This window comes from Artemia franciscana, chromosome 12 (assembly GCF_032884065.1).
Source record: "Artemia franciscana chromosome 12, ASM3288406v1, whole genome shotgun sequence".
NCBI classification, from domain to species: domain Eukaryota; kingdom Metazoa; phylum Arthropoda; class Branchiopoda; order Anostraca; family Artemiidae; genus Artemia; species Artemia franciscana.
The window spans coordinates 36,651,693-36,876,985 of NC_088874.1; the positions used below are offsets into that span (position 1 = coordinate 36,651,693).

Here is a 225,293-nt window from a genome sequence, read left to right on the forward strand (position 1 = left end):
ATATTTTTCAAAGGAGGGGGGGACCCAAAAAGGCAAGTAATCATAATGAAAATCTCTCTATTAAATTCAGCATATCAGAGAACCCTACTAAAGAGGTTTGAAGTTCCCATCTGCAAAGGCGTTCCCAAAATCTGCAGCTTCGTTTTTTTTTCAGGAGAAAGATCACAGATGTGTGTCATTTGTGTTTTTCCAGGGGTGATCGTATCAAAATAATAGTCCGAGAACATCAGGAGAGGATACACTCAAACCTAAATTAAAAGTTCTAGTGTCCTTATTAAGTGACCAAAAAGATTGGAGGACAACTAGTCCCCCACCTACGCCCTTTTTTCCATGGGTACTCGTTGTATGCGTTAGTGCAGCTCGTAACTGGTCATTCAATTTTTTTTTTTTTTTACTTTGCTTTTTAAGCTTAACTTCAAGTAATTTCGAAATTTTTGTGCATTTAACGTCGTTTGATTGCTTTAGGTACGCTTTTAGTTACATATAAGCTGAAACACACCATATATATCCAAGTCAGTACATGGATTGTACTATTACAATGGGCGTACTATAGCGTCTGGCCATTGTCTTTGTAGTTTGCTAATTCATTCTACAATACCCCTTGCCCAACCTAGTTACCTGTTTTTTTAGGGTTTATCATTGTTATGTGAGTAATGCTAACCTAATTATGGATCTCTTCTTTCATGTATCCAAAGCCTAGTGCTGATAAAGCTTTCTGAAAAGGGATAAATTGGAAAACTATGTTTTAATAATTGGATAAATTGGAAAACTAGGTTTACTAATAAATAACTTTATAAAGTAATAAACATAATAAACTAATAACATACTAAGCTTAGTAAATTGGAAAACTAAGTTTTAATAATTGGACAAATCGAAAAACTAGGTTTACTAATAAATAACATAATAAATTAATTTAAAATAATAATATAATAAACTTAATACATTGGAAAACTAGGTTCTAATAATTGGATAAATTTGTAAGCTAGGCTTATAATAAATTAGTAAACTAATATAAACTATTAACATAATAAACTTAACAAATTGGAAAACTAGGCTTTAATAATTGGATAATTGGAAAAGTAGGATTATTATTAAATAAATTAATAAACTAATAACATAATAAACTTGATAAATTGGATAACTAGGTTTACTAATAAACAAATTAATAAACTTAATTAATTGTAAAACTATGTTTTTGGAGCTACTCTGTTCCAGGTCTATTCACAGAACTCGAAACGGTCTTTGAGATTTTAAGCAATACAAAATCATTTGAAGTCTCAATAAATGAATTCGAGCTTCGGAAAATGTTTTTCGATTCTGCACTGTAGCAATTTCTATGCAAGCCTTTGATTTAAATCTTGTAAATACTTTTAATAGTAGTACTTTAATATTTAATATATGAAACTATATTTAATATATAAAATAATCTAATATTTAAAATCGGTACATTAATACTTTAATATAAATGAATACTATAAATATAATTTTTCATGGATCCAAGACAGCTGCTTTTATCTCTGCATAGACAGGAAGAATAAATTAAACTATTTATAAATTAAACTAAATAATTAAAGAAATAATTTATAATAATTTAAGAATAAATTAAACTAAACTCGTTGTTAAATTGGATGAAGTCCAGCAGAAAGAAACGTTCAATATTTAGACTCCGCAAATCGAGTGATTAAAAGAAAGAGCGAGATGGATTTGAGAGACAGTTTTTTTTTTTTTTTTTTTTTTTTTTTGGTTTTTAGTACGGAAACCCGTAAAAAAAGAAAAAAGTGCAAGATTTTCCTTAGTCAGGTCGGTTTTTTGCCTCAGAAGCTGGTAAAAGTATCTATTTAGTTTTAAATATCCCAAAATTGTTTTATTGCATATTCGACCAATTTCGAACGCATACCATTTCTTTGGGACTCACTTGAAGGGATTTATGTTCCACGTTTAGGACTGTCTTAAAAAGAAAGGCTACGCAAGCTTATATCGCCCTCTGTCTAGAATAATGGTTCCGACCAATTTAGGGCCCTGCTCGATCTGGTCATTTCTAAAACCCTGATGTACTCTCCCTTCTTGATATCTACTTTTTTCTATTCAAATTTTACATGAACTCACCTGATAGAAGCTTAAAAGGCCATTAACTTGATATATTTTTTCCTGGCCGTCCTCTAGGCATACTTTATGCTAACGAAAATTATTGTCTATGTAAAACACCTTTTTTAGAGTCCATAACGTTATTGGTATACTATCGTTTATCTTTTTACTTTTTAAATGCAGATGCATGTGACGTCATTCACATAAAAAAAAATATATTCTTTTTTAATTAAGGCTCTAATGTATAGTCAGCCAGAGGGTGCATATACTTCCCATGACGCACAAAAATATTTCCATGCCCTACCGGTGGGGACTGCACCCCAAAAAGTAAATCACGGTTCTAGAGCATGATAACCACTAAACAATGGTTAAAGAAGCTATTCTAAGAGGTTTTCAAGCAAACGTCGAATTTTTCGGAATCAAGTTCTGCGATGGGATGAAAATAGCGTCATAGTCTTTCCACTATTTTGCCAATATTCTTAAAACGTCGCTAAATAGTTAGCTTTTTCGTGGGAACTTTTTTCTAAGCTTTTTCAGAAACTTGTTCATGAACAATTTTTTGGAAGCTCATTTTTTGGCCTGATGCTCACTTGAAAAGCCTTGGAGTCGATTTCCGTGCATTAGCATTTGGATCATGAGGAGTGCTCACAGCACGGAAAGAAAGGTTCCGCTTGGCAGATATTACCTCTCATCGTTGCGAAGCATACGCTGGCTTTCAAGTTGGCCAAATTTTTGGGGTATATTTTTAGTTATTTCCAAATAAGGGTAGTAGAGAGTAAATTTTAAGCGATAGCGCAACAGGCTTTCTGACTCCAAAAACCGAAAAGTAGGTCACAGGGAATTTTTGGGCTGGTTGGGATATTACCAGCGAACTGTCCTGAATCAGTGCAGGGAGGGGTTGACTAATTTAAATAAACACCTTACAGTAGCTTCAGTTTTAAGGAAGATGTCATGGGAATCTGAAATCTAAAGTGACCTGTCACATTGTGTCTTAAGCATGGTAATGAGTCAGAACCTAAGAGAGGACGGACAACATCTTCACTTAGTATTATTTATTTATTTATTACTATTATTTATAGGACTACATAGAAGAACTAGAACTACTATTATTTATTTATTATACTAATATTAACTTTCTATTATTTATTTACTCTGGAAGCTTACGATATAGCGCAATTGCAAAATAATTCCTGGCTATTGCATGGGATCTATTGTATGGGAGGGCACCATCATTACGGTAGGTGCTTATAGTAGCAACAGACAAAAAACCCTTTAACACGCGTGCAAATTATGAAAACTGAAAATCAAAGGCTAGCCTGGCGGCACTTTTGCTTGCCAGATTTTGATTTTACTATTTTGTTTAGGCTAGGCACCGATACGCCTAATGTCTGAGCTGGGCATGAAAGAATAGACTCCCTCTCTTGTTTCTAAACAGTTTATTTTGTTATAAATGTAATTAAAATGATAACACCAGTATCAGTTATCATTTTTATTATTGCTGCTGAAGAGGTTTTTATTCGCACTTGGTATCCGTTGCTAGTGTCCCCGTCTAATGTTGCTAGTGTCCCTAGCAAGTTTTAATATCCTAACTACCCCTTTGATGCCTGAATTATGAAAAAAGAATGGGAAAAATATTTCGGCCGTTTCCAGGCTTCGTTATGACCTATTCCACGACAGAAATGGCAAGAAAAAAAAAATGTATTGATAAAGGTGATAAAATAAAAAAATGGTTCCCACAGGAACCATCCGGCAATCATGGGACAAAAACACTCTGATCGGCTACATAGTGTGGTAAGTCAGAAAACAATTCCTGTTGGGTGTGAAACACAAGGACACTTCACATTTTACGCATTTCACTTTGGAATGAGCTTGTACACATACTCTGCATCTCTGTTTGCTCTCTATCCAAGCCGGGAAGTGCCCCTGTCCATCGAGTCTTGTCGAATCTGGGGGGCGACAAGTATAATTTCTTTTTTTTCTGAGAGTTGGTATCTGCGTCACTGAGAGGTCTACCTCTCTTTGGTGTTGCCAAAGATGCACCAGATAGAAGTGCACGTGCCACATCTGTCTTGAACTGTAGCAGGTTCATTGGTTTCTGCCCAGCAGCAAGACGCCTGCGGTATAAGAGCCAGCCATTCACAACGGAGAGGTCAAACAAGAAGAAGAAGATCCTCATGTACCATTTGCTCCGTGACTTGAAGTCGATCCTGTAAAGCTCCAGCAACATGTCGGCAAGATCTACACCACCCATAAAGCGGTTGTACTCCTTCACACAATATGGTCGCTTGACATCGGCATACTCTTTTCGTTTACCATCCCACCGCCTACACGTATCTTCTGGGTCTAGGGCGGCATAGGTCGAAATCAAGTGGACTGGCTTATTGTCATACCACTTCACCACAATGGTATTCGACTGCGTTTCCACTCGCCAGTCGTAAGAGCCTCTTCCTCGGGCTTTCAATTTGCTGTCGGATTCCAAAGCACAGCCTTTCAACCTGTTTGCCCTCACTGTGGCCAGTGTAAGTATGCCCTGATCACTTAGTGTTTGTGCCAAGTCTAACGAGGAGAACCAATTGTCAAAGAATAGCTTGTAATTTTTGTGCTTGGGTATTCCTCTTGCAAGCCGCAGGACAAAATCAGCTCCAACTCCCAGGTCACTGACATCAACCGACCCCTTACCCGTATACATTTCAAAGTCGTAAACGAAACCACTCTCCCCAGCCCTTGAGATGAACTTATAACCCCACTTATGCGGTTTCTTGGGATTGTACTGCTTCAACGAAATCCTCTGTTTTGTCGGCACAATTTGCTCGTCTACTGCCTGGTGTTCTTCTGGGGGTATCTTCATAAAGTTATCTCTGATCATCTCTATCAGAGGACGAACTTTGTGGATCTTGTCGTGCCCAGGGTCTCCTCGTGGTTTCTGGGTAAGATTGTCGTTGAAATGAAGATACTTTTTGATCTGCTCGAATCTGTCACGCGACATGGCATCAGCTATTACAGGGTAGCGCGTTTCGTTTGACCAGTAACTGCGGTATGACGGCATTTTCACTATTCCTGTGAATGCAAGGATCCCTAAGAAGCATTCCACCTCGGCAGATGAAACTCCAAATTCTTTGGCATCTTTTTGAAGAGCGTACATTTTCGTTTGGTTACGTATATGGTTGACCACGCCTTGGTCAAAAAACAGCCTGACAAATTCCAGGGGTGTCTTGCCACTCATTTCTTGGTCAACGACAAGATGATCCTTCCACGCAGCATCTGGCTGGACGAAATCCACTTTTCTCCAAGCGAGGTCCCGTCGTTTGCTTGGTTTCGAAGCAGCAGTGCCTGAGCTCGTGGTATTTTGTCTGGCGATCTCGACGTCCTCATGGTCATCCTCACTGTTGTGGTCGTCAGCTTCAATTCGACCGCTTTCTATTTCTTCTTCAATCTCTTCTTCCTGCGGGTTATTATCAGGATCAGGAAGGAGAAAACTAGGATCAGATGGGTCCTCATCTTCATCAGACAGATCTTCGAGGTCGGAGTTGTCTTCCGGGCAAAGAATAAAATTCAGAGCCTGTGCTAATGACAAGGGGCGTGTTCGAAGTCCGCTGGACAGCCGAATACTCATCTTCCACAGTTTTTCATGTACTCGGAGAAGTCCGGTCCATTTCTGCACTGTAAAAAATATATTTGGTAACAGTCTAGTAGGGGAGACCGGGTTGACCCGGACACGGGGTTGATCTGGACAGTCAAGTATGGACACCTAGCGGTTTAGTAAAAATTCTCAAAAAATCACGAAAGGTGCACCATCTACTGCCCTATTATCAAGCCAGTTTGGATCTAGATACACGCAGCCATTTGTTTGTATTTTGCAAAAAGTGTTTTTTAAGGTAAGAATTTTTTTTCAAGGGTCTCTGTTTGGGGTTTAATAGAGTGGACCAGGCTGCTGGATTTGCAATGACATTTTTTCAGGAGAAAAGTAGCTCACATAGAAAGATTCTAGAGCAGTTTATTGAGCGCCATCTATTTGATTTTTTTAAAATCACTTTGACGTCGCACGAGGACACATGGGGTTGGGCCGGACACGGCGATCGGGGGTTGGTTCGGACATTTTTTTTATCTGTCCGAACCAACCCCGTCTCTAAAAGGTTGGTATTTAGGGTAGAAAATACACGGATGAATGCTTGAAAATAAGTATTTCTACTAAGCAAGTACAGCAGTTCGCATTAGGAATATATTTTAGTGGTATACTAAGCGGTCTTTGAGTAAAATCTCAGCTCGTACCAACTCCAGTGAATGTCATTTTATATAGCTGAAGTACTGTTTTTTACTTTTCATACTTTTATGCATATTTGAAAAAAAAAGAAGTCGAAATCTAATGATTTAGCATGGTGTCCTAACCAATACTGGGGCCGTCCGATCCAACCCCGTGGGTAGGGGTTGTTTCGGACATTTAAAAAAAATGAAAAAAAAATAAAAATCTTTCTTCCTTTTTGTAGAAAAATCTGAAAAAAATCTCGAAGGTAGTCCTAACGGATACGCATTTTATGGTGAAGTCAGAACTGGAGAAAAGTCAATGGCTTAGAAGATATGCCGTTTCAAAAAAACGCGTCCGGGTCAACCCCGGTCTCCCCTACATTGTTATTGACGACGGCAACTCCACCAGTTCTTGTCTAGATGGCTCTTCCGAGCGATAAAATTCGGAGCTATGCATGCCGGATGGTTCCTTGAAGCCACAGAACATGGTCGAGACATGGTCGAGCTCTCAAAATTTGATTCCAATGGTGTAAAGCAACTGTTTTCATGATATCTAGGCATCTCACACTGTATACGGCTTACCGTCTCATCTGGTCTCGCTACCGCCGGATGGTTCCCAGAGGAACCACGACGTTGGGGGTCGTTTCTATCCTCTGGTTTTCCAGCTATAGGAGTGTATGATAGCTCATCTGAACAAAAAAAACGTCCTCTTTCTAAAACTTTTGGAATGAAAACTCTAGCACAATAAACAATAAAGTTATTCACAAAAAAGTATTCTCACCTTTCAGGAAAAACAAGCAAGGCTAGAGGGCACAGGTTCAAACTTCATTACCTCACACAAGGGTGACAGATTACGGACTAAGAAAAATACAAACCTGTCTAGGTAGATCAGATTGAGACAATGGCAAACGGATTGACGTTAATAGGTCAAACGGTCAGGATTAAAATAAATTAAAAAGTTCATGGTTCCTGAGGGAACCTTCAGGCATCAAAGGGCTACTGCAATTCCGTTATTCTACTAAAAATTTAAGTTTTTCTCTTTGTTGCCTTTTGAAGAACTGGAGTAAAGAATTCGAATACCTAAATAAAAAGCTTCATCTATTATGACACGTTCTTCTCGAGATCTTCGGGAAGGTCTTCCTTTTTTTTCTTATTCTTCTTTTCCTGCTTCTTCTTCTTCCGCTTTTTCTTCTTCTGCTTCTTCTTTTCCTTCCGCTTTTCTTCTTCTGTTTCTTCGTCTTCCGCTTTTCTTCTTCTGTTTCTTCTTCTTTTGCTTCTTTTTTTCCGCTTCTTCTTCTTCAAGGATTAAATCTCAAAAGGCAGAACAAAATCAAGTTGTCAGATAGGTATAAAATAGACGTAAATCGTCTAAAAGTCCGTCATATTTACTAATTTTTTCTAAGGATCTGACGTCTTTCTCTGCTTTTTTCAGATCCGAACCCGAGAGGCAGAAAAAATCAAGATAGCCATGACTCAAAATCCTGAAGAAATGAAAGCCAGTCAAATGGCCAGCCGTTTGCCCGAGTTGGCTCGCGTAATTTATCATATTTTTGTCACTGACAAAAAGCCAGCTCTCATCAAAGACCTCCTTTGTAAGCGCATTGTGGAAGGATCCAAACTGATTCAAAATCATTGTAAGTGATTTCTTTTTTAAAACTTATTGAATTTTTTCTGAGAAACCGGAAAAAAAAAATATAAAGAAAAAATCAATTTAGGGAAATAGAAAAAAAATGAATTCTGAAAGAAAATAACGATTTCTTAAATAAATTACGAAAAATAAATCTGGGAAAAAGAATAAGGACATTAGGAAAAGATGTAAAAAATAAAGGATTGTGTAGAAAGAAGAAGCGCTTCATTCAAAAAAATCGCTCATTTTCTTGCCACTTGATGGGTTTCTTGGTATTGGATTGGCATCGTGCCATACATTAGAGCTCCTCCCTTCCCAGAGGGGAATGTCAAAAATTGTCATTCATAAAGTCTTTCCTGGTTAATTGGTAGTTCTTTGGCTATCCAAGATGAATAGACTGCATTTAGCACCTCACCCTTATGTACAATCCCAGGTTTTTACCACCATTTTATCTTAAAAGATGAGTTTAACCATAAACCTTTAGCATAACTGGTTTGAAAGGAGTTCACACGAGAGGCAACGCTCCACGATTGCCTTAGTAAACAGTCTCTTGCCTCCTATGTGTTATTTATTCCTTTTTTCTCTCTCTCTCTACCCGCGTATAGAAAGGGTGATTGTAGATATTTGGGTTATTCAGTTCCTTCAGTTAGAACTAAACATGAGAGAGAGACAACGGTTTATTAAACAACTTTCGTAGCTCTTGGCTAATTTCCAGTTGCAAAAACATTAAAAAAAATTATGCACTGTAAAACATAGACATAAAAAAAGGCATATAATATCGGTTTGTCCTTGCACGTATAGGAATCAGATAATGAAAACGCAGACTAAGTAAGTCATCTCTAGACATAGCGGCGGCTTCAATAGGGGTAAATCTGGTACTAAAAAAATAGAGCAAAAAAAAATTGCACAAGTCAATCCATTTTCACTTATGAAGATACGTTTGCGCACAAATATAAAGCTAAACAGAGGTAGATGCTTTGCTAGGCCGGTCGGCGCAAAAGACATTTGAACGGCGAGTTGGATACGGAATTTATTCCACATAGGAGTGGGACTGCTCCTTCCTCGTCCATACTTCCACCGTATGCTGTAAAAACTTTGGAGGATGCTCATTCCATCAGAAACTGAGAGTTCTGTTCCTTTTTTTTATAAGTCGAAAGTGATTGGAGACCAACCAGCCGCGAGGAATGTTTTCCGTGGGCTATTTTTCGTGGGAGAGGGGGAATTTTCAAGAAGATTTTGTAGAAAGCAGCAAAGCTACTACATATGTAGCTTTTTAAGTAGCTTTTTTCATGTGTAACCTAAAAAGTTACATGTGTAGTAGCTTTACTGCTGTCTACAAATATGGCTACTGACTAAAGAAAAAAACTTTAAAAAGTGCAATTTAAATTACATATTTTAAAGTTTTAATTTAAATTGCACTTTTTAAAGTTTTTTTTTTCTTTAGTCAGTAGCCATATTTGTAGACAGCAGCAAAGCTACTACATATGTAGCTTTTTAAGTAGCTTTTTTACATGTGTAACTTAAAAAGTTACATGTGTAGTAGCTTTGCTGCTGTCTACAAATATGGCTACTGACTAAAGAAAAGACAAAAAAGAAAAAAGGTTATTCAATTAGAAACTGAAGGTTCTATTGCCTTTTTTAAGGGTCAAAGTGACTTGACGGCAACCGAACCTCTTCCTTGCCCCTTGCTTTTTATTGACTAAATATGGCTTTTGACTAAAGAAAAAAAACTTTAAAAAGTGCAATTTAATGTACATATTTTAAAGTTTTAATTTAAATTGCACTTTTTAAAGTTTTTTTCTTTAGTCAGTAGCCATCTGTAGACTTTCGGCTAAAAATACGATTTTTGCTACCTATCTTCATTTTACTGTTAAACAAGCCCAATCGTCTTGGTATTTCTTTTGTTCTAGCCCTAGAGAGTGGGATTGAACCACATTTGTCCTACAGCCTATTGCTTATTGCAATATCAAATTTTTACATTGTCTGTAAGTTATAGATCAGATCAGTTCTTCACCGTTACACACACACAAAAACTGTCGTCCAGTCAAAATCAAGTCTCCTGTGGGTTGCTTTGGACGAGTCCTCTTGATTTTTTCACTATAATTAAGAAAAAGCCATAAGTGACATTTTCATAGGCTTTTTTTTTTTTTTTTTTTTTTTTTTTTTTTTTTTTTTTTTTTTTTTTTTTTTTTACCGGAAGTAACAAGATAACAAGGAAGTAACAAGATACCTTTCTTAGAGATGCAGCCGCTCTTCCAGACTAATAAGTTTTTCTAGTTAGAAAAGGAATTAAATCACATACTAAATACAGCACAATATACCCATAATCAGTGTATTTCACCATTCTCGCAAGTAGACAGGAACATGGTATTATTGTTGGCTCTACTCGAAAATAACATCTGTTGTGGATTTGTTTGGACAAGGCCTCTCAAATTCTTCGCAATTATTAAGAAAAAAAATGACAATTTATAGGTGTACTGTTTTTCTGACCTGACTTATGTATATTTTTTTTTCTAAAGAGTTCCGAAAAACTGCTTAATGCTTTCATTAAAATTTTATTATTAATCAATTATCTATTGCTACACACTGAAATTCATCAAAGACTGTTTCGAAAAGCTACTCAAAGTTATTATCGAAGATACTTAGAGTGCCACTAATCTATTTTTATGAATTTTGTGTTATTCTATTTTATATTATCTTATTTTACTTATTTTATTTTTAGAACTTGTTCTTATTCTATAAGTAAATTAAGTTAATATATTCATTATATTGGTAGTATATTTTTGTTAAGTAAACCTTTATTAACACAAGTAATTACGACAAAATTTCAGCTCTAGCCAATGGAGAGAAGAGTTCGATGTGCTGACTTAATAAATAAATACATACGTAAGTAATACGTAACTGAAAAACAGAAAACTGTAAATGATAAATAATATTATATAATAAATAATTTCGGAGACCACATTGGCTAATCTCTTCTTTACCATTCATTCGTCTTGTCTTGTATATAATAATAAAAAAAATAAATGTAAAATAATATAGGAAATATTTTATATTATTAAAAATATGTATACAATAGATCATTAATAACGTAAATAAATACGTAACCTAAGAGAAACAAAAAGTAAGACATATATTTTCAGACGAATACTAGTTCTCGTAATCTATTTTCTGGCAGTAGAATTCTTTTGTGTAGTTTTATCCCTAGCCTATATTTTGCTTCATCATAATCATGCAGCACACCTACTCAAAACATTAATAAAAATTGATTGGCTACAAATAATTATTTTTCTCCAATCTCTATTGTTATCATTGTAAGCAGGGAATAGATTTTTATGAATAATTCATAATTTATTGTTACAGCATCAGTTGAAGAACACATTAAGCTGTTGGAGAAGGTGTCTCTTAAATGGCTGACCATCCATCAACTTCAGGCGAAAACGTTCGTCAAAATAAATATGAAGGCTGATATCAATGCTGTTGTGGCAGTTTTGGAAAAATATAAAAAGTCTTGCGTTTAGTTGTCCACTGTGGCCCTCCTTATTTTATATCATCTCTTCAAACCAGAATTGGCGAAAGTATCGCTTGAAAAAGGCTAAGCTTCTTGTGATTTACACACACCCTTAGAAGTGACTCATAGTTTGTTTTGATTAGTCTTTTTTTTATTTTTTATTGAATTTTTATTTTGTTTACACCCTTAGAAGTAACTCATAGTTTGTTTTGATTAGTCTTTTTTTTATTTTTTATTGAATTTTTATTTTGTTTTGTATCTCTTACTTTTCAATGGGTATGAGAAAAAATGCCTTGATTTTTGCCTTTGAAACCCAACTAAATCCAAGAAATATTACTTTCGTATCCTTTCCATTTTTAACTGAAAATTTGTGCTTGAAAATAATTATTTAGATTCTTACAGTTAGTTACAAACAATGACATTTTCAGTGTGAAATAGGAGGGGGGGGGGTGGAAGAGGTAAATTCCTCCATTTCTTGCTCTGTGAGTGTCCATGCTACCCGGCAAATAAATATGCTTAGTGCTTTAGTGGGGAGGGATTTTTCCAGAGCTCCTTCAAGTATGGTATTAAAAATATATTTTTTTTGTAATTTGACCATACTTAAATTTATTTTTCACTAGCTTGTTTGACAAAATAGGTTTTTGCAATATTAAATACTTTGCCTCCGGAATGTGATTAATTATATGCCGCCTGATTTAAAAAGAGATCTGAGCCTAGTGGTTGCGCTTGTATGCATTTGTTTATGAAGGGACTGGGGGTAAATTTTGCCCAAAAAAGTGCCAAAATAGGCAAGTTATGAGAAAAATGTCGTTAAAATCCCGACATTTTAAGAGAGGGGCTAGAAACAGTACCAGAGGCCCCCCTCCCCATAGAAAATGACTAGAGTGGTGTGTTTATTCTTTATTTTGCTTTTCTTATTATTGATAATTCATTTTTTTTTCCTTTGACTGACCCTTAAGTTGCTTCAATTCCAACATTTGACTGATCAACAGTCGAGTCAACATTCCTTAGATACACTATAGGTGTTTGAAAATGGGGGGGGGGGATTCAGTTATTGGCCAAGGTAGAAGCTCTAAATCATAAAAAACGACGAGGACTAATTATCGGTGGCTTTAATTTGTGGCAAATTAAAAGTAGAATTGAGATCCATTGGTATGAGCTTAGGAAGCTGTTATCAATTATTTAAGGTATATATGACATATTAATGATATTATTATCCATAGCTTTTTTTTTCTTGGTATGAATGAGCTTTAAAGTAAGAACTGGCTTTCTAGTAACTTTTCCCTGGGTTTTTTAATCATTGTAGGACCAATATTTTTCTTTGCGACGGAAGATAGTAGGAAATACTGGAAGAAGGGTTGGGGAGATGATAATATATCGCACTTCTTTGAAAGAGCTTATAGCTCGTGTGGTTTCATCTTGCAGGGAGAGAATCAGAATAGTCTTAAAAGTAGCTAATAACAAAAAGTGGTCTGAAAATGCATTATAACCTTGCTTTTTGCTTAATCAGCGAATTTGTTCGATACCCTCTCCTCTCCCCTTGTCCCAAAAATAACGATAATTTGTCAGTCAAATAATCTCATTTTCGATCTGAATTCTTGTTTTTGTAAATTATAGTCCTTGAGTTAAAAGCGAGTAAGTGTAAATGCGTTTAGGATTTCTAGGAAATTAATGTAGCTATACTCTTCTGTTTAGCCCCCCCCCCCTTCCCTGTCTAGAAAATATTTTATTGAAAGTACTAACTCAGTCACCCATCCATCAGATAAAATAAAGACTTGGTAAATTTAGGATAAAGTAAGAAAATAAAAACTTTTTGTCTCTCTGACAAAAACTATATGAAACTGGACGGGAATCCTCTTCAATTTTGGGGAGTGAGGTTTCCAGCCTATACTCTTTAGGCCCCTTCAAACTCTCCTGATCTATCTTAATGTGATTAATTTCCTGGGTTGGTCTTTGGCTACAACTCTAGATATGTTGAGATAGCCCTTTTGCTTCTTGGCATTCATATATTAGACTGAAGATTTTTATTTCTGTACTTTTTGAAAGGATCTGATCCACCCAGCTCTGGGTAACGGATGTTAGTATGGGACTTGAAAACATTTTACTTGCTAGAACATTTAATTCAAATAGGAAATCATAAAAACTGATAAAGAAATATTCATGTTCTTCAAGAGATTAAATATTTAATTAGGGATTCCTAATTCACTTAAGGGATACCTCCTACGATGGCACTGATAAGAATCGATCGTTGCAAGAAAGGATTGATTCTGATTAATGTTATAAAGAATTGATCCTTGCAATCGTATCGTGAGACTATACCATTGTTAGTTGAAGATTGTTTCACATTTGATGCTCGGAACCCCCTTGGTAACCGCCTCGGTAAGCACCAGGAACATCCAATCTTCCTGTAGACGCTATTGAACATAGCTATTGCTTTATTAATTAGGCATTTTTAGTCAATCCAGGGCCTTTGCAAAAGCCGAGGGTAACATATATAATTAAATAGTTGCACATTAAACCGAATGTCTTGGCACAAATCCGCACTTGGTTTAAAATTTTGTTTTGGCATTTTCGAACCCCCTCGCCTGACTAGGGTATTAAAAAAAGAATGATTTTTTTTAAGCCTAACTATTGGTTTCTTGTAAGACGTAGCACAAGCATTATCTAATTCTGGCTTAATTGGTGCCAGGAACATAAGCTACCATTTTTTCCGTATGCAAGTCTCGCCATGTATGAGAAGCGTCCAATTCCCCTGTGGACACTTGAATATTATTTTGTTTCTTTATTAAACGGCCTGTGGCCTTGTTTTAAAGTAAATGTTGGCCGAACAGCAACTTCGGGGAAGTTCTGGAAATTAAACCTGAATTTACATAGGCTTCAAACATCGTTTTTGGCAATTTCAGACTCTATGTTTAACAGCCCATTTTAAAATTTTGTATTTAGTATCATGAATGCAGCACAATTTTAACATTATATAAAAAGGTCTATATTGTATTACAATGTTTTTGCGCCTATTTTACCCTCTATGACTATCTATCCAAATAAAGGTTCCATCCTTTCCATAGACATATCCATAGACAAGGCAATCGGCCTTTTCTGGCAATAGAAAATTCCTTTCGTTTTCAAGAACTCGCACATAATATAATTTTGCTTTAGTTATCTGAATTTATTTTATTATTTATTAATTATCTATTTTTATCTTCAAAAAATGCTACTTGTAGCAATTTTCCTTCAAATGAGCCATAAAACCTCTCATTATGATGTTTCAGCACCCCGCTAATGGTGACAAAATAAGAAAAAGAAAGACCCATCACTGCAACCCAAGGACTAAGCAACAACACATAATGTTATAAGGGGGTGGGGCCGTAGCTATTAAAAAAAAACAATCATGCTTGATGTATTGAATATTCAAGAAAATATATGGAAAATCGTTAGAAATGTCAAGATTTTTGTGTAAACCCATTCCCAAGTCCTTGGTACTTAAAAAGAATTATCTGAGTGTGGGTGTGTTACACCTACTTACAGTCATTTGTGTACGATGATGTTTCAGCACCCCACTAGTGGTGATAAAATAAGAAAAAAGAGACACATCACTGCAACCCATGGGTAAGAAGTGGTTTCCCTTCTTGCTCAAGGAGGGAGACTATAATTCTCCTAAATGTGGTTTTTGGCTATGACAATTCCAGTGGTGTAGTTTTTGTATCAATAATGCAATATTTGTGGGGGTTTTTTAGTTTTTTTTTTTTTGAAGTTTCCATAAACCCATCTTTGCAGGGAATTTTTTTTCAATAAAATTAATCGCAATTATAGTAACCATTCATTAATCAGCTTCAAATGAAATTTTTTTCTCCGTAGACAGTTATTTTCAAAACTCGTTTTTAAATTTTCGTGTACTATGGGCTAGAGATCTTTTTTACCAGGTTGAAGCTACTGCTACAGCCTTGAAACTGCCAAGTGACAAAAAATCGCCATTTGATTATTGCCTATTAAAAAAAAATTATTTTATTCTCTTTTGGGAATAAATAAATTTCTTCTCTTGAACCTCTAATATTCCCTGAGGCTCTACTACTCCTAGCATCAAAAATGCACCTAAAATTGCCCTATTTTATTTTAGGCCCATGCCCCTCGAAGGAAATCTCTGAAAAACTCCCAATTAAAACTGAGAGCGCGTGTTGAGTAAGTTATTAGAAAAAAGAATTATTTTTGTTAAACTTATCTATACTCCCACTGAGAGTTGAATGCCGTTTCAGATTTCAGCTAATCAACTTTTTGTTACTTTTCCTGGCTACAAGCTTCCTGTTGTAGGTAATTACGAGCAAGTCTACTGGTATATTCTATGTTTTATACCTTAATAACTTTTTACTTGAGTTAGTTTTTAGTAAAGAAAAAGTTAGTTTTAATAACTTTTCGTTGATATTCGAATGTACCCTACGGTAAATTACTCTTATTCCCTCAACTCTGGTAGGGGTTGTATTGAAAATTAAAAAAGGAGCAATTGACGAGCACCATATAAAAATATTTGAAATTATCAAAGCTTTTGGATTAAGGTGCAAGCAAAATCACGCTTTTAGGAAAGGAATTTAACAGAAGCAGATGTGTCAGATTTTTTTGTCATATTCTGATGGGGGATTTTTTGAATACCTTCGAAATCACTTTCATCATTTGATATATTAAGAAGAAAATTTCTTCTCCTGTATGTTTTTTTTTTCGAAAACTTGACAATGAACAAGTTCCTGATTTTTTTTTTTTTTTTTTTTTTTTTTTTTTTTTTTTTTTTTTTTTTTTTTTTTTTTTTTTTTACATTAAGCTATAAGTCACTTCTAAAACATGCCCTATGGTAGTGTGGATTTAAAAATTGTGGATGTTTATTAAAGCTTAAGTGATTTGTAAGTGAACACGGTGGATTTTTCAGATTTTGTGAGGTTAGTTTTTTGCACGATTTTTCATGTTTTTGAAAATCAGTAGTTCTAGTCTAGCCAATAAACGGATTGTCATTATTTCATAGTACACTTTTCAGTAGCACGCTCTGGGACAGGATTTTTTTTTTTTTATCCCAAGAATATTTCAGTGATCGATAAAGCCAGGTTAGTATCAATTGCTGAAAATCTTTAGTGTCAGAAATTTAAAAATCGGGTGCCATTAATCCTCACCCATTTGTTTTTCTGTAAACGACTATACGATTAACACGAGTTATCTTTCACTATTTAGTTGTCGAACATGCTATTATTGCATATTTTATCATCCATCCCTACCTTAGACCTTAGTTCCTCCGGTGCCACCAGAGGCACCAAGGGCATCCAAAAAGAGCCGCCAATCATCCCTCATATATGCTGCTGCCCACACGTCTTCCCAATGGGGTGGACTGTCATTCATATTGCTCATTATAATTTACTGATGAGTAATAATAAACTGGTCATGACCTAACCTGTGTTGGTGATTGTTGGAGGTCAGATAGTACTCTTGCCAAGTTTTCGACTGCAAATTCCTGCTTTATCATGTGTGTAGCAATAGCTACACAGATGATAAGCAAACATGGTCTTTTAATTTATTTTTTTCGATATTAAGCTATAAGTCATGCTTGAGACATGCGAATAAGCTTGACAAAAATTTTATCCAAGTAATAAAAGGGTCTTGGATCCCCCCTCCCTTGGATCTTCCACTCTAACAAACAACAAAGAGAGATAAAACTCAACAAAAGAAGAAAAAAACTCACGAGACGGCGGCCAGTAGAGAGAAAAGAGATGAAATATTAAAATAACGTGGATATTTCGCCTGTATCTAAACTAGGCGTTCTCAGCACAAGATAAAGAGAAAAAACACTAAACTAAAACAAATAAAACCACCACCAATAATAATAAATACAATTGGCGCTACTGATCCACGTATGGAAAAGAAGCTATTAGAGTTACTTCAATGAGAACATCAAAGCAACTCTTCCACTCTAAATCCCACCCCTTGGATTTCAAGTAAAATCAGATAGCAACAAAAAATATATATACAAATAAAAAGAAGATATCGTTTCGTGGGTGAGAAGTTGGAGCTTCACTAGGTTGCAGCAATAGCTGAAACCTAGTAAATTTCGAACTACAGTCCGTTGTAACCGAAGATCCGAAAACGAGTCGTTTTATGTGGGCTCGTTTTATTGGAAAACGGAAGTTTTGTAAATATAAGGAAAAACTGTTTTCAGTTTTGTATTGTATCTCTTTTCATGCACATGTATTTTTGTTGTGTTTTTATTAATTAAAAAATTGGGGGGGGGGGGCTCGGTACCCCTCCCCCAGATACGGCATTGCCTAGAACGCCCTTCCCCAGCAGTTAAGGACAATATGCGGCTGGTACCAATACGGTTCTTCTATTCTTGCTACCTTCTACGGTAGCACTATTTCAAGTGAATTATTGCTGCAAATAAACCAGATGGCTTTGAACACAAATGGATAAAAGGTTTTCCTTGAAACTGACTGTAACATTTCACGGAAATAAGATTGAAAAGAAAAATTAATGGGTCTAATTGCTAGAATCCAAGGGGGTGGTAAACCGCTCAATTACTTTTGAATAAATGTACACCAATCTCAAGTACTGAGTAGAGTTAGTCAGTCAAGTAGGCGTTTGGCTCACTATCCTAGGCAACAATATAAGTAATCACAAAAATTGAAGAGAATAGTTAATGGTTCCAATGGCGAAAACTCTACGAGGGAATAATAAAGTGTTCATTTTAGATCATAATGCACAAATTCTTGGCTGCCAGTTTCAATTACTAGTCAGGCAGGTGCTTCGGTCTCTACCCTTGCCAAATCGTAATAATCTACAAATACTAATGAAATTTGATTTGTGGGGAGCCACAAATACCTATTTTAGAATACTTAAGAACGGTCACCCGTTCTTAAGTTAAAAATACCTCAATTTTTCCAAATTAACACCCCCCAGCTCCTCCAAAGAGAACGGATCCGTTCCAATTATGTCAATCACATATCTAGAACAATTTTTATATCACTTAAACTGTTTATGGTCATTACATGACACAATTTCAGATGAGGCAAGCTCACAGCTCAGCTGTTAACTTTTTACTCTTAATCCCTTTCAACTAATTTCGATAAAATACTGACACGAAACTGAATGAAAAAAAGGCACTAATATTTTTCACGAAAATCATCGAGTCCTCTTTATTCTTTCCTTGTAGTATTATTTATTATTACCTTTTTAGTTGTTGAAAAAATTCAAATTGGATAGCGTCTATGAAGGAAACACCAACGTAGATGGTGTTTCCTTGGGGAACACCCTCCGTGGCCAGTTTCAATTACTAGTCAGGCAGGTGCTTCGGTCTCTACCCTTGCCAAGTCGTAATATTGACGCTGACTCAACACTGGTAATTCACAACTCGGCCACTAGGCTTACAAAAAACATGGTGTTTAGTGGCTACACGGGGCTTAGATATAGTTGTAGTCGCACCTAGGCCCCAAGGCTCTCCGTTCACACGGAGCGTTATTTCTTGAACCTGGTTCTACGAGACCGACCAATCGTGGCTTATGAATTTGGCTCAAGAATTGGAAAATAGAAAATATGAATCAGGAAGTTCATGACTTAGCGTTTTTGTGTGGATATTGTCTGGCTTATGGTATCTGAAAATACAGCTAATAAAGGTCTGGATGTTAGGTTTGAAAAAGTGGTCTCCCAATTACCCTCCATGCATTTTGCTTCATCGAAGTATTCTCATAATTTTTCTCTATTCTATCGTACAGAAACCTTCTGTTCTCCGCATGCACAATAACTTCTTCAAGAAAATCAACTCTTACGCCATTACATATCTGTACCACTTGCTTACCGTCGATCCCTGTCAAATTTTTTGCCATTAATCTTTGATGTAATTGGTTGAAACCTAATCGTAGTTGCTGGTGAGTCGATCCAAGCTGAACTAACATTATGCCTGGGACTGAGACTTAGATACCCGTGTCAACAGGGAGTTTTTGCCAAGTCATAGTCGTGGTCACGACTTGAGCCCTTTTTGAATGGTCACTTCCTCAGACCTTGAATTCAAATTTCAAATAGATTGGCTCATATAATCTTTTAAATCATATATCGAAAAATTGGCTTATATAATCTTAATTTAGCATGAAATCAGATTTTATTTATTGTGCCTGCAATTTAATGTAGAAATAAAACTGTAATTAAGAGTTACTAAGTTAATGAACAGGCTTGGCTGTTAGAAATTTATTCATTGTTCATATTTGGATCACTGTAGAAAGATTTTGTGAATTACTGGGCAATGGCATCAATGGGAGGGGGGTCAAATACAGATAACCACTGTTTTATGAAAAAATAACCCATTTTTGAATATTTTCGTTTTGTTTAAATTTTAAAATTGGAAATATTGTAAATAATCACCTTTGGTTCGATAATATGACAGATATTATTCAAAAAAATGACAATTTTTTTCAATACAGCTAGAAATATTATATTCAGTTAGAAATTTCAGATTATTTTTCTACTCTATTTCACAGCGATTTACGCTTCTTGAAAACAACGTCCAAATGGAGATTAGACTTTGTCCAAATGGAGTTTATTAAAATCAATATCAGTTAGAAATTTCAGATTATTTTTCTACTCTATTTCACAGCGATTTACGCTTCTTGAAAACAACGTCCAAATTGAGATTAGACTTCCCTACAAAGTTAATGTTTGGCCCTCGTTTTCAAGATGATACATAAATACATGCAACACGTTGTTGTCAATTCACAGAAATTAGGGGGAGGCTTGGTTTTTGTTGTTTTTCAATTTTTAATGTTTTTCAATGCAAAAATTTTAGGAAAATGTGTTTTTCAAAATCTTGTGTGTGTGGGGGGGAGGGTGTCTATTACAATATGCAATATGCTGTTTTGTCAAAATTTCAATAGGTATTGAACTGTCAAGTAGGCAAATTTCTAAGCCTTAGATGTCAGAAGAGGGTTAATATAGAAGCTTGGCAATACCTTCCTAGAGTATGTTTTTAGCCCTATTACCCTTTTTTTCCAAGTCGTCACCGCATGATATTGGATTTGAACAACAATGAATGTTATTGGGCTAAATTTTTTCATCTTTGACAAATACCACTAACAGCTCACAGCAGCACTAAGCTGTATGAAGCCAACAAAGCTATGCACGCTCCTCTTCCATCCCAATCTATTCAAAGGCTCCCACTACACCCTTACAAGAAGTTCCAATTTCCCTTAAATCTTCCGTTTTTCGTAGTATCCACGCTTCAGAACCATACTTGACCCATTGTCATCACTTTGGCTTTCAATATTCAACTCTTTTTTCGCTGATTTATCTTCTTATTGAATCAAACTTTTTCAACTATGAACAAAACACCATGGGCCTGTGTTATTCTACTTTTAATTTACCTTATGCACCCATAGCATTTACTAATAAAACTACCTAATTAAATGAAGCTGTACCCTTGATCGATCTTCTCGATATTCAACATTTTCATTTCATTTTCAATTATTTTTAGTGTTAGCGACTTAGTATTCTTGAAATTAATTGTCAAACCTATTATATTCAAAGCTACAGTGATTACAGTTTGTCGAAGATCTGAAGCATGGGTGCTCCTAAAAGAGGTCGAAGATTTGCGTAGATGTTTTCCAGAGAAATTGCCTACAAATTGTTCTTGGTACCCATCTGACTGACCGTATTTCAAACAGTCGGCTCTACAAAAAAGTGGTTCAATCCCGCTTTCTAGGGCTGTAATGGAAAGAAAGGCTGAGATGACTAGGGCACGTTTTTCTAATGAAAGATGCAAGACTGCCAAAGATTTTCCTTTTCGGCCAACCGTCAAGGGCTAAATGGAAAGTAGATCGTCCTCGTTTGAGGTGGAAGGATGTCATAAAGAAATATTTAAAGGAAATGGGAACTTCATGGGAGGGTGTAAAGAGGAAGGCTTTGAATAGATTGGATGGAGGAGGAATGTGCGTGCGTAGCTGTATTGGCCTGAGTTGTTAGTAGCAGCAGTAGTAGTATTCTTGCACCCTGAACTTGCAAAACCCTTAAAAAATCATTAATTTTCCTAAAATATTCATCTGAGATGCTTAAACCGTCAGCATAATATATTTCAAGGAGCGTTTTACTTCCCCATTTGTTTCCATGTCTTCTATCGTCTTTGCTGTTCTGCTTAGGAAGATTCATTCAAATCTACTGTGTGTAATCGCCATCTCTAAAAAAAAATGTTGAAAGAAACACGTTTAAATTGTAAACACATTAAAAGCTTAGTATCAGAATTTCACCGGTAATCAAAAGATAATATTCATTTCTGCTGGAAAAGAACTTTGCATCACAGCCCTATTGTGCAAATATATATCCTGTCCTGAGTTATAGGCCTGTATATCACTGAATTCTCTAGGCTATAAGTCATACTTATTTTCAAACTAATTTAGCACTTTTTCAAATAGCCTAGGCTAACAAAAAACTTATACAATTCAGCATATATATTTGCACATTAATTAGCTTTAAAAATAGTTTAGCTAGGTTAGGATAAAAGTGAATAGGCTGGGTAAAATTCTAGTTTAGCTACTTCTTGCTAGCCTATGTTGGAAAGGATATAGGCTAGATTAGGAAAATGAAACTCAGAGATGGGTTTATAGACTATGTCACCTTCAACTTCATAACTTTGCTCAATCTCAATTTATGAGGTTTCAAGGACCTGCAAATAAATTTCCTAAGTTTTGAAGAGAACCATTGGTATGACTTAAAATTCTGCTCAAATAAAAGGCATTAAGCAAAATTAAAACCCTTAGAAAAGGAAAATAATAACTGTAAATTAAGGCAATATGCTGTTTTGTCAAAATTTCAATAGGTATTGAACTGTCAAGTTGGTAAATTTCTAAGCCTTAGATGTCAGAAGAGGGTTAACATAGAAGATTGGCAATACCTTCCTAGAGTATGTTTCTAGCCCTAGATTCATTACTGAAAACCTCTTTTTTAACTAGTCCCTTTTCAAGATAGTGAAAAATAGCTAAACTATAATTTTAGCAGTGAATATATCACTTAATACTTTTTTACACTCTTTCATGGTTCAAATCATTTCAGGGGCAAATTGTATTTTGAGTCCTGAAAGGGCTCAAAACAGCCCACAGTGACAAAAGTTTAAAAACAAGTTTCTAAAAAACTGGCTTGTCAGAAAAAATTATCATATGTAGCTGATTTAGGAATAGTAATTATGATTTCCCTTAGTTTTAATAACAATATGTTATTTGGAAACAATTTTGCTGAAATTTTGACAAAGTGCTAAAATCCCTAAAAATAATGTCAGTTTTTCTGTGATGGCATTTTTGAGGAATATCAGGCTCTTTTAAAAATTGACTATTGGCTCTTTTGGTGATTATTCCATTATTTTGATAAACTGAAGAAAAGTATGACTCATAGAGAATTCAGTGTATACATACAACTCAGGGTATTTGAGGGTATTGCAAAGATATTTGTACATTAGAGAGAAGAGGAGTTCAATTCCAATAGAAATGAATATTATATTTATATTCAGGATGCAATTCTGATAGGTATATTTCAATCTCATTAGTGAGTTAATTGGAAAATTTACCAATAATTATGGTTGCTCATATATGCTCCTAAAACATACTCAGATCATTAAGAACAGATTCTTACCTGGATCACAAGTGTACTTAAGAGCTGTTTCAGTATTTATAGAGTTAGCAAGTTTAATAAATAATAAGAATCCAAAAAGGAGCAACAACAGGATTTTAGATCTATCTATGCTATTGATGTGTTCACATTTTAAACATTTTTAAAATTAAAGAAATGTACCACTACAAGACATGAAAACAAAAATTTAATATTATTTTAAGATAAAGATCTGTTTTCTCTTGTTTCAAATTTCTATTTGCTGAGGTTTAAAGTGAATGTAGTTTTGTTATAACAACACTGTCAATATGACAACCATGACACAAAAACTTCAGTGAAGATTTTGTTGAAGAGCAAGATATTTAAATTGTAAATATTTTCATAATTCTATCTAAAATCTTTGTAATATTAGTGTTAGTAGACAAATTTACCTGCCTTACATCAATCTTTGTCAAAATAAATAGCAACTCACTTTCTTTTTCTGACTTGTGTATTATTTTTACTATTATGAATGCCAGAAAATAGCACAATTATAAAGTGTCCATTAAGGTTAGTAATTAATAAATAAATAGCATGTTTGACCAAAAAGCCATTTGCTCAGGTACACCTAAATGTTGGTTTGACAATGAAGACCCAGCATTTTTGTGTGCCTCAATGAAAGGCTCCCAGGGTAGCTGCCAAAAGCCCTTCAGTGTTCTCATGTTATTCAGGTCTTGTCCTCTCAGGTACTCTAGAGGAAGGATTCTTTTTAAATATCCCTCTTCTATTGTATTTGTCAGGAATGGATTCCATTCTGCAGCTGTTTTAAATCTTCCTACCCATTGGGTCATTTTAGGGTTGTTTGTTTGATCTTTTATGCTGCCTAGTTAAGAAAAAAATATTTACAGAATTTAGAATCTGTACTTTACCCACAGAATTTCCAGTTACATGGTTTTAAATTTATTTTGAAGTTTTTTTTTTATCACTTCTTATAGAAAGTTTTGAATTTTATGTTTTATTTTAGGTTGCAAATGTAATTTGTATAATTGTAATTAGGGCATGACCAATAAATATTATCAGGCCAGTATGAGGGTCAGTGTCATTATTGTTTATAAAAAAAATACTGGTTATTGGCTGATATTTTTTTATTATTATTATTTCTTTATGCACAACTTGTCAAGAAGAGGGGACTCTCATGTAATTTAGCTCACCCAGCCCTTGGGGGTGGAGCCACTAGCTAAGTCTAACCATAGTAAAGAAGGCAGTAGAGACGAGTCGAATGAAGTCAAATCATACTTGTTGTCAATACACACCTGGTGCAGCATCGTTCTAATGTATGGTGACTTAAAGAATGTACATCTTCTAATAAAACAACTAAAAAGAATATAATTAACCATACAATTGTGTTTAATGAATTTTCACTTGCATGGGTGACGGATCCAATATTCAATTGGTTAAAACCATGATATCCAGTTCACAGCTGAAGATGAGAGGGGGGATTGTAAGGTGGGAAGAGGGGGAGTTCCAAGGTTTTGCTACTGCATCTCAACACCTTGGAAAATTTACCCATTTACCTTGGAAATTTTACTAGTGTGTCTGTATTTGTCAGCATACTGGTTTTGGATTTTAAATCCCTTCTCCAACCTTAAAACTCTAGCTGCACCCCTATATGCAGTTTGCCGAGCATGGATTTGTCAGTAAGAGACCATATCAGATGAATTTAAAATAAAGTTTTCATATTAATGTGTGAATGATTAAAATTCAAAGCCCCACTATTTGAATTTGGATTTTGAATAGTCAATGTCAATAAATATCTTTGATTAATTTTTATAATTAATTATCAAAGACTTGCATCTTTGATTAATTTTTCTTATTTTTCACTTCTGCAAATACTCGGCATTTCCTTTATGTGCTGAGAAGCTCCTGATCAGAAAAGATAAAGAAAATTCTTTCTAGGCCATTCTTGCATATGGCCTAGTTTTTGGAATCCACAGTGAAATATTGAGACTGTTTTTTGGTGTGTAGTACACAAGGAAAAACATTTAAGTGTTAATATTGATAGAATGGCGTGTTTTAACTTTAGGTAAGCTTTTTTTCCAGAGAGGATTTTATTGGTAAATAATATTGGTATCAGTATTGAGCCCAAAAAATCCATATTAGTCAGGCCTTAATTGTAATCCCAAATGTTGTCTCTGATTAAGAGATCTGAACAACATTTTTTTTTTAACATAATGGTTCTTTATGGGATCAAGAATTTTTTCAATTTCTTTTTAATCTTGCTATTTAGTGTTGCTTTAGTTGCCTATATAACCTAAGTTGTAATAGCCTTTATACTAACCATGAGTGGTTTTTTATATTATTGAAGTTTACATAAGCTAATGTTTAGTTAGAATACAGAATAATTTACTTTATTCTATTGAAAGTTGGGTTGTACTTCACTCTTCAAATATTCAGTGAACTTTAGCATTAGTTCTCACTAGATAAGACTCAGTATTTTGTTTTCTATATATACTAGTGAACTAGCCCCAACTTGGCATACATTTTTGTTGAGATAATATATTTCTTAAAGATTCGTCAAGCCAATTTTGTTTTGTAAAAAAAAAGGGGAAATTGAAAATAAAATAAGAAAAAAACAGACACGCCACAGCCTTTTTTTTAGAGATCAGTGATCTGTTTTTTAGTAATAGCAACTTTACTACAACTTGCCTCAGGAGCAGCCCTTAAACATTCCTGAGATATTGCAGATATGTCTTTTTGACAGCATGGTTGCAGATAGTGTCTTCTGATCTAGTTTTTTTAGAGATCAGTGGTCTGCTGCTTGGTAGCAGCACTGTTGCTACTATTTCTACCAACTTGCTGCAACACCAAACCCCCTCCCCCTAAGGCCAACATAGATATGCATATTGATCTTTTACCCTAATCAGGTTTTGTTTAGCCATGAAGTACAATTTTTGGCTTCCTGTCATCCTTCACCAGTGAAACGTTGCCTAATCATCTCAACCTTTTGTTCACTATAGTCGTAAAAAGTGTGATCAAATATAATTTTGTTGTTTACTGTTTGTGAGTTAGTATCTAAATATGTTTAAATAGTTGTAGTGTATTTACTGTATTGATAAATTTATCTATTGTCCAAGGGTATTATTTTTTTGCTGTTGATGTTTTATAACCTATGATTTTTTCTTTTTATTTAGTGCTTAATTCAACTGTATCTCCTCACTATCCTTTAGAGGCCTAGGAACCTTGTCTGTTCAGTGTCATCTTTATGAAATATTTATTGTCCTTGACAATTTCCTCTTGATCCTCAAAATAAACATTTTAAATTTATGTAATTCCCCCATCCTGAATTCTTTCAAAGTTTTAGCCATGCCCATTAAGCTGCCAATTTACATTACATTGCCAATTACAGCCTTAGCTTTAGAATATTTCCCTTGATTTAGTCTTGACACTCCCAAAAAAATTTTATTTATTGCCCTTAGCTGTACATGAAATATTTCAGATGTGCTGTTATGACAACCTGATGCACAGTGCTCTTTGGATTTAGTTCAACTGCACCTCAACACATCCTTATGGTTTCAAGTTCATGCCCTTAGTCGTTCCTGAGATATTGCAGATACGTCCTTTTGACAACATGTATATAGATAGTGACTTTTGATTTAGTTCATGAAAATTTCACCTTAACACCCTTTTTTATTCCTAAGATATTAAATATATGCCCTTTTGATAACCTGAATGCACACAGTGTCTTTTGATTTTGTCCAACATGACCTAAAAACTTCAACTTAATACCCTCAGGCGTCCCTTAAAAATTGCGAACACGCCATTTTGACAAGCTGATTTTTTATATAGTCCTAAGTCCCCCTCAAAATTCCCCTAAGCCTTTTTGGAGACTCAGGACAAAAAAAGCCTCCTTTTGCCAATAACATAACCTATATGTAAACAATAGGCACATTGGATAGTTTAGAGGCCTTTTCCAAGGGCCATAAAGAAGGAGGGTCATGTCCTAAACTATGTTAGAAGTCACACCACAACCTTTTTTTTAGGGGTCAATGGTCTGATGACAACACTAGACCCTTAACGTCCAAACTGGCGGTGCTTATCTCCGTTTCCTGACGCTTCAGCCAGGATGTGCAATATCAGTTTTGGGGCCAGCCATCCTGACCTTTTACACAACCTTCTTGTTTACCTTCCTCAGATCTCTCCATGTACCCATTTAGACCTGGGTCGACTCTGGCTTACCTTACAGAGTCGTGCCACTGACCCACGTCTCAAACCAAATAACCGGCCACGCCAGGAATCGAACTCGTACCCCCTGGACGAAGGATTATGAATTAGGTCAACAGTCACCTCAGCATTTCCTGAAAGTTTCAGGTTAATGCCCCTAGCAGTCCCAGAGATATTTAAGATTATCCTTTTGACAACGTGGATTCATATAATCTCTTTTGATTTAGTTCAACGTACTCTGAATGTTTCAGCTTAATACCCTTTGCCATTCAGGAGATTTTGCAGATATGTCCTTTTGACAACCTCGGACGTACATAGTATCTTTTGATTTAATTCAATATTCCCTGAAATTCCAGCATAAGACCATTAGTTGTTCCTTGAATATTGTACAGACACCCTTTTGACAATCTGGATAAACATAGTATGTTATTATTTAATATTATATCCCCCTTGAATTTTCCTGTAAGTTTCAACTTAGTACCCTCTTCTGTTCCTAAGATATGGCATCCAAGTCATTTTGACAACCTAAATGCACCTAAACTTTTTGGATTTTGCTCAGTAGTAGTAGTAACCCTGAGAGTTTTTACATAATGCCCTCAGTCGTCCTTGAGATGTTGCTGATGCGCCCCGTCGACAATTTCAATGTATATAGTGCCTTTTGATTTAATTTTACATCCCAATAAACTTTACCTAAAAGTTTCAAATTGATAACTTATTCTGTTCCTAAGATATTTCATCTATACCCTTTAAACAACCTGGATTAATACTTTTAGCTGTTTCAGAGATGTTGCTGACATGCCCTTTTGACAAAATGTATGCACCTAACGCCTTTGGTTTATTTTTACATTCCCTCCACTTCCCCTGAAAGATTCAACTTATTATGATGTTCTGTGCCTGAGATATTGCATCTATGCAATTCTGACAACCTGGATGCACTTAGACTTTTTATTTAGTTCAACTGTAATAGCAGTAGAAGTGTGAGTAGTAGCTGTAGTAGTAGCAGTATCAGTATTAGTTGTAGCCCTCAACCGTTCTTTGGATATTGCTGATACGCCCTTTTGACGACCCACATGCATACAGTGGCTTTTGATCGAATTTTACATCCCCATTAATATTCCATGAAGTTTTCAACTTAATACCCTATTCTGTTCCGAAGCCATTTCACCTACGTTATTTTCACAGCTTGAACACATTTAAACTCTTTGATTTAGTTCAATAGTTTTAGTAGCAGCAGTAGTAAGTAGTAGCAGCTCTGAAAGTTTCATATTAATACTCTAAGCCGTTGCTGACACATTGCTGATATGTCTTTTTGACAATTTGCATGCACATCATGTGTTTTGACCTAGATAGACATCCCCATTAACATTCCCTTAAAGTTTTATTTTAATGCACCTAGCCTTTTTCGAGATTCAGGATCAAACTCTGGCGTTTCCAAATAGTAAAACCTATATGCAACCAAAGGGCAACTTAAATAAGTTACAGGCCTTGTCCAAAGGGGTGTGTATGTGGGGTAGGGGGTGCCATCCCCAGAGGCGTGGGGATGGCATTGAATTGTGGTTTGGACATTATTTCTTCGCTTGTAAAGTGTAATTCCCAGAACATCAAGCTTCCTGAACTTTCTTATAAAATGTCCCAGCAAAGTCCCAATGATCCTTGTCAATGCCTTCAGTGCCAAGGTGAACTCTTGGCTTGAAATAGCTGCGTGGCATAGCGTTTAAAGTTGCTGTGGACAGTCTTAAGTTTTGATCTCCTACTTCAAATGCGGAAAAACTGTCATAACGTTGTCATTATAAGGAACCCTCCCCCAGAGCTCAGTGACTATCCTACGCATGAAGAAGCTTGAAATGCTGTTTGGTCGCGAAGGGATCGTGGCTCTGAATTCCAAGCCACAAAGCAAAAGCTGGGTTGTGATGACACGTGATAAGCGCTCAGCTGACACACTGGCCGCAGCTGCTACTACCTCCATTCCAAACGTTGAAACTAAAGTGATTTAAAAAAAGCCTCTAGCAGTTGTCCTTGAAATACCCGATAACTATTCAAGAGCTGATTTAGACGCCTCAGTGGACGGACTTGTCAGTGCTAATCAAATTGGTCTTTCAAGCACTTTTCGCCTCGAGTTTATCGACAAAGCCGTTTTGAACGCGGTCCAGGAGTCGGGAATCCGCACCGGATTCGAAATTTTGCGCGCTAAGGCCTTTCAATCGATTCCGCGTCGATGTTTTCGCTGTCAAAGTACTGATTACCTTATTCGAACTTGTCACTGCTCACCAGCACATCTAAAGTGTTCCAGATTTTCTGGCCCTCATGTGAATTCCAAGGGAAAACCTTGCCAAGCCTCGCCAAAATGTGTAAATAATACCATGGAACACGTAACGTTTCAGTCTGAAACTCAAAATTCTCCAATCGGATCTCTATAATGCTAATAAATGAATGCTCAAACTCAGATTAGCTTTTTGTCCCCTAATATCAATGGTACAAAAGACAAGGATCTACTAATTAATGAGCTGATTGACGTTTATACGAGAATTATTATTTATATTATATGAGAGAGGTTTATATGACTTTATAGTTGTCAAACCAATAATGCTATAAATTATTCATGGTGCAGAGAAACTACAAGGCCAGTGAAACTAAAAAAAGTACATAGATGCGGTACAAACAGGGAGTTACTATTGACCTTGAAGCTCCAAGGATAACATACAACATTTTGAAAAAGATGGAGTTATTATAGATGAGGGTTTACTTCACATGGCATGTGCTGCAGTTAATTGCAGAGGGATGTGACAAAGGTGCCAATAATTGACAAATTTAATCTGAAAAGAAGAAGAAAAACAGGGAAAGAGGGTGACAGAAAAAAACTTGGGGGACCAAGCCCCCCCCCCCCCCGGACCCCCTAGATCCGTCACTGGTTAGGCGGAAAGGGTCATTCAACCACCAGTATACAAATTGTTTGAGCATCAGTCGTAGATTTTATTGCGTCTGATACTACTATTGATATTTGTAAGTTGCAAAAGGTGGTCTTCAACAGCCGAAAAAACGCACTTATATTTTCTTTCTATTCCAGTCTACTGCTTTTCCAAGGATTGAATTTGTTATACCAAAAAGCAGATTTGTCCTCTTTTAGGGAAATGACGGTTAATAACAATCTAGTATGGCTGCCTGCTAACCCAAACAGGTAATGCCGAAACCTCTGTAACTCTGGGCTTTTTGTGTACATTTGAATTTCTGGCCCCCCCCCCCCCCGAATAAATCCCCCATACGTAAAATGAGCAGCCATTGAGAAATTACAAAAAAGGTACCTCAACATGTTCTAAGGGGTAACAAAAGGACCAGATGTCAAAACTAGTTGTAAGACAGGGGCTGTTTGATCTCCAATCATGTTCGACTGATAAAAAGGGCTAGAATTCTCAATTTTCAATCGAATGAGCATCCTATAAAGTTTCCACGACCATCAGGGGGAGGTTGGGATGGGGAATGACCAGCTGCCCTTCTGTAAGGAATAGATTATGCTGATTTTGGGCTTTACTATTACTCTTTACTTTTATGATAACAATAATGACTAGAAATATTCCCGAAAATCGAGAGGGAAATATATATTAATTTCCACAAGGGTGCTGCAAGGTGATACCTCCTTTCTTATGGCATAAAAATTTCTCCCTTCTTATTGCTCAAAACTTTCTCCCTTCTTATTGCACAAAAAATTTTCTGGCGCTTATTTTAATGCTTTATTTAACTGAAGTAATTTGCTTCATAATACAGTGATATTTTATAAAGGAGGTGCGGTAGGTCTTTGTGTATGGGGGGGGGGACAAGATCCCTGAAGGAGTACTTTTCAATGGCCTGATTTTTTTAACCTTATTAAGCCTTCAGATGAAAATTAAATGAGTTTTGGGACTTTTCGCCGATTCATTTTTGGTTCTCACGTATAACTTTAGTCTACGCCTTTAATATTGATACTGAGGGAGGAGGTAATAGTGACCAAGCTGATTTAGGTTATATTTGACGAAATTTTGTACAGTGAAGTTTAATTTCAATTTTTAGGAGTGTCGGTGGGTCTTAGTTCAGTGGGGAAGGGGGGTGTGCCTGAAACCACCCCAGGGGGAGGTGCTCCTATTTTAATTTCTTTAGAAATTAATTTCTGTCCGTTTTTATTGCAAAACTTTTTTTTTCATTCTACTTCAAATAATGAATGTTTCTCCTCTGGGGTAAGAATCAAAATATCCTATTATAATTTGATAGTTTTAATTAGTGGTTTTTGATTTATTTCAACACCTCCTCAACATTCGCTGAAAGTTTCAACGAAATACCATTTGTTGTTCCTGGGATGCTTCATTAAATGTTCAGACCCTTAGCTGTTCTTAAGATATTGCAGATACGCCCTTTCGATAACTTAGATGCAGATAGTATCTTTTGATTTAGTTCAGCAAATTGATTCATATTCTCTGATCTTTCACCTCAATACCCCAAGTTGTTTCGGACACACCCAGGATCAAACCTTCCCCTCTTTCCCAGTGATAAATTCTGCATGTTTAGAATGGACAAACAGGATAATTCACATTCTTTTCCTGGGGGCGGGGCATCCCCTGGTGACATAGCTGTTAGACCCGGGAATCATTTTAAATAAAATGGCTCTTAAGAGTTTTATTAGTAGAAGGGAGACCATATAAAAGGGTAACAGGAGGGGAGCTGGCTGCCTTCTGTTCCTTTTCAACTTCCTTCTCAACATGATTTTAAACTTCTAGTTTAATACGCTTAGCCATTCCTTAGATGTTTTGATTGTACCCTTGACAGCCCTACTGCATAGTATTTTTTTTATTTTGTTTGATATCCCCTCAAAATTTTTGAAAGGTTTTATCTTTTTACACATAAGATTTTTGGGATTCAGGATCAAACTTGCACCCGATTCCCAATAATCAATCTTATGTGTAAACAATGGGCAATTTATATAACTTGCAATGCTTGCCCCTGAGCCTGTGGGGAGTTACGTTAGCCCTGGAAGCATAGTTATTCGACTTTTCCACTGTTTTGAACAAGATGGCTGTTCCAAAATTTTGATCAGATGTCTTTGAATAGGTTGCACCTAAAAAGGGTATGGCAAGGGGAATGGTTTACCTCCTACTATTTTTCAACATGCCATGAGAGCTTAGACTCGAAACCCTCAGCCGTTTTCGAGATATTGCAGACACACCTTTTTCAAAAATTGGATGCACTTCATATCTTTTGATTTAGTTAGACGTATCCCTCAACGTTTCTCGAAGTTTCACCTTAATATACATAACCTTTTTGAACTGACTCAAACAGGTGAGTTGAACCTTCAATTTCACTTCTAAAGAACAGGTGGAGTATGGGGGGGGGGAGACTCCTGACCCCGGAATTTCATTATCTGTTGAAATTTGCGGCGGTTTTAAGTGCTATTGATGTTAATACGAACATCTCATAGCGGCACATATTTACGTGAGGTCAACGCAACTGTGAACGCTCCTCCTCTATGTTGATCTATTTTAAGCTTCACGCTTTGCCACTTCCTCTGGATTTCAAATTTTTCTTTGAATCTGTTCTTATTACTTCTTCTCAACCTGTTCAGGAGCGAACTGCTTTTCCTTTTGTCCTACACGGAGGACCAAGAGGTGGGGTTTCCTGTGGCAATGCATCATGTGGAAAATATGGCCAAGCCATTTTAACGGTTCTTTCATTATAGCCCCGGAAACTGGATTGCATCCACATTTCTCGTGCAGGTTATTGTTTGATATTCGATCAGTCAATGAGTACCTGAAAGTATGCTTGTACAATTCCATTGGGGACATCTTTTATATCCTTGCTAACCTTTTGAAACGCCCATGTTTTACCACTATGCTTGACCTCTGTTACTTCAGTGACTTTCAGTATTCTCATCTAAATTTAAAGATTTATCTTCCTATTCTTCAAAACTTTTCTCAACTGAAAAAAAAATTCTGCGTTACCTATCCTACCTTTCACACCTTCACTGCATCCACCAATTTCACTATTAATGATACCCAGGCATTTGATGCTGTATCTTATTGCAAGACATCACCTCTTTATTCTCATTCAGCTTAGTCTAAGCAATTTAGTCCTCCTGATAATAGACTTCAATCTATTCTTGCGTCCTGAATTCTCGAAGCTTCCCAGATTTCATTCAATTAAATAATGTTTTCATTTTATTAGATTCAAATCATCTGCACAGCCAAATTCTGGAAAATTTGTCCTTTGATTTGATACCATTTTTCCTATAGCCTTTGCTATTCCTACTGTAAATGTTCTTGTCTAATTCAGAATGGGTGTCGAACTGGTTGTTAACCATGATTTTGGAAGATACATGCCAATTTTGATTAACTGTATTTTTTTCTCAAAACCTTTGAAGCATCTTTGTTTCAGAGCCATGCTTGACTACTCTCATTATTATAGCTTCGGATATTTCAGTTTGAGCACTATTCTTCCAAACTGTCTTCAACCACACACACAAAAAACACCCTATGCCTAAGCTATTTCAGTTTTCACAGGTTTACTGTATTTATCATATTTAGTAATGAAGCTACGCTGGACATTCTTATTAACTGGAGTCGAGAATTGCTTCTGTATCCCTGTAAATCATAGTGTAATAATAATAATATTATTTTACTACCCGTCAAAAGTAAACAAAAGAGGAAGAGTAAATAAAAATACAAGAAAAGAAGAGTAGGCCTTGGCACAATGTGTCTATACCTAATACTCACTGGCACGAAAAGACTGGTCAAACCATGGTGAAAACACAAACTCACCAAGTTCTCTAAGTATTTTAAACCAGGGATGGCTTTAATATTATGAATAAAATATCATTATTAAAAATTATATAGATTATATTGATATTGAAAAAGAAAACGTTCGTAAAATATTATTATAAATGTTGTCGGATTTCTTCTCATCTATTGTTTCATTTTATAGGGCTAGAGTGAAACTGTTTGCTCACAAAGCACAAATATAAAAGATGGTCTGTCGGGATGGAATCATTTTAATTAATTAAGTAAAATCGCTGGGTTTCCACTCGTGTAATTAGTCATTCGTAAATTGATCACTTATTTAAAATTCAACCTCCTTTTTTTGATAGGATCAAAAGTTTGTTATCCAACACTAATCAAGCATCATTAATACTGGTTCTGTCTTCACATTTAAGGAAAAAATGACCCAAAAAAAAACTTTCAAAGCACCCTCGTTCGATGATGAACTAGTTTTAGAATTGCCATTCGCAAAATGCCTTTCCTGGCTATAGGGGTATAAAAAACACAATTTAAGCGTTGAAGAAGTTGAAGCAGTCAGTGAAATTGACCAACAAATTTAAATATTTACTGTCCTGCCCCCTCCCCCCCAAAAAAATGGCTCGCTCATCCACGAAAATGAGTCGCATAACAAATTATTTTTATGCCGCAAAACAAATCTAAAACATAAAGTAAAAAGTTAAAATTTAAATTCGGAATCTATGGGATGAGGGAGCCTCAGTGAGAGAATTGCAAAATTACTTCATAGAATGTACCTGACAATATTTACAATGGTTTTACATTGGATACGCAGGATTATCACACTGGTTAAGGTTCATAAGAATGTTAGCTCGTTTCAGATTGGTGGATTATTTTTAGCTAACCTGCCGCATCCCTGGTTCAAACTAATACGATTTTTGATACAACAAAACGGCTCACAGATACAAGAAATCGCAAAAATGTTCGCACAGATGTTGAAGCGCGAAAACTAGTAATGGCATACTCTAAAGGTACAGGAATAATAACAGAATAAAGAAAATTCTTGATCCAATAAAAATATTCAAAAGCCTAGCCCGTAAACATATCCGCACTTCACAGATCCTCCAAAAATGGTCACTTCTGCCTGGAAAACACCAAGTGATAGACTGTTTTAGTGTTTTACGTTTTTGCGTTGAGTGGCTTGTGTCACAGAATGGCAATGTGAAACGACTATTTATAATACCCTATGAGTGATTTTGCCATCTATGATTCTAGACAGAAAACACTGTCTAGACTCTATCGAGCCAGAAAAAAGAGAGGTTCACAGTTCCATTTGATTAAGCCTTGGCAAGAAAAGGGATTTAAAGAAATGAATGCCACTGTTGGTTCAAATGGTATAGTTGGAGACCAATTCTTTGATGCTGGAGGCATTCCTAGCATTGAATCAGATGATAGCTTCGCAGAACACATGTCTAAGGTAAGTTAGCCTGGACTAGGTTAGTTTTGACAACATCTTTGCTGATTGGCTAGCATATTAGGTAGTCTGTAGGATAACATTTTAGCATAGTTACGATAAAATTCTAGTTTATCTACTTTTTGATATCTTGGAAAGGGCTCAGATTGGGAAAACAATACTTTCAGGGATGGGTCTATAGACTAAATTGTGTCCCAGGAAGGTATTTTGAAGTACCTAGGCTACCTCCACTCCTCTCTCCAGAAAGCATTGACCTTTAAAAAAATTTGGGTAAAATTCTAGTTGATTGACTTTTGGCTATATTGGAAAGGGGTTAGGTTAGGAAAATGAAACTTTCAGGGATCTTTGCTTAATCCCAATTCATGAGGCTTCAAAGATCTGAAAATAGCCTAAATTTCCTAACCTTAGAAAAAAAACCCATAAATATGGCTTGACAATACTGAAATAACAGGAATTACATTTTTAGAACTAAATCAAGAGGAAAAGAAACTGATAACATCCAGTGAAAAGTAAATACAAAAGAAAGGTCTACACAGATTACAAGGTGATTAGAAAGGAGCTAAGACTTATTGACTGGGATGAGCTACTTCAGGGCAATATCAATGACCAGTGGGAGAAATTCCTGACAGCTGTCACTGAGATTCAGAGTAGAAATACGACAGAAAGGCTGGTTCCTGTACTGAAGACATTACTGTATATGACCCCTAGCATTAAAAGACAAAGAAATCACAAATTGTGCCACTGGAAAAAAATAGATAAGCCTGGTCACTATGAAAAGTACATTCAAGCTCGGAACAGACTACAAAACTTAACTAAACAACTATACCAAAATTTTGAGCTTGGACTTGCCAATGAATGCAAGAGTAACCCAAAAAAGTTTTGGAATTACGTCTCTAGTAAAGACCACGCTAGGCACTGTGTTAAATGCCTCACTACTGATGATGGAGGAGAAGTGACTGACACCCAGAAACTAGCAAACTTACTAAACAACCAGTTCGCTTCTGTCTTCACAACAGAACCAGATAGTGAGTCTCCACCCCCTCCTAAATACGTCATACCATCTCCCATGAGTACAGTTGTTATCACTGTACCTATGGTGGAAAAGAGGCTAAAAAACCTCGATGCCAACAAATCAGCTGGCCCCGACAGAATCCACCCGAGGTTGCTCAAAGAAACAGCCACAGAGATTTCCCCCACTTTGTGCCATTTATTTCAGTTTTCTCTCAACTGCAGAGTTGTTCCCTCACAATGGAAGACTGCTTATGTTACACCCATATTCAAAAAGGGTGACTGGTCTAAAGCTGAAAACTACAGACCTATAAGCCTTACGTCTGCTGTTGCTAAGGTTTTAGAGAGAATTGTCAATGATGCAGTTCTCAAGCACCTAGTTTCCAACAGCATTATCTCGGACAAACAACATGGTTTTCTTCCCAGGAAGTCAGTCAAAACCAACCTACTCAAAACTTATGAGCTAATTACTCAGCTTCTTGACAGAGGATTTCCTGTTGATCTAATTCTACTAGACATTGCCAAAGCCTTCAACAAAGTCCCCCATAGTCATTTGCACTCCAAACTTACAGCCGTGGGCATTGATAAAAAACTAGTCAACTGGCTAATGGACTTCCTTGGTGGCAGAATGCAAAAGGTTTGGCTCTTTACCACGGACAGAGAAAAGATCTATTCAACACCTTGCCAAGTTCTGAGCAGTGTCCCTCAAGTAACTGTGTCAGGACCGACCTTATTCCTCATCTATATCAATGACCTGGTAGCTGAAACAAAAAACCACTTGACTCTTTACACTGACAACTCCAAGCTATTTGGTACTGCAGACAACATTAGCCTACAAGCCGATCTCAACCAAATTCAAGCATGGGCAGATAAATGGCTTCTGTCCTTCAACATCTCAAAGTGCGTCACTCTTCATTTCGGCTGTGGTAATCTGCAGCACCAGTACACTATGTACAATGTCAGAACGTCATTGACAGTCTTGATTCCTACTTCTAGTAGTGGTAGAGACCTGGGAGTCCTGTTGGATGACAGCTTAAAATTCCATGAGCACACCGCCCAAGCAGTTTCGAAAGCAAATGCAAATTTGGGACTCCTGAAAAGAACCATCAGTAGTCGATCCTCCACAGTTTTTCTGAAATTATATAAAGCTCTGGTCAGGCCAATCCTAGATTTTGGAACATGTCTTGCTGGTCCTTTTTTACAAGAGTGACATCTAGCTTGTTGAGGGAGTCCAGAGGAGAGCCACCAAATGCATCAATAGTTTACACAGTCAGCCCTACTGCAGAAGATTACAATCTGTTAACCTCTCAACACTCGTTTTTCAGCGTAGGCATAACAACATGCTGCTCACCTACGGGTACCTCCAGCAAGCAGATCAGAAGCTGTTCACTTTCTCTCCCCACCGAAAGCAAACACGAGGACTTTCCAAAAAGCTGTTCAAATCCAGAGTTAACACCAAAGTCCGACTAGATTTTTTCAGCCAGCAAGTGGTGAATGATTGGAACCAACTAAGCCAAGAGACAGTCTCGGCAACCTCGCCCAAGGAATTCAAAAAGAGGCTCGACAAGGAATGGGAGGCCAAACCCTGGAGATTCCAGTGGGAAAACCCCTCCCAGCCCTCACTACCATAACAGTCGTGGAACACAATAGAGAGTTAGCTTGGAGGATGATGCAGCTTGTCATACCCAACCATCTCACACACTCTATCCGAAGTTGCTGTTGTGCAGTGGTGCCAACTCTAAATCGCTGGAGAATGGTCCTTGAACCATACCTACCATGTGATCACTGTTACCAAGTGGGCTTAAATTGCATCTCTCCAGCACTCTCTAGTCCCTATGGTTTGTCACCTGACCTTAGCACAGCAACCAGATCTATCGCCATCATCAACTATGGAGCATCACAGTTCTTGCAACTAATTCGCTCTGAAGTGCGAATTAAGGTAATTAAGGTAATAACTGAAATTCAAGCTTGTGTTTTTTTTTTTAATTTCAATAGGTAATAGACCTGTCATGTAGACACATTTCTATGACTTATAAATCAGAAGAGGGTTAATATGTAAGCATGGCAATACCTACCCAGAGTAGGTTTTTGACCCTGGTTTCATTGCTCAAAGTATCATTTTCCTTACCTAACCCCTTTCCAAGACAGCAAAATGTAGCTTTCACCCTAGTTACCATCAATTTAAGACATGATAGCTTGACTTTAATCTACTAAAATTTAAGGATTATAGCCAATACCAGAGTAAAATACTCAAGCTTGAACCTAAAAATAGTATTATGCTTAAAATAAGGTTCTATTGGGCTGATGGAATCATGATGCATTTAGGTATAAATATAGAATGAGGGCTATTGAGAAGAAAAAATGCTAAGAAAACAATTTTTACTTCATAATGTACAAAAAATTATAGTTAACACATTTTGAAGATGACTCCACTATACTTTACCCCTAACACTCCCATAATGTTCAAGTACATACCCAAAATTATACATTTCCAATAAATTTTTGGTAAATATTTACTTTCATTCCAAGTGCTCTAAAGTGTATATTACTGCATATAGCAAGATTCTGATGATTGCATATTGTTTCTTTGTCATTATTAGAGAAGTGCATCCATTTCTGGTTGACGCACCTCCTCTATGGGGCAAACTAAAAGTGTGTAAAGTGGGCTTGCTTACAGGTAACATTACCTATAGAGTAAAGCATATTAGTCCATGAGCCGTGTGGGCAGTAGGGTGAGGTCTATATTCTATATTTAATAAACCTTGTTTGAGGCTTTTGTTTCTAATTTTTATCACTGTTTGTTGAATAAATATAAAATACAGACCTCACCCCACTGCCAGCAGGGCTAATGGACTGATGCACTTTGCTCTATAGGTAATGTTATCTGTAATCAAGCCCACTTTCTGCATTTTTAGTCTTGTTCAAGGGGGATTTTAGAAATCTAAAAAATGAATGTGCTTCTCTAATAATGACAAAGAAACAATATGCAATCATCAGAATCTTGCTATGTGCAGTAATATGCACTTTAGAGCACTTGGAACAAAAGTAAACATTTACCATCTTTCTTGATTTTGTAAGCATTGATTCAGTTTATGGTTACACATGATGAAACAAGAGTGAGGTATGAGAAATATATAATTTGAGCTAGATATTTGCACTGTAGGGGGTGAAGGTAAAGTGTAGTGGAAGCAACTTCAAAATGTGTGCTACTAGTTGCCTACTACTAAGGTTAAGGTTATTAAAATTTGAAAAAATCAGGTTGTATTGAGTAGGAATTTGAACTAAATTAAAAAAAAAAATGCTATTTGCATGTGGATTGTCAAAAGGGTACATCAGCAGTATCTTAGGAACAGCTTTGAGTCTTAAGTTCAAGCAGAAATAGCAGTAATAGTGTAAACTTATTGCCTTTTGGTCAGTTGAGCACCCCCCTCATCATACCCTGAAAGTTTCTACATAATGCTCTTAAGCTGCTCCTGTGTTACTGCTGATATGCCCTTTTGACTACCTGTATACTTATAGTAAAAGTTCTTGTGGCCTTTTAAAGTGATTACAAAATAGAAGGTTAACTAGCCTCCCTTCAATGCTTTTTTTCCCCAAAGATATCTAATCAAAATTTTGAAAGATACATTGGGTACTTACATGCTATACCAACCACACTTTTGTTCTTGATCTGTTTAAAATTTGTTTCTCTGTGTCCACTTAGAGATAATCAGCTTAGCTTGAGTAAGATAAACTACTATGCAGGTATATTCTAATTCAATATTAAACATATAGAGTTGATTAGGTTCTTTCATTCTGGGTGGCCTGCTTTCCATAATTCTTCTGTTGTAGTTTCCATAATTTTGTTACTAGGGTATTATATTTTCATCAGGTTTTGGTATATTTCATTATGATTAACCTAATTTCACTTCTTGAGTATGGTTGGTGTAATATATAATTAGTCACACATTGTTCAGCATAGCTGAACAATCTAACAATTATCCCTCTGGGATGAGGCAAATTCCCCACAGCCCCTGGGGAAAGGAAAAGTGAAATTTGCCCTTTGTTTGCATATAGTATTTGTTATTAGAAACTATACAGATGATTTCAGGAGAGAATTTTCAGCAGAGGGTAATTTTTCATGGAGATATTTTTTTGTTTGGAGGCAAATTTTGTGAGAAATTTTCTGTGGGGAAATTTATGAGAGTTCAATTATGGAATTTGTTTCATTTTTCTCTCAATTTTACATGTTGAGATGTAGAGATGCCTTATTGCAACTCATATAACAAATTAAAAGTGTCACTGTGTCATTAAACATGCATACTGGAATATATTGCATGTGCTCTGTCATCTCAAGGCACAAATGAACCCTTAAAGCAGAACAGGAGGGGAAGACCAGAGGCTACTAAAAACATGTAACTATTGTTGACAAGACACTTGTAATTTAGATGATTTTAAATGTTGAATTAGTTCTTCTTTCAAGAATTTGTTCTATGTAATTTGCTCTTTATCTTATTTTGCTGCTGCCCAGGGTGCTTTCCCTTCTAGTCCCCTCAGGGGCACAGCTAAGACCCCCCCCCAAAAAAAAAAGGTTCCAAGGTGTCAGTGTGCAGCATCTTTTACCTATTTACCTTGGAACTTTTAGAACTTTTACCTATTTACCTTGGAAAAACTGCTGCCTTTAAAAAAATAACTAAGATATTTTTTTACTGCAATCTGTTCAGTAAGTATGAATTAGGCAAAATTTGGCATTATAGGCCATCTATTGACAAGATGTAAAACCAAGGCAAGGCCAGAAAAGCCTATTCAATTAGTGATTCTTTTTTAATGATATATGGAATCTATTGATTGATATATTGTAAAATTTTCACCATTGTTAAATTGATATCCTTGATTTTCTTTATTAACAGTCTCAATGTATTCAGTTATTTTATGACTCCAGTAGTTGTATTCTTTCCTCCTCTACACATAGTCTGAGTGAAATACTAAGTCCAAGAACTAAAATGAACTTAATGCAATTAATAGCAAAAACAGAAACAGAAAGGGTTAGGGATAAAATGATATCACATGCTAAAGGAAAAAAAATTGTTGAATTTGTATTCTAAGTCAAATACTGTAAAATCAAAAAACACTTAAAATCATGTCAAATTAACTGTCAAAATGTCAAAAAGAAATATTTACAATTAAAGAAAGGATTGTGCCGAAGACTAGGTTGAAAAGGAAATAGAGCATAAATAAATATCACAAATGGACAAAATAAAAGTGACCAAAGATTGAAAAAAGAGAAGAAAAAAAGTGGGCATGATTATTCCAACCATGAACCATGAACTAAAATAAAAGACAGAGGAGTTAATTTTGGTTCAGGGCACAGATCAGTGTCTAGAAGGCATAGCAAAAAAACTCAGTCTTCACAGAAGAGTATATATAGGTATATAAATATTTAAGAGAGTGTATACTATGTCTTTTCTTTTTTGTCTGTTTGTTGTCCAATAGGCTTAGTAAAATAAAAATCCAGTCCTCAGAGGAGAATAGGCCTATAATAAGTACTATGTTTTCTCTTTTTTTGTGTGTGTGTCTATTATCCAGTAGGCTTAGCCCCCCAAAAATGCCAAAACATTTTTCTGTCCTCACTAAAGAGTATATAGGTACTACTTCTTTTTTGTTACTGTTGTCCCATAGGCTTAGCCAAAAAACAAGTTCGTTCTTGCAGAAGAGTATATAGGAACTATGTCTTTTCTTTGTTTGTTTGTGTCTGTTGTCCAATGGGCTTAGTCAATAAAAAAAGTTCAGCCCTCACTAAAGAGTATATAGGTACTATGTCTTTTCTTTTTCTTTTATCTGTTATCCAAAAGGCAAAGCTGGTAATCTATTTATGCATATACAGCGTAGAGCAGATTGATTTTTGCTACATTGTAGCAAAAATAAGTTTTCAACTTCCCGAATTTGTCAATTTTGACACTTTCTGTTTTTTGTTGTTTGTGAATTGACAATGTCGCCTCTGTACAGTTGGTTTCAAGTTTCGGAATTACTAATTTAGGAGTGGATTTCTGAACCACTGAAAACAAAGTCACTTTTGCAGGCAAGCCTTTGTACTCAGAAATTTGGGATTGAAGCTTCTTATGAGGATAAGATGATTCACACAAATTATTTCAAAGGTAATGTATCATTTCCATATTTATGAGCACTGTCTTTTAGATTTTTCACAATCAAATTGGCAGTGGTTGTACCTGACTAATGAATTTTTTCCTCCCTGAGATTTATCCTCAGGAGTTCTCCTAGGAAAATGAAAAAATTGGAGCCCATAAATACTCTCTTGTGTCTTTTCAGTACCACCTACTCTAAGGAAGCTTGGAAGAGGTCTTTCCCCTTTCTTGTCAGGGGTCAGGCCTTTACATAAATCATATCCACATAAAACAGTTCAAGTAGGAAGCCGATTAGTGGCTGTTCTTTTCACATAAAAAGAAAAGGCACTAAAAATATAACAATGGCATCCACAGCCATTGTCATATAAATTTATATGCAACTGAACCAAAAATATTGAATAAATAAAGAAACTCGAAATAACATAAACATAGTCAAAATAAAATCAAAAATGTTAGAAATTCTAACGTTCTGAAGAAAAAAAGTGCTGATTGGGTTTAACACTTTCACTCATACTGAAAGCTCCAAACATACATCTATGATCTTTTTCTATATTTCTATTGCCAAATTTTTTGTAGATTTGTAGGAATTTGATAAAAATGGTCATTGTGCAAAGAGCATATATTCCTATTTGATATTGTGTCTCAAATTTGCTGAGTGCTTATAGAGAAAGTCAAGTGTTTAAAGTTTTTTTTTCTTTTGTAACTGCACATTTAATGATGAGCAAGAACTATTCATTAAAAATTTTGAATTAAAAATTCACACTTGGAATACAAATTATTATGTCATTTTTCCAACAGTTGAAACAGACTAACTTAAATAATTCTGAACTATAGTCCATACCTTTAGTATAAGTATTTAAATTTTAAGCTTCAATTATTCATGGTGGAGATTTTGTTTTCAAGTACACAAATATTGTTGATTCTGGCCTAAGATTTGATTCAAGGGTTTGAAGATTTGAATCTGAATTGTAATCTTTTGGACTTCAATCATAATACTGAGTCATTTTTGAATTCCAATATACCATTACTAGAAATCCACTTAAACGTTAAAAAATAATTTTTAAATAAATTTCTTTTTTGCTCATCAGGGTTGGTCTCAGAAGACAAGGTGGAGAGGAGTGTGTGTATCTGTGTTGCCCTATAGTGGCTTACTGTTGGAATGACTTGTTAGTAATAGTATTTTCAGATACAAATGTAACTTGCAGTTTGGGAAGTTTTAGCGCCTCAAACTACTACTACTACTACAACTCACTGCAGCACCAAGCCGCTTGAGGTCAACACAACTACGCACGCTCCTCCTCCGTCCCAAACCATTCAAGGCCTCCCTCTTTACACCCTCCCAGGAAGTTCACATTTCCCTTAAATCTTTTTTCACAATATCCTTCCACCCCAACCAAGGACAACCTGCTTTCTGTTTAGCCCTAGACAGCTGACCGAAAAGGACAATCTTTGGCAATCTGTCATTATTCACTTGCAGAAAGTACCCTAGCTATTTCAAACTTTCGCTCATTATAGCCCTAGAAAGTGGATTGAACCGCACTTTTGTACAGCCTTATGTTTGAAATATGGTCAGTGAGTCGGGTACCCAAAACAGTTCGTATGCAATTTCTTTGGAAAACGGCTAGCAAATCTCCCTCTGTTTTTCAGAGCGCATATGCCTCAAAACCACTGTCATTGCTGTAGCTTCCAATATTCTAATCTTGATTTGCAGACTTATCTTCCTATTCTTCCTAACTAATCATAATAAATTAAATCCAAACTAGTTTTTAGCTGAAGTTTGAATGTTAGTAACCACAATAAACGTAATTTTGACGTTTACCAATAACCAAAGGTCATATCTGGCTCCTTGTAAGTTGTGTTTTTAGGCTCTCACTGGTTCTTTCATGTGTCCTTACCCACCCATTAGATTTGAATTGTGTATATATTTCATGAAAAGGAAGGAAGACCGATAATCATTGTTATTAGAAAGAAAGAAATTTTTTAATAAATTACTACATAACACCTGACATAATTTGTGTATTATGTCATTTTGCACTGTGGCATTATAATTTTCACCTCAATTTTTAGGGATTTTTGCTTTCTCATCCAATCATTGAAAAGAAATCTTCTAAAATTTGTTTTTGCTCTCCTGTAAAATTATTATTTTGGTTTTGGCTCAAAGATTTATAAATATTTCAATCTTATTAAATATTTAAGATTTATAAATATTTAATAAGATTTATAAAAATATAGGCTATATATAAAATATAGCCTATTGGCCATACATCTCGGTGATTAATTTCTCAACTTAAGTTTGATGACAGTTCAGCTAAGCCTTTTTTAAATTGCATTGCTCATAAATTTGATCGCCAGTTCTCTGATGGATAATATTGTCTCTTCATCTTAATTGAAATTGGAAATGCCAGTTTGACTCTTTCTCTTAACTCTACATTTTAAAACAGGTAAAAACTTTAGAGTAAAGTGCGGGGCGTTGAGGAGGAAAAGCCCCTTTCATATACGGAGTAATTTCTGTTCGTTTTAAGTTTTAATGTCGCTCCTTACTTTCATTTAAAAAAAACTTTTTTTTTTAATTTCTGGACGTTTTTGAATTAATGCATGTTTTGATCTTGGCTCTCCGCATATAAATAATTAAAACGAAATTTGCATATTAATTTTTATTGGCTAAATGGCTTTTTCATAGTTTTAATCGGAAGATGTTGAGAAAAAAAGAGCGAGGGAAGAGGCATAGTTGCCTAGTTTGATTACTTAAAAAGGCAACTATAACTTTTAATTTTTTACGAACTTTTCATAAGTAAGAAATATGCGTAACTTACGAATTAACTTACGTAGCGAACTACTATATTCCTATGTTTTTATTGCGTATATGAGGGGGCTCACCCCTCTTCGATACTTCGCTCTCTACACTAAAGCTTAAATTTTGTCCCAATTCCTTAAGAATGACCCCTGAATCACAAAGGCCGTAGAATAAATAGTTGAAATTACTAAAAATACTTTAGAGTAAAGAGCGAGGTATTACGAGGAGGTAAACCCCTCATATGTGTAACAATTTCTGTTCGTTTTCAGTTTTAATGCTGCTCCTCACTTTCAGTAGAAAATACTTTTCATATTTATTTTTTCATTGTTTTCTTAAATAATGCTAGAAAATCCTGCGCCCCCTCCATTGAAAGTCTCTTCCCCCATGAGAAGTTCCTCCATGGAAAGATCCTCCCACGTAACCCCCCCTCAACTCTCCCCCCAACCAAAAATCCCCCTGAAAACGTCTGTACACTTCCCAGTAACCATTACTATATGTAAACATAGGTCAAATTTTTGTAACTTGCAGCCCCTCCCACGGGAACTGCGGGGGAGTAAGTCGTCCCCAAAGACATAGTTATTAGGTTTTCCGACTATGGTGAATAAAATGGCTATCTCAGAATTTTGATCTGGTGACTTTGGCGGGGAAATGAGCGTGGGAGGGGGCCTAGGTGCCCTCCAATTTTTTTGGTCACTTTAAAAGGGCATTAGAACTTTTAATTTTTGTTAGAATGATTCCTTCCGCGACATTCTAGGACCACTGAGTCGATACGATCACCCCTGGAAAAAAAAAACAACAACAAAAAAACAAATAAACACGCATCCGTGATTTGTCTTCTGGCAAAAAATGCGAAATTCCACATTTTTGTAGATAGGGGCTTGAGACTTCTACAACAAGGTTCTCTGATACGCTGAATCTGAAGATGTGATTTTCGTTAAGATCGTATGACTTTTATGGGGTGTTTCCCCCTATTTTCAAAAATGAGGCAAATTTTCTCAGGCTCGTAACTTTTGATGGGTAAGACTAATCTTGATGTAAACTTATATATTTAAAATCAGCATTAAAATGCGATTCTTTTGATGTAACTATTGGTATCAAAATTCCGTTTTTTAGAGTTTCGGTTACTATTGAGCCGGGTCGCTCCTTACTACAGTTCGTTAGTACGAACTGTTTGATAGTCTCTACAACAACTTATACGACTTGTAGCAATGTTAAAAATCAAGAATTATTTTTTTTTCTTTAAAAAATAAAAGCATAATATTTTAAGAACCAACATCCCCCCCCCGCATAAATTCGATTTTTTACCAAACAAACACAACTTAGAAATAATAGGGAAATTTTTCAAGACAGTGAAATTCAGGCCAAGGGCTGTCTTCTGCACAGCACCAGAAAAAAAAATATGTATATAAAAACTTACATTAAAATGTGAAAATTAAAACTAAAATTTTTTTTTTACTTTTTTTAAAACATTAAAAAAAATCTAGTCCTGGCTGAACTTCGTTGAAGTAAGGATGCTAGGACTGTTTTAAAAGTTTTTAAAATATATTTTTAATTTTGATTTTCGCATTTTAATGTAAGTATATATATATTTGGTTTAGAACCCGTTCATTGCTGAAAATTTTATATTATTAAATTATTAGACTTCAATTAACTAATTTTTTCTAAATTATTTGTTTCTTATATTGTTCCAAAACTTTTGATCTATTACACTTATAGATCTTAAAAAAAATTGAAACAATATAATTATTTCCTGAGCATTAGTTGTAAATCCACGTCCATTATTTTTTAGTTATTAAATTGTATATTAGTATATATAATTTTTTCATTCTTTCTCGGAAACTTCTATTGTTATATCATGAATACATTTATTATTATTAGAAGAGGTCGCACAAAAAGAAAATCCATGACTATAGAAAGATTTGTTTCCCAGATCGGGAGAAATATTAGAAACAGAACTAAACTGACACAAATTATTAACCCCAAGAGTAGTTGTAATACATTTTTAAAGTCATATGTTGTGCTAGAATCAAGTGAGTGTGCATTACAAAAGGAATTTAGGCATAATGATACTTTATAACAAATTCTAAAAACAATAAAAAAACACTTTTAAACAAAATGTACTCAAATAATTGGGAAAATTATTTAAATATTAAATTTATTTCAGTAGTATACACATGCATTTATTTAGAGAGAACTATTGCAATTAATAGTAATTTAGATACAAATGTAAATAAGAAGAGTGTGCTTGTAATTAGGATAAGTAATTGATCTTTCTGCGTACATTCTTTGCTTTCACTGATTGAATTATGCACATTGTGTGCCGAGCGTACCGCATCCTCTTTCTGGAGGAACATCTTCCAGCTGTCGCTGTAGTGGTTCATCTCGGCATACATTTTGTTCATCTTTAAGTGTCCCTCTTATACTTCTCTATTATATTTTTTACGGTTGGAAATTTTCAAAGCTCCAAATTAAAAATTATAATTACAAATAATTTCAGTCATATATATATATATATATATATATATATATATATATATATATATATATATATATATATATATATATATATATATATATATATATATATATATATATCTTTTATGTGTTTGTGCTGTTGCATTGGTGATTTCTCTTTTCATTATATATATATATATATATATATATATATATATATATATATATATATATATATATATATATATATATATATATATATATATATATATATATATATATATATATATATATATATATATATATATATATATATATATATATATATATATATCTATATATATATATATATATATATATATATATATATATATATATATATATATATATATATATATATATATATATATATATATATATATATATATATATATATATATATATATGTCTGGTGTTGATCTGAAGACGGCCCTTGGACATAGGGCCGAAATATTCACTGAATTGAATTCCACTATCTTGAAAAAAATTCAAGTTGTGTTTGTTTGATGCGGAAAGGCAGTGTGGTCTTTGTCACTATTGATTTTTTTTACAAAAAAAAAGTCTAATTTAATCTTCTATGTACTATATTTTATTCACGAAACACAAATAACTTTATAAATTTTTCAAAAAAATGTGAAACTAGAAAATTTTCCCGTTTTCATTTGGGACTTGTTGAAAAAATGGTTTTAAATCAAGAAAGAAGCAGTGGATGAGACAAGAATCAAGACTAAACTTCATGGATTTTAAATTTTGCTAATTTATGCAAATATATGGATTTTAATATATATGGATTTAAATATTAATAATAATTTAACATATTAACGGCTTTTTTATAGTTGTATTTTTATAGCTATTAATTTATTATAACTATTATTATTAGTTATTAGTTATTATTGTTTATAAATTTGTTATAGTTATTTTATATAATTTAATATATGGATTTAAAATTAATATGGATTTTAATTTTGCTAATCATCCTACAATTTGTTCATCAATTTTTTTCCAACCCTCCATTTTCTGCCTAAACTGACGAATCATTTTTTTTTATATATATTTATATTGTATAAAAATAGATCAAAAACGAGCACCAAAATTGTTAGGGATTCACAAACATCAAAGGACAATTTCAACCCTTAAGTTTTTGTTTTATATTCCTTGGGAGAATTCTGGTGTAAAAAAATGTAGTCTTAAATTAACAAATAAGCAGAGGCTAAGACAAGAATATTGTCTCAAAATGTCTTAAATCAAGGCATGTTATTCATGGTTTCTTAATATAGGAAAAATAGAATTGGACACAATTTCAGTGATTGGCCTTCAAATATGGCGAATTACCTTAAATATGAAATTTATGACAAGTATGAAATAGTTTTCACAATGAACTTGGTCGAACTTGCATCTACAATCTGGGAGTTAATATGAAAATATAATTTAAAATAAATAAAGGAAATAAATAAATAATAAAATAAATAAGACTTAATAATAAATAAAAAAGAATAATAGTTCTTAATAGTTAATTATTAAACAAGTTAAATAAATAAATAAGAATAAATAATTAAGAATAATAAATCTATATATATAAAAATAAGTTGTCTGTGTGTGGATCTGTGGATGGATCAGGTGACGTCATGTTTGTCCGCATATGACGTCTGAATTATTTCACACTAATACAAAATAAGAAAAAAAACTAAAAAAGGTAAAAACTACAAAAAAAACTAAAAAGAAAAAAAAAACTAAAAAAGCTAAAAAACTAAAAAAAACTAAAAAAAGGTAAAAAACTATAAACTAAAAAAAACTGAAAAAACTAAAAAAAGGCAAAAACTACAAAAAAAACTAAAAACTAATAAAAAAACTAAAAAATCTAAAAAACTAAAAAAACTAAAAAAAGGTAAAAAACTAAAAAAAAACTAAAAACTAAAAAAGAAAAAAACTAAAAAAAGGAAAAGACTGAAAAATAAAAGAGAAAAAGAAAACTAAAAAAATATGAATAAAAATACAAAAAAATAAAAAAGATAAAAACTACAAAAAAACTAAAAAGAAAAAACGAAAAAAAACTAAAAAAGCTAAAAAAATAAAAGAAGCAAAAATCTAAAGAAGGTAAAAACTACAAAAAAAAGAAAACAAAATAAAAAAATCTAAAAAAGCTTAAAAACTAAAAAAAAACTAAAAAAAGATAAAAAACTAAAAAAAGGAAAAAACCATAAAATAAACTAAAAACTAATAAAAAAAAAATAAAAAAAGCTAAAAAACTAAAAAAACTAAAAAAAACTAAAAAAGGTAAAAACTAAAAGAACTAAAAAGAAAAAAAACTAAAAAAGGAAAAAACTGAAAAATAAAGGAGAAAAAGAAAACTAAAAAAATATAAATAAAAATAAAAAAACTAAAAAGATAAAAACTTCAAAAAAAACTAAAAAGAAAAAAGAAAAAAACTAAAAAACCTAAAAAAAGGTAAAAACCAATAAAAAAAAACTAAAAACAAAAAAAGGGAAAAAATTAAAAATTTATTTCATCATAAGTTTTCAACTGACGAAATTACAGACCGGGACATCGGGACACAAATGACGACCGGGACACCGGCACATAGGGAATATGAATGACGACACTCAAAGAGAAAGCGACCGGGACAAAAGGAATGTTCGATTAGCAATCAACAAAGCACCGGGACACAAATGACGACCGGGACACAGGGAGTATAAATGACGACCAGGATATAAGTAAAAAAAAACTAAAAAAAAGGTAAAAACTACAAAAAAACTAAAAAGAAAAAAAATAAAAACTAATAAAAAAACTAAAAAATCTAAAAATCTAAATAAGATCTGAATACGGATTGTTTTCCCATGGACCATTATATGTTGCATTTTCAAGAGTCGGTAAACAATCTATTTATATGCACAGACAATGGGACAGCAAAGAATGTTGTATATTCGCAAGTTTTACGTAGTTAAAAACATATATATATATATATCTATATTCACAGGTGGGACATAGGGACACAACTACAATGGCGCGTAACTAATATGGCGCGTAACGACTTACGCGCGCGGGGGGGCTTGGGGGGGGGCGCGAAGCGCCCCCACCAACTAGGTGTTGGGGTGGCGCGAAGCGCCACCCCAACAGCTAGTAAATAAATAATAATAAATAAGTAAATAAAATAATAAATAAATAAAGGATGTTAAAACAAATTTAACATCCTAACGACTTGTTTACTACAGGACTGTTCATTGCTAATTTCATGTTTTGATAATCTAATTTTGATGCATCCATGGCTGAAAGCTGGTCAACTATGAAGATGTGTCTTAGTAAATCAGGGTATGGGGTGTATGCTTTCCGGAGGGGGGTTACACTGAATGTCGTTTTAATGTTTGTAATTCTCTTCACAAGCAAAGCTTGGTCTCCGAGTGCTGCATGATCAAACGGATAACAATAGAAAAAGAAAATGGCTTGATACATTTGTATGTGAACAACAAATTTTTAGATTGTGAGAGAAGTATTCATTTAAATTCACTTTATTCTATTCTCAGCCGACATTTCGTACAGCATTATAATGCAGACATAAATGTCCCACTAGCTGGCGTTGTGCGAAGTGCGACTAATTTCGGTCATAGTTCTTAGCACGTTTATGTCATTTGTTTTTTGAGCTGGTTAAAAGAAATATTTAGAAAAGCGAAAGTAGGAATAAGTCAGCATGGTATTACGCATAGAGATAGTCTTACATTTATGGGTTAGTATGTGAATCCGAAACGTAAGGAATTGGGCGTTATAGCGCTTATTAGGTATTTTAATTATGAATAAGAGAATCGGAGTTTCAATTAAGTATTGGAAATAAAGGTTAAAACAATTAGATGGTTTCTTGAGTGGATCCCCTTCTACCAAATTCCAAGACCTAATTACAACCGATTTGACCTATCTAGTTATGGTACGAATATCATTATAAAAAACACTTAGTCTTGTTTTTCTTTTCAATGATTTCTTTTTCAATCAGGAAATCATATTCACTGTATATCTATCTTCTTATCTTTCAATGATTCCATTTCTGTCCTAGTTGAAGATGTAGAGGGTGTACTCATCTCCACTTTTGAAAGTTTTAAAACATGAGAATCTCATACTGAAATAATAGATTTTAGGAAGTAGAAACGCCTTAAATATCAGGGAAAAAATTGACCTAAGCAAAGTGGCGAAATAGGAAGCATAGAACATTTTTAAATTTTAGAATTAACTAGGCTCACATTTTAATTGCTGGTAAGGTTTCAAAAGCAATATATTTGAAAAAATATTAATGTGGAACTTATTATGAAGTGTAATGCATCCCTGTTTTTTTCTTTTTGTTATGTTAAAAACGATTTATGGGTTATCATGTGAATCCGAAACGTAAGGAATAGGGCATTATCAGCGCTTATTAGACATTTCAATGATGAATAAGCGAGTCGTAGTTTTCAGGGGGTTCATTCCCCTTGATTCTATAAGATTTCTTCTTTTTAAAGAAAAAAAGAAAACTGAACATCACATTTATGTGATAGGAGGCAACAATTATGTCTAACGTTTTAGCACACTTTCGAAGGTGTGACTATATTAATGTGGAACTTATTATGAAGTGTAATGTACCCTTTTTTTTGTTGTTTTTTCTTATGTTAAAAACGATGTATGGGTCATTATGTGAACCCGAAACGTAAGGAATAGGGCATTATCAGCGCTTATTAGACATTTCAATGATGAATAAGCGAGTCGGAGTTTTCAGGGGGTTCATTCCCCTTGATTCTATAAGATATCTTCTTTTTAAAGAAAAAAAGAAAACTGAACATCACATTTATGTGATAGGAGGCAACAATTATGTCTAACGTTTTAGCACACTTTCGAAGGTGTAACTATATTAATGTGGAACTTCTTATGAAGTGTAATGTACCCTTGTTTTTTTTGTTTTTTTTTTCTTATGTTAAAAACGATGTATGGGTCATTATGTGAACCCGAAACGTAAGGAATAGGGCATTATCAGCGCTTATTAGACATTTCAATGATGAATAAGCGAGTCGGAGTTTTCAGGGGGTTCATTCCCCTTGATTCTATAAGATTTCTTCTTTTTAAAGAAAAAAAGAAAACTGAACATCACATTTATGTGATAGGAGGCAACAATTGTGTCTAACGTTTTAGCACACTTTCGAAGGTGTGACTATATTAATGTGGAACTTATTATGAAGTGTAATGTACCCTTGTTTTTTTTTCGTTTTTCTTATGTTAAAAACGATGTATGGGTCTTTATGTGAACCCGAAACGTAAGGAATAGGGCGTTATCAGCGCTTATTAGGCATTTCAATGATAATAAACGAATCAGAGTTTTTCAGGTGGCTCAAACCTCTCGGTTCTATAAGATTTCTTCTTTTTAAACAAAAAACGAAAACTGAACATCACATTTATGTGATAGGAGGAAACAATTATGTCTAAGGTTTTAGCACACTTTCGAAGATACAACTATCTTTCAAAGACAATATCATATATGGTTTTATTTCACTCTCTTTAGTTAATAATATGTAGTCCGTAATTCTTTTAGGTAACAAATTAGGTCAACCGCAAATCAAACCCAGGCCAATCCCTGGGCAAGCAAGTATTCGGTCCCTGATGTATCGATTTAATGCCTTACTAAATAAAATAATTAATAAAATTGATAAAGAATGATGAAATAATTGATTCAATTAATGGAAATTAACTGAAATTGAACTGTGAGCAAGTGATAAGACAATTGGATTTTGAATCAAGAAGTTCTCGTTCATGTGTTGAAGGGTTTAAATCTTGTTACTGTGAAGCTTTCTTCCTTCAAACATCAACTCTGAATCGTGTCTGAAAAATATCTGGCTTTTGAATCGATTGATTCTAACTGCAATAAATTTCAGCTATTTCTATATACTAAAGGTTTAGAGAGAGAGAGAAGGGAGCCAAGTTGTCTTCGAGCCAGATTTTGAATCTAGAGCAGTGATTTCCAACTAATTTTGGGCCATGCCCCACCTAAGTATTTCCAAAATCCTTATGTCCCCCCCTATGATACTGAAATTTTGCTGCTCAAAATTTTACGTGTATTTACCTAAAGGAAGCTTAAAAGTCATTAACTTGGTATAACATCTTTTATGAAATCGATGACGTCATTGCTGTACTATCACGTAATTTTTGCTTTTTAAATTCATATGAATGTGAAGTCATTCTCATGAAAACTTCTTCTACAAAATTAAGACTCTAGAGCAGTGGTTCCCAACCGGTGGTACGCGTACCCCAGGGGGTACGCGAAACCCTCGCAGGGGGTACGTGAAGGTCCCAAAATTAAATTAGTCTACATCTTTAAAACTTGTTTCTGACTCAGTTCCAACATTTCCCTCAGAATCAGATAACATAACCCATTGTACGTAATTTCAGACTAATTTTCAAAACTTTCGCTTTCAGTAACCCGCTAATTTTTCTCCATAGCCGTAAGGTCTCGATGCTAATTTTTCTCCATAGCCGTAAGGTCTCGATTTAAACTCAGCAAGTTCAGTATCTTGTCATCTGTTGAAACACGAAGTTCGTGAATTGCGGTTGCAGACAAAGATGGATAGATTCCTGATCAGGAATAACAAGAAGCCGAATGATGGTACCCAAAACTCTGAACCTGCACCTAAGAAGAAGAAATATGACGAATCATTGGTCAAAGTGCGTCGATATTTGTCAGAATACCTAGGGCTCGGATTTAGTGCGACAAAGTCTGATCCAGTGAATGCACAGTGCGTTCTTTGTGGTCAAGTCTTGGCCAACAGTTCCATGAAACCTGCGCATATGAACCGGCATCTCAGTACTGTGCACCCTTCTCATGTCAGTAAGCCCATAGAGTTTTTCAAGCGTAAACAAGAAGCATTCGCTAGTAACTGTTTGGAAATTGCAAAAGTGGCATCAGTTTCTTCAAAGGCTCTCCGGGCTTCGTATGCTGTTTCATATTTAGTTGCGAAACAGAAAAAAAACGCACACCATCGCCGAATGTCTGATATTACCAGCACTAGTGAAAGTCAGTGAAATAATGTTTGACACGAAAACTGCTACTGCCCTTCAGTCTATACCTGTGTCGAACAATACCATTTCAAGAAGGATAGAAGACATTGCAAGCGATATTGTCATGCAGGTTATTGAGCAAATAAAGTTGACGAAGATGTTTGCGTTACAGCTTGACGAAAGCACGGATGTGTCAGGTGAAGCCCAGGTGATCGTCTTTGTTCGATATCAAGATTGTTCTGACATAAGAGAAAATATTCTGTTTTGTGAAAACCTACAGTCAAGAACAACGGGAGAAGAACTATTCAAGGTGATTGACAAATTCTTCGCAGAAGGGGGCATCTTTTGGGACTGGTGTCTATCAGTTTGCAGTGATGGAGCTGCCGCCCTAACAGGGAAGAATAATGGGCTCATGGCCTGGATAAGGAAGAAAAATCCAAAGGTGAAGTGGTTGCACTGCATCATTCACAGGCAAGCTCTTGCATCGAAAAGGATGAACGCACATCTGCACGAGACCCTCAACGAGGCTGTAAAAGTGATCAACTTCATCAAAGCCCGACCACTGAACTCAAGAATGTTCAAGTTGCTGTGCCAAGAGATGGGTTCAGAACATCAACATTTACTTCTGCACACAGAAGTTCGCTGGTTGTCTCGTGGGAAGATTTTAAACAGACTTTTCGAGCTTCGACAAGAAGTTCATATGTTTCTTCTGGAGCAAAAATCTGCATTCAGTTCACTTTTTGAAAACCAGGACTGGGTCTGCAGGCTGGCCTATCTTGCGGATATTTTCGACAAACTGAATGACTTGAATCTGTCAATGCAAGGTTTCCGGACGGACGAACTCTCCCTGAATTCGAAGATGTGTGCTTTCATCAAGAAATTGGAGTTCTGGCTTAAAAAGGTTCAAAGAAACAGCTTTAGTGTCTTCCCGACCCTTGACAAGTTTGCGGACGATAGTGAAATTGATAACCTCAACACAATCTGTGATTGTATTCGGGAGCATCTGACAAAGTTGCGAGATGAACTTGTGTCATATTTCCCATCGATTATGAACCAAGATAGAACGCAGGATTGGATCCAAAATCCATTTGTTGAAGACGTGACCTCAAGCTCCGGTCTTAGTGACAAGCTTACAGAGAATCTGATCGAACTTGCCAGTGATCGCGCCTTAGAACTGAAATTCCAAAATGTAACTGTTTCCCAGTTTTGGCTGGAGGTGAAAGGAGAATACAAGGAACTAAGTGAAATCGCCATGTCTGCTTTGTTACCATTCGGATCCACTTACCTTTGTGAAGTGTCATTTTCGGCAATGTCATTGATCAAAACCAAACACAGAAACAGACTGAGTGTACAAAATGACCTTATAATTGCCGTTAGTGACATCGAGCCAAGATTTGATAATATTTTAGCAAAAAAGCAGCCTCAAGTTTCTCATTGATTTTGTACGTACATTTAAGCACCGTCATATTGGACAATAAATCTCGTGTTTTTGAAAATCTGATTTTAGTTAAGAAAAAAGTAAAACAACGATTCTCAAGAAAGGGGTACGCAAACTTTTTGGGCCTTGACTAGGGGTACGCGGACCGAAAAAGGTTGGGAACCACTGCTCTAGAGTATAGTCAGTCAAAGGGTGCATGTCCTACACATGACCCCTCAAAATCATGCCATGTCCCACCAGTGGGGCCTGTGCCCCACGTTGGGAATCACGGAGCTAGAGGTTCTGGTTGTATGGAAGTTCTGCCATTTCGATGTTTTGGAGTGTACATATTCTTCATAGACTTTTTGTCATGAATATTCTATTTGTTCATTTCTCTTGTTGTTAGCATGGCCAAGTGCTTATTGTTTGTTTTTATCTTGCAGATTTTCCTGATCTTTGTGATGATGAAGACTTAAAATAAATTGTTTAAGAAGTTAATTTGTATTTTGTATTTTTGGTAAGCTTATTTTATCTGTGAATTAATTAAATATACTAGTCGATCCTACATATCTGCTGATATACGAGAAGAAAAATTTAGAAATTTTTTATCTTCAAAATGTTGCTTGAAACATTTGAAACATTCCAAGTTTTCCCAAGCCACAATGAAAAATTCCAAATTTTCCTTTTTTTTGGGGGGGGGGGAGGATATTTGCGTATTCATTTTTGCTATCTTTGGCGAGTCAGTTCATCCTTTGAAGAAATATTCATACCCTAGAAAGGAATCGCTGGAAAATAGTGAGCAGTTCAGGGTCACCTTGGAGATGAATCGCAGAGGCAGCATACTTAAAATACCAAAAACTTCTGAAAACGAAAGTTACTGCTTGAATTAGCTAGATGGAAATTACACAATCGTATCTATCTAAAAACAAGAGCTAAGAGCTCATATGGCACTTGTGACGAGGCGAGAAGAGCTAAGAGCCAAGAGATCATATGGTATGAGCTCTAACAAAATTCTATGAATCAATAGATTGATTTAAAAAGGAAAATAAGAGGCTTAATGCCGGTCAGGATTTAAAATAAGAGCTCTGAGTCACGATGTCCTTCCAAACATCAAAATTCATTAAGATCCAATCACCCACTCGTAAGTTATAAATACCTAATTTTTTCTAATTTTTCCTCTCGCTTTAGCCCCCCAGATGGCCGAATCTGGGAAAACGACTTTATCAAGTCAAATTGTGCAGCTCCCTGACACGCCTACCAATTTTCATCGTCCTTGCACGTCCACAAGCACCAAACTCGCCAAATCACTGAACCCCTCCCCCCAACTCCTCCAAAGAGAGCGAATCCAGTACGATTCTGTCAATCACGTATCAAGGACATTTGTTTATTCTATCCACCAAGCTTCATCCCGATTCCTCCACTCCAAGTGCTTTTCCAAGATTTCCCCCTCCAACTCCCTCCCAATGTCACAGGATCTGGTCGGAATTTAAAATTAGAACTTTAAAGCACACGATCCTTCTAAATATCAAATTTCATTAAATCTGGTCATCCTTTCGTAAGTTACAAATGCCTCAATTTTCAAAATTACCCCTCCCCCCAATTCTACCAAAGAGAGCCGATCCAGTCCGGTTATGTCAGTCACGTATCTTAGACAGGTTTCTAAGATTTCCGGTCCCCCCCCCCAATTACGCTTGATCCGGTTGATATTTTATAAGAGATCTGAGTTACGAGGTCCTTCTAAATATGAAGTTTCATGAAGATCCGATCACTCCTTCGTAAGTTAAAAATACGTAATTTTTTCTTATTTTTCAGAATTAACCCCCCACCCCAATAGAGCGGATCCGTTCCAATTATGTAAATCACGTATGTAAGACTTCTGCTTATTTTTCCTAAAAACCGTGTGGAATTACCTAAAAACCTACCTAAAAACTACCTATGCGTGCTCTGTTCGTGTGAACTATTCTCCTGAAAACTGTAAAAAGAATGAAAACTGTTCTGATGAGATCCTGATGGTAAATAAAAACAATACATCTAAAAGATTTCACACCAATTAAGCCCCTTTCATTGCCCTGAATGTCCAGACCATACAATATGATCCAGCCTAGAGAAATTCTATTTGGGTCATATAGATTTATACCACTATAACATATAACATTCACACCAATTAAGGCACTTTCATTGCCCTGAATGGCCAGACCATACAATATGATCCAGCCTAGATAAATTCTAGTGGGGTCATATAGATTTATACCACTATAACATATATCATTCACACCAATTAAGGCACTTTCATTGCCCTGAATGGCTAGACCATACAGTATATTATCCAGCCTAGATAAATTCTAGTGGGGTCATATAGTTTTATACCACTATAACATATAACATTCACACCAACTAAGGCATTTTCATTGCCCTGAATGGCCAGACCATACAATATGATCCAGCCTAGATAAATTCTAGTGGGGTCATATAGATTTATACCACTATAACATTCACACCAATTAAGGCACTTTTAGTGCCCTGAATGGCCAGACCATACAATATGATCCAGCCTAGATAAATTCTAGTGGGGCCATATAGATTCTAGAATGACGTGATTTTTATCACTGTATCCAAATTATTAACAGAACCTTAGTCATCATCCAAAATTTTTCTCAAAAATTTTTTTCATCAATCCAAAAAATTTCCCATTTTTCCCACCAAGTTTCATCCTGATCTCTCCAATCTAAGCGTATTCCATGATTTTAGGTTCCACCGCCCCAAAATTCCCCCAATGTCACCAGATCCGGTCAGGATTTAAAATAAGAGCTTTGAGACACGATATCCTTTTAAATATCAAATTTCATTGAGATCCGATCACCCGTTCGTAAGTTAAAAATACCTCATTTTTTCTAATTTTTCAGAATTAACCCCTCCCCCAACTACCCCAAAGAGAGCGGATCCGTTCCGGTTATGTCAATCATGTATCTAGGGCTTGTGCTTATTTTTCCCACCAAGTTTCATCCCGATCCCTCCACTCTAAGCGTTTCCCAAGTTTTAGGTTTCCCCCTCCCAACTCCCCCCCCCTAATGTCACCAGATCCGGTCGGGATTTAAAATAAGAACTCTGAGACACGATATCCTTCTGAATATCAAATTTCATTGAGATCCGATCACCCGTTCGTAAGTTAAAAATACCTCATTTTTTCTAATTTTTCAGAAATACCCCCCCAACTACCCCAAAGAGAGTGGATCCGTTCCTTTTATGTCAATCATGTATCTAGGACTTGAATTTATTTTTCCCACCAAGTTTCATCCCGATCCCTCCACTCTAAGTGTTTTCCAAGTTTTAGGTTTCCCCCTCCCAAATCCCCCCCCCCAATGTGACCAGATCCGGTCGGGATTTAAAATAAGAGCTCTGAGATACAATATTATTCCAAACATCAAATTTCGTTAAGATCCCATCACCCGCTCATAAGTTAAAAATACTTCATTTTTTCTATTTTTTTCGAACTAACCCCCCCCCCACTTCCCCCAGATGATCAAATCGGGAAAACGACTATTTCTAATTTAATCTGGTCCGGTCCCTGATACGCTTGCCAAATTTCATCGTCCTAGCTTACCTGGAAGTGCCTAAAGTATCAAAACCGGGACCGACAGACAGACCGACAGAATTTGCGATTGCTATATGTCACTTGGTTAATACCAAGTGCCATAAAAATAGGAACAATTAGGAATATAATTTTCAGTGAAAAGACCTCCATATGCAGTTATATAGTTTTGGTAAAAGTGGGCTGTAAATTTAAGAAAAAAGAGACGTGGATAGGAAATTCGAAAAAAGTTAGGTGAAAACGTGTGGTGCCGAAAAGGTTAAGAAGTTGTAGTTAATTTTGGGAATGAATGTATTGTTAGTGCTTGAATTTTTACGGCCAAATTTTGTTACATTTGACTAATTATTTCTAAGCTGGCAACAGTGAAGAACATGTAATACTGCCTTAAAACTTCATAATTTTCAAAAAACAGATGTAAAATCCCAGAGGATCGTGGCTTCAAGGTATGGATTCACCTAAGATGGTTCCAAGGAGCAAAAACTGTTTTCATATTGATGACTATGGTACTTTAACCTTGTACAAAGTTCAATTTTTTCTTTAAATAACCTGAATTTTTGTTTCTACGATTACATTTTATTAGTAGTTGATAGGAAGACTGAGATGAATTGCCAATATCTAATTGTAGCAGGTAGAAATAATTGACTTATGTCCTTTTTTGTAGCACTTACTACTTGCCAAATTCCCCACCCAAAAAAGGATACTCTAACCCCACTATACTATACTATACCCTAATCCCCCACCCTTTTCATCCTCCATTTAGTCGTGTTGACAGTGAGACAGCTATGCTAGGTGTACTAAAAAGGTCTACTAAGGTCTTAGGTCTACTAAAAAGGCTTGAAGGATATTGCAGCACAAATTATCAGGAACGTTCGATTACTACTGAATTAAGTTTTACACCACTTTTTCTCAATTTTATGGGGTGGGGCGCTGGAAAAAAATTTCCTTTAAACCTCTGCCACGGTTATGTTGATAGGCGTGATGAGAACAATGGCATTTTGTAAGACGTTTACAAGCATCGGATTTCCATCTTCTCCTATATTAACTTGGAAGTTAACTTTTAGGTATGGAACTACCTAAAAACCTATGTGTGGAATTACCTAAAAACCTACCTAAAAACTACCTATGCGTGCTATGTTCGTGTGAACTATTCTCCTGAAAACTGTAAAAAGAATGAAAACTGTGCTGATGAGATCCTGATGGTAAATAGAAACAATACATCTAAAAGATTTCACACCAATTAAGGCCCTTTCATTGCCCTGAATGGCCAGACCATACAATATGATCCAGCCTAGAGAAATTCTATTTGGGTCATATAGATTTATACCACTATAACATATAACATTCACACCAATTAAGGCACTTTCATTGCCCTGAATGACCAGACCATAGAATATGATCCAGCCTAAATAAATTCTAGTGGGGTCATATAGATTTATACCACTATAACATATAACATTCACACCAATTAAGCCATTTGCATTGCCCTGAATGGCTAGACCATACAGTATATTATCCAGCCTAGATAAATTCTAGTGGGGTCATATAGTTTTATACCACTATAACATATAACATTCACACCAACTTTAACTTAAACTATCCTTTAAATGTCAAATTTCATTGAGATCCGATCACCCGTTCGTAAGTTAAAAATACCTCATTTTTTTTAATTTTTCAGAATGACCCCACTAGAATCATCCAAAAAAGCTATAGCAGTGATAGTTGTTAGTGTTAGTGAAAATTGATGGGGGGGGGGGTCAAAGTCACTATGTTTGCATTAAGTCGAAGGATAATAATGAATATCACCTATAATGTTGAAGAGCATGATACAATATCGGTCTTTTGCAATTTATTTTACCTAGAGTTCTACATTGAAGGACATAATGTTCAAAAAAAAAAGAAAACTAAACTTAAACTATTTGGAAATAGGTGTGTTAACCATCTATTGCAAGTAATTGTTGACTGCCATAAATGTAAGATTATCGTAAAATGTAGTGTATATGCAAAAACTATTGCTTACATGGTAATAATTATATTAGTTTGAAATGAAGTTTGTGACTAATTAAGGGCTATTGAATACTCGAGGTAGTGTAAAATTAGCGTAAATCTATTGAACAGTTAGGTGCAGTCAGTCGATAAGTCCACTTTGAAAATCCAAACGAAGTTTATAGCCTTTTTGTTTTGTCATGACCTCTAATATCCTTGTGAAGCCAATAGTAGATACTTTGTTTCAAGCTTTCTTCTAGAGAATATAATATAGCAAATTTAGAATATTGCGTAAAATCAGCTTTCTACTGGACAGTTAGGTGCAGTCAATCGATAAGTCCACTCTGAAAATCCAAACGAAGTTTATAGCCTTTTTCTTTTGTCATGGCCTCTAATATCCTTGTGAAGCCAATAGTAGATACTATGTTTCAAGTTTTCTTCTAGAGAATATAATATAGCGAATATAGAATATAGCATAAAATTAGCTTTCTACTGGACAGTTAGGTGCAGTCAGTCGATAAGTCCACTTTGAAAATCCAAGCAAAGTTTGTAGCCTCTTTGTTTTGTCATGACCTCTAATATCCTTGTGAAGCCAATAGTAGATACTTTGTTTCAAGTTTTCTTCTAGAGAATATAATATAGTGAACTAGCTGTTGGAGTGGCGCTTCGCGCTACCCCAATGTCTAGTTGGTGGGGTACTTCGCGCTCCCCAAGCCCCCCCCGCGCGCGTAAGTCGTTACGCGCCATATTAGTTACGCGCCATTGTAGTTGTGTCCCTGTGTCCCACCTGTGAATAGATATATATATATATATATATATATATATATACATATATATATATATATATATATATATATATATATATATATATATATATATATATATATATATATATATATATATATATATATATATATATATATATATATATATATATATATATATGTATATATATTACTCTTGGTTTACTTACTCTTGAACATGCAACATATAATTGTCCATGGGAAAAACAATCTGTATTCAGATCTATACCTCATTATTCTAATGATGTGTCCCTGTGTCCCGGTCGTCATTTATATTCCCTATGTCCCGGTCGTCATTTGTGTCCCGGTGTCCCAGTTCGTAATTTCTCTTTGAGTGTCCCGGTCACCCCAACACCTAGTTGGAGGGGCGCTTCGTGCCCCCCAAGCCCCCCCGCGCGTAAGTCGTTACGCGCCATTGTAGTTGTGTCCCTGTGTCCCACCTGTGAATATATATATATATATATATATATATATATATATATATATATATATATATATATACTAGCTGTTGGGGTGGCGCTTCGCGCCACCCCAACACCTAGTTGGAGGGGCGCTTCGCGCCCCCCAAGCCCCCCTGCGCGCGTAAGTCGTTACGCGCCATATTAGTTACGCGCCATTGTAGTTGTGTCCCTGTGTCCCACCTGTGAATATAGATAGATTTATATATGTGTTTCAAACTACGTAAAAATTGCGAATATACAACATTCTTGGCTTTCCCATTGTCTGTCCATATACAAAGCCGTATGTACTAATAATGACGTCATATGCAAACGCTCTTTTTACAAACAAACAAACATGCATACACACAACTCGTTTTTATATAGATAGATAGATAGATAGATACAATACAAATTAACTACGTAAAACTTGTGAATATACAACAGTCTTCGCTGTCCCATTGTCTGTGCGTATAAATAGATTGTCAGGTTTACCGACCCTCAAAGATGCAACATACAATTGTACATTGGTAAAGCAATCTGTATTAAGATCTATACCGCATTTTTCTAGTGATTGCCCTTGAGCTTTGTTAATGGTGATTGCAAATGCTAATCGAATTGGGAATTGCAATCTTTTAAATTGAAAAGGCAGATCCGTTGGAATCATGGGAATGCGAGGAATAAGAACAGCCTCACCCTCAAAAGGCCCTGTCAAGATTGTGGCCTCTATTAGGTTTTCCATTGTTTTTTTTTACGGCAAGTCGAGTGCCATTGCAAAGCTTTGGTGGGTTTATATTTCTTAATAGTATTATAACAATATTGTTGATTTCGTGGACGTCTATATTTTTGGGTGCAAGAATCGCTCTTTCACTTAGCCATTTATTATTTTTATAATTTTTTAGAATATTCGGAAATACTTTTTCAATCAATTCATTTTTGGACGTCACTAAATTACAGAAATCAGCAGGTAGTTGTATACGTCCTGAAATCGAGTCTACTGGGAGCTTTCCGTTTCCCATTGCCAGCAATTGATCTGAAAATGTTTGACCAGAGTCATCGTTTTGCAATCGGACACGCATATTTGTAGTTAATTTTAATGTTTTTACGTGTGCCCATAAATTAGAATTTTTCAGACAAGCATTCATTTCGTCTGCAGGAGTTGATTTAGGTATTATAGGTAATGTTTGCCTGAAATCTCCCGCAAGCAATATTAATGTGCTGCCAAAGGGTTTCGACTTCCCTCTCAAATCTTTCAAGCATTGATCCAGAGCCTCGAGCGATTTTTTGTGTGCCATTGTGCACTCATCCCAAATAATAAGTTTGCATTGCTGCAATACTTTACCCATCCCAGATGATTTGGAAATATTCCACGTGGGAGTTTCTGTAGAATGCAAGTTCAGAGGCAATTTCAAAGCGGAATGAGCAGTTCTTCCACCAGGCAGCAATGTTGCGGCTATTCCGGACGACGCAATTGCCAACGCTATATCATTTTTTGATCGAATTGATGCCAGAATCAGTTTTATCACAAACGTTTTACCAGTACCTCCTGGCGCATCCAAAAAGAAAATTTCTCCAACGTTGTTATCGACACAATGCATTATCGTATCATAAATGTCTTTTTGTTCCGACGTTAACTTGGAAATGTTATTTTGTACATACGACAATAGATCACTCGTACTGTAACTTTGTTCACGATCCAATTCTACACATGTCGAAACAGCAGCGATACGGTTAGGTGAAGGCATTCCCAAATCCTGAAGAGGTTTGTTTGCCATACGTACGCACAAATCTTCTATAACAACTAAAGTGTAATTATAAATTTCTGATGTAAAATCAAAAGTCATATCTGACGTCTCTAACTGTTTTCGATGGAGTATATCTTCGGACATGACGTCAGTCAACCCAGAAACATGACGTCACCTGATCCACAGACAGACAACTTATTTTTATATATATAGATATATGTATATATATATATATATATATATATATATATATATATATATATATATATATATATATATATATATATATATATATATATATATATATATATATATATATATATATATATATATATATATATATACATATATATATATATATATATATGTTTTTAACTACGTAAAATATGCGAATATACAACATTCATCGCTGTCCCATTGTCTGTGCATATAAATGGATTGTCAGGTTTACTGACTCTTGAACATGAAACATATAATTGTCCATGGGAAAAACAATCCGTATTCAGATCTATACCTCATTATTCTAATGATGTGTCCTTGTGTCCCGGTCGTCATTTGTGTCCCGGTATCCCAGTTTGTAATTTCTCTTTGAGTGTCCTGGTCGTCATTTATATTCCCTGTGTCCCGGTGTCCCGGTCGTCATTTGTGTCCCGGTCTGTAATTTCTATTCGAACAATCCCTGTGTCCCGGTCGTCATTTATATATCCCGCCTGTGCTCCCGGCGTCCTCGTTGTACTTGTGTCCCTATGTTCCGGTCGTCATTTACATTCCCTGTGTCCCGGTCGTGATTTGTGTCCGGGTGTCCCAGTCTGTAATTTCTCTTTGAGGTTCCCGGTCGTCATTTATATTCCCTGTGTCTCGGTCGTCATTTGTGTCCCGGTGTCCCGGTATGTAATTTCATCAGTTGACAAACATGACGTCAGTCGACAAACAACTTCATGACGCATACAGCTCAATCCTTATATTGACGTCAGTCGACAAACATGACGTTAGTCGACACACAAACATGACGTCACTCGACACACACACACACACAGACAACTTATCTTTATATATATAGATATAAAATATAGCGTAAAATCAGCTTTCTATTGGACAGTTACGTGCAGTCAGTCGGTAGGTCCACTTTGGAAATCCAAGCAAAGTGATTAGCGTTTTTGTTTTGTCATGACCTCTAATATCCTTGTGAAGCCAATAGTAGATACCATGTTTTAAGTTTTCTTCTAGAGAATTTATTTGAACTGATCAGTTTTGGCCGAAAATAAGCGAAGTCGAAAAGATAAAAAAAAGAGATGAAGGGAGCTCTAATTAAGAAAGGGGGGATAATAGAAAAGGTATGAAATGAATTTGGAATTAATTAAATGTTAATGAATGCCTGATTATTAGTATAATCCTCTGTCATGAATTGTAATTTCCCTATTGTATGGCATACTGAACACATTAGTAGAAACTAAATTTCGTATTTTTTTTTTTGAAGAAAAGATTTTTAAACTTACCAATTTGGGCTGAAAATATGATAAATTCGAAACTTAAAAAAGAAGGAATTTGGCAACTCTAACGAACGGAGAGAAGGTCACACAGATTGTTGAATGTAAAGAAATGAAGCTTTAAGCTAATTAAGGGCAAATATCCAAAGTATAATATGGAGATTTAGCTGTTTGTTGAATTAAAATTCTTTCTGTCAGATGATGAGTCTAATTTTAGGCGTTCCTTGACCAACCATATATCGAACCAAGCTTCTAAGCTGTGGACTGATCCCACTTTCTAGGGTTGTAAAGAAAGAAACGTTAGGATTGCCAAGCCTTGTTTTTCGAATGAAGGATGGCAGATTGCCAAAGATTGTGCTTTTTGGTCTTTCATTAGGGTCTAAGCTAAAAACGAGTCTTTCCCGATTACGGTGAGAAGAGGTTACAAGATAGAATTGAAAAAAAAAATTGGAATTAAGTGGGAGCGGTAAAGAGTGAAGCTTTAAGTAGGTTAAGGTGGATGATGAATGTGCACGACTGTGTCGGCTCAGGCAGCTTGCTGCTGCAACAAATGTTGGTAGTAGAAGTTAAAAATTAGTTACTTAGGTCCCAGTAACCCTTGTGGGACGTTTCGGGGCCATAACTTGTACCAAATCGTACTTAAGGGCTGGGTATATCCCTCTGGCTGATGTGCTTTGTGATAGGTGGACATTGTTTTCGAAATTTTCTGCGTATTGTTTATGTGGCCTGCCTCGTGGAAGAAGTCTGTGTAGATTTTCTTCAAAGCTGATTTTAGATATGTGGCTTACCTCCATCCGCTTGACGTGGCTGAATTAACGCAGCTGTTGTTTCTTGTGCTGAGGATAGGTTCAGTGGACTGGAGCCTTCAACGTGCTTCCTTATTTGTGAAGCCGTCAGCGTATTTGATTCTTGCAATATGAAGGAAGCATCTCATCTCAAATGCTGAAAGTTTTCTTTCGTCTTCGGTTTTGACTTTTCATGTTCCGCCTCCATACATGGCTATGGAGGAGGCCCAGTCTGATTTTGTTGGAGAGATGGTCGTTCTCCCAGAGGCTAGCTAGTTTTCATAAGGTACAGCTTGCAAGCAGGAGTCGACGGTTTGCATCAAAGCTATGACAATTATTAGGGGAGAGGAAGCTACCGAGGTACAGAACAGGGTACAGTCCAGCTGTTTTCTTGTTGTCACCATAAAAATGGTCTTGCTTGCGTTAATCTCCATCACAAATGGCTTGGTGGCGTAACGAAACTTATGCGCTTGTGCCTGTAGTTCTTGCGAAAAGATAACTAGCACATCTATATAATCTGCATGGGACAGTTTGTCTATCAGCAACCCTTCGATTTTAATGCTATTTGCTGATGGTATCAATAACCGAACGGGATTTAGACAGAGGTTGAAAAGGTATGGCGATAAGATGCAACCCTGGACTACTCCTTATGTAGTTGTGAACTCTTCTGACAATTCATCAGCAACTAATACTTGGACCCAGAATTGGTCATACAGACTTTTGACAGTTTGGACTATTTCATCGGGGATTCTATTGTAAAGGACGCTACTCCAGAATCCTTAGCGCAAATGAGGCCGAATACCTTTCGGAAATCGACGGATAGCGGGTATAGTTCTTGGTTGAATTCGGTATATCACTTCATGAATTGTCGAATGATGAATATCTGGTTAGTTTCTGATCTTCGGAGGCGAAAGCCGGCCTGATATTATCCAGTGGTAAAAGCTTTAGTTGCTTCGTGGCGTCCGGGTAAAAACTTTTATCTGAAGGCGTGACTGATGGCTCGTGTGGCTAATTGAACGGTAGCTTCCCCATTCCTTTTTTGATCCCTTTTTCTAAATAGCGACAATGGCGGCCTTGCATTTTTGACCGGTACGTGATCGATTTCCCACATGGGAGACACAAGGGTATGGTACAGATACAGTTATATCATCTGATCTGACGTCAATGAGTTCGGTGGTATCTTCGTCTCAAGTTCTTGGTTAGGAATGGGGAATTCTCTCTCTATTTCAGGACCAGCAGCTACGAAGGGGGGAATGGGTTTGTTTTTGAAGGGCTCTTTCCATCTTTCAAGTTTCCTTTTTAAATCGCTAGTCTTCCATCGATGTCTGGTACCACTGATAATTGTGGTTCTTTTTTTAGGTACCGATACCGTTTGAAAACTGATCTTGTGGTCCCTTTCTCGAACGATAATTCACGGTCTTCGCATATCATTCGAAGTGGTTACGTATTGTCTTTCTTATCTCTTGCTCTGACCTTCTCTTGAAAAGCTTGTAGGTATATCCGCTTTTGCGATCAGACTTGTTACAGTAAAGTCGCCTATCCTCTCATGGACTGTTGGATATCATCTATAATTTGCGGGTTTTCATTGGGGATTCTTCAGCCAAGGTTGTCATTCGCTATCTCGATGATGGTTGATGTGGCTTGTTAGCATACTGAGTCTGCCTTGCTAGCGGTGATCACAGGAGAGTGAATAACCAGTATTTTTCATAATTCGGCGGATAGGGTGGAAATGTAGGTCTACCTTTTTTCAGGATACCGTAGTGTTTATTTTGGCAGTTGCTTGATATTTAGCTTCAACTTTGATATCAGGATACCATGATCAGGGTCAGAGGATGTTCGAGGTAGCGCTCCTATGTCTAGTATGGATGGCTTCGAGCGCTTCGATAACAGCACAAAGTCAATCACGGTCTCGATTTTACCATCTGAGGATCTCTAGGTTATCTGTTATTGACGACGACGTTTGAACTTCATGTTTGTTACGACGAAAGTTTGTTTCTTCAACGCAAGTCGGGCGATCTTTCGCCTCTGGAATTGCGTCGTTTCGCGTAACCATACGCGTTTCCCTTTTCGCCTCGTTTCCCGTAACCATAATGCCCATCAGATCGGACGGATCGCTACTATCCTCACAGACTATAGAGTTGAAGTCCCCAATAAGTACATATATCTTTCGCCTCTGGAATTGCGTTTCCCGTAACCATAGATCGGAAACTGGCTGTTATTCTCAGTGACAAATAGGAAATGATACACATGATACAAATGATGATGATACAAAAAGGGGAATGATTATCCTAAAATTCTATCCATAAACTTTTTTTCCTCTTTTACTTATAATTTAATCTTTTTTTACTATCTAGTTATAGAAAGCTCAATCCTTGAATCCCGCCCATCAGATCGGACCGATTGCTATTATCATTACAGATTATAGCATTGAAGTCCCCAATAAGCACATATCTCTTTGAGATTTGGTCAAATGTTCAATTTCATTATTTCAAAATGACACCAAACTTGCATATTCTGAAAAACATTATGAGATTGGTTGGGACATCAACAAAAAATGATAATTTCCTTGTTATTTTATAATTGGATTCTTATATTTTGCCGCCAGTAATCTGTGATTTACTAAATACACAATAATTCCCTACTCAAGGATTACCATCAAGAACATAGATAAGAATTAAATTTTTTAATTGTTTTAAAAAGGCATAAAAATTTAAATTTAAAAGAAAGTCCAAAACGAGGATTGCCTGGTAGTTTAATTCTTTTATATCCTGTTATATCAACATAGAAAGAAAGTTAGTCATTTTCCATTAAAATTAACTTCGAAAGAAAAGTTGGTTACTATGAAATAATGTCTTCTTGTCTAATACAATTGAAAAAAAAATTCATTGAGCGTTCTTGCTTCTCTGTACAGAAAAATCTCTGAAGGTTTACTTTTTTCTTATCACATCAAATAAATAGTAGAGATTCGAGAGAAGAGTCGCTCGTATGATAATTTATGCTCTGGTGTATTTGTCGACAGGGAACTGAACATACTTAATGTCATAAGATTATCCAGCATTATTCCAGCTTTCTATATGCTGGTATAATGACATAAAAGGGCAAAAAGGGACACATTTTTGTAAATTTTTCACATAAAACGAAACGTTTCCCTACTGGATATATGTTTTGGAAAAAAAACATTTTCCACCCAAGTAGTGCCTTTTCTCGGTATCTTTTGTTTTTTGAGCATTCAAGTTTTGCCAGATTTGTTGTAAGTAAAGAATTTTCTTCCAAGTGAGGGAATTACATGTTGATATGGTATCATGCTTTCACACTAAGACATTTTGTATGAATTTTGTATATTGCTTCTTTTCGTTTTCATTATATTTTAGGTTAATTGGCTACTTTGAAAAAGGTTTACAAAGCGTCTTTTGGTCAATAGTTCAACTGGTAAAAAGAAAATAACCTGTAGTTTTTGAGATTTCAAGATGAACACATTTTAGCTAAAAATTACACGTTTTTGGATGCTCAGGAGACACATTCATGGACCAAAAAGTCGGCAGTCCTGTTTTTTTGTAGACAAAGAGATGGCGTCCTGATAAACTGCAGTTTTTGAGCGTTTTGACCCAAACAGGGGTAGCCTGCATGTACGTTTTATCAGGCAAGATTTGATAGCCATATGGTTTTGAAGTATTGAAAAGCTTTACCAAAATCTACCAGTGTCATTGAGAACACTCCCACAGAGTGGCAGATTTTACTCTCAATGACATAATTATACAGTCTGTAATTTATCTATTAAGACGTTAAAAAAAGTTAATTAAAACGGATAATAACAAATTATTCAAATAAAAACAGAGAAGAGCCTCAAAACTTAAAACTAATCGACAGTACTCACATATGAGGTGAGCTCCAACCCATATCAGGTGGATCTAGAGCAAAATCTTGGGGGGGGGAGGGGAATGTGAAAAGGCAAGGGTGCCAAAAATTGACCAAATTGACAAATTTGTTTGAAAAGGAACAGAAAAAACACGGAATGAGAGCGCCAGAAAAATATTGAGGAGTGTTCGGGGTCCCCCCGAATCTGCCAGTGGCTTCTATCATCATCTCCTAATTTTTTAAGCTGAAGTTTAATGCTTTACTGAAAACTTATCAGACTGAAGAAAATATTGTTGATAGGTAATCTCAAGTTCTTTATTTAGCTATTACCCTTCCAGATGTTTAAGCTGCTAATTTAAATGTTTTCTGTCTTACAAAAAAACCTATAATAGAAAATAAAGCTGATTAACCAAATTAATTCTCAAAGCTTAGGAAAAATGCTTTTGACATAAATTTCACTTAATTTTTTAATTGAAAGTTTTTCTGCTGAAAGTGAAGATCGAAGTTGAAACTTAAAACGAACAAAAATTACTGCTTTGAGGATTATGCAACGTATTTTTGAAAAAAAACTTTCAAACAAAGTACCTTTCGGTATTTCCTCATATTTATAGAATTCTGAAAAACTAGCGCTTTACTGAAAACACGAAGCCGACACAGCACAACAGGAATAGAAACAGGAAAATCATTAAGTGGTCTTCAGAAAATAAAAGGATTATTCATAAAGCTCTCAATAGTCTTTACGGGCCACAAAATCAGTAATTTTTACGACATGATTTTAACTCTCTAAAAAACTCAAGAAAGGTAAGTTTTACTAGGTTGTTGCTACAATCATGATGCCACTTTTTTGCTTTTATGACCAACCTTGTGATTGTGATATGTGATATGATTTTAACTCTCTAAAAAACTCAAGAAAGGTAAGTTTTACTAGGTTGTTGCTACAAGCATGATGCCACTTTTTTGCTTTTATGAGAAAAGAAACTGTTAAAGTTTGCTTTTTTATTCTGTGATTAAACAAGCAAAGTGTCCAGGCCTATGCTGCAAAAAAAAAAAGAAATTTTTTTACCCATGTGTGAAACTTATAGGGGCAAGGCTTTTATCTCAATCATTGAAACATTCACTTTTCCTTGAATTAAAATTAGTTTTTTTTTACATTCTTTTTCGTCAAATCAAATTTACGATGAATCTTGACACTTGTACGCGTATAAAGTATTTGATATGCGTATAATTCATCAGCCTTGGAATACTTAATTCGTCAAAGCAAATTTGCTTAATTAATAGCTTTTTTTTATTTGTCCGTGAAAAAGCAAATATTGATCTTGGAGAAAACTACTTTTGCATAGAGAACTGCCAAGGATGCAAACTGAGGAATTGTATTCCATAATAATTGAAATCTTCAAAAGTGCTTTCTCAGCCTTAATTATTCGATTTTTCCGAAGAACCCGGTCTTCCGTAGGGGCTCTAGTTTAATACGTTTGATATGCATAGAGACCCTTACCTTTGAAACAAATTATTCACCATAGCAAATAATCTTGATTAACACATACAAACATATGTATGTATCCCTCCTTCCAAATCCTAAATTTTCCCTAGTTCTTGGGACCTCTATTCAAATTATCAAGTAAAAAATCTTTTTATCCTTCCCCCCAAAAGAAAAAAATAATGTGTAGGTGTCTAATCACGTATAGAATTTGCTCAGGAAATTTTATTTTGTAACATGTATTAACACTTATTAAAGGACCAGGCTTTGAGGGTATGTGAAATTTCTGTGTTAAAGGTTTGTAGTTAAATTTTCAGGTAAAATTCTGGTTGATTGACTTCTTGCTATCTCAGAAAGGGTTTAGGTTAGGAAAATAAAAGTTTCAGGGATGGGTGTACAGGCTAAAGTATGTCCCAGGAAGGTATTTTAAAGTACCCACTTCCACTCCTTCTCTCTCTTGAGGGTCCTGAAATTTGGCTACATGACCTATTGAAATTTTGACAAAACAAAATTTTAGCTTAGTTTTCAGTTACTAGTTGCTTTTTCTCTGCCTTCAGTTCTGAAATTGCAATTTCTGTTACTTGAGTAGAATTTTGAGCCATATCAATGTTTTTTTTCAAAATTTTGGAAATGTATTTGCATATCTTTAAAACCTTCTAAAATGGAATTGAGGAAAGTTATGAAGCTGAAAACAATTTTGTTTTACTTCAATTAAGCAGAAGATCTATTTTGCAAGGATTCACTTTTATAACACACATATTTTTAAAGGTCATCAAATGTCAGGGCCCTCTAGAGGGAGAAGGAGTGGAGGTAGTTGCTTCAAAATACCTTCCCGAGACATACTTTAGTCTGTAGATTCATCCCTGAAAGTTTCATTTTTCTTACTTAAACCCTTTCTGAGATAGCAAGAAGTCAATTAACTAGAATTTTACCAATTTTCATTGTAATATAGAATGTCTGAATTTAGATAGAAAAAAGTATTTATTCTTAGTAAAATCAATATCTAGTGTACGCAGAAATTTTGTCGATAACTCAAAAGCGGTTTTCATAGTCCGAAAATTAAGCTCCTATGGTTTAAGCACAATAAGGTATAGCTAAGACATCAGCTCTTGTAGATGTCTCTTATGGACGCTACTGAATTGTTTTGAAAATTCAAACTTTCTGGCCTTTAGTGTTGTAAGCATTACCCCCCAATTCTTTTGTATTCCAATTATTGGTATTTACGCTTTCGATAGAAATCACCGCCAAGCTTTTAATGTGTTTTCATGTCTCGTCAATATTAGACATTTTTTTATTATATTGAGTTTCTTACAAACTGTTTTCAGCCTGATTGGTTACTCTCATCGGCACTACAAGCAAAATTTTTAATTACTGCATACATATAATTTTTTTTGTAATTTTGAAAACATAGTTAAGGTAGACGACGACCAGATGTTGGGTTTTTCTTGACAACACGATATCTCTGAATTTCCAATATGTAAAATTCAGAAAAAAAAAGAAAGTTCGTAAACTCCATCAAAATTTATTTAAATATTATAGAATATTATTACATGATTATACACCCCTCCCACCCCCACACACGCCCAACTTGTCGCAAGCTGAGCTATACAACTTTGTTGTGTTTTAGTAATTGTTGGTGCAGATTTAAATATAACTTTGACCCCCCCCAGATATTAGTTGTATATTAAATTATATTAGTTAAATATAACTAATTGCTTTCTGTTTTATGATTTTTAGAGCAAAGTTTAGTCAGTCTTCCTCTCGCTAGTTTAGAATCATCAGCAAGGTCGTATCAAGAGGGGGGGTCTGGGTTTGAACAACCGCCCCCTAAATTTATGTCGGACACGTAAAAACGTAACAAAAATGCATATACAAAAATCTGATGTTTTTTAAAGTTTCTTTGTCCAAAAAATACCACTCCCCCGCCCCCGAGCAAAAGCCCTGGATACGCCCTTGATCATCAGATAATTTTTTCACTCACTTCAGACAATCTATCTGAAGTTTGTTTGGACATTTTCCAAGTTTTCTCGAAGTAAACCCTTGATCCATGGATGCTGTTAGAATTTTTTCCTAGGGGAAGAATAAGCACTACCAAGATTTTTGTTAGGGCCGCCCTATAATGCTTACGTCAGACGCATTTGTGATATGTCGACGAAGCTTCGAACGAGATTAACGTGAGACAACCGATGTTTGATTACACCACCCGTTAATGCACTGGACGCGGAATTTTTCAACGATTATTAATTTTTCTTTAGTATCGTTTTGATACATAATCCCTTAACTAATTAAAAAACATTTTGTCTAAATATTTAAATAAAGACGAAGACGACACTGCCTTTCCATCTGAATGCTTTGTACACAAATTTAATTAAAAACGACCTTACGATATATTACAAAAAAACAATAGATATTAACACAGAACCTGTCACAAATAGACCCATAAGATCAGCAGCGAAAAAAGCTAGGCTGGAATTATAAACCTGTTTTTAAATCATTTTCTTTCATTTCAATGAATTGCCTCGTTTCAGAACAATTTATTTATCAGTCCTGGCTGAACTTCGCTGAGGTAAGGATGCTGGGACTTTTTTGGAAAAATGTTCATTTAGTTTTATTGATTTTATCCTCTTGTAAGTTGTTTTTTCTTATTTGTATTGCTGAGGACGCCCCTATAACATAGGGCTGAAATATTCATTTTAATTTGTTCCAACTGTCTTAAAAAATTCCCTATTGTTCTTCTCGTTTTGGAGTTTGTGCCTAAATAGTTCTACAGAAGAAGCAAAATTGAAATTTGCTGATAAAATAAATAAAGTTAACAATTAAAGTAATAAAGTAAATGAGTCATTCAAAGGGGGATCTTGAGCAAAATCTTGGGGGGAGCAATGTGACAAGGGTGCCAATAATTAATCAAAAAGGCAAGGTTATATAAAAAAGAGTAAAAAGAAACAAAAAAAGGGAATGAGGGTGCCAGAAAAATCTTTGGGGTGAGGGCGGCCTTCCTGGATCCACTACTAGTGTCATTGGCTTGGTTTTGAACTGAAGTATTGAACAGGGAATATCCGTGCGAACATTCTTTTTCAAATGGTGAGATGAGTGTATTGGAATCTTTAAATTATCTTCATTAAAAGGTGATTTTGTATTAGACAGCTGATTGACAGATGATCTTTTGTCTCAAAAAGACAATAAAAAAAGAAAGTATTATTAAGAAATGAAAAATGTGGCTATAATCACTGCGATTCATATTGCAATGAATAGGTGCGATAGCAACAAATTAAAGCACTTTAAATATGCTAAATGATTGTAATCCCTTTATTGAAATAAAAGATGACACAGTTTTATATAGATTCGAAGATAGAAGGGGGCAAATGAACCGCAGGCTAAATCTTGAAATGAAGTTCTTATTGTCCTTGCTTTTGCCAGGAGAAGGAGAAATTGCCACCTAAACTCCATCCCCTTCAGTGGGCATTCATGCATGACCATTCTAGACAAATAGAGACAGACAAAGAGACGCGTTGATTTTTTTTTTTAATTTGACTTGCGTCTCTTTTCAAATTTTAGAAGTTTACATGTTCAAATGAGCAGGTTTGTCTGTATGAATACATTACATCTTGACAGAAGAAAAAAAAGTTCAAGAGACGGAATTTTGATTGAACTGATAATCCAGATAAGGAAAATTTTATACACAGGGAGGATCTTCCAAGGGTTAACCGTTTAGGAGGGAATCATCCGGCGGGGCATTAGCCAGAAATTGTAAATGTACAAACACCTAAAAAAAAATCATTGAAAGTCGAGTTCAAAAGTGTTCTCTTTGAGCTGCAGTGCGGGCAATTATCGGGATAATATAAATGCATAACGTATGAAAACAAGAAAGGAAATAAATAAATGAAAGGAAATAGTAAAAATGAAATAGGTGGGAAAACGAGGATTTTGTCAGCCAGTAGCAAGATATGAAGATGAAAATCAAGCAAATATTTCGACAAGGACCTCCGCCAAGTCGTCCTCAGTGCTCAAAAAAGCACTTTTAGCACTGAGGACGACTCATCGGAAGTCCTTGTCAAAATATTTTCTTGATTTTCATCTTCATATTTTTGCTACTGGCTGACAAAATCGTCGTTTTTCCACCTATTTGATTTTTCTCTTTATTTATTATTTCCTTTCTTGTTTTCGTACGTCATAGAACGTAAATACATAAACAGCTTGGAGCCTTTCGTTGAAAATCATACCCGAAACCGCGCCCTACCGGGTCTTATCCTAACCAGAATAAGCAAATTTTAATGACAAGAACCGCTAAGAAACGTATATTTAGGCACAATATAGAGTAATTGCATACATAAGCATAAATTAGTTCGGTTTGGAAGTGACCTAGCTAACCTAATCTGAATATGTGAGGGTTTTATTTATCCGTCCACTCGCCAAGAAATGGCGCACGGATTGCCATATTATGTGCTACTCTTCCGTCCGCAATTTCCGGTAATAAAGCTTCCATTTTTTGTTGCCAGAAATTTTTGTCGCGGTTGATTTTTTCCAAGTGTGTTTCTCCTTTGCTGAAGTAAACAACCAAAAATCCTAGGTCGAGTTTGCAAGACTTCATCTGCATCTGAACTTGATAAAAATAATTATGGTTCCTCTTTAAATCATGTTTCTTTTTCAATAAATACACCAAAAAAGCTATTTTTTAGATGAAATAAAAAAATTCAAAAGATAATGGGGGGAGGGCATAAAATATAGCAGGCTCAATTGTCTACCCCCTCCCCTTCCCCACTTTGACTAATGTCCCTGCATTAGAATAGATGATCCCTCTATAGAGCTTGAGGGTAGCAAGAAGATCAAGATATAATCCTGAGATATCCTTAAAAAAGAGCTTATTTTGCCTCTTGAGTTTTTTGAATGCGGCACGGTATTGCCAGAAATATAGGTGACATATTGAACCTGTATATTTTTTAGAAGTTACTCCAGACAGGTTACGTATTTAGTCAATATTGATGCAGAATTGGAAAAATATTTTTCTAGACATTTTTTAAAGGATTCGGGTTGAGAGGTTGAGAGGAAGTTGCTAAAGGTTGAAAGGGAATATAATCATACCGACCTAAAGACATCTCTCCGTCCATTGAGACATTCCTTTTCACATAATGGCAATGTGAATCATATTACCATTATTAAAGCAACATTTTAATAAGTTTAAGATTATAAACAGGACAAGGAGGATAAGGGGAATTCTGAGTTTAATATGCACTAAAATCCATGAGAATTCACATGCATGGGTCTACATATTTCTTTTAGTGGAGCAGGTCCCTGTAAGCAGACCTTTGTTTTCTGTGCGGGGGCCAAATTTATAGAAAAAAAAGAAAGAATGCTGAATTATCTAATGCACCTAATAAACTGTAAAAAATCATGATATTTAGAGGGTCTGGTTCCTTGAACCCCCAGTGCGAACGTGTCTTAGTCTTGGCGCATAAACTAACCTGAAGGTTTTTATGTGTATATGTCTTTCAATGAATAGAGATCTTGGCCCTAATCTCTTCTCCTCTCAAAATTTTGCACAGATTAAAAGTGTCAAAATTTATTTTTCCTTTTTAGTTCCAAAATTGTCACTTCCAGGGTTTCATGGGTATTTCGAATTTTGGTAAATTAATGGAAATGGTAAATAAGGGCAAGAATCATTTATTAACTTACCCTGGTACTTGGAATCGTGATTGAAAATTTTTCTCTTTAATTTTATTTTTAAAGTAGGACTTTGCATTTTATATTTAAAACGACAGAAATTTAATAATTTTTCCAGTTCAATCTTATGGTACACAAAAACATGAATGAGGTAGGTAGAAATAAGAATAAATGAATGTAGCTACAAGTGTAGGATGGGTGTAGATCAGAAAAATCGTGTAATCTTGAGAGGGGGGCAGGTACGTGAACTCTCATGGATGTTAGTCCCTTCAAACTGAAGTTTCCCGTGTTTTTCTTTCTGTGTGACATGTGACCCAACCGCTTTCTAATATTAAACGAAGATTTAAACCCTTAAAATAAATGCTTTCTTAAGCCTGAGTATGGGGGGGGGTGGTTTACAATTTTTTTTAAAAAGCACATGAAAAATTATTTAAATTTATTTTGTTAGGTTTTGACGAGTTGGATACACATTTCAGGGTGGGGGGGGTGGGTCTCAACCCCCTAACCCCCTTCCTGGATACGGCGTTGTCGTGGGGGTTTTGATAATAATTTGACAGAAAATGAAACCAAGTGTAATCTTTCGGATGGAAAATTGTACATGGAATTAAAATATTTTCTATCCCGATTCCCGACTCAACAAATGGGAAGATACAAAGAATGTTGTGATGTCTTTTTTTATAGTTTAGTTACAACACTGATATAACGTATTGCTCCTATCCTCTTTAATTGGTCAAATTGAGCTGTAAATCAAAATTAGAACACTTGTATTAAAAAGGCTAGTTCATAGTAATTGAGCATTTTGCAACATCACAAATATGCTTAGATCATGAATTTTTACCTCACAGAGGGCTTTTGACTATCGAGATTTACTACGATAGACAGAATATTGTAACATACTCGTCATAACACAACGCAGGGTCATGTAAAATGGTTAAAGAGGGGGGTGGATTGGTGGTTGTGAAATCCCCATGGCTCGAGCCTCAAAGTCAGTTAGTACAATAATATTTCATAATATATTGATTTATGCTACACGTTCTATTGTTATGAAAGGTTTTGGAGAGGAGGAATATGAAGGAATTTGTTCCCAGGACCAATCGCGGTTCTGATCTCTTTTGCCCCAGGGGAAATTTTTCAGTTAGTTCTCCCCCCCCCCTCGTGGCTCCTTCCAGACCAAGTTTTAACAAGAATTTCATTTATCAACGAAATGTTTCTTTTATTTAAATGTAAATTTTCCTACCTTAGCCTTTGCAAAATTATAAATTATCTCGTGCCAATTGATTGCTCCTAATTCTTTAATCCGTCTACTTACTTTTTGCACAAGGTATGTTCGCTTGAAAATAAAGTTTTATTACTTTTTGTTTAATTTCGGTCTACTTACTTTTCAAACAGTTCGTGGTAACGAACTATAGTAAGGAGCGACCCGGCTCAATAGAAACCAAAACTCTAAAAAATGGAATTTTGATACCAGTAGCTACATCAAAAGAATCGCATTTTAATACTGATTTTAAATATATAAGTTTCATCAAGATTAATCTTACGCATCAAAAGTTACGAGCCTGAGAAAATTTGCGTTATTTTAGAAAATAGGGGAAAACGCCCCAGAAAAGTCATAGAATCTTAACGAAAATTACACCATCAGATTCAGCGTATCAGAGAACCCTACTGTAGAAGTTTCAAGCTCCTATCTACAAAAATGTGGAATTTTGTATTTTTTGCCAGAAGGCAGATCATGGATGCGTGTTTTATTTGTTTTGTTTTTTTTTTGTTTTTTTTTTGTTTTTTTTTTTATGATCGTATCGACCCAGTTGTCCTAGAATGTTGCGAGAGGGCTCATTCTAACGGAAATGAAAAGTTCTAGTGCCCCTTTTAAGTGACCAAAAAATTGGAGGGCACCTAGGCCCCCTCCCACGCTAATTATTTTCCCAAAGTCAACGGATCAAAATTCTGAGATAGCCATTTTATTCAGCGTAGTCGAAAAACCTTATAACTATGTCTTTGGGGATGACTTACTCCCCTACAGTCCCTCGGGGAGGGGCTACAAGTTACAAACTTTGACCAGCGTTTACATACAGTAATGGTTATTGGGAAGTATACAGACATTTTCAGGGGGATTCTTTTGGTTTGGGGGATAGGGTTGAGGGGAGGGGCTATGTGGGAGAATCTTTCCTTGGAGGAATATGTCATGGGGGAAGAGAAACTCAATGAAAAGGGCGAAATGAAAAGTTCTAGTGCCCTTTTTAAGTGACCAAAAAATTGGAGGGCACCTAGGCCCCCTCCCACGCTAATTATTTTCCCAAAGTCAACGGATCAAAATTCTGAGATAGCCATTTTATTCAGCGTAGTCGAAAAACCTTATAACTATGTCTTTGGAGACGACTTACTCCTCCACAGTCCCCGTAGGAGGGGCTACAAGTTACAAACTTTGACCAGTGCTTACATATAGTAATGGTTATTGGGAAGTGTACAGGCGTTTTCTGGAGGATTTTTTGGTTGGGGGAAGGGTTGAAAAGAGGGGGATATACTGGGGGAACTTTCCATCGAGGAATTTGTCATGGGGGAAGAAAATTTCCATGAAGAGAGCACAGGATTTACCAGCATTATTTAAAAAAAAAAAAAACAATGAAAAAATTAATATTAAAAAGTTTTTTTTTCAGCTGGAAGTAAGGAGCAGCATTAAAACTTAAAACGAACAGGAATTATTACCCATATGAGGGGCTCACCTCTTCCTAATACCTCGTTCTTTACGCTAAAGTATTTTTAGTAATGTCAACTATTTATTCTACGGCTTTTGTGATTCAGGGGTCATTCTTAATGAATTGGGACAAAATTTAAGATTTAGTTTAAAGAGAGAGGTACTGAAGAGGGGGCGAACCCTCTCATATGTGTAATAAAAACATGAGAATAAAAAATTCTTTACGTAAGCTAATTTATAAGTTACGTATATCTTTTACTAATAAAAAGATTCGTAAAAAATTAAAAGTTCTAGTTGCCTTTTTAATTAGCCAAAAAATTGGAGGGCAACTAGGCTTCCTCCTCCGCTCTTTTTTCTCAAAATCATTCGATTAAAATTATGAGAAAGCCATTGAGCCAAAAAAAAAAAAAAATATGCAAATTTCGTTTTAATTATTCCTCTGCGGAGAGCCAAAATCAAAACATGCATTGATTCAAAAACGTTCAGAAATTAAATAAAAAAAAACAAGTTTTTTCAACTGAAAGGGGCTGCTTCCTCATCAACGCCCCGCTCTTTAGGCTAAAGTTTTTTACTGTTTTAAAAAGAAGAGTTGAGAGAAAGAGTCAAACTTTAGCGTAAAGATCGGGGCGTTGATTAGGAAGCAGCCCCTTTCATATACGAAGTAATTTCTGTTCGTTTCCAGTTTTAATGTCGCTCCTTACTTTCAGTTGAAAAAACTTGTTTTTTTATTTAACAATTTCAAGTAATGGTAATAAAGATATAGAAACACGAAACTTTCGGCTTAAATTTGCTTATATTTACTGCCAACTGTGTCCTATACCTTATTTTAATAAAAATGAAATTTCAAAAATTACGGAATTGTTATAATCCTTCATTATTCATTTGAAATTTTGCACCCCTAAAATTTCTGTAAAAGGCGCAAGTGCCCCCCTCTGTCCCCGAAAAACTGCCTCTGCCCGGGACCCATTTTGGATCTTGACGGTCCTTTACAGGTATGCTCAAACTCACGAATCCATCTACTTAGACGTTGATTATATTTAATTGGTTTTAACATTAGCATACATATTATGTGGGTAGGTCAGTTTACCTTCAGTGTTGTCAAAGTCAAGGTCTGATGCGTAGACGCACAATTGAAGCGGATCAGAGATATTCTTAATTTAATTGTGTTTTGTAACGGAAGATTAGATTGTGCCCACAAAAATACTATGGAGCATACACTTGACTGTTGCGGTTTTAAGACTCTACCTTTTTATGGACTAGTTGACCTGTAAATGATCAAAATTATTAAATGTTTTCATGTGACAAAATTAGTCTATAACGAGCGAGGAGAGAGTCATACCCAAATCATACTACCATACTGAAGGCCCCCCTGAAATGTTTGTCCGACTCATAAAATTGCATAAAAACATATTTTTGATGCGTTTGAACCCCCCCCCCCCTACAAAAAAATTGTCCAGCTCAAAAAAATGACAGAAATGCATATAAACAAATCTTTGATGCGTTTTAAGTTTTTTGTAAACCCCTCCTCCTCCCAAAAAAAAATGTTCTGAACAAAAACACCAGATACTGCTTTGCCTCTCATAGGATATTTTTGTCCAGTCGATCATGTTGAAAATGATCTTCAATTAAAAAAAAAAGAAGGAAAATCGGGAGGCTGACTGGTTAAAAGCTTCCAAAGTTGACGATTTTTATGTTTGAATTTAATTAACCTCTAATGGGGATTTTATAACATCCTGAGTTCGGGTAAAAGAAAATGAAAAATAAGCCTGTAATTAACAGTGATATAGGTACTGTTACCTATGTTTCTCCCTGTTTAGGAAAGTTTTGTCTTTCCTGCTAAACCCGGAGGCGAAAATCGTCTCTTTATGATATGCTGATCAGGGTACGTGACCGACAACTAAGGAAAATATGATGTGAATATACACCTTCTACTAAGTTGGTGATTCCCTGCCAACTTCCGCCCCCCCCCAAATGTTGCTCTACACAGATGGGGAAGGTGCCTAACATATTAGGGTTTGTTTGTGTCATTTCGTTTGTTTTTATTGTCCTCCGCGATTATTTGAAGAAAACAAATGCAAAAAAGTATTTGATTTTATATCTGTCAGATATGATAATCCAGAGGCATTGCGAAAAGAAAAAAAAATGAGCAAATAAATAATCCTAATGGTTCGATTATTGGTTCAATAACCGTTTCTTTATTGACAATCTAGAACAATAACTGGTTCGAAGTACGAGATCTTAATTTGTCGTAATCAAGATTGACAAACTTAAAGATTATTTTAGATCTTCATGGATTAATTTCCACTTTGAGCGTTTTAAAAGAAACCTGGTATCAAACAGTTCGTGGTAACGAACTGTGGTAAGGAGTGACCTAAGGGTAAGGAGTGAACAGTGGTAAGGAGTGACGTGGTAACGAACTGTGGTAAGGAGCGACCCGGCTCAATAGTAACCGAACTCTAAAAAATGGAATTTTGATACCAATAGTTACATCAAAAGAATTGTACTTTATTGCTGATTTTAAATATATAAGTTTCATTAGGTTTAGTCTTACCCGTCAAAAGTTACGAGCCTGAGAAAATTTGCCTTATTTTAGAAAATAGGGGGAAACACTCCCTAAAAGTCGCAGAATCGTGACGAAAATCACACCATCGTATTCAGCGTATCAGAGAACCCACAAAACTTTCAAGCTCCTCTCTACAAAAATGTGGAATTTTCTATTTTTTGCCAGAAGACCGATCACGGGTGCGTGTTTATTTGTTTGTTTTTGTCTTCTTTTTCCCAGGGGTGATTGTATCGACCCAGTGGTCCTAGAATATTGCAAGAGGGCTCATTATAACGGGAATTAAAAGTTCCAGTGCCCTTTTTAAGTGACCAAAAAATTGGAGGGCACCTAGGCCCCCTCCCACGCTTATTTTTTCCCAGAGTCAACGGATCAAAATTTCTGAGATAGCCATTTTATTCACCATAGTCGAAAACAATAAGAACTATGTCACTGGGGACGACTTACTACCCCCCACAGTCCCCGTGGGATGAACTGCAAGTTGCAAACTTTGACTTTATGGCACTTAGTATTAACCAAGTGACATAGCAATCGCCAAGTCTGTCGGTCCCGGTTTTGCCACTTTAGGCACTTCCAGGTAAGCTAGGACGATGAAATTTGGCAAGCATATCAGGGACCGGAGCAGATTAAATTAGAAATAGTCGTTTCCTCAATTTGACAATCTGGGGGGGGGGAGTGAGGGGCTGGTTAATTCGAAAAAAATAGAAAAAATGAAGTATTTTTAACTTATGAGCGGGTGATTGGATCTTAATGAAATTTGATGTTTGGAATGATATTGTGTCTCAGAGCTCTTATTTTAAATCCCGACCGGATCTGATGACATTGGGGGGAGTTGGAGGGGGGAACCTAAAATCTTGGAAAACACTTAGAGTGGAGGGATCGGGATGAAACTTGATGGGAAAAATAAGCGCAAGTCCCAGATACATGATTGACATAATCGGAACTGGTTCGCTCTCTTTGGGGTGGTTGGGGGGGGAGTAATTATTAAAAATTAGAAAAAATGAGGTATTTTTAACTTACGAACGGGTGAGCGGATCTCAATGATATTTGATGTTTAGAAGGATATCGTGTCTTAGAGCTCTTATTTTAAAGATTGACCGGATCTGGTGACATTGGGGGGGGATTTGGGAGGGGGAAACCTAAAACTTGGAAAACACATAGAGTGGAGAGATCGGGATGAAACTTGGTGGGAAAAATGAGCACAAGTCCTAGAAACATGATTGACATAACCGGAACGGATCCGCTCTCTTTGGGGTAGTTGGGGGTGGGGTTAATTCTGAAAAATCAGAAAAAATGAGGTATTTTTAACTTACGGACGGGTGATCGGATCTCAATGAAATTTGACATTTAGAAGGATATCGTGTCTCATACCTCTTATTTTAAATCCTGACCGGATCTGGTGACATTGGGGAAGTTTGGGGTGGGGGAACCTAAAATCATGGAAAACGCTTAGATTGAGGGATCGGGATGAAATTTGGTGGGAAAAATAAGCAGAAGTCTTACATGCATGATTTAAATAATTGGAACGGATCCGCTCTATTAGGGGGGGGGGGTTAATTCTGAAAAATAAGAAAAAAATACGTATTTTTCACTTGCGAAGGGGTGATCGGATCTTCATGAAACGTCATATTTAGAAGGACCTCGTAACTCAGATCTCTTATTATAAATCTCAACCGGATCAAGCGTAATTGGGGGGGGGGGGCAGTTGGGGAGACCGGAAATCTTAGAAAATACTTAAGTGGTGAGATCTTGATGAAACTGGATGGGAAGACTAGAAACCTGTCTAAGATACTTGACTGACATAACCGGACCGAATCTGCTCTCTTTGGTGGAATTGGGGGGAAGGGTAATTTTGAAAATTGAGGTATTTGTAACTTACGAAAGGGTGACCAGATCTTAATGAAATTTGATATTTAGAAGGATCTTGTGCTTTAAAGTTCTAATTTTAAATTCCGACCAGATCCTGGAGGGGAAACCAGAATTCTTGGAAAATATGAAAATTGGGGTATTTTTATCTTACGAATAGATGATCGGATCTTAACGAAATTTGATTTTTAAAAGGAATTCATGTCTCAGAGCTCTTATTTCAAATCCCGACCAGATCTCTTGACATTGGGGGGAGTTGGAGGGGAATATCTTGGAAAAACACTTTGAGTGGAGGAATCGGGATGAAGCTTGGTGGATAGAATAAACAAATGTCCTTGATACGTGATTGACAGAATCGTAGTGGATTCGCTCTCTTTCGAGGAGTTGGGGGGAGGGGTTCAGTGATTTGGCGAGTTTGGTGCTTCTGGACGTGCTAGGACGATAAAAATTGGTAGGCGTGTCAGGGAGGTGCACAATTTGACTTGATAAAGTCGTTTCCCAGATTAGACCATCTGAGGGGCTAAAGGGAGAGGAAAAATTAGAAAAAATGAGGCATTTATAACTTACGAGTGGGTGATCGGATCTTAATGAATTTTGATATTTAGAAGGACATCGTGAGTCAGAGCTTTTATTTTAAATCCTGACCGGCATTAAGCCTCTTATTTTCCTTTTTAAATCAATCTATTGATTCATAGAATTTTGTTAGAGCTCACACCTTATGATCTCTTGGCTCTTAGCTCTTCTCGCCTCGTCACAAGTGCCATATGAGCTCTTAGCTCTTGTTACATATAGTAATGGTTATTGGGAAGTGTACAGACGTTTTCAGGGGAATTTTTTGGGTTTCGGGGGGGGAGTTGAGGTGGTTTACGTGGGAGGATCTTTCCATGGAGGAATTTATCAGGGGTGGGGAGAGAATTTCAATGAAGGGGGCGCAGGATTTTCGAGCATTATTTAAAAAAAAAACAATGAACAAATAAATATGAAAAGTTTTTTTCAACTGAAAGTAAGGATCAGCTTTAAAACTTAAAACGAACATAAATTATTACGCACATGAGGGGTTCACCTCCTCGTAATACTTCGCTCTTTACGCTAAAGTATTTTTTAGTAATTTCAGCTATTTATTCTATGGCCTTTGTGATTCAGGGGTCATTCTTAAGGAACTGGGACAAAATTTAAACTTTAGTGTAAAGAGTGAGGTATTGACGAGGGCTGAACCCCCTAAATTCGTATAGAAACATACGAATGTAGAAGTTCGTTACGTAAGTTAATTGGTAAATTACAAATATTTTTTACTAATGAAAACGTTCGTAAGAATTTATAAGTTCTAGTTGTCTTTTTAAGTAATCAAAATTTGGAGGGCTACTAGGCCTCCTCCCCCGCTCCTTTTGTTCTCAAAATCTTCCGATTTAAACTATGAGAAAGCCATTTAGCCAAAAAAATTAATATGCAAATTTCGTCTTAATTATTTATGTGCGGAGAGCCAATATCAAAAGATGCATTAATTAGAAAACGTTTAGAAATTAAATAAAAACAAAGAAGTTTTTTTTAACTGAAAGTAAAGAGCGACATTAATGCTTATAACGAACAGAAATGACTCCGTATATGAAAGGGGCTTTTCCTCCTCAACACCCTGCTCTTTACGCTAAAGTTTTTTACTGTTTTAAAAAGTAGGGTTAAGAGAAAGAGTCAAACTTTAGCGTTAAGAGTGTGGTGTTGAGGAGGAAAAGCCCCTTTCATAAACGGAGTAATTTCTGTTCGTTTTAAGTTTTAATGTCGCTCCTTACTTTCAGTTAAAAAAACTTGTTTTTTTATATTTAATTTGTCTGTTAAACACTACACTCTCGAGCATTATGTATATTTTACTGAATACTACATCAAAGAAAACTGGTTTCATACATAGAGAAACAAATGACGCGTCACAGAATGCATTGGACTTGTATAATTTAGGCTATATATTTACAAATCAGGAGGGGTTGGGATTTAGGTTACTTCACCCCTGCCCCCGAATATGCAAGTTTATAACCCTAATTTTATTATTATATAAACTAAAAAAAGGGTAAAAAGGTAAAGGATACGGCATTAGACTTTACAGTCCATACCGGCGGTGCTGATCTCCGTTTCTTGGCCCTTCAGCCAGGAAGTGCAATGGGGGGTTGGGGGTCAGCCATCCTGTGCTTTCGCACACCCTTCCCGTTTACCTTCCCCAGATTTCACCAGGTACCCATTTGGAGCTGGGTCGATAAACTAAAGCATTGTGGAAACTAAAATATTTTATTGTAATTATCTAACTTCACTTTTCGTGGATGTTCTGTTTAACAGACAAATGCTAAAAATATTGCTTAAAAGCACAATAGTTAAGAAGTGTCGGTAATTCAGACTAAAAGTAAAGAAGAAAGCTGCAATAAAGAAGAATCGCAATTTTGGCGACAATCTAAAACCGGCTCGAGTTACAAAGTTGTGTCTCGGCGAAACCGAAATTGAGAATAGGCTTTAATCTTCATGAACTAGATTCGGCCTGAACCGTTTGAAAAGCACGTTATTTCTGTACTTATCTGTTGGCCAGTACACACTCAAGAATTTGGATCTACAGGTACAGGGTTAAAACAACTAAGACGCTTGAAAGGTAGATATGATATATAATTTGGACTGTATATTTGCAGATTAGGGGGGGGGGGTGCTTGCAAAATATAATCTAACTAAAATAGCAACTGAATATCTATTAAAATATAGCTACCATGTAGTTTTCTACTGAGCCGAAGCTAATTGTCTCCGTATACAAAAAGCAATAACTTGGTTATTGTCTTATTTTATAGATACCAATTCACGAGTGTGTACTGGCTAATACACAAGTACCGATATTTCGTATAATCTAAAACCTTACAAAAGAAAAAAAAATAGAGATTTGGTGTCAACACTCTCGTCTTAGAACCGTCTTGAATACCTCACCCCACAAAAAAAAGCAGAAAAAGATTGACCTGAAACAGTTTTTTGTGTTTAAAGCTCCTTGCCGAAAGCGAAAATTTGTAAAATATTTTAATTAGGAATTCTCGCTATGAAATTGTAAAGGAGAAATAAGACGCTGAAAATATCTAAACTCAAGACAGGACTGAAGTTTTTCATAGACCTTCGGATTCGTTAAAAAACATAAATTATATCCATATCTTCGCTGGTGAAAGCCAGATTTTCTGTCGGAACAGGTTTGTTGGTATAGTAACATTAAGTTCTATTCTTGACATTGACCATGAAAACTTAAAGTGCATCTACATCTGCTTCTTCCTTAACCTTTAACACGACTTTATGCTTCAGAAAGAATCAGTTGCTGTTTGTTTCCAAATTTGGAACCGAAGATTATTGTACGGTTCTTTAATACACACCTCCCTTGTAGAGGCATGTCGACTTTTTGGGGAAAAAACATGACCGCCGCAGGTAGTCTGCAAGTTATTTTAAGTTTTACCAAAAATCTTCAAAATTTATTGAAGGATTTCTCCCCCCCTCCTAGTGGAGTAACACTTAAAACTTACGTTTTTAATTTTGACCACCACCCGGCTCTTCAATATACGGGCCGTTTGATTACGTTTTTTGATACGTATTTTGATATACGGGCCGTTTTTATACGGACCGTTTTTCTTTCCGTTTGAAAAGAAAATTCTTTTGGTTATGTCTATATAAATAGATTTTTAAGTAAATAAACTGAAAAGAACGAAACACGATTGAAAAGGATATTGTCTTGTATTTGCTTGAATGTTTTACTGGAGCTAAGCTTGAAATAAGTTGAAACATAAATTGTTAATGTTACAGGACACCGATGAATCAAACAATTTAGTAAGTTTTTCACATTATATGTACAGAAAGAACTAAAATGTGTGAACACTATGATATATTGAAAATAAGAGGGATAATAGTTATTAGTAGTGTAGACTGGTTTTCTCACACCTGGAACGGAGTTTAAACTTGTTACCTCCCCCCTTTTTTCCTAACTGTTAAATTTACAGTTAACAAAATCTATTTATAGTGTTCACATTATCGAAGCAAAGAAGTGAAAGGAAAAGCAAATTTTGCGTTTTAAAGAATGTATATGGAAATATTTTAATGTAAATATAAACAAAATACAGTATTTTCCAACATGGTAATCCTATTAACATTAGTATAAGATCAATATTTCAATAATTATGATTATTATATGCGGGAAAGTGATTAATCAGTTAGAAAGAAATAGCTAATTCAAGTTACTGTCATGGGCGTACGGAGGGGGCAGCTACCCCCATTCCCCTAGAAGTTCAAATTTACACTAGATATGGCTGAAAAACAGATGGTTGAAAAAACAGTTGAAAAAAGGTAGATGACTAAAAAAGCAGTTGATAAAAGGTAGATGGTTGAAGAGCTGGAAATAAACATTTGGAATGGCAGAATAAAAGTCAAACAAGAAGAAATTATTCATAATGTCTTAGGAAAGATTTGGCTCTAATCCAAAGAAAATTAATGCTGAAGCTTGTTGATGATTAATGATTTTTGGTGATTACTTATTAATAAAGGTTTCATAGGTATGATAGAACTTGCTGACAATGTAAGGTTTTGTTAAATGCCAATATAAGTGCAGCTCCCCTCCTCGCCCTTCTTCACAGAATCGGTTTCCCCCCTAGAGAAGAAGCTGCGTACGTGACGCCCATGGCTACTGCCTCTGCGATCAAGTTAACACGGATAGGAGATGGTATTGAAAGCTATTTTGAAAGCAGCATTTGGAAAAGAAAACAAACTGACTTTTAAACATGAAAAACAGAAGAAAAACAGACTTTAAGATCAACTTTGTCATCCCTATAAGGGTGGCGTCCGCGGTGGCTCCGTCCCCATCCTCCCCTTCCTACGCCGCTTTGAGCTATGTGGCCTTATACCAACCTAAGCTTATATCGTTTATAACACCGGGTTGCGGTGGGTAGAGGTCGTCAGAAAGTATCTAAGGGAAATTTGTACTTCTTAGAAGGACGTAAGGCAAGAGCGAATCTCCAACATTTTTATCGGGGTGGGGCAAGAGTGACCTATATCCGGATAGTGAAGGGGCATGGGATATATAATTTTTTTCTCCACATTATTTGGGGAGGCAATTGCTCCCCCCAAACAATGCCCCTGGTGTAAGGTGAGAGGCTTTGAATAGAATGGGATGGGGATCTTACGCTGCTGTGTTCGTGTCTGGCGGATTGGTGCTACAGGGAGTTGTTAGTAGTAGTAATGTTATACTATGTCTTTTTGAGCTGCATACGGGTTTTTCACTCCTTTAAAATTAGTATAAGCGCCTTTTTACTCCCTTGAAATTTTTTTCTAACTATTCATTTATTTGAAAATCATTATGTCCATATTTTTGACGAACTAACATTGTATTTGACTAAATTTTGATATTGTTGTTCACTGTTTTATCGGTTTCCTTATGGACAGAAGACAGTATATCTCCAATCGTCAACGAGCAAGCAACATCAATACCCGAAATCCGGATTATATGTCTGATTAAAATCAAACAACGGGAAATCCCCCGGAAATTGAAGAAAAACAGACTTGACTGAATACTACTAAAGAATATTTACCAAATACTAGATTTCTGTTAACGCATCAGTTTAATTTGTTAGTTTAACTTATATTATAATTATTGTATTACTTATATTACTATAATTGGCTTACATTACAGCTGATATTGATTTATTTAGATAGTGTTGTCGGACAGAGAAGCACAATTTTCCAACTTTGGATTGAAATAAAAGCGAATCGAATTGTAACATCAATATTCGACCTAGTGGAAATCTTTTCTTTAAAAAAAAAAAAAACTGGCTCGCAAAGCAAAGCTCGACTCCTGTTAGAGCCCAGTTTTACTTTATTTATTATTGTATTATTTGTTGCTTTAAGTATTGTATTACTTTCTGCTATTATAACTAGTAGTTTGTTCTATTCCAATTTAGTAATGAAGACAGACGCTAAGTGTTGCCAATTTTTTGTTTATTTATATTTCTCAATGCGGTCTTTTTACATCTAGGAACTAGACCTCTGGAGTGAAGACCCCGTGAGGAATTGTAGTGGCTATGAACCACTAGATGTAGTGGCGGTAAAGCACAGGCGACTGTGTCTTTTATGTAGTTAATTAAAAGAAAACTTTTTCGTCGAAATGATTTTTTCAAAGAAAAGTAAAGAGCTCCATCAAGCTAAAAATGAGCAGAAATAAAGTCAAATAATCTTCCGTAAAACTGCCACAAATCACCATCAATGAATAAATGAAACCCAAAACGAACAGAAACTACAATAAATAACCGAGTCATACTCAGAACGAGCAGAAATTACTACACGAATAGGGATGACAACCCCCATGCCTTCTCAGGACCAGAATATAATTTGCGCTTTACTGAAAAAAAAAAAGAATCTGGATTGTCTGTTTAATATACATATAATAATATATATTCCTTAAAGTCTTAAAGACATTTGATTTATTAAATTCAAAAAGTGAAAACATTTAAAATATGTTTTTTTTCAGTAAAGTGCAAATTATTTTGTGGTCTTCAGAAGGCATGGGGGGTGTCAGCCCTACTTGTGTTAATATCTGTTCAGTTTGAGCTTGACTCGTTTATTTATTGTGAATTTCTGTTCGTTTTGGGTTTCATTTATTTATTGATGGAGATATGTGGTAGTTTTAAGCTTGGAAGATTACTTGACGTTACTACTGTTCTTTTTTGGTTTAATTGAGCTCTTTACTTTTCTTTAAAAATATTGTTTTGTGGAAGAAGTTTTTGAAATTTATCACAATATGACAGAATAGAATCATATTTTTTTCAAGTATTTTTTGTCGTCGATGACCTACCCTTGCTCCCACCAAGTCAAATTTTAAATCTATTTGATCTCCCCGTTCTATATTCCTTTGGAGTTTTAGCTGACTTCTTTCAGTCATCAATTTACATCCTTAGTCCTGTATGAGATATTTCAGATACCCCTATTTGGCAGTATGGATGTACGTAGTGTCTTTTGATTTAATCCGGCATTCCCTTCAACACTTCCAGGAAGTATTGAACTTCATACCTTAGGCGTTCCGGAGATATTGCAGACCTGCCGCTTTGACAACCTGCATGTACACAGTGTGTCTTAATTTAGTAGATGCCCATAGTGTTTTATGATTTAGTACAGTATCCTCCTCAATTCTCCCCGAAAGTTTCAACAGAAACAAAGAAAAAACAAAAAAAAAACAACAAAAAAACGAAGAAGCCAAAAAAAAATTCACGATGAAGAAGTCTTTGCGGAACTATTATGAAATGCTGAATTTAAGGCTCTGTTCATTTTCGTTGCTTTTTGGTTTTAGTTTGTTTTTATTTTTATCGAGGAGTTCTTTTTGTTGTTAGTTGGGTTTAATATTGTCTTTTTATTTGGTGCGTACCGTATTCGTCCGATGCTGCTTCAGGCTCCCACCCAAAAAAAAAATTTGTAAAGGCATTTTTTATGTTTAATACATACTGCACGTAAATACCTTGTAGTAACTGAAGACCACTGAGTAAACTCTTGTTATTTTTCCTGATTCTTTGACATAAAAAAAACAGCATAAAATAAAGCTAAATTTTGTGGCTGGTAGTGAAAAAATTTAACAAATCTCTACACCAGACGGAAAATATTGTAACCGTCAATTAAAGGAGCAGCATCTGTCCTTGAAGCTGCTACTGTTGTTGCTGAAGAAGCTATGGATCATGTTCAAACAGATTCCAAGACGTATATCTATGAAGCAGAAGCACTTGTCATGACTGCTGGTTAGTCTGTTGCTTTATATCTGTTAATTTTGATTTGGTACTGTACATCAAAGGTGAATCTGAGGGTTAAATCGGTGGCGTCAATTTGGGGAAAGGGGATACACTTGTACTCTCAAGATTTCGAGAAATACTTTTTGGTATTTTCATTAAAAATTGCATTTGGTTATTTGAAAAAAATTGTAAAACGGCAAACCATCACCCTTTTATATTTGAGAAATGCATTTTCCCCCTAAATTTCGCGAATTAACGGCTTTGGGCTCAATATTATATGCTTGTCCGGTCTTGCACTCTGGCGTGATCAAAGACCAACGTTCTAAAATTGAAAGCATTCAAAAAAGGAGCAATAAAAATTATACTAGGGAAGTCCTATACTACATACGATGAAGGTTTGGCTAGACTTGAACTTACTAAATTGGAACCACACCGTCACATCCTTGCCATGAACTTTGGTCACAAGCGTCTTTGTTTTGACTATCATTGACGCCTTCTTCCCCCCTTCAAAGAAAATCCCCCAATCCTTCCTAACGTAAGACATAATACTCTTAGAGCTCCAAATACCCAACTTGACTTGTATCCCGAAATGTTGACCATGAGGTACAAAAACTCTTTTGTTGCCTATTTTGTTTTGCATTTTAATGATTCATTTAACATTTTGTTTTATGTATATCCCCTAACATCTGTTTTATCGTTGTAACTGTTCTGACGTGCTTATGCTAGCTTGTGTGCTTTTTTAGCCAATAAATCATAGTCTATTCTAATATAAAAATAACAAACTACAAAAATTACTGCTGAAATATGAGCTCTTAAAGTTGTTTGCTCTTTTGACTAGGTTGCAAATATTTTTACTTGCTCCAAATGTTTCTTTAATTTGTCGTCTAGACCTCCCCAGTACAAGACTATAATGAAAGAATAAAAAAAAAATCAGTTGGGGCTTGTCTAGTGATATATCTTTGGCATTCACTTTTTGTTTAGCATTCAAGAAAGAATACCACATAATTGTACTTGCTTGTGTTCAAAGCGGGATTTTGTATAGCGTAAGACAAATTAACAAAAAAAAAAAACGAAGGGCAACGAAGAAAAAAGAGTTAAATCACAACCAGTGAAAAAAAGAGAAAAATGCAAAGTTGGGATGACAACAGAATTGTCACCAATGCTTAAGAATGGGGTTCTTCTAGTTTAGTTTTGCTTTTTAAGGTTGGTTGATTTATAATTTCCTGTGTAGTTTTACCTATATTTTTTATTCTACTTTCTGTACTGAGGACGGCTAAGCGGAAATCTTGGTTGAAATACTTCCATTTTCTCTATTTCTGCCTGTTGCGATCTATCTCGTTTTTGTTCGTTGTCTTACGTTTTCTCGATTTGCCATGCTTAGCCAGTGTGTTAAGATTCTAGTACCCCACAAATGGGAACTTGGGTACCACCGCCCTCTCCCTGTCTCTTTTGTATTGACTCTTTTAATTCCCGTGTGTTTTTTCACTTTTTTATCTGAGGCTTTGACAGATCTAGGCCCTGACCAGTGTTTTGCCAAGTAGGCTACTTCTGTTTTTTGCTTAAGTACAAGTACCAAGTACTCAGTGAAATTTTTACTTAAGTACAAGTATTAAGTACTTCTCTAAAAATCTACTTAAGTAATAAGTACTTTTGAAAAAGTACTTCAGTACTTAAGTACTCAAGTACTAGTTTTTTACTTTAAGTAAAATAACACGCAAAACACTTCTTTAATATCCGTTTCCTTTCCAAGTAGACAAGATAAGCAAGATTCTGACGAGAAATCGACCGCTTTTCAGAAAAACCGACAGTTTTCATGAAAAAAATCAACTGTTTTCACAACTATCGAATTTTACTTTAGTTACGATATAAAAAGAAAAGAATTTACAAAGAACATTCATTTCAGCTTCATCATAACTTATATTAATTTTTTACTTGCTCCTTTTAACAGCAGAAGCTTTTCAAACATACAATCTCCAAGCATGTTTTTTTTTGAGTAAAAATTCCACCACCTACCAAGAACGGTCGTTCTGCAGGTGCAGAGGAAGTAATGATACAGTTGTAATTCTTGAAAACGCTCATTAACCTTGGGTGCACTTTGAGCACAGATAGTTCCTTTTGTCTCTCATTCAAATATGACAAAATCTCTGCCTTCACAGAATTGGTTTCACGGCCACGATTGCCAGAATTATCATGAGTAGTTTCTTCATCACTAAGATCAAAGTATTCATCTCCAAACAAAAAGCTACCTTTATCAGCCTCGTAAGTACTTCTGAAATCTTCGACCTTTTTCGCTCTGTCCCACCAAGAGTTCAACTGCTACATCCTTCTGGTTATCAGGAAACCACTTCAATTTGAAGAAAGGATGACTTGCCGTGGCAATAACATAGTATGTTGCATGAAGAACTCTCTCATCCAAGATCCCGGGGAACCTTTTTTCAAGACCCAAAAGTAGAGCATGTACCAAAGGCTGGCTAACTTTCGCCAAATCTTTTAGTTTTTCGAGGTTTCTTTCAAGCAATTTGATTGTAGGATAAATAGCACCGAAGTAGCATTTTTCCTCCCCCTGAAGAATGTCCAATGCCACTGCTGCTGGCTCCATAATTTTCATGTATTATTCAAGAATTTGGTTTTTCAAGCTTTGGTTTTTGCAAAGCATCACATACGTCAGCAAACTTTCTAATTTTGTGATAATCCATCAAATGTTTGACACTGTCATACTTCGAGTTTCACCTGGTTACCACAGGTCATATAAGCTGTTTTTCATATACATCTCTCACAGCATCAGCAGCTTTTGAACTCTTATTCACGGCATCACAGAGGGCTTTATCAGCATCAGTGGATACAAGCAGGTCAAGTGTGTGGCTGACACACCTGAAGTGTGGAAGAAATTGGAAATACTCAGGGTTGTCATGAGAATTGAGTATCTCTCCAATATTTTTAAAAGAGAATGAGCCATTCTGGCCTGCTCATCTTCATTTTCTTCATCACTGACTTGAACGTCTTCATTGGAAACCATCAGATATTCTCTGAATGCCTTACTAAAGTTAGAGGTGTTATCAGTCAAAACCCCTCATACCTTTTTATCAACTGCAATTTTGTACCTGGCAAATACGCCATTCAGTTGTTCAGCAATTCTGTCATAAGTGTATGAGCCCTTGAACTGGGAACAAGCAAGGGCATAAGATTTCCATTTCAAATCCTTGTTGAGCATGTGTGCAGTCATTCCTAAGTAGTTTTGTTGTTGGCAGACCAAATGTCTGCTGTCGACAACATGTAGTCAGTGAGTTCAAAATCACAAACCATATCTTTCTGTACTTCAACAAACTTAGCTTCAATTTGCACAGCTAAAGCTTTTCTTCCTGGAACCTTTGCAAGACCTGTTATCAGATTTTGAATGACAGCTTTTCAACAGTGTACAGGGGTCACATCTCATCCACAATACAGACCAGTACCAAATAATTCACTTTTGACTGTGTCAGTTTCAATGGTCTTGCAGCGAAGAATTGCCCCTTAACTTTTTTAGAAGGTGAGCTATAATCAGGGCCAGTATTAATTTCATTATCTTCAGCTTCAGACGACCCCGAAAGTGAGCCTACAAGTTCACTAGCCTCTTTACTACTTGATTCCTTTTGTTCTTACTGGTCTTGTTCAGCTCAGCAACCTTCTGGTAAATGGAAGAATGGGTAAACTCACCTTGAGATGCTTGTGGAAATGCATTGTTGCATCCATATGACCCTTCAGAATATTGTTTGGACAGTTTCCGCATGTGGCAGATACTGCACCCTCCTTCTGAATTTTCCCATTTATCACAAAAAACTTTCCATTCAATAAATATATGGTAGTTCCGCCATAATAGCATCCTTTTTTGAAATTTTGCACCAGGCCAGGAGCCACTGTTCTCAAAGACAAAAATCCATTCATCCACTGACATATAGGCAGTTCAGTTCATCGCATTGCCCTGCGTCATGCTGGTATAATTTTTCTGTGTTATGAAGAAAGTACTTGAGTACATAAGTACCCTTAAGTACTTCAATTTTTTACTTAAGTATAAGTATTAAGTACTGTAGAAATTTTTTACTTAAGTAGAGTACAAGTACTCAGATTTTTTACTTAAGTAATTACTTAAGTACTTTTACTTAAGTATTTCCCAACACTGGCCCTGACGGAGCTACTGCTTGAGTGCCTGCTTCACAAAACTTGACTGAATAACCTTAGTTTTGAAATTAAGTCTAACTTACTTCGATATTTAAATTGAGACTACACTGAACCGCTTCAGAGAGGAGACTATAAAAAAGTTAAGCCATGTCTCCATATAGGCTACCCTTTTCAAGCAAAGCTTTCCAAATGTATCGAATCAACGACCAATTAATGTGCACCGTGATGGAGGGAGGGATCGGACACCGGCTTATTAGGGTGCAACATTATTGGTTAGCCGTTTGGACTTTGGATATTACTTGACCAGCTTTTCCCAAAAGAGACAGATTTACAGCAGCTTCAATTAAATGTTGAAGGTGCAATATTCAATTCAATTTACAGGCTTTCGATCAATAGATCAATTGAACATTTCAGATTTCTTCGGAAGTTGGTCCAAGATTCTCAGTTACCGATAAAAATTAAATACCAGCAACAGTAATTCAATTATAGATCAAAAATTTTAAATAAGAAATTTAACGGCGAAGGGGTTAATTCTGTACATTAAATGTATTTCAGTTAATTAACTGCAAAGTTGTATCTGTCGACGGGTCATCTTAGCTGAACGATTAGAACTACCTGTCTAGCTGGCAGGGGACCGTAGATTCTAGTACCACTTAAAGTAGATTTATGAAGCAAATTCCCATTGTTTATTATGTACTGTGGGCAGCCCCCCCCCTCTCTCTCTCACACACACACGCCCTGTCTCTCTCTCGCACTCGCACACTCCCTCTCTCTCCCACACACACACACCCCGTTTTTCTCTCTCTCCCACACACGCACACCCTTTCTCTCCCACACACGCACAGCCTCTCTCTCACACACACAGGCACACCCTCTCTTTTTCTCTCATTTTACGCTAAATTCGTTGATCGAGATGATTTTCATTTTGCCTAACTACAGGTTCAGACAACCGATGCATGTTTATGGCACTTGGTATCAACCAAGTGACATATAGCGATCGCAAATTCTGCCGATTATGTTGGTCTGTCTTTCTGTCTCTGTTTTGCTAGTTTAGGCACTTCCAGATAAGCTTAGGCAGGGGTATCAGGGCCCGGACCAGTTTAAATTAAAAATAGTCGTTTCCCCGATTCCAAATCCGATTAATTCGGAAAAATTAGAAAAATGAAGTATTTTTAACTTACGAACGGGTGATCAGATTTTAATGAAATTTAATATTTAGATTGATATTGTGTCTCAGAGCTCTTGTTTTAAATCCCGACCGGATCTGGGCACATTGTGGGAGTTGGGGGGGGGAATCTAAAATCTTGGAAAACGCTTAGAGTGGAGGGGATCGGAATGAAACTTGGTGAGAAAAATAAACACCAGTCCCAGATACGTGATTGACGTAACTAGAGCGGATCTTCTTTCTTTGGCGGAGTGGAGGGGGGGGGGGTTAATTCTGAAACATTAGAAAAAATGAGGTATCTCTTTAACTTACCAAGGAGTGATCGGATCTTAATGAAATTTCAGATTTAGAAGGACCTCGTAACTCACATTTCTCATTTTAAATCTCGACCGAATCTGGTGTCATTGGGGGGAGTTGGGGGGGGGAAATCTTGGAAAACGCTTAAAAGAAAATGATCAGGATGAAACTTGGTGAGAAGAATAAAGACAAGTCCTAGATACGTGATTGACATAACCAGAACGGATCTTCTCTCTTTGGGGGAGTGGGGGGGTTAACTCTGAAAAATTAAAAAATGAGGTGTTTTTAGCTTACCAAGGAGTGATAGGATCTTCATGAAATTTCAGATTTAGAAGGACCTCGTAACTCACATGTCTTATTTTAAATCTCGACCGAATCCGGGAGTTGGGGGGAATCTTGGAAAACGCTTAAAGCGGAATGATCAGGATGGAACTTGGTGGGAAGAATAAGCACAAGCCCAAGATATGTGACTGGCATAACCGGACCAGATCTGCTCTCTTTGGGGGAGTTGGGGGGGGGGAGTAATTTAGAAAATTTTGAAAAATGAGGTATTTTCAACTTACGATTCGGTGATCAGATCTTAATGAAATTTCATTTTTAGAAGGATCTTGTGCTTTTGAGCTTTTATTTTAAATCCCAACCAGATCCATTGACATTGGGGAGAGTTGTGGGGGGAAACCAGAAATCTTGGAAAACATGAAAATTGAGGTATCTTTATCTTACGAATGGGTGATCAGATCTTAATGAAACTTGATATATAGAAAAATTTTGCGCCTCAGATGCTAAATTTTCAATTTGAATCGGATCCGGGGACATAGGGGGTTTGAGGAGGGAAACAGAAATATTGGAAACCGGAAATCGTAGAAAACGCTTAGAGTGGAGAGATCGGGATGAAACTTGATGGGAAGAATAAGCACAAGTTCTAGATACATGATTGACTTAATTGGACCAGATCCGATCTCTTTGGGGGAGTTGGGGGGGGGGGGATTTCCAATTCTTTGGCGAGTTCAGTGCTTCTGGACGTCCTAGGACGATGAAAATTGGTAGGCGTGTCAGGGACCTGCAAAAATTGACTTGATAACAGTCTTTTCCCCGATTCGACCATCTGGGGGGCTAGAGGGAGAGGAAAATTAAAAAAAATTAGAGGTATTTTTAACTTACGAATGGGCGATGCTATCTTAATGAAATTTGATATTTAGAATAACCTCGTGTCCCAGAGCTCTTAATTGAATCTCAGCCGTATCCGGTGATATTGGTGGATTTGGGGGAAATCTTGGAAAACGCGTAGAGGGGGGAGATCGGGATGAAACTTGGTGGGAAGAATAAGCACAAATCCTAGATACGTGATTGAAATTATAGGACTGAATCTGCTCTCTTTGGGGGAGTTTTTTTTTTGGGGGGGGGCTTAATTCGGAAAAATAAGGAAAATTGAGGTATTTTTGACTTAAGAACGGGTGACCGGATCTTAATGAAATTTTATGTTAGAAGGAACTCAACTCTCAGAAGTCTTATTTTAAATCCCGACCGGATCTAACGACATTGGGGGAGTCAGAGGGGCAAACTGGAAATCTTGGAAAACGATTAGAGTGGAGAGATCGGTATGAAAATTGGTGAGAAGAATAAGCAAATGTCGTAGATACGTGATTGACGTAACTGGACTGGATCTGCTCTCTTTGGGGGTGTTAGGGGGGGATCCAGTGCTTTGATGAGCTGGGTGCTTCTGGAAGTGCTAGGACGACGTCAATTGGTAGGCGTGTCAGGGACATGCACAAATTGACTTGATAAAGTTGTCTTCCCTGATTCGACCATCTGGGGGATGAAGGGAGAGGAAAAATTAGAAAAAATGAGGTATTTTTAACTTACGAGTGGGTAATTGGACCATGAACCATGGATCAACATTAAAGCTAGATATTACTCCTTGACATAATCAATTAGTATAAAACTAGTATAATATACATGCGCATAATTCTACATCTCGAAGTTGACTTTATTTATCTGGAAATTATCCATGATTAAATAAAATTTTAAATTTAAGCACATGATGGATATTTAAACTTAAAACAAACAAAAATTATGTACATTCCCTCCTTCCCATTGTTGTCTATGCTACAGTTTGACTTGTTTTCAAAATCCTTTGAGAATCGGTGCCCTGACACAAGAAAAGTTTTAATTGGGTAAAATTACTTTGGACAATATCAAGAAGTGAAGGTCTTAATATTCAGTTCATCAATCAATATTAGAATTTTCAGTTCAAATGTTGTGGGGGGAAATCCATAAACAACACACTTTCTACTATCCACTAATTATATTTTTTTGCTCTCAAAAATATTTTAGTAAAGCCTAATAAACTTTAGCATAAAGAGCGGGAGATTGAAGTTGTAGGGGGGGCAGAGGGACTGAGTGAGCAGAGGGGAGCAGTCCCTCTCATATACAGGATATTTTTTTATTTTATGCCTTAATGCCTCTCTTCACTTTTATTTGGAAACTTTTTACCTTATTTAAAAGGGCATCAAGCTTAGGACTGTTCTTATTCAGTTGCAACACTTGACCTGGTTGTGTCCCTTTCGACTCGAGATGTTATACTCCTATACCTATAGTTATAGAGGTTTGATTCAGCACAGGAAGAGGAGTACTCTACCCCAGTACACTGGCAGATCCAGGGTGGTGGGAGGGGGACGCCTTCCCCCTCGTAAGAATGTTTTTGGCGCCCTCTTATCCTTTTTTTCTTTTTTCACTCTTTTTTTAGAATAAATTTGTCAAGTACGTCCCTTATTGGCATCTTTGTTACATTGGGCCTCCCCCAAGATTTTGCTCTAGATCTGCCTCTTCCCCAGTTGCAATAAAACTGCGTTTTTCAGACAGTTTGGACCACTTCGGAGCAGAGCTCTACGTTTCTTGAAGCAGGCTGAGACACTCCTAATGTTTTGCCTTGAGGACCTTGCCCCCTCACAACAGCCCGTCTTTTATCAACTAATTGATATATTAGCCTCTTTATGAGGCTTTTAAAATCTCTTAGAGATATAGAACAAACAAAAAAGTTTTTCAACTGAAAGTAAGGAGCAACATAATTAAATGTTTGCTAAAAATAAAAGAGCAGGGTTTATGTTGCATCGCGACTGCTGACTTCAATTATGATCTAAGCCACCCACTTAATTCTTCTGGTGATTATGATCGCACAAGTATTATTTTCGGTCTGTCCAATGATGATTATGTAGTTGCACCGAAGAATGAGAGTTTTACTTACGTTTAGAATTCGGGTAGTACATCTAACTTATACCATGTTTGTCATACGTCATCCGTAACTATCGCGGAATTTGTTGTTAGTGATTCCGATTTCAGGTCAGATCACTTTCTTTTGTCTTTTAGTGCTCCGATCGGTGATTGTGGCCCTTCTTCTAACCGGCTTCCTAAAAAGCGATTTGTATTTTTATGCTAACGTCTCCAGATCTTTTCCAGAATGCGTGCAATAATGTCTTCGTGAAAATTTGTATACCGTTTGATTTGTTGGTACACATTTATTATTAGGAAGAATATGTGTGATTCTTAAGTTAGGTTGAACATTTATTGTTGTGAACTTGCTCATGGCCTTGGTCTTGCAGAAAAATCGGCAGTACCTATAGGCGAGTTAGGCGAGTATTTAGTTAGCCTGAACCTCTCTTCGGGCTTCTTCAGATGTTCTCCAAATTGCGTGCAATGATGTTCTCGTGAAAATGTGTATACCGTTTTAGATGCGGAGCTCAAGAAAGAATATGCGTGATTCTCGAGTTAGGCTGAACATTTATTGTTGTGAACTTGCTCATGCCTCAGCTCTTGCAGAAAAAGCGGCAGTACCTATTAGGCGAGTAAAAGTTGGAACTGAAGAGCCCGTCTGGTCAACTAATTATAATTTGCGAAATGTTTGTTTTTCTGCTAAATTTTGGCTTTCAGTTTGGATTGAAGCGGGTAAATCACGCGATGTGTGGCTTCGAAAACTGTATATTTATCCTAATTGCCTGTTTCAAAAGCAACTTTCTCCGCATCGGAGTTCAATTATTTCGTCTTGCCCGGAAGCAGTTCGGTCTCGGCCAAATCAGAGGTGCCATTTGGGGGGGGGGGTCAGGGGTGGGCAAATGCCCACCCCAGATTTTCCAGGGGGGCTCAAGCTTTCACAACAAAGGGCCCTTTACCGGCCATAATAATCCATTATGTCCAACAGAATCCATTCTGTCCAATTGATTTGAAATTACTGCACGCCTATTAACCAAAGAGCGTAATTACTTGACGACCCTTGGGGTAATTACGCTATTTGCTATTAATCATTGTAAACTTTGAAAGTAGGTTAGATACATAATAAAATTATCGAGTTCTGTCAAATGCCCATTTCCTAGATGATTACGCGACACAAAGTGATTCGGGGGGGGGGGGCAAGATGGAGTCCATGCCCATCCCAAGATTTAGTCCAAATGGCGCCTCTGGGCCAAATAAGTTGTGGTACAGTCCTGTAAAAGATATGCCAAGTCAAATATCGTCATTTCCACATGGGCTGAGCATTATAAAAAAGAATTTTCTGCTCCAGATAAAACAAAATAGTTATAAAGTGAAACTCCGAGTTTTTTTGAAATTGCTTCTAGTCCGAGATTGATCATTACAAAGAGCCTGATTATTTCTGCCATCGCTAAACTGAAAAAAAAAAACAAGTGGATTTGATGGGATTTCTGCACAACATTTTTCGTTGTGTGTTGAACTATTTATGAAACACTTCGTCTTCCTTTACCAAATGATATTTAAGCTGGGATTTGTCCCTGATTCTTTTTCAATTGGATGTCTGACTCTTATCCCTAAGAGGAATAAACCCCTTTCTTGGTGTTCGTCTTTTTGCCCAAAAACAGTTGCAACATATTTTGTAATTTTTTTTAGAAACTGATGAGTTGAGAACTAAATATATAGTTCAGGCCCACCAGTTCGATTTTTAGTCTCACTTTGGCTGTAGTCATGCCCTTTTTGCTTTGGTATCTGCTTTAGTTGATGTCGAAAAACACTGTGAAAGTATTGCTTTCGCTGCCTATGATGTCAGACGTGCTTTTGATTCACTTCTCCGCGATAAGATGATATTTGATGTGGGTTTGGCCAGTGTTGATGTCGCTATCCTCACCCCGCTGGCTGACATGTATGAAAATCTGAAACTAGAACTTAGGCTTCCTCTAAAGGAGTGTACTAGTCTCTTGATTCTGCTGTATCTCCGCATGAAAATCCCCTTCTCGTAGTAAAGAAAGGGGTAAGACAAGGTACTATTTCGTCACCGACAGTATTTAATAACACTATGCTAAGGCTATAATCAAAGTCACTTATGACTTATATTCTGTGTGGAATAAATTTGTCTTAGATTAGTTATGTAGATGATGTGCTGAACCTGATACGGTCTCTGTATCACAACGAAATCTGTGATTAGAAGACAAGCGACAGCGAAGATCATATCTAATCCTAAGTAAAAATGACTTTCAACAAAACCCACGGTTACTAGAGAAGTAATAACGAGAATCGCAAAGAACCCCGACAAAATAAGAAATTTATAAAATGTATGATTCTATGAAAGATTAACAGAAAGAAGATACTGAATTCACGTCAGAATTTCTTAATTCAGTTGAAATTGCTGATTTGCCACCTCATGGCTTAAAACCAAAGAACATCACTAAATTATTCTAATGCACAATTCAAGAATCACATACATACAAGCCTGCCGCGTGCCGAGTTCCACTGACCGAACGATGCTCGATCCTTGTACTTTACATTAAAAGAATATTCTTTTTATGGTATTTATTATTTTTCAATGTATTCTGAAAAATTAAGTTTGATAACATCACATACAACAAAAGATATGCTTCATGTGCTGATTCCAAATATGTAAGATTTATTGAGTTTAAGGTTACCGATGAAAAGTTCTTTAGCATAAGAAAATTTCATGTAGCATCAGCAACAGGAGGAAAGAACCCCATGAAAGGGATAGATCTTGCCAAAAATTGAATTACCAGATTTTACATACCATGGAGCAACTACAAAGGAAATTTCAAGCCATTTAGCAAGAAATCTGGAACATTACATTTTCAAGAGAAGGATGGTCATAATTCATCGTTTTTATTCTTTTATTTTTTTCGCCTGGGATGATAATGCTATTGAACCAGGGATCCTAAAATATCGAGATAGGATTCGTTTAGATAGTAACTTAAATTTCCTGTGATGTTCTTATGTAACTAAAACAAATGCGTTTCTTGACACGGGCAGTGAATGCGCATAAAAGCTAAATATTATTCCCTTCTTTGTCTATGTGTTTGCCAAACCCAGGCAGTAATTTTGATTTTTTTGAGCGGACAAACAAGTAACATATATCTAAAGGACCCTAGTAAAACTAAAAAAAAAAAAAAAAAAACATGAACCGACAAATTATTTTTGGAATTTCCAATGGGGGGACTCCGGTGAATTTTTGGCAATTCATATAATTGACTTACCAATAAAGTGAATATACTACTCGATGCCTTTTCTTAATTTCTTTACAAATATAATAATCGCTTCTATCGCAAATTCAAGTTTAAGCACTTTTTGAACTCTTAAAAATGCGGATTTTCAATTAAAGTATGAGTTATCGGTCGTTTTCGACAAAATACTACTACGTTTTCTCAGCGCCGTTTTCTCGGTCGTTTTCGATAAAATAACACAATGTTTTCTCAGCGCCAAAATTACTCATAGTTAAGTTTGGTTAGTTAGGTTAGGCTATGTCACAAAGTGCTTAACTTTGAATTTGCGATAGAAGCAATTATTATATTCGTAAAGAACATAGAAAAAGGCATCGATTGGTATTTTCACTTTATGGATAAGTCAATTATATGAGCTGCTGAAAATTTACCTGAATTCCCCCACCCTAATTCTAAGAAATTATTTTAAGTAGGTGAATTCCTCTCAGAGGCGATTATCATTTTCAAAACTATCTTATGGAAAAGTTAAACTTTACCTAAGGAGCCCAGGGTTAAGGGGGTGGTAGCCCCGTATTTTAACCTATTAGTTTACTTTAACCTATTTTAATTTAATTTAACCCATTTTAACGTATTTTACGTATTTAACGAATTTTGTGTATTGTATTTTAACGTATTTTTAATCTGTTTTAACGTATTTTAACCTATTTTAACCGTGCTGTTCATTATCATTTTTCTAAATATGTTTTTCATATGTTTTTGTTTATTTGAATTTGGGTCCCGAAATCCTGTTGGCAGACATGGCCACATTTTTCTCTTTTTAACTGGTTAAGTTCTATTATAAATTATCTCCTATTTTTGTTTATATGGCAAGGTATTTGTTTAGGAGAAATTAACTGCGGCACAGAAAGGTCAACAAACCCGGGTATAAAAGTCAGGAGCCCCTTAAATGAGAAAATGACATTGAAAAGAGCTTCTGGAGCTCATTAGCTTGCGCCAGAAATCTAGTAACAGAAATTCCTCCTGTTCCATACCAGTTGTAAATTAGAAGCCATAGAAGTTGCATGAATTAGGAATTGCACATTTTTTGGCAAAGGTTGGTCAATTACGTCTTGTATATGTCTAGAAACTTAACGGATCAGAAATATTCAGGAAAACAAATTAAGGGCCAAAAACTTGTGTCTGCGAATAGGGAAAGCAGTGGGGGTCAATTGTTGAAAATTACATGGGGGTAATATATGTATTTTATTTTAAATTATAGATGGAAAATTTGATAAAATTCTAGAAAATCACTGGATAACAAAAAAAAAATATGACCTTAATTTTCACGTATCATTTTCTTTTCCTCTTGATTTAGTTCTAAAAATGTAATTCCTGTTATTTGAGTAGAATGTCAAGCCATATTTATGGTTTTTTTCTAAGATTAGGAAATGTAGGCTATTTGCAGATCTGTGAAGCCTCATAAATCGGGATTGAGTGAAGTTGTGAAGCTGAAAACAATTTTCTTGTATTTCATTTAAGCAGAAGACCTGTTTAAAAAGGTCTCACTTTCATAACATAAATTTTTTTAAAGGTCATCTAAGGTCAATGCCTTCTGGAGGGAGGAGTGAAGGTAGCCTAGGTACTTCACAATACCTTCCTAGGACAAAATTTCGCCTATAGATCCTTCCCTGAAAGTATTGTTTTCCCAATCTGAGCCCTTTCCGAGATAGCAAAAAGTAGATAAACCAGAATTTTACCGTAATTAGGCTAAAACTTTATTCGGTAAAATTCTAATTAATTGACTTCTTGCTATCTCAGAAAGGGTTTAGGTTAGGAAAATTAAACTTTCAGGGATGGGTCTACAGACTAAAGTATCTCCCGGGAAGGTATTTTAGAGTACCCACCTCCACTCCTTCTCCCTCTAGAGGGCCCTGAAATTTGCTTACATAACAATTTGCCAACATAACCTATTGAAATTTTGACAAAACAACATTTTACCTAAATTTTCAGTTACTAGTTGCTTTTTCCCTGCCTTTAGTTCTGAAAATGCAATTCCTGTTATTTGAGTGGAATTTTGAGTCATATCAATGTTTTTTTTTTCAAAATTTAAGAAATGTATTTGCATATCTTTAAACCTTATAAAATGGAATTGAGCAAAGTTATGAAGCTGAAAACAATTTTGTTGTACTTCAATTAAGCAGAAGATCTATTTTGCAAGGTTTCACTTTTATAACACACATATTTTTAAAGGTCATCAAAGGTCAGGGCCCTCTAGAGGGAGAAGGAGTGGAGGTAGTTGCTTCAAAATACCTTCCCGGGACATTCTTTAGTTTATAGATTCATCCCTGAAAGTTTCATTTTCCTAACCTAACCCTTTCTGAGATAACAAGGTTTCGTTGTGTTTTTTAAAGAAATACCAACAAAAGCCTTTTTTCGGGGAAATTCTAAAATGGATCTTTTAAAATCTAGAGGGTAGGGGAATTTTTCATATAAATTCTCAGTTAACCTTTCATGTTTTTGTGTGTGCACCTAAAATTGATAAGTGAAGTGATCTAATTGGTTGAATGTTAACTATTGCTTGCTATGGTTACCAAGTAAACCTTCATCATGAATGGGCTACGCAGTAGCAAGCGGTGGTATAATTTCGTTAAAATCCTGGGGGGGGGCATTGGAGCCAATTTTCCCAAGACAAGTACAAAATGACATTGAAAAATGAATTATGACCCATATAATACCACAAAGGCAAAGTTATGCTAAAGAAAACTGATCTGTTTCTGTGGATGCTTGAATTGTTGATGCCTTATTTTAGTTTTGATAAGATTTTTGAAGAAACTAAATTTCAGATTGGGAGGGGGAACCGGAGCCTGGGGGAAATTGCCGCCATGCCCCGTAGCAAACTAAGCTCCTGACATTAAGTTCTCAAAATTACTATTAATCAAATATTGATATTAGTGAAATTGCATTGTGAATAGGCCTTTAACGGGATTATATAAAAAGTATTTTTTTAGACTTAAAGTAAGGAGCGATATTAAAATTAAAACGGACAGAAATTATTTTGTATATGAAAGGGGTGGTCCCCTCCTCAACGCCTCGTTCTTTGCGCTAAAGTTTATACAATTTTAAAAAGTAGAGTTGTGACGAAGAGACAAGCTTTAGCGTAAAGAGGGAGGCGTTGAGGAGGGGACAATCCCTTTAATATACGGAATAATTTCTGTTCGTTTTAAATTCTGATTTCACTCCTTACTCTCCGCTAGTGAAAACTTGTGCTTTTTGTTTTATTTCTGAACGTTTTTCAGCAAGTGCAATTTCGAATTTGGCTCACCGTACATGAAAAATATAAACGGAATTTGCATAGTAGTTTTGGCAGATTTATTCCGTATATGAAAGGTTGCCCTCTCCTAAACTACCTTGCTCTTTCCGCTAAAGCTTTTAGCACTTTTAAAGATGCTTCCTATTCTCATTAAACAGACCCCGTGTTTCATTAGCTGTCCTTAAAAAAACAGGACGAATAGTCAAACTTTAGCGTAAAGAGCAAAGTATTGAGGAGGGGGCAATCTTTCATGTATGGAATAATTTATATTTGTTCTGAGTTTTAATGTTGCTCCTTACTTTTAGTTTAAAAAAACTTGTTTTTGTTATTTAATTTCTGATCGTTTTTCAAATAATGCCGGTAAATCTGTTTCACCCTCCATTAATCATGTGCCCCACCCCTAACGGAAAACTCCTCCGTGTAAATTCACCCTTCGTAAAGTGCACCTCCCCCCTCAAATCCCGCCATACAGTTCAATCCTCGCTGAATATCCCCCTCCCCGTAAAATTACTTGCGAACGATTCAGCCTGAAAAATTCTCCTAAGCATTACTTCATTAATATAAGACTTTAGTCTCTAATCCGTTTCTCTATCACTCCAGAAATACTCCTTCCGTGGAAATTCTTTCCCAGAAATCAAAACACGCGGGAAATAACCCCCGGATAACTCTCTCGCAACATCTCTACATGTAAATTTGGCAAAGAGAATGTAAGACAATTAAAAAGAATTTCGCATAGTAATTCTCCCTAATCCCCCAGTGTTAAATTTCCAGAGGAGAATTTACCCTCAGAAATTTTGGGTGGAGTTCGGAGGGGCAAACCTAAAATCTTGGAAAACACTTAGAGTGGAGGGATCGGGATGAAACTTGGTGGGAAAAATAAGCACAAGTCCTAGATACATGATTGACATATCCGGAACGGATCCGCTCTCTTTGGGGTAGTTGGGGTAGTTGGGGGGGGGGGTTAATTCTGAAAATTAGAAAAAATGAGGTATTTTTAACTTACGAACGGGTAATCGGATCTCAATGAAATTTGATATTTAGAAGGATATCGTGTCTGAAAACTCTTATTTTAAATCCCGACCGGATCTGGTGACATTGGGGGGAGTTTGGGGGGGACCTAAAATCATGGATAACGCTTAGATTGGAGGGATCGGGATGAAACTTGGTGGAAGAATAAGCAGAAGTCTTAGATACGTGATTGATATAATTGGAACTATCCTCTCTATTGGGGCGGGGAGGGCTACTTCTAAAAAAATTAAAAAAAATGACGCATTTTTAACTTACGAAGGAGTGATCGGGTCTTCATGAAACTTCATATTTAGAAGGACCTCGTAACTCAGGTCTCTTATTTTAAATCTCAACCGGATCCAGCGTCATTGGGGGGGGGGGCAGTTCGGGGACCGGAAATCTTAGAAAATACTTAAAGCGGAGAGATCAGGATGAAACTGGATGGGAAGAATAAAAACCTGTCTAAGAGACGTGACTGACATAACCGGACCGGATCTGCTCTCTTTGGTGGAGCTGGGCGGGGGGTAATTCGGAAAAATGAGGCATTTGTAACTTACGAACGGGTGACCAGATCTTTATGAAATTTGATATTTAGAAGGAACTTGTGCTTTAAAGCTCTAATTTTAAATTCGAACCAGATCCTGTGACATTGGGGGGAGTTGGAGGGGGAAACCAGAATTCTTGGAAAACGTGAAAATTGGGGTATTTTTATCTTACGAATAGGTGATAGGATCTTAATGAGACTTGATTTATATATAGAAGGATCTTATGTCTCAGATGCTCTATTTTTGACTCGAATTGAATCCGGGGATATAGGGGGGTTGGAGGAGGGAAACAGAAATCTTGGAAAATGCCTAGAGTGAAGAGATCGGGATTAAACTCGATGGGAAAAATAAGCACAAGTTCTAGATACGTGATTGACATAATTGGAACGGATCCGTTCTCTTTGGAGGAGCTGGGACGTGTTAATTTGGAAAAAATAGAAAAATTGTGGTATTTTTAACTTAAGAACGGGTGACCGGATCTTAATGAATTTGATATTTAGAAGGAATTCATGTCTCAGAGCTCTTATTTCAAATCCCGACCATATCTGTTGACATTCGGGGAATTGAAGGCGGAAATCTTGGAAAACGCTTGGAGTGGAGAAATCGGGATGAAGCTTGGTGGATAGAATAAGCAAAGGTCCTTGATACTTGGTTGACGTAACCGTACTGTATTCGCTTTCTTTGGGGGAGTTTGGGGCAGGGGTTCAGTGATTTGGCGATTTTGTTGCTTCTGGAGGTGCTAGGATGATGAAAATTGGTAGGCGTGTCAGGGAGCAGCACAAATTGACTTGATAAAATCGTTTTCCCAGATTCGACCATCTGGGGGGCTAAAGGGAGAGAAAAATTTAGTTATTTATAACTTACGAATGGGTGATCGGATCTTAAAGAATTTTGATATTTAGAAGGACCTCGGGACTCAGAGCTCTTATTTTAAATCCTGACCGGCATTAAACCTCTGATTTTCCTTTTAAATCAATCTATTGATTCTTAGACTTTTGTTAGAGCTCATACCATATGAGCTCTTGGCTCTTGGCTCTTCTTGCCTCGTCACAAGTGCCATATGAGTTCTTGGCTCTTGTTTTTTACTGCGGCGGAGGGACTAAATATGTAAATGTAGCTCAAATGAATTATTATATGAAACAAACTCAATGCTTTGCCGCCGTTTAATATCAAATTTTGCCCTTTAATATCAACTACCAATTTTTGTTTATATTGTACGCGAAGACCTGGAGCATCTTCCATGACTGTGGCAAAATATGACATAGAAATTGAAATCAAAACTAAAATATGATACCATATATTTATCTAACAACAACAATCGACACCGAAAGATACACCGACAACCAAACGGTTGACGTGGGGTGAATTAGGTAAAAAAAAAAGACGCATTCATATAATATCAACTAAATTCACTATAATAAGAGAGAGAAAATACCAATAAATAAATGGATAAATAAAATAATTAAAATAATTATAATAATTTATTATAAAATAAATAAAATAATTATAATAATACGCCGGAGCTGCAACAACATACTAATTATAACCAACAAATAATTACAACTTAATTTGGTACTTGAGTATTATTCCGAACACACTCAAGAAGTGACATTTGTTTGGTCTGAGGAAAACTGGTTTGTCTATCTGCAATTGATTATAATTACCTTAGTCTGACTGAGAAAAACTTCGTGTAGGTATATTTTAATTAAATATTTTTTGTATAGAGGTGTTTAGGTAAGGTATTAATATGATCCGTTCTGGGCAGCATGCTTTCCATAATGCTTTGTCGTAGTTTCCATATTTCTGTTGCTAAAGTATTATATTTTCATCATATTTTGGTATATTTCATTATGATTAGCCTAATTTGACTTCTTGAGTGTGTTCGGGATAATACACAAACACTCTTAATTTAAATCGAATCAAATATCCTTCAAAACAAACAAAACTAAAATGCATGCTTACTTAAATAATCTATCAATTTTCCTTTAAAATCTCTAAAATTTTCCATTTTTTTATTTTATTTTCCAAGTTATTCTATAATTTTATGCCCTTCATATAAAGATGGCTTTTTACAAATCTGATTTTTTTTTTTCGCAATCAGAATTGCATCTTTAAGAAAGGATTGTATGCTATCCAAGGTCAGCACTATTAATAACCACTAAAATATTTCAGTCTAGGGTTTGTCGTGTTGAAAGTGAAACTCTTTTATTTGCTAAGTCATTTATGTTTAAGGAACAAACATAAATGTTTACATTTGGGATCGTTAAAAAGGAGAAAACTCGTCAAACTTTATTGGTTGCACCTCTGGAAGGGCGCTGACTCAAGAGGTGCAAAATAAAGTAGATCCATCTAAACATGAAAGCTCGTTTTGATTATATATTTTTACATTAAATTTTCTTTTTTAATTTTTAAAATTTTTAATTCAATTTTTCGGCGGGTGATTATTCTATGACAGACGTATAACCCTTACTTTTGCGTCATGAAATACAACCATAAGACATTTCAATTATTATCAGTAGCATCTCTGTGCCAAAAGTAGACTTACTTGACTTAACTTGACTTAATGCTCCTGCCGAAATGCTTCCGGCGTCGAGAGTGATGCTACATGGTGCCTCCATTTGGATCGGTCTCTTGCAAGGATGTGGACATCCTCCCGAATATTTGCCATGGCTAAGAAGGCACCTGTCGTGTCCTTCCATCTGGTTGGAGGACGACTTCTTGGGCGTTTCCCGCCGTGTAGCACGGGATCAAAGTCAAAAATCGTTCGTGCGGGAGTGTCGGTGGGCATGCGAAGGAAATGTCCGTACCAGCGTAGTGTTTGTTGGGTGAGTTGGACTGAGAAGGGCGTTTGACCAGTTAATGCCAGGAGGTTCTCGTTGCTAACAAAATCGTGCCAGCTTAGTCCTTCAATGCGGTGGAGGTGTTTTGTTTGAGCTATATTTACGGTGCTAAGCACAGACCGAGTGGCTGGCCAAGTTTCAGCTCCGTAAAGAAGCACGGATCCCACCGAAGCATTGTATATGCGCATCTTGGTCCTACGGCTGATAGAAGGTTTCCTCCAAAGGGCACTTAGTCTTCCCACTACTGCTGAGGCTTTGGCAATTCGGTGCATTAGATCTTTAAGGATTGATCCGTCATTTGAGAGGATAGAGCCAAGGTATGTAAATTCCTCAACAATCTCAGCTGGTTTGTCACCGACCATTAGGACTGGCGGGGGACGCGGCGAATTACGGGGATCAACAAACATCACTTTTCTCTTCTGCCAATTAATCGAAAGCCCTATCTTTAAGGCTTCATCAGCAAGGATTTGTAGGGCTTCTGTGAGCTTCGACAGTAAATCGGAGACAAGAGCAAGGTCATCGGCATACAGCGTCTGAAAGTACTCTATCACCGTAATGCAACCCAAACTGGAGGCGGTTTATGGTCCGAGTCATAATGTAGTCGATGACACAATTAAATAGTTCTGGGGCAGCAGCACAATCTTGACGGACTCCAGTATTGGTTTCAAAAGATGAGCTGCGTCTGCCATTGACTTGCACGCAGCTCTCAGTCCCTTTTTGGAGCCGCTCGAAAAGGTTGCATTACTTCTCTGGTAGTCCCGTTGTTTTCAATATGACCCAGAGTGATTGCCGGTCGACAGAATCGAAAGCAGCCTTGAAATCCACAAATGCAACATATGCTTTTTGTTGAAATTCTCGAGTCTTTTCTATCAGCTGCCGCCTTGTGAATATTTGCTCCACGGTGGACCTTCCTGGCATGAAGCCAGCCTGTAGGATTCTTCGTTGGCTTCTGAGGAAAGTGGTACAGCGGTCCAGGAGGGTCATAACGAAGAGCTCCCGGGCACAGAGAGGAGTGTGATGCCACGATAGTTGGAGCAGATTCTGCGACTGCCTTTCCGTTTTTAGAGAGGCAGAATGATGCCCGCTCGCCGTAGATAACTTCGACTTCCAAAGATACATAAGCCAAATCTGCCATTACGACCAATTGTTGCGAGTAACAAGTCACCAACAAGTGCTCTGAGTCAGTGGCTAGTGTCATTGTGTAAACCACTCATGTCTACACACATTTCTTACATTAAGAATTCGTCAGAACTTATAAAAAACTAAAAGAAGTTGAGATATCTTCAAATTCTATAATTTCAAGTTATGACATAGTGTCAATGTATACAAGTATTGATGTAAAAGCCGCAGAAATTCTTCTTGAGAGAAAGATACTAAGAAATTTGGACTTAATTGGTGGTGAAACAATTTTGGAAGTCGGTGTAATTAGGAATTTAGTTAGGTTGTGCAACATGTTCTCTTATTTTCTTCAATTCAGGAGGGTTTTTTTTCGAACAAGTAAATGGTTTACCCATGGGCGCCCCTTTAAGTCCTTTATTAGTAAATTGTTTTGTAGAAAACATTGAAATAATAGCGTTAGATTCATATTTTTTAAAACATAAATTTTGGGGGAGATATATGGGTGACATAATTTCAGTATGGAATTATGGGGTGGAGGAATTAAAAAGTTTTTTAGAACATCTTAATTTTTGGGGAGGGGATTTAAAATTTACAATAGAATTGGAAGAGGATAATTAACTTCCTTTTCTGGATGTTCTTCTTTTAAAAAATGAAAATAGTCTGGATTTTAAGATTTAAAGAAAACCTACTAACCATAATAGATTTTTGTCGTTTTTCTCCGGTCATGCTCACCAAGTAAAAATTGGTTTAATCACATCTTTAAGTGACCACATTTTTAGAATTTGTTCTCCAAAATTCATTGAGGAGGAATTATTGTTGTTAAAAGAGATTTTAATAAGTAACCATTATCCGGGTTGGTTAATTGACCAGACTTTTTCGAAAAGAAGGAAAAAATTTCTAGAATGTTCTGACGATATTCTGGAAACAACAGAAAAGAAAGATATTTTTTGTTCTCTACCATATGTTCCAGGTTTGAGTGAAAAACTTAAAAGAATTTTACAAAATAATGGTTTAAAGGTAGCTTTAAGAGGTAGTAATACTTTGGCTAGTTTTTTAAATTCTGGAAAGGATCGGACTTCCGTAGAGCAACAAAGTGGGGTTTATAAAATCCCATGTACTTGTGGAAGCTCTTATGTGGGACGTACTAACCAGAATTTAAAAACAAGATTGCTACAACATCATAATTCTATTTCATCGTCTTTAAAGCAAAATACCAAACCCGAAGATTTCACCTCGGCCCTCTCAGAGCATATCTTTAATTTTCCAAATCATTTTATTTTGTTTGAAAATGTTTCTTTGATTTCTAGGGACCAAGGTTTAAAGCAAACTTTCAGGGAAACAATCGAAATTAAAAAAATTCTATTCAAGAATAATTCCATAAACAGAGATACAGGTGAATTTGGATTGAACTCAATTTATGATAATTTACTGAGGTCAAATAAAGTAAATATCACCTCACCTAAGAGCTATGACCTCTGTCCACGTAATATGTCAGATAATTCTAATGAACCGGAACCGAAAAAGTCAAAGAGATTTGCCTCGGCTGTTGCATTGAAAAAAATAAGAGCAATAAACCATATGTAATTAGTTTATTAGGTATAAATTTTGTTTATTTTTATTCATGTCTTTTAGTTTTACTGCTGATGATGAACACTGTATATATGTTCGAAATATCCAGTTAAATAATTTTATATCTATTCACTGTCAATAAAAAGGTATCATCCCTATTTTGAACTGTTTTACTTCCGCTCGCCAGTCTTTTGGAATCCGTTCTGTACGAAATACTAAAGGAAAACAGTACTTGGAGCCGGAGAAGGGTCGCTGCCCCACCATATTTCAGCAGTTCTGCAGGGATACCACAGACTCCTGGGGCTCGGCTGTTTTTCATCCGTTTCAGAGAATTCAAGATTTCTGTAGAGGTGAAGGGGTGGTGCACACTTTCACACGGGGCCTCAGGGGGAAATGCTACAATGATGAAAGAGTAGCACCGTACTTGAGTCAACATAATTTCTAAATGTAACGGTTGCTACCCAGATAATTATATCCCAGCCCATCTCCCTTAATAGGGGCAGATATAACCCTAAAAAATATATTCATCCATTGTTTTTCATTGCTAAAGTCGTCATATCTGTTCGTTAGTGAGCATTTGAGTTTTAAAACAGTCTATAGCATCACGTCACATGTCAAGTAATGAGAATAGTTGGATAAATAAATTGTTAAGGATGCAACATAAATAAACTAACGGTTAAAATTGTTTTGTAATTTTGAAATATTGTTTTTTTATACTAAAGTAGGGGGCACAGTTAATAAATGAAAGTAATTATAAGATTATTAACTAATTACGATAATAGAATAAAAATAATCTAAGAATTAAAAATAATTGAATAACGATAATAATTAAATTACGATAATAATAATAAAAATAAATTATCAATTAATTGATAAAATAAATTCAAAAATAAAAATAATTAAATATTAATGATAATAATTAAAATTAGCATAATTATAATCAGAAAATAAATTATTAATTAATTGATAAATTGAAAATAGATTTGTTAATAAATGAAAATTTTGTTAAAATTTGGCCTGAAAATTTTTAGAACAGAGGGGGTGGCTAATCAAGATTTTGCCCCGGGCGCGAGAGAGGCCAGAACCACCTCTAGCCTAGACCTAACAAACCTGATAAAACGAAATAGTTTACAAGTTTCGCCAATATTAATTTACAAGTGCATTTAAGAGGCTTTGGCTTTTGGGTATGAAGTCTTTGTCATCTAAAGGTTTTTGTGTACTGTAATGACTATTGTCAGTTTGTGAAAATTGTGTTTTTTTTTTTTTTTGTTAAATCAATTTAATATATGCTTAGGAACGTAATAGGCATCTGAGTTTTAAAATGCCAAGAGGGGTTAAAGTTGACCTCACTACAGGGGTATTTTAAGGAGAATTATTAAGATCTTAGGATGTAGGGGAGAAAGGTTATTTGCTCCTGAGTATGTGCCTGGTGCTAACACCATGGGTTTTGTTAGACAAGCCTCCTTTATCCTTTAGGGTATGTATCCATTAGGGTGTATTAGCTTGAAATAGGCCTACTACCCAAGGTTGTGAATTGTAGATGTATTTTTTTTAATGTACATGTTTTACATTAAACAAGTATTGGTACTTGTTTTAAATTCAAAAAATGTGAGAAAGATTAAATAATAGATAATTTACGTTCTCATGTCAGTAACTTTAAACATGGAGAACATCTGTGAAAAATCAAATGCGATTTCTCTTCCATATGAATAAAAAAAAAAAAAAAAAAAGGTATCTGTCGAGAAAAGCAAGAAGTTATGTTGAGCAGGATTTTTTTTCCTATAATCTGACTTCGAAATTGGTACCTAATATGTCTATTGCTTTTATTGCGCAAGCCTCTCTGCCTTATGGCTCCTCCTTTTCACAGTAGCTTTAAATTCAGAACTTCCAGATACTCGTATTTCCATTCTCTTGAGAGGATGTCCATACTTCATATTATATGGAAGAATATATTGATTTTCTTGCATATTTCTTTGAGCCTCCAATCCCCCCTGGAAAAATATTTGCAATACCTAAGAATTGTTTAAAGGACCCCTTCTTGAAAAATTGTGTTCACAAAAATACTCATGAAGAAAAAATATTCGTGCCCTCCCCCATTCTTCTTCATTATGAAGCTTAATTGGCTTTGGATCAATTCTAAAGGATACTCTTTTTTTGTGGAAACACGTCAACTAACATATTATAGGTAGGGAAGTCATTTCTTCAAAATCCTGTTGTGGAGGGGGTGGGGGATAAATATGGAGCTGACTTTCCCAAGTCAAGTGAAAATGAGTTATTATAATTTGAATTTCACTTGACTTGCATGTACGCAATTTTCTACGGGGAAGGAGGGGGCAATTACTCTGTTTGTCCCCCCTCAGCTGAAATTTAGCGTCTTCAAAAATCTTGTCAAAACTTAAATAGGTCTACATAAATCAAACATCCATAGAAACACAGATCAGTTTTCTTTTGTATACCTTTGTCTTTATGGTACTATATTGCTCGTTTTCATTTTTCACAGTCATTTTCACTTAAATTGGGAAAATCCGCACCTCTGTGAGCAATTGTCCCCCCCTTCGTTTCCCATAAAACAATTACGCCCCTTTTGTCAAGTCAAGTGAAAAGGGAGGTGGGACAAACTGGGATCGGGGGAGCAGTTGCCCCCCTGCCTCATAGCAAGTTAAGCCCTGATCATAGGCACTGGGTAGCATAATTTTAGATTATGGTCAATTTTTGTCAGTATATTTTATAAATAATTTTTTAAAAGAGATTCAAAAGCAAGAAAAAAAAATCGGATTGTATCTTAGCAAAAATTAAGCAAAGAGAAAACGGGTTTTACTTTCGACAAAGCATCTTCATGCAAGACTTCTTTAGGGGTGGTGGACGTGGGGTTTGGTGACATTCTTCTGTTTTGTTCAAGTAAATATAATTTTCGCTTTTAGTAGATTCCCATTTATACACCGATTGTTGCAGAGGAAGGAACCAATGGTTTCATTATAAACATTTACTTTGGTTTTGTATTAAGTTATTACCATCAGTGCTGGGAGTTTTGTTTATCATGTGAGTTGTTCTTATCTATTTTTTGCTTTTTTTTCGTGTGTTTAGTTGTCATGGGTTTTTAGTTTATGTTATGTTTAAAACAAGATTTTTTTTTCTTTTTCGTTGTTTGTATATTTTTTCCGTTGAGAAAGGCTCCCGGACGTGGGGCCGAAATATTCAGAACAAGTTAATTTTTTCAGTTGAAGTGTAGTTTTGTTTTTATATTTTATTTTTGTTCACAGCTTTGTCGAAATTAAGACCCGTTTTCACTTTGCTTAATTTTTCTTAAATGGAAAAGCAGTGTGGTCTAAGAAATTATGATTGTATCTTAAGGGCTATAAAATTATCTTTAGAAAGAAAAATACATTCTTATTCTAACATTCGTGTTCTGTTGCAGCCTCATCATGCAAGTCTCTGCCTTCTTGCTCCTCTGTTTAGCAACAGCTGCAATCTCAGAAGTCCTAGTTACTCGCATATCCTCCGACAAGCTGAAAGATGTCAGACTACCAATGAACGTCCTACCAGAAAGATATCGTCTTCAACTATTACCAATACTGGAAGAAGGAAACTTCACAACCCAGGGTGAAATGGAATTAGACTTGCTTGTAAAAAGTAAAACAGATCAAATTGTACTGCATTCCGTGAATTTAGAAATTGACGAAAGTAGTGTCTCGCTAAGTCTTAGTAAAATCATTCCAAAACGAGACGTTATTTTTGTAAAGAAAAGGGATAGATTTATACCTAAAGGGCGGTCTACACCAAGAAAAATTGAAGAAGAACGGTATAAAGATGAACCCGAATTAACTAAGTTAATATATGATAGTGCTAAGGAAACAGCCACTTTTGTTTTTGATTCACCTTTAAAGATGGGGGAGCGGTATACTTTGAGGCTTGCTTTTACTGGCAGCCTCCCTGCTGATTTGAAAGGATTTTACCGAAGCTCGTTTCTTGACAGAAATGGAAACAAAAGGTAGTTTTTTTTTCTTTATGTTTTTTCTCCTTTTTTTGTTCTTTAGCAGAAATACAAAACAGGCGACCTATACGAAAAGTAGAAATTACTCTAAGCATCGCCGTCTGAAGGGTAGGGACACGAACATTCCTAGCAAGGCTGTATCCAGGATTTTGCAAAAAAAAAAAAAAAATTCAGTTTTTGTGTTATTTACCCCCCCCCCTCTCCCTCTTCTATGGGCTGGACAAACATTATTGTAGCATATTTATTTTAGCAGGGTTTCTATATATTTCTATATATTTGGGGGGATCAAAAAAACTTCACAAAACGCATCAAAAACTTTTATATGCATTTTTTTTTTTACTTTTTTAACGGTTGGACAACTTTTTTTGGGGGGGGGGTTCAAACCCAGTAACTCCTCCCCCGCTGGATACTGACTTGACCACTAGCCTTTGAACGCACCTGTAATACATCCTCTTTAGGTATAAAGACACTTATTTCTATTTTTGTCAGGTCAGAGGCTCTTTGATGAAATCAGAGGTCTTTGATGAAATGATTGTGGACTATCTACTCGATATGTTAATGCATTAGATTGAGTTAAACTTTATTAAAAAAAAAATAAAACAAAAATTATCATTTGACAAGTAGCCGTTCAAGAAGAAACAAAGCTCTGAGGACGAACGACGACAACAGCCAATATCAATAATATTGGTACCAATACCAATACCAATATCATATATATATATATATATATATATATATATATATATATATATATATATATATATATATATATATATATATATATATATATATATAAATTAACTAAGACGACACTATTCTTTAAACTTTTTTTAAATTGCTTTAGATGTTCAGCCGTCTTAATACTTGCCGGAAGCACATTCCAAACACTTGGTCCTAAATAGCGAATCGTAAATCCTGCCCGAGTACTCTGCCTATGCTCAATCACAAGGTTATCTACATTTCTAGTACTAATCGTGTAAGCAACTATTACTCTTATGAAAATTAGAAAAAATATCTGGGCATATATCATTCTGACATTGGTATACACAAATTGCAGCCTGATAATCCCTGAGCTGTCCAGCGTTCATCACTTAAATTTCTATAGCACGTGTCTGCATCATTAAAAACTTTCACATATTCTCCAATTATTCTAACCACTTTATTTGTTAAAATTTGGGTACCTTTATAATTAGAGTAGAAATTACTAGCCCATAAAACACAACCATATAAAATATAAGGACTAACTATAGCATGATATAAAAGAAGTAAAATTTTATTTGGAAGAAAATTTTTCAAGTGACGAATAACTCCAAGTCTTCTACCTACTTAAGTAGCAACTATATCGTTGTGCCGTTTTCAAGATTAATTACAATCAACATAAAAACCAAGATATCGCACACAGTTTACCTGATTCAATGGCTCTACACTCAATAAAATTTTTCCACCAAGATCAATTGGTGTTCACACTCTACTATACACCCCAGCTTAGATACCAATAGATACCTTAGATACCAATATTGGTATCTAAGCTGTGCTATACACCGTAAAATTAGTTTTACTCACATTTACTGATAAAAGGCTAAGACTAGTAAATAATTAATATCAAAGAAGATGTTTAAATAATGAAATAAAAAAATTTATAAAAAATATGCAAAAAAACCCAAAAAATCAAATATGCAGTTCGGTCTTACTATTGTGTGAATATTGGGAGAACTAACGAAACTGGTAAAATTAAACTGGAAAACTGAAATGAAAATATAAACCGAAACTGAACAACTAAACTGAAAGACATAACAACACTACAATAGCTACATCTCGCAAAATGAACAAAAACATAATTGCCATTTCTCCCTTGGACATGCTCAATTATCCAAGCAAAATATGACAACAGTAACGATAGCCCTGAAAGTAGAATTTATTAGGTGGTGGGGCTATGCTCAGGGCTGGAAAAAGGGTGATTGGGATGATTGGGCCCCATCAGGCTCCAATTTTGAAAGGGCCCCGCGCCGCCGTCAAAATGAACAATCGGTTTTCGAAGTTGTGAAATGTTCTTAGCAATTGCAGTAAGCGTTGCTTCTGGAGAGAGATCATTTTCCAGGCTAATACTAAAAAAAAAACGACGTAATATCAACAATAAATGAGAATAAACTAAATAGTTTAGCAATCGTTTTGTCTGAAAGTGAAAACACAAGGAAATAGATTTTATAACCGCTTTAGAAGGAATCGCAGGATAAAAATTTAGAAATATGTAAATTCATTTGCGCATATTCGGTGAGGTAAATTTCGAAAGGCATTTTCAGCAGTTTCATAACATCTAGGGGGACACAAACGTAAATTAACGTTTGCACAAAATATATTTTGCACAAAAATAAAAGTAGACAAAACCATCAGCTCAAAATGAACAAACTGGACCATGAAACGAGACAAGATCAAGAGATCAACCTGAGAAATGTAAATGTATGACGGGTGATGATGAACGACCTTGACCATCAAGAGTGACAAGACCAATCCAAGCAACTAAAGCAAAAGGCACTAAAAAAATGTCTGAAGTAATGATAAACGAAAATAAAGATCGAAGAGTTAAGTAGTTAAAATATTAGTGAAGCCGACAATTAGAACAAGTCAAAAATGAAACTGAAGAACAAAGAAACATGCAGTTAAAAGACAAGTGGTAACGAGAATCACAGCGACTAAACACCAAAAGTGAAGAAAAAGGAAATATGCGGTTGCAAGACATGCGACAATGAGGATCAGAACGAATCAAAATGAAAAGGAAACAGATAAATGTGTGGTTAGAAGATATACGACCGCGAGAACAAAGAAATATGCAGTTAAAAGATAATCAGCAGCGAGAATTACAAGCAACAGCAGGAATCAGAACCTGTCAAAGATGAAAGTGAAGAACAAAGAATTGTAGGGCTACCAGACACGATAGCGAGTACAAAGAGAGTCACAAATGACTGTGAAGAATCAAGAACTGTGTTGTTAAAGGACAGCGAGAATCAGAACGAGTCAAAAATGAAAGTGCAGAAGAAAAAAAGGTACTTGTGTACATAATTGTACATACTCGAGAGCAAACCGATTTCATCTGTCTGCATTAAGAGACAATTAGCTTACGCTCGGTGGAGAACAAGCGACAAGTGACAGAATACATTGGACTTAAATAATGTGGGCTATATATTTGCAGATTAGGGGGGCGGGGTGGGGGTAAAGTATTTGAACAGCGTGATGTTAGAAAACAATTGTTAATTCGTAATATGCAGAATAACGTTAGCTAACACATCTTTCATGCAAACCCGCTATACTTTACTCCCCCTTCCCTATTGTGCAAATGTATAACCCATATTTGTTTCTAAAGTATTATATCTTCATTATGCTTTGGTATATTTCATTAGGATTAACCTAACTTCACTTCTCAATGTGCACCATCATGCACACAAGTACCGAAAAAATATTATGTTTGAAAAACAGCACCATCACAATCTTCGATGCCTACAAATTGTGGTATAAAACCCAGCAAAAATCTACAAAGAAGCCGTAAACTGCGCAAGTCATCTACTACTATTACTACTAATAACTCACTGCAGCACCAAGCCGCCTGAGGCCAACACAGCTACGCAAGCTCCTCCTCCAACCTAATCTATTTAAAGCCTCCCTCTTTACACCCTCCCAGGAAGTTCCCATTTCCTTTAAATCCTTATTTATGACATCCTCCCAACCCAGACAAGGACGACCTGCTTTCCGTGTAGCCCCAGACGGTTGGCCAAAAAGGACAATCTTTGGTAATCTGTCATCCTTCATCCGTAGAACGTGGCCTAGCCATCTCAACCTTTCTTTCATTATAGCCCCAGAAAGCGGGATTGAACCACACTTTTCGTACAACCTACTGTTTGAAATACGGTCAGTCAGCCGGGTACCCAGAACAATCCGTAGGCAATTTCTCTGGAAAACATCTAGTAAATTTTCATCTGCTTTTCGGAGTGTCCATGCTTCAGAGCCATATTTGACCACTGTCATCACTGTAGCTTCCAATATTCTAATCTTGGTTTGTAGGCTTATCTTTCTATTCTTCCAAACTTTTTTTAACTGTGAAAAAACACCCTGAGCTTTAGCTATTCTACTTTTAACATCTTCACTGCTCCCACCATCTTTACTAATAATACTACCAAGGTAACTGAAGCTCCCAACCTGATCAATCTTTTCGTTACCTAAGGTCACCTGTTCATCTTCACTTATTCCTAACCTTAGTGACTTAGTCTTCTTAACATTAATTTTCAAGCCTATTTTAGCACCCTGAACTCTTAAAACCTCTAAAAATTCATTCATTTTGCTCACACTTTCATCTAATATGCTTAAATCATCAGCATAATCTAAGTCCAGGAGTGTTCTTCCTCCCCATTTGATTCCATGGTCTCCAATTGCCTTTCCTGTGCTCCTTAAGACGAAGTCCATCAAAATGATCCATATAAAGGGGGATAGAACACAACCCTGCTTAACTCCTGATTTAATACAAAACCAGTTGCTAACCTCATTTCCTACCTTAACCGCAGCAGTATTATTCTCGTACATAGCGCAAATCACTTTAATGTATTTTTCTGGTATACCATATAACGATAAGACCTTTGTTAACGCTGTTCTATCAACAGAATCGAAAGCTTGCTCATAATCGATAAAACTAAGGACCAAAGGTGTTTGACAACGAAGGGACTTCTCAATTATTAACCTAAGAGTGAAAACATGGTCGACACATCCTCTACCTTTTCTAAAACCGCATTGTTCTTCCCTTAAAACTTTGTCTACAGCATGTCTCAGTCTAAAAAGTATCATATTACTCAGTAATTTGCTACCTACAGAGACCAGACTAATGCCTCGATAATTCCGACATTCACTCTTGTCACCTTTCTTATACAGTGGTTTAATTAAGGTTTTCCTAAAATCATTGGGTACTTCCCCTTTTTCAAAAATCATGTTCATAATCTTCAGTAGCTTATTCCTAACCTCAGAGCCACCATATTTAAGGAACTCATTAATCATACTATCAGCACCTGGGGCCTTATTATTTTTTAATCCTTCTAGTACTGTCGCTAATTCTTCCTCACTAAACAAATCTTCCTTCACATCCAAGGTATCACAAACTTTTTCATTTTCATCTATATCTTTTCCTGCAACTGTATCTCGGTTTAGCACATTCTCAAAATGTTCTACCCATCTTTCTTTAACTTTTTCCTTATCACTAATTGTGACCCCATTTCTATCTTTAACTGGGACTAGTCCGGATCGGCTACTCCCTTTCAATTTATTAACATGCCAGTATAATATTTTACTATTATGCCGTCTAGCCGCATCTTCCAGATCCTCAGCAATTTTATCCATCGCCTCCATTTCACATCTCCTTAGTTCATATTTTAATGCTTTCTCCACTTTCTTTACATTCCTTTTGTTTTCATACGACCTATCGCTCAGATAATTCTTATACAAACCCCTTCTACTCTCTATTAAACCTAAAGCTTTTTCACTAATATTCCTAGTTGCTGTCTTAGCACTCTTCCCTAGGACACCATCAGCAACTTCACAAATTGTTTTTCTGAAATTATTCCATCCATCTTCCACATTGTCAAATTTTAAACCCTCAAGTTTAGTACTCAACTGTTCCTGGAATTTTTTTCTCAAATTTTCATCCTGAAGTCTACCAACATCATAACTTCCCGGGAGGGAGTTACTCTTCCGAAATTTCAGCTTTAAATTAACCTTAGACACTACTAGATGGTGATCTTTACTTTTAACATCAATAACGGCACTCCTATACACCCTAGTATCTTGTATTGATCCTGCTAGTCTTCTGTTTACAATAACATAATCAATAAGGTTTGCTGTCTTACCATCACGTGAATACCATGTCAACTTATGGGCCATTTTGTGACCAAACACCGTATTGGTTATAACTAGGTTGTTATACCTACAAAATTGCAAAAGCCTATAGCCATTACTGTTTTCTTTTCCTACACCAAAATTACCTAGGCTAGGATACCATCTATCCCCATTTCGACCAACCTGGGCATTAAAATCTCCTAGCAAAAACACCATATTTCTACCTCGTACCCTGTGTATTTGCTCCTGTAACTGTAAGTAAAATTCATCTGAGTCACTAGTATCTCCATCAGTTGGTTCAATGGGGGCATATACTACTATAACTGATACCCTAAACTTTTTAGTCATAAAATGAGTAATTAGTATTCTATTATTAATACCTTCCCAGCCTAAACAAGACTTAGCAGCTTCCTTATTCATCATGAGCCCTACTCCCTGTCTATGTACCCCATCCTTCCTTCCTGAGTAAACAAATTCTATGTCACCTAATTTCATGCTTCCTACCCCTGGGATATGAGTTTCTGAAACTCCTAATAAATCCAGTTCAAACCGTCTGAATTCGTCAGTCAAAATGTCGATGCGATAGTCATTTTTTAATGTCGTAACATTCCAAGTTCCAATTTTCATGTTCTTTAAATCTTTGAAATTATTTTGGCCTCAAGAAAAGCAGTGATCCCGGATACCAGTGCAGGATGGGGACCAACATATCTTCTCAAGTCTACACCGAAGACCGGACAGCAAGAAGTCCCTGGGACCTCCAGTAAGTTGGAGGCTTTGTGCAATCCTGGGCCCATCTTGGTCACAACATGTTTTTCAGCACTTGGCGATGCTCTTCTATCAACAAGAGTCGAAATCCTGCACAGACAGTCCCAAGCCTATTACCTCCGACTCATTATATATTCATGCCTACAAATATTATGCTACTACGGGGAGGCAGCCCATAGTAGATAAATTAGCTAGGAAGAGGTTTTTCAGCCCGAAAACGCCCATCAAAACAAACCAAGCCCAGAAAATTATCCAATAATCAGAATCCCGTACGAGTGCTGTGTTGTTTACTAGGCTATAATTTCCTCGAGGGGCGCCACTCCTCAAGTGGGAAAAATTGACCGCAAGTTTCCCAGTCTTGCAGGTACCCCGAAAGGGTCGAGGCAGCCCTTTACAGAGGCCGTTGTCCATAAATCTGGATCTTACGCCCTGCCGCAGTTGTCCTCCTATAGAGGACAAAATTGCGTTCCCGCCTATGGTGCTGTAGCATGATTTACGCGTCAGTGCACGGGCTTGGAGGAGGCGCCTAGTTCAGAGCTCTGTACCAAAAGCTTCTAATGGGCAAGACAGGAGTTTTCATAACTGTATATTGGTATCTAAGCTGTGGCTGCTGCCTGCTTGGTTGAATTGCATTCCTGCATCAACAATTTCCAAATGAATCTGTTAAGCATGTTGTGGGACATCACTTGGTCTCTAAAGAGTTCCACGAACAAATATGAAACTGGAACGCATAGTAGTAATGTTTTCAGCTTCAAAATAGCTGGGAAAATTTATCACAAAATCAGTTCGGTGGCACACCCATTACATACCACTGAAGGTCATTTTGAACTATATTCATATGGCCAATTTTACATTTTAGACCCCGATGAAGATGTTAAAGAACACATCTTTTAAATTATCAGACTAGTCGTAACCCAACAAATTTCTAGGAAGAAATATTGAGAGACATAAACAGCTATGCTAAAAGTTACATGAATATATATATATATATATATATATATATATATATATATATATATATATATATATATATATATATATATATATATATATATATATATATATATATATATATATATAGGGGGTCCTGCCAAAAAATTTCAATTGGGCCCCGTGCCTAGTCCATCCGGCCCTAGCTATACTATATTTTTTTAAAGGCCACATAATAATACCCTTTTCATAGCATAGTGAATTGATTCTCTGCTTGGTAATACGGGGATCGGGGCTCGATCCCTGCCGTAGCAAGGTTGGGCGACAAGCTAGCTACTTGTCCCTGTAAAAAAGACCCAACAACTGAAACGTCGACTCGACATCCTTTGTGCCAGCAATGGTTCTGGAGTTTTTTTATGCAACAACGTCATAGGTTTTTCGGATATTACATAATATTTGGTAAGAGGTATAACTCGGCCTGGCTCCAGCTAAAAAGATCACACCCAATGCAAGAGACAGATGATGGGTCTGGAAACATTTCCAGCGTCACATGAATCTCTCAGAACATTAAAATTGTATTGTCTAGTATATTACTGACATTAGGATTAACGTCACGCAAGGCCGTATCTAGGGGGTAGGGTTAGGTGGCTTGAAACCTCCCCCTTCCCCTCCCTGAAATGTTAGACCGACTCGTAAAAACGTAATAAAAATGAATATAAACCAATTTTTGATGCGTTTTTGAATTTTTTAGTAATCCCCCTCCCTGAATTTTTTTTCTAAATCCTCCCACCGAAAAAAAGCTGGATACGTCCCTGGCGGTATGGCTGTATCCCTGGCGGTAAAGCCAGGTAATACCGCCGGTAAATAATAAAGGTAAAAGCCAGGTAAAATACCTACCGGTATTTCATGGCTGTAGAGACAGCTGCAGCCTATTAAAAAACGAAAATTGTAACCAAAAATTATATCCAAAAATTATAAACCAAAAATTATAACCAAAAAAAATATAAAAACCAAAAATTGTAACCAAATTGTAAAAAATAGTAACCAAAAATTAACAAACGCCCTTAGAAAAATCGGCTAGTGATTGTTAAAAAAAACTGACTAAAAATTGACATTTGAAGCTGTTTCACTAATAGTAACTATTATTCGTTTAGTCTTAATAGTAAAATATATTTGGAAACGAATTTGAGTATTACGGAAAATAGCCCGTAATTCAAGGCTCTCGTCGGAGCCTTGAAATAGCCTGGCTTTGATCTAAAACAAAAAGTAAACCCTTGGAATTGCCATTTCCAAAATCCTCATACAGAAAACCCCCACATTGAACAACAAAGAGAATCACGTTTTTGCATGGGTAGTAAGTTTCAAGTCGAAAAGAAAAAAAAGACAGTAGTAATCTATGCCTCCATTCTTAAAAAGGGCGCTTAATTCTATTGGTTAATTCTTGTAACGTATTTCATGAGGAAATCGTATGTCTTAAAACGCATGTAAGAAAGGTAGCCAAATAGCCTTATATTTTTAGCCGCTGTTGTATTTGCCCGTTGTTGTTGTGACAAACATTGAGCCACTGAGAAGGACTTGGAGCCTATTTGACTCTTTTCTATGAAATTTCACGTCAGTAAATTGAACAGTGGTTTTTGAATTACAGTAGTTTTTACAACTAAACTCTCTTTTTCTCTGTGATCAAATGCTATGACAAAGATTATATGGATAGTTGAGTATTAAACAGACCTAAGCTGATTTTTCGATACTTGAAAAGAACTGGTGTCGCGATATAGTTGATATATATATATATATATATATATATATATATATATATATATATATATATATATATATATATATATATATATATGTATATATATATGTATTCACATAGGCAAAAGCAAGTGAAACATACAATTTATTTGTTTGTAGTGCTAAATAAGTAACAAACAGTTTTTCAAGTGAAAGTAAAGAGCAAAGTCAAAACAGTCACCAGTTATATCCATAGCAAGCTTGTGCTATGCAATATGAGCTATACAATATAGCAATTATTCGCCGGAAAATATAGCTGTGACGTACTTTCATAAGTAAATCAAGTTAATCAAAAAGCGAAGCAAAAACAAAAATCCGTTTTTTAATTTGATTGGTTGTCTTTTGTTTCTATGTGAAATTTTAAGCCTATAAAAGCAAAAAAAAAAAAAATCTCAAGTCATAAGATTGTGTACAAGTAAGCTCTATTTGTTTTCCTATCTACCCTTTTCTACCCTTTCAGTTACCCAAGAATGTAGCAATTTCTTGAGTACAGTAATTTTCAAATAATCCTCTCAAATATGTATGCGTAGTTAAGGTAAAGGCGGGGAAATATTATGCTTTTTAATTAAAGATGATAGTAGTAGAAAGAAGGAAATTATCAAACAGTTCGTGGTAACGAACTGCAGTAAGGAGCGACCCGGCTCAATAGTAAACGAAACTCTGAAAATCGGAATTTTGATGCTAAAAGATACATCAAAAGAATCAAATTTTCATGCTGATTTTAAATATATAAGTTTCATCAAATTTAGTCTTTGTCATCAAAAATTACGAGCCTGAGAAAATTTAGCTTATTTTGGAAATAGGGGGAAACACATCCTAAATGTCATAGAATCTTAACGAAAATCACACCATCGCATTCAGCGTATCAGAGAACCCTATAGCAAAAATTCCAAGCTTCTATCTACAAAAATGTGGAATTTCGTATTTTTTGCCAGAAGACAGACCACGGGTGAGTGTTTATTATTATTATTTTTTTCCCAGGGGTCATCGTATCGACCAAGTGGTCCTAGAATGTCGCAAGAGGGCTCATTCTAACGGAAATGAAACGTTCTAGTGCCCTTTTTAAGTGACCTAAAAATTGGATGGCACCTAGGCCCCCTCCCACGCTCATTTTTCCCAAAGTCAACGGATCAAAATTTTGAGATAGCCATTTTGTTCCCCATAGTCTAAAACAATAATAACTATGTCTTCGGGGATAACTTGAACCCCCACAGTCCCTGGGGGTGGGGCTGCAAGTTACAAACTTTGACCAGTGTTTACATACAGTAATGGTTATGGGAAGTGTACAGACGTTTTCAGGGGGATTCTTTTGGTTTGGGGGGGCGGGGTTCAGGGGAGGGGGCTATATGGGAGGATCTTTCCTTGGAGGAATATGTCATAGGGGAAGAGAAATTCAAGGAAAAGGGCGCAGGATTTTCTAGCATCAAACAGTTCGTGGTAACGAACTGTAGTAAGGAGCGACCCGGCTCAATAGTAAACGAAACTCTAAAAGGTTTCGATACTAAGAAATATATCAAAAGAATCGGATTTTATGCTGATTTTAAATATATAAGTTTCATCAAATTTAGTCTTTGTCATCAAAAGTTACGAGCCTGAGAAAATTTGCCTTATTTTGGAAAATAGGGGGTAACACCCCCTAAACGTCATAGAATCTTAACAAAAATCACACCATCGCATTCGGTGTATCAGAGAACCCTATAGCAAAAATTTCAAGCTCCTATCTAAAAAAATGTGGAATTTCGTATTTTTTGCCAGAAGACAAATCACGGGTGCGTGTTTATTTGTTTTTTTTTTCCCCAGGGTCATCGTATCGACCAAGTGGTCCTAGAGTGTCGCAAGAGGGCTCATTCTTACGGATATGAAAAGTTTTAGTGCCCTTTTTAAGTGATCAAAAAATTGGCGGGCACCTAGGCCCCCTCCCACGCTCATTTTTTTCCAAAAGTCAACGGATTAAAATTTTGAGATAGCCATTTTGTTCCGCATAGTCAAAAACCATAAGAACTATGTCTTTGGGAATGACTTACTCCACCACAATCCCTGGGGGAGGGGCTGCAAGTTACAAACTTTGACCAGTGTTTACATATAGTAATGGTTATTGGGAAGTGCACAGACGTTTTCAGGGGGATTTTTTTGGTTTGGGGGGTGGGGTTGATGGGAGCGAGCTACGTGGGAGGATCTTTCCTTGGAGGAATATGTCATGGGAAAGAAAAAAATTCAATGAAAAGGGCGCAGGATTTTCTAGCATTACTATAAAAAAAACAATGAAAAAATAAACATCAAAACGTTTTTTCAATTGAAAGTAAGGAATAGCATTGAAATTTAAAACGAACAGAGATTATTACGCATATGAGGTGTTCTAAAAATACTTTAGCATAAAGAGCGAGGTATTTAGGAGGAGATAAATACCTCGCTCTTTATGCTAAAGTATTTTTAGTAATTTCAACTATTTATTCTACGGCCTTTTTGATTCAGGGGTCATTCTTAAAGAATTGGGACAAAATTTACGATTTAGTGTAAAGAGCAAGGCATTAACGAGGGTACAAACCCCCTCGTATACATAATAAAAATATAAGAATATAAAAGTTTGTTACGTAAGTTAATTCTTAAGTTACGCATATTTTTTACTAATAAAAACGTTCGTTAAAAATTAAAAGTTCTAGTAGCCTTTTTAAGTAACCGAAAAATTGGAGGGCAGCTAGGCCTCCTTCCCCACCCCTTATTTCTCAAAATCGTCTGATCAAAACTAAGAGAAAGCCATTTAGCAAAAAAAAAAATTAAGATACAAATTTCATTTCAATAATTTATGTGCGGAGAGCCAAAATCAAACATGCATTAATTCAAAAACGTTCAGAAATTAAATAAAAAAAGACTAGTTTTTTTAACTGAAAGTAAGGAGCGACATTAGAACTTAAAACGAACAGAAATTACTCCGTATATGAAATGGGTTGTCCCCTCCGCAATCCCTCGCTCTTTACGCTAAAGTTTGACTCTTTGCCACAATTTTACCTTTTAAAACGATTAAAAGCTTTAGCGTAAAGAGTGAGGCGTTGAGGAGGGGACAACCCATTTCATATACGGAGTAATTTCTGTTCGTTTTAAGTTTTAATGTCGCTCCTTACTTTCAGTTAAAAAAACTAATTTTTTTATTTAATTACTATAAAAAACAATGAAAAAATAAACATGAAAAAGTTTTTTCAGTTGAAAGTAAGGAGTAGCATTAAAACTTAAAACGAACAAAGATTATTAAGCATATGAGGGGTTCTAAAAATACATTAGCATGAAGAGCGAGGTATTTAGGAGGAGATAAATACCTCGCTCTTTATGCTAACGTATTTTTAGTATTTTCAACTATTTATTCTACGGCCTTTCTGATTCAGGGGTCATTCTTAAAGAATTGGGACAACACTTAAGATTTAGTATAAAGAGCGATGTATTAACGAGGGGACTAACCCCCTCATATATTATATAATAAAAATATAAAAGTTTGCTTCGTAAGTTAATTCTTAAGTTACGTATATTTTTTACTAATAAAAACATTCGTTAGAAATTAAAAGTTCTAGTTGCCTTTTTAAGTAACCGCAAAATTGAAGGGCAACTAGATCTACGTTGCATGGGCAATGTGAGGTGTTGCGGCAACCTTTGCTCGGCTTCGCCGAGTAAAGTGTTGCGAGAGCAACACTTTGGTTTTGTTTCCTCGCTGCGACTAAACGCTGAAGTTGTTAATCTGTAAGGATGCTAAAATACATACTAGGTACACCAACTCGCAAAAGTTGCAAACTCCTCATTGCTAAAGATGATTGTAGCCTTACAGCCGATTATTACTTACAAGTCCCCTACATGTCTTACCACTGGAACCAAATTGGTCTTACCATCAAATACAACGGAAACAAAAAATAGGTACACCAACTAGTAAGAGTTGCGAACCCCTCATTGCCGAGGATGATTATGAGCTAACAGCAGACTGTTGCTTACAACTCCCCTATATGTCTCACAATTGGTATCGGCCTATTTTTGGTTTCAGTGTGTACCTTACTACTGAAGTTGTCAACCCCTTTAAACTTTCAAACTAGTAAAAAATGGATGACATATACTTTGATCAGCTCATCAAAAGCTATCGACTGCCGTCGAAAAAAAATCTATCTGTCTTAGTTCAAAAGTTGACTTTTTTGCCGTAGGCCAACTTTCTAACGTCATCACTTAGAAAGGAGCAAAGGATAAACTCTCATTTCTTTAGCAATGAGAGAACTTTTAAAGTTTAAGATGCACATCTGATACCATTTCTCTACCGCAATCCCAAGTGCGAAAAACCGAATGATAAACTCAGCTGAAATCACGAACAGAAATGGGTAGAAACAATAGATGGCAGCACTTTCGGACCCGTGGGAAAATGCCGCTTTTTTGCTTCTCTAAATTTTTCTATTTATCACTCAAAGAAGATATATTGGCTGTGGGGCAGGGTAACTGTCGCATATATTTAACACTTATAGATTTTAGTCCATCTTCAATTTGAAACTGGTGCCTGCCTGCTTGCCTGCTAGAACGGAGCTTTCCACTCGAAAGCAGAAACATGGTTTGATGAAACGAAAGCTTGGCTGCATAACTTCAGATAGTCTTCTCTGACATAGGCTATACAACTCCTCTTCACTTCACACACTATAGGCTCTGGCTCAAGGACAAGCAAAAACCATCCTTTTTGGCCCCAGGCAAGAGTTCTACGAAGCTTTCCAAAATGTAAAGTCATATTCATCAATCCAGCCTAAGGTCCACACTTTCCGTAAAAACCGCAGAGGTTAGACCCTTATCACTTTCTAGGAATAAGCTGAAATCGGGGTGCTAGGAACAAAAAAAAAAAAAAAAAAAAAAAAAACCACGGCAAAACCAAAGTGTTGCTCTCGCAACACAACTAAGCCTCCTTCCCCACCCCTTATTTCTTAAAATCGTCTTATCAAAATTAAGAGAAAGCCATTTAGCCAAAAAAAGAATTAATATGCAAATTTCATTTTAATAATTTATGTGCAGAGAGCTAAAGTCAAACATGCATTAATTCAAAAACGTTCAGAAATTAAATAAAAAAAACTAGTGTTTTTAACTGAAAGTAAGGATCGACATTAAAACTTAAAACGAACAGAAATTACTCCGTATATGAAATGGCCCTCCGCAATCCCTCGCTCTTTACGCTAAAGTTTGACTTTTTGCCACAATTCTAATTTTTAAAACAATTAAAAACTTTAGCGTAAAGAGCAAGGGATTGCGGAGGGGAAAACCCATTTCATATACGGAATAATTTCTGTTCGTTTTAAGTTTTAATGTCGTTCCTTACTTTCAGTTAAAAAGACTAGTTTTTTTTTATTTAGTAATGTAAAAGAAACCAAGGACAGGTTGAACGTTTATATTCAGAAGTCGAAACTAATGTCCCCTCCTTTTCTCACCGTTAATGACTATATCCCTCACTAGTGAGAAACAAATAGTACCTAATGGATGCTTTTTAATTAAAGATGATAATAGTAGAAAGAAGGGAGACAAGTGGACATTATGAGGTAGACAAGTTTAAATAATAAATTTAAAAGCATCAGTATTATTTTTGAAAGCTATGACTACCAGAGTTGGCAGATATAACTGTCAGGATGACTACCACAAAGTCTTTACCTTAACCGGTTAAATTTAGTATGCCTGAACTGGCAAAACAGCGTTATACACGTGACTTTAGTAACAGTTTTTAATTCTTGATATTAATTAAAGATGGCTGGCTGTCACTCAATTTGAAGCAACTGACGCCAGACGTGCGTTTCCCTGTTTTGATGAGCCAGCTATGAAGGCCACATTTGATATCACTTTGGGAAGGAAAGAAAGTATGTCCGCCTTAACCAACATGCCCAAGATAAGGACAGAGCCAATGTAAGTGTTCTTTTGATTTACTAGGGGTAGCAATCCTTTTATAACGGGTTTTACCCTCCCTCCCCCTTGTATTTAAACTTCCACGCCTTGTTAGATATTCTAATTAATTTATTGCCCGTCTTGTATATTTTATTAAGTTTTCCAATTTCAGGTCATTTTTTAGCTTAAAAATTTTGAATTTCATTAATAACAGTGGTATTTTGTCTTCGCTATGGTAGACACTACAGTAACAATTTTGTTAAGATGAAAATGTTTCTACAAGTTTCGTTTTTCCCTGGTGTATTTGTTTGTATATATACTACATAGATTCAAGTATTTATCTTTTTGCTCAAGTCTGCTCAAGTCTTTCTCTCCTTTCGTGTGTAACGGAATTAAAATTTCTTAGCTCCAAGTGCTACAAGGACTACTTTTGTCTACCTGAAGACTAAAATTTTTTCCCTTTTCTTGGGAAGAGAATAACATTTAGCTTAAAAAAAAGAAGAAGAAAAAAAGAAAACTCATGTGGTCATAATCCTGTTGCTCCATGGGAAGAACATAAATTTTGGAGCTAAGGCAAATGGATTCTGTTTTGCTTATCAGCGTTTATCAATCCTGATGATCATTGAATATGACACCAGCTCTCTCAGTAAAAAATTCTTTTAAGAGATACACCATTTCGAAAATTTCAGGGGGCAGACAACTTCAGTTTATAGTAATTCCAACGTCTTTCTCTGCATTTAGAATTAAGCCTGTGAATCGGTATCAGGTTTGTAAGCTTTAAAAGCTCCCTCTCATCTCTAAAACAATTTGAGCTTGCCTTTACATCCGCATTCGCGTTTAATTGGTTGGCGCGCTCGGTTGGGAATCCTTTGTCCGAGGCGCGTGGGTTATTCCTGGCTTTGCCGGTTATTTGGTTTGGGATGGGGTCAGTTGACTCTGTAAGCTCAACCAGTGTCGACCCAGCTCTAAATGGGTATCTGGAGAAATATGGGGAAGGTAATCAGGAAAGGTGTGCGAAACCAAAGGTTGGCTGGCCCCCCATTTCCCCCCGTTGTACTTCCTGGCTGTAGGGCCACGAAACAGAAATCACCACCGTCAGTTTGGACCTTAAGGATCTGTTGTTGTCATACTTACTTGTTCCTAAGTGGTGATATTAGAAAGTTGACCTAAAAGATGAAATCCAACATTTCAACCAAGCCAGGAATTATTTTTCAACCGACGGGTCGTAGGATGCTAGTCTGGCAATTATACTATATTTGCACTGTTGCTCTAAAAAAATGCCAAGAAATGCTAGATAGCGTTAGTAATTCTTTTTGCAGACATTAGTGCAAGAGTAAGGATGCCTCAATAGTTTTAACAAGGGCCGTATCCATGGATTCTGCAAGTCCACTTACTATCCCGTCATTCCACAAGTCCACTATCCCGTCATTCCATGACAGCCAGCAGGTGCATGTTACGTCATAGGGAATATTTCTTCAAAGATGCAGGTGCATGTCATGTCATAGGGAATGTTTACTTTTGGTTGTTACATAAAAGGGTTTGGGGTTTTACATAATAGGACTTAGTAGGGACTGTTAGTCAAGCGGGGAAGTCCTAGTTGTAACTGAGGGGGACACACACGTGATGTTCCGTAATAACGGTACACACGTGGGATGTGACGTAATCTTGCGTGCCTTGCTAGATCTACTGGGGGTGATGTAATCTTACGTGACTTAGTAGATTTATTGGGAATGATGCAATCTCGCGTGACATGCTAGACGTCAGTGGGTCCCGTTGGGAAATTCCCGCTTGTAACTGAGGAGGACACACACGTGGTTGTTACGTAATGACAGTGCACAGATGGGTGTTACGTAATGGTAGCGCCAAGTGGGGTGATACGTAATGACATTGAATGTTACGTAACGATGGCGCACGCGTTGATGTTAAGTAATGGCGGCGCAAATCTGAGATGTTACGTAATGGCAGCGCACACATTGGTGCTACGTAATGACGATGTTACACGTGTGATTTCTTTCAAGGGTTTTTTTTTTCTCAGGGAGCCTTTACTAACTAAAGATTTTATGCCCGCATTAGAATTCGAAAGGGGCTTCCCCTCAATGGAACTACGGCTTGGACATCTGGACCATGAAACCCTTTCTAATACTTTAATTTGTTTAATGCATTCTACATGTTAGCCTATTCAATGCATGATTAAATCCGTATCTCGCATAATAGAATGATTAAATGTATTGCGTGTTCCCATATAACTCCAATAACTGATATACACTGTGGAAAATCTATTACTGAAATTTGCTTACATTTGAAGTACACCTAGCAAATGAGGCCAGCATGGCACAATGTACCACTCCTGACGACACCGTTTTGGTGCATATTATCACAGCTTTAATCCTCAAAATAAACTAATAAACTAAGAAATGACCATCGTTTTTATTTGAACAGCGGAAGCTTGCCATTTCATTGCTAGATTACGATGTTCCATTGCAATTCCAAGCCTGTGACAAGCTTGGAACATGTGACAATGTGAACTGTGACAATGGAAAAATGGAACTGTGACAATGGCTGACAAAATACACCCTCTTGCTCCAATATGACACAAATGATATTTCTGGGGATTTTCCTACAAAAATATTCGTTTGCGCTAGAATCGATCGTTTAAACTTAATGAAAAAATCTCCGTTAGTGTTTGTTATGATAAATCCTTGCCATTTAGGCAAGTGTGGCACAATGTAACAGTCCCCGATGACACCCTTCTGGTGGACATTATCACGCCTAAGGGTTTTTCAATATTTTTCCCCCAAAAATAAATTTATAAGCTAAACAATGACCATTGTTTTTATTTGATCAGCGGAAACTTGCCATTTCATTACTAGATTGGGATGTTCCATGACAGTTCCTTGTCCATGACACTCAATGGCGGACAAACAGCACCCTCTAGCAAGCATCATCACATATACGGCATTTTGTTGAGCGTTTTCTTGCAAAAATATTCGTTTACGCTAAAATCGATCATTTAAACTTAGTGAAAAAATCCCCATTAGGGTTTATTTTGATGGCTCCTAGCAATTGAGGCCAGCGTGGCACAATATATCAGCTCCCTTCCCCCCTGATGACACCCTTCTGGTTTGTATTGTCACACCTAAGGTTTTTTTCAATTTTTCCCCTCAACAATAAATTTATAAACTAAAAATGAACATAGTTGTTATTTGAACTTATTGCGGGCTGATTCTTGCTCTTGAAACTTGTTTCCTGTTGTTTTTTTTATCTTCGTGAAACTCGTACATTGATTTTTATCTTCGTGGAACTGATTTTGTTCGTGGAACTTATTCTGTGCTGATTCTGCTCATGGACCTTGTTGCGTGCTGATTTTCGCCAGTGCAACCTGTCGCGTATTAATTTTTGTTCGTGAAACTTGTTGGATGTTAATTTGTCTTTTCTTGAAACTTGAACATTGATTTTCTCTCCTCGTGAAACTTATTTTGTTCATGGAACTTTTTGTGTGTTGATTATTGTTCGTGGAACCTGTTGCGTGCTGATTTTTGTTTATGAAACTTGATGCATGTTGAATTTTTCTTCGTGCAAATTTTGTTCATGGAACTTGTTGCGTGCTTATTTTGTTTGTGAAACTTGTTGCGTGCTGATTTTTGTTCGTGAAACTCGTTGCATTGGATTTTTTCTCTTCGTGAAACTGGTACATTGATTTTTCTAATTGTGAAACTGATTTTGTTCATGGAACTTGCTGCGTGATGATTCTTGGTCGTGGAAATTGTTGTGCGCTGATTTTTGTTCGTGAAACTCGTTGCATTTGATTTTTGCTCTTCATGAAACTGGTACATTGATTTTTCTAATCTTGAAAGTGATTTTGTTCATGGAACTTGCTGCGTGATGATTCTTGGTCGTGGAAATTGTTGTGCGCTGATTTCTGTTCGTGAAATTTGTTGTATGTTGATTTTTCTTTTCGAAATTTTTCAACATGCAACTGGTTTCATGAACAGAAATCAGCTCGCAACAAGTTCCACGAATAAAAATTATCACGCGACAAGCTCCATGAACAAAATCAGTTTCACGATGAGAAAAATTAATTTACAAGTTTCATGAAGAAAAATCAACATGCATCATGTTTCAGGAACAAAAATCAGCACGCGACAAGTTCTACAAAAAATAATTAGCACGCAATAAGTACCATGAACAAAAAGAGTTTCACCAGGAGAAAAATCAATTTATAAGATTCAAGAAGAGAAAAAATTCACATGCAACAGGTTTCGCGAATAAAGATCAGCTCGAAACAAGTTGCACGAACAACAATTGGCACGCAACAGGTTCCACTGACAAAATCAGTTTTACGAGGAGAAAAACGAATTTTCAAGTTTCAAGAAGAGAAAAATCAACATGCAACAAGTTTCACGAACAAGAATCACGACGCAGCAAATTCCACGAATAAAAATTTCTATGTAATAAGTTCCTTGAACAAAATCAGTTTCACGAAAAGCATAATCAGTGTACATATATCACGAAGAGAAAAATCAACATGCAACAACTTTCACGAAAGAATATTAGCAGACAGCAAGTTCCACGAACAAAGTTAGCAAGAAACAAGATCGATGAACAAAATCAGTTTCACAGAAATCAGTTTCACCTGGAAGTTCCAGGCACAAAAATCAACATGCACGAAGTTACATTAACAAAATCAGTTTTGTGAGGAGAAAAATCGAAGTGCAAGTTTCACGAATTGAAAAAATCAACATGCAACTGATTTCACGAACAAAAATCAGCATGATAAGAGTTCTACAAATAAAAATCAGTACGCAATAAGTTCCATAAAAAAATCAGTTTCACGAGGAGAAAAATAAATGTACAAGTTTCACGAAGAGAAACCGTACACATGTTAGGTTAGGTTAAGTTAGGTTGGATGACGCGTTAGGTTAAATTAGGCTAGATGACGGTTGGTACAGTCACCCAATCCTTACCAAACCTACTACGAACTCCATAAAAAAAAATCAGTTTCACGAGGAGAAAAATCTATGTACAAGTTTAACGAAGAGAAAAATCAACATGCAACAAGTTTTATGAACAAAAATCATCACGCAGCAAGTTCCATGAACAATATCAGTATGCAAATAGTTTCATGAACAAAAACAGTTTCATGAGGAGACAAATCAACGTACAAGTTTCAGGAAGAGAAAAACCAACATGCAACGAGTTTCACGAAAAAAATCAGCACACAGCAAGGTCTACGAACAAATATTAGCACGCAACAAGTTTCATGAGCAAAATCAGTTTCACGAGGAGAAAAATCGATGTACAAGTTCCACGAAGAGAAAAATTGACATAAAACAAGTTTCACGAACAAAAAATTAGCAGGCAACAAGTTTCACGAACAAAATCAGCACGAAACAAGTTCCATGAACAAAATCAGTTTCACGACGAGAAAAATCAATTTACAAGTTTTACGAAGAGAAAATGAACATGTAGCAAGTTCGACAAACAAAACCAGTAAGCAATAAGTCACATGAACAAAATCAGTTTTACAAGTAGAAAAATCAATATACACATTTCACGAAGAGAAAAACCGACATGCAACAAGTTTCACGAACAAAAACAAGCACGCAATAAATTCCATGAACAAAATCAGTTTCATGACGAGAAAAATAAATTTACAATTTTCACGAAGAGAAAACTCAATATTCAACAAGTTTCACGAACAAAATAAATCGGTACGCAAAAAATTCCAAGAACAAAATCAGCAAACAACAAGTTCCATGGAAAATGATCAGCTTCAGGAGGAGAAAAATCCATATACAAGTTTCATGAAGAGAAAAATGAACATTCAACAAGTTTCACGAATAAAAATCAGCACGCAATAGGTTCCATGAAAAAATCAGTTTCACGAGGATAAAAATTCAATGTATAAGTTTTACGAAGAGGAAAATCAACATGTAACAAGTTTCACGAACAAAATCAGCACGTAACAAGTTCCATGAAAAAATCAGTTTCACGACGGAAAAAATAAATGTATAAGTTTCACTAAGAGAAAAATTTAAATGCAACAAGTTTCATTAACAAAAATCAGCACGAAACAAGTTCGAAGAACAAAAGTCAGCACGCAATATGTTCCAGGAACAAAAATCCACACGCACGAAGCTTCATGAACAAAGTCAGTTTTTATGTGGAGAAAAATCAATGTGCAAGTTTCACGAAGAGAAAAAATCAACATGCAACTGGTTTCACGAACAAACATCAGCATGCAAAGAGTTCCATAAACAGAAATCAGTACGCAATAAGTTCCATGAACAAAATCCGTTTCACGAGGAGAAGAATACATTTACAAGTTTCACGAAGAGAAGCCGTACACATAGTAGGTTAGGTTAAGTCAGGCTGGATGATACGTTAGATTAAGTTAGGTTAACCTAACCAAATCAGTTTCATGATTTGATGAGACAAAAAGATAAAATCAGTTTCATGAGGAGACAATTCAATGTACAAAATTCAGGAAGAGAAAAACCAACATGCAACTAGTTTCACGAATAAAATCAGCACACAACAAGTTCCACAAGCAAAAATTAGCACATAACAAATTTCATTAGCAAAATCAGTTTCACGAGGAGAAGAATCAATGTACAAGTTTTACGAAGAGAAAAATCAACATAAAACAAGTTTCACGAGCAAAAAATCAGCACGCAAAAAGTTCCACTAACAAAATAAGCACGCAACAAGCTCCATGAATATCAGTTTCACGAGGGAAAAAAATCAATGTATAAGTTTCAAGAAAAAAATTAGCGGGCAACAAGTTCCACGAACAAAATCAATACGAAACAAGTTCCATGAACAAAATCAGTTTCAACAGGAGAAAAATCAATTTACAAGTTCTACGAAGAGAAAACCAACATGCAACAAGTTCGACAAAGAAAAACCTGTAAGCAATAAGTCCCATGTACAAAATCGGTTTTACAAGGACAAAAATCAATATACAAGTTTCACGAAGGGAAACATCAACATGCAACAAGTTTCACGAAAAAAAATAAGCACGCAACAAGCTCCATGAACAAAATCAGTTTCATGACGTGAGGAATTGATGTGCAAAATTGACAAAGAGAAAGATCATGATATAACAAAATTCACAAACAAAAGTCATCACGGAACAAGTTTCTTGAACAAAATCCGTTTCACGAGGAGAAAAATCAATGAGCAAGTTTCACTAAGAAAATAAAATCAGTTTGCTACAAGTTTCACGAACATAAAAAAATCAGAGCGCAATAAGTTTGACGAAGAGAAAAACTCAGAGCGCAATAAGTTCAATGAACAAAATCAGTTTCATGAGGAGAGGAATAAATTTACACGTTTCACGAAGAGAAACCGTACACATGGTAGGTTAGGTTAAGTTAAGCTAGATGACACGTTAGGTTAAATTAGGTTAACCTAATTAAATCAGTTTCATGACTTGATGAGATAAAATCAGTCTCATGAGCAGACAAATCAATGTACTAGTTTTAGGGAGAGAAAACCAACATGCAAAAAGTTTCACAAAAAAAATCAGTACACAACAAGTTCCACAAACAAAAATAAGCATGCAACAAGTTCCATGAACAAAATCAGTTTTACGAGAAGAAAAATCAATGTACAAGTTTCAAGATGAGAAAAAAACAACTTGCAACAAGTTCCACGAACAAAAATTCAGGAAGCAAGAAATTTCATGAACAAAGTAAGTTTCACGGGGAAAAAACCATTTTACAAGTTTCACGAAGAGACAAATAACAGCCCAAAACAAGTACCACGAACAAAAATCAGCATGCAACAAGTTCCATGACCAATGTTTCATGAGGAGAAAAACTAATGCACAAGTTTCACGAAAAGAAAACTCAATATGTAACAAGTTTCACGAACGAAAAAAATCAGCACGCAACCAGTTCCACGAACAAAATCAGTACGCAAAAGCTCCTTGAACACAGTCAGTTTCACGAGGATAAAAATCAATTTACAAGTTTCACAAAGAGAAAAATGAATACGAAACAAGTTTCAAGAACAAATATCAGCGTGCAAAAATTCTACGAGCAAAAAATCAGCACTCAACAAGTTCCATGAACAAAACTAGTTTCACGAGGACAAAAAATTACGTACAAGTTTCACGAAGAGAAAAATCCATATGCAACAAATTTCACGAAGAAAAATCAGCACGCAACAAGTTCCACGAACAAAAATCAGCACGCAACAGGCTCCGTGATCAAAATCAGTTTCACGAGGAGATAAATCAAAGCACAAAATTCCTGAAGAGAAAACTAAATATGTAACAAGTTTCACGAACAAAAAAAAATGTGCGCAATTAGTTCCACGAACCAAAATCAGCACGCAACAAGTTCCATGAACAAAAAATCAACATGCAACAAGTTCCATGAACAAAATCAGTTTCACTGGAGAAAAATCAACTTGCAACGAATTTCACGAATAAAAATCAACATGCAACAAGTTTCACGAACAAAAATCAGCACGCAAAAGTTCCATGAACAAAAATCAGAACGCAACAAGTTCCATGAACAAAATCAGTTTCGTGAGGTTAAAAATCAATGAACAAGTTTCACGAAGAAAAAACCATTTTGCAACTAGTTTCACGAACAAACATCAGTATGCCAGAAGTTTCACGAACAAAATCAACACGCAGCCAGTTCCCTGAAGAGAATAAGCATGCAAGAATTTCCACAAACAAATTCAGTTTCACGAAGAAGAAATCAATGAACAAGTTTCACGAAGAAAAAAATCAACATGCAACAAGTTCCACGAACAAAAATCAGTACGCAAAATGTTCAAATAAAAAGAATGGATATATTTTAGTTTATAGATTTATTTGTGAGGGGGAAAGGATTAAATAACCCTTAAGCGTGATAATCTGCGCCAGAAGCATGTAATCAGTGGGGGGAGGTTGTCTGGTACATTGTGTCACGTTAGCCTCAATTGCTAGGAGTCATCAGACGAAACGCTAATTGAGATTTTTCATTAAGTTTAAATGATCGATTCTAGTGTAAAGGAGTATTTTTCCGTGAAAATGTTCGAAAAATGTCATATGTGTGATAATACTTGCTAGAGGGTGCTGTGTGTCAGCCATTGAGAATCATCGACTGGGAATTGTCATGGAACATCGCAATCTATTAATGAAATGGCAATTTTCCGTTGTTCAAATAAAAACAATGGTCATTTTTTGTTCATAGTTTTTTTGAGGGAAAAAGCTTGAAAAAACCCTTAGGTGTGATAACTTGCACCAGAAGGGTGGCTTCGGAGGCTGGAACATTGTGCTACTTTGGCCTCAAACGCTAGGAGTCATCAGAAGAAATGCTAATGGAGATTTTTTCATTAAGTTTAGACGATTGACTCTTGTGTAAACGAATATTTTTGCCTGTAAATGCTGTAAAAAATGTTATATGTGTGATAATGCTTACTAGAGGGATTTGTTTGTCAGTCATTGAGTTTCACGGGCTTGGAATTGTCATGGAACATCACACTCCAGCAATGAAATGGCAAGTTTCCGTTTTTCAAATAAAAACAATGGTTATTTCTTAGTTTAGAAATTTATATTGATTGAAAAAGATTGAAAAAACCCTTAGGTTTGATAATATGTGCCAGAAAGGTGTTATCGGGCGCTGGTGCATTGCGCCATGCTGACCTCAATTGCTAGGAGTCATCAAAAGGAACGCTATTTGCAATGAGTGTCACGTCCTTGGAATTGCCATGGAACATGACAATCTAGCAATGAAGTGGCAAGTTTGCGCTGTTAAAATAAAAACAATGGTCATTTTTTATTTTATAAATTTATTTTGAGGGTGCCACACTGGCCTCAATTGCTAGGAGTCATCAGAAGAAACGCTAATGGAGATTTATTCATTAGGTTTAAATGATCGATTCTAGTATAAATGAATATTTTTGTGTGAAAATCCCCAAAAAATGTCATATGTTTGAAGAAGACACTATTAATATAAAATGCGCTAAAAGCAACCCATAATAGTATCTGATAATGCTCTCTAAAGCATTACCCAACAAGCAGGTGCACTTCATATTTAAGTAAATTTCATTTATTTCCACCTTGAAATTTCTTGCAGTATTATGTAAAATCCCACGTTTACATCGTCATAACAGAGCACCTATCTGTGCGCTGTCATTACGTAGCATCTCACATGTGCACTGCCATTACGTAACACCAACATGTGCGCCGTCATTACGTGACATCCAATGTCATTGCGTAACACCCCACATGTGTGCTGTCATTACATAGCACCCACGTCTGCACCGTCATTACGTAACATCAACGTGTGCACCGTCATTACGTAATACCCATATATGCGCCGTCCTCAGTTTCAAGCGGGGATTTACCCACGGGCCCCATGAAGTCTAGTATGTCATGCGAGAGTGCGTCACTCCCAGTAAATCTACTAAGTCCAATAAGGTTATCATATCCAGTAAATTTAGTAAGGCACGCAAGATTGCGTCACATCCCACGTGTGTACCATTCTTACGTAACACTCAGGCGTGTGTCTCCCTCAATTACAACTGGGACTTCCATGCTTGACTAACGGTTTCTAACAAGTCCTATTATGTAACACTCCAAACCCTGTTATGTAACAACCAGAAGTAAACATTCCCTGTGACGTAACATGCATCTGCATATCTTAGAAAACATTCCCTATGACGTAACATGCACCTGGTGGCTATCATGGAATGAAGGGATAGGGCAGCACTTGTGGGATGACGGGATAGGGTACTTGCGGAATCCAGGGATAGGGCCATTGTTAAAACTATTGAGGTATCACTACTTGCAAGTTCGGGCTCTTGCAAGTATACCTCCTTATATAGTCAGTCACTATGTTTTAAGTCCTCACAAAGGAGTATACTACGACTTTTTTTTACACCTGTCGTTCGACTGGCTGTGCTGACGTCACTATTAAATAGTGCTTTTGAGTTTTAGTCTTAATTCTTCAAAATAAAACCGCATTAAACTATAAAAAGCAAAACAAAACTGTTAAAACGCAAACTGACCAAAAAAAAACAATACAGGGAGCTAAAGAAAACTTGCTTCAAATATTTTGCTTTTGGCGGTTATTTGAAACACACCGAAGTAGTGAAGTTAGGTTAATCCTAATGAAATATTACGAAACGTGATGACAAAATGGTACTTTAGAAACAAATTATGGAAACCTAACTTAATCTAACCCAGCCAAATCAACCCCTAACCACATCTATGTATTAAATGTTTTAGTTAAAATAGCAACATCGCTGTAGTTCTCACTCAAAATAAGCCAATTCTAGGCATGCAAAGCGGTTATTGTCTGATATTACACTACGTAATTCTTTGCTGTATTTCCCTTAATCGGAAACTACCAATCTTTGTAAGACTAGAATTATCATTAATTCTTGTTGCTTCAATTTATTAATCTTAATTTTTTCATGGCTTAGGTTGGATCGTCCAGGCTGGGTCTGGGATGTCTTTGAAAGAAGTGTCCCAATGTCTACATATCTGGTTGCATTTTTTGTTTCCGATTTCGAATTCAAAGAAGCAGAAACATATACAAGAGAAACTGCCGTTATTGAGTCTCAAGAAGAAATGAGGTGAGTTGCGCCTTTTTGCCATCCAAACAAATATACGAGTTTTGCTAAGGAATGTGTAGGGTATATACGGCTTCTTAAAGCTCAAAATTCAAACTCCTCCAAAAAGAATTTATATATTTTCAAAACAAGTCATCACTTTTATTAGGGGGAATTTTTCCACTCTTATTGGAAGGTTTTCTAAGGGAGTTCAAAGAGGATAAAGGGAGTGAAAAAAGACCATCTATTTGGCTGAACCCTGTAACTGGAAGCGTTAAGCTCGTATTTTCATTCTTGTTAGGGGGTATAAACAAATTAATCTAGTGCGTAACCCCCTGGGAGGTGCTTGGGATAGGATAAGAGACAGTGTGAGAAGTACGAATTCATCCACATCGGTACAATCAGGCGTAAAACTCCTAGCAACAAACAAATCTGGCATTGAGTTTGGTGTATTAGACAGCTTATTATTGTCTCGAGGACACAGCCTATACAGACACCAGCAGTGTTGCCAGATGTAGCATAATTATGCAGAACGTAGCATAATTAGGAACCAAAAGCATCCAAGCATAATCCTCCTTAAGATAGCATATTTGTAGCATAATCTAAGAAGATGCAGAACAGCTCATACCGTCACATCAATAAAACGAACACCAAAGATGGTTTGTCGAATTTTTCGATCAAACTAAAGTAAAATTTTCGGCACTGCGACAGACTACGAACCATCTGGTATTTTTTTGTTCTGATCCTGTAGTCTATGGTCTATGGCAAAGAAAAGCGCACGCAAGATATTTGAAATTAAAGACATGTGGTGATTGGTTGGATTGGATTGGTGAAGATGATTGTTTGAAGAAATTTTGAGATTTAGAGGGGTTTCATGTTGTTGTTGTTGGTGGTGGTGAACGGTGAGAGAATTTCGCTGTGCAATTAGGCCTAGCCCTTTCAACCATAGGCAATGGTTCGTGGTTCAAGAACTGGTTGATAGCTACTACACACCAGCTAGACACCAAACAATCGCCAAAACTCCAAAAGATTTTGTGAAAAGCTTATCCTCATCTGATATTGTTTTCTAATCTACTAAAAGCACTAGGTCACTAGGTGTAGTAGTAAACCTATTTCCAAGTCTCCAAAACTCACAGACTCCCAGTGGCGCAACCTGCCATATGCTTTTAGTGACTCCCAAAAGATAGATATGATCAAAATTACTACAGACTTGATGTGGAGAAAAATACGCGAAATGAGAAACTTTACCAACAAAAGAGTTTTTCCAGATCTGGCAGAACTTGCCGAGAGGGTGCTCTCCCTACCGCATTTGAACGCAGATTCAGAAAGAATTTTTTCTTGGATCAGTGATGTCAAGACAAAAAAGCGAGATAGATAGAAGAAAGAAAGTATTGAAGCCGTGCTGGTCACAAAATCGTGACTAAGAACAAAAGATACAGTTTGCAACACATATGTCCCTACATACAATCAGATCAAGCTCCAAAATTCCGAGAACCTCTACGTAGCCATCTCACCCCCTGGTCAAGAAGTCAAATCCATAAGGGAATATGAAGGAGATCATTGAATATGAACTGCAATTTTTCCTTCTTTTTTAATGTATCTGCAGTAAACTTTTGATGATGATGTAAGACACTAACACTATGTTTTTCAAATGCCACCAACTGCTTTGAGAAGAAAGACGACTTGCAAAAAAAGACGAAAAATGTGAACCAAATTGGAAATCAAGATCCTTCCCCTTGACATAAAAAAACCTTTTTACTTATTTTCTATGCTATTTTTCCTTTTTCTTTGCTTCCTTTGTTTATACCCCGCTTTTGTTCCCTTAACGGATTAAAAACAAATTATTAGGCTATTATTATCAGACTATATTCTATTCAGAACCTTTATTAAGATAAGACAGAATTCGACTTGTCTTAACTGATCAACTTTTTCGTGAAACCTGGGAAAATATAGAAGCATAGCATAAATCTGTCCAAAAAAGCATAATTTTGGGCTCAAGGAAGCATAATCCTCTCCGTCCGATCTGGCAACACTGGACAACAGTTGCGCGGAGTCGTATCTTGCCCGTAGAAGATTTCAACACACATCTTTAGAGTAGGCGTTAACCTCCGGTGCTCCTAAAGTCAATCAGCGCGGTAAGATTTTGGTTCTATTCCGGGAGTGAAAACAGAAATTTCTGCTGTGACCACCGTGGGTGCGCAATGTTATCATATAATGTCATCATATGGGTGCGTTACCATATCATTTAATGTTATCATATGGGTGCGTAATGTTATCACATATAATGTATCTTATATAGGCTGTGGAACCCAGTTTCCACCTGCGAGAGTGTGTGGTTTTGACGCAGCGCCAATTAATGTCGCGACGACAGCTATGTATTGCTTCTGAAAAATGTTTGCGCAACTGGTGTCTTTATAGGCTGTGCTTGAGGGGTTGCAGGTAGTAGCTTACGAAGTCGTGTTCACTCTTGGGTTTTAAATCTTCTAATTTTTTCGCGTATGGGCACTAATGAATTAGAATATAGATTGCCAAATTGCTTGGAGAAGTGAAAGTATGCAAATTGGCTTCTTTTGGCATTCCAGTCAGGTTTCACAACAAGTCGTTTGTATGTTAAGTTTATTAGTTAACACACTCTGCCCCTTTATCAGTTTTTTCTCTCTTTCTGACAACTTTTTACTTGTTTTGTGTTAGTATGTGTGTTTTTTTTTCAACAATGAGAGCAATCCTACGAATGGATGATGTCCACTTAGTTTTTACAAGATTTCTCGGAAATACTTGAGTTTGTGCTTTAAAGTTATTGATTTAGTATTTTCTTTTTAAAAACGCCAATTAAAATGAGGAAGATATAGAGCAAAGAAGACGGAAACAGAATATTGGATGTCTCATATAAAATTTGTCTTTTAATTTGTATATATATATATATATATATATATATATATATATATATATATATATATATATATATATATATATATATATATATATATATATATATATATATATATAAAGGTAACCTCTTATTGTTCAAAAGCAGATGTTGCTCATCCTGAAATATCAGAAGGTCGAATTGAGACACAAGCCAATGTGAAATGCTTTGTATTCTTAAGACAATTTGAAGGAAAATCAATGGAATTACAAAAGAGATTGAATTCAAAGGCAACAATGTTGACGGCTTGTAACAAACTATGCAAGGAGAACCCATTATTTAGCCTTTAACGGAGCAGGAATTTAGATTCCTTTTCATATTTGAATTTGGTCACGCATCTATAAGTCACGCAGTCTAATACCCATCAAAAGTAGTGAAAATTAAATATATGGGATTGGTTTTCACCCCCATATTGTTTTTAGGGGGGAAATATACGAGGCATGCAGGAATGAGACCTTTTTGGTAAATTTTAGTAGTATTGCTTGTCATCGCCCTGTCCAATTGAACTGGCACTGAATTAGGAATAACAATGCTAAAGAACATTTTTAAATCAAAAATATTCTAAAAAGTATAAAATCAATTTACAATTGATTTTATTTTTGATACTTGGAAAAATAAAATTTCTTAAGATTACACTTGAAAGATTTGGTCTGGCGCTGTTCTTTCGCTTGTTCTTTGGATGAATGTCTGAATAATATTATATTGAAGTTGATTAATATCTATAACGTATTAAGCTTTTAATCGGTTCGTGGTAACAAACTACAGTAAATAGCAATTTATTTCCAATAGTAATTCGAAACTCTATAAAACGAAAATCTAGAAGCAAAGAATGCACAATTTCTGAAAAGAGAGAAATACCTCCAAAACTGTTCGGATTTCGATGAAAATAACTCCTGAGTAATTTTCAACTCAGAGGCCTATCTTGGCCTGGATAGGTTTCATGGCTAAATTTCAAGGTAGTCATTTTATTAATATTCCAAATCATAAAAGAAATATGTCTCATAAGACAATATGAACCGTACGACCCCTAGGGCAAGAGTCCAGATCTATGAGTCATCGCTTATTTCACATACTAGTATTCATAAATAAATCTTCGAAGAAATTAATTTTAAGAAACTTGAAGTTTTAATTTTCAACTTAACACCTCAAATTAGGTATTCTTTTCTTAGACCACACTGCCATTCTATGACGAACAAATAAATTCTCAAATAGGGATAAATCCATTTATTTAGACAGTGAAAAAAGCAGGTACAGAAGTTGAGATATTTCGATCGCATATACAGCGAACGTCATCAGTAGAATTACTAAAATAATATAATTAAAACTAGCATATTTATATACAAAAATATAAACAACTTTGGGTCATTCACAAAATCATTCCAAAAAGCTATTTATTTTCTTGTGCATAAATATGCTAGTTTTAATTATATTTTTCTAGTAATTCTACTGGTGACGATCGATGTACATGTGATCGAAATATCTTGACTTTTGCACTTTTTTTTACTGTCTAAATAAATGGATTTGTCCCCATTTGAGAATTTATTTGTTCGTTATAAGTTCTAAGGAAAAGTAAAGAGTCATATTAAAATATCAAACGAGTAGAAATAAAGTAAATAATTAAATAAATAAATAAATACGAAATAAAGAAATAAAATAAGAAATAAGAAAATAAAATAAAATAAGATATAAAGCCAATAAGAAAAAAAGCGAATAATTGAAACTTAAGACAAACATAAATTGTTATAAAGGAATAAATCAAAAATAAAACAAACATAAACTAATAGGAATATACTCATCAACATAAAAATGACAGATGTCACTATGGATGAATATATGAAGCCTAGAACGACCAGAAATTAAAATGAATACTAAAGCCAAACATAACATGAACAGAAAACCTCAAACAGGAGTGCCACCAACCCATTTAACCTTCCAAAGACCAGTTTTGCCCCTTTTTTGGTTGAATTGGCCTTTTTTACAGTCAGGTAGAGGCTTGACCAATTGGGAAAAGTGTTTGACCCATTTTTTAGGTGACACGAAATTGTTTTACATTTTTTTTTTGGCATAGAGATCCCCCTTGACCCAGCGACTTGCTGATTGAAGTTTCAAACTTTTCAGATAAAAATGATGAGCCCTTTTTTGGGTGAATCTATATTTTAAATACAAAAATATTTTTGCCCTCGTATCCTCGCTCAAATCTGGAATTTAACGTTCGCTTGTCCTCGTCAACCCCGACACTCCCTAAGTGTTTCTTCTGAATCTCCAAGGCGTTCTCGGGGTATTACAAATGCACTATTTTGATAGCCCGGGTATACATAATTCCCCTAGCTAATTCGAGACATTTCAAATGCATTATTTTGATAACATTTTTTTCAAATTAAGCATTCCAATTTGCCTGATGCATATATTCTAAATTGCAAACGGGGTAATAGTGCAAAATATTTAAGAGGATCATAGACAAACATATCGTCCTCTTTTCCTCCTCCTTCCAAATCAAATTTCTAGACTGCTCAGCCTCTCTGACACTCACAGGAACTTTTATCTTGATTCCAAAAGTCAGTTTAGAGATGTCGCTGCCGTGTCATTTTTGGTAACCTGGGTTCAAAAAGTATCTTGCGATTTGTCTCAGTACTTATCACAAATTGATTAAGTTCAATAGCGGCCTATAGTGCTAAAACTTCTAAGCTGATTAGATAAATTTGCTCTACCCAGTCCCCTCCCCATCCACTCCGATGCCTGCCCCCTTTTAAGTCAATCTAGCCCTCTCCCTGATAACTCCCCTCAAAGTCTCTACTCGATCCCCCAAGCAGTTCCCCTGATATGGCAGGTACACTATTTTGATAATCCAGGGAGCCTGCTCATGGTGTCCGAACAATGTAGTCAAAAAAGAAAAAAATAAAGGTAGGAAAAACGAAGAAAAAAAAAATGAAGATATAGCAGCAACAAGGAAATTTCAGCTCGGCAAAAATCTTCGCTAAGTCGTCTTCGGTGCTCAAAATATATCAAGACATATACGTAAATAAATATGCATATAAATATATATCAGATGCAAAAGTGTATCATTGAATTATCAAACAGTTCGTGGTAACGACCTCTGAATGAGGAACGACTCGGACAATAGTAACCGAAACTAAAAAACAGAATTTTTCTAATAACAGATACATAAAAAGGGTGGAATTTTTATGCTGTTTCCAAATGTATAAAATTCATGAAGTTTAATGCTAACCATTAAAGCTACTAACCTGAAAAATTTGCCCGATTTTCCAAAAAGGGAGAAACACACCCAAAAAGTCAAACGCTCATAATTAAAATCACATCATCAGATTGAGCATATCTGAGAACCCAATAGTACAGGTCTCAAGCTCCTTCCTACAAAATATGGCATTTTTTTAATTGGAATCTCGTATCAGAAAGGCCACGATTGTTTGTTCATTTTCCATTTTATTTTTTTTATCCTCAGGGATGATCGTATCGAACCAATGGTCCTAGAAGATTGGAAGAGGGCTCATTGGAACAGAAATAAAAACTATAGTGTCCTTTTAAATGACCATAAAATTGGAGGACAACTAACCTCCCTCCCGTGCCTCTTTTCCCCAATGACATTCAATCAAAATTTTGAGATAGCCGTTTGAATCAGCATAGTTGAGCCTCAATCTTCCTCAACAATCGGTCTTTACGCTAAAATCTGACTTTTTGTCACAATTCTTTAAGAGCGACTGTTGAAACACAGGGAATGTTGAATTCGAACGGAAGTATTCTGAAAGAAATTTAAGGCTTCAGTATAAATAGTGATGGTTGAGAAAGGGGAAGTGCCCCTCATATACAGAATGAAAACAATTTTTAGACCCCGAAAATTGACCTCTCCTTTTATATGCAAAGAGCCAAATTATTCAGGGTGATGGCTCCCGTCTTTTTGTTTAAATATTTTTTAGTGTGAATTGATTTCATATGCTTACTAACACAAAGACAGAAGGGGTGGGGCGTCACTCACGAGAATTATCTCTAAACCCCTCCCCTCCCTATGGAGAATAATATTCATCACGACATGAAAGTCATTTTTGAAATTTTATACCCCATCCTCTGTAAGAAATTTCAGTTGCACTAACAACTGTTATGCAAAAGGTATACTTCTCCACAAAGAACCGGGTTGATGGTGCTGCCAGTTCCCCTCATATTTAGCATAGCACAGAATATGACGTTAAAAAAAGGAAGGAATTAAAACAAAAAACAAGTTGGTTAGGTGAAAATAAAGACTGACACTAAAAGAAACAGAAATCATACCAAATGCGAGGGTTACCACCTCTTCCCTAAGCCTCTCCCCTGCATTATTTGCGCTAAAACTCAGCTCATGCTTTATTGATTGAAGAATTATGAATGAACTTTAAACATTAGCAATGCCAAAACTTTTGCATTAAGACTGGGAGAGGAGGTTGTTGTGGAGGTAGTTCTCCTCCCATATAGGATAATTTTTGTTTGTTTTAAGTTTTAACGTCGTTGTTTGAAGATAATTTTTGTATCAAACAGTTCGTGGTAACGAACTGCAGTGAGGAGCGACCCGGCTCAATAGTAACCAAAACTCTAAAAAATGGAATTTTGATACCAATAGCTACATCAAAAGAATTGCATTTTAATGCTGCTTTTAAATATATAAGTTTCACCAAGTTAAGTCTTACCCATCAAAAGTTACGAGCCAGAGAAAATTTGCCTTATTTTAGAAAATAGGGGGAAACAACCCCTAAAGTCATAGAATCTTGACGAAAATCGCACCATAAGATTCAGCGTGTCAGAGAACCCTAATGTAGAAGTTCCAATCTCCTATCTACAAAAATGTGGAATTTTGTATTTTTTGCCAGAAGGCAGATCACGGATGCGTGTTTATTTGTTTGTTTGTTGTTTTTTTTTCCAGGGGTGATCGTATCGACCCAGTGGTCCTAGAACCTTGCGAAAGGGCTCATTGTAACGGAAATGAAAAGTTCTAGTGCCCTTCTTAAGTGACCAAAAAATTGGAGGGCACCTAGGCCCCCTCCCACGATAGTTATTTTCGCAAAGTCACCGGATCAAAATTCTGAGATAGCCATTTTATTCAGCGTAGTCTTTGGGGACGACTTACTTCCCCACCGTCCCCGTGGGATGGGGCTACAAGTTACAAACTTTGACCAGTGCTTACATATAGTAATGGTTATTTCGAAGTGTACAGACGTTCTCAGGGGGATTTTTGGTTGGGGAGGGGTTAGAAGAGCGGTATATGTTGGATGAACTTTCACTGGAGGAATTTGTCATGGGGGACGAAAATTTCCATGAAGGGAGCGCAGGATTTTCTAGCATTATTAAAAAAAAAACAATGAAAACATAAATATGAAAAAGTTTTTTCAACTGAAAATAAGGAGCAGCATTAAAACTTAAAACGAACAGAAGTTATTACGCATATGATGGGTTCACCTCCTCCTAATACCTCGCTCTTTACGCTAAAGTATTTTTAGTAATTTCTACTATTTATTCTACGGCTTTTGTGATTTAGGGGTCATTCTTAAGAAATTAGGACAAAATTTCAGCTTTAGTGTAAAGAGCGAGGTACTGACGAGGGGGTGAACCCCCTCATATACGTAATAAAAACATGAGAATACAGAAGTTCGTTACGTAAGCTAATTTGTAAGCTACGTATATCTTTTACTATAAAAAAATTAGTAAAAAATTAAAAGTTATAGTTGCCTTTTTAAGTAGCCAAAAAATCGGAGGGCAACTAGGCCTTCTCCCCCGCTCCTTTTTTTATCAAAATCATTCGATCAAAACTATGAGAAAGCCATTTACCCAAAAAATTAATATTCAAATTTCGTTTTAATTATTCATCTGGGGAGAGTCAAAATCAAAACATGCATTGATTCAAAAACGTTCAGAAATTAAATAAAAAAAAACGAGTTTTTTTTTAACGGAAAGTAAGGAGCGACATTAAAACTTAAAACGAACAGAAATTACTTTTTATATGAAAGAGGCTGCTTCCTCATCAACGCCCCGCTCTTTACGCTAACGTTTTTTACTGCTTTAAAAAGTAGAGTTAAGTGAAAGAGTCAAACTTAAGAGTAAAGAGCGGGGCGTTGATGAGGAAGCAGCCCTTTTCATATACGAAGTAATTTCTGTTCGTTTTAAGTTTTAATGTCGCTCCTTACTTTCCGTTAAAAAAAACTTGTTCTTTTTATTTAATATTTAATAGCTTCCATGAGCAAGTGATTTTGAAGGTTATTTCCTCGTTTTGTTGGGCTTAGGGGGAGGGTTGCCAGCCTGTTTCCCCTATTTGATAATTTGTGTATCTTTTAAGTCTCATCGTTGGTCGTTATTTTAACTCGAATCAGTTTTTTAACTAAATCTTGACAATTAAATCGAATTAAGAAATTTGGTATTAAGAAACTATTGTATAGTGTGTTGCAATAAAACCTTTAGCTGAAAACCTTTAAAAAATGAAAACAAAACCGTTGATTGACGCCAGGCCTGATACTCAAGCGCAATAAATAATTAAAGAATTTGACATTGAGACTAAATTTTTTGATCCATAGCTATCTGAGGCTAAACAGGCGTACGCTTTGATGCTTAATTGGTAGTTAGGATTGTATGTTAATCTTTCATCATTGGTTGTCATTTCTTTGGCAGTGAATATGGATAATTTCTTTTGAAGCTTATGAAGAATCGACAACCTAGGTATTATGTACAGGACCGTATCCGGGATTTTTTTTTTCTGGGGTTGTTTTACCCAAGGATTTTTTTTTTCTGGGTTTGTTTTACCCAAGGATTTTTTTTTCGTGAGGGGAAAGGGTTACACAAAATAATCCAAAAACGCAAAAAAATATATTTATATCCATTTTGTTACGTTTTTACAAGTCAGACAAACATTGAGGTGGGGGGGGGATCAAACCCCCTAAAACCTGCCACGGGAAACAGAATAATTAAATTCATTTCAATTTTTACACTTTTTTACTTCGTTGCTTTGGTGTTCTCATCGAGGTAACTCTAATAGCTTCTGTTCCCTACGCGGATCGGTTGTGAAAATTGTATTTTATTAATATTGGTGGTGGTTTTATTTGTTTGAGTTTATTTTAGTTTTTTTTTATCTTTGTTTCTTTTGTGCTGAGGACGCCTAATTTACATATAGGCGAAACATCCGCATTGTTTTAGTCTCTCATCTTTCTCTCTACTGGCCGCAGTCTTGTTTGTTGTCTTTTCATTGAGTTTTATCTCTCTTTGTTGTTGTGTTTCATTTACCCTTTCAGACCGTCAAATACACGCTCTCAGCTTAATACTCACTGGCAGATGGTTAGATCCAACCGATTCTAGGACCCTGAGGTCCACCGCCCGGGGCCAGAAAGAAAAACTACATGAAATATAATCAATGAAATCCGGACTTAACCCACTATAACACGTAAAATCACACATTCCAAAATCTCCTCCCAATCTTCCGTCCATAATTAGTAACCCTTCCTTTTTACAAAAAATTATTAATTTCCTTCCCCACCTATTTATTTTCCGAGACCTATACCTACTTTTCCTAATAGGGAAAACATACTCATATTCATTCTCCAAACAACCATTCTGACCTGGTTCATTTACAAGGGGTCACCAACCTGCAACTCGTCCTCTTCACTAGTATATCCATTGAAGTCCCCTAGAAAAACAAAATTACGGCAAGGGTAGATTCTTATATACATATGTATTTGATTTTCAATCAATTCCCATGTATTTTCACGGCTGTAAGAACTATTATTTGGAGGCAAATAAACAGCACAAGCAACAAGGTGAACTTTTTTAACTGATAATAATAACCATAACAAATTTTCAGACTCACTTTCTAGTCTATGAAATAAATTAAATAACCCTTCCTTACAAATGCCAAAACTCCTCCATAATATCCATCATTTGCCGATACTTTTCTTCTAAACTCAAAAACATCAAAATCTTCACATGACGAATTATGATCTAGAGAATTCCACGTGTCAACAAGGCAAACAACATCTCAACTTTCATAACCGGCTGATATACTTGACTCTAATAAATTTTCTAACTTTTCCCTACTAATAACCTTACAAATTCCAAACTACAAAACGCAAGGACGATTCACTATGGCCCTGTATGCCCTATTCTGGCAATTTTGACTGGTTCCCAGGCGCTACTATATCCCCCTCAAGTAAATTGCTCCTGATAAAAATGCTTGATTCTCCTGATAGTCATAGTAGATTACCATCTTTTAGAGAGACGGTCTCAGATAGATGGGTGGTGCCTAACAAAACAGTCATAGGGATTAAGGATGTTTAAAACTAAAACATGAATTCATTATATTCTACTTTCTTTCACTGCACATTAAGTGTAGCTTTGTTTGCAGCACATCTATCTGGTACCATCTCCCGACGAAAAAGACCGAAAGGGCAATTTCCCTGGTTGAAGTCTTTCCGTCAAATTGGCTTGATCCTACTTACATTTGTGTAAAGACGGGTTTAATCAAGTTACGCATCAAATTTTATTTGAAAAATCTTAGAGAATAGTAAAAAACAAGGTTGAAAGATTATGTTTTCTTTTTTCCCTATATGTGTTCTAGATAATTTTTCTTAAAGAAGCGTAGCTAGGAATTTCTCTAATATAGGAGATATCTTAGTTCTAAAACTTAAGCATCATTCATGTAAAGCTTCAGATGAAACTTTTCCCCAGAATTAGTGACACGCTACAGGAATTGAACATATATTCATGTTTAATTTTTATATTAGGCTAAACCGCAAGCCAAATTACCAGCCACAAACTGACAGGCAGTGTCATTATTTTCCTAACACGAAATCTATTATGTTTCTCTGTCTTTTTTTACTGCTTTTTCCGTTTTTTAAGATCGTGACCATTTGATTTGCTTCGGATGCTTTGCAGTGAGGGGCTACTAATTTTAAAAATCGTATACATCTGGTGGTACCTACAGTATATAATGGGGTTGTGAGCGTGTGGTGGAATCACGGGTGGAGTGATCTCCACTAGGTAACAGAGGGATTGCCGAAAAACCCTTTAAGTGCCAAGATATTGACAAGAACTTATTCATGAATAGCAGACTAAATAAAATAACCCCCCACTTTGTAGGGCTAAAATAAAATAAAAGTTAATATGACTGAGCCACATTTTAAATATAAGGGATAATAAGATTTCCAAATTTTTTTTTGCCATCCATCAGCGACCATACGAAAAGTAGACAGTCCCAGAATCCAGTGGGAAAAGTTGTTAAGACAGGATTTAAAGGTAATTTAATGGGAGGGGTCTAAGAGTGATGCATTTTATGGATTGGAGCGAAGGAGGAACGTTTGGAGCTGTGTTGGTATCAGGTGGCTTAGTACCAAACTGACCAATTATTAGCACTAGGCTAGTATTAGGAGTAATAGCGCACTAAAATCAAAATTTGATAAAATGATTGGGGAAGTTGTACCAATCTCCAGTTCTAACGAAATATATCTTACAGTTTATATCAGGAGTAAAAGATCAAGGGTTTTGTAACAGACATGCGAAAAAACAAGACCTACAGAGTAATTTCTTCTCTTACAATGCTCTCATCAGACGCATATGGTAAGCCACAGAAAAGGAATGTAGGAAAGATCTATTCATCTCTCAGTATTTTGACCTCTGATTTCCATTAAGATGGTACAAGCTTTGCCTCTAGCTCTTTTGGCCCATAACCTTACTGTGTAATTTACCAATACATGGCAAATAATCATGAATTTGATCATGAATCAAGAGCCCATAAGCAGAATTTTAGGGGGGCATACCTGATCCAATTAACACTTCCAATGGTGTATATAGACCCCAATACCACGCCGGCGCATGCATCAAACGCCGCCGACGAGAAACCCGGTCAACCCCTGCCAGAGTGTCGTAACGCCGCCGGTGTGCCGCTGCCGGATGAGGTGGTGGTGTTCTGTTGATTTTGAATTAATTTGAGCCAATTTTTTATTTCATCAAACGCAGTGTTGGAGCCTTTCGTTTCTCGTGTGGTTAAGGATTTCGACTTTTTGCTTAGACAATAAGTGTAGTTTTCAAAGTTAAACAAACAAGTGCGCACACAAATAGTTTGCGAGAATTCCTTGTGCTTCCAGGGTGAGTTTTTATTCAGCACTATCTCTTGTAACGCATCTATTGAATAGACAATTGTCTTTCGAACAGAGACCAGATGGAATTCCAGGTAGGAACTTGACATTTAAGGACTTTTCTATTTTAAAACACCTCAGTATAGCAAAGAGTCAAGATTTATTGAGTCCTTGCCATAGACAGGGGTTTATAAATACTGAGGTTTTGATTTCGTGACATAGCAGCGTTACTTGAAACTGTAGGTTCGAACATTCTCAAGTTCCTAACTTTTAAATTCTGAATTTGATATCGAGGACAATTAAGGCCGGACGCTCCTCCAAAAATTATACTGCCTATTAGTTCTTTTTCAATCGCGGCATATCACACAAATACTCAAGGTTATCAGATTTCACTGCCGTCATTAAACTCAAGGGGTTTCTCACTGAAAATTACGACTAATGTATATTCATTCTTCGTAATTCGACAAGTAAATAGGAATATTTATTTGGAAAAGAATTATTATTCGAGGAGAAAATTAGAGAAATTATTATTCGAGATTTTTTTTTGGAGGAGGGGGGTTCAGCTCTTACGAAAGAAATACCAGGAAAACACAGGAAAATTAAACATTTCGCTGACAAAATTAAGCATTATACAAATTTAAGGTGGGTGAATCCCTTGCCTGCGTGTGTGCCTGTGGTCTGGTCATCATTATTTGCCAGGAGACGCGGTATAAAATTGTGGAAATTACAAATAAAAAGTACATATTTTCGGGTTTTTACTTCATGCAGACCTATTTAGAAAAATATAATTTAAATAATTGCTCGCAGCGAAGTGACAAATTTATTTCATTTTATCAAAAAGTTCGTGGTAACGAACTGTACTAAGGAGCGACCCGGCTCAATAGTAACCAAAACTCTAAAAAACGGATTTTCGATACCAATAGCTAAATGAACAAAATCGCATTTTAATGCTGACTTTAAATATATGAGATTCCTATCTAAAATTACGAGTCTAAGAAAAATTGCCTTATTTTAGAAAATAGAGGGAAACACCCGATAAAAGTAATAAAACCAAAATTACACCCATCCGAATCAGCCTATCAGGGAACCCTACCGTGGAAGTGTTAAGCTTCTATCAGCAAAAATATGGATTTTTTTTCCAGGGCTGATTATATCGAACCAGTTGTCATAGAATGTTGTGAGCGGGCTCATTCCAACGGAAATGAAGTTATATACAAGTGAATTATATATAAAAAATGAAGTATATAGTACCCTTTTTAAGTGATCTAAAAAATTGGAGGGCACCTAGGCCTCCTCCCACGCTAATTATTTTCCCACAGTCACCCGATTAAAATTGTGAGATAGCCATTTTATTCAGCATAGTCGAAAAACCTTATAACTGTGTCTTTGGGGACGACTTATTCCACCAGAATCCCCGTGGAAGGGGCTACAAGTTACAAACTTTGATCAGTGTTTATATAGTAATAGTTATTGGGAAATGTACAGACGTTTTCAGGAGGATTTTTGGTTGGGGGGGGGGGGTTGAGAACAGGGGGTTATGTTGGGGGAACTTTCCATGGAGGAATTTGTCATGGGGAAGAAAATTTCCATTAAGGGAGCGCAGGATTTTCTAGCCTTATTTCAAAATAGAACAATACAAAAATAAATATGAAACAGTTTTTTCAACTGAAAGTAAGGAGCAGCATTAAAATTTAACACTAACAGAATACAGAAGTTCGTTACGTAAGCTAACTCGTAAGTTACGTAGATCTTTTACTAGCAAAAACGTTCGTAAAATATTAAAAGTTCTAGTTCTAGTTGCCTTTTTAAGTAACCAAAACATTGGAGGGCAACTAAGCCTCCTCCCCTGCTCCTTTTTTCTCAAAGTGATTCTATCAAAATTATGAGAAAGCCATATAAATATGAAATTTCGTTTTAATTATTCATCTGTGGAGAGCCAAAATCAAAACATGCATTAGTTCAAAAACGTTCAGATATTAAATAAAGAAAAGACATGTTTTTAACTGAAAGCAAGGAGCAACATTAAAACTTAAAACGAATATAAATTAATTCGTATGTGAAAGGGCTTTAGCGCTCTTTACGCTAAAGTTTTACTCTTTCTCTCAATTCTACTTTTTAAAACAGTAAAAAACTTTAGCGTAAAAAGCGGGGCGTTGAGGAGGGAGCAGCCCCTTTCATATACGAAGTGATTTCTGATCGTTTAAGTTTTAATGTCGCTCCTTACTTTCAGTTAAAAAAAACTTGCTTTTTTTTATTTAGCTTATCCATACGGGTTCATTAAAAAATATTCTAAAGTTTGATTGTTGCTTGAGTATTTGTATATCTGAATTTGTATTCGGATAAGACTCTAATGACACATGATAACTACCCATACCTAGCACAGTTGGATTTATATAAACGGTTCTCGTATCTCCATACTTCTTGGCAACCTTCCGTCGACAATTTCTGGTAACAGTGCCTCAAAATAAAATTTTTTTAGATTTGGCAGCATTTTGTTAGACCAGAATTCACGTTCACGACCAATCTTTTCATAATATAATTCCTCTTCCCCTAAAAATATTACAAAGTATACAAAATCAATGTCACAACATTCCAATTGCATTTGAACTTGGTAATGGTAGTCATGTGTTCTTTTCAGCTTTATTTCACTATTAACTTTCTTTTCTAGACATGTATTTTTTTTAAGCGCTATCCACTCTTCCAATGTAAGCCCTTTTGCTGTCAAAGGGCACTTCACCTCCAAAAGAGTCTTCTCACCCGAAGGAAAAATTGCTATCCCGTCCGGACTGGCCCCTAGAAACCCATATTCCTTGTGAATGAAAAGCCCAGGTGAGTTCACAATGCAACCCATTTTCTTTGCAAAAGCTGCAATAGCTACAGGCTCATACATCTGACCATGCTCCATTGCCTTTGTTTGGCGGTTTCTGGGATACAGCAGCTGCCGAACTAATGAGCCCACAGTCTTAAACCGCCTTTTACAAACAGCACCAGCTACGGAAGCTGTAATTCTGTTTTTTCTGTGTTCTATCCAGCTATTATCGATAGAATTTCTGTGAAGCCGAGTGGCTTTTTCGATACTGAGGATATCTGTTGCAGTACATTGGAGACGAGTCAAAAAATCTGTTTTTGCAATTTCGAGCGCACTGCAATCAAGATCCGGAGCAGTTGCGTTCGAGCCGTAGTTTTTGTCTGCTCCGGTTGGCTCCCTGATTTCTTTTGAAGGGAGTTTTGTGGAAGCATTAGTGAAAAGGCACTTTTTAGCAGACAGTTTTTTACGTCGAGCAGTAGTCATGGCCCGCTGTTGTGCAAGTTTTTTCAACTGCCTACTTGGTGTAGATCCTACAGTTCTTCGAAATATTTCAAGGCGAGCTGAGTGACCTTTCGTAAATCGGATTCCTGCTGCTTTAACACGTGTGGTATATCGCGCACTTTGGCTAACCATGATGTTTTTGCCACCTATAAGCCTTGCAACTATGCTCATAAAATATTCTGCCAGGTTGCTCGTGTGGTTTCCTATCAGTAGACGAGCCCTTCTGGTCAGCGTATCAAAGGCTGAATACACATGGCTGAGAAAGATGTTGCTAGGGGTGTCTTCAGGATTGACCTGTAGAACTTTCCCGGAGAACGAGCAGCGTGTAGGACAAAATCTATGCTCGCCACGAAAAATATGCAGAGGAATTGCCTTCAGCGCACTGATGAGATCCTTCACGCTTTTCTTCTCAGTGGTGGCACATACAATTGCATTTCTGGCAAAATTACACATTTTCTTTATAATTGCAGCACTAAGAAATCTTCTGCATTCGGCATTTTCATGCTGCTTCTTATATAGTCTTTTTTTCAAGCATTTGCACGCATGATTAGCACACTCAATTTTTTCTACATTTCTGCCATATGGTACCCTTGCAATAATTTCAGAATGGGTACTTGAATCGCCGTCGGCAACAAATCGAGTATATCTTAGATTGTGCATGGATGTTGCTATTCGGAATGCGTCAACTAATATATCTGACTCCATACCTGTACTGGGCCCCTGCCAGTTCATAAAACATGTATGTTCAGGAACAGATCTATTTACTTGATGCCTGTATTTCACGCAAGTACAGCAATATTTGTTCCTAATTCCTAGATTTAAGAGTTTCTTCGAGTAGAAACCTATCACCACTCCACAGCCTGAGAGTGCACGATATCTATTCCCATAACGTGTACACCAGCTTCCATCAACTATAACACATGTCTCTACAGCTCCATTTGGGTGAATTTTCTCACCTGCTTCCAGTGCCATCCTTCGCTCGGTTTTCCCATTTTCGATAAGATAGTCATAGAGAACTTTTTCCAATTCTACGCAAATTTCTTTCTCAAATTTCGTAAAGACTTTTTGAGACGGGGTATTTATTCCAATGGTAGAGAAAAGTTCTTGAACCTGGGTGTGAGTCATTCCACCATTTATTGCACCAACCACTACCTCTTTGTTGACACTTACTGTTCCTGTTTCTGTTTCTTTCTGATAGTATTCACACTATCAAAATCAGTCCTTTTCCTTTTTTTGACTACGGTTTTCGTTGAGTCTTTTTTTTTAAGCCTTCTAGGAGCAAGGGGTTTTTCTGTGTGAATTGTGGCTTCCTCATGACATGATTCGCATTTGAAGATGAGTCTTGAGCGCAATCCAGCTCTATGTTCTTTAGAAAACATCATATTTGAAACCAAATTGATGTCTTGGCACCTGTAAATAAAATGCTAATTGGTTGTGAGGAAGTAAAATAGTAATGTAGCGATTTTATTGTTTTGGTAGAAAGGAAAGTGCTATAGCTTCAAAAAGGATAGGTTATCGAACATTCTTTCTCTATAGCAGAAAAGACAATTATCAAGAATTAATAAGGTACAAGTTGTATTAATTGCAACCCAGAATAATTCCCCATCCTAATAATTTTGATAGCAGTAAATCAATGACGTAAAATGAAAGACAAAGAAAAAACTTACATGTGGCGAATCACGAGCTTTTCATAATTCTCAAAAAGGTAAGGCAGATCCACAATCCAGCGTGAGCCTTTTAGAAGGTCTGACCCCAAATTTCTTCCAGAAGTGATAACTTTCAACACAAAAGGGGAATTTGTTCCAATTCCTTCGGAACTTGATTCGTCGTGAACCGAAGCATCCGTTATGTCTTCTAACATATATTTTGGTAAACGCGGTCTGCCTCTAGCCCGATAATTTAATTTCAACTTTTCACGATGGGCCTGCACATTTGGCAAATGGAGCCCTCGTATATTTCTTTTTTTAACATGTTACTGTGGTCAATAACAAGAACTATATAAGAACTTTATTAGGGTTTTGGCCATTTTTATCGGGGTTCACTTACTAAAGGGTTGAATTGTTTCTTGGAAAGGCCTTGGACTTGAGACTGGTCATTTGACTGCTTTAGTATGGGTAATTTTTATTGGGGTTTATTTACCAAGGGGTGGGATTGTTTCTTGGAAAGGCCTTGGACTTGAGACTGGTCATTGACTGCTTTTGTAGTTTGCTTTGGTAGTTCTACAGCAAGACTCGGGTTTCGCTATAACAAATTTAAATATTCTGGGGACATTTTGTTTCGTTCATTAGTTATTTTGTTTCATTCATTAGTTATTAATTAGCTTGTTTTATATATTTTTAATTCTTATTTCAGTACAAAGATTATGCAAAATTGTACTTGTACTACAATACATAAATTTGTCCTGAATTTATTTTAATTAAACCAAAACGATAGATCAATCTTTTTAAAATAAAACCATTGCTTCTTATTCGGCCCTTGTGCTGTGTTCAATTTATCTCTAGGATTAGACGCAGCTTATCCTTAATTATTTATACAATACGATTTTCTTATATATTCATTAACCGGCAGTTTGGTGTCTGTACCTTACTTCTTCTCTAGACTCTGTTTAAACAGGTTAGAACTAAATAATGCTTGACTGAATCGCTCCTGAACAATCCGAGTGGTTAGCCCCTTGGTGAAATTTTTGCATTCTTAGATGCTCCGATTACAGCTCAATCTAACCTTTTGAGGGGAAATTTTGATTTCGGAACACAAATATGTAAAGTATTTGAAGGGACTGCAGCCAGGAGGTATATATTATAGAAAAAAGCTTCTTGTTGATGAATAGAAAATTTTTTGCTCTATTTTTTGATACCCCACAACAACAATGTCAAGCATAGCAATCTAGAATGCAAACCCGAAACAGGTTTTATAATTATTTTGGAATTATAAAAAAAATAATTGTCGGCTTTAAGATTTGATTATGCCAAAATATTCACCAGATTTTTTTACTTCTATTGACATAAAAACCGCCAAAATCACTAATTCAGGAACGTCAGGCAAACTCCAAATGTTTAACATGGGAGGTATAGGAAGATTCTTTGCGAGTCCGTCCAGCCTTAATGTGTTTCCTTATCTGTCATAAAACTACTGAAGGTGTAATAACTATGAGCAGGATAGGAGGTGTCTAATTACAGGACGGGGACTTATTTCACACATCGACAGAAATGAATGGGAAGAAAACTACAAATGTAGGTCTCCCTAATCTCCCTCTCAATAGTTATATCTATTATAGCACCTAGAAAATTAATTTTTGTTTGCTAAATCTGTCTAAATTTTTTAATAAGCATTTTATTAGCTTGAATATTTCACCCATATACAATGGTAACTATTTTTAATGCACAGACTTTTAATAGTTGAGGACTGATTGTAATTGCAAATTTTTAGCTTGAGTCTAATCTTGGAAAATAGGTTATAAGGATCTTAAAATTGAAGTATCTCAATCATGGACAGATTCAGTAACTGAAATGTGTTGTGAAAAAGAGCAATTATATTTAAATAAGCTTGGACAGAAGATTGTTGCCATTCAATTCCAACTATCATCTTTAGGTCCAAGGTTAAGAACCTGCTGTTCTTGTTTGGGGAAGATGCATTTTAGTCAAAACATTAGTCCAAGATCACACACTGTCTAATTACTGAGGGATTTTACACCAAATCCGCTTTCATTTAGTAGATATGATCTGGCTGTTCAAGCCACTTTCGCGAATTATCTCTCCCGTCTCTCATAGTCGTCACACTAACCTCTGCAGTAGGCTCCACCTTCTCCCTAATAGCCCTCATAGGCGACTTTAAAAATTTGCCAACTGTATCCCAAATAAAGACTAAGTTCACATTCCTTCTCACTATCTTACCCAAGAGAACTGTCTGAGTTACCATCAACAGTAACTGTCTGGACTTTTTCAGTCTCATTTTCACCCTCAGTGCTGTTTTCTCACCAAATTTATTAACAGCCTGCTTCTTGGTTTTTTTTTGCTTTTGTTGCTTCAATTTTTTTTTCTGCGTCTTCTTTGCCTTCCTTGTAGCAAAGGCAGCTGCAATCTTGGCTTTAACCGATGTATCAGGGAGCACTTCTCCTCTACCCTCTTTTCTCCCTTGAAGCATTTTGTTTTCTTGGTGGTGCTAGGATGTGATTGTACTTGTTCAGGTTTGACTATCCTATTTCAGAGCGGCTGCAAAATCACAGGGCTTACTGAAAGTGTTGGGTGAGAGGATGACAGTGCAGGTAGGGATGGGGTTGGAGTTAGAACCTCTGATGAGCTTGGCAATTTACTAACAGCTTCATGGGCTAAAAAACATTTGTTTGGTCTCTATTTAAGAGCACAAATCTTCATTATCAAAGCAATCTGGATCGAAAGGGAATAGACCTTCCAAATCACTTTTGGGTGTTTGATGGTATGAAAGCTAAAGGGAAGGATTTTCCTACAAACCCAGCTGTGATGTAAATAGTGACAGTTCTTTTCGATGGTGACGGTTGCTCGATGAAAAAAAATACTAATAATTTTGATAATTAATTCTGTTAGGAATCCGTAGCTGTTAGATATTTCAACTTTATGCAATTGTTCTGAAATGCCACAGCCGTTACGTTTCTACCAGATTTCTACTTCTCTTGATGACTAACGAAGAAGACCAGCGTCTAGCCAGTGACTCACGAAGTTTCTAACTCGTGAATAGACCCAAATCTGATGTAAATTAAAATTGATATTTGAGAAAGACTAACCGAAACATAAATCTTGGCGGTCAACAATGATCGCGCCAGTAGTGTGCCGCTGCTGGTGTTTTTTGTCGCGTCGCCGCCGACCTTCCCTTATTGGCGCGGCACCGGGGTCTAGTTGTATAATAGAAATCTGAAAACAAAAATTTAAAATGTAAGGCGGCGTTATTCAGCTAGGGAAGGGGCTGGAGCCCCCTGCTCTCTTATGAATCCCCCTTGTTAATAATTGAATCCCTATTTTGGACCCAGTCACCGTAAATCGTGGTATCAAACAGTTCGTGGTAACGAACTGTAGTAAGGAGCGACCCGGCTCAATAGTAACCAAAACTCCAAAAAATAGAATTTTGATATCAATAGCTACATCAAAAGAATCGCATTTTAATGCTGATTTTAAATATATAAGTTTAATCAAGTTTAGTATTACCCATCACAAGTTACGAGCCTGAGAAAATTTGCCTTATTTTAGAAAATAGGGGAAAAACCCCCTAAAAGTCATAGAATCTTAACGAAAATCACACCATCAGATTCAGGGTATCAGAGAAATCTATTGTAGAAGTTTCAAGCTCCTATCTACAAAAATGTGGAATTTTGTATTTTTTGCCAGAAGGCAGATCACGGATGCGTGTTTATTTGTTTGTTTGTTTTGTTGTTTTTTCCCAGGGGTGATCATATCGACCTGGTGATCCTAGAATCTTGCAAGAGGGCTCATTATAACGGAAATGAAAAGTTCTAGTGCCCTTTTTAAGTGACCAAAGAATTGGAGGGCATCTAGGCCCCCTCCCACGCTAATTATTTTCCTAAAGTCACCAGATCAAAATTCTGAGATAGCCAGCGTATTTATTCAGCGTAGTCACAAAACCTTATAACTATGTCTTTGGGGACGACTTAATCCCCCACAATCCCCATGGGAGGGGCCACAAGTTACAAATTTTGACCAGTGCTTACATTTAGTAATGGTTATTTGGAAGTGTACATACGTTTTCAGGGGGATGTTTAGGTTGTGGGGGGGGGGGTGGAGAAGAGGGGGATTTGTTGGGGCAATTTTCCTTGGAGGAATTTGTCATGGGGGAAGAAAATTTCCATGAAGGGAGCGCAGGATTTTCTAGCAATATTAAAAAAAAAAAATGAAAAAATAAATATGAAAAAGTTTTTTCAACTGAAAGTAAGGAGAAGCATTAAAACTTAAAACGAACAGAAACTATTACGCATATGATGGGTTCACCTCCTCCTAATACCTTGTTCTTTACGCTAAAGTATTTTTAGTAATTTCAACTGTTTATTCTACGGCTTTTGCGATTCAGGGGTCATTCTTAAGAAATTGGGACAAAATCTAAGCTTTAGTGCAAAGAGCGAGGTACTGACGAGAGGGTGAACCCCTTTATATACGTAATAAAAACATGAAAATACAGAAGTTCGTTACGTAAGCTAATTTGTAGGTTACGTGTATATTTTACTAATAAAAACATTCGTAAAAAAATTAAAAGTTCTAGTTGTCTTTTTAATTGACCAAAAAATCGGAGGGCAACTAGGCCCCGCTCCTTTTTTCTCAAGATCATTCGATCAAAACTATGAGAAAGCCCTTTAGCAAAAAAAAAAATATGCAAATTTTGTTTTAATTATTCATCTGCGGAGAGCCAAAATCAAAACATGCATTGATTCAAAAACATTCAGAAATTAAATAAAAAAAACAAGTTTTTTGAACGGAAAGTAAGGAGCGAGATTAAAACTTAAAACGAACAGAAATTTCTTCGTATATGAAAGGGGATGCTTCCTCATCAACGCCCCGCTCTTTACGCTAAAGTTTTTTACTGTTTTAAAACAGTAACTTTCCGTTAAAAAAACTTGTTTTTTTTATTTATTTTCCAAAACAGGGTGACGTTGTTTTCACAAGTACTGCTAGAAAACCCACTTCGGCACCTGCTGGCTATCCAAAGTGGTAACAACACTCGTGTCCAGAAAATGCTTGCGTCCAATATTTATTATTTGAAATAAAAAAAAGTACGCAGATTTCTTTTCGTATGCATTTTCCTTCAGAATTCATATTCAAAGCCGTGCTATCTAATGGGCTAGGAGCCCTCAATCTTGACGAGCCTACGAATAATTTTTGTCAACAGATAAGTAAGAAAAATAATATTGAACTACTTATTAGTTCATTAGCTTGGAATAAATCTCTTATAACCAAGACAGTTCACATACTAATTCAATCAAATAAATAGAAGTTATCTGAATCACCGTTGTTGTGCACGAACAAAAACAAATTAAATAATAATGTATTAACTAATAATAATTATATATTAATGTATAAACTTATATTAATTATACTAATTAATTAATAATATACTAACTAATTAACTAATTATATATTAATGTATAAAATATTAATGTATAAACTAATAATAATGTATTATGCCCACAGTAGCGGGTCATCCTAAAATAACACATTCTGAATTTTCTGGTGATTAACATCCATATTTCGGTTTGCTATTTTCTTCTTATTCTTCTTCTTGAAGTTTTTTTCTGGAAGTTTATAATTTTGTGTGTGAAAAATAGATACATTTAACGCTATCCTTTTGCGTACCTTTGCTTTAAAGTTAAAGTTTAGTGTACCTCGCCTATTGAATAAACTTCAGTTCTTAAATGTAGTGGAAAGTCAGAAAACTCTAGACTTTGAAATTGAAAATAAAGAAGCTTAGTTCCAAAACTCACTCGTCTTGAGCAAGTCTAGTTTTTTATAAGAAATGTATTTGAGTACATACATACGGCTTTTGATGTCACCTCGCTAGCAAGCTGATATGCTGGAGAGATGTCAGGACAGGAGTTTATGTTTATTTAACAAAATTGTTGTTCTGAAAGTTTTATTCATAAATTGTATACCTTCCTCTATAATACATCATTCCAGCTGTTAGCAAATCTATAAAATATTTTAATGTCGATTTTAGTCTTATTTTTACAGCTTCGTTAAACTAAAGTAGGCCATTGAACTCTGAATTCATTTTCAGTTTCCTTAAACGACTTCGTAACTTTTACGACACTTGGAGCAAAAGTTCTAATATTTGGGTAAATCCTCCCTGTGAAGAAAGGAAGGAAAAACAAAAAAAACACGCATGTGAACGCGCATTCGAGGAAACCCTTCTAAAAAAAAAAAAAAAAAAAAAAAAAAAAAAAAAAAAAAAAAAAAAAAAAAAAAAAAAAAAAAAAAAAAAAAAAAAAAAAAAAAAAAAGAGGTTAGTAATGAGAATTTAAATTAAAATCAAGTAGGTGGACTGTGATGAAAAAGCTAAGAGCCATGGTTAATTAGAGAAAAATCCAAGACAGACAGTCTGAAAACATTTGTTGATGGATAGTCTATCATCCATTCATCCTAGGGCAGAACTAGGGTAATTAGGGTAATTCAAATAGTCTATGAGTTTCTATGAGCCATTTGAAGGCAACTGGAGACCCGAAATAAAAGGTTTCAAAGATTTATAACTGACCATGTCCATACGACTTTGAAGGTTTTATTTTACATTTTGGATTTTATGGTGTGATTTTTGTGAATATTTTCTCTCTTATTACGGTGTTTCTTTCCTTTTCCTAAAATTTTGCAGATTTTCGATACAAGTAACTTTTTGATGAATAACTTCAAAGTAAAGGAATTTTTCATATTTAAAACGAGACTTAGGAGTAGAATATTTTGATTTGTAGATTGTAGCATAGCCAGGCTACAGCTTTGTTATCGAACCTCAATTTTTTCATAGTTTCACTTTCTACTGATGAAGGTTTATTCCTACTTACATTTGAATCCAAAAATAAAACAAGTTTTTTCAACTGAAAGTATGGAGCAACATCAAAACTTAAGAAGAACACAAATTATTACGTCTGTTAGGGGGCTGCTCCCTCCTCAGTACCTAGCTCTTTGCGCTGAAGTTTTCTTTAGAACATTAAAAAACTTATTATTCTGATTGAACGACCCTCGTGTTTCAGGATTCGTTCCTAAAGAATTGGGATAAAAAGTCAAACTTTATTCAATCTTTAATTAGGAATCCAAATTATACAACGTTCCAGCCCAAGCTATGCTATGCTTATCATTATTATTTGCTACAACTATTACATATCAACTTTTTGTATCTATAGTTTATCAACAGAACTTTTTATTAACTTTTTATTAGTCTAATTACGACACAACATATGATAATGCACTAAAACAACTCAACTTGAATTAACTTGATTGGCGTAGGCATGGGTTGACTTATCGTTTGGACTAATTGTTTGGATTCCCCAGCTCATCGTGGTCTACTACCTGACCTTGAGAGCCACCCTACTGAAGGACCAGCCACCAGACTCCGACAAATAAAAAAAATTGTCCACAGTTAATGACTTGCCTTGCCTATAGTACCGAGAGATATTGTAAATCATTTGTCCCTTATTTTATTCGGTATTTTAATAATATTACCTTAACAAATATTTAATGTTCGATGCAGTTTATTTCAGGTATTTGCCTGTGAGTGTTTTTAATATACCAACCATTTATGTGCTTAATTATTCTGAAATATTCTATATAAACGGTCGCTATTTTAATCGTGAAAACAGATTATTGGCTTATATTAATTTTTTTATGACTCATTTTAATTTATTGACCTTGAAGCAGCACTTGCTGCCTTAAATTTTTTTTGTGTTGCTGTTTATTTGTTTTAGGTCTTTTTTTTGTGTCATGACATGCTGATGTTAGCTCGTGCTATTTCAGTGAATAAAATATATTATATTCTATTCTAATAACTGTTTTAATATTATTGTTTATTTGTTCAATTATCTTGAAAACCCCTGTTCAGGTTAGCCTAGTGTTAATTTTTTATGGAATTTAGTATTTAAATATGTGCAGCTCGTAATACAATTTGAAACTCACTCCCTAGGCGTGGGGATAGTCATCAAGTAGTTTGCCTGAGAAAAAAATTAACCATTGCCATCTATTATTACCAGGCAAAATATAAGCTAATTCCTATATGTAAATACAAATATTACTTTGATCAACTTTTAAGCTAAGCTTATCTGATTTTTTACTTCTGGGGAAAAAAATCTTCAGTTGTATTTGAAAATTACCTATTAAGTGCAAACAACCACTCGAGTGCTACAATTGTGAGAGAGGGGTAAGAAACTCCTCGTTAAGTTTTTCTCGTTGTATGTTTTAAGAGTAATTTTAACTTGGAGGAGGCCTACTTTCCGCTACCTCCTGTACGTGTCAGAATATCATTTTTTACGCCAAGTGCGGTACAACCCCATCACGGTTGTTTTTATTAAAATTAATGTATTACGGATTGAAAGAGTATTTTCTGATTAATTGTCTTCTTTTTAATGCTGTTAATTTTGATCCTTCATGTGTTATTCAACCCACTGTCTCGTCTTCATGATATTTCAACTGTGTACTTCTGTCTATAGCAATAAATTGCTAGGATCGTTTCATAATTTGTTCCATTATTGAATTATTATATTAGTTATATTACCTCTAGTCAGCGGCGTTTACTTGGAAGGGGGGGAGGGGGGTGGATGGAGGAGAGTAATTAACCCCTAAATCTTTTGCCTCTTCCTAGATTTTGAAAATTTTTGGGAAGTATAATTTCAAAATTAAAAAATAAATTGCCCCCATCCCCAGATTTTGACGAATACATTTTGCCATCCCCTGAATCTATTTTGACCTGACGCCTCTGCCTCTAGTTAGAGCAATGTCCTTTTTAAATTACTTGGTTTCCCGATCTGGTTTACACACTGATCATAAAAACTTTAAAGAAAAATAACGTTTTAAAACGAAATTTTAAGAAAAGCGTATTTAGCCTCGATTTCTCTTGCTTTCTTTTTTTCTTCCATATATTTAATTCATTGACTTCAGTTAACAATGTAATTAATTTGGCAAAAGAATTTGCGTAACATATTCACTACGATGTAACAATTTATTCTAAATAAATACCTCTTATGTTTTATTGTTAAAAATCTGGCTTTTATCTTTTGTTCAACTTTCAAAATTCAAAAAAATTGCCATAAAAGCGATCTCTAATATAATATAATATTGACTATAAAATGCGGTACTTGTGTATTATCCGCCACTCACAAGTTTACACTGTCTAAACCTCGAGAACAAACCGGTTTCTTTGTTAGTTTATTTCAACTTAGCTTGAGACAAAACAAAGACAAGTGATAGAATAGATGGGGAATGTACAAATTGGGCTGTATGATTGCACATTAGGGGGGGGGGGGGGGGTAAAGTATTTGGAAAGTTTGTAGTTAGAAAACAATCCTTACCCCATAATATGCAGAAAAATTGTACCTTACACATTTTGCATGCAGACCTACTATACTTTACTCCCCCCTAATATACAAATATATAGCCCAAATTTGTTTCTAAAGTAATATATTTTCATCATATTTTGTTATATTGCACCAGGATTGAGAATCAAAGAAACAGGTTCTAATTTAATTAAGTACTTGAGTGAGCGACGTATAATACACGGGTACCTAAAATACCCTTTATGCGAGACCCCATTCAGTTTATAGCACGATTTTATCGAAGCAAAATATTATTATTTTAAATTTTTTCTAGGTCAGCGGATGAAGTTGATTCCACTGATCCACCAACGACAGACCTTCCTTTGTCAGAAGAACCTCCAGCGCCACAGCCTGGACCGGTCATCCGCATTTGGGCACGAAGTGATGCAATGAATCAAACAGAGCTGGCAGCTACATCTACTCCAGCTATGTTGTCTTTCCTTGAAAAATACTTCGGGATTGAATATCCTCTTCCTAAGCTAGATCTTGTGGGTCTGCCAGATTTTGCAGCTGGTGCAATGGAGAATTGGGGATTAATTACTTATAGGTAGGTTAAATAATTTATCTGTATAGAGTCGACTTACCATCTGACATATCTGTATTTGATTATAAAACTCATTCTGATACTCATTTCGTTCGTGCACTGCACCATCCTTGAACAGATGATGGGAAGATCATGATTTTGGAGTTTTTTTGTGACATTTCTGACAAATAGATTTTTTTTTAGAGAGAGACACTTTATTAAACATATCATCAATATATAAAAGAATCACATTAACCACTTTAGAAAGTCAAAGACTTGTTAGTAGTGGCTGATAAACATTCAATGAACAACAATACCGACAACATTAACAAAAAAAATGAAATGAAATGAGACAAAAAAGTGGGAAAAGAAAACAAAAGGAAAATAAAGAAGAAGAAGAGAGAGAGAAGGGAAAAAATCTTAAAAGATGTATCAAAGTTAACGCGATACTGTGGAAATTTAGAACGCATGTTTCCCATTTGCGCTTTCGTTTTTGGTATTATGTTAAAAAACAGACAGTTGTAAAAAACAGTGTCTAGGCTCATTTGAATGCAAATTAAAAGTTATAATGCTGTTCTTAGGGCCAAAATTTATTTTAGGCATTAGAACATTTTATTTTAATCGTAAATAGGAAAGCAATTTGGTCTAAGAAGTGATTTTGGGACTAATTACTTGCAGTTAGGGATAAACTGTATTATTATCTTTTTGTGATTTTTCCAGAAATTAGTAGACTTGCTGTTGATTTGAACTCAAAACACAAAATAAAAAACAAAAATACAAGATGAAAGGATGATCTTATTTTAAAATGTAAGTATCTTCTGTAGATGATTATAAAACTAGTAGGTAGAGAATGGGACGTTGACAGGAATAGTCACAGGAATACTTTTTGAGAATGTTTGATCACATATTTAACCTCCATTTTGAACGACAATAAATATAGTCAAGTCGTACAGAAATTTTGGAAATAGTTTTGCATTATTGGTCTGGTTTTTCTTTAAAGTTGCCTTAATTCTTAAGGCGACTTAAAGCCTTAAGAGCTTAAGGCAAATTTTAGAACTTGGCACGGCCCGTGAATGTAGAACGTAATCCGAAGTAATCATCAGATGCATAGCTTGATTATAAGGAAGACGAAATTTAAGCCAAATCTATTCAGCTGCATTTTGAATTCTGTATTTTTAAGCGGAATACTGAACGTTAAGTCTACATAATGACCTCACACTAACTATTTCTTAATAAATCAAACAACTTGTTCTGTATAAATAAAAAAAATCAAACAATTTGATTTCCTTAAAATATCAATAATTTTTCAACAATTCGTTCTGTATAAATAAATAAATCAAACAATTTGCGTTCCTTAAAATTTTAATAATTTTTATTTATTAAAGTTATAAAAGTGAAAACGTTTAAAATTTGTTCTTTTTTGAGTAAAGTGCAAATTATGATCTGTTCTTGAGAGGCCATGGGGGCTTTCAGCCCCGTTCGAGTTAATTTCTCCTCGTCCTCGAGTTTGACTCGTTTATTTATTGTAATTCTTGTTCGTTTTGGGTTTCATTTATTTATTGATGTTGATTTGTGGTGGTTTTACGCTTGGAAGATTATTTGAATTTATTTCTGCTCATTTTTAGCTTAATGGAGCTCTTTACTTTTGTTTGAAAAACTTGTTCTTGGAAAAAAAAGTTTTTTTTTAAAATAATTTAATAATAAATCAAACAATTTGTTGTATATATATATATATATATATATATATATATATATATATATATATATATATATATATATATATATATATATATATATATATATATATATATATATATATATATATATATATATATCTATATATATATATATATATATATATATATATATATATATATATCTATATATATATATCTATATATATATATATATATATATATATATATATATATATATATATATATATATATATATATATATATATCTATATATATATATATATATATATATATATATATATATATATATATCTATATATATATATCTATATATATATATATATATATATATATATATATATATATATATATATATATATATATATATATATATATATATATATAATAAACAATTGAATTCATGTTTTCTTCATCGCTATTCTTATTAATTAGCCAGTTATTCTTATTAATTAGCCAAGGTATCAAATTATCGAAGTAAAAACTTGTTGCTCCATGATCCATTTATTTCTTTGATGACGTCTCAAGGTTCTTCCTACTGGCATTTCAGAAGCTATTCCAACAGGTTCTCATTACAAGATTTTGCGTCTAACGGGTAGAAAACAATATAAATATTAGATTACAAACAAAGCATCTTGGGCTTAGTAACCGCTTAACATATGTAATACTTTTTTTTAGTATTAATAAATTGATTGATTGATTGATTAATTGCCTTCGTTTATACTAGCGACAGTTAACTTGTTTCTTGGTCATTGCTCTTAATTTCATAAATAGCATGATCTCTTGGTGCATTCTAAGCACGTATTTCATTTTTACGTTCAGTCTTGAGCTGTTGCGACATACCCATTTAACCTTATCAAGCAGTTACATTCCTCTGGTTAACTGTCTGCTATGATTACACAAATCTTACTTTTGTTCATTTTTGCTCTGCTTAATGGGTTTTTACTGGAACATCCTATATTTGATCCAGTTTGACCCTAGTATCTATATTTGATACTAGAAATATATATATATATATATATATATATATATATATATATATATATATATATATATATATATATATATATATATGTATATATATATATATTTCTATATTTGTCAGGAACAGAGATCAGACACCAATTACTACCCCAATTTTGCCTATAACACTAATTCAATTATTAGTATTATTTTTGAAAAAACACCAAGGTTCTGTTTTTGACTTTTTTTTTTACATTAACGCCAGTTACCACTCTTATAAGGAACCTACTCTTTGATTTAGGCAGCCAAAAATTCAGACTCAAATTTTCTGTTAACTCTGCTGATCAAGGACTGATTTTGAAAATAAAGTGCCATTTATCTGAACAGGATTCTTAGCCCTATCTTAAGCTTATTCTTTTTTGCTGATTTTTTTTTTATTTTTGATATTTCAAATAGAATTTTCAGTAAACCGCAATTAAAAAAAATTATAACTTCGAACATTTGTAAAAAGCTGGCAGGTGGCAGCTTTGACTAAAATTAAAGCCCCCAGAAATATCAGTTAAATGGTGCTATTTTGGACGGGATGAACAAGAATATTGTTATTTTAGTTGTCAATTAAATAAAAAAAAACATTTTTTTAAACTGAAAGCAAGGAGAGACATCAAAACTTAAAACGAATAGAAATTACTCCGTATAGAAAGGGGATGTTCCCTCCTCAACGCCCCGCTCTTTACGCTAAAGTTTGACTCTTCCTCTCAACTCTACTTTTTAAAACAGTACAAAACTTTGGCGTAAAAAGCGGGGCGTTGAGGAGGGAACAACCCCTTTCATATACGGAGTAATTTCTGTTGGTTTTAAGTTTTAATATCGCTCCTTACTTTACGTTAAAAAAAATTTGTTTTTTTTTGTTTAATTTTTTAACGTTTTTGAATTAATGCATGTTTTAATTTTGGCTCTCCGCACAAGAATAATTAAAACGAAATTTGCATATTGATTTTTTTTTTGGGCTAAATGGCTTTCTCATAGTTTTGAAAGGACGATTTTTAGAAAAAAAGGAGCGGGAGAGGAGGCCTAATTATCCTCCAATTTTTTGGCTGCTTAAAAAGGCAACTAGAACTTCTAATTTTTCACGAACGTTTTAATTAGTAAAAATATACTTAACTTACGAATTAACTTACGTAACAAACTTCTATATTAGTATGTTTTTACTACGTATATGAGGGGGTTCGCCCCCTCGTCAATAACTCGCTCTTTACACTAAATTTAAATTTTTTCCCGATTCCTTAAGAATGACCCCTGAATCACAAAGGCCGTAGAATAAATAGTTGAAATTACTAAAAATACTTTAGCGTAAAAAGCGAGGTATTAGAAGGAGATGAACCCCTCATATGCGTAATTATTTCTATTCGTTTTATGTTTTAATGCTGCTCCTTACTTTCAGCTGAAAAAACTTTTTCATATTAATTTTTCATTTTTTTTTAAATGCTAGAAAATCCTGCGTTTCCTTCATGGAAATTCTCTTCCCCCATGTAAAATTCTTCCATGGAAAGTTTCCCCCACATAACCTCCTCCCCTCTCCCCTCAACCCCTCCCACAACTGAAAATTCCCCCTGAAAACGTCTGTACACTTACCAATAACCATTACTAGTTGTAAACACTGGTCCAAGTGGGGAGTAAGTCGTCCCGAAAGACATAGTTATTAGGCTTTTCTACTATGCTGAATAAAATGACTATCTCAGAATTTTGATCCGGTCAATGGGGAACAAATAAGCATAGGAGGGGGCCTAGAAGCCCTCCAAGTTTTTGGTCACTTAAAAAGGGCACTAAAAGTTTAAATTTCCGTAAGAATAAGCCCTCTTGCGACATTCTAGGACCACTGGGTCGATACGATCACCCCTGGGAGAAAAAACCATACAAAAAAAAAAAAACAAAAAACAAACAAACAAATAAACGCCAATCCGTGATCTGTCTTATGACAAAAATGACAAAATTCTACATTTTTGTAGATAAGAGCTGGAAACTGCAACTGTGGGGTTCTCTGATACGCTGAATCTCATGGTCTGATTCTCGTTAAGATTCTATCACTTTTAAGATGTGTTTTCCCCTATTTTCTAAAATAAAGCAAATTTGCTCAGGCTCATAACTTTTGACGGGGAAGAATAATCTTGATGAAACTTATATATTTAAAATCAGCATTAAAATGCAATTCTTGTGATGTAACTATTGGTATCAAAATTCCGTTTTTAGAGTTTTAGTTACTATTGAGCCGGGTCTTTCTTTACTACTGTTCGTTACCAGGAACTGTTTGATTCCCAAGGAGAATCCAACCATATGATAACCATAGATTGACCATCTTTTTTATTGGGTAAACTTAACTTTTTGTTGGCCATTGCTCCTCATTTCGTAAATGCCATGGTTCTAGGATTCTAAGCACGTGTCTAATTTTGTTTTTATTCTCAGTCTGAATTTCAAAATTTGGTAATGAGTCAACCTATAACTTATCCGTATTTTTAATCCACCTGATATATTTATAAATCAAAGAAGATATCTTATGATTGCAAATTTCCCATTTTGGCACCAAAAATAAAATTGTGCTCTGATTAGGTTGCTTTTTTGTCGTTTTAGGTTACCTGTAGAGTTTTTTTTTTACAGGATGGCTGGGCAGGCCAGTAGTAGTGGAAACAAGGAGGGAAGAGGGGTGCCAAGTTGGCGATATTTTTCTTGTTTGTTAAAAATTTTGCCATGTTTCGTGTTATCGATTTTCGGAATTGTTTTTAATATTTGTCATTTTTTAAATCATTCGGTTTTATTCTATTTATTTTTTAATGAAAAGCTTGCGTTTTTTAGAATGACGGCAATTTAGTGGAACTTGGTTCAGAGAAGGAGGAGTAGACAGAATTGCTGCTCGGGAAAGTGTAAGGTTTATTAGCGAAATACCATACTCCTTTGTTTTTCGTGGGGACGACGGGCAGGCTTGCCGATTTTTTTGTACTAATTTTTTTTTTTAATAAGATGACAAGAACTATCTAACTTAACATAGGGGGAAGGACCGTGGGCGAAGTTGTGAAAAATCATTCCGAATTGGTGATATCATTTTTATTCGTTTTTACAAAATTTTGTACTTTTTCGTGCTTTTGGCGTATGGAATTCCTTTCCTTTGTGGTATTTGTCAAGTTCCAAAGTCATGGGGTTTCATTTTTGTCAATTCTGATTAAGGTGCTTGACTTTTTTCTCAAATAACTGCAGGCTGGTAGAACTCAGTACAGGGTGGAAGGGAAGGTAGAAACATATTTTGCTGCCTGGGAAAGTGTCAGATTTGTTAGCCAAATATCGCACTGTTAGGTTTTTTTTAGTACTACAGTTTTTTAGTATTTTAGTACCAAGGAGACTGGCAGATTTCGATTGTTTTTTCTAACGCAATTTATCAAATTTTCCAGTCATCTTTTTACATACTAGTTGTCTTTTATTAAAAATTAAAAAAAAAAAAAAAAAAAAACGCTGTCTGGCTTGAGACACCAGCAAAAATTGTTAAGACTTTCTCCAAAAATTTCAGAAGGCCATTCTCGTGTCAGTTATTCAAGTTCATTTGTACTCTGTATTTGTTGTTTTCAATTGGTGGAGGATTATATCTTCTTTTTTTTCTCTTTTTTTAAGTAAACGACAATTACAGATAGTCATAAATTTAGGCTCCCCTTTTAAGGAAGAACTCTTTTTAAGGAAGTAGTTACTCTGTAAATGACCTACTTGTCTTAAATCCCATTCAGTCTCTGTGACTGTGTTGGTACTTCTTCTCTCTGAAAATCCGATGATCATGGTGGTGATGTTCTAATAGATCTGTTGTTAAGGCCGGACGCTCCTCCAAAAATTATACTGCCTATTAGTTCTTTTTCAATCGCGGCATATCACACAAATACTCAAGGTTATCAGATTTCACTGCCGTCATTAAACTCAAGGGGTTTCTCACTGAAAATTACGACTAATGTATATTCATTCTTCGAAATTCGACAAGTAAATAGGAATATTTATTTGGAAAAGAATTATTATTCGAGGAGAAAATTAGAGAAATTATTATTCGAGATTTTTTTTTGGAGGAGGGGGGTTCAGCTCTTACGAAAGAAATACCAGGAAAACACAGGAAAATTAAACATTTCGCTGACAAAATTAAGCATTATACAAATTTAAGGTGGGTGAATCCCTTGCCTGCGTGTGTGCCTGTGGTCTGGTCATCATTATTTGCCAGGAGACGCGGTATAAAATTGTGGAAATTACAAATAAAAAGTACATATTTTCGGGTTTTTACTTCATGCAGACCTATTTAGAAAAATATAATTTAAATAATTGCTCGCAGCGAAGTAACAAATTTATTTCATTTTATCAAAAAGTTCGTGGTAACGAACTGTACTAAGGAGCGACCCGGCTCAATAGTAACCAAAACTCTAAAAAACGGATTTTCGATACCAATAGCTAAATGAACAAAATCGCATTTTAATGCTGACTTTAAATATATGAGATTCCTATCTAAAATTACGAGTCTAAGAAAAATTGCCTTATTTTAGAAAATAGAGGGAAACACCCGATAAAAGTAATAAAACCAAAATTACACCCATCCGAATCAGCCTATCAGGGAACCCTACCGTGGAAGTGTTAAGCTTCTATCAGCAAAAATATGGATTTTTTTTCCAGGGCTGATTATATCGAACCAGTTGTCATAGAATGTTGTGAGCGGGCTCATTCCAACGGAAATGAAGTTATATACAAGTGAATTATATATAAAAAATGAAGTATATAGTACCCTTTTTAAGTGATCTAAAAAATTGGAGGGCACCTAGGCCTCCTCCCACGCTAATTATTTTCCCACAGTCACCCGATTAAAATTGTGAGATAGCCATTTTATTCAGCATAGTCGAAAAACCTTATAACTGTGTCTTTGGGGACGACTTATTCCACCAGAATCCCCGTGGAAGGGGCTACAAGTTACAAACTTTGATCAGTGTTTATATAGTAATAGTTATTGGGAAATGTACAGACGTTTTCAGGAGGATTTTTGGTTGGGGGGGGGGGTTGAGAACAGGGGGTTATGTTGGGGGAACTTTCCATGGAGGAATTTGTCATGGGGAAGAAAATTTCCATTAAGGGAGCGCAGGATTTTCTAGCCTTATTTCAAAATAGAACAATACAAAAATAAATATGAAACAGTTTTTTCAACTGAAAGTAAGGAGCAGCATTAAAATTTAACACTAACAGAATACAGAAGTTCGTTACGTAAGCTAACTCGTAAGTTACGTAGATCTTTTACTAGCAAAAACGTTCGTAAAATATTAAAAGTTCTAGTTCTAGTTGCCTTTTTAAGTAACCAAAACATTGGAGGGCAACTAAGCCTCCTCCCCTGCTCCTTTTTTCTCAAAGTGATTCTATCAAAATTATGAGAAAGCCATATAAATATGAAATTTCGTTTTAATTATTCATCTGTGGAGAGCCAAAATCAAAACATGCATTAGTTCAAAAACGTTCAGATATTAAATAAAGAAAAGACATGTTTTTAACTGAAAGCAAGGAGCAACATTAAAACTTAAAACGAATATAAATTAATTCGTATGTGAAAGGGCTTTAGCGCTCTTTACGCTAAAGTTTTACTCTTTCTCTCAATTCTACTTTTTAAAACAGTAAAAAACTTTAGCGTAAAAAGCGGGGCGTTGAGGAGGGAGCAGCCCCTTTCATATACGAAGTGATTTCTGATCGTTTAAGTTTTAATGTCGCTCCTTACTTTCAGTTAAAAAAAACTTGTTTTTTTTTATTTAGCTTATCCATACGGGTTCATTAAAAAATATTCTAAAGTTTGATTGTTGCTTGAGTATTTGTATATCTGAATTTGTATTCGGATAAGACTCTAATGACACATGATAACTACCCATACCTAGCACAGTTGGATTTATATAAACGGTTCTCGTATCTCCATACTTCTTGGCAACCTTCCGTCGACAATTTCTGGTAACAGTGCCTCAAAATAAAATTTTTTTAGATTTGGCAGCATTTTGTTAGACCAGAATTCACGTTCACGACCAATCTTTTCATAATATAATTCCTCTTCCCCTAAAAATATTACAAAGTATACAAAATCAATGTCACAACATTCCAATTGCATTTGAACTTGGTAATGGTAGTCATGTGTTCTTTTCAGCTTTATTTCACTATTAACTTTCTTTTCTAGACATGTATTTTTTTTAAGCGCTATCCACTCTTCCAATGTAAGCCCTTTTGCTGTCAAAGGGCACTTCACCTCCAAAAGAGTCTTCTCACCCGAAGGAAAAATTGCTATCCCGTCCGGACTGGCCCCTAGAAACCCATATTCCTTGTGAATGAAAAGCCCAGGTGAGTTCACAATGCAACCCATTTTCTTTGCAAAAGCTGCAATAGCTACAGGCTCATACATCTGACCATGCTCCATTGCCTTTGTTTGGCGGTTTCTGGGATACAGCAGCTGCCGAACTAATGAGCCCACAGTCTTAAACCGCCTTTTACAAACAGCACCAGCTACGGAAGCTGTAATTCTGTTTTTTCTGTGTTCTATCCAGCTATTATCGATAGAATTTCTGTGAAGCCGAGTGGCTTTTTCGATACTGAGGATATCTGTTGCAGTACATTGGAGACGAGTCAAAAAATCTGTTTTTGCAATTTCGTGCGCACTGCAATCAAGATCCGGAGCAGTTGCGTTCGAGCCGTAGTTTTTGTCTGCTCCGGTTGGCTCCCTGATTTCTTTTGAAGGGAGTTTTGTGGAAGCATTAGTGAAAAGGCACTTTTTAGCAGACAGTTTTTTACGTCGAGCAGTAGTCATGGCCCGCTGTTGTGCAAGTTTTTTCAACTGCCTACTTGGTGTAGATCCTACAGTTCTTCGAAATATTTCAAGGCAAGCTGAGTGACCTTTCGTAAATCGGATTCCTGCTGCTTTAACACGTGTGGTATATCGCGCACTTTGGCTAACCATGATGTTTTTGCCACCTATAAGCCTTGCAACTATGCTCATAAAATATTCTGCCAGGTTGCTCGTGTGGTTTCCTATCAGTAGACGAGCCCTTCTGGTCAGCGTATCAAAGGCTGAATACACATGGCTGAGAAAGATGTTGCTAGGGGTGTCTTCAGGATTGACCTGTAGAACTTTCCCGGAGAACGAGCAGCGTGTAGGACAAAATCTATGGTCGCCACGGAAAAAATGTAGAGGAATTGCCTTCAGCGCACTGATGAGATCCTTCACGCTTTTCTTCTCTGTGGTGGCACATACAATTGCATTTCTGGCAAAATCACACATTTTCTTTATTATTGCGGCACTAAGAAATCTTCTGCATTCGGCATTTTCATGCTGCTTCTTATATAGTCTTTTTTTCAAGCATTTGCACGCATGATTAGCACACTCAATTTTTTCTACATTTCTGCCATATGGTACCCTTGCAATAATTTCAGAATGGGTACTTGAATCGCCGTCGGCAACAAATCGAGTATATCTTAGATTGTGCATGGATGTTGCTATTCGGAATGCGTCAACTAATATATCTGACTCCATACCTGTACTGGGCCCCTGCCAGTTCATAAAACATGTATGTTCAGGAACAGATCTATTTACTTGATGCCTGTATTTCACGCAAGTACAGCAATATTTGTTCCTAATTCCTAGATTTAAGAGTTTCTTCGAGTAGAAACCTATCACCACTCCACAGCCTGAGAGTGCACGATATCTATTCCCATAACGTGTACACCAGCTTCCATCAACTATAACACATGTCTCTACAGCTCCATTTGGGTGAATTTTCTCACCTGCTTCCAGTGCCATCCTTCGCTCGGTTTTCCCATTTTCGATAAGATAGTCATAGAGAACTTTTTCCAATTCTACGCAAATTTCTTTCTCAAATTTCGTAAAGACTTTTTGAGACGGGGTATTTATTCCAATGGTAGAGAAAAGTTCTTGAACCTGGGTGTGAGTCATTCCACCATTTATTGCACCAACCACTACCTCTTTGTTGACACTTACTGTTCCTGTTTCTGTTTCTTTCTGATAGTATTCACACTATCAAAATCAGTCCTTTTCCTTTTTTTGACTACGGTTTTCGTTGAGTCTTTTTTTTTAAGCCTTCTAGGAGCAAGGGGTTTTTCTGTGTGAATTGTGGCTTCCTCATGACATGATTCGCATTTGAAGATGAGTCTTGAGCGCAATCCAGCTCTATGTTCTTTAGAAAACATCATATTTGAAACCAAATTGATGTCTTGGCACCTGTAAATAAAATGCTAATTGGTTGTGAGGAAGTAAAATAGTAATGTAGCGATTTTATTGTTTTGGTAGAAAGGAAAGTGCTATAGCTTCAAAAAGGATAGGTTATCGAACATTCTTTCTCTATAGCAGAAAAGACAATTATCAAGAATTAATAAGGTACAAGTTGTATTAATTGCAACCCAGAATAATTCCCCATCCTAATAATTTTGATAGCAGTAAATCAATGACGTAAAATGAAAGACAAAGAAAAAACTTACATGTGGCGAATCACGAGCTTTTCATAATTCTCAAAAAGGTAAGGCAGATCCACAATCCAGCGTGAGCCTTTTAGAAGGTCTGACCCCAAATTTCTTCCAGAAGTGATAACTTTCAACACAAAAGGGGAATTTGTTCCAATTCCTTCGGAACTTGATTCGTCGTGAACCGAAGCATCCGTTATGTCTTCTAACATATATTTTGGTAAACGCGGTCTGCCTCTAGCCCGATAATTTAATTTCAACTTTTCACGATGGGCCTGCACATTTGGCAAATGGAGCCCTCGTATATTTCTTTTTTTAACATGTTACTGTGGTCAATAACAAGAACTATATAAGAACTTTATTAGGGTTTTGACCATTTTTATCGGGGTTCACTTACTAAAGGGTTGAATTGTTTCTTGGAAAGGCCTTGGACTTGAGACTGGTCATTTGACTGCTTTAGTATGGGTAATTTTTATTGGGGTTTATTTACCAAGGGGTGGGATTGTTTCTTGGAAAGGCCTTGGACTTGAGACTGGTCATTGACTGCTTTTGTAGTTTGCTTTGGTAGTTCTACAGCAAGACTCGGGTTTCGCTATAACAAATTTAAATATTCTGGGGACATTTTGTTTCGTTCATTAGTTATTTTGTTTCATTCATTAGTTATTAATTAGCTTGTTTTATATATTTTTAATTCTTATTTCAGTACAAAGATTATGCAAAATTGTACTTGTACTACAATACATAAATTTGTCCTGAATTTATTTTAATTAAACCAAAACGATAGATCAATCTTTTTAAAATAAAACCATTGCTTCTTATTCGGCCCTTGTGCTGTGTTCAATTTATCTCTAGGATTAGACGCAGCTTATCCTTAATTATTTATACAATACGATTTTCTTATATATTCATTAACCGGCAGTTTGGTGTCTGTACCTTACTTCTTCTCTAGACTCTGTTTAAACAGGTTAGAACTAAATAATGCTTGACTGAATCGCTCCTGAACAATCCGAGTGGTTAGCCCCTTGGTGAAATTTTTGCATTCTTAGATGCTCCGATTACAGCTCAATCTAACCTTTTGAGGGGAAATTTTGATTTCGGAACACAAATATGTAAAGTATTTGAAGGGACTGCAGCCAGGAGGTATATATTATAGAAAAAAGCTTCTTGTTGATGAATAGAAAATTTTTTGCTCTATTTTTTGATACCCCACAACAACAATGTAAAGCATAGCAATCTAGAATGCAAACCCGAAACAGGTTTTATAATTATTTTGGAATTATAAAAAAAATAATTGTCGGCTTTAAGATTTGATTATGCCAAAATATTCACCAGATTTTTTTACTTCTATTGACATAAAAACCGCCAAAATCACTAATTCAGGAACGTCAGGCAAACTCCAAATGTTTAACATGGGAGGTATAGGAAGATTCTTTGCGAGTCCGTCCAGCCTTAAATAGAGTAACTGGCGGAGGTTATGTGTCGTTGAGGTTATCAGTACGCATCGTACGACAGAGGTATTGTGAGAGGGGGGATGTCATTTACTTGTCCTCTGAAGGTTAATTTTGGTAGATACTTGGCTGTCTTTCGTTAATTATGATCTAACCCGCGAAGTTGTGATAGGATCCATGATAGGGCGGGAACAATAGATAAGTTTCTGGAAGTCTTTATTTGATATCTTGTTCAGAACACAGGTGAGAGCGCCGTGTCTATCTCTCTTTGTCGATGGCCTTGTCCAGGCCAAATATTGTAATAAGAGCTGGAAAATGGGGGCACACGAAAGGCTTTTTCAGTGTTTAAATTTAAATTACAAGTCATTTTTTGAAATATAGAATCCAAACGTTTTTATGCAAGGTATTTTCATTACTTCTGTTTCAACTGCTTAGGATTTTCATGATATTTTAATTAGGGAGGCACAACGTCCTTACTACTACTATTAATAACTCACCGCAATACCACGCCACCTGAGGCCAACACAGCTACACACGCTCCTCCTTCAACTCAATCTCTTTAAGGCCTCCTTCTTTACACCCTCCCAGGAAGCTCCCATTCCCTCTAAATCTTTATTTATGACATCCTCCCATCCCAGATGAGGACGGCCTGCATTCCGTTTACCCCTAGACGGTTGGCCAAAAAGGACAATCTTCTGCAATCTGTTATCCATCATCTGCAGAACCTGACCTAGCTATCTTAACCTTTCTTGCATTATAGCCCTAGAAAGCAGGAATTGAACCACATTTTTCGTACCACCTACTGTTTGAAATACAGTCAGTCAGCCGGGTACCCAGAACAATCCGTAGGCAATTTCTCTGGAAAACATCTAGTAAATTTTCATCCGCTTTTCGGAGCGCCCATGCTTCAGAGCCATATTTTACCCCCGTAATCACTGTAGCTTCCAATATTCTAATCTTGGTTTGGAGACATCTTCCTATTCTTCCAAACTTTTTTAACTGTGAAAAACACTCTTGAGCTTTGGGTATTCTACTTTTTACATCTTCACTGCTCCCACCGTCTTTACTAATAATACTACCAAGGTAAGTGAAGCTGCCTACCTAATCAATCTTTTCGTTACCCAGTGTCACCTTTTCGTCTTAACTTATTCCTAGAACAATCTGGTCCTACAACGTCCTTATACTTTTTATATTTTTAATTGGCTTAAAATTTCACACAAAAGAACCAATCAAGTTTAGTATTCTTGTTCCTTTAACAATTTGACATATGAACAACGGATAAAATAAGCTGGGCTATTTTGATTCATTTCCTGAACGCGTTTAAGGAATAATGTGATTGGATGGCGGAAATATAAAAAAATAAACCAGTAGAATTAAAGCATACATTTAAACTTGGAAGTATAGGGCAGTAATCTGTCTTTTTATTAGTTACTGACACCATGCTTGAGGGATAAATCAAAGAAGTTCGTAATGAAAAATACTTAAAAAACCTGCGCTATATTATATAATCCCAAATTGTAAGCGCAAAAGAGGGCCATGGAGCTTTTAGGGGTAGTTCTTTGTTTCTAACATCCCGAGCGCTTGATATATGAGATCTATCGCCTTTTTGTTGTTATTACTAAATAAAGTAATTCGTATCTTGGGGGCGGGGGGTAAATACCTTTTTCTCTAGGGTCCATTTTTATTTATTGGTGGATCTGGCGCTGCTTACTGACTACGAGCTGCTTTACTATGAACTTCAGCTACTATCTTCTGTGTATGTTGGCATTCTAACCGCGTTAATTCAAAACTCCTTTTATGTTTTTTTCCCCGATGCTTGTAGGCTACCTTTTACTTTATTTTATGTTTATTGCAAAAAATTTTAAGCTTTATCAATTTTTAAATTATTCCAGCGAATGTTCCAAGACCTATTAATATTATATTTGTGTCAGAAAGAGATTGATCATGAACTTTTTTTTGCAATATTTTCTTAGACTAACATCAACCCCATCCTCTCCAAAAGAGAATATATTGGATTGATTAATGCAATCCGTCCATTTGGCTCGCAATGTATGTTGAGATAAATTATTTTTTTCAGAATATGTTATTGTTCAGTCGTAACAAGAATTGGAACATGAAATACTCAATACCAAAAGTTTTGCCATGCATCAATAATCTTAAGACCATATTCTTAAAAAAAAACCTGTCAAAAACCCTAAAGTCAGACTCAACTTTATCGCTCTCTTAGAACCTCTTTTAGAATTAATGGTAATTTCAGAATTATTCAAAAACCGGTTGTACAGCTCGCAAAACAGTTACTTGGTCTAGAAAAATATTACTGTTTACGGTTTCTTTTTTTTTCAAGTAAAAAACAGGTGTAGCTGACCGTTTTACTGTGTTGTTTTCATATCCATTTAAGCTGGTTCTTTTATTGTAAATATCTTTAAAATAAAAACAAATAGACAAAAGAATGTTTTAGAAAGGTTTTTTTGCCAAAAGACATTCAATAGAACATTCTTTTCCTGCTTACCGGAAAAAGCTGAAACTTTTTAAGACAATAAAATGAAAGCGTGGGTAACATATCTTACAAGTACGCATTAAAGAACAACTTTTTATATCAAAAAGATTCTACTCTTTCATTTTTTTTTAATTTCTCTGGATAATCAGGAATTTATTTTTCAACTGTTAGTGCATTTGGAGATAAAATCGGTTTTCTAAAAGTATTTTTATTTTACTCCTTTTAATCTTGGATTAATATCAATTTTTAAATAGCATTACTCATGGACATCTTCTTTAAAGATCTAAAAGGGGGCTGCCACTTCCTCAATACCTCACTCTTTGCGCTAAAGTTTGAATTTTTTCCCAATTCTTTAAGAACGACTCCTGAAATACAAGGGTCATTTAGCTTGAACAATACAAAGCTTTTTGAAAAGTACTAAAAAAAAAATACAGCGTGAAGATCGAGGTATTAAGAAGGGGTGACTGCACTCATATACGAAATAATTTCTGTTCATTCTGGGGTTTAATGTTGCTTCTTACTTTCAGTTGAAAAAACTTGTTCTTTTTAACATGGGAGGTATAGGAAGATTCTTTGCGAGTCCGTCCAGCCTTAAATAGAGTAACTGGCGGAGGTTATGTGTCGTTGAGGTTATCAGTACGCATCGTACGACAGAGGTATTGTGAGAGGGGGGATGTCATTTACTTGTCCTCTGAAGGTTAATTTTGGTAGATACTTGGCTGTCTTTCGTTAATTATGATCTAACCCGCGAAGTTGTGATAGGATCCATGATAGGGCGGGAACAATAGATAAGTTTCTGGAAGTCTTTATTTGATATCTTGTTCAGAACACAGGTGAGAGCGCCGTGTCTATCTCTCTTTGTCGATGGCCTTGTCCAGGCCAAATATTGTAATAAGAGCTGGAAAATGGGGGCACACGAAAGGCTTTTTCAGTGTTTAAATTTAAATTACAAGTCATTTTTTGAAATATAGAATCCAAACGTTTTTATGCAAGGTATTTTCATTACTTCTGTTTCAACTGCTTAGGATTTTCATGATATTTTAATTAGGGAGGCACAACGTCCTTACTACTACTATTAATTACTCACCGCAGTACCACGCCACCTGAGGCCAACACAGCTACGCACGCTCCTCCTTCAACTCAATCTCTTCAAGGCCTCCTTCTTTACACCCTCCCAGGATGCTCCCATTCCCTTTAAATCTTTATTTATGACATCCTCTCACCCCAGATGAGGACAGCCTGCTTTCCGTTTACCCCTAGACGGTTGGCCAAAAAGGACAATCTTCTGCAATCTGTTATCCATCATCTGCAGAACCTGACCTAGCTATCTTAACCTTTCTTGCATTATAGCCCTAGAAAGCAGGAATTGAACCACATTTTTCGTACCACCTACTGTTTGAAATACAGTCAGTCAGCCGGGTACCCAGAACAATCCGTAGGCAATTTCTCTGGAAAACATCTAGTAAATTTTCATCCGCTTTTCGGAGCGCCCATGCTTCAGAGCCATATTTTACCCCCGTAATCACTGTAGCTTCCAATATTCTAATCTTGGTTTGGAGACATCTTCCTATTCTTCCAAACTTTTTTAACTGTGAAAAAACACTCTGAGCTTTGGGTATTCTACTTTTTACATCTTCACTGCTCCCACCGTCTTTACTAATAATACTACCAAGGTAAGTGAAGCTGCCTACCTTTTCGTTACCCAATGTCAGCTTTTCGTCTTAACTTATTCCTAGAACAATCTGGTCCTACAACGTCCTTATACTTTTTATATTTTTAATTGGCTTAAAATTTCACACAAAAGAACCAATCAAGTTTAGTATTCTTGTTCCTTTAACAATTTGACATATGAACAACGGATAAAATAAGCTGGGCTATTTTGATTCATTTCCTGAACGCGTTTAAGGAATAATGTGATTGGATGGCGGAAATATAAAAAAATAAACCAGTAGAATTAAAGCATACATTTAAACTTGGAAGTATAGGGCAGTAATCTGTCTTTTTATTAGTTACTGACACCATGCTTGAGGGATAAATCAAAGAAGTTCGTAATGAAAAATACTTAAAAAACCTGCGCTATATTATATAATCCCAAATTGTAAGCGCAAAAGAGGGCCATGGAGCTTTTAGGGGTAGTTCTTTGTTTCTAACATCCCGAGCGCTTGATATATGAGATCTATCGCCTTTTTGTTGTTATTACTAAATAAAGTAATTCGTATCTTGGGGGCGGGGGGTAAATACCTTTTTCTCTAGGGTCCATTTTTATTTATTGGTGGATCTGGCGCTGCTTACTGACTACGAGCTGCTTTACTATGAACTTCAGCTACTATCTTCTGTGTATGTTGGCATTCTAACCGCGTTAATTCAAAACTCCTTTTATGTTTTTTTCCCCGATGCTTGTAGGCTACCTTTTACTTTATTTTATGTTTATTGCAAAAAATTTTAAGCTTTATCAATTTTTAAATTATTCCAGCGAATGTTCCAAGACCTATTAATATTATATTTGTGTCAGAAAGAGATTGATCATGAACTTTTTTTTGCAATATTTTCTTAGACTAACATCAACCCCATCCTCTCCAAAAGAGAATATATTGGATTGATTAATGCAATCCGTCCATTTGGCTCGCAATGTATGTTGAGATAAATTATTTTTTTCAGAATATGTTATTGTTCAGTCGTAACAAGAATTGGAACATGAAATACTCAATACCAAAAGTTTTGCCATGCATCAATAATCTTAAGACCATATTCTTAAAAAAAAACCTGTCAAAAACCCTAAAGTCAGACTCAACTTTATCGCTCTCTTAGAACCTCTTTTAGAATTAATGGTAATTTCAGAATTATTCAAAAACCGGTTGTACAGCTCGCAAAACAGTTACTTGGTCTAGAAAAATATTACTGTTTACGTTTCTTTTTTTTTTCAAGTAAAAAACAGGTGTAGCTGACCGTTTTACTGTGTTGTTTTCATATCCATTTAAGCTGGTTCTTTTATTGTAAATATCTTTAAAATAAAAACAAATAGACAAAAGAATGTTTTAGAAAGGTTTTTTTGCCAAAAGACATTCAATAGAACATTCTTTTCCTGCTTACCGGAAAAAGCTGAAACTTTTTAAGACAATAAAATGAAAGCGTGGGTAACATATCTTACAAATACGCATTAAAGAACAACTTTTTATATCAAAAAGATTCTACTCTTTCATTTTTTTTTAATTTCTCTGGATAATCAGGAATTTATTTTTCAACTGTTAGTGCATTTGGAGATAAAATCGGTTTTCTAAAAGTATTTTTATTTTACTCCTTTCAATCTTGGATTAATATCAATTTTTAAATAGCATTACTCATGGACATCTTCTTTAAAGATCTAAAAGGGGGCTGCCACTTCAGGGGGCTGCCACTCTTTGCGCTAAAGTTTGAATTTTTTTCCCAATTCTTTAAGAACGACTCCTGAAATACAAGGGTCATTTAGCTTGAACAATACAAAGCTTTTTGAAAAGTACTAAAAAAAAAATACAGCGTGAAGATCGAGGTATTAAGAAGGAGGTGACTGCACTCATATACGAAATAATTTCTGTTCATTCTGGGGTTTAATGTTGCTTCTTACTTTCAGTTGAAAAAACTTGTTCTTTTTAAAATTAATCTTCATTGACGATCGCCGAAAGTCATAGCAATCCCTATAAACCGAAATTACATCTTCCCTACACAATGGCCTAAACTGAACCAAGTTAAGTAAAAGTGTTTAAAAAAGTAAAAGATATGGCGGAATAGCTGCAGACCACCTAAGACTATTTGAAATGGTTTCTGCAGTCAAAAAGCACTTATCCCTATTCCAAATATCATTCTAGTTTCAAATATTGCTACAGCGTCCAACAAGTTTCAAAGATCCCCCATAGCAAATATTCTCAGTAAACTACCTACCAGCAACCACTTAAAAAAGTCCAAAAACTGTCTCAAAGTGGCCGTAGTTGACGATAAAACACCAATAAGATGTTACCTGTGAAAAATTAGCCTTCCAGCAATAGGTATATCATCTTGTCCCGTTTTCCTGAACGTGTGTGCAACGTCCTAAATTACCATAAAGGATGTTTAAGGGTCTCCAGAAATTCACGTCTTTTGGATTGGCACAGCCCCTCTTTAGTTTTATCTAACGTTTGGACACTCATATACTACCCATGGGTCCAGGAAAATCTAGTAGAATAATCCCAGATTAGAGAGCCCTGCGCAAATGGACCAAAAATGTGGGGATCCTTCCTATTTCCGTAATCTAAAAAGGATTCTGTGACTAATGAGACAGTTATAAACTTATTTTTTTTTTCTTTCTTTGATTTTTCTCTTGTTGCTTTTGACGTGAAATTTGTACGATACAATTGCTAAAATTGATAATATTTTTGTGAAAATGCAAATAGGGTGGCTTTTCACTAGTTTGGAAGCATGGTATTTTGTTAAATGATTTTGTTTAGTTGAATCAATTCCGTTTCGAAAAATCTTAATTAATAAAAATTTTTAAATTTAACCGCCATATTTTCTTGTCTTATCACACGGCATAATTACTAGCCAACAAAAGGGTCTTGGGGATTCAATATGGCTGAGAGTGTCTAAGCTTTGAGAGTGTACAGTGTACACTGTACAGAGTGCACAGTCCTTTGCAGTAGCCTCTTCTATTAACTGATTTAGTTTCATTTAAATGAAATGAAATTCCATGCCAGATTCCTCACTCGACCATGCCAGGTACACCACAAAAAAAACCTTTAATAAATCGTAAAAATAAAATCTACCAAATTTTCTTTATATTACAATTTCACAGTCTTTTCATATGAGTGTAAAAATTGCTTTTATGTAAGTGTCACTTTATGTAAGTGTAATTGATTGATAAGTGTCAGGAGATTCTCAACGATTACTAAGTGGTTCAGAAAGACGATTCCGGGGGATAAATGAAGAGTTCAAACGATTTGATTGATAGTCGAGAAAATCCCTCTGCCAAGTTGTTAAGAAGATAATAAGACAAATATCCTTTTAACTGCTGATATGGATTGATACGTCACGTTTTTGACCGACTATAGTCAGCAAATTGTTTTACCATAATAGATATATATTTTCTATGTCATATTTTAGGTTTTTTTTAAACATTTTAAAAATTTTTCAGAGAACGGGCACTTCTCTACGATCCGTCAAGTTCTGTGGCTCGAGATCGTCTGTATGTTCAGAAAGTGGTTGCTCATGAGCTTGCTCACCAGTGGTTTGGTAACTTGGTTACAATGAAGTGGTGGACAGATCTCTGGCTAAATGAGGGTTTTGCTACTTATGTCCAAGGATTGGCCATTAATCACGTAATTTTATCTAAATATTTTATTGGTTATCTTTTTAATACATTTGATGTCATTTATAACACGTAAACATGCTGTATGTCTTTCAACGAATTGCTCATGTTGTTTTTTTTCGAATGGCCCACGAAAATTTCTAGAAAAGTATATTATTTAGTTATTTGCATCATTAGTTATTGGCATTAAATGCAAGGATTTAAGTTTTGATCTGTATTTAATTAAAATTTAAAGCTTGATAAAATATTTTTTTTATCAGGTTACAACATTTACTTTGTTTTCATGTTCACGAGTTAATTCTCCTATTATTTTAATCAGCTGGACAAGAATTGACTAGCCATGAAATGATCTGCAACTGAACTTGATTGGCTGGACTGGGACTCTTGGACTCGTGGCTAAGGTCATGGCCGTGGGGCCCTTATTGATTGGCAACATCAATGTAATCATTTTCATTGAAAACCAACTAGTAGCACCATTTATATAATTGTTCTGCCAATTTTCTGCCACTTTGACAAAAACCTTTCCCTCCGCTTTTGAGAAAATTTTGTTTTATGTCCCTTTTGCAAGGTCAATTTTAATTTAAAAAAAAACAGCTTTTGGGTGGAATTTTTGTCATGGGTGGATAAAAGATAAAGAACCTTCAGAGCCATTCCTGGCACATAGAGTGTTAAATCGACGTTTCTGGTCCTGAGTTTTGTTGCAGAAACAAGTAGAAAGCATATCGCCCAACCCGCATTGGGTGTCGATACCCGCATTTTGTATCGATTACCTGTGCTCTGTATTGCCAAGGAGGGAACTTTCATAGACAACTATTCCTCAATCTGAATTGAACCCCCAAACAGCCATTCGACATGATAGCCCATTGATTTCCTTTATTTTCAATGTTTTTTCGACTATTTTAGTTTTTCTTTAAATTTATACCATCGTTCCCGGGAATCCCCCACAGGTATAGATTCTGACATATATGGCTGTGTTTGGGTATAAAAGTATTTATTTTATAGAAATTTTTACGATGCAGTCGTTGAGAATGATTTCTTTTTGCAGGTTGAACCTAATTGGAAATATCTGGATTATTTCACCCTTGAAATACAAGACGTCTTAGGTTTGGACTCTTTGGAGTCCTCCCATCCAATCTCAGCTGAAGTTGTACACCCTGATCAGATTACTGAACTCTTTGATGCTATTTCATACAAAAAAGGTAAATAAATCTTCTGATATTAAATTAAAATAAGTTGCAAATTAATAACAAACGTTATAAAACTTTTTCACATTATTTTTGTCTTCTCAGAAAAACCTAGAGGCCCTTGTGGAACAATCTAAACTCGACTAGAACCAATACTTCAAATAATTAATAGTAAAAATCGATAATTTACAGCTGTTTAAGAATATTTCGCTCATCATTTGGACAGAAAAACTCTAGATCTGCAGTTTCAGCTGTTGAACAGGTTTCCGGTTTCTTTTTTTTCTAAACATAGTTTGTAGTGCCAGGTTTGAAGTAACATTAATGAATACCTAATGTTCAACTAGTCCTTTAGCCGATTTAGTTACTAAGTTTTATGCCTCTTTTAAACCTTCACTTGTAGGGAACACCATATGGCTAGATAGAATATGATAGGCTAGAATAGGTTAGATAGAATGGCCGATAGAATAACTCTTCCCTTCCTCTGGGGGTGTTTTCACATGGGTATGTGACAGTGAAAAGGGCACTTTTCTCTAGCACCCCTTCCTAGTTGTATGTCTTGCTCCCTTGGTGATCGGTGACGCAAGAAGAGAAAACTCCCCGAAAAGAGGTGACTGGATGCACTTTTAAAAGGTAGACATTGACCTCATATCAAACTTTGGCTCCAACATTATCAGCTGGTGTTTGGTGTTGCTACAACATACCCTGTTAGCCCTACTCTAAGCCCTATGGGGTGGTGCCATAGGGTGCCACGGCGTGGTGCCAGAAGACCCAGCACACATCAGGTGGCCAAATTCAACAGGATGTCTTATCCTGTACTTATGTAGAAGGGCGATCATGCAGAATGGAGGGATACTTTGGAACAAACAATCACTTCCACTTTACTCGGCTCCTCAAAAATAAGTGAAAATTTTTCAAGAGAGAAAGGAGGAGGTAAGGAGCTAAGAAAGCTCCTCAGAAAGAGGTGAGGCTGGAATTTACGTGAACTATTGTTTGCCTAAACAAATTCTGACATTTTTTTCTAGATTTTTTTTTTTCAAAATCTTTACGTTTATAGATGTTTTTATTATTCTGATGAAAATTTTTTTGGAAGTTCCTATTTTTGGTAAGGCACTGAGGGACTGTTGCTCTCTCGGACAGATTTAATCTTTTTAATTCAATTTTTTTACAATGAAGAACACAAGAATTGGCCCAGTTGCCAAGAAGTGTTTTTAGTATATCGCAGCCCTAGTATATATGAATATCTAATCACTAGAAGAAAACATCTCCAGATATCAAATTTTCATAAGGATCAAAAACTGTTTTTATGGTCGGCAATTACCATTCAAAATTTTTTTTAAGTCATACCGTAAGTGTTGAACGGCTGCTGCTGTTCAATTCATAACCAGTTTTTTTTTGTATTTAAAAATTATTAATTATAAAAAAAGAGTCTTTGCATCTGCAGATAAATTTTGTTGTTTCAGACATATCCAGACTATAAGTTATTTATTTACTTTTATAATATTTTATTAATACTTACTAATTATTTATATCGCTATATTATTACCATGTTTTGGCAATTTTCAAATAAATGACACGTTTCATCATGTTGACTACCCAAAGCTTGTTTTCTTTTTTTTAAGGGGACACCTTTAGGTTATGGCTCCTACATTATAAGGTAATATTTATTCAAGGTAGGATAAGGTATAATAATGTTTGATTTGCCGCATTTTTATATTTTTTATGCATTCTTATTTGTTTATTTTTAATTCCAAGGAAACCAGGGGTCTACACCTGAAATCATCCTAAGCTCGTTGCAAGAATCCTAGGCTTTATGGTTGCCCTAGTTTTTAATTTTCTGTTGGAAAAGAGCCTTATAAGGTTTACTGGTATGAAAAATGAAGAGGTCTTATGATGTTATATGATATCACATGATATAATACTTACTCCCCATTTTCTAACATTAAAATTGTATTTTCTAAGTATTTAACTTTAGTGGTTGATAAGATTACAGGATTAAGCCTTTCTAAGCCAATCTGAGCTGCTCAGATTATAATTGTTTTTAAATTCTTATATCAAGGCGCTTCATTGAATTTCAACTCTATTTTTTCATGGATAGATTCCCCAACACTTAATTTTGTAAATGATAAAATGTTTTTCAACGACGCCTAACCCAATTCTAAAACGCACGCAATCGAATTCTTCCTTCTCGAGCGTATAAAAACACGTAAAATCTTATATCTAAAAAAAAAATTGAGATAACACTTATTTTTCATTCTCTTAAAATTCAAGTTTAAAGCACCTGGTTTACTTCTGTTTTGTCAATTTCATGAGATAATTATCAAAATGTTGACCTTGTACTGAAAGTGTCAAAAAGATTCATTTTAAAGCTAAACAAATTGTTCTTTGAATTTAAATAGCTCAATAGTAAACTGTATTGCTCACTTACCTTACGCTTACACTCACTTGCTTACCAAAAATTCTCCACGAATGAATGTTTTTAAAAATAATTTTTTTTTCTAGGTGCTGCGATTATCAGAATGATGAATTTTTTCCTGGGTGAATCCTCATTCAGAGGAGGTGTGACGAACTATTTAAAAGACAAGTAAGTTTGTTTTTCTCTGCTGGACAATTGTTTCCTCTACATATGTCTTATCTTCTACAAGCCATCATGAGTGTAACCTATGACAATTTTTGTGTATTATTTTTAAAGTGACCTTGAAATATCTGGGGATGGTTTTAGCCGCCATGGGTTAAAGCTGAAGTAGACGGCTCAAACGAGGATGAAAAATTTTTATTGCCAGTGTACCTTTTTCCGTTGGCTTAAGCTTTGACAGTCATTTATTTTAAGTTTATATGTCTGTCTGCATTTTCTTGGTTTGTTTAACCCATTTGTTACTTCTAGTCGGACGAATATTTTAGTCATATTTTACTTTTATTTAGATATATTTATGTTTCGTTGTGTAAAGATAAAATATTTATTTAAAAAATCACTATCACAAACCCCTAAAGGGGTGAATTCAAATTTTGGAGTAAAAAGAATATAATAAAAGACACAAAAACTGGCAAAGAATTCTGAAAGACAACGAAAGGAGAACAATCAGAATGAATAGGAAAATGAAAATGAACAATCAGAATGAATAATCAGTATCCATAGAACAACAAAGAATGCAGGGGAGGGGGGATTCGTAATTAATAAAATCAGAATTTGAGTAAAAGTAATATATAGCTGCCAAGATGGAAAAGAATGACAATATATTATTATTCTAGGCTCGTCAAAGAGATGTCCCAATCTATGCGGACCTAAATTTGTCTAGAATTAAATTCTTACCCAATAATTGACTATTATAATTAAAAACTATTCGTGTTCGAAAGCCACGGTTATAACTTTGATACTGAACACCAACTCTGTTGCTGTTAAGTATCAAATTTTAATCTTGAGTGTTACTTCAATGATTGTATATTACAGGAAATATGGAAATGCTGAACAAGATGATCTTTGGAAAGCTTTAACTGATCAAGCTCATGCTGATGGCACTTTGCCAGATGATATTGATGTAAAATCAATTATGGACTCCTGGACACTCAAAAAGGGATATCCTGTAGTAACAGTGACGAGAAACTATAAAGATGGCTCTGCGTCTTTATCACAAGTTTGTTTACTCTTTACTTTCATTTGTTAATGCTTTACAGAGATAAGACCAACGTAATAAAATACAACGTGGAAGACCCGAGTAAAAACAGTAAGATAAAAACGAGTAATAAAAAAACCTGTCCAATCGGAGCCAATGCTTCTTCTTGTTCTGTTGAAGGTTGTTGGAGAAATTTTCAGGGATATCCATGGAAAATAAACAATCCTGATAGTTTTTTGGCTGCAATATCCACCTACTCCTTATTTTTGCTATGTATAAACTTATCAACTGTTAATAGATTTTCCGACTCCATTTTTCTCATTAAGTCGTTCTTCAACTTTTATTTTTCAATTCATCCCAAAGATTGGTCCGGAGAATTATTCTCAACCCTAAACCTCCATTCCTTCCTTTCTTGAAACGTCCGATGAAAATGGGTTCTATACTTTGGAAATAAGTCAAATTCGGTTCGGAATTCATTTCAAAACTTGGGATCTTTTGTCCAGTATCTTCAGTCCTGGAAACTCTAAGCCAAGCTCTAAGCAATTAAGACCGCTTTAACGAATTTTGAAAGGCTTTCAAGGAAGGGAGTGACTGAGACTACAGCATTGAAATACTTTTCTTGCAATTAATTACAGCTTTTAATTATTCCTCAAAGTTCTATTTGCTTACCTCGAGAATTATGTTGAGATAGTGAAAGGCTGGTTTAGATCTAGCTGATCTGCTGATCTAGGATGTTTTGGTGCCACAAAAATATTGTCATCATCGGAGTTTTGAAACACTTTTCTGGTCTGCAATTCCAGGGTTTAATTATTCCACTCACTCATCTTGACAGTTTTCCTAGAGAGGGTAAGGATCATCTAGATTTAGGTGATCTGCAGATCTCTAATTTTACCGAAAATGTTTTGGTGCCACCCAAGAATTACCACCATCAAGGAAAAAGGTTCACTAAGTTTAATAAGAAACTCTAAGCCAAGCCCTAAACACTTAAAACATATCTTTTATTGAACTCTTAAAGCATTTTATGAAGGAAGTGGTGGGGATATGAGTTTTTAGACACTTTTCTGGTCCCTAATTTCAGATTTTAATTATTCTTCAATGTTCTACTCACTCATCTCGACAGTTTCCGAGAGAGAAAAGGGCAGGTCTTAATCCGAGGAATCTTCAGGTTTGAAACTCTACCATATGATTAGAGCCTGCATGTCCTGTTGATTATATTTATAAAATCCATTGAGTATACATATACAAAGTATATAACCTAGAGGACGCTTCATTGTGGGATACATAAATAAATATTCTCTGCAAAATGCTTCGTGAAAAAGGTGCGGGCCAACTCGTATATTGCACACAAAGTTAAATTTATATAACCAAACCCTGCTTATTCACTTGATCATATTTATAAAACCTATTAGGAATACAAATACGGTATAGAAGTTAGGGGTGTATAAGCTTCCCGTAATTGGGTACATGCTCGTTGCAAGAATTTTATTAGGATTGGGAGACCCGCTACGTCTGGTATCCTTATCAGTGCTCTGGGGTTTTGATCTATGGAGTATCCAGAGTCATAATCTATACCTCGAATTTTACTTTTTTAGACAGTTGTCAGCAATGTGATAGGTGAAAAAAAAATTTCCAATACAGGCTATACAGCTTAGCAAGCTGGAAGCCAAATGATAAGTCAATTTTTACATTTTTTAGTCTTTTGTAACCTCAAAGTCTTCTATTGACTTTCAGATTAGTACATTCATAATACAAACACTGCAAACAATACAATTATTGGCAAATATTCAACCTCATTTCCCAATGGCTTAGGTTGCGACTTTGATCACTGACCTCTAAAACAATTTTATAATCACTTCACATTTTTTTAAACAGTTCTATAATCACTTCACTTTTTTTCATGAAATTATTCATGAAATTGTCTAGCTTATTACAAACTGCTGTAACTTTTTTGGTGATCACCGCTGCTATCTCACCAGGACATAGAAGGACTTCAATTATATATGTATATATGTATTTATTTATTTTTCGTCGAAAATGGCTCCATATTTTACTACTCCATATTATAGTATACTGGTATATTTTGGCCTAAAAAAACGATTTAGATTGGTCAGAAGTTTGAGAAAATTCGTTAAGAGCGTTAATTGTGTTTTTTTGCAAATGATATCATATCATAGAAATAGCAATGACGTCATGACACAGGGATTACAAAAAGTAAAAAATCTCAAAAAGAAAAAAAGTTTATTTTATAACAATTATCTAACAAAATTTATATAATAATTTATAACAATTTTATGGTCACTTCACATTTTTTAAAACAATTTTATAATCACTTCATTTTTTTTTAAACAATATTATAACCACCTCACGTCTTTTTTTATAACAATTTTATAATCACCGTTGTTCCTGGTTTAAACTGTAAATAGCAGTATGGTAAATCTCAGTAAAAAGATGCCTGCTTATTCTTTTATTTAAAGAACACGAGCAGTCGTACAACAAATTGCAAATATAAATAATTTAGACATCAGATTGCTAAACTTTATTGTTGAATATAGATATATACCCGAACAAGCTCTCTATGCTCAAAGACATAACGCAAAGTAGCTATTCATAATATGCTACATTTTCACAAGCATCACTGATTTCTAATATAATTTTATAATCACTTCACAATTTTTTTAACGTCAATATAAACACCAATGTGAAGAGTCTCAGTAAATAGATACCTGCGTGACATTTGATTCAAAATAGTAAAATTAGTTGTACAAAAACGCAGAAAAGTAGACAATTTAGAAATCAGATTACTAGTTAATTTGTTGGAATTTGGTCAATATTAAATTGTACCCAAACACGTTCTCCGTGCTGAAAGATATAACGCAAAGTACCTATTCGTAATATGCTACATTTTCACCAGCTCTGTTGTCGACATGCCAAGGATATAAATTTGTAAAAATTCTGGGGGGGGGGGACAAAGCTGGAACCAATTTTTCCAAGTCAAGTGAAAATGTCCAAGGGAAAAATGAGCCATATAGTACCATAAAGCCAAAGTTTAACAAGAAATCTCATCTGTTTCTGTGAATGCTTGACTTATGTGGGCCTGTCTTATTATTGACAAGATTTTTGGAGATAACCAATTTTAGCTGGAGGAGGGGTGGGCTCTAAAGGGAAGATGTCCCCTCCGTGCCTCATAGAAAATTAAACCCCCGTAATATACTAGCAATATTTCAACAAAAGTATTTCTGTGCGTTTCATTGTGATATACTTGAGTTTTTCCGTTTTTGGTGGGGAGGGGGGTTCAATTAAACAATTCAGTGATGTAGGTTACCCTGAGGCATCTATATATGACATAGTTATGTCATTTGTACCGAAATTATAAATTTTTAGATTCTTCAGTGTGTCTATACAACGTAAAACTATCTTTGTTTAAATTCAAACTGTTTTCTCACACATTAGCTTAATAAAGTAACGAATTATCTTGAAAATCTTGTCCTTGAGATGATAGGTGCTTAAGATCAATAGTGAATAATAATAAGAAGATCAGTTTTAAATTTTGCTGATGTCTGTCTGTCTTATAGACTCAGTGCTTTGATTTATTGATAGCAGTTGAATAGTGTGTTGATATGCTTTACTAGTAGTTACAAAAACTAGGAAATTTTTCTGATAATATATTGAATAAGTATCAGGACATAATTTTTTGAATTGTCCGTTTTAGTATTAAAGAATGCTTTGAGCTCTAAAAAACTACCCCTCTAATGCTTATTCTTTATAGAACTAAAGAAATTCAAGCAGGAAGGAGAAGCATGGGAAATTGTAAAAAGAGAAGAAAAACGACGACTCACCAAAATCAATTAAAAATGGCATAAGCCCTAAATGCAGCTATTTAAGCAGGGGTAGCTTATGAAGTTGAGTGTCTTCATCGATTTTTTTTTGACAAATTCAATCTCAAAGAATATTCAAACTCAATCTTAACTGGCAAAGTCTGCCCCATCCGATCTTCAAGATCAATCTTTAGTGGCAAAGTCTGCCCCATCTGATCTTCAAACTCAATCTTAACTGACAAAGTCTGCCCCATCCGATTTACGCTTTTTATGCTATGCTGTTTCATAATAAATGCAAGGTGAAAATCAACTGTAAAATCTAAAAGAATCCATAAAAAAGTTTAGATCTTATCTTTAGTGGTGTAACTTGGAATAAAGTTCTGAACTGATGAGCAAAAGTCTTCAGTTGCGAACTTACCAATGTTGACGTACTGTCTATCAATAACAAGTTTTGCAATACAAACTAATTTATCCCCAACTATTTGATCGAGAACGGTTCTGCGTTTAAGCGGATCAGATTTTCCCTGGCATTCCAACGACCTGCAACTTTTTGTAACACGTTACAACTTATTGGAACTCATTAAGTTTAGAAAATGAAGAAGAAATAGCTATGTTAAAGATACATGGCACCAAGGTTGCCACCCCTAGTGATTTATCACTATTTCTAATGATTTCTTGTATTGCATAACATAAAATCACAAAATCAGTACATAAACCACTAGATACTGAAGAAAATCACTAAATCGACCAAAAAACACCAAAATCTAGGGATTTTTTCTCACCTGGTGACAACAATACATGGCACTTAAGTGGTTTGTTTTATCACAAGCGTTTGCAAAATAATGTCTCTACTGATCCATTCATCTCAAGAGCAATAATGTCACAAAGATGTTTTGTATGGCATTATTCCCCGCACATACTGGGACCTACTGGGCAATTTGATTTGGAAGCACAGATTTTCCACAAAAAAGTTTTGGCCTCTTTACTTGTAGTCATCTCAAAATACTCCATACCATATTCTGATTATATGCCCCTCAATTCTGCTTAGAAATTTGCTTTTAATAAATTTCAGAACCGAAAATGTATAAATCTGGCATTTTGCCCGTTTTTAGTATTAAATTTTACCTTGCAGTATAATACGTAAAAAAAACTACATCTTAACTGATCAAAAACTTGAAAATATTCGAATAATAATCCCAACACTATGGAGAGAGCATCTGTTAAGTTCTTCTGGAATTCTTATTCTTATTCTTCTGAAAATCTTGACAATTGTAAATAGCGGTGGTGCTAGTGTGTTTCGAAGGACGTGTTTCATAATGTGTAGACATGGATGCATCAACGTTATTATTTTACTGACTCTTCCCCCCTGTATAGCCCTCATACATCAAGCATCAGCTGAATCAAAGATGACCGCGAAGTTTTCTTAAAAAGCGTTGTATATAAGGTACTCTAATAATAATAATAACTTATTTCAACCCTCTTTACATAAATAAAATGCACTTATAGGGAGTGCAGAACAGAAAAATAAAATAAAAACTGAAATAATAAACAAGAAAAAACTTATAAAAAACAAATAACATCTCAGCTGCAGTGGAAGTCTAAAATATTTTCACGACGCTTACGGAGCCTCTCCATAAGCTGGTCCATTTTCAAAGAAATATCAAAACGCCATATGTATTCCTAATGTACCAGTAATAAACCGGTTATAAATCGGAAATAAACCGGTTGCGAGTCCAAAGCGGCAACTGCAGACGACAACTAATGACTATTCAGCAAGGACCTCGATTTTAAAATGGTTTTGAATGAGCCAAGAAAAAAAAACCTATAAATGATTTTGAAAATATTTTCAGAAACGATTTTTGCTCAACCCCGACTCGAAAAGCATCGAATTCAAGATTTCAGCTCCAGTGACGGAAGCACCAAAAAGCAGAAAGAAAAATAGATTTGCAGAGGCACGCAAAATCAGCCAGAGTCCACCACCTCAGTCGAATAAGTTCGAACTTAGGACTACTGAAGTACGATCTAATGATGAAGAGACACATTATTCCTGGTGGGTTCCAATCACTGCCACAGGTGGATCAACCGCTGATTTCAATGCCACCAATACCGTTCTATGGCTTAACCCCGAAGAAGATGCAGCCACTCTTAAGCATAAGGTTGAGGCTAGTCAATGGCTGATTTTAAATATACAACGATCTGGTAAGCAAGTTGATTGTTGATTTAAGTTAATATTTTGACAAAAATCTGGTGGTTCGAAAACTTATCAATCAATTTAGTCTTACTTATCAAAAGCTATGAGCCTGAGAAAATTTGCCTTATTTTGGAAAACAGGGAGACACGCCCCCTAAAAGCCATAGAATCTTAACGAAAATCACACCATCACATTCAGTGTATCAGAGAACCCTACTGTTGAATTTTGAGAGAAAGAGTCAAAGTCAAAGTAGATTTGAGAGAAAGAGTCAAACTTTTGCGCAAAGAGCGAGGCGTTGAGGAGAGAACAGCCCCTTTCATATACGGAGTAATTTCTGTTCGTTTTAAGTTTTAATGTTGCTCCTTACTTTCAGTTAAAAAAACTTGTTTTTTTTTTACTTAATACCTTAAGATTCCATATATGAAAACCAATCAGCTTTAAGAAGGTGGGACTATCTCTTAAGGAATGCCGTCATTGGCTTACAAAATACGTGGCTAACGTAAAGCCATGAAATTGCTATTGTCTTCTAATGTAATGCGGTATTTTATGGAGCTATGAAATGGGAACCTGGCATTTCTCTCATTTTTTAGTCAAAGAAGAAGAAGACACACGCCATAAAATGGAATAATTTTGAATTCGCTCGGAATGCTTAAATTTAATTTATACTACTTAAAAGAGCATAAAAAATTGGTTTAGAATATCTTCCTTTTATCCCCATTTAGCCTCATCCTTCAGAGCGACCACGGCCGAAAAATTTTTTCAGTATTTTAGCTCTCCTGAAAAGCTTATTGGTTAGGTGCGACAAAATGGAAGAGTTTTAAGATGAGACGCAAGACACTACTGTAGAAAAATTACATTTCACAACTCCAGAACTCCATAATTACCATAATTACCGTAATTACCATAATTACTATAATTACCACTTCTTCTAATAGTTCACACCATGCTACAGTGCTTTTGAAATGCTCATATGAAACCGATGCTATATATACCTCAAGGAAGTTATTGACACCCGCAGTCCGCCCTGAAATCCACCTCTCACACTCTCACTTCACCTCAGAACAATAAGCTTCAACAAAGGCCTACTGAAATACCATCTAATGATGAAAAGACACAATATTCCTGGTGGGTTCTAATCCTCTGCTAAAAAATAGATCAAATGCTGCTTTTAATGCCTCGTATGATTATTTAACCCTGAAGCAGAGATAGCATTTCTTAATCATGAAATTGAGGCTAGTCTGTTGCTGATTGTAAACATGAAAAAATCTGGTAAGCAAGTTGACATTTTCGCTTAAACGAACTCCTAATGGAAAAAGGTAATTCACGCTAAAATAGCCATTCATCGAGGGTTTATGAATCTGGCTGGTATTTTGGATTCACACCGTAGACTCGTTTTAATATCCATAAAAAAATGTCAATAGCAAATTTTCCAGGGTAACGAACAATAGTAAAACAGTCCTTGGTAACAAACTCGGTCCAATAGTAACCGAAACTCTAAACCCACTAAACTCTATTCTAGTAACCGAAAATATCGATTAAATAAAACTGAAACATTAAAAGAATTAGCCTTTTGGCCCTGCTTCCAGACATATAAAATGATTAAGTTTAATTTTACTCTTCAAAAGCAACCAGCCAGAGAAAATTTTACTGAATTTCAGAAAGGGAGCAAACACCCCCAAAAAAGTCAAAAGATCTTAATGAAATCACAACGTCAAATTTAACATATTAACAAATTTAACATATTCAATCACCTTTCAAGTACTAAAATGAGAATTTTTGAATTTTTGCCTGAAGAAAGATCATGCTTGCGTGTTTATTTATTTTTTGTTTTTGTTTTTCCCAGATAGTCCTAGGAGATTGGGAAAGGGCTCAATCGGTCGGAGCTCAAAAGTTCTAGAACCAATTTTGAGTCACCAGAAAGATTGGAGGGCAACTAGCCTCCTTCCACGTCTCTTTTCTCCCAAATATATTATAACGAAACTCTGAGATAGTCATTCAATTCAACATAGTTGAAATATCCAATAGCTATCTCTTTGGGGATCACAAGAATCCAGGTAGTCCCTGGAAAAAGGGATTAAAGTTGCGCAATGTGTCCATTTTTTGCATACTGTGTATTATTTGTTATTTGGAAATGTTTAAAAATTTTTGAGGGGAATTTTTTTGGAGGGAGGGTTTGCCATGGGGAGTAAAATATGCGGGAAAACTTTTCCGAGGAAATTTTACACAAGGAGAAGAGATGGAAGGGGATTTCCTGGCATGATTTGAAAGCTGGTAAAAAATTAAATAAAAAAAGTTTTTGCGACTGAAAGCAACGAGCAACATGGGTGATGAAGTGAGGATGAGGGAGGGATGAGGAAGGAGTAGTCCCCCTCATACAGGAACAATTTCTGTTCTTTTTCAGTTTTATCGTTACTCCACCACAGACCATCCTATCATCCTTACTTTCAGTCGAAAGAACATGTTATTTTAATATAATCTGAAACGTAAGCAAGATTTTCGCCAACCTGTTTTCATCGGACGACTAAGATACGGGTGCTAAAGTGTATTCTGATACCGCTCAAAACCCATGCCTTACTCAATGGGTATATAAATTCATTTGTGTTTTTTGGATGGTCGCTCAGATCCGTAGAAATAACCATGAAAAAGAGGTGTAATGCTTAAATTTTAGTCACTGATTTTCAGAAATTTTATTATAAACAGAGTGCAAAAGGGTTGTGATACACACTACAAGAATTTCCACATGTATGCAAAAACTAGGAGAAAAATGGTTAGCTCTATTTGCGCTTGAAGAAAAAACAGCAAATTTAATAGGTTTTTTTTTCAGCCCATCAATAGTTTTATAAGCTACAGGGTTGTTTTTTTAGTGTTTATGAGCTTACTGTTCTTTAAAAGGGTCGGTTTTAAGCCAAGATGAGTAAGCCTGGATTCAGCAGTGAAATCAAAATTCGTCTTTTTTTTCAATTTGCATCGGTTTCTCATCTTTAGTCGCTTAGCATGCGTTTCTGAATGAGTCGTTTCAGCCACATCGTTCGTGCTTTAGAATTTGATATCTTTTGTCCGAAGGGCGAAGGTTCAAATACCAGTATCTCCAATCATTCGGTTTGGGACGGGGGTCAGTGGCATTACTGTGTAGGCTCGGCTTAAAGGAAGACCCAGAATAATGGGTTCCCTACCCAGGTAACGGGTACCTAGAGAAATTCTAGGGGGTATGCAGGAAGGGCAGGACCTTTTGTAGTCGATGTCTTTTATTTTAGATTTGCCGATTTTTGATTCGATCTATCGGTCAGTAGAGTGGATTCAAATGTTTTGCTGTCACCAATCTACTCAGCTTCCATATATTTATTCTTATTCCTTTTCAGTCTTAGGATTAATCACAGTTGCAAATATAGCTTATAATTTAGTAAGTCTAAATATCTGCAATCCTAGTCATTATTCATCATCGTTGCGATATCAAAAAGCCCATATGACTTTTTGTCTACGAGTCACTATGCTCTTAGGCATTCCAGGATTTTTTCTATCAGTACATTTTTAGCGGTGTTTTGCTTCAGAAAAAAACCAGCAGGGACTGAGAATAAGAAAGGTTCTAGCGCAAAAGGTATTTTTGGGTTTTTTATTTGAATGTTTATGTTTTACAATTTCGGTATATTTTTCAATAACAATTTACCTTTTCAATAAAAAAAAGCTAGCTTTCCGTTTGCACGTGTTTTTTAAATATTTTAAAATATTTAAGATATTTTAAAATATTTTTCAATAAAATATTTTAAATATTTTAAATATCAGTATTTTAAAATACTGAAAAAATGGTAAAATAAATGGCCATTCACCCATTTAGTGAACATGCATCATAAAGCAGCTTTGTAAACATATGGTTTATAAGTAGCAGCAAGTATTCAGGAATATCCCCCTTATTTTCCTACCTTTATGCTATGCAGTTAGGACTGTCAAGCCTCTGAGCTGTATTTCTAAGAACTACATTTTAATAGTCCATAATTACAGTCCATAATTAATAGTCCATAATTATAGAAAACTCACGGGAAAGTGAGCCAGTTTTGGAGGGAGGAACGTCGAAACAATTCCCAGGTATATTATGAAAAATCCCTTTTATGTTTTAAACAAAAAATCTAGATTTTGAAAATACCTTTTTGCGCTAGACTAAGAATTACAGTGCAAAAACTGTGCACTGTTATTCTTATGTTTCTCTTCTTCTAATGATTAAACAATTCTTTAATTAATAATTAAACAATTATTTAAACAAGAGCAGATAAGATTAATTTTCCAAAGTACAGTATCTGCTTTTCAGAGACAGATTTCTGATGCAGCACTCTAGGGGTGGAAGTAAAAATGCTAAAAATGGGCAAATTTTATGCAAATTATTCAGGAATTGGTAAAATTCATGTGACCCACGGGGTTTGAATTTGAGATTCCCCCTTTTTTCTGTGTACATTACTGATCCAGGAAGTATAGAGGTCGAACCATCTTTGAAGATGGCATTATAATCTTACACAGCTATTTTTTTTTTTTTTTTTATAGAAAAAGAGGCCTTTCATTAAAATGGGTCTCCAGCTCTCGGATCGGAACTTCCTAAGATGTGAAATTGGGTTACTAATTCTTATACCCTTGGAAACTAAATATACAAAATAGGTGGTGCCGTAGTACCTCTTTGTTTATATAAAGCTTTTATGCTTCTTAAATACTGTATGAGTTAATTAATTTATCAACTTTGATAAAATCTTCAAATTTACTTCCACTTTTTTTTTTTTATCAGTGGGAAGAACCACAGATGATTTATAGTGTTAACTTTTTTCTGATGATTTTACGACGAGGAAGATTATAACACGAATAACAACTTGTTCCTGTGTTTTTTTTATCTATATAACAGACTTATTTATTTCTAGCCTATCGGTTTTACCAAGAATCATCCCATCGGGACCCTTTTTATATGGAAGTACTGTCATACCATCTATACTACTCTATTGACTTTCTAAGCCCCAAAATTTATAGGTTACTGCCTTGACTATAGATAAAAGAGGGGCCGACCCTGGTAACGAAGAGGGACCGACCCGTGTAACGAGGAACCGAATTTAGTTTTACGAAAAACAAAAGACTTTCAGCTTATATTATTCTGCTTATTTGAACTAAAGGTAAAACTTTTTACAATTCTTAAGTAGTCTTTACCGAACATTCTCGATACTTTTTCATAAAGAAAGAAAACAATAAAAAATGGGGTTGTTCAAGGACAAATGAAAATATTGAAGAAAACACAGAAAGTGAATATTTCGAGAGAACAACCTCCTCTTTTCTTCAGCGTGAACAAAATAATATGATCAAAGATAAGGCAAAAACCAAAGAACAAACGCAGAAAGTACAACAAAACCGATGAAAAAGACCGCCAAAAAATTAAATAAAAGACCAAAAATTAAAGGAATTATAATCAAATACCTAACAACAATAAAGTAAGTTATTTGTCAATATCCGCGATTTGCACAAAATCCAAACAAATATGAATTGCCATCGACGGATACTAACGAACAACTTATTATATTAGATACTTTTGATTTCACTGGCTGTCGAACTCAATTTTTATTTTTATTTAAAGGGTTTTATAGAGTCAACTACGATGACAAGAACTGGCAGATGTTGATAAACCAGCTCAGAAGTGATCACAAGAGAATCCATCCAGTTAATAGAGCACAGTTGATCGACGACTCCTTTTCACTAGCTGCATCTGGTCAGCTGCCTTACACCTTACCACTGGAGCTCTCTCGGTATCTCGTCAATGAAAGAGATACAGTGCCTATTGCGTCTGCAGTGAAAGAATGGGGCAAACTTAGTGGAAGATTCAAACACACAGCTGACTATGGATTGTTCAAGGTACTCTATCTCAATTGTTTTATTTATTCTTAATCACTGATTCCTGGCATATTTTAATCGTATTGTGGATAAACGTGGATTAATCATGCTGTGGATCAGTCAGAAAGTGGCTAAAAAATTTCCAAGACACCTATAAATCGAAAACTTGAAAATTCTATAAAAGTTGATAAATTAATTGACTCATACTGTAAGTAGCATACGAAGCTCTATATGTACAAAGAGGTACTATGGCATCATCTATTTTGTATATTGGAATATTTTAATCACACTATTTAAACCAGATTATTGGAAAACCTTAGGGTAACTATTGAGTTTTTTCTTGATTTTATAAATATTAATAAACTAGCAAAATTCTTACTTTTTATTAGCGACATAATTGTGTTTACAATTGCCGTGAAAGCGCTTTAAAATCTGCCTTTTTTCGTTTACTTAAAATTTGTTTGAAAATTCTTTTGTTCTTAGTCTTTTCAAAAAATTGAATCCAAAATTTGAATAAAAAAAAATTCAAAAGCTTCAAATAATTATTTTTTCGTATTCTTAATCATTGATTCATGGCAATATTTAATGATGTTGTGGATAAATGTGGATTAATCATGCTGTGGATTAATCAAAAAGTGGCTAAACATTTCCAAGACACCTATAAATCAGAAACTTAAAAATTCTATAAAAGCTGATAAGTTACTTAACTCATACTGTAAGGAGCATACGAAGCTCTATATGTACAAAGAGGTACTATGGCAACATCTATTTTCTATATTGGAATATTTTAATCACGTTATTTAAACCAGATTATTGGAAAGCCTTAGGGTAATCATGGAGTTTTTCCCTGATTTTGAATATCAATAAACTAGCAAAATTCTTACTTTTATTAGCGACATAATTATGTTTATAATTGCCGTGAAAGCGCTTTAAAATCTGCTTTTTTCCGGTAACTTAAAATTAGTTTGAAAATTGTTTTGTTCTTAGGCTTTTCAAAAATTGAATTCAAAAATTGAATCGAAAAAAATTCAAAAACTTCAAAAAATTGGCTTTGCTGTTTTTAAAAATTGTGGACAAACTTTGTTTCAATTCAAAAAGGATTGCAGAAAAAGCTATTTTCAAATTTGATTAAGTGGTGAAAGTGAACGAAACCAGCATATATAATTGTCGGTAAAATAATCCGTGTTAAAACAGATTCCAAGTGCAGTCAGTTCACATGTTAAAGCATTCCGATCCGAGGGCCATGGTCCCAAGCATGATGTTAGCATTTTTTTTTGAATATATGATTTTTGGGGTAAACAACTGCATTTGCAGAGAAAATGAAAATGAAGATGAAAGAAAATGAAGATGAAAGAAGATGAAAGAAAATGAAGAGAAAATGGAAGAAAATGAAGGAATCAAAGAAATAAAACACGGATGGATAAAGGATTTGGTTAAAGGTTAAATGGGAGGATCTTTTCTCTTCGTGAATGATTATTTTCGAAGATATAACTTTGGTGAATGTATCCTATTTTGTCTTATGAATGGGGGTCAAAATTATCATGGGGTTAGAATTGTTGGGATACTATTGGTTCTGAAATCTAGGCGCTTCGAAAAACGGAGGAAGATTTATTAGATGCTTTCTAAAGAAATTGCCTACGGATTGTTTTGGATACCCGACCAACTGACTGCATTTCAAACAGTAGGCTATACGAAAAGTAAGGTTCAATACCGCAAAAAGGTTAATATGGCACACTCTGCGGAGTGTGCCGCAGAAGGTTATGGGCACACTCCGCGGATGAAGGATGACAGATTGCCAAAGATTTTCTTTATTGGCCAACCATCTAGGGCCAAACGAAAAGCAGGTAATCGCCGGTGGGAGTGGGAGGATGTCTTAAGAAAAGCTTTAAGGGAAATGAAAACCCCCTGGGAGGTTCCAAAGAGGGAAGCTTTGAACAGATTGAGATGGAGAAGGATTGTGCGGAGCTGTGCTGGCCGTGCTGTGCGTAGTTGTTTATAGTAGTAGTAGTACCTGGAACGTGGAGTCCCAAGACTAGATTGTTGTTGGTGGGTGAGGGGTCAAGGTAAATTAAAGTCTATGTTTTGGGGATAATTTTTCACCGATTGTCACAATGACCACACACGGTTTCTGTGGCTGTCGTCTAACATCTTTGGTTTGGTAGTTTATATCTTTAACATCCTGTTTTATTCTTCTTCTTCTTTTACAGAAAGCTTATGCAAAACTCTTCTTGCCTGCCAGTAAAAGTTTTGGATTAGATCGCAAGGAAGAGGAAACCGGGTTGGAAGGTGTGGCACGAGTTACTGTTTCAAATATAATGTGTTCACTGGACTTACCGACCTGCACAGGGCCTGCAATACAGCTATTTAAGAAGTGGATGACAACAGATGATCCAGACTCAGAAAACCCGTGAGTTTTCTTAGTAGTTTAAATTTTCATGTTATCATAATTTTATATTGATCTGATTTGTCTTAATATGATAACCAAGTTTGTGGTCGCATCTTTGGGCATCGTGCATGGGAAACTCGCTTGAAAGGAGTTAGGTGACATTTTTGTTTAAGTGATGATTCTAGATCAACCTATTATTTGGTATAAAAATGCTGCTTTTTCAACGAAAAGCTTATAGGGTGTATAGGGTATATAGAGGGTATTCGTTTAACTATTCTGTTCGTGGCAGGGTGGCTGCCATATCCGCAGCTCTTGTTCTTTACGCTAAAGTCTTAAAGCTCTTTAAAAACAATTCTCAAGGGCGTGAAAAGCCCTTGTGTTTGAGTAGTCTTTCCTAAGGAATCTGGACAAAAATCAAAACTTTAGCGTAAAGAGTAAGAGTTGAGGATGTGGCGTTCCCCCCACCCCTTAGTATTAAGTTTTAAGATTGCTTTTTAATTTCAGGTGAAGAGCTTTTTTTAATTCATTTTTTGATTGTTTTTCAAATCATTCTAGGAAATCCATTTACCCCTTCCCCCCCGTTTTGTGTAACATTTCTCCTGGAAAATTCCCCAGAAACTTTTCTCCTCGTGGGAAATTCTTAAGTGAGATATGACCCACTCCCCGCAGAAAATTACAAAAAACAAATACTAATACTATACGTGAACAATAGAGACTAATTGCGTAACTTAAAGCCCTTTTTCAGGGACTATGGAGAGTCATGTCATCACCAAAGTATAGCTATTGGACCTTTTGACTATACTGAATTAAATGGCTATCTTATAATTTTGATCGTATGTCTTTGGGGAAAATGGGTGTTGGAGGGGGCTAGGTGACCTCCGCCCTTTTTGATCACCTAAATTAGGACTAGAACTTTTGATTTCTGTTCAAATGAGCTATCTCCCGATCTTTCGGGAACTTTGATTTGTTGCGATCACCCATGGGAAGAACAAATAATAAAAAACAAATAAATAAACATCTTCATTCTTCCAAAAATAAAAAAATACCACATTTTTACAAATAGAAGCTTGAAACCTCTACCGTAGGGTTCTCCGATATTCTGTATCTGACGGTGCAATTTTCGTTAGGATTGCTTGACTATTCGGGGGTGTTTTCTCCCTTTTTCAAAAATCATGGAAATTTTTCTCAGGCTCGTAGCTTCCAATGGGCAACATTAAACTTAGTAAATTTTATATTCTCGAATTCAGCATAAAAATCCAATTGTATCTAATGTTATCAAAATTCCAGTTGTTAGAGTTTTGGTTTCTATTGGGCAAAGTCGTTCCTTACTTAGAGTTTGTTACCACAAACTATTTGATAAAGTCTCAGTTTGACCGGTAAGCAGGAATAATTCTTTATTTCTGAATGTCAGTCGGGATAAGAGCCTTTCAGTTTTTGAGTATTAGTTGCTAATGGGCCAAGTTGCTCCTTACTTACAGTTTTTTATTACAAACTGTTTGATGTTCTTTAGCCTACTGATCCAGAATATCGCAAGAAATGTTGGATTATCTTATTTAATTAGTCATCGAAATAAAATAGAAGTAGGCAAAACGCTTGTCGAAAAAGCAAATTATCCGGAGGAAATTCTTTAAATCTAAACGATCTGTCCGGACAGTATTCTTATATATAGCTGCAGTTGCTCTATTTGTGGCCCAAAAGTCTTCTAGAAATATTTTAGTATATATATATATATATATATATATATATATATATATATATATATATATATATATATATATATATATATATATATATATATATATATATATATATATATATATATATATATATATATATATATATATATATATATATATATATATATATATATATATATATATATATACATATATATATATAAATTTATTTATTATTATTTATAATTTATTTAATTTACATATATAGCTGCAATTGCTCTATTTGTGGCCCAGAAGTCTTCTAGAAATATTTTAATTTATATATATAAATTTATTTATAAGTATTTATAATTTATTTATTATATATATAGCTGCAGTTGCTCTATTTGTGGCCCAAAAGTATTCTAGGAATATTTTAATTTATATATATAAATCTATTTATAATTATTTATAATTTATTTATTATATATATAGCTGCAGTTGCTCTATTTGTGGCCCTAAAGTCTTCTAGAAATATTTTAATTTTGGCTCCACAACCAAAATAGTAAAACTTTCCTGCTTCCCTCTATATCTACTAATTTGTAAAATTTTAATCTATCGAAGTATTTAAAAAAAAAAAGAAAAAAAATGCATTAACGCTGTTAAATAAACGTGTACTTAATCGTGCTTCATGAAACAATAGACTACCTTTTCATTTTAGTTAGCTAACACAGTTGTGGCTTGGGTTGTAGCCTTCAGCCATTTGTAATTAGCTTAGGTTAAAACATAATTGGTAAATAAATATCATACTAAGAATTGATTCTCCAATATCTTTGCTGTTCCAGTTTTAGCCTAGTAAGGGACTTACAGCTTGGGTTGTAGCCTTCAGGTGCTTATAATTAGCCTTGCCCAAGACCTACTTGGTAAGCAACTATCTAACTAATATTCAGTCTTCCACCATTTTTACTTTGTCAGAATTGTCCTGCCACCGTGGCTTTGGGTGCAGCCCTCAGGCAATTATAATTAGCCCTGATTGACATATCTTTGGTACGAAATAAGTACGCAATGGTAAGATCATAAGTATTGGTGATAGGGGGGGGGGGTCAGGCCTTGTGCCCCTAGATTCTTTGCCCCCACGCTAGATTTTGAAAAATAGCTTTTTTGGCAGGGTGAATTTTCATTCAAAATGCCTTTGTTTGGTTCTTTCATTGAAAACAAAAATTAAAAAAAGTAATTAAAAAAAAGTAGTGTCCTGCCACTGTGGCATTGATTGCAGCCTTCAGGCACTTATAATTAGCCATGATTGACACATCCTTGGTACGCAATTATCTAACTAAATTTCTGTCTCCCACCATTTTTATTATTTCAGTTGTTGCCTGTCAAGGTGGATTTGGTTGCAACCCTTATCCTTTGCCGGCATATTCACAAACAAACTTGTATAATGTGACTTAATAAGCATATTTCTTTGCAGAATAAAGGCAGATATAAGTGGATCTTTGTATTGTGCTGCTCTACGACATGGTGGAGAGGAGGAATGGGAATTTTTGAAGGATCGATTAGCTAAAGTAAATACAGCAACACAAAGAGATGTTATGCTATCTTCTTTGGGATGTACCTACCATCCATGGCTGCTGAGAAGGTAAATAAATAAAAATTGTTGCACATAAAATAGCGACAATTCAAATTAGTTGTATTTTACCTCATTTATGCGCACTTTCTAAGATATCTTTCTTAAATTTTCAAAAATATCTGTATATTTCATACAGGATAGTAAATAACAGTGTTTTTTTTTTTTTAATTTTCGAAGATACCGAGGATAATATACATCTTAAACTCATTGGTCCACAGAGTTCCTGATTTATGGTGGGAAGCTCAAGAGTGATCTGAAATAAAACTTATAAATATTAAATCATTATATACAAAATTTAATTGTATAAATAATATGATTATATTTGTATAAATATATTATATATAATAAATTATCATTATATAAATAAATCACTAAAAAATTATGTAATATCTTTAGCTCCATCATCTCGAAGAAAATCTTTGTCCAAGGTTTATTGTGTATTTTTTAAAACCTAAAAACGAATAAAAATCTATAAAAAAGCAAAGTTGTTCTGGTGGAAGTAAAGAGCAAAGATGAAACTTGGAATAAAGAGAAATTATTGCTTCAAAATTTGTAAAACATAAACCTGCAATATTGGTACAAAAAACTGACTTATAATATTTCCTTAGGTTTGTAAAATTGTGTAAAACTACCGCTTTACTGAAAACACAAGTCGACAGAAGAAAATACAATTAGGAGCAGAGAAAAAGTGCCGAGCAGAAAATGAAGACTAATTTATTAGATTATTAGATATATTAAATAGTCTTTCACTCACTGTGAAGTAAATTTTACTTTAAAGTTTTATTTCTCTCATAGAAAGATCAGTTTTTACTACTACTACTACTACTAATAACTCACTGCAGCACCAAGCCGCCCGAGGCCAACACAGCTACGCACGCTCCTCCTCCAACCTAATCTATTTAAAATCTCCCTCTTTACACCCTCCCAATAAGTTCCCATTTCCTTTAAATCTTTATTCACAATGGTCACTCTTGAAAAAAAAACAAACAAAAAAACCCATCCATGTTCATCCTTGAAAATAAAAAAAAATTACTATTTTGTAGATTGAGACTTAAAGTCTTTGCAACATGGTTATTTGATAGGTAGTATTTAAGGGTGTATTGCTTTAGTCAATATTATTCCTATTTTTCGCAGTGTTTACTCTTTTTCGAAAATAAGGGGAATTATACGAGTGGAGTCATAAGAAACAAAAATCCCTAAAGTAAGAAAATACTTTTTATCTCATTTTTAGGTATATAAGAAAGTTGAAACAACAATTCTTACTTCATCATATGCAGAACATTTGTTGTTAATACATTCCAACAGCAGCTCCACTATACTATACCCCACCCTCCTTATATGCAAATATATAGCCCAAATTTATTTCCTATGCATTTTCTGGTTCTTAATTTCGTCACAGTCAATTTAATTTATGAATAATTTGGTTTTAAAAAGGATTACACTAACAGAGGTACATAAGCAGTATCTAAAATAAAAGAAAAAGAAATCATCTTTGAGTTAAAGGGCTTAAAATTGAACTTGCGAGTAAAGCGATAATTATCTTAGAAAAGAGCACAAAAAAGGACATCTTATTCCTAGGTTAGTAATTTAAACTACTCCATATTTACCGAATTATCATTAACTACCGAATGGTTAATATTGGGTTCATTATTCAAAAACGAGTTTTGTCAATTGCCAGGCTCAGTGGGGCTGTAATGTTTTGTAGAAAAATAGACATTTTACATGTTGTTTGAGATGAAATAACACAAGAATTTTTATCTGTATGACGATAAAAAAATTTAGCCAATGGTCCTGCCCCCCCCCCTCACTTACCGTTTTCAGTTTTTTGTTTGCGTTGTATTTTGCTTAAGCTAGGTGGGCTGACAAGATAGTGCCCTTGGCCACAAGCATAATGAATAAACCCCGTTGTATATATTAGTCACTCAACACATTATGCTCAAGTTTAATCAAAATTAACCTTACATATTAGATGATAAAACAGATAGTTAATATGAATTAACTTTTATCAAAACGGCCTTTCAGGTTAGCTGCCAAAAAGAAAGACTGGCGTTAAAAACTTACCCAAGATTTGTTTTTTTTTTGTTTTTTTAATGAATTACCTGGTTTCTTGTTTGCTTTATTTTTCAATCCTGGTTGAAATTGTTTTAAGAAATAATGTTAGAACTGTTTAAATTTGATTGGTATTTTAATTACCACTTATTCTATAATAATTGTATTTTTAAATTTATCTATTTGCTTTGCCAATGACGTCTCTTTGATATAAAGCCGAAATATTCATTTAATAATGTTTCTGTAGTAAATAACTCCTCGTTGATTTAGTTTTGTTATCTGAATAATGGAAAGGTGTTGCAGTCTTCGTCGTTGTTTATTACGTGTATCAGGCAGCAAGGGTGAATCTTTAGCATTTTAAGGGGGGCAAGAATGGTCCATATCCAGATAGTCAAGGGGCATGGGATATAAAATAATTCTTTTCTCCACATTATTGGGTGGTTACTGCCTCCCCTTGCACCCTCCAAACGGCACCCATGTCAGGCAGTGTTGCCAGATGTCTGCTTCAAAGTTGTGCTGCAATAAAAGTGAAAATGAGCCAGAAGTCCCATTTTCCTAGTGAAAATGTGCCGATTTGAAACAAATAATAGTCAAATGCATCAAAAAAGCGCCAAAATGGCATAATTGTGTCCCAGGGAAGAAGTGACACAATGAAGCTAATTTTTAATACTAGAAACTCGGTTGAATGTCTTCAGGTTCAAAATACTTTGCATTTATATAGTATTAATTATGTTTAATTATATTAAATATATGAATAAATATATATTAATTAATATATATTTTAATATATTAATATTAAAACATTAAAATTGATATATTAATTAATAAATATATATTAAATTTATTTATTAAATTTATTTATTTATTAAAAAGGGCATGGGATATAAAATTGCTGCCTTCCCTTGCACCCTCCAAACGGTGCCCATGTCAGGCAGTGTTGCCAGATGTCTGCTTCAAAGTTGTGCCGCAATAAAAGTGAAAATGAGCCAGAAGTCCCATTTTCCTAGTGAAAATGTGCCGATTTGAAACAAATAATAGTCAAATGCATCAAAAAAGCGCCAAAATGGCATAATTGTGTCCCAGGGAGGAAGTGACACAATGAAGCTAATTTTTAATACTAGAAACTCGGTTGAATGTCTTCAGGCTCAAAATACTTTGCATTTATATTAGTATTAATTATATTTAATTATATTAAATATAATAATAAATATATATTAATTAATATATATTTTAATATATTAATATTAAAACATTAAAATTAATATATTAATTAATAAATATATATTAAATATATTTATTATATTAGGTATATTAGTATTTGCTTAAAGCTTTCTGCTTTAAACAACTTTTTCAAAAAAAAACTCATTGTCATCATAGTTTTAAAACTTGTTTGCTACTCAGAAAAAATTGTATTTCACAAACAATTGCTTCATACATTGAAAATAATAAATTTTAAAGTGCTTATTCCAGTCTCACTGAGTGGTCAAACGACAGCCTAATTTGATAAACCCAACTAACGAAGTCTAATGAATCCGAAATAGCTAAGTATAATATTTTGAAGTTTTTATGACGCAAATGATTTATATTTAAGGTATATAAATGCAGCATTCGTAGAAAACCCTTTTATACGAAAACAAGATAATTAATAAAAATTTAATATTTACGTAATAAATTACAATATTACACAGTAAGTATTTACGCAATATTTACGTAATAAATTGATATTTACGCAAATAATTTTTATATAAGGTATATAAATGCAGCATTCGTAGAAAACCCTTTTATACGGAAACAAGATAATTAATTAAAAATTAATATTTACGCAATAAATTATAATATTACACAGTAAATATATACGCAATATTTACGTAATAAATTAATATTAACGCAAATAATTTATATTTAAGGTATATAAATACCGCATTCGTAGAAAACCTTTTATGAAACAAGCGGGGGATACGAAAACAAGATAATTAATTTAAAATTAATATTTATGCGATAAATTCCGCAATAATATTACGCCATAAATATTTGCACAATATTTACGTAATAAATTAATATTTACGCAAATAATTTATATTTAAGGTATATAAATGCAGCATTCGTAGAAAACCCTTTAAGAAGCAAGTGGGGGATACGAAAACAAGATTGGAGAGCAATTGCTGGGAGCGTTGCATCAAACCCTGTTGGAAGGAACATACTAGTGACCTTCGCCAAAGAACGCTGGGATGATGTTCATAAATTGTAAGTAATTTTTTTTTCTAATTATTTGTAAGAACCAAAAAAAAGATCTGACAAATTCATTGTCCATGCGCAGAAAATGGAAACGTTTGGTTAGAAAAGAGAGTTTTTTCCATGCAAAAGCTAACATACGTTAAAGATCGAAGTAATCTGGACATAACTTACTTTTTATCGTATCCTTAGTAGGGTGGGGTTGATTTTTTTCTGTAGGATGATCAAAATGCTCATCTTTAGTTCTTTTTGGTTGTCTTAGAATATTTTTCCCCAATCATACATTAACACTGACAAGATAAAAATAAATCAAGCCAAAGTAAATACAAGCCTACAGCATCAGCATAAATATACAAAAAAAAATTATTCCCCGCAACATATTAAACACATATGACCTAATCATTTGTTATTTAATTAAATATTTGAAAACCCGTCATAACTTACATATAAATCCTTAAATCCTCGCACCATACCGTCGTACCTTAAATCCTCGCACCCAATAATTTTGACAAATTTCAACTTCGCTTTTATATTTTGCAACTTTTTAATAAATAGTAAGTTCATTATTTCTGAAATATTATTTTCATCACTGCTTTGTTAAGTTTTATTTTTAATAATTTTAAAAACTCTCGCTTATTGCTGCCAATGTTTTGACCCAGTATGACGGATGCTGAAACCCGCTCTTGACGTAGGACGAAATTCACATTAAAAATCTGAACAATGAGTGGTTGGATAGTTATAAAATTGGGAATTAGTTGAAAAAATACCAGAGAAATTTGAAGGTAAACTATTGTATAAATAATCATGACAAATATTAGAAATAGAAATTGTATGAAGTTGATCTAAAGAATATATTCTTGAATTCCAATATATGTGTCTAACTGAAGATCCATGCTCAACATTAAAAAGAATTCTCATTGCTTATTCTGAGTATTTGGAGAGATTTAAATACAGATGGAAAAGTAGAAGCCCAAACAGAAATACAATAAAGAAAATATGGGTGGACAAGAGAATAATAAATTGCTTTTAGAATATTTTTAGGAAAAAAATAACGAAGACATGATAGAATATCAATATTTCGCAAAATTTTTAACGATAGTGTCTTCACATGTTTACGAAACGACAAACTTTCATCTAAAATAATACCAAGGTATTTAAACTGATCAACCCTTTTTAATTCAAGACCATTCAACAAAAGAGAGAATCCATCTGAAATGACCGAACCAGTTCGCAAAAACAACATATATTGGCATTATGCATATTGGCCTAATGGTAATATGCCATTAGGCATATTGCTTAACTTACAATTTCTTATAATTTTAGTTTCATTGTAATTTTTTTTAATTTTATTATCTTATTTACTTATTTAAAATTTTAGTTCTCAACTGCCATAATTACCACAAAACATTCCACAATTACCCAACATCTCATAGTTCTGATTTCTCTTTTGAAATTAGACCAACGGTGCGAACGGGATTTAGTTTGCGTCATATTGGTCCAAAAGTTTGGAATTTAATCCCAATAGCTGTGAGAAATTGTAATGATAGACATACATTTCTGAAGTTATTAAGAAATCATGTTGCTAGTCTCCCATAATATTTTCTGTTGTAAGTGTTGAAGTTTGATTTCCGAAAGAAGTGCAAATTAGTTTAAGCCGAAGTAATGACGGTTATTTTTGTTTGTTTGTGTGTATTTATTTTTTTTTGGTGATATACCACACGCTTAAGTATGCCTTTAGGCATTTACGCTGTTTGCTTATATGGTTTAATTCTTGTTGTAAATAAACATATATCTATCTATCTATCTAACTCATAGAAAAGTGTAGTCCACTAACTTAAACTTACTATTTAATTCTTAAAACAAATACTTATTTTAGTTTCGGCTCAACTTTAACTCCATTGAGACTTTTCCAAACTGCTGTTTCGTCGTTCAGCACAGAAGCAGAAGTAACGGAGGTTAGTACACATTTTTTACTTTCAAATGATAAAAGCAGTCAAACAGAATTTCAAAATTAAAAATATTGTTTGTTATAGTTATCAAGTTCCTTTAAAAAATTATATTTGAAAATACTACATTTTTAACATGCAAAGGGGAGCCTTTCCCTTAAATGTCATTTTAAATTGTCATTTCCCTTAAATGACAGCACGGTAATTTGTATCAAGCCCCTTGACATATCTGGCTGGGAGGACGGATCAAGTCATGGCATAACATCGTGAAGAAGGACCTCAAACCACTTTGAGGTTTCTGGAAATATGCCTACAAGTGGGACCACTCATTCGACTGGATGGCTTTGGCAGAGCCTGGTTCAACAGCTACCAAGGTACCGTGTACCACGTTTGGCTGAATGGCCTATGCATCGTCTTAAGTAATTTAGTAAGTACGTGACAGCAGGATCAAATAAAACGTCAGGAAAAAACAAATAAAAAACAATATGCTCTTTCTTCTTTGTCTTCTTTTTATTTGGAATAATATGGAGACGCTTTCGCATAATATCGTGACCAGAATCAGATTCTGGGCCCTACAATGTGTTACCACAGCTAGGTGTGATCCCTGAGTCCTGTTCGATCAAGACGAGATCAAGCCCACTGTGACACCACATGGCTTAGAACAAATATGTTGTTTTTTCGCACTAAAAATTCTAGATGAATAAGAAGACAAGTTGTGAAGATAAGCTGATGATGTCACTCGATGACCCCTCCCCTAGAAGACATTCATTTTCCTCAGTCAGTTTCTTTTTTGCAGTGGGAGAATCAACATTGAAAAAGTTTCAAACATATCCATTATGTTTGCATAAGATAGGCTGTACAACAGTCTCTTTGGTAAAGAAAGCCAAAGCTCGCTATGGTCGTGAAACCATGCCCTCCCAATTACTTACTTCAGACCCTAAAAAGTGGCACAACGCTGTGAAAAAAGTGGCCGGCCAAGCTTTTGACAGCAGTGTAAAGATCAGCAATGATGGTGGGTCCTTAATCAGTGCAGAAGAAGTGAGTGAATTCTTCACCAAGATCTGCACTACCTATCCAACTATTACGGCTCATGAAAAGTCCACCTTACTTGAAAAGTGTGAGCCTGAGAACAACATAATAGTCAGTGAGTTTGACGTTTACACGGAATTACGGAAGATCAAACCGAATACATCTTCATACCCTGGTGAAATACCTGCCAAACTGGTACGTGAACATGCACCCTTCATAGCATTACCACTGTCCAGCATCATTAACGAGTGTTTTGCTTCTGGCTATTTCCCGTCACAATGGAAAAGGGCCTATATTAGAATTATTCCAAAAAAGCGCACCCCTATTGTATGCGACGATCTCCACCCGATCTCACTTACACCTTGATTGGCAAAAGTAGCTGAGGCCTTTATACTCAAGTTTCTTCTGAAACAAATTCATGGGCGTATTGATAAATTCCAGTACGGTGGACTCCCCAAGTGTAGTACTACAATCTACCTAGTACGGATGTTTGACTGCGTCCTCCAATGGCTTGAAAAAGGTAGCTGTTTCGTCGACATCTGCGCAGTGGATTTCCGAAAGGCCTTTGACCTAATCCGCCACCTGACTGCAGGCATAAATCTCCAGGAAATGGGGGCCAAACGACGCACCCTTGGCCTTGTACTTGACTTCTTAACCGGCCGAAAACAAAAAGTCTTTGCACTCCACGAAAACGATTCGGATTCATCATGGTCAGATACTTCTTGCGGGGCCCCACAAAGCACGAAAATAGCTGGAATAATTTTCCTGGCTGTAATTAATTCCCTGCTTAATCATCACGACGACCGTTACAAGTTTGTAGATGATCTGTCCATAGTGCTCGCTTACCTGGTCGAAAACACTATCATAACAAAGCAGTTTTCAGACCAGTAATTTGATCAGCTAAAGACCGAATGCTCAAGTCATGATCTGACCATTAATGTAGCCAAGTCGGAGATAACTCGTTTCAACCCTCTGAAGCGGAATATAGATATGCCTCTAGTCCCTTTCCCGATTGTGAACGAAATAAAAATCTTAGGAGTAACTTTCACTAGTGACTGTAGTTTCAGTGCCCATATTAATTTAACCTTCCACAAGGCTAATGCAAGCCTTCAGACACTTACCAAAATGAGGCGTTTTGGGTGTGATACTGAAAATCTTCTCCATGCCTACATGTGT

At 35.4% G+C, this 225,293-nt stretch overlaps 4 protein-coding genes and 1 long non-coding RNA gene across 5 annotated transcripts in view; 4 read left to right on the forward strand and 1 right to left on the reverse strand.

The window, feature by feature from the left end:
• Positions 1-16,462, forward strand: part of LOC136034066 (DNA replication factor Cdt1-like) — a gene marked incomplete in the record, with an annotated part of 67,900 nt that extends 51,438 nt beyond the window's left edge. Inside the window, 2 exon segments of the mRNA XM_065715185.1 lie at positions 7,760-7,961; positions 11,318-16,462. Of these exon segments, the coding sequence (XP_065571257.1) occupies positions 7,760-7,961; positions 11,318-11,475 (360 nt within the window).
• A 5,219-nt stretch (positions 16,463-21,681) lies between these two features.
• Positions 21,682-26,778, forward strand: LOC136034067 (uncharacterized). The gene is made up of 2 exons (XR_010619106.1): positions 21,682-21,720; positions 26,545-26,778. It is a non-coding gene; the product is annotated as an uncharacterized LOC136034067 (long non-coding RNA).
• A 3,604-nt stretch (positions 26,779-30,382) lies between these two features.
• On the forward strand, positions 30,383-56,869 carry LOC136034068 (uncharacterized). Its single transcript, XM_065715186.1, has 4 exons — positions 30,383-30,444; positions 35,273-35,474; positions 42,538-42,613; positions 56,748-56,869. The coding sequence occupies exons 1-4, from the start codon at positions 30,398-30,400 to the stop codon at positions 56,783-56,785; spliced, it is 363 nt and encodes a 120-aa protein (XP_065571258.1). The 5' UTR covers positions 30,383-30,397; the 3' UTR covers positions 56,786-56,869.
• Positions 56,870-96,220: 39,351 nt separating this feature from the next.
• On the reverse strand, positions 96,221-113,102 carry LOC136033522 (uncharacterized). Its single transcript, XM_065714267.1, has 2 exons — positions 112,583-113,102; positions 96,221-96,372 (listed from the first exon to the last, which is right to left on the reverse strand). The coding sequence occupies exons 1-2, from the start codon at positions 113,100-113,102 to the stop codon at positions 96,221-96,223; spliced, it is 672 nt and encodes a 223-aa protein (XP_065570339.1).
• On the forward strand, positions 106,053-223,247 carry LOC136034069 (aminopeptidase N-like). Its single transcript, XM_065715187.1, has 15 exons — positions 106,053-106,151; positions 118,844-119,416; positions 134,516-134,671; positions 146,081-146,233; positions 173,858-174,130; positions 194,369-194,552; positions 195,588-195,741; positions 198,226-198,307; positions 199,172-199,355; positions 205,000-205,348; positions 210,937-211,211; positions 213,398-213,597; positions 216,703-216,870; positions 220,996-221,154; positions 223,019-223,247. Exons 2-15 carry the CDS (start codon positions 118,851-118,853, stop codon positions 223,155-223,157), a joined length of 3,042 nt encoding a protein of 1,013 aa, XP_065571259.1. The 5' UTR covers positions 106,053-106,151; positions 118,844-118,850; the 3' UTR covers positions 223,158-223,247.
• The last annotated feature ends 2,046 nt before the right edge of the window (positions 223,248-225,293 follow it).

Excerpts from the sequence above, each read along its gene's own strand:
- LOC136034068 (XM_065715186.1), top strand. The coding sequence starts at position 30,398 with ATGACGGTTAATAACAATCTAGTATGGCTGCCTGCTAACCCAAACAG. Across the intron at positions 35,475-42,537 it reads TCGCAGAACACATGTCTAAG|GCAAGCCTTTGTACTCAGAA; the intron begins GTAAGTTAGCCT and ends TCACTTTTGCAG. Across the intron at positions 42,614-56,747 it reads TCACACAAATTATTTCAAAG|ATTTTCCTGATCTTTGTGAT; the intron begins GTAATGTATCAT and ends TTTATCTTGCAG.
- LOC136033522 (XM_065714267.1), bottom strand. The coding sequence starts at position 113,102 with ATGGTCGGTGACAAACCAGCTGAGATTGTTGAGGAATTTACATACCTT. Across the intron at positions 96,373-112,582 it reads CAGATGGAAGGACACGACAG|GTCTTGCAAAGGTTCCAGGA; the intron begins GTGCCTTCTTAG and ends ATCTGATAACAG.
- LOC136034069 (XM_065715187.1), top strand. The coding sequence starts at position 118,851 with ATGCAAGTCTCTGCCTTCTTGCTCCTCTGTTTAGCAACAGCTGCAATC. Across the intron at positions 205,349-210,936 it reads TTTAAATATACAACGATCTG|GGTTTTATAGAGTCAACTAC; the intron begins GTAAGCAAGTTG and ends TTTTATTTAAAG. Across the intron at positions 221,155-223,018 it reads TGGGATGATGTTCATAAATT|TTTCGGCTCAACTTTAACTC; the intron begins GTAAGTAATTTT and ends TACTTATTTTAG.